Raw genomic sequence first — 243,718 nt, 5'->3', positions numbered from 1 at the left:
CAGTGAACAACCATAGGGAAGTTCAAAATGGGATGATACTTCTCACTTAAGATTATCAAGCGACTATAAAAGGTTAATTATTAGGAAATCACAGCTATTGGAGTTTCTGCAGATTTCAATGGGCTGAAGGTATGATTTGTGTTAACTCAGAGCAGGTTGATAAAAAACTATGGTGCACTCAGATCTTCAAACTGGAAAAAAGATAAACACAACTAAATCTGGAAGAACACCATGTGTCACTTAAAGTATTCCCAGTCTGAAATATCACTGAAATAAAACCTATAGTATGCAAGTCAAATGGAACATATAAAAATGTCAAGGAAGTACTGTGAAACTATTATGTAACTAAAACATGCTTGCTCATGCAGCCTGCCCTACAGGAGTCATTAGGGAATATTTTAATACCTTAAATGAGTGTGCATTCATTCATGCTGAAAGTATTTAATGATATACTAAACATAATGCACTGAAATAGCCGTACTCAATTTTTTGATGTTAAAGAGAAGGATAAACTAACAATATTACTGGGATATTAAAAATACCATAAGCAACTAGAGCTATGTACAACTGTTAAGGACATAGAATCCATTTATTTTATTCTGCACAAACACATGTACAGAAATACATACATGTAAATAAAACTGATATCCCTACATATAGCTCTAACACTTCCTAAAACAGGGCTTCTCAATCACAGTGCACAGGAAGAACAGAGAGAACTCAAGAGCAAACCTGATCAAATATTAAAAATATGCTGAAGAATCTTTTAAAATATGAGCTACAATTAGGAATATAATCTAAGAGCACACAGTTTCTAAACAACTTCACTCAACACCCAAGTTTAAACATGGACTCAAGCAAAATCCAAAGCAACAGTTTAAGGAAACAAAAACAACACAGACCGAAAAAAATCTGTCCTACCTTTATTAATACTTATCTCAGTTGTTAAAGGAACGTCCTCGTTAAGAAAAGCCAACCTTTGCAAAATAAACAAAACAAAAGGTCGTTAAGGAGCTGTAAACATTACAGTCCTATAAACTCAAAGGGCATCTGAAAGCATCCATCCCAGCCTCTGCCGTGGGGACACTCCTGGGAGAACGCTGACAGAAACAGTAAAAAACCCCAGACTCAAGGGATGTATGGATTTTCTGCATAGAAAACCCTAACTAGGGAGACACCTCGCTGCTTTAAGTATTTCCAAGCACTACAGTGCGACAAAGCCATCATAAAGATCGGAGTGTGGTTTCAAGTCCTTGCTTTATCTTAAAGGATACAAGAGATGACAGCGAGGCAAAGTTGAAGGGAAATACAACTAGCACGAACTGTATTTAATAGTGTTTATTTTCTCCGAGTTGTTTCCTGGTACACTTCACTTCTGCTTACTAAAATGTTACTAGAATGGTGGGGGGGGGGGAGATAAGCTGGGAGGCACACAAGGTGTGTAAAAACAGAGCTAAGAAATGGTAGGTCCAGGAGCATACGAAACGGCTCTGAACAAAGTGGAGAAAACAAAAAACAGGAGGGGAGAGCGAGAGAGGAGACCTCAGCTGAGGGGGAGCGGCCCCCTCAGCCGCCGCCTCCCCACACAGGCAGGTGGGCAGGTGCCGCTCGCAGCCGCACCGCATTATTCCCACCTCCTCCTGTGGAACTCCTCTTCCTCCACATCGCTCTCCGTCACGGAGCCCTCCACGACAGTCTCGTCGCTGTCGGTGTCGCTGTGGCGGCCGCGCTCCGCCGGCGGCCCCTCGGGCGGCCGCGCGCCGCCCTCCGCGGCGGCCGCCATCTTGCGGCCGGGCCGCGCTGCCCCTCGGCGGCGCCGGGCGCGGTCAGATCGGGCTCGCTTCGAGCCTGTGCGCTTCAGGCGCTGGCTTCTCAAAACTCAGAACCGGGCACCGGCCAACAGACTTACGGGGTGGCAAGGGGGCTGCGAAACAGTGTCTTATCAGCGAAAAAGGCCGGACAGCCTCAAAGGGGGACCCTGAAGGATTACTTGGGCTTTGACTGACGTGTTAGAATCATAGAATGTTAAGGGTTGGAGGGACCTTAGACTTCATCTAGGTTCAACTCCCTCTGCTAAGGGAAGGGACACTTCCCACCAGACCAGGTCGCTCAGGGCCTTGTCCAACCTGGCTTCAAGCACAGCTGGGGCTGGAGCATCCGCAGCCTCCCTAGGCAACCTGTTCCAATGTCTCACCACCTCAAAGGAGCTCTTTCTTCCTAATCTCCAACCTAAACTCCCCCTCCATCAATTTGTACCCGTTGCTTCTTGTCCTGTCACTACAGGTCCTGACAAAGTGTTCCTGTTGAGTTGTTGGCTACTGCTGTGCCTCTTGTCACCTGGCTGGAGCCACAGGTGCTGTTTGCATGCAATGGATCGGTGCCAATTCACAAAGCGCCTAGGTCTCGCAGTGGTCGTCTGTCGATTACAGATCTTTTCCTCAGGCAGAGGCGTTCTGGCCCAGCTCTGCCTACGATCTGCTGGGCAGTGGGGCAGCGGTGGCCCCGAGGGCACGCAGCACAGGGCCAGGCTGCAGGCAGGCCACCGCAGAGCTGCTGGTACGAGAACTCCATGTCAGTGCACGTGGTGACATGTGCTTTCAGAAACTACAGACCCCAAACCACTCTAGTGACGCCTCTCCCAGTGACTTTGGCAAATTAGAATTGTTAGTATTTGCCAAATCACGTTTATGGAAAAAGTGGAAAGCAGGGCAGAAATACTAAAGGTCATCTTAAAAGATGTGTGAATTACATATAATTGTTGAAACTGTATGAATTGCTGTTTTGCTTTCTTTTAGTCATTTGCATATGCATTTACAGCAATTGCTGCACATATTAACAAAGAGTCCAGAAATCTCATTGCTAATACTTTACACTTTTCAGCTAATGAAAGTGAGATACTGAAAAAAACACTGAAGAAGCTATCGGAGGAGATGGATATGCAGCAGTAAATTACTAGGATTTAGAAACGAGAATGAAAAGTTTATTTACAGGTTAAAAGAGCTGGTACGATTTCATCACTCCCAACTGCTTTGGGTGGAGTTCTTCGGAAATCTTTTCATCAGCACTTCCTTTTTTGAGGTTCACATTAATGTTTCACGGCACAGTGTCGTGTGCAGGTACTAGACATATTTCTGAGGTGGCAGATGTAAAATGCAGTCTGGGGAAAGCCGGGACGTGGATCATCCCCTGCAAAAACGTTGCCGGTATTGCAGTTGAGCATGCTCAGCCCCAGGAACACTGAATGGCCCCTGCCATCCTGCAGTGCTGTTTTGCAGCCCGGTGACTCGGTACCCAAGAGAGCCACACCGTCGCTAGGGATGGAAGAGACCTCTGGAGACCATCTAAAGATCACCTAGCAGGGATTACACGCGAACGCGTCCTGGAGGGTCTCTGAGGGCTTCCGAAGCATCACGAACCAAAAGCTGCACTTCCTCTGTGGCCGAAAGCCACAAACATATATTATAATTACTTTGCTTTTGCCTTCCCCCGGGAGTCAGGGGCAGCGCTGCTTCCCACAAACAGGAGCTGGGAATGTCCACGCTTCTAATGACTCGGCAAAGCGTGGTACCACAGAGCGGTATCGGAGGCGTGCAGGGGAGCTCGCCCCGGCTCTAGCCGCAGCCCTAGCCCAAGCTCCGGTCCCGGCGCCGGCGCTGCTGCCGCCCCGAGCCCGAGCCGAGCTCGGCGGCGGGGCGCGGCTCGGGGCGGGCCCGCGAGGTGGCGGCAGCGCTCCCCGAGCCGCCCAATCAGCGGGCGCGGGGCGGGGAGCGCGGCGCCCCATTGGCGGGCGGCGCATGGCGCGATGGCGTGTTCGGCGCTGCCGATGGCGCGTGGCGCCGCGCGGCGCTCGGCGGGCCGTTGCCGCGGCGCCGCGGCGGGTGACGCGCGCGGGGCGGGCGTGGCGCGCGCTCGCCATTGGCCGCGCGATCGGGCGATGGCGGTGCCGGCCGCGCGCCCTTGCGCGGCGGGGCGGGGCCGCCCGGGTAGTGCGGGGCGCGGCGGCGCGGAGCGGGCAGCGCGGCCGGAGCGCGGCGGTGAGCGGGGACCGGTGCGCTGCGGGTGGGGCTGGTAGCGTGGGTACCGGGGCGGGCGGGCCCCGGGGGCCGGTTCGGAAAGGCGGTAGCGCTGTCGCCGCCCGCCCGGAGCGGTGGCCCTGCGCTTCGCCCGGGTGTCGGGCGGGGGATGCCCGCGCCGCTGTCCCGTTACCTGCCTGGCGCCGCCGGGCTGCGGCGGCGAGGCGGCGGCTTGCCCCTCTCCGTAAGGAAATGCCCCTCGGGCAGCGTGTCGGGGTCCCGGTGTGTCTGTGCCCCCGGGCGAGCTCCGCGCGGGTGTTCCGCCGCTTGGTGCCCGTGGGCACTGCTGAGTCAGACAGCACCAGATGGGAGCTCAGTGCTGATCCAATAGGTGGTGGTGCAGAGGATTGTTCTGAGGTTAGTGAGACCTGTGTAACAAACGCTAAAAATTCAAGAGGCAAGTCGTAATGTTACGTGGGTGGTAATTGCTCTAAGCGATTACATACGACCGGTCTAGTTTGCTTTTTACACTCTGGTTAAATTTTGAGAGGGTCACATTTGGGATTTGTTGGTTGGTATTTTGTATTCTGTTTTTATTCCTAAAATGCATTGCGTTATTTTCTATTCTCATAGAAATTTTTATTTAAAACAAAGCCAAACAGGATTTATAAAGCATCCCTTTTGAACCACCATTTTGAAACTCAATAGAATTACATAGATGTTAGATTTTAGCTTTATAGTTAATGTTATGTCTTGCTAATTCCAAGTCACAAGTCAGTGTTTGTGCATAAATATTTTAAACAGAAATATCAGCTGATGTTATGCACTGATTTTTTTTTTTACAGCACTGTAATGCAGAATCAGTGTGTGAAATCATGAATATTTTCTAGAAGAGTCAACAGCACAGTAGAAAGCATCCTGTGCGTTGGGCAGGTTTAATAAACACAAAAACTTTAAAGAATCATTTTATGTTAGGACTTAGTATCACTCAGCCCCAAGATGAGTGAGGATCCATCCTGTATTTCAGGATAGGAGCACTTAATAATACAAGTAAGATACTATGGGTCATTATTTTAATAAAGGAATTTCCCCCCTCAATTAATTATGTGAAGCCATTTTACTTTTACCCTTTTTGCTTAGAAAGGGGAAAAACAGTTTGTCAATAAAAGATTCTGAAATCTTTCTAGCCATTCTCATTGTTTTTTTTGATTGTCAGATAATCATTCCAACTTGCTGAAATAGTTGCATTAGCAGTATTACTAGGTTTAGGACTGATAGAACTCTATATAAAGTCATGTTGTAACTGCTAATTATGATTTTCCTGATATAGAGTAGTATTCAAAATTGTGTTTTCAGAGGACGTTGTGATGCTTTTTCTATATTTTGTGTTGTTTAAAAATCCTCAGCACAGGTATCCTTCTGGCTGGGTTTTATATTTGTTTTCCTAATTAAAATATACCTTCCATTGTGCTGAGGAGAAATGATAATACCAGGGTGGAACAGCTTTGCAAGAACATAAATTTACAGAACAGAATGAAGAGTATATGATATAGGGGAAAAGAAGCGATAATATCAGCTTTAAAAGGAGTGGGTTAGTTTTTAATTTTGTTTTTAAAAAGCATTCAGTCAGGAAATGAAATAATTTGTTCTTAAGGTAGGCAATCTTCTCAATTATTTTCCCATTTTGGTTCCATGAGCCACGAACATCCTGCCACACCTTCACAAATAAATAATTGCTGTTGGTGTTCATGTGATTTAGATTGGTATTGGTAGGAAACCAAGATGATTCCAATATCTTCAGGAGCACTTAGGCAGATAGATTTGCCTGTCTGTTATGTTCTCCATTGAATGCCAGCTTCATTTTTCATGTCGAAGCAAAATAAGTAATACCAAAAGCCCCATGAATGGATTGTTGCATTTAGGACAGCGCAGACAGATTTTTTTATCCACTTTGAGGTGGTGGTATGTAGAGCCCTCAGGCCTCCATGGAAATCTTGCAGTATTAGGTTGGTAAATGTAAATTACAGATTGTCCCTGTTAGGCTATTAAGCATTTTTTGAACTTTACGGTACAGTTTTGTAAGCTGTTGGTTTTACGCAGTGAGGAAAGTCCAGTTACTAATGTATGTGAGAATGTTATGGCAATTTGTTTCTATGCCATAAAACATAAGTAAAGATCTCTGACAGACTTGCATAAAGAAACAACACAGAGCAGATAGACCAGGATGTGTTGAACATTCATGTTGTTAGTTATGTGAAAGACAGCTGTGAACATTTGTGGTGAATGTTTGGTGTCTGTTGTAAGCAAAGGGATGGTGAAATGCACCAGTAAACAGGGAATAATAGTAAAGGGTAGAAGAGAACTGCCACAATACTGTTATGTGAGGACTTGCATGCTTTAGACAAAGAGGGAAAATTTTTGAATGTAATTAATTTGTATCACAGAATAATATTGAACAGAAATTAGAGAAGACACAGTCAGAAATATAACGCTGCAGTTCCTGCTCTTGAGTATTACCAGTAATGGTTAATTGATAATTTTTAATCACTTGTCAGTATTTTTGACAGGAAGAATGAGTACAGAGAAGTAACAGAATTTGGTGAGTGCTTACATAGACATTAAAAACAAGAATTTTGAGTCAAAGCAGTATCAAAATTGTATAGATAGGAGGGTTTTGAGAGATCTTGTGAGAGTAGTGATGCCTTACTGTTAGAATCACAGAATCTTCTGATATGAAGGGACCCACAAAAGTCATGGAGTTCAGCTGTTAAATGAATGTTCTGTATTGGTATTGAACCCTCAATCTTGGCATTATTACACCATACTCTAATGGAGGACCTAACCCCAGTGGCAAAGACCATGAAGAAACCAGGAAGATGTGTAGTACAAAAAAAAAGATTGAGAAGACAGTAGCAGATCATACTTTATTTTGGAATATTAGAAGTAGATGTGTTTTACATGGAAGATTGAAGGAAAGGTAAAGATTAGTTTCCTTACTCATCTCTGCCTTAAGTGATTTTGCTTTTATTTCCTGAAGGATGTCTTGCAGGAAAGTGTAGAGCTGTCTCTTTTTTCACTAAGTCTTGTACTTACATGAAGTATTCTTTTGCTGCAGGTTTGCTAAGTATAGAAAAACAGCCTTGAAAATGCTGTCCAGACTCTTCCGAATGCATGGCCTTTTTGTAGCCTCTCATCCATGGGAAGTCATTGTGGGAACAGTGACTCTCACTATCTGCATGATGTCTATGAAGATGTTCACTGGGAATGATAAGATCTGTGGCTGGAATTATGAGTGCCCCAAACTCGAAGAAGTAAGGATTTAAAATAATTTTATAGTATTTGGTGTTAGTAGATACAGGGTTTTCTACAGAATATGATCAAGCTGTGACATATTAGGAGTAAAGTAGCCATGTGGAAGCTTATTCATGGCCATCTTTTCTTATTTTGGATATTAAAGCTGTATGCAACCAGTGATGTGCTAATGACCAAGAATTACAGTATTTCCATATTTTTAGTTTTTAAGGCAAGACTAGCAGGGATATTTATTTTGGAACTTCACTTTTAATGCAGCTTCAAAATGGACTTAACATTTCACAATGGGTTTTCATTAGTGTAAAAGCTAACTAAATTGCTTTGTATTTCATGCAGGATGTTCTGAGCAGTGACATCATCATCCTGACAATCACACGCTGCATAGCAATTCTCTATATATATTTCCAGTTTCAGAACTTAAGGCAGCTTGGATCAAAATACATTTTAGGTATTGTATCTGATTTTTGTATTTCCTGTATGCATTTTAATTGTGGGGAAAGTTGTTTAGCTAAATTGGTAACAAATACTAACCTTTTATTCCTTATGTTCACAACAGCATTATTTTAATTATTTTTAGATAGCAGAAAAAATGTTTTCATATACAAAAAAAGTACTATTTTTTTTGTGAAAGGTTGTGTAGTATTATATAAACACTGAAAATGTCATTCTTGTAATAACTGTTTATTATGTGAAATACCTAAAATTGTAGAGCTGTTTAAGCCAGTTTTAATTTTACTTAAAATAAAGTAAGATTTATGGCTTATTTCTGGGTCTTATTTTGATTGCATTATAAATTTTAGATTTTAATATCTATAAAAATAGCATCTACTTCAGTTTATATCTCAGCTGCTGTTAATGCAGTGAGACAGGAATTATCATTCATTTGTCATGATTGATCTAAAAGTTGGGAGTATTTTGGGTTTTTTTTTTTTCTTCCAATGTATATAAATGAAGAATTTCCCATTCTCATGTTTTTTTTAAGGTATTGCTGGCCTCTTCACAATCTTTTCAAGTTTCGTTTTTAGTACGGTGGTAATTCACTTCTTGGATAAAGAACTGACAGGTTTAAAGTAAGTAATGAATTGTTATTCTGGACTTCAGGCTTACCTTTTTTATTTCCTGTACCATAAACCTTGAATTTTAACATATGCCTCTTTTATTTCAGCGAAGCTTTACCATTCTTCCTGCTTCTGATTGATTTGTCAAGGGCAAGTGCATTAGCCAAATTTGCGCTCAGTTCCAACTCACAGGTCAGAGGAGTTATTTTTGAGGCTTTTTTGGTTGGTTGGTGCTTTACTTTGGGATTTTTGTTTGCTTATCATGCAATGGTGATTTTTAATTTAATGTTCAGAATAGAACATTGTCCCATGGTGGGTGATTAGAACCTAGGTGAGCTTTAAGGCCTTCTCAAGACAAGTTAGTTTATAATTGTATGAGTAATCCAAGTGGAGACACGTACAGACAAATAATGTCTTGGGGATACATAAATAACAAAAGAATCTGATTCTATCCAGATTCTATCTTCTCTTGTCTTCAAGCCAGATCAGTGTTCAAGTGAATAGTAATATGGTAAAACTAGTGTGCATGGCTATGTGCATTGTTAATTGTATGTATGAGCATGACTTTGTTAAATCTGAACTTTAAACCAGCAACGCTTACAGATCTTTCAAGGAGGCTAGAGTTCCTAGACAAAGTCTTCCTTAAAATGGTTACTGACAGATAATTTCTACGACTCGGGATCAGTATCTAAAGACACATCCAGTGTTGCTGTGTTACTACTAAAAAAAACCATGTTTTTAGGCCAAATGGTAGCAGAACAAATGTAGCATATGTGCAAACAAGAACATCCATGCTCCAATACATTTCACACAATACAATAGGAGAGGTTGACGGGACATCTTGCTTATCATACCTGGTAATGTTTGTTTCCTAATAGTCCAAATTCTAAAATAAAAGTATATTAAGTGGTATTACTCTGTGCTTACAAAATACTGTACATGGCACTTGCACATACTAATTGTGACAAAACGTGTTATATTTTAATTTGATGTGTATTGCAATGTAAAGTTTCCATATACGCAATACAATGTGTTCTATATTATTTTATGATTACTGCAGGTACAGAATTTTTTACTGTTTTTAAGAGAATATTTTACAAATAGGTTTCTTCTACAGACTTTTTCCCTCTGCTGCCCCAAAAATACCATCACCATGAAAACAGTAGCAAAGTCTCTAGAGTTTATCATCCCTGCTTTCTTGAGGAAATCTTTCTTTCCCCAGCAGAAAGCTTTAGTGCCTTTTGTAATCTCTTTTCTATCAGCTGAGTCTACAGAGTTAAATATAAAATACTAAAGTAATAGTAGTTGGGGTACAGATACATGATTGTAGGAAATTTTTAAATACCATGACACAGGTGCCTTCTATTTCATGTCTTCAGATTTAGAAGTGGTGTTCTTTTGAATTTACTGTAATTAGTGTCTCTGCCCGTCAGTGTTGTAGAAGCTTAGAATACTGCTAAGGCAAAGGTAGAGAAACTAATAAAAATTAAATAATCTTGTGTCAATAGACTGTGAAAGTATAATAACTTAGAGGAAATAGAATGCATTCTCTGTATGCGTTCTCATAATAGTTCATTTTCAATAAATGTTTTACAAGGCCTTACCACCATAAATACTACTCTGTTTACTAGTCATATTATATCTAACTTAATTTGGTTTTTGTCTTCATGTTAATGGACAGAACTTTTTTTTTCTAGGATGAAGTAAGAGAAAATATTTCACGTGGGATGGCAATACTAGGCCCTACGTTTACCCTGGATGCACTAGTGGAATGTCTTGTAATCGGTGTTGGTACGATGTCAGGTGAGCCATACAGTCTAAGAGTTTAAATATTTCCAGTTAAAAAAGGCTTTTTAAGAGACATTAGGATATTGAGAGTTTCAAATAATAGGTGTTACCTGTGAGAGTGGAGTGACTTAATCTATTTATTTATCTATCTCCTAATTAGCTTATTTTACTGGTTTTGTGCAAATATGAATAATATATACATGTTGTACCAAAGTTTGAAATACTAGTGATGGCTTTCCTTGAGCATTGTGTAGTAGAAATGAACTTCTATGCAAATCTTTTCTAAGATTTGGTTTGGGGTTTTTTCCAACTACATTGCGTACCTTAACAGCATCATCTTTATATCTTAGGGTCAAAAACTCATTTTGGTGTTGTATATTGGTTTTTTCTAAGCAATTTATACTGTTAGCTCTTTCATCCTTACTAAGGCAGTTGTGTAATGCATGTGCAACATGGCTGCCATGGCTTTTTCTGGATACTTGTAAAGAAGTAGGTGGGGTGTATACTGTTATTTCTTGCCTGAACATCCCATATTTGAAAAGGGAGTTCTGTACATAATGTTGGCTGATTTTTTTTTTTTTTCTCAAATAAGTGAGGAGTTTCAAGCTTCCATTATAAAGTTTGAAATCTTGGTGAACTGCATTTCTATTCATTTAGAATTACACCTTAAAATACTTTTCTGTCAATACATAAATATATATTATGCTTATAATAAGCCAATCACAATGAATAGGGCTTAAGATGCTTGTTTTTAATTAATCTTGAGAGTTCTTTCTGTAATCTGCAATGTCAGTTTAATGATCTCTTTCTTAGTCCAGCAGCACTTCTTCAACTATAGCTAATTGCATATTCAAATGTAAAAACTGTCTTTTTATTTAGGTGTGCGACAGCTTGAAATTATGTGCTGTTTTGGCTGTATGTCTGTTCTTGCCAACTACTTTGTCTTCATGACCTTCTTTCCAGCTTGTGTGTCCTTGGTATTAGAGGTAAGACCAACTTCAAGACAACTTCAAGTTTAGTATTCAACCCTGTGCTTCTGTAGGCTGTACCTTTCACCATGGAGTTACATACCAGCATGTTCATCTTCCTTTCAAAATAAGCTGGTGACAATAACATGTAAATATCACTGTAAAATATCATTGAGTCACACTCAATAGTAGTTGTGATCTAAAGCAAACTAAATAGATGATACTGTAACTTACTGTCTGTCCAAGTTTTGCACAGTTGAAAGTCTAACTCTAGAGTTTTTTGAGTAATTTCTTAATAATCAAATAAAAATGTAATGTGGAATCTTTTTTGTTTGTTCTTCTAATAGGTACTATATATGACCTATTTTTGTTTTGTTTGCAGCTTTCAAGAGAAAGTCGTGAAGGACGCCCTATATGGCAGCTTAGTCATTTTGCTCGTGTTCTGGAAGAAGAAGAGAATAAACCAAATCCTGTGACACAGAGGGTCAAAATGATAATGGTTTGTGCCTCTTTTTCACTTGTGGTTATGCAATCAGTGAGGTGTCCTGGTGCAAAAATCAAGTTTTTGTTTCCTATATACCTGTATTCTGCAGTCATAGTTCTTAATTAACTTTATATACGCTGTCATTTTCCTGCCTGTGCCATTTCTGTACCAAGCACTCAGAGCTCTTTCATGTGTACTCTCTCTAACCCCTGCAGCACCCTCAGCTTCTATTTCTTATTTCTTGAGTGAGAGAAAAAATGTGGGTGGGACGCATCCAAAGCCACTATATAACTGTGTCACAGTAGGCCAAAAAGGGTGTTAATTAGAGGTATGGAAAATCGGCTTTTGGATTTTAGAGGCATGGGAAGCATGGGGGAAAAAAAACCCCAAACAATAAGAGGGCAATATTTACTCTTTGTAGGTTATATATTAAGTTACATTTGAAAAATTAATACTTGTTTTGTGTTTTTGATACAGTCACTGGGTTTGGTTCTTGTTCACGCCCACAGTCGTTGGATAGCAGAACCAGCTGCTCAAAACAGTACTGTTGAGAATTCAGTGGGATTGGATGAGAATGCACCAAAGAGAATTGAGCCTAACGTTTCACTGTGGCAGTTCTACCTTTCTCGGTGGGTGGCTTCACAGAAGTGTGATTGTACTTTATTTATACTGCTGCTGAGCTAGAAGCTTGTTCCCCTAGATCACAAGAATTGCAGACTTACAGGTCTGACCACTGAAGGACTCCTTGGAACATTTTTGTCCAAGAACATTTTGTCACTTCTTGGTGACATTTCAGAAGGAATGTCAATATTACACCATTTTTCCAAACCCTTGAAGTAGTCAAGAACATGATCAAGAGCTAGTTGTCCTGTACGCATCAAAACATTGTCTTTTTCCACTAGCATCTTTCACAGCATACTGGGAAATAATTTTAAGACTGCATTAGAGTAATTACTTACACAGAGTTTATGACCATTCACACCTAAATGCAAAAGCTGCAAAACCCATTTTATACTATGGCTTTTCCTTCAGCTCAATTCAAGTTAGTGTCACCTGTTGTTTCATGTTATTTCTGAGAACTCAGAACTTTCTGGTATAGACATGGGGTTTTTGTCCCTTCTTAGTAGTTCATCTTGCATGATAGTAGTCCTAATTGGTAGAGGATGATAAATTAAACTTTGTCTTGCCCTTGGGGGACAGGCCTCAAATCAATTTGCTGTAGCTATCAGTGAATCTTTTACAGTCATTTTTCCTGCTAGGGCTGCTGTTTAGCCAGATTTATGTAACTATTCAATGACATCTGAAGGTTTTCATGTTGATAGTAGTATGAAGGATTATTTTTCTACCCTAGCCTAGCATACTTCAATATCCTGGTAGAAAATATCTTCTGATTGGAATTTGTGTAACTATGTGATAATGGAATTATTACCCTTTCTGAAGCAGAAAATGTCAGAATGCTGTTATAAACAACAAATCGTATATTCTCTACAATTACTTTCTGATCACTTTTAGAATGGCCAGTATGGATATTGAGCAAGTAATCACTCTTGGATTAGCCCTTCTCCTTGCTGTCAAATATATTTTCTTTGAGCAAGCGGAGACTGAATCTACCCTCTCACTGAAGAATCCCATAACATCTCCTGTGATGGTACAGAAAAAGGTCCCTGAAAATTGTTGCAGGAAGCAGGCTGGACTTCTGAAAAGCAATCAGAAAACTAACACAGGAGAAGAAGCTATTATTCCCAAAGATGAAAATGGTAAGTAATTTTTATAGTTCTAAAGTCTGGGCCCATTAATGAATATTTGGAACAAATTGTGCAGTCTTTGGTAGCATATTATATTTAGTATCAGAACTTCAGGATTTTGAAAACCTGATAATAATAAAAATATTTTTATTATCTTTGTGCAGCTGAAGTTATAAAACCTGTATTAGCAGAGTCATCAACCAAGGCTACATTTGTGGTTGGCAGTTCCAGCCCTGTGGAAACTTCTTCATATGTCAGTGGAAAAGAGGAAGAGATTGAGTTACCTAAAGAACCACGTTCTATTGAGGAATGTGTTCGTATACTTGGAAATGCACAGGTATGAAAAAATAACTTTTTTATTTAACCTCTACTGCAACATCTGATTTAAGAATTGTTGGAGTTTTTTTCCCAGCTTTTAGATAATCCCATTGGTTGTAATACCATTCTTCAGGAAATTACATGGCTTTAATAACATGGGGAGTGTGGCAGTCACAACTAAAACAAAACCCTTTAATGAGTTACTTCTCGAGTCAGTTGAGCCGGGTGGAAGAAGGGATCAGCTTCATTATTTATAGCATACCAAGTCTTTTCAGCTTCATCATGTACATGTACAAGTGGGTCTTTGATTATGAAAGTTTTTGATCATATGTTGGCCTGCTATAAAACCTGATATTGGGAGTTGACCCTTTTAGCAAAGTACAGTAGTTACTCTTTTTCTTTTAGAAACATTTAAAAGGATTTTCACCAGGAGAGTCTCTATTTTCTCTCTCCACCTTTTATGTTTCCAGGAAGGAGCAAAATTTCTTACTGATGCCGAGGTTATCAGCTTAGTTAATGCTAAGCATATTCCTGCATACAAACTGGAAACCCTGATGGAAACTCAGGAGCGAGGTGTATCCATTCGCAGACAGATGTTATCTAAGAAACTTCCTGAACCTTCATCTTTGCAGTATCTTCCTTATAGGAATTATAATTATTCTTTGGTAAGTACAAAGTAGGCTCACTGTAAAGCAAGAACTTGCTGTAAAACTATTTTCCAAACACATGAGGAAGAAAAATGTGAACCTGTTGGAATGAGTCCAGAGGAGGCCACTAAGTTGATCAGGGGGATGGAATAGCTTGCCTGTGAGGACAGGGTAATAGAGTTGAGGTTTTTCATCCTGGAAGAGGAAGCTTTGGGAAGACCTTAAAGCCCTTTCCAGTATCTGAAGGGGGCTTACAAGAGAGCGGAAGAGGGACATTGTACAAGGGGTAACAACCTTTAGCTGAAGAAGGAGAGATCTAGATGTTAGGAAGAAATTCTTCACTGTGAGTGTGGTGAGACACTGGAACAGGTTGCTCAGAGAAGGTGTGGATGGCCCAATTCTGGCAGTGTTCAAGGCCAGGCTGGATGGGGCTCTGAGCAGCCTGGTCTAGTGAAAGACTACCCTGTTTTTGGCAGGGGCGTTGGAACTAGATGGTCTTTATGGTCCCTTCCAACCCAAACATGTCTATGATTCTATGAAATAAATCCATCATATGGTTCTATGAAATAAATAGTCATATATGTGAGTTAACAAAAAGCACGGTCAAAACTGATGTAGAAGGAAAAAAAGAAAAGCAAACACGAGGCACCACCTTTAATTGCTCTTGATGTTTTTAAACCTAGGGTGGTGCATGAGTTTTGTAAGTTATCAAAAAATATTTCCTATCAAAGTATGCAGCTGACTTATCTAAGAAATGCAGAGTTTTGCTAATATGATAATACTACCTTGAGCACAAGATAAAATTGAAAATTATTTTAAATTAATTTTAAATCTTTAAGGTTATTTAAGGATCTGTACAGAATTCAATACATCTGTCTAGTGTTGAAAAGCATTAGCTGTTCATAGCTGTAGCTGTTAACTTTTTGAGGTGGCAATGAGTTGCTTTAGGGGTAAATTTGTGTGTGTTCTACAAAGATGCCTTGGTGTGATCACAGGCATTGTATGTAGTATGCTGTACTGTACATTGGAGTGTAACCTGAGTGATTGTTTTGTTTTATTTCTGTAAGGTGATGGGAGCTTGCTGTGAAAACGTGATTGGATACATGCCTATTCCTGTAGGCGTAGCAGGACCACTGGTTTTGGATAACAAAGAGTTTCAGGTGCCAATGGCAACAACAGAAGGATGTCTTGTAGCAAGCACAAACAGAGGATGTAGAGCAATATGTGTAAGTATTGTGTGACTTAAAAAGCTTAGAAAACTTCCTGTATTATAATGCATAAAAATATGCATTATATAAACCTAAACATACTCAGGTTTATATAATGCATATTTTTGATTTCTTGGAAACTAAAATTTCAGTAATCTTACTTTATTCTCCTTCTGCTTTGGTTTTTAGCTTGGTGGAGGAGCAACTAGCCGCATTCTGGCAGATGGGATGACTCGAGGACCTGTTGTAAGGTTGCCCACTGCTTGCCAGGCTGCGGAGGTGAAAGTCTGGCTTGAAAGTCCCGAAGGTTTTAAAATAATGAAGGAAGCTTTTGACAGCACAAGTAGGTTAGTTCGATGGCTGTTCCAGCTTTATTTCCAGACATGAGACCTCTATGGATGGTAGAAAGATCTCAGTTTGAGTACTGCAATAGGAGATATTACATCTCTGTTTTGGCTATTCTAATGTTGTAAGTATCTAAGAGGACAGAAGTCACTCTGGCTGTGTGCCAAGGCTAGCAATAAACATTTTTCACTGATAATGGTAAACTGCCTTGTATTAACAACAAATATATATACATTGCATAATAATTAATAGAATATTTGTCTAAGCATTTTTTAAAAATTCTATAAACTGATTTTGATTTTTGCTAGGCAGAGTAACTGACTGTAGTTATTATGCAGAAAAACCCCTCAAAGTTTGGTCTTAAGCCTTGCAGATTATATTGTTAATTAATCTGTGAGGTTTCAGAGAATACAAGGTAAACTAAAGAAATGCTAAACAAATGTAAAACAGTGGTAAGAATAAGTCTATTTCAAGCCCCAGAGTTTCTGTAGGGCTTATGATGACCTTCTTGCTTTAGGAAGATTCAGAGTGAGATTTTCTTACCAGTTGGGGTTCTTAACAAGTGGCAGCCAAAGATACATCTGTATTTTGGCCAGAATCAGCCCATGCTGCTTTTAAAATGCAGTATTTTCTGTGTTTTGAGTGACTTGTGCAGCTTGCACTATTGAAGATAGCGTGCTTTTTGCCTTACATCAGAATTTCCAAAGGCCTTGAGATGTTTTAAGGAATACAAATGAATGAAATATATGTTAGCAATTCAGGATATTTTATCTCTTGAAGTTCATGGATAGAAAACATAAAAAGGCATTGAACACTTCTACAGTGAATATTTTTGTAGTAGTTATTCAAGAAAGCACCATCCCTGGAAGGGTTCAAGAAATGACTGGGAATAGCACTTGGTGCTGTTGTCCTGTTGAAAAGATGGTTGTTTGTCAAAGACTAGACTTGCTGGTTTTACAGCTCTTTTCCAAATTATTTGTAAGGAAATCTGTGATTCTGTATTTAGCAGTGCAATTTGCAAAGATTTGCTGTCATTTTGCCACTTAAAGTTAATATTCTCATGAGGATTGCAAGTAATAGTTAAATTTTCTTGCAGGTTTGCCCGCCTACAAAAACTTCTCATCAGTTTGGCTGGTCGTAACCTTTATATCCGTTTTCAGTCTGGAACAGGGGATGCAATGGGAATGAATATGATTTCAAAAGTAAGGACAAGTATCCTTAAAAATGGGTATTCCTTTTTAAAAATAGCCTGATAACCTCTGACATCTGAAAGACGGAAAGACAAGACACAGTGGTCTTTGCACAAAATAATAAAAATGTTTGATTTTAAGTGTAGATGAAACTAAGAAGAAAATAATGAAAAAAAAAATTTTATTTTATATTTTTAATAATTATTTAAAGAAATAATTTTTGGTAATAGAAGACGCTAAGCTGGTTGCACTGTTGCTCTGAGCCAAAGATTTTTATCCAGCAATAATTATTCTGTTACTTGTTTTTCACTTCCTAGTTAATAAAGAATTAGGAGTGGCAATGGAGAGGTGTTCTCTAATTTTGCTTATTTGTTTTTATGCAAACATGGGGAAGAACCTGAGATGAGATCCTTGGATTGCTAGGATGGCTTATGCTATAGGAAATTAAGTCTTAGACTTAAACTTCATATAGAATAGGCAGTCAGAACCATCATAAAAGTGGATCTGATCATAGACAAGTCCTAATGTAGCAGATTTTCTAGTCTGATTTCCTGGTGTAGAGAAGCTCTTTCCACTACATCAGAAATTAATTTATTCCATGCCTGTAATGTTTTGCTTGGTTCCTGTTGTATCTTCAGTATGATAACCATATGTCCATGTACCTAGAATAGATCCAGGGATTCTGTATGTACTGGGAAAAATCAGTTATTCCCCAATATAATTCCCAAAGTGATTAGAAAAATCTAGTCATAATTGTTTGTGGTTTTTCCCCTCCTGTTTCTTGTTTCTTCATTATATTGTGTTTTCCTTCCAGTGTAACTGATTATCTGATGAGAATGCTGTTCCAATATAGCTGTTTTGCATAGCTTGAATAGCTTGTTTTGCACCCAGCCTATATTGCGTGTTTCTCCCTAACAGGGTACTGAAAAAGCACTGGCGAGGCTGAATGAAGAGTTTCCTGACCTTCAGGTTATAGCTATCAGTGGTAACTACTGTACAGACAAAAAACCTGCTGCTATAAACTGGATAGAAGGAAGAGGAAAGTCAGTTGTCTGTGAAGCAGTCATTCCAGCTAAGGTGGTTAGAGAAGTAAGTGTCTGCTCTTTTGTTTATAAAAATACATACATTTTGCAAAACTGAAGCTTACTTTACATTGTAAATGTGAACTGACAGTTGTTTTCCAGGTAAGGATAGTTCTTACACATCTCTTCAGGTACTTCTGTAGGATAAGCCATTTCTCTGCATCAGTAGATACTTCCTTTTTCATTGTGGCTAGTGTGAAATAGTGTGTTTGTATTTATGATGCATATCTAGTTGAAAGCATTAGGATTTTCATGGTTAACCTTTGAAAAATTATGCTACATTTTGACATATGTTTACATGTAGTGTTTTGTCTGCCATTAAACCTATCTTTTAACCCTTTCACTCATATTTTGTCTCACATGCACCTGGCTTTCTCTTCAGTATTTATATGCTTCCTACTACAATGGAAACAAATAATTGATCAGGTGGTTTACTTACTCCAGAGCTGTCTTGGCATCTTGCATGACCAAGGGTATTGCTTTATAAGAAATGCCAGTTGTATTCCCTGGCCAGTTTGTCCTCCATTACAGCAGTGTCTTAGATTCTCTTCCACTTGAGTTCAGAAGATAGCTTCTGTGTCAGATAAAATTCATTGCCTCTTATGTGGTTGTCAGTGCTGGCCATGGGAGACAATATCCAGGGGAGAATTCACTACATTGTAACACTTGTTCAAGATCTTATAAGTGGGTGTTCGCATGTTAGATAGGGTGGGGTTTTTTTTTGTTTGTTTTGTTTTTTTGGTTTTGTTTTGTTCTGTTTTGTTTTGTTTTTTGGAGTTTCTTTGCTTACTTTCCCCTAATGATTTGTCCAGTCCCTTTTGGGAAACTACATAAACTTCTAGAACTAGTCTTCTGGGCAGTATTCCACAGTCCAGCTTTGCCTTGTGTGAGAACTACCTTCATGTTGATTCTGTTTGATGATACCAATCCAGTTTTGTACTGGGAGAGATTCTTAAGAATTGTTATCTTCACTCAACTGCTCAAGACTTTACAGCTCTGACAGATCCTGTGCATCTTCCCAGCTATTCTCATTTTCAGACTGAAAAGTACTAGTTTCTCTATCAGCAATTAGCAAACAGACTTCTAGTATATCTCTGAACATGCTTGCTTCTGCATCTTTTACAGTTCTACCATGTCTAAAATTCTGAGTATAGAGTTGGACACAGGATCTGTGTGTGCAGAATGGATTCATACATTGACATAGTTCGTGTCTTCTGGGGTAGTTTACTGTTTTTCAAATTGTTGTCACTGACAATATCTATTATAACCTCAGGATTTCATTCCAGGGTAGTAACGGTGAAGTAGTCCTTTCATAATGGGCATTGATAATTTTTAGGTAAATTTGGGAAGGTTTTCCTCAAACCCCAGCCGTGTATGTCACCACATTTACTTATACTGAACTCTTAATACATAATTGTTGCATTTTTGTCAGTGCTGCAGATTTGGTGCAGATTTCTGTAAATACTATTCCTACTGTGTAGGAATATCTTAAATTTTGCTCAACAACAGTATCTCTCTTGACCATCTTTGATCATTTTTATATTCAGTGTAAATCTCTTACTTGAAAGTTTCAAAATACAGTCACTATAGTATAAATGTGCCACTTAATTTAATATAACTGTTCATAGTATTAATTACCTATGTAGAATAGTGGTTTGTGTTGGAACTTTTCAGTTTGGCTCCATAGTGTCTGGAACAATTTGAATGTTACAATCATGTCAAGATAAATGAATGGGATATTTCTGCCAAGATGATTTTGCTTGTTCCATTCTGAATATAAGGAGATTTTGAAATGGAGTACTCAGCTGTGAGTTTTCTCAAAGGCCTGTGCAAGTCCAAACATTTTGTATTGATTTTTCAATTGTTAATTGGACATCCTACATTTGAAAATCTCCTTTGGAACAAAAATAAAAGGTATCCAGGACAATGATTGAGTCGAATTCCATAAAGAAAACAAGGGGTGAGGGCCATGAATATCCATTAGTAGAGTATTTCTACTCCTGCCTGAGGAAATGGGTAGTAAAAGTGTATCTATCACTGTGTCCAGGTGTTGAAAACAACTACGGAAGATCTAGTTGAAGTTAATATAAACAAAAATTTGGTGGGTTCTGCGATGGCTGGTAGCATAGGTGGCTACAACGCACATGCAGCAAACATTGTGACAGCGATCTACATTGCCTGTGGTCAGGTAGGTTTGTTTTACACCAGTTCACATTTTCTTTAGTTCAGTAATACTTAATCAAACATTGATTTAAGTGTCTCGATTGTTGTTTCTCCTCCTTGATCTGAAGGATGCTGCGCAGAATGTGGGCAGCTCCAACTGCATCACTTTGATGGAGAGAACTGGTTCCACCAACGAAGACCTGTACATCAGCTGCACAATGCCTTCTATAGAAATAGGCACTGTTGGTGGAGGTACCAACTTGCTCCCACAGCAGGCCTGTTTGCAGGTACAGTTCTGAAAGTGGAAAGCAACTTCCCTTCTCAAATCAAAGGTTGCTTTCATGTGGTGTGCAAGCAATATTACGGGAATGGGGCTGCTTGAAACTTGGGAGTATTTTGTATGAAAGTGTTAGAAATGTCTAATGAATTGTTTTCATATATCCAGTTTCTAAAGCTTAAGACATTTACTAATGTCTTAATAATATTAAAGAGACTCATTGGATATAATTTAGAAATACTTACTTTAATACCAACTATATCATAAATTGACTTAGATTTCCTAGCATAATACTGCCTCGTATTTTTTTCCAGATGTTAGGGGTTCAAGGTGCAAGCCAAGATAACCCTGGTGAAAATGCCCGTCAACTTGCTAAAATTGTTTGTGCTACAGTGATGGCAGGGGAATTGTCACTAATGGCTGCTCTTGCAGCAGGGCATCTAGTCAAAAGCCACATGATCCACAACAGGTAAAAAAAGGAAAAATTTGTGTATTTCTCTGCTGTCTTGATCCTTTTACAAGTACAGGAGACTCAATAATGATTATGTGATGAGTTGCAACACAAAAGCGGTATAACATTTTAACTATCTAATGTAGTTATCTTGCTGTTTTATTAGGTCGAAGATAAATCTACAGGATCTTCAAGGAACTTGCACTAAAAAGGCAGCTTGAATACTAAAATGGATTTGAAATGAAGAATTGTTATAGTAACTGACCAGGTGCACAAAGGAAAAAAACCAAAATCTATGAAGTTTAGAATAAAGATTGTCTTCAACTCAATGATATCTGTGTAAGAGAAACTAAGAGATCAAGACTTGAGACTAGCTATGCTTGACCTTCTTCAGTGGTTAGAGGCTGAAAGAAGTCCTGTCAGATGTCTTGAACATGGCTTTCAAATTCTTACTCTTACACATCATTTTCTGAAGAGTCAGTCTTATGTTTTTACAGGTTGAGATTATTTTGCCTAATAAGGTCCTGGTAACTACTAAACTGAAAAGTAATATAATGTACTTTGTACATTTAAAGTAACAAAACAAAAGAAGTCGGTGTAAACTTGGATTGAATGCACTGGTCCTTGCCATCTTTATTTTCTGGTCAAACAAGCATGTTTTTTAACGTGATGGCAAGCCTAATCACTTTCTATGAACTCCCAGTTTTAATTTGTTCACATGTAAAACAGGTCTTAGACTATCAGACAGTTTAATTGAATGCTATTAGTTTAATAGAAATCTCTCTATATATATAGTACCTAATTTGCTGCTGCTTCAGCTAAGCAGTGTTCAGTGTTTAACTCCACAATTTAGATTATTCCTTTATGTAAAACCTGTTATCTGTAAAGTTCTGAACTGTTAAATATAATCTGTACCGAAGTAGGGAAGAACAGTGTCTTCAATTGTTTTGGTACTCTGTAGAAAAAATGAAATGCTAACTTCAAAACAGTTATGTGTCAGGTATTTAAGTAAAAGTACTTTCTCAAACATTTGATAGGAGTGCATTCAAACAAACGAGTCAGGAACAGATGTTTACACTTACTTAACAAGAAGTCTCTTTAGGAATATACACACACATTGTGTACCTTACGTTGGGGATTTTTATAAGGTGTTTAACGCTTATTCTCCAAGAATAGGTGCTTATCCACTGTTTCAGCTGAGATAAAACTAAGCCAGAAAACCACACTGTTCTTAAAAAAATAGGAGGGGATTCTTTTCTTTTAATTTCCTTCTGAACTTTCTTTTAAAGGTGGGGAGTATTTATTTTAAGAAGAAATCTTAGCTTTTTTGTCAATGAAAAGTACTAATTAAGGGGATTAAATGAAATTACATGTTAATGTAAGAAGCCGTTTTTGTAATAAAATACTGTACTTGGACCAGTGAAGCAGTCTCAGGTGTTCTTACTGTAATAAAGAAAACCCATGTTTATTCTGGTTTGATTCACCTTTGGGAATACTGCTAAATGCATAGCCCTGCCTAGGTAATTACAGGAGGAAAATTATTAATTTGCTTGATGATTTTTTGTTTGGTTGGTGTTGGAGTTTGTTTGACTTTTTGTGGGGGGAATCAGTGGATTGGGCTGGATTTCCTGCAGCATCATTCCTAAAGCGGTGACTAGTAGAGGTGTTCTAATGTGCAGATTTGATACACATCATGGTGGATTGCTTTGTAGTACATTTACACATTAATATACATTGTAATGAGCTCATAAATGTAATGTGCAAGCATGAAGACATACTACATGCTAGACATGTTATGATGCCATGTAAATAGCAAATACCATGAATGTTTATCTTCCTGCAGTATTGTTGCTAATTGCTACTATTTTTATTTAAGGAAATTTGGAATTACTTTGTTTCTATGTTCATTCAATGATTTTATTTAACACTGGTCTGGCAATAAATGGTGGTTCAGTGTTCATTTTGGTGGATTTAACTGACATTCTGTCTGGCAGAATTAACTTTTTGTATTATTACTAAACTGTGTACATTTTGGTACAGAACTACTTTTTCAGTTTCAGTAAAACCATAGAAAACACATTGGCTTAATTGTGATATTTTAAGCTTACTTTATGACTTAGTAACATATTTGCAGAGTCAAAATTAAGAGTTAATGAAGAGACACTGGCAAGCAGTGCTAAACACAGCCAGGGCTGTGACACCAGAACTTCTCCCCTTGTTTGGAGAAGCCTGTTGGCACTCATTTATTCTCCTCAAAGCTTAATTAGGCAGTTTGCCCAAGGGGGAGAACTAACTCACTGCAGCATTAGAGATACCTTCTGCTGGGGCTTGTTTGGCAAAATCAAACCACCTGTCTAGAATCAAATTTCTAGAATTGCTGTAACTTCAGTGTTGTACTTTCACCATTGATAATGGTGAAATAATTCCCAAATCTTTTAAAACCCTAGAATTAAAAAAGAACATATGAAACAGTGTGTTTGACTCTGGTACCACTTTGCTTCTCTCTTCACCTCCTTTCTCCTCTGTGTGCTGAATCTATTTTACCCTGTAAGACACCAGTCCCCTTCTGCTGCCTGGTGTGGAAGTTTCAGCACTGTGAGGCTTGCAAGCACTGCAGCCCCAGCTGCTTCTAGCCACACAGTTGTTGCCCACTTGGATTTCCCCAGCTGCTGCGAGGTGCTGTCAGTGAACTGAGCACTACTGAACCTTCCTGATGGAGGGAGCAGCTCCAGCACAGGGATGCACACCACACGCACCCTGACGTGGCTGTGGTACCAGAAGCCTGGTACAGCAGGTGCTGGCCTGGGGGGATGTGGCTCTGCCAGGCTCCAGCACAGGCATTCCTAGGCAGGCACAACGATTCCTGGACAAGAGTGCTGTGGGACACCAGTTCCTTTCTCAGAGTGTACAAGTCCACTGGGTGTGTCAGTGCACAGACCCTGGACAATTTTTGTGCTTGATGTGAACCTTGCTCATATGGTGAATACCGTATGAAAAAATACCATATGAGCCCTGGGACAAGCTGTAGTAGAGGGCCTGTCTTACTCCTTCCAGCTGCCTTTTGGGGTGCAGTGAGAGCTCTGGCTACTATTCAGAGTGTTTTTCAGATCTGTGATCCTCTCCCATCTCCTTTAGGACATGGCTTACCATTTTCAAGGTCATATCTTCTTTCTCCTTTGGCTTTGGTTAGGGAAGGTTTATATTGCAGGTTTATACCTGCTGAAAAAAGACGATGGTTTGGGATCCTGTCTTGCCTCAGGGCAAGTTCATGTTCTTGTCAGGTCCACCTTGCCCTGCAGAGTGGTGACACTGCATCCAGTGACCCCCCTAGCACTGACAGTTCCATACTTTGTCATCCTGCCTGGGGATGACTGCTGCCCCAGGCTCACCTTGCTTACACCCTGTGGAATGGGGGAGGCCTGCTTCCAAAGCTGACCTCACTTCAGTGCTCCAAGGCTTTTGTATTACATAACACAAAACTACTTAGCATCCTATCTTAACCACCAGCTTTACTTCAGTCTGCTCTTAAGCAAAGCTTTAGCCCCAGGTTGCTCCCATTCCATTCCCACTAGGATTCAGGCCTTCTAGACAAATATGGTAGGTAGGTAAACAACCTTATTGTTGTTTGCCCCCACTCACGTAGGACAGGAAAGAGTAAAGGCAAAAATGAGAAGACATAGATTCAGATGGAGACTGCTTAGGAGGTAAAGTGAAGCCACACCCAGAAAGCAAAATAAAGAATTTATTCACAATTCCCTATCAGCAAGAAGAGCTTTGGCACACTAATAGTTATTTGGGAAAACAAATGCCATAACCATGAATGTCCCCACTTTCTCATCTTCTTCCCAGAGCTTTTGGTGCTGGGCAGAATGCAGTCTGGTATGGAATATTGGTGTGGTCAGCTGGGATCAGATGTGACTCCCTTTGTTCCTTCAGAGCCTCTTACTTGCCTCTAGCCTACTCACTGGCAGTGAATGCAGGAGAAAAAGGACAAAAATAAAACCTTGATGCTGGCAACCCCTCCTCAGCAACAGCTAAAGTACTGCTGTGTAACCAATGTTCTTAGTCACAAATCCAGAACACAGCCTCATACAGGCTGCTATGGAGACAACTACTTTCATCCCAGCCACAGCCTGTATAAAAATAGAAAATCTGGATCTTGGCACCAATACCCACAAGAAGTGAGATCCACAACAGCCAAGTAAACATCAGCTCTTAGCATCAGAGAAGAATATGGGTTGGAAGGGACTTAAAAGAGCATTAATTTCCAACCCCCCTACTGCTGGCAGGCACACCTTCACTACACCAGAGAATTGCAGAATTGTTTAAGTTGGAAGAGAATTTTAGAATCATTGAGTCCAACTCTAAACCTAACATTACCAAGTCCACAGGCTAAAAAAGGCATCAGCCTGATGTACCTGACATGTTCCTTCCTGACACCCTTCCTGTTGTGTGGTCTGATGACACTCAGTGAAACAGACCTGATGCAGTTTTCTTCCTCTCCTGGAGGCCTCTCCCATGGACACAGTGCACCAGACAGAACCTGAGTGTCAACAGAAGCCAGTCATGTTTCCTTTCTCCTCCTTGCAGCTTTCCTTTCCTTTGTCCTCCAGCTCATACCAGGCAGCAGTTGCAGAATGGAAAAAAATCACCTCTTTCTTTATCCTTCACCAGAAACATAAGGTCAGGTTGCTCAAAGCCCCATCTAACCTGACCTTGAACACTTCCAGTCATGGTCCAGCCATAACTTCCAAGTTCCAGCATCTCAGCACCCTCACAAGAAATAATTTCTTCCTTACTCAGTTTATCCTCCTGGAGGAGAATTCTACAAGGTCAGTCCACACTTTCACAAGCTGGAACGTCAGGATAAAATTAACCATGACTGCACTGGGAGGGCATGACTATGCCATTTCTCATTTGCAGGTCTTTGGCTTGTACCAGTATTTATATAATTTTTATGGGGGGTGTCAGGGGATACCACCACTGTGTAGATACTGATACATGAAAAATGGACATACTGTTCACATTCTGTGTGGCACAAAGGTTTGTTACACAAAAGACTGCTAAGGGAAATGTCACATTTATAACTCTGTTTTGGGTATTGACAGGAGTAATTTCAGCTGGTACATACTGGGCATTTCCATCACTTTCTGAAAACGGGCTTTTCTGCATAGAAATGGTGTACATCCTACCAGGCCCAGATGAGATTTCTGCCTTCTGCTGCAGGAGCTGAAGCCTGGCCCACAACACCCCAGAGCATCAGACACTTTGCTGTCGCTGTGAGACAGATTGGATCATTTTTGGTGGATATTTTCCACAGAATTAATTGCATGTGCCACCCTGGGGAGTGATGTGGGTGCAGCCACAATGACCCCTGATGGCTGGTCCTGCCTGCTGGCCTCCCAACCCTCCTGCTGTGCCACCGGCGCCGAGGTCAGGCTGGCAGCAAGCCCTTTGAGATTTGGGGCCCTCAAGATTTGAGGTCTCAAGATTTGAACCAAACTTTGCAATTTTTTTTTTTCCAGTTGTTAATCAGAAGCTGTAGCTGAACAGTTATGATTAAGCAATCGCACTGTGAATGTTGCATACTTGGCTCGTCTTTTGCTTTGAGGAAAAGAGAAGAGAATCCCAAGATGCAGGGACTCTCTGGATGAGATCTGCCAGGAGTGAAGTCAGGATGCCAGGAGCTGACTGAGGGAAGGCAATTCCACCACACCCTGACCCAAGGGAGGCAAAACCACGCCTGCAGACCAAAAGGGCTCTTCTCATGGAGAAGCAAGACACACAACTAGAAAATAGGGTTTGAGTGCTAATTAGGAGAAAAGTGGTATAACTTACAGCTAACAAATGCTGACACCTTGGTTTGTTAAAAGGTATAAATAGTGTAGAGGTTTGATGATCACAGAGCCAGCCTTTCGTGGGTTACCTCCTGATTCCCGGCTTTGGGCAAACTAGAATAAAAGAAAAAACACGGCATCACAGAATCGTTAAGGCTGGACGGGACTTTTGCAGATCATCCAGTCCAGCCCCCTTGCTGAGGCAGGGTCACGCAGAGCAGCTGACACAGGAACACATCCAGGTAGGTGTTGAATGGCTCCAGAGAGGGACACTCCACAACCTCCCTGGCAGCCTGCTCCAGCGCTCGGCCCCCGGGCGGTGTGAGGAGAGCGGGGCGGTGTGAGCGGAGCGGGGCGGGGCGGTGTGAGCGGAGCGGGGCGGTGTGAGCGGAGCGGGGCGGGGCGGGGCGGTGTGAGCGGAGCGGGGCGGTGTGAGGGGAGCGGGGCGGTGTGAGGGGAGCGGGGCGGTGTGAGCGGAGCGGGGCGGTGTGAGCGGAGCGGGGCGGTGTGAGCGGAGCGGGGCGGGGCGGGGCGGTGTGAGCGGAGCGGGGCGGTGTGAGCGGAGCGGGGCGGGGCGGGGCGGTGTGAGCGGAGCGGGGCGGTGTGAGGGGAGCGGGGCGGTGTGAGGGGAGCGGGGCGGTGTGAGCGGAGCGGGGCGGTGTGAGCGGAGCGGGGCGGTGTGAGGGGAGCGGGGCGGTGTGAGGGGAGCGGGGCGGTGTGAGCGGAGCCGGGCGGTGTGAGGGGAGCGGGGCGGTGTGAGCGGAGCGGGGCGGTGTGAGCGGAGCGGGGCGGTGTGAGGGGAGCGGGGCGGGGCGGTGTGAGCGGAGCGGGGCGGTGTGAGCGGAGCGGGGCGGTGTGAGCGGAGCGGGGCGGTGTGAGGGGAGCGGGGCGGTGTGAGGGGAGCGGGGCGGGGCGGGGCGGTGTGAGCGGGGCGGGGCGGTGTGAGGGGAGCGGGGCGGTGTGAGCGGAGCGGAGCGGGGCGGTGTGAGCGGAGCGGGGCGGGCGGTGTGAGGGGAGCGGAGCGGGGCGGTGTGAGCGGGGCGGGGCGGTGTGAGCGGAGCGGGGCCGGGCGGTGTGAGGGGAGCGGAGCGGGGCGGTGTGAGCGGAGCGGGGCGGTGTGAGGGGAGCGGGGCGGGGCGGTGTGAGCGGAGCGGGGCGGGCCGGCGCCGCCCCCGCCCGCCGGGCCGTTAGGGGGCGCTGCCGCCGCTCTGCGCGGCGCTGCCGGCGGGGCCGCGGGGCCGGAGCGCAGCGCGATGGAGGCGCCGCCGGTGACCATGATGCCCGTCACGGGCGGCACCATCAACATGATGGAGTACCTGCTCCAAGGTAGGCGCGGCGGGACCAAGCAGCGGGTGGGGGGCTGGCGCCGCGCACGGGCGGGCCGGAAGGCGCTGGGGCGGGCGCGCCGCGTGCGGAGCCCAGCTCGGCCCGTGCGAGGCGACGGTCGCGGCGCTGTCTCCGCAGGGAGCGTGCTGGACCAGAGCCTGGAGAGCCTCCTGCACCGGCTGCGCGGGCTGTGCGACAACATGGAGCCCGAGACCTTCCTGGACCACGAGATGGTGTTCCTGCTGAAGGGGCAGCAGGCCAGCCCCTTCGTGCTGCGCGCCCGGCGCTCCATGGACAAGAGCGGGATGCCCTGGCACCTGCGCTACCTGGGACAGCCCGAAATAGGCGACAAGAACCGCCACGCGCTGGTGCGAAACTGCGTGGACATCGCCACCTCCGACAACCTGACGGACTTCCTGGTGGAGATGGGCTTCCGCATGGACCACGAGTTCGTGGCCAAAGGGCACGTATTCCGCAAGGGCATCATGAAGATCATGGTGTACAAGATCTTCCGTATACTGATGCCAGGAAACACAGAGAGCATCGAGCCGCTCTCCCTCTCCTACTTGGTGGAGCTCAATGTCGTTGCGCCAGCAGGGCAGGACATTGTTTCTGATGACATGAGGAACTTTGCTGAGCAGCTGAAGCCTCTAGTACACCTGGAGAAAATTGACCCCAAAAGACTAATGTGATTGACAGTCTGGGGCATTAAGGCACTGGTTTTGTGTTTCAGAAAATGATGTTTTTCTAAAAAGCGTTTTGTGGGCAAATCAAAACAGGGAGAAGGGAATAAAGTACTATGTATCAGTTTTGGCAGCTGCAATTCCTGAGTGTTTTTTTCTTTCACTTGTGAATATGAGCAGAAGTGGACACTTCAAATTAGCACTGTTAAAAAAATCAGTAAATGTTAATACCCATAGTGTTCTTTCTTTTGCATGGGAGATAACTTTAAAAGCCTATTGCCTAACAGTCTAAAAATGTCAGACTTACTGGAATTCATCCCTCCGTGTACTCAGATCCCACTGCTGTCTTAAGATTTTTAAAGCACAATTTGTGTATCCTACTTAGTCATCCAAAACTTTTCAGTAATAGAGGAAGTTAATACTGTTTAATGCAGGAGATGCTGTTTCACACAAGCATAAACACAGAAACTGCTGCATAAAAGGGCAGCTAACTGTACACCTCTTCACCAAAGCTTATGTGACAGGAACAGGTACTTGTTAGGGAAACTGTTTCTTATGATGTAACCGAAGTTAGAAGTAGAAGAAAATCTAGTAATATTAACATTTGCAAGTGGTTTTTCCCATCTTTTAATGGTCTTCCATTATTTTCATTGGAATTGGTTAGGATAATCCTAATTAATGAGGAAGTAAATTACCAGGTACTTTTTATTACTGGATTTCTCACAGCTGAAATGTTAAGTCCTTTGTATTTAAAAAATTATTCACAATTTTTCATTAAAAATGTATTACAAGCAAATTAGCAGCTGCTAGTCGAATTACTGATGATTTTGCTTAGCATGTCTCTTGAAAGTAGGATGGTTAGTTACCCTAGTATTGCTGCGATAATTCAGTGTTATTTGAATTAAGTTTGAGGGTTTTCAAACACAGTTCAGTCAAATAAAGGTCAGGAAAGATAAAGAGCTAATTTAAATTTCTCAGGCTCCTTACAGATGACAACCATTTTACCCACTGCTGAAGTGTTCTAACCTCCGTCAGAAACATTGCCACCCCAACTGCTTTATGAAACAACTAAAGGCAGGGGCCACTCTCAGAAGCTTGAAAAGGTTTTAAATAGCTACATTTTCAACTGCATCAGGGCTGCAGTGTGGGGCGTGGGGAAGCCTTGAGTACTGGGCTGGTACTTGAGCACCCTCAGGCTGAAGACAGAGCAGTGATGTCCAGCAGGGCAGCAGTGAGGCATCACCAGTGTGACTGCTCGTTACCTTGATTACAAGTATTTTCTGGAGGGTACAAACACACCTGCAGTTCTGTTCATACTTGGGAATGACTTGCCCTCACCAAGGCAGCACACCATCCTGGCCTCATATACAGGGCTTAACTTCCTAGGAGCTGCATGTGCCAGGCAGCTGCACGGTTGAGTGGCATCTTATCCCATCAAATGGGAATTGTCAGGGCTGCTGTCATATTTTGCCACTCAGCACTGGTCACAAATCGCTGGCTACAGACTTGTACAATCTGTGGCTTATCTCTTGGCACACAAAAGTTTGGAAGTCTTGTGGATGACAATAGGTCTAACAACTGATCCAAAATAATAAATAATAAAAAAGTTTTTATTTTTAAGGAGAATGAGTTTATACCCTGAAAATTGCAGCAATCCTCAGTACCAGGCTTCCTTATGCTGGCTGTAGTGCATACATAGAAGAGGCAGGTGTGCAGAGAGAGGAGCTTACTGCATCAATGGCTACAGCTGAGGACACTTTCAGGTTGCTAATGCTCGAAGTGTGTCCCTTTTTAATAACAAAATGTATTTTTCTCCTATAAAACTTAGCTTGTCAAAGGTGGAGACAGAAGATGATTAGTGTTTGTAATACACACCAGTAAATTGTGTGTCATAGCTCTAATTACCATTCATCATCCAGGGTCAAATGATACTGTAGTTACACAGAAATGCTCAACCTCTCTTTACAGGAAAGTATGTAATTTTTAAATTATGCACGTAAGTTATGGTACCATGAATGCGAAATGTGACTTTTTTTTTTTTTTTTTTCTGCGGGGGGGTGGGGGGAATTTCTTTTTGCCAGGTAAAATAGCTGCATTCTCCAAGGTAGAGATTACTGTAGGACTCTATTTTTTGCAATATATTACAAGAGGCCTGAAACAGCAGAACTTAAGTTTTCTTTCTGTTCAAGTAATGCCTTCTGTTACTTCAAACTGTTCCTCCAGTCCCGCATAGCTGTAACGCTTCTACAATTTTCCTGATTGCTATATAAAGAAGCAGAAAGCACTGTGTAACAAATAAAGGTAGGATTGTTATTGATCTATTAGGCATCACCTATTTCTTCTCTTAAAAAATTGCTTATGGAAGCTTATCTCAGTAAAAATTACTCTTACTTTGGAAAAGCCGTAAGTTTATGCTTCGGTACATCTTAGTTTTCCTAAGTTCTTCCTATGGAAGCTCCCAGAATCTTGTTATTCCATACAAATGAAGAGCTGACATAGTCTAGAAGTGATCTCAATAACTCAAGTGAACTGCTTTCCTGTTAAATGTTTTCCTTGCACTAGAATATTGTATATAAATTCATTCATGATTTAAAAGTTGGTTAAAAGGTTAAGATTTCTCTGAACATTGGAAAGTTAAAAACAACGAGGAGCCAAGATTTTTCTTCATAATTTTTAATACTTTTAAATTTTAAATACTGGTTTTAAATTTGTGATTGTAACATGTAAGAGCCAACTTCTTTTAATTTTTAAAACTTATCATTAGGATCATAAAGCTATTATAGAACAGTTACAACTCTACACACTCAAGGTACTCAAAAATACGATTCATGTTTTAAGTCTGTAAATGAACAGCGGCAATTCAAATACAGCATCTGTACAACTTGACAAAAATACAGGTGGACAATCTGATTAAAGAGAATCTGCACAACTTCAGATAAGCCAGCTCAGCCCAATTAAGTGAAAGGTAAATTTTTTTCAAAGTGCATCACATTTTTCACAGATAAATTTGTCAAAGATTTTCAGGTTCTCAGACAGAGTAACAATGACCATCTCATCTTCATTCCCAGTACAAGTTCTATCAAGTCATATCCTTCAGATCTAGTTTGCCAACATCTAAATTCCCCAAACAGATGCAGATATCCAAAGATGCATCTGATGTATTTGATGATTGCTGCATTTTCAGCCTTTTGAACTAGTTCAGCTTACAAAACAACCATTCCAGAGTCAGAAGCTGCTTCTGCAAAGACCACCACAGCTGTGTTAACACTCCTATCTGTTAACAGGAGGAAGTGAACTCGAGAGCACACAGACCTGGCAGTGACTGACAAGAGGGATGGCTCAAGAGACAAGGCAAATTGTGAAAAACCATAAAAGCAACATCCCCTCCAGAAGAAAGGCTCTAATGGCTACTCACACAAAGACAATATGAGAGGCCTCCAGCCTTTTGAGATTACTTTTTCAGAGGTCCATTAATAATGATTTCTCAGTCACGTAACTCCTTCCATAGTCCTTGAAAAGCCTCTTACAAATCTGATTGGGCAGGGCTAGCTGCAGTGAAGTACCAGTGCCTTTATCTAAAAGTAAAACATACTCTTTACAAATAGTATCTGTAGTGTCATTTTATTTACAGAATAATTCGCAAAAGTACATCACATTTAGTGCAAATGCAACTAATGATATAAGTTTATATACTGCTTTGTAAACTTTCCATACCTTTGTAAAATAAAGCTATCCTATTAAATTAATAAACTTGTCCGTGTTCCAACAATTACCAGAAACGGCAAATAAGGAGTTTATATTTTGGACTTTTTTGTTAAGTTCTGATCAGTGGCTGTGGTGGAATGTACCACTGCTTGGTTGATTGTAAAAAGATGAAATACATTTGAGGTATAAGATTTTGTTTTTTAAAGTTGGTATATAAAATGCTCACTGGTGATATAGTAAAGATGTACAAATTTTCATCTTATTTGCCTTGCTAACATTACCATATAGGCACTTTTCTACATATTCAAATGAACAGAATAACTCTGTAATAAGGCATATTCCATGCACACCATTAGAGAAAGGCAAATAAAAAGGGAAGAGTTATGAAGCATGAAATCTGCATGCGTGTGTAATCATGTGTTAGGTACGGTTTCATCTCTACAGAGAAGATGAACAGAGAAATTTTTCAATACTGTGCAGATCACATTTACTCATTTACCAAATCTTCACTAAGTTACTGTATTATATCTCTTTTCAGGCACCTAGCACACTGTATCAAATAAATTTGACTTTCAACTTTCTTTTAAAGAAAATATATCTGCAACTTTTTTCCTCAAGATACACAGTTTAGTGAAACACCAAGCAGCCTCTGAAGAGTTTCCAACTACAGGACATGGATAAAAGACCTCACAGTCAGTACTAGCCCAACACTGTCTGCTCCTAACAAGTATCTCCAGAATCAAAGGCAGAGAAACATCTGACATTTAAATTTTCACAGCAGCTAAAGGGAACTTTCCAGTAAAACCTATGCATTCTTATAGCTCTGATGGGTTTTTGATCAAGAGGCAATTTTTCTACATGAACCTCATAGCACAGCTTTATTGAGATGAGGAAAACACATGCAGGATCTGAAAATAATGTACTCGTCCTCAACCGAGACTGGGAATGTTGCTTTATGTAATCCAAATTATTTCAATAAATATTATAGTGTACCTTCTCACAGTTTTGAAAAATCCCCAAGTATTATCCAAGAAAGTAGTCCACAGAAAGCATGGACAGATGTCTTCTAGGTTTTAGGCAGTCCTTTGCCCTCTCATACAGAATCTTTCTAGGTATTTCTATATCATGTTTTAAAACAAAAATTCTGCAGCACATATTACATAACTAAAAAGTACAATAGAAATATAAAGATATCTGGAAAAAATAAAGCTTTTCACACTCTTACTCCTTCAGAACTAAAGATCGTCATAAGAGTAAGACAATAGAAAAGGCAAAGTCATAAGGATATCGACAGCCCTCAGATATTAACTGGCATTTTATGTAACAAGATGATTCATTATAGAAACCAGCAGCAATGAACTGTGATTATACAAAGCAAAACAAAACCTGCCAACAAGTTACCTAGGTTTTACTGAAGCCACTCCTTTCAACATCCCCAAAATACCACACAGATTTTTGTGCATATAAAGCACATACAGTATGCTATATGTGCATTTGTCTCTTGTGCTTTTTACACATGCAAAAAATCTGCACAAGTATCTTAGGAAGGTTGATAGTGAAATTCTACAACTTGTTTAAAATTAACACAGTAGCCCATGTTGGTGATTCAAAGTTGTATGCACTTTTCTTCTTCTAAAGCAAGCAAATAAAAATAGAACCATATACATGTTATCAATACATGTATTTATAATTACACACTAATTCAGCAAGAAAGTTAGCAGGAGAGAGCTACTGTTAAATATTCAGCCCCATGGTGTTGCAACACTTCTTCACTTCAGTATACAAAGCCTAGAACCTGGGCCATAAAAAGACTGTAGATCCTTCGTTCCAGCATGGAGTGCTCTATGCATGGTCACTTCTCCAGTGTGGAATGCTCACCCAGTCTTGTTCTGATTGCTGCAGGTAAACAAAAGAATACAGGACTGAAAAGTTTGTATACTGCTAGCAGAATGAACTTGTTAAACACCTTAAATATCATCAGGACCACTATCATCATGTGTTAACTGTTGGCTTGTAATGCCTTGTTCTTAATCCTTTACTTACACTAGTTCTCTAACAATTCACATTTAAAATTGTGAATCATTACAGGGATAACTTTCACAGAAGAATGAAGCAACTAAGACTTTTGGAGTCTGACACAGTAAATGGAACCCAAAAATAGAACTATGTCACACATAGAAAATGTGATAGAGACTCATCTTCAGATGTAACTGAATGATGCTGTAACACTAGCACAACTAAACAGAATTCTGTGGTTTGACATGACAGTTATAGAAAATGAAATATATATAGCAGGTGTCAAAACTAGCAAAAATGAGTTAAGCCTTATTTAACACTAAGGGGCTAAGATATCCTCAAAGGGATCAAGAAATCCTCTTCTTATGTCTTATCATCATCTAACTGTTCAAAGAGTTTATATTAGCCAATAACTCTAACCTATATTAAGAATATATCCATTGACTTCAGAAAGCACCTGGAAATCCCTTTTCTTTCCTAGGTTCATCAGAAAGGCTAAAAACTTAAGTCAGAGTCTTCTAAATACTATATTAATTCATGTTGGTCTGTCAGTGAAGTTCCATTAAAAAAAATCCTAGGTTAAAACTATTCTGTTAATATAAAAGAAAACTGAAATGTACTCATAGTCTATGAAATACACAATTTTAAGTAGAATTTACGTTATAAAAACCTCATGAGGCTCTAGAGTAAGTTCAGTGTGTATTTTTTCAGAACAAGTGCAAAATGCCTGTGAAAGTGGAAAAAGCCAGTACTCATCCTGCTTTACTTCTATATAAATTGGACATGTATGCAAAAACTTACAAGATGAGCCAATAAAAGTCTATGAAAACTAATGCTGGCTAACTTGTGCAGCCTGTACACATGAATTGCATGATGGTTTTAAAAAAGTATATTGCAAGCTAAAGCAAGTACTGAAGCAATGCTAATAATGTAAGACATTCCCAGATCGCATACTTCATTTGGCCTTCAAAATGGTGATTCAAGAATTTAAAAAGTATGTATACCTGCTAGTACTAGAATAAAATAGGCTTTCCTGCTGTTTTCTCTTGCACGTATGATGTAAAACGCTTTAAGAACTTTGGATATTCTCGTTTAGCCACTGCCCGCAACACTGATGCCGGTGCCCAACCTCCCGGGTTCACTAGAAATAAACAGAAAGAAGGGCATTGAAATAAAGCAACTCCACTAAATGTTGAAAAAGTAAATTTTAGTTAATTGCTTCTGCAACGCTTCCTGAAGTAACAAGAAAGAATAACCATCAGCAGATTTTTTTATGTCCCTAGGCTTGTGCTATAGCATTTTCTATTTGTAATACTCAAACTCAGTCCAGATCTATGATGCCATTATTTAGAAAACATTAAATATGCTGTATGGTAAGTCTTGGGAAAATGTCTGAATAGAAGAGGATATTGTCTATGGGCTTCCAAGAAACAGAGACTTGAGCAACTTCCTATTTCAAAGACAGCAGAGTCAGTCTTAATTTTTCAATAATTCTGCATTTGCCTGCAGAACTGCCACACAGGCAACACCCTGCAAATGATTATAAAGCATTTAAACAAAATTTGAAGTTATTTTAAATTCACAGGGAAAATACGTTGCTGAAAAAGCTATCACTTCCCATGTAGTCACAGTTCAGAATTTAGCAGTGAAAATATACTTTTTAAATAATTCAGAAACTTAAAAAAAACTAAAAAGCAGAGTGAGCTACCCTTGAAGTGTTTTGTGATAGTAAGCATCTCCAATACATTTCTAAATACTGGGTACAGCAACAATACAATTTAGCTTTGAAATTTTTTAATCAATACCAAGAATCTATCAGCTAAAAAAAAAATATTAAGAAATGTAGACTAAATTATACAGCTTGCAAGCATCTTCATACAAAATGTATTTACTCCTCCTTGGCATCAGGGGATAAGAACTGTATCTTTACTATCAGCAACTTTTCAGCCTAATGAGATGAATTGGAAGAAAAAAAAATCACAGTAGTACATGAAAAAACCCAACATACCATTACTGAAACTAAAAACTATGCCAACTCATTCCAGTTGCAGACATTTCTGTCCACTTCCTCCACCCCAAGGTTATATACTTAGGACTGAACTTCACAGTTCTTCCATTTATTCCTTCCAGAGTACACCATAACAAATGATCCCATTCACCAGTTCATGTAGCACCTTAATCTGAGACCTTTTGAACATGATGAACACAAAGGTGATGTTATATATATAGATACAATAGAAAAGAGAAAAGGCATCAAGCCTTTTTTTTTTTTTGTGCCAGTATTCAACTCCCCAAAATTAACATCATGAATGTCATACTGAAAAGTTTTATACTTACCATTAGCTACATATGTAATCTTGCACAGAATGTTGTCTCTGCTTATTTCCTTGTTGCCCTCTGGTGGACTTACTAAAGTCTGACAAATCATTGCAATATTTATTTTGGCACGGACACAGCGATTGTTCAGCTGCCAAAAATATGAAACATTGTAAGCTTTAAAGTAATTTCAGCATACTTGAGCATGAACATCTTTTCATTGTGAAGTCTAAGAGACTCTAGAAGCTGTGTTTCTTAGAGTCTGCTTTCTAGCACTTACATGGCTGCAACATGAAAGTGAGTAAAATAAAAGATACATGGTGGATAGGGAAAGGATCTAAAATGTCTGAATTTTAACTTTCTGCTTGCTTAACAAATTTTAAGTTAATTACTTCAACTGCTGTGATAACTCAGTAAAGAAACATTTCAAGAATAATGTATCAGCATTTACAAATATCAGTTAACTTTTCCCTTGAAAGCATGCAATGGAATAGCAATCCAAGGAAAACAACCATTGCTATTATCTCGTAGAACCAAGGCAAAACTGTGCAAAATGGAGACTATCTATAATTATACAAACCTACGCTTATATTTGATAGTGCTGAAGAGATATTGATTTGATTCCATACAAAATGACCTCAACTCTTTAAAATATTTTCACATCTCCAGAAATTTTGCTTCCATTCTGCTGTGACACCTTAGATCATGCAAATGACAGAGAAGGCAAAGAAGCTTTTGGCTAGGAATGCCTTCATCAAGTAATTTTACCACGGTTTAAATCAACTGTATTTTTGTAAAAACTCTCCTGCACTGCAAGAACAGAAAAACTACAGAACTTTGCGGAATCAAAATAACACTTACAGGAGCACTGTCATGTTCTACAGAGAAATTGCACACAATCCATGTTTCTGGATCATTTTCACTGAATGCTGGTATTTTTCTGATGGCAGACAAATACAGCACATCCCTTTGAGAGGCTGGCCACACTCTCTGCAGAGAAATACCTGAACATAAGCTTTTACAGGTTTAACTACTAGTTAAAATTCAAAACCAAACAAGGCAAACCAGGTCAGTTATATTATTAAGTTAAAGTATCTTCCAAGTTAGTGATTTCATTCTGAAAGATGAAAGAGAACATAGCTGTTGTAAATAGGGAACAGAAATATCACATTGGCTACACTTCAAATGAAAAAAAAAAATAAGGCAAAACTTTAACGTCTTTGAAATGCAGAGCACTAAACTGCAATGAATTTTTTATTTAAAAAATAGGAATGAGCAGTTGCCCTCCTGTACCATGAACCTCAGAGGTTTGCGTTTTAGTTAATACTTGCAAGCTACAAACTGAACTAATGGCTAGGTGTACAGGGATGCATCTATAGTTACTTATGTCTCCAGAGAAGAGAGAGGAGGGATGTATTTAAAAAAAAAAATACCTCAAAAAGCTACTACTTCAGTAAGACAGGTATAGCAAACTGATACTATCCAAGAGAAAGTTTCAGAAGTGAAGTGTGTGACAAAGTAAGAAAATATACCAAACTTATTTTCCTGACATTCCATACAAAAAAAAGTTCTGGCTTTTACCACAACCAATATAGATGACACAAATGTCTTACTCAAAATTATGAGTCCTCTTTTAAAGAAGTTTTAATGTAACTGCACTACTGGTAAAATTGTCAAAGAAAAACTTTTGTTTTAACATTTGAATATACTAATATTTGGAAACATACAAGACTAAGGATAAGTATGTAAATTTTATTCCTATAGATTTTTCAGATCTTTACATTTCAATTGTTGGGCTGTAATTCAAATGAACATTTTAATAAATTGACACCAAAACCATTTTGGGGGAAAAAACAATTAAGGTACAAGAAAAAATGTTGTACCAACAATTAAAAAGACTTTCATTATGAGGTGGTATGTCACATAATTCTGGTGAACATTAACCTGCATTTTTGCAAAAAAAATGTGATACAGTCATGTAACTTCTTCCTTGTAGTCAGTGGTGATTTATTGCTTCTGTTTGCTTTGGATGGCTCTGGCCTTGCTGGCAGTGATATAATCATGACATTAAAAGCAGGCCTCACTTGCTACTACAAGCTCTATCAGACACATACATAACCAATTATGTCTCAAGAAAAGTTTGAAAAATTGATGGAAGTTGCAGTTAGTAGAGAACTTGTTCTGGAATATTGTCCAGAACAGCATTTTAAATTGTTAGACAAGTCAAGTATTCATAATACTGAAACATGCATGCTTCAGATGTCTCAGTAAGGTATGCAAATGAAGTGTTATTACCTTATGTGTCTGGTAAATTATGATTGCGTTATCAGCCAAATTTTCCACGACATGGAAATTTTCAATTGTTGCTAAAAGGGGAGGGGGGCAGGGGGAAGGGAAAAAAAAAACCATCAGTGAACAGTCACAGAAAATAGGACAATGCTATAAATACTATTCTTGCTGATAAATCTTCAAAGCTGAAGAACCAATGCCTTACTTTCCCAGTCATTACGAACGTCAACATTCCAGAAGTAGTGGCAAACTTCATGCCCTGTTACCCCTTTAACAGCATGGGTTGCTTTCAAAGGATCTAGAACTATTCCATTCTCTTCTACTTCTCGTCTGTATACCTAGAGCCAAACACAAAGAAAGATACGTAAAGCAGAAGCTGTCAAAACTGTTCATGTTTTAATTGTTTAAATTTAATCAGTCTAAAAAAATCTGAACTAATAAACCACTTACCTAGAAGCTTATTATGCAAATAATTTGCCATGAAAGTGTCCTCTGGTAACATCCACTGAAGACATTCTTATGTGGCAATTCCCATTAAAATACCAGTACTTTAAAGTTTCTACTCCAGAAATTATTAAGCTAGCTTATTTATTACTATTGACATGGGTTTATAATCATGGGGGAGCAGCCAACACACTGTAGCTTGTTACTCTTGTTATTTTTGTACATAGAATTTACACATTATTTTGATACCGAGCTTTAAGTAGGAGAGAATGAGAAAGGAATTTATAAAGATTAATCTATTGAAAGAGTTACACAGAATTTTATATGAATACATAGATTAGAAGCTACAGTTCTCATGGACCCCAGTCACAACAGCATAACTTACTGATTTTTTCAAAAATCATAGAATTATTTAGATTGGAAAAGACCCTTAAAATCATGGAGTCCAGCAGTAAAGATAACATTGCTAAATGTACACTGGAAGTATCTGTCTTCACAGTGTATCATCTTATATGAATTAACTAAACCTGAAACATTTACCTTCATTTCTCCTTCTTCTACCACTAGCTGCCAATTGGCATCTCCTCCTACATCTTGCAAGGAATATGTCATGTGGTTTTGTACCATCTCTTCCACCTGTAAAAGAAATAAACCAGTAATTTTTAACTCATTTCTTCCATGGTTTTGGGGAGACACTGTACAGCACTGGAAGTCACAAGTTAATACTTCAATTCCGGTGCAGGAGCTGAATTTGAACGAGAGTTCTCTGTTAGGTTAGGAACAAACAAATAATGCTGGCCTTCAGAAACAAAAGCCAAAATCTTGATTCAAATTCCGATTTCATCCTTTGTGGGTACTTCCTAGCCTGCCTTTGTGCCTTTAAACTGTCAAACCTCATCACTTCTACCTAAGACAGTTCTTTACTTCAGCAGATAGGAACTGCAAGTATCTCTAAATGGAACTGCAGTACACTATAAGATATTCACTGAAGAGCATTTTGAAAGCTCCGCAAAGGCAGGGGATTAGGGAGGAAGACTGACAAGCTCTAAAAAGCAAATGCACATCAAAAGTCATATTGGAAGAGCAGTGAAGAGAAGAATCACAAGCAAAGCATGCCTCCTCAGTTTCAGAGGCATCTTTGCAGAGTTGACAGCTAGAAAAAAAAACCCAGAAATGCCTACACTCAAAGGATTATGATGGTACAGAGATTCTACAATTACAAAATGCTAGTTTAAAACTTATTTTGCTAGAAGCTGTGCCTTTTTTTTTACAGACGAATATATGCTATGTGACTATCTCATTTTTTATTCCATACAATATGCATGAAAATGGGTACTGGGACAGGAAGATGATGTGTACTTTAGCTCTAATACATTATTCTTTTTTTTTGTTCTCCACCCTTTTCCTAATGCCCCAAATAAAAACAGATGCAAAATCATAGAGTATCCATTGCTGTGTAATGTTTCAAATATTTGAAACACTTCAATAATTTTTATCTACCCAAAAGACAGACAACTACTAAAACCTGTCACAGAAAGCAAGTCCACTTGATTCACAGCATTTTCCTGAACTACTAGAAATACCTCTTTTTTTTTCCCAAAAGAAAAAGCACTACAAACAAAATTAGTTAATTGATCAACATAAAGATTAGTTGAAGTGCACAAAATTAACAGTCTGAACCCCAAGGTGCTTTTGCACATCTTACAAAAATATGAAGCCTAGTGTGCAGTAAAATAAGTAAAACATGTTTGTGCAAGTATGAAAACAAGTAGGAAGCAAAAATAATATCAATTAATATTTTTTTTTATATGATAAAGAATTTAAACGTATTATTTACTTTTAATTTAAGGCAGTAATTTTGTATGTACTATGTACCTAACAGGCAATACGCTTAAGGCCAGAAAGAAAAAAGGTAACTGAATCACATAAAACTCTAGAAGCACAACATGAATAAACAAAATCCACCAAATGGAAATCCTAACTGTCTTATTTTAACTAAGCATAGACTTCTCTAGACAAGGCAAAGTTATCAATCCAGGTTTTGGGTGCTCTGGTTCTGAGCTTCAGTGAACAAAAAGCACCACCAAGGCTTCTAGACAAGCCAACTTTTGCTGCCAGTTATTAGCAGGTTTCCTACAAAAGTTTCTTCCCTTTTTTTTCCCAGTGAAACAGTGGCAGTACAATACAAACCAGGTAAGAATGTGGGCTATTTAAATAAACAATTATTTAGCTCTTCATCACACTGCTTTAAGAATGGAATTCTTGCTATGCTCTCAGCACGTACTTCCCATTCCTTCAGGCCCTTACGTATTTTCTATCCTATCTCTTAATTTATTAAGGAAAAAGCTACACTTTATACATTTACTTTTGTCTTTTGATACTTTTTGCTTTACGTGCTGGATGCAATGGGATGAAAGAAATATCAAGGAAAGACGAGGACGAGGCATCCCCAGGAATGCAATCTAAACAGGCTCCTTCTTCAGCAGGAAATGCAGGATTTACACAACCTGCTTGTGCACATTGTCTGTACAAACTGTATTTAGTCTATGCAACTGGTCACCATGTGACAAACTTGCATCAACTTCAGAGGCACAGACAAGATCCAAAGATTCTCTCCCACCTGAGAGGCTCACTCTTACCTCTGGGTTCCTAGCTGGCTACAAGAACGGTCTGCTTGCAACCTGTATGTCATAAAGCCTTGACCTGAACTTTGAGTGGCAAGTTTTTCCTTTTAAAGGGCCTAAGAACAACTCAGAACCTATTATAAAGCTGACAGATCTTTAAAATAAAGTGATCTGAACTCCTACGCAGCTGGCAGAGACAACAACACCTTTCTAGAGACACACTGAAGAAACAGCTCCCATCAGAATACATGTTTAAACTTCTCAGACTTAAAAACAGGGCTGCAAATTGCTATTGACCTTTTACTGATACCAGTATTCCCTTCATTCACATGAAGTCTAGGAAAAAAAATCACATTTATTAAGAACCAAGATACCACTTTGCCTTCCTAAAGCAAATTGTCAGCCTGAGAACAGGAAGGCACAGTGACACAGGCCAATTTTTAATAAATTTTTAATAAAGTCTATAGCAGATAGAATGAAAAGGTCTGCTATTCTCATCATGCTCTTTGTTCTTGTTCAGTAGAACTGAAACTCCAGAGTAGGTGAAATACTTGTTAGTCTGGCAAAAATTTATTTTAGGGAAAATACTTGGAGGCTGGAACTGCATGTGGGGATATTCACACTTTCTGTAGTTAGTCCATTAACTTGAAACTGCATTAGGAGGCACTCCACAGTAACTTTCATGTAGTATAATCTGTGCAGCAGGCAAAAAGAGCAACTTTACTCCAGTCCATTTGATCCTGATACTTAGCCACAATTTGCATTATTGTCATACGGATCTGGTCCACCTCAGGTGTGTTTTTAAGTGATAAATTCTGCAGTCATGGTGGTACTCTATAACTCAGGTTTATCATATGAATACAGAAATGTTATCACAGGCATAAAACAGGTGAAAATGAGAACACCTGCATATCTTGGAAAATAAGAGTTCTCCTTATGCTTAATGATCTCTGCACCTACAACTTGACAGAGTACTAGTTTCTGTCTTGGCAATCAAACTTGCTTTCTATTCCTTATTACCCCCTTTATTATCCCCTCACTTTATTACCCCTCCTCCCAAAGAAAAAAACAACTTAGAAAACTAACTCAGCTACTGGAGTACCAGTGATGAGCCTATCACTGTTGTGCAACAGTTGTTGCATACTTTTTCCCTTGCAGTAAGTTCAGATTTCAGAAATAAACGGACTGCAAAAGGTCTTGGAATTTTAGTTCATTAGGCAAGTCCTTAAATGTTGGTTCTGTTCATGGAGCTGGTAGTAGGGTCTGCAGGTAATAAAATTCCAGGCTCTGTTAAAAACAAAAATAAATTCCATTCATTTGGAAAAAAAAAAAAAAAAGATTGGTCAGAGCTTTTAAAAAACTTGCAAAAGAGCAGATCCCAAAAGCAAGCTCCATATTCACCATCATGTATGGACCAGAGAAGGAAAGAAATAGCATGAATAACATATCTGACCTACTGTTTTGGAGATTAAAAAGCAAACGCTTATCTAATTCTACTATAAACTATCACCTTCCTAGTAAGTACCTAACGTAATTTTGTACATTACTGGAATGTATCATTATTGCAACACTGACATATTCAGGATATCAGATTTAATTTCTGAAGGACAAGTGAATATACATGAACACTTCAATATTATTTCTCATACCCACAGTCTTGTTGGTCAGCATGTTTAATGGACTTCTGGTAATCAAACTAGTCACAGAAGTAAAAAATAGTAATAGTGAACCATAAGACTCAATGTATTAATAACATTACAACTTAACACTTCAGACAAAAATCAAATCTTTGATTTAAAAGCAAGAAATTCAATCAGAATATTCAATCTGAAGAAAAGACCATCTCTAGCCTCTGTAAAAGATGTTATTCTACTTTCAATAGACATAGAGATATAAAATTTTTGAACTATAGACATTTTTATTAAAGCTACTGAAGTAAGCCAAATAGTTTCATGAGATTAGGGCCTCTGCACAAGTGGTATGCATGCAAGCTGGATGTAAAGAAAGACAACCATTTAGTACAGGAATAGAGAACTCCTTTGTTTGTCTCAATGTACTAGTTTAAAGCAGTGATTGACGTAACAAAAAACCAAAAAAGAAAAAAAACCCAGGTTCTAGAGAAAATGATGATATAAAGCAAAGATATGCAACCCCCACTTGACACATCAATACAGTACCTGGGCGCTGAATCTGTGAACATCATCAGAGGCACTGACTAGATCAATGGAAGACATGGAGGAAGAGCGACTATAGGGCTACCAGAGACAGACAAAGAAAAAACCAAGTAATCAGAACAAAGGCACAACAGAGCGTTCAGTACCAACTTGCAAGCACAAGATAATGAAGAAAAGGAAAACAAAGGCACCATAAGCAGCAAGCACAGCAGCAAATGCTGATTTCATGCACCTATTATATATTATGCTCCCAGTGTAGCCCTGACAGGAGCATAGTGTTTCCAGTAACATTCAAAAACAAATCAACCAGTCCTGATACAACCAACTGGATTGTTATTTTTTTAAAATAAAATAAATTCAATGAATCTGCATGAAGTTATCTTGAAAATACTGAAGTTTGCCAATTGGGATTTTTCATTTTTTTCTGCCTGACCAGCCTGATACAAGTAAAGAATATTCTAAACAGGTTCTTAAATCGGTATTTTTTATAAATCAGCCAAGATAAAAAGCAGTCCTTCTTCAGCTCCAGCTACTTTTTTTCGAAAATGAGTAGGCAACTGGAAGTTACTAGAAACACTAAAAAAAATTTCAGCAATCCATACAAAATATTACATAGAAAGAGCACAGACCAGCCCATTATTCTGAGAAGATCAGGATAAGTATCTTACCGTTTGCACAAATCGATGAGTCCCCACAGCTGAATATGCATCTCCAGAAGGTAAGGATGTTGGCCAGTGTAATCTAACCTTTTCGCTTTGGGACTGCAACAACATAGGTTTAATTATCATTAGTCAGCTGCTACAGGGTGGACTGTGAAACAAAGTGAGTCATGCTCAATCTACATAGTCACTACAACAACTAATGCTGTCCATGACAGGCATGAAGCTGTCATCCCACTGGAATTCTCAGTGAGTGGGCTTTAAGGCTGAATTAATCTAAACTTCAAGGTGTATTTCTGACTAAAAGAAAACACACTGGCAGCACTAAAGATCCATGTAGTACATGTAGTACTATCACAGTCACTCAAAACCTTTACTCTTTGCTAAGAGATCCCAACATAGGGTAAATTTTGTTGGATACTACAGGTCCACTAGATAGTCTTTTAGTTCTCAGGTCATTGTTATTCACCACATTCCTAAGCATAAAGCCTTTTACAACAGAGGATGCAAGACTTTGTTATTCCCTCTCATCTTATATGCTACTACATACTTTCTCATACTCTGTTTTCTAATATACCTTATCCCTTTTTGATACTTGTCACTGAAATGTATTAAAAAATGAGTTAGTGAAGTAGCCACGCAGAAGAATGTCTTTCCTATTCCATATATCACTGAAGTAAAAAGAAACTTCAGATCAATTATTAGATTTTGAGAGACAGCTGAGATTTTGAGAGACAGCAGTATTTGATATTTTTATCTTAACAGGGCAGCAGTCATATAAATAATTTTCATACAGGACATTTATTTAGGAATTAGAAACTAGAGACATTCAATATACTTAGCATTTACACTGTTATTTTCTAGACAAGCTATGAAGTTACTTTCTCAAAATTAGCATTAAGCAACAATATTTTAATGTAAAAATAATAAGGGGAATTTCCTGATCAGTGTCAGAATAAATTAACTGGAGCTTCAAGAGATACACCTCAGGACAGACTGTAAGACACAGAAGTCTCTCAGAAGTGCTCATCATTAAGACATTTTTCAAATGTCAGTACCTGTTCTTCCATTTTATCCTGTCTGTCAAGAGCAGCTTCAACAGCATCAAAGAATTCTTCTTCATTAATCAGACTATTAGGACCCTCCTAGAGCATAAGAAAAAAAACTAGTTAAAAATTCTGGAGACATAAAGGTTCCACTTCAATTTAACATTAGAAATACATGTTTGTATTTTATATGTAACTGATAGAAGCAAATTTCTTCTACACATCTCAAATATTTTCACCAATATTCTTAGATTACAAGTTCTTTGAAAACCTTTACTTGTTAAAGGAAGTGTCTTCCCCTGACAACAATTTAATGATAGTTACATAAAGAAGAAAAAACCCCAGGAAAGTGAGTAATAGTGTCAGTATGCTTTGACTCCAAATTTAGGACTTAATAAATGTCTTCTCTTGAAAATGTTTACAGTGTCAGTAAAGTACATCTATTAAGATAACCATGTAGTTAAGACTCCTTACAAGTATTACAGTGCCTTAAGGCACTGATATTCATGTGCGTTCAAAAATAGAACAAGGGAAGACATAATTTTGGGGATGTCTATTAAACATTCTTGGAAAAAATAGTTTACACTAAACAGCAGGTAGAGTTAAGTCAAAGATTGAAAACTCTAGTCTACCAATTAAAATGATAATTTAATAAAATTTGGTTTACTGCTTTTACTGTACTGTAAAACAACCTAGTCCTGCAAATTAAAAAAAACAACCCGAAATTGTCTATCAGCAGTGACACCTGCAAGAAGCAGCTGGACTAATAACCAATCAGACAAAGTTCAACTTCCTATTTATTTAATTCTTTTACAGTGATTGTCTCAATGACAACAATTACTCTAACATCAAGTATCTTAAATAGCTGTACAGCACTAGTACTATAACTATTTCTCAGGCTGTGACTTGAAAGTAGAAATGTGTTTCATTAATGTACATGAAAGGGTCAAGCTTACTGTATTACAGGTGAACTAGCTTACATTAGTGTGGATGCCTCATCCATGGAAGTGTTCAAGGCCAGGCTGGATGGAGCATTAAGCAACCTGGTCTAGTGGGATTAGTCCCTGCCCATGGCAGAATATTGGAACTAGATGATCTTTAATGTCCTTTCCAACCTAAACCATTCTACTATTACTCTTCAAAGGTTGGTTTATGCATCTTAGGATAGAACTAAAAACCTCACTGAGGACAATGATGATGAAATGCAATTTAACAGAAGCAAGGAACTTAAAATCTGAATTTGAAAACATAGTATTTCAAGTGGTAGTGACAAATTAAAAATCAGTTAAAATTAAATGTAATCTTGTAGGACAATCTCTCCTGTCAGAGTTTTCATATTTTTGTTTTACTTATCTCTACAGCTGAACAAATAAAAAGGTAAAGTACAATTACATATAAGTGGTATCAAATGTAAGAGAAATTAAGAAAAAACCAACAGAAGTATCTGTAAGAAACATACTTCAGACAAAAGCAAAACATCAAAGGTTAAGATATACTTCCACTCAAGAAATTAAGGACTGAGATTCTTCATGCAGTTTCAGTTTCCAAGGTGAAAAAGTACGTTTGGCATGAACACACTTGTAAATTATGCTTCCACTGGCTTGTGAAACTTCGCTTTTCCTCTTTAAGAAACAACCCAATCTTAAAAGTGTCTTGTGTTACTGTAGCAAGGTTTTGGTAGCTGAAGTGGCCACAGGGGTGGCTTCTGTGTGAAGCTGACAGACGCTTCCCCCCACGTCCAACAGAGACAGTGTGAGCTGGCTCCAGGATGGTCCTGCTGTTGCTACTGCCCAAGGCCATGCCCATCAGTAACTCTGGGATAATGTATTTAACAAGGGGGAAAAAAAACTGCAGCTGGAGAAGAGTGGAGTGAGAATATGTGAGGCTATGTGAGAGAAAGAGCTCAGTAGGTACCAGACCAGTGAAGAAGGAGGGGCAGGACGTGCTCCACATGCTGAGATTTCCCTGCAGATGCTGGTGAACACCACAGTGAAGCAGCTGCTCCCCTGCAGCCCATGGAGGGTCCAGGGAGGAGCAGAGATCCACCTGTAGCACACTGAGGAGCCCACAGTGGGGCAGGTGGATGCCCAAAGAATGATGTGATCCTGTGGGAAGCCCACACAGGAGCAGGCTTCTGGCAAGACCTGTGGCCCCATGGAGAGAAGCTTGTGCTGGGGCACGTTTACTGGCAGGACTGTGAACCTATGCTGGAATAGCCTGTTCCTGAAGGACTGCATCCTGTGGGGAAGACTCATGCAGAGCAGTTCATGGAGAACTGCAGTCCATGGGAAGGACTCATGTTGGAAGAGTTCATGGAGAACTGTCTCCTGTGGGAGCAATCCCACACTGGAGAAGGGTAAGAGTGTAATGAGTGTTCCCTATGATGAGGAAAGAGTGGCAGAAATGATGACAGAGGAACTGACCCCCATTCCTTTTGTCTCTGCACAGCTGAGGGGTAGAAGGCAGAAAATTTGGACGTGAAGTTAAATCCAGGAAGAAGAGAGGTGTAGAGGAAGTGTGGTTTTAAGATTTGATTAGTAATTAAGCAGTATTTCTCCAAGTTAAGTCTGTTTTGCCTCTGTCACACTTGGTGAGTAACCTTTCCGTGTCTGTATCTCAACCCAGAAGACTTTCATTATATTCTCTCCCCTGCCCACCTGAGGGGAGTAGCAGAGTGGCTTAGTGGGTCAACCCACCAGAAAAAGTCATAGTATTATAAAAAATTTCTGAAGTAGAATTCATACCTCATAGTCTGGCCCCCCAAAGTGGGACTTTTTCTTCAGTTCTGTCACAGCATTTTTGTATGCTTCTTCAATTCTTCTCCTCTTCTCTGTCTCCTGTAAAATTACATAACTATTTGATGCAGCGAAAATGAATTGTCAACATGCCAATAAATGGAATGGCTAGGGTAGTGTTTTTTCCAAGCAACAACTGCAAAACTGATGAGTTTCTGAATTTATTTGTTTGTATGAATTATATGTGCCAATATACATGCATATATAACAGAAAGTTTGGAGAACTAGCTACCTTGAGGGTATCTTCTAAGTCACATGGGAGACACCAGACCAGCAAGCAAAAACTGGTTTCTAGTTTAAGCACAGTTGTTCATGCTTCATTGGGAGTCATACTTTTTATCTGACACTTACAAACTTCCTTGACACAGATACTTGGGCAGGGATAACAAAGCGTAAAAACTAACACTGATAAAAAAGCTAACAGGCTGAATTGTAGTGATACACTAACAACTTTGTATCTACAATTAGGGCAATAATAATTGCCCTAATTTTGTGAATAATTTTGTGGACTCCATGCAGAGAGTGCAACTTGATAATCTTCTCCTGTAACAGCTTGTGACCGTATTAGGAGCCAGGCTACGTACGAACCTGATGGTGACTATATCATTGTCTATTTTGAATAAAGCAATTGTAATGCCAAAATCAGACTAAGTTTAATATTGCCTCTACAAATGCATACTGCCAGATACTTTCTATGAAAAAGCTATAACCACTTCTGAAATTCTTGCAAAAGTCAAGCTCAAGATCCTCCAAGCTAAGTATAAAAGGTGGAAGGAAAAGCTGTAACTACAATAACTTTAGATAATACTATATGCTTTACAGCAGTTTCATTCTGGACATTTGACTATTTTGGTAGTGAAAGAAAACTAACCATATAATCTGTACTTCTATCATCTCACAGTATTTATTTCCTTTTTAGAGAAGTTTACAGACAGATTCAAGAAAATCAAAAGTACAAAGATTACACCATTCTTATCCCACATCTATCTATCATATGGAAAGCAATATCTTTTGATCAGGCCCATAGTTATAGAAGTTACTCTTAAAAAGTGATGTTTAAGCACTAAAATGAAAAGATAAAAACTAAACCAAAAGCAGCTCTACCACTGTGGAATAATGGTAACAGAGATCTGAATACAGTCAATTGCTGTAATTAAGGGTGTAGGCATCAAGGTGCTGCTCACATGGTTAGCCTTTGTGGGAGAAGACTGGGGCTGCCTTGTGGCAGACACAGGTGGCTCTTGCCAGCTCCAAAACAGACTCACTGCAACACGCAGCTTAGCCCATCCACTATGTATGTGACACTTCTCTAAAGGTAAAAAAAAAGGAGTATAAAACACTCGGTGGAGAGAAGAACTGGTAGAAAAAGTGAGACATCACAGGGGAGATGCCAAGACTAAGAAGATGAGGAGATGCAGCTCCAGGGCAGAGAACATACAGGTCCAAACTGCAGGAGTATTTCCTGAAGGAATTACATTCCATGAAGGATCTACAATGCAACAGATTTTTTTCCCATAGGGCTGTCACCAATGGAGGCTCTACAGCTACTTGCACTAGAGCTGGGAAAAAGTATGAGGAGGAAGGAATGGCAAAGAAGAAGTTTTGGACTAATTGCAAATGCTCCATTCCTCACCCTGCACTGCCTGCTGCTAGCAGGCAGTAAGGTTATGGAACATAACTCAAGTGAGAGTACACAGCACGTACTGGGCAATCAGCCCAGCCAGTAGGGGTTTGTGAAAGGCAGGTCCTGCCTTACCAACCTGAGCTTCTCTGACAGAGTGACCTGATTAGTGGATGAGGGTGACACTATTTCCCACAGCATTATCCTGGAGAAAATGGCAGCCCATGGTTTGGTTGAGTATTCTCTTCGCTAGTTAGGAAACATCAGTCTGGATGTCTGGGCACAGAGAGTGGTGGTGAGCAGAGTTACATCCAGCTGGTGTTCAGTCACCAGTGCTGTTCCCCAGGGCTCAGTGCTGAGGCCAGTCCTGTTTAATGCCCTCACTGGTGACCTGTGACCCTCAGGCAGTGTGCAGGTGACACCAAGCTGGGTGGGAGTGCTGATCTGCTGAAGGGCAGGAAGGCTCTGCAGAGGGATCTGGGCAGGCTGGATCATGGCCTGAGGCCAATGGTGTGAGGTTCAACAAGGCCCAGAGCTGGCTCCTGCCCTTCCATCACAACAGCCCCAGGCAGGTCCACAGGCTGGGGCAGAGGGGCTGGAAAGGCCCTGGGGCAGCTGGTGACAGTGGCTGGACATGAGCCAGCAGTGCCCAGGTGGCCAAGAAGGCCAATGGCATCCTGGCCTGGATCAGCAATGGTGTGGCCAGCAGGACCAGGCCACTATTGTCCCTCTGTACTCAGAATGGATGAGGCCACACCTCAAATCCTGTGCTCATTTTTGGGACCCTCACTTCAGGAAGGATGTCGAGATGACGTCCAGAGAAGAGCAATAGAGCTCTCTACAACTCTATAACTCTCTACAACTCTACAACTGCCTAGATGGAAGCTGTAGCCAGGTGGGGTTGGTCTTTTCTCCCAGGTAACAAGCACAAACAGAAGAGGAAAGAGTCTCAAGCTGCAGCAGGGGAGGACTAGACTGGATGTTACGAAGAAGTTCTTCACTGAAAGGGCAGACAAGCATTGGAACAGACTGCCCTGCTCTGGCAAGTGCAGGTATCACCGACCCTGGCAATGTTAAAAAAGGTGTAGATGTGGCAATCAGGGACATGGTTTACTGGTGGACCTTGAAGGGTTAGGTTAACCATTGGACTTGATAAGGTTTGAGGTTTTTTCCAACCTTAATGATTTTATGATTCTAGGTGGAGGAGACTACAGGAAAGTAATTAAGATAAGCTCGGGAAAAGGGGTAAGAAAATGTATTCTGCTGTTCTTCTGTTGTTCATTAACTTCCCATTATTTTAAATCAGCAACAAATTGATTTGCCACATGTCAAGAATGTTCTGCTGTGATAAAAACCAGGGAGCAATCTTCCTGTCTTCCTTTTGACTCATGAGCTTTCTCATTCTACTTTTCTCTCTAATCCTGCTGAATAGGTGGTAAGCTTTTCACTCTCTGCCAAGGCTGTCCCACCACAAGTCTAGTTCTAATTTCATGCAAGAAAAAATCTCTTCTTTCAGAAGGTGAGCATAGAAAGGAATACAAAGTAATACTTTATACACTAATTAAGGTACTTAATATCATGACTGTCCTCTAAACCCCAGAAAATGTCACTGACAAATGGGCCTTTTTGAAAGTTGCAAGTCTGCCAAAGCAGAGCAAGTTGGAAACTCTGAGGTTTCAGGAGCTTTTGCCCTTTTAATTCCTGGGAAAAGAAGTTGAAAGAAGTTTGTGAGCCCCTTTAAAATGTACTTACTCATGTTGTATAAGGTATTAGTCCCATGAGACTCAAGTAAAATTTAGGCTTGAATTTACTGATTACTTGCATCTACCACAAGTGCTTTAAAGACAACAAAAATGTGACAAAACCCAAACCTAAATAATTTCGAATTATATATTAACATATTATTCTTTATTAAAATATACTGAACTACAGGCAAGGAAAACATGCTCTGAGGAAAGTCTCATCAACACAAATGAAGAGCGTTTGTCCAGCACAGGGAAGGCTTTTGCTGTGGCATCTAACAGTAGCCTTCCAATATGTTCAATACACTAACAAATAAACTGAACCAGTCTCCTCACAGTTTACAGGAGAAGGCTGAAAAATAAGCATCAGATACTGGGATGAAAGTTACTCCAACAGGATATAAGACAAAACTTTTTCACTCTAACCACAGGTGAGGAGCAGACCTGTTTAGAAGAGCTGGGCTGCCTACAGCCTCGATAAAGCTCTGACTCAAACTGTCCTTACTTTAAGATGAAGGTTAGAGTAAGAGAAAGCTGTTGAGGTCTCTATCCAACCTGAACTCCTTTATGATCCTACAAACAGGCTTCAAGTCTTGGACCTACTGTAATTCTTCCAAACGCTCAGCTGAACCAGTAAAGAACTGTTGACAGAAGTCACAATACAGTGACACAGGGCCAGGCCTTTGACATATGCACCAACAATACAGAAGACAGGGTCAAGGATTTAAAAATGGATATATTTTGTCTGAATATGTTCATTCTTTGAATAGTATATCACTAAATAGAGTAAGATTAGATACACGGTATATTCCACATCTAAAGGTGGAAGGAGAACAGAAGAACAGCTACAGTGTACACCAGCCAGCAATGGCAAAATTCTAGAAATTAAAGCCTGAAATCCAACCTGCCACACCTCCAACAACAGATCTCACACAAGAAGACACTGCACCCTTAGAGGTGTTACACTGGTTGAGTAGGCTCAGAATGAACTATCACTGCCTAGAATAACAGACAATCTCACAAGACACAGAAGATTTAACTGATTAGTATAAAGCATAACTTAATAATCTCACCAATCTCCTAGAGGACAGTGAAATAATTTTATCTTGAGGAGACATATAAAGTTAGAACTGGTTTTTCTCTCCAATGCTGTCACCACCTCTTATCATACTAAAACATTTCAGAGACATACACATCATTTTGCATGCATGGATAATTAGGTCTATGTCAGAAGGCTGTAAGCAATACATTTACTACTATGAGAAAATTTCAGGTTCTTTATAGATATAAAGAATATAGGACTATTATCTGAATATGTCCTGTGAAAAAAAGACTATGATGAAAAGAGCTACAATATCACCAGTCAGAAGAAGGCTCCTTAAAATTTTATAGGGTTAGTAATTTAAGCATCTAAAGTTAATAAATGCTCTACATAAAAATAAAACCAGTTGTTTGAGTACAAAAGTTACTAACAGCTTATTTGAAATTTGTATTTCAAGCTAAAGAGATTTTTTTTTTTCAACAGAAGTAAAAGGAAAATGATCTTACCTTATCTAGCCTTTTTTGCCAGCTTTCTTCACGTTTTACCATGAGTTCAATGCAATGAGAGAGTGTAGCAAGGATTCCAGCAGTAGTTGCCTTGAATGTTATAGCTTCTCCTTTAAAGTCTATGCCATTAATGCCTTTGGGTGTCACATGTGGAAACACTAAAAACACATATATAAGATCACTGATAGCTACCCTTAATCAAACAAGCACTTCACATGTATGTGTTATATTTGAAGACAACAGACTGGCTACAAAATTAATTTTAAAATAAAAATCTAAAGTGACAATAATGTCCACAGTTATCCACAGGATAAAGAAAAATATTCGAAAGGCAAAACAGAGCCTTGCAGCTTCATCTTGCTACACTGTATTTCAAGCCTGCTTGTAATGCTGTATTAACCCTGCACTCGCAAATCATGTGGGTGGAGGGAGTGGTAATAGTTTGTAACAATAGTAGTTTGACAGCTTGAAATGGGGCCTAATTAACACAGAGCAACCTTAAAACATATCAGACTCAGCACTAAGAAAGGAACAATTTCAAAATGTCATCAAATCCAAAATGTATAATTCAAGGTTCTTTTAAGCATATAATTACAGATTTTAGTGAAGTAAAAAGGTATAAGATAAAAGCATCAAATGTGCTGAATTTTCCAAGTACTGTGAGTTTTACAGTTCCAAGAACTGCTCATGCTGTCAACCAGGCCATCTGTTGCTAAGGCTATTTAAACAAGTAGTTTAAAATGAGTGCAAAAAAAAGTACCTATTATATGTCACACTGGTATGTAGGTTGACATAATAACATATCAAGCACTGCACATAAATGTCAGAAAATATTACAAAGCAGAAGTAAAACTCAAGTTGAAGCTGACTGAACCCAGCAAGTTAAAGTAACTCCTGCTAATGCCAAAGAGCAAGCTTATGACTTATCACCTGGACTGACATAATTTTTTCCCCAGTCTGTCAGTTTGTCAACATATGACTTTTACAGTTTAAAAAGTAAAATTAATTTTTGAGTAAGTTTATTGTCTGCAAGAGCAAAGCAGAACTTTCAAGCACTTCCATTCTGTAATGACAGAGAACAGTGTCTGCACTTTGGGAACAGAAAGTAATCATCACATGGTCTTCGGCAGTGGTTTAAGACTCTAGAGGTTTTATATGCCCTCCTTTCGGAAGCAACTCTTTTTCAAATAAGTAATTACAGACTACACACAACTTTAAATACCTAAAGAAGCACACATACTATGATAGAATACAGCTTTTTTGCTTTTCTTTTTTTTTTTTTAAATCAGGAACATTGCCTAAAAAGTAAAAATTATGGGGGCTGAGGGAAAAAACCAAGAAGGGCAAGAGAACAATAAAACTGTTTCCGAAATGATGATAAGCAAAGCAGCTCTCCCTCCCCAACAGCTGGAGAGGGAGCACAGAGGGGGCTGAGACTTACAGTGGCATAAGCTCGCAAGGAGGTGATGCAGTGTTTCCAATGAAAATAATTAAAATTATACAAGACCTTTGCACATAATACTTCACAACTTAAAAAAAGGTTTCACACTAATAATTCCTCCTGTTGGTGTAGGCTATGTTCACATGCAGGCTTAACAACACAGCTGTAATGCTTGCAGATGTGATTTTTCTCTCTCACTTAGGAAATACATAGACTGAAGAAACTGCCAGTAGCTGCAACACTATATAAATAATTTCAGAAATCTCTGCAGTAGAATTTAATGGAAATATATTTTATGGAAATATTTTTATGGAAATGAGAGAACTTTTGTCCTTTTCTAGGTCTCAGCCACATCTCATTAATACTTCCATACAGTTCTAATCCATTCCTTAAGTCTCAGAGTAGGTGTGATAGATGCAGAGCTGCAGTCTTAAAAGTCAGTGCCTAAAGTTTTTCAGTCATTACCATTAAGGGCAAAAATAAACACCTTGCAGAAGGATGTAAAACCTATTCCTTTAAAGAGATGGTCACTCAACTGGTTCCTTATGATGAAGTATTTTGGTTCATTCCTAATCACAGGAAATATCTGTCTTTCTGAAGCATTTTGGGAGATGACCTTAACCCTCACTTCAGGAACCACTGAGCTTCAGCATTTTATAAGTACTTGTGAGAAGATTTTTTATTTGCAGAGACCAAACACATTTCTGATCCCTTTTCTACACTTTTTTCATGTCAGCTACAAATTGATTATTTCAAAATTAAATCAGGGATCTGGAGATCTGTGTTTAAAGGTAGATACTATAGGAAAGAGTTCTTACTGTTGCAACTGCTCTCTGGTTATCAAACTGCATCAACTGAAAAAAGCAAGATAATTTTGTCTCCCACTCTAACTTCAACATATCTTCAACTTCAACTTCAACGTATCTTCCAAGCAGTTCATTTTTCATTATCCCATCTATGCTCTATTTCTGACTTGCTTTCTCTTTTGTTTCATACAAGGAATTCTTCATACTGTTCTTTAACTTTAAAATAGCTCTTTAACTTTTCTCTCCTAGACCTCTGTGTCTGTCAGGATAGGTGTTTCCCTTCTTGTTCCCAAGATCCTGCTCATAACACCTTCCCACTCTTTGATCAAATTTGTTTTCCAGAGAAACAGGAAAGTATTCTAAAAAGAATAAGTAGAAAGATGTTCTTCCATTTTTTTCCATTTTATGCTCCCTTAACGTATTACATCACTGAAGTAATTCTAAGTGAAAAACATTTGTGCCCATGATCCATTTCTTGATGCCTACTGCTGTTATCTTCTGTGGATTGCAACGGGATCAATATGATTAGTTTTCCTCTAACAACAACCCCAGTTTTTCAGCAGTATTTTAGCAAGTATTTTTCCTCCATTCAAAGCACAAATATCCCAGCATAAATCTCTGCTGTAATTTACATCAAATTTCTCTCCTTCAGCCTTTGTACCTCTTCCATCGTTATACTTCCAGTACAAAAGACAACTTCTATATTCAAGGTGGTTTCTTAAGTAGGTTACACCTGCTCTTCCTATTCTTAGAAAATTTAAATCTAAATATGTTCTCTTTCCTGAGGGATGAATGGGAACACTTAGAGATCAAGACTCTACATTCTTGACTATAAGATCCCAGTGGGCAAATATGCATCAGCCAGATACCTTATCTTGGTGTTTTATATAAATTATTACAGTTCAAATTACTAGATATTGTAATTGGAAAGTGGCCAGTATATTTAAACTTCATAGTACTCTACCTACCTGTTCACCTAAAGATCCTATAGACCACAGAAAAGAGGAAGCCTCCCTATCCAAATCACCTTCAGAGCAGTACACAATGTCCATACTTATATTAACTTTCTCCTTCCACCCAGAACACAAATTGCAAAGGTCAATATCAATATGGCCCCTTAAGCCAGTGTAAAATCTAATAATTTGAGCTTTAGATTGGTGCACTAGTAGTTTGAAAAGTAGGCTTAAACACACCATCATATCACAGTAAGCTAGATTAAGAGGTTGAACCTATGCCTCATTTCCTAAACCACTGAGTGCAGAACCATCTCAGAATAAACAGGCAACCACTTGTAAGCTACAGTTAAGAAGATTGTTAGAGTCCTTCTGGGACAAGATAGAAACTTCAAGAAGAAAACCTGAAATTTGAGAAAAAAAATCTTAACAGCTGCTCTGAGACTAAGCTTTAAAAAACGTGAAGTGCCCACCTTTTTTTTTTGTGCCCAATACATGAGCATGGTTGTCTCAATCTGAGACATCTACTACCCCCCACTCTATCACTTTTAATTCCACTTTAAGACAGAGTCTAAATATTCATTTCTAATCAGCTTTACAGCACTCAGCTACTAAATATTTAATTAATTTAGCCATTAGAATCAGACTGAGGCACAGAAAAACTGAAATGGGAATAAATGTTTTCATGGAAATAATTGATGGAAAGGAAATTTAATAGAATACAGGACTCAAGTGGAAATAGAAGTTCTGCAAAATGCAAGGGGTTGCAGAATTATTTCCTGTAGTGAGCTACAGTGAGTGAGTTTATACAGGTATCCATAACTAAGGTAACCAAGTATCAATTTCTTAGCATGTAAGTCCCCAAAAGCCTGATGACCAGCTGCATTAAAAATACAGACTTTTCTAATGACATTACCCATAGTATATGCATATATATTGCAGATGTGCCAGAACAATGTAGATATGAAAATAGTTTCTACAGGTAAATTAAGCTGAAACTCCTACATGACTTTACAAAAATTGACTTTGACAAAGACATCTATTCCATAATGAATCACACAGTAAAATTAAACTCTTACTTAGCATTTGTCAAAGAAGGCTTTTTCAGTTTTCTGAAATCTAACATAACAGTTCTCCAAAAGAAAAAAAAGAAGTACAATTTCTTATAGACAGCAGGGCTAGTGGAACAATACACCTGTTTACATTTGCTTCAAAACTTCCATGTTATGTTACTTAGCCTCTGAAATCAGCATTACAATTAATCCTCAGTAGAAAAATATACTTATGTGATGAATTCTGGAAGTAATCTGAAAAGCTCCTTCCATTCCCTTTCCTTTCCTCTTCCATCACAACAGTTTTGGATATACTTTAGAAAAAGCATATCCAAATACAAGAATATCCACTTAAACACAAGTAGGAAATATGTAATACATGGGAACAACAGCCAATTAAAAAGAAAACAGAAGACACAGAAAAGGCTTATTTTGCCATATATTTTCTAGGTTCTTCATGAAAGTATTTACATTTTTAAAAACATTTCTGGTGAGTACTTTGGAAGATTCCATCACACTTTAAACTGGAGGTGCAACTTCAAAGCTTTGTGAATCAGCTCTAAGAAATACCCTAGGACTAACTGAATTGCCAACAAGTAGAGTGTGTAAACACTAGACTATTTCAGTCAGAAAACATGAGAAGGTCTAAGAAAAATACAAATACAATTTAAATGCATACGCAACTTCCTCCAGGCCAGAACAATCAGATTTCTCAAACAGCAAGACTTAAATATTTGAGTTCTTCACATTTCCTGCATGGATACAGTAAAATGGTACTCATGCTACATGAGTAAAATAACCAGTTCATTTATGACAAGAATAAAAATCAGTATTATATTCATTATAACAATGAAAAGGACATCAAAAAAGCTCTGAAATTATGATAAATGAGAATCAGCAACAGTGTTGGCTTAACCATTTGATAGCCACATACTGTGAAAACCATAGGGGGACATCCCTAAGTGGAAAGGAACTGAATTCCACCAAACTCATAAAACAGGTAACACTTACAATAACATGTTAAAAAAATCTCAGCTCCTAATATTTGAATAATGCAGCTGGTTCAACACAATTTTGCAGCAACAATTACTTTAGACACAGAACAGGAAATACCAGCTTGACAAACTTGCATTAGTATTTGTGTGAATTAAGAATAACTCAGAGAATCACTAGAAGTTGCTAAAGAATTATAATGTGACTAAGAACTTCCATTCACATACACTTAAACAGCTGTTCTTTCTATTTTCTGCTTAGGAAAGAGCATAATACACCTGTCTTGTATCAGATGTATCACCATACCATTCATTCTAATTTTCATCACTGAAAAAACTGGGACTTACGTTTTTCTTTAGTGCTGTTACTGCCATGTACAAAATCTCCATCAGGACGTACTGTAGGGAAATCATCTTCATCATCTTCTACCACTAGATTTGAGAGAGAATGTATTATAGGAATGAGAAGCTTTTCTAGTTCTTTGATGTGCAAGAAAGAATAAAGACTGTCTTCATGGTCAGCCAGCACTTTTTCTATAACAAGTCATGACCCCTCCCCTCCCTTTTGGGTTTGGTTTACTTTTTTGATCCAAGACCACTAGCAGTGTAAATGTCAGATAAAAGCAGAATCTAACATTGCTCAGCATTGAAGTTTAGCATTCAGTTCTCTGGTGAGAGCAAGATACTTTCGTGTTACAAGTGGATAAGCAGGAGCCATGATTCAGTACCTATCTAATCTTCTACACTGAAAAGTTTTTTAAAAAGTGGAATTGCACTTTTCTGGTGTTTTATTGCTGCAGAAAGTTTCACACTGCCAGAACAAACACAGGGATGAATATAAATGCCTTAGTAGAGTGCAAGATATAGTGACAAGCTGTGCTCTGGTATAAGCAATTCAGAGATATGTAGACATCCACACTGTAGTTTAGTATGGTCTCAAGTGTGCATTCAGTGCTCTAGTTCCAGCTGATACACATTAGAAGCATTACTTAAGGCAGCACTTTGGACTTTTAACAGTGTATTGTTTCTATCAAAACTAATACCCATTTATTTTTCAAAATAACAGGCAAGAAATAGCAATAAATTGAATTAATGACAGTTAGCATTGGTATTGTAAAACAAAACACTTAAAAAGAGCATTGCTTTTGTACAGTTGACAGCTACAGGTTAACATCAAGCAGATTTTAAATCAAATCTGAATTCCAAAGTAAAAATAATTAATATATTTATGCATTTATGCAAATGAGTGATCCTTTACTACACTAAATTTAGGATACATATTTTATTTATAAGACATTAACAATATCAAGAGGTTTACTTGTTAAAAAGCTATATTCTGTGGAGGGAAGAGTCTTCTGTTACCTTTATCCCTCTGGAGTTCATCTTTGGAAACAGCATCCGCACAAGCATCAAAGTATTTCTGTAAAGTATCAACTTGTCTACACAAGATGTCTCTAAAGGTTTCCATTTCTGCAAGCTTCTCATGTAAGCTATGGCCCTTCTGAGAACACAAACAAAAAAAAAGCCTGAAATGTTTCTACATACTCAACAACAGCTTAAAGCAGTATAACTACAATTTAATTTCAAAAAATAAATTTCTGCAGCTATGAAGAAAAAACTGAAGTATACTAAGGGCATTTTAGGTATCAGCAATTATGAAATACTGTTAATAATGTCAGAAGAAACCATATCCAAGTATTCCTTACTCATTTTGCTACTGGTCTCAATGTTTTCTCTTGACTGCACCTGCTACTTCAGAGCACTCCACATGCTATCAGCTTTACACATATTTGCCTGAAAGCAGTCACCTCCAGCTTAAGATCTTTGTTCCAATCCTTATTCCCTTTTCTTGTGTTGTTCTTCTTCTGCTCTCCCAGAAGTAGAGCACACTCAGTTCATACATTAAATATTCATATGCATGACATAAGGAAAGCCGTAATTTGTCAGGCAGGGCTATATCACACTTATTAAGCTACAGAATTAGTATTTGTTTCCAGTTGGAGCCCAGGATATTCTGGTAAGTAAACTAGAAAAAGTTAATGAACACGTAAGTTTGATTTTCTTGCCACAGAAGATGACACCACAGTTTAAAAGGGATGACTGCATGAGAGGCATGAGCTTCCTGTACCATCTGTATGACGGACTACTAACATTTAAACTAAATATTTCTATAATTATGTGAATGAGTCTTCACATGTCATTTCTTTTCCAGTTGTATGTTATTTATGCACGAATACTAGGAAAACTTTTTGCACCAACCTTGAATGAAGAGGTGGATGTTGCAGAGTACCCACTTGCTCCAGAGACAAGAGACACCATGGAGCCATGACGGCGCAAACTTGACTCTGATCCATAGCCAGATTCAGTCTGAAAATCAAACCACACAAAAAACTAGAGGGCTGAGGCTTTTGATTAAACAGAAATAATGAAAATAAGATTAATGTAATTTTCTCTGAAACCCACCCATTTGTTTTTTGCAGTAGAGGTTTAAATAACTCAAACTGTGCCTGCATCTAAGATGTTGATGTAGTATCTGTGAAGTTATTATAGACTTATTTTTTAGTATCAAATCAATTTGTAAAGTAATTTGTCACCTAAATTTGTTTCCCAAAAGGACACAGCAACATATATATTTAATGGTTTAAAAGAGGGACAGTGTTTCATTATTTTGGTTTATGCAATTCCTAAGAAGTAACTTTCACACAGCTTATTAAAAAAAACATACATTACTCTAAAATTAATTGGGGGATTAAACAGGTTCAGTCTCAAGACAATCAGCTTCGGTCAATCCATCCAATTATACAAATAGTACCACTGTCTTTTTAAAAGCAATAAAATAGAAATGAAAGAAAATCAGACAATTACTTCTATCAAGTTTTTTTTCCTGTTTCAGGCTTCTTCAGCAAAATTATTTCTATTAGACTGAAATTAATATTTCATGTGAACAAAAGTCTACATAAAACAAGGTAAGACACTAAGAGGATACAATAAGAGTAACTAACTAAACAACGAAAAAAGAAAAACAGCTTGATTAGAATAACATTTATAAGATCAAAAATAAATTTTGACAAGTTTCCTTACAAGTCAAACAGAAAGAGATAGTGAGTAACTGAAGGAAAATAGATTTCTCTAAATGCTAATGTAAATTATGTGCATAGCAAAGGGGATGAAAAATCCTGATAGAGAATGTAAAAAATAAACAGATGATTCAGAATAATATATGAAATACTACTAGTAGATGAGTTTGATCAAGTAGACAGAGGCAACAGTGAAGGACCTTTGACAGAAATAAATTCTGCAGTAACACCAATACTCCAATGGGGCAGGGAGAAGGGAGACAAAACAAATGGTACAGAACAAACAAGAAGCAGTTATGAAATTCCAGTTATTGTATATTTTGTGGAAAAATTGGGAGCTGTATAGGCTTTGACAAGGCAGGAGAGTGTGGATAAGTTAAAAAACAGGGAAAGGTAAATAGTTCTTTGAAGTGTCAGTTAAGAATATGGGCAAAGTGGAACAAAGTATGTATGTCTGAATTGCAAGTAAGAGTTTTGGCATATGAATGCTATGTTTCAAAAGCATTTAATAAGCATAAACCTGAAAGGAAGAATCATCCAATCCTTTGAAACATTTCTTTTAAAATTCCTTTAAACACAAATATAAAAAAGACTTCACTGTTTAATTGGTACCTTCAATATTTATTTAAGCATATGCCACAAATGTTAAGACAATCCAATGTTTTTATTATAGTTAGTTTGACAGTGAAAATTCATTCAATTTTCTCTCTAACTTGTACACTCTAAGAAAGATGATAAAGCTTTATTTTAATAGGATATCAATTTTAAAATGTAGACAAAATATCCACTTCATTGAGGTTAGAGTATTTTAACTAAGAATAAGAAGTGTTTTCTGATTTTGTCCTGAAAGTGAGAAAGACACACCTATGCAATACCTTGCTTTAAACTTAGGAAGTGAAATTTCTGGATTTCTTTATTTACTTCAGATTTAGTCAAAGCCACATCTATACAGTCCTACTTAAGAACTTCCAAGAATACTTGTAAACTTATAAGTAGAAAATCTGATACCTCATATTCTACATCTGAATTAAATCCATTTCTTTCGATATTATGCATCCCGTCAATGCTCATCTAACTTAGTTCACAAAATAAAAACTGAAGGTGAAAGAAAAAAACCCAACCCTTCTTTCCACATCAATATGTAAGCTTGACTTTTTAAAGGTAACTTTTCAGCAGAATATTTGTTCCTCTCATTTATGCTTGTGATTATTATTTCCCCTAAATAATTTATCCATGCTACAGAATCGTACATATAACAGCATGTACATGGATACAGATATCAGCTTGCGAAGTCTACCAATAAAAATGTGCAACATTATTAACTATTTGTTATTGAGAAGCAAATTCAGCAGGCATTAAGAGCAGACTGAGCAGCACACAGTATGAATCAAAAGCATGTACAGTTACAGATCATTTTCACAAAACTGTATCAGACAATTTTGTTCAAATAGCCAAGAGGAGAAAAAAATTACATTGAGAATACTTGGGTTTTTCCAAGAAGCAGAAAATAAGTACTCATTTCTAACTGATGCACAGACAAGCCATCCTGCTCACAGCAGACACATGCAGGCAGATGAACACAAACAAAGAAAGCATGAATCATGCAAAGCCCCACCATTCTACTACCGCAACATTTAAACGAGAGGAGGTCACTGCCGCATTTATGTCTTGCAAAGCAGATCATCGTTAACTAATCACTGCAGAAACAATCATTTACACTGAGAAAAGGAATGTAGACAAAGTTTCTTCTGTTAATATGAATTTTAATTTCCCAAGAAAAAAACTGGAAAAGATGGTAGAGTTCATATGATAGAAATCAACAGTCTCTGCTTGAAAACAAAATTACTTCTAGAGGTCGTATCAATTCATACCATCAAGCACTAATGCCAAATTGCCATGCTTGGTGAAAAGATGCACTTCTTTGAAATTCCATGCATACATCACAGCTTCAAAGCTAGATAAAAATTGGCATTTGATAGTAATTGCAACACCTTCAGCTTTCATAGCCAATGCACGAAATCCATTAATCCTTTTGTTACAATAGATAAGAGGAAGGAGCCACATGATCCAAAGCTTCATGTGATCCTTTAACTGGAGCAGATGATAGTATCAGAAACAAGGCAGTATGTCAGAAAAGCTGCTTTCAGTAGAAAAACCTAAGTATTTGCAGAATCATATTGCAGATCTCTCTCACTGCTCGCACTTATCCTTAGGTGGTAAATAATACCCTTGAATAAAGCACAGATTCACAGTCAAGTCCTTCCAGTTAAAAAATCAAATAAAACAAATTATTCTCACATGTCTTCAAGGAATTCTTTTGATTATGTCTCAATTTGCACCTGTGAAGCGCTTCAATGTATGTTTGTTCACCAAGGCAGATATATTCAGTTAGCATTATAAATTATTTATTATTTTACATAACACAACCAGCAGGCAGCTCCTCCCTCTAAGGCATACAGCTCACTCAGAAGATGATGGAACAGATATTAGGACACACTGACTCTAATCTCATTCCCTACAGTATTTGTAAAAATACACTCAATCCCACTCAAACATCCAAAAGATCAAGCCACGATATCTTATGAAGAAAACCAGAAGATAGAAAAGGTAGTAACACAAAAGAGCTGGAAGGTACTATGAAAGGCTTGGTGGAAAATAAGCAGATAAGCTCTGTAAAACAACTATGTTCCAAAGGCAATTTTTAGACTTGCTGCAAATGCTTCAGAAAAATGGGTTACTGCAAGGATGAGCCATGGCAGGGCTACCCTAGGAAATTATTGCAGACAGTAAGAACACAGACACTACACTTTGAGCAATACAGGATGCATTTCTGTGGACTGAAAATAAAGATATAATTATCATGTGACTGTAGGTCTGATTTTTCAATTGTTCTGAAGCTGCTGACAATGGAAATTCAAGGTTGCAAAACTAAGGTGGCAGTTAGCAGGAAGGCAGAGATGGAAATTCCACAATCCAGGTCAGGGCAGCTAGATAGTGATTCCCCACCCACAGCTCTCCAAACCCAAATGCAGATGACTATTTAAAAGGAAAGAGCTTCTAATCTGACCTTTTTTTGCATTTGTAAAAACAAGAAAAGACATGTAGACTTAACCTTCCTCCAGCAGAGACATACGTTGCAATTTCATAGTAAATACCCAGGTTATGTGCACAGGAGGAACCCCCAGGAATTCCAAATGGAAAAAAACACATGTAAAAATAAAACTCTTCACTGAGCAAAAGTACCAAAACCCAAGCTGACAATAACCGCAACATTTTGTATACTTAGTAATAAAACTAAAGCAGCTTGTACTCGTGGGTCATGGGAATATAAGCAAGTCTGGGAGAGGCTACATTTATCCCTCCTGTGAATCTGGGCTGTCAGAAAAGGGACAGGTAAGGTCTGTATTGTAATACAAGAACTAATAAATTCCATTCTATTAGACACCATCAAAAAAAGCACTGATGGTTTGGCGTCAGTTCCCAATGCACTAAAGGAAGTGTTGTTGCTTGTTTTCATGCTCTGAAAGCTAGCGCATTTTAAAGAATGAATTAATTATATTGTCTGATCCTGGTTTAAGGCTAACACTTCTGCAACTGTGCCTTTAAAAAAAGAACAGTTATGATCCCAAGTGAAAGCAGTAGTCACATTGGTCTTTTTAGCAGTTATACAAAATTGCATAATAGTTATATTAAAAATTAAATATTACTACATCATCACAAAGTATAAAATTCAGAAGGGAGTGTTGCCAGGATTAAGTGCTAACTAAGGCAGATAAGCCAAGCAGATGAGCAGTAGGATAAACTGCTGCAGAAGTCTGAGAACCAGCTCTCCCATGGAGCATCCACTAAGTGGAGAGAAAGCCTGTGCCTTGCAGGGATTGAGCACATAGGGATAAACCAGCCTGTCTCAACAGGGGGACAGAGCAAGGAGACTAAGGCACGCACCATATTCACAATTAACAGGCACTTAGGCAATCTTACTTATCCTTCAAAATGGCAAGGAAGGAGTGACTGCCTCTTACTCCAATTGTTGGTTTAGTTTTATTTTTTAACTGAAGATAGTTAAGTATTACAATGATATCACCTCTGTAGAATCAGAAAACGTATCCACCATCAGTATTATGGTGAAGAATCCTGGGCTAACAACCACAGTGATATTTCCAAAGAGCATAGTTAATAGCAATGAGGGTTTCTTCATCTTTGTGAAAAGGTACTTGTTGCAAGCCTGAGACAGTTTTGGATATAGACTTGAGAGGCCTACACTTTGCTTAATCAGAATTAACATTTTCCTAACAAGAAGCAACTAGAACTCAAAGTACAGATGAAGGCAAGGTTCTTACTTGAACTAAAAGAAATGGACTACAAAAAACTTTACAGCTACACAGAACATACCTATCAGCAGATATGTAGTCTTAGCTATCTATGCTTTGTATCAATAAGAAAAAAAACCTGCCAAAACAAATGCTCCTGCAAAACACACAAAGTCCCTTGTTCATCTAGTGCAAATACCAGTTACCTTGGCACTGCTGAATTCAGAAATGGATTGTTTTTCCCTGTTAATCTCTTAAACATTTAGCCATCAGAATAGATATCTCTATTAAATGGCTGGCATAAAGCACTGGAGGATAAAGAAGTTGGAATTGTTGCATTCCATAACATATTTGACAAAGAATTTAAGGAAACCATCTCACACCCTACGGAAATATATGCAAACACATGCTGTTTAAGTTGCCATCTCCTAAAAGTAATTTGAGAAAAAGTGGGGGGAAAAACGGTTTACTTGTAATACAGTTCTTGTTTTGTATCTCACACTGTATTAAAACTAACACAATTTTCTTCACTTTCAGAACCTACTAACTACTCTTATTTCCTTCTTGCTGTAGGTCTTGTCAGTTCTCAACACCTACTTCATTCAAAAACAACAGGACTCACTGACATATTCCACATTTGAACCAAAAAAGTTCTATCAAATAAGGGACTCCAAGACATGCAACTTTGTGTCATGTTCCTGATACAGCTTCAGATTGCTCAAGTTGTCCAAGGTTGAAGATTCATAAAAACCAGTACTACTATTGAGTCCAAACCATGTTTGTTTAGAAACAAATTCCAGTCTGGTTTAAAAGCTCTTTATGCAACAGCACTCTGCCATCTGTAGAGGCTTTACATGCTTTTCTAATCATACATCAATTCGACAACATAAAGATTCCATATATTAAACTCAAACTATCTAGGCAATAATTCTGTTCAAAAGTAACTTTACTTTCAAAAAACAGATGAAGATACTGGATATAAAGTATCACAGTTCTGAAGGCATCATTATCTAAGGACAAACTCTACCACTCTGCCTGACAGGCAGAAAATAATCAGAATCACTCAAGTTGGGGAAGACTTCCTAGATCATTGAGTTCAACCTTTGACCCAACACCACCATGCCAAATAGACCACAACACAAAGTGCCACACACAGACTTTTACTGTATACCTCCAGAGGGTCCATTATTTTCCTGGGCAGCCCATTCCAATATCTGATCACCCTTTCAGTGAAAAAATTCTTCCCAATGTCCAGCCTCCAGAGCCTTCCTACTCTTCAGCAGATCAACATTCCCACCCAACTCGTCACCTGCTAACTGACTGAGGGTGCCCTTCATCCCCTCATCCAGACTGTCTGTAAGGACACAACACAGAACTGGACCCAGTGCTGAGAACAGCACAGGTGACCGGCCACCAGCTGGATGTAATTCCATCCACTGCCACTCTCTGTCTTGACTATCCAGCTGGCTTTTTACCCAATGAACAGTGCACTTGTCCAAGCTATGGGCTGACAGTTTCTCTAGGGTAATGGTATCAGAAATGCTGTCAAAGGCTTTAGTGAAGTCTAGACAGAAAACACCTACAGCCTTTCCCTCATCCACTAAGCAGGTCACCCTGTCACATAAAAGGAGATCAGGTTGGTCAGGCAGGACCTGCCTTTCACAAATCCATGCTGACTGGGCCTGATGCCCTGGCTGTCCTGTATGTGCCAGTCATCACACTCAAGATACTCTGTTCCATGACCTTCCCCAGCACTGAGGTCACCCAGGTCAGGCTGACAGGCTGTAGTTCCACAGATCTTGCTTCTGACCCTTCTTGGAGGTGGGCACCACACTTGCAAATCTCCAGTTATCTGGGGTGTCCCTGGTTAAACTAGGATTGATCATAAGTGATGCAGAGTGGCTTGGAGAGGTATTTCACCAGCTCCCTCAGTCCTCTTGAGTAAATCTCATTTGGCCCTATACACTTATGAGTAGCTAAGTGACATGGACAGTCACTTCCTCCTGAGTTACTGAGTTACAGGAAGTCTATTCTGATCCCCATTCCTGTTAAGCAGCTCAGGGAGCTGCTTGCCCGTCTCTGTTAAAGACTAAGGCAAAGAAAGTATTGAGTACCTCATCCTTAGTGACAGTGCTCCCCAGCCACATGCCCATTAAAGGATGAAGATATTCCTTGACCCTCCTTTTGTTGTTAATGCATTTTGAAAAACATCTTCTCTTATACAGCAGTGACCAGACTGAGTTCTAGCTAAGGCTTCCCCTTTCTGATTTTTTCTCTACATGACTTACCAACATCCTTGTACTCTACCTGAGGTGCCTGCCACAATCTACATAGGAAGCAACATTTGCAAGATCTTAAGCCAAATGAAGCTGGTGAAGGGTCTAGAACACAAGTCTGATGAGGAGTGGCTGAGGGAGCTGGGGTACCTCAGCCTGGAAAAAAGGAGGGTTAGAGGAGACCTTATCCCTCTCTACAGAAAAGAAGCTGTGATGAGATAGGTGTCATTCTCTTATTCCAAGCAGCAAGTGTCAGGACAAGTGGAAATGGCCTCAAGTTGCAGCTAGGGAAGTTAAGTTTAGACATTATGAAAATTTTTTCATGGAAAGGGTTGTAAAGCACTGGAATATACTGCTCAGGGAAGTGGTGGAGTCACCATACCTGAAAGTGTTAAAAAAATGTGTGGATATGTCATTTGATAACATGCTTTAGTGGTGAGCATCGTAGTGGCACTGGGTTGACAACTGAATGTGGAAATATTAAAGGTCTTTTTCAATCTTAGCAATTCTATGAAATACTCGATACACGATGGCTTACCAAGATCTAAAAAAGTTACCTGAAAACATTGTTTTACCAAGAATAAAATAATATTGCTTTAAAGAATAAAACCACATGATTCTATAAATCTCATTTTAGTCTATGAGTTAAGAACAAGTCCAACATAATGCTAAAGGGATAAATTATCTGAATACTTCTCATATATAGATGTAAGACCTAGCCACAGATACATAAGTGCAAAGATACACATATAAAGTATATGTCGTATCAAAAAACTTTATAAGCAAACTCTGATTATGATTTTATCTAACCTAAAAGCTTTGTATATTTAATGTAAAAGACACGTTTGGCTGTCTAAAAGAATAAAAATTCAGATAATTTCCAAAATCTTGGTGAATCACCAATTCAAAACATGAGAGTATATGCTTTTGTCACGAGGTTTCACAGTACTCTGTGGTCTAACAGGTCAGGACTGGGAAAATTAAGTTGCCATACACACATTTATTAAGTCACTCATACACTTTTGGGTTAGTCCCAGTTCATCTGTTTAATCTCCCCAAGTCAGTATCGTGTGTGACCACTAGAGGGAAATAGCGAAAAGGAAACAGACACCGCTGGAGGTTACTAGTGGTCTTTGACCAACAGTAACCCTTACCCTGTTTCTGCTTCCCTGGGCATAGAAACCTCCTTTTCTTGGTAGACAATTAAAACCAGAGCAGTTTTACCTTTAGCCTTTATAATTACACTTGAGACACATTGCTTAGAGAGGATAAAGTAATAGAGATTAAAGAAATTATTCTGAAGTCAGACTTCTCAGACATTCATTTTCAGTTAAAACTGTCCAAAGACATCATACCAAATCAATCTGACAAATGTTCTGGCTCAGATTTTTAGAACTTCATCTGACAAGAAGTGGTTAGGCTCAATGTAATTTAGCTTTAGAAGATGTTTAATACTCGAATCAGAACATTTGGCACATGTGTCTCAAGCACCATGCCCAAGTAGATTTTTCTTTACATTCAGCTGTTCTGTCAGTAGTCTGCAAACACACAACTCATCATTAAAATCACTTTTATATACCAGCTAGACAAATAGGCACAGCATTTCTTCATATACAGGTCCTCACTAAACTAGTTTTCCCTGTATGTATGCTCACTTTGAGAAGCATTAGAAGAAAAAAGGTTTTAGTTAAAGCCTACCAAACCCATTTAAAGTCATGAAGTAATGGTACAGACATAATTTGTCTGAAATAAGTTATTGACTGTATTCATAGTACTTAAGTATATACAAGCTTATCTGGGAGTTTGTAAAACTGTTTTATGAAATGCAACCAGAAAACTCATCTTTGAAAACTAAACTATTAAGTTACAATATATTACATACAATATTAACAAACATATCAGTAAAGATATTAAACTCACTTGCCAATACAAAACCAACCTCCAGATTATCACTGATGCAAAAAGAAACAGATTGCTTTTACTTGCTGAAAGTGAACACCCTCTGTGTAATAGGAAAAAACAACTTCAAGCACAGCAACAGGTGTCTACAATAAGCTGACCTACACTGCCCTTGAAGGAAAATCTGGAAACTGGAAAACAGCTCACAAAAGGCTGCTTCTAGTACATTAGAGGAAAGTAAATAAAAGGATCTAGGCCCTAAAATGTTCAGGACTTTGAAGATAAATGTTATCATGAGTTCTACACAGAAATGTAAGACTGTTGGTCCTTATCAGGCTATCCACTAAGTTTTGGGACACCATTTTGGTCTTACTTTACTTTCCAGAGGGGTAAAAAGTATAAACAAGATAAAGGGTGCCAAAACAGAGCTGGTACCAACATAAAAACCTCCCTGCTATAAGCATTAGCTAGAGAATAGTATAATAAAACAAGCAGTTTAGTGCCTATTTTAACTTGTCCTCTATAGTAAGTAAATCCTTATTTCATGATACCACATCTGTTTTGTAAAAGCTGTGGAGTCCTTTCTGTAAGAACTTCTCCCTTAATTGCCCACTGTACTATGAAAAAACCGTGTTTCAGCAACTGTAGAAACACATTCAGCATCTACATAACTAATTATTTTGTAGACTCTTATTTTTTACATACTGCTGGAGTCCAATTACAATTATTGGTTCTCTCACAGAAGTGTACCCCTGAATAATTCATCGTGAGAAAGCTGCACATGTGTTAAGAGCTGGCAAAATGAAAGTGATGCTATTGCCTGCAGAGATCCCAGTGTGCATATGGATGACATTAAGACTTCAGGAGAATGGTGATATTTTTGCTGTTGACTGCAACATACTAAAAGCTGACTTTACCCCCTTGCGAAGTGAGGGGATGGAAACTCCCACCTGATGGTAGGTAAGGTGTTTCCTGACCATTCTGTGTGGCAGTGACAAAATACCACCTCTGTTACCAGATTTTCAAATTCGGACAGATCTGTGTATACTCCAATTCAGGCAGCAGCCTGAAAAAGCAGCAGCCATAAAAATTATGAAAGTGAAGCTATTGTATCTACTTCAGAATCAAATCTGCCTCATAGTTGAGAACAGTTAAGAAAAACAGCAGATTTGATGTTTAACACAGGGCTCTTATATCAAGACAGCATCAATCAATAAAGAGGGCAAAGAACCTTTCCAAGTCAAGTGTAACATAAGTTTTTCTCCTAAATGCAGCCTCAGATCCACATATTTCAGACTTTCTTCCCATATGACCAAGCTCAAATCCAAAATGGAGCATGTTTTTTACTCCAGGTTCTGTCTACTCAGGTAGGTATCTGAGAGACTACATATGACTAGTACTGTTAGCCAAACACTATCCATCTGTTAAAGACATGTCTAGTTCAGCATGATGGCCTCTTTTCAAAAATTAAAGCACAAACCACTCCAGACACCCTCTGAGGATCAATTAGATATACTTGCACAAACCTTAAGTCCTATGTATTGGGTGATTAGAAGAGCACTGAGCAGGTTGGTTCCTCATTCTGGTTAGCCACACAGGCTTATGGCGGAGTTTTCCTCCGGCGAGAGGCAGGGTGATTAAAAGAAAGCTCTAGAGAGCGAGGGGAACAGGAGTGGGCAAACAGGGGTGCACTCAGCAGCTCACCTGGCAGTTCATGCAGGCAGGGTTGCAGCTTTCCTCCTTCTAGTGGGGAGTTGTTTCTGTTGGTTAGTTGGTTTTGGTTTTTTTTGTTTTTTTTTTTTTTTTGTTAGTAATATTTTTTACAAAAAATGCAGTTACTACAGTGTATGTAATCAAATGGAACCCTCCAAAAAGGATGTGTCTGTCCAGACCCACTCCTGTGCGGAGTATTTGAATTTATCAGTGGTACCAGGGGGTGTTGCAGAAGAAGCCTACCTGCAGTGTGAACTGGTAAATGATCTCTTTTTGCTGGTGGTTGAGCTTAGAGAAGAAGTTGAAAGACTAATGAGTATTAGGGAAAGTGAAAGGGAAATAGACTGGTGGAGTTCTGCCTTTCTGTCCTGGAGGGAGGCCCACCAGGAGTCAGAGAACTCCCATGCTTCCGTCAGGCAACAGGAAGACACCTGGTGGATGAAGAGGACTGGAAATGGGTACCTACTTGGGGAGGTAACAGAAGTTTCTCCAGACCCCCACTGCCTACCCAGGTGCTATTTCAGAATAGGTATGAGGCCCTGAATCCAGAAGGTCAGAGAGATGATACAGAAGAAAATTATCCACCCAGTGGGCCTCCCAATTACACTTCATCTATCAGAGGGATCACCACCTCTGACATTAAAAAGAAAAGAAGGGTATTTGTAGTGGGTGACTCCCTTCTGAGTGGAACAGAGGGCCCAACATGTGGACTGGACCATCCAGCAGGGAGGTCTGCTGTCTCCCTGGGGCCTGGGTATGAAACATCACTGAGAGACTTCCTAGGCTGATTCAGTCCTCTGATTATTACCCACTGCTGATAATCCAGGCTGACAGTGATGAGATTGAAAAGACAAGTGTCAGGGCAATAAAAAGGGACTTTGGGGCACTGGGTCAGGTGATGATAGGGCAGGAGCAGAGGCAGTGTTCTGCTCAGTCCCTTTGGTGGCAGAAAAAAATGATAAAAGGAATAGGAGAGCCCACATTGTCAAGAGGTGGCTCAAGGTTTGGTGTCATCAGCAGAATTTTGGGTTCTTTGATCACAGGCCAACTTTTTCAGCACCTGGCCTGCTGGAACTGGATGGGCTGCATCTCTCTGTTAGGGGTAGAAGAATTTCGGCTCATTAACTGGCAGACTTCATTGAGCAAGCTTTAAACTAGGCTTGAAGGGGGAAGGGGATGCAGCTGGGCTCTTTGGAAGCAGGCCCAAGGATGGTAAGACTGTATTAGAGGTGAAACCAGCAGCCCAGCTCAGGTGTATGTCCATTAATGCATGCAGCATGGGTAACTAACAAGAAGAGCTGGAAGCCATGGTGCAATAGCAATACTATGATGTAGACACCATAATGGAAATGTGGTGGGACAACTCACATAGCTGGAGCATTGCACTGGATGGCTACAAGCTCTTCAAGAGAGAGAGGAAAGGGAGAAGAGGTGGCCCTTTATATTAGGGAGGATTTTGAGGCCATGGGTATTGAAACTAATGACGATGAAGTTGAATGCCTATGGATAGGAATTAAGGGGAAGGGCAACAAGGCTGACATCCTACTGGGAGTCTGCTATCATCCACCCAACCAGGATGAAGAGGTGGACAGCCTATTCTGTAAGCAACTGGAGAATGTTTCAGGATCACCAGCCCTTGCTCTTTAGGTAGGTGTCTTTAACCTACCAGACATCTGCTGGGAACTTAATACCACAGAAAAGAGGCAGTCCGAGAAGTTTTTAGAGTTAAGTGGGGGACAACTTTTTGTCGCAGCTGCTGGGTGAGCCCACCAGGGGAGGACTATGTTATACCTGTTGTTCTCAAATAGAGATGGGCTGGTGGGAGATGTGGTGGTTGGAGGCCGCTTGAGGCACAGTTACCATGAAATTATGGAGTTCTTGATATTTGGTGAAATCAGGAGGAACATCACTAAGACTTTTACACTGGACTTCTGGAGGGCAGACTTTGGCCTGCTTAGGAGACTAATTCAGAGAGTTCCTTGGGAAGCAGCCCTTAAAAACAAAGGGGCCCAGAAAAGGTGGGAGAGCTTCAAAACAGAAATCTTGACTGCACATGAACAGGCTGTCCCTGTGTGCTGAAAGTAGATGAGGCAAACATCCAGCCTCGATGGGCAAGGAGGTTTTGAAGGAACTTAGTAATAAGAAGAGGCTGTATCATCTTTGGAAGGAGGGTCAGGACTTCAGGAAGTATCCAAGGGAGTTGCTAGGGCATGTAGGAAAAACACTAGGCAAGCCAAAGCTCAGTTCAAACTTAATTTGGCAACTTTTATAAAGGATAATAAAAAATGTTTTTATAAATATATTAATGGCAAAAAGAAGGGTAAGACCAACTTTTGCTCTCTATTGGATGAGGGAGGGAGCTGCAAATGAGGAGAAGGCAGAAGTGCTTAATGCCTTCTTTTGCCTCAGTTTTTAGTGAGAAGATGGCTTGTTCCCAGGACAACTGTTCTCTTGGGTTGGTAGATGGTATCAGGGAGCAGAAGGGTCTGTCCCACTGTTATCCAGGAGGAGGCAGTCAGAGAACTGCTGAGCCACTTGGAGGTTCATAAATCCATGGGACCAAATGGGATCCATCCCAGAGTGATGAGGGAGCTGGCAGATGAGCTTGTGAAGCCACTCTCCATCATTTACCAACACTCCTGGCTCACTGATGAGGTTCCAGAGGACTGGAAGCTGGCCAATGTGACACTCATTCATAAAACAAGTGGGAAGGAGGATCCTGGTAATTATAGGCCAGTTATCCTGACCTCAGTACCCAGTAAGGTTATGGAACAGTTCACACTGAGTGTCATCACACAGAACTTACAGGATTGGCCAGGGTATCAGACCCAGCCAGCAGGGGTTTAAGAGGGAAAGGTTGTGCTTGACCAGCCTGGTCTCCTTCAATGACCAGGTGACCTGCCTGGTGGATGCAGGAAAGGCTGTGGGTGTTGATCATTTGGGCTTCAGCAAGGCCTTTGGCACTGTCTCCCACAGCACACTGCTGGAGAAGCTGCAGCCCACGGCTGGGACAGGAGCACTCAGTGCTGGGTTCAGAACTGGCTGCATGGCCGGGCCAGAGAGTGCTGGTGAGCAGTGCTGCATCCAGCTGGGGCCAGGCACCAGTGGTGTCCCTCAGGCTCTGTGCTGGGACCAGCTCTGTTCAATGGCTTTATTGATGACATGGATGACGGGATTGAGTCCTTCATTAGAAAATTTGCAGACAACACTAAGCTGGTAGCGTGTGTCAATCTGTTGGGAGGTGGGAGGGCTCTGCAGAGAAACCTGGAACACTTAGATGGATGGGCAGAGTCCAATAAGATGATGTTTAATAAGTCCAAGTGCCGAGTCCTGCATTTTGGCCACAGTTACCCCCTGTAGCATTACAGGCTGGGGACGGTGTGGCTGGAAAGGGACCTGGGGGTGCTGGTGACAGCCAACTGGACATGAGCCAGCAGTGTGCCCTGGTGGCCCAGAAGGCCAAGGGCATCCTGGCCTGTGTTAGGAATGGTGTGGCCAGCAGGAGCAGGGAGGTCATTCTCCTCCTGTACTCAGCACTGGTGAGGCCACACCTTGAGTGCTGTGTCAGTTCTGGGCCCTCAGTTTGGGAAGGACATTGAGGCACTTGAGCACATCCAGAGGAGGCAACAGGGCTGGAGAGGGGCTTGGAACACAAACCCTGTGAGGAATGGCTGAGGGAGCTGGGGGTGTTCAGCCTGGAGAAAAGGAGACTCAGAGGTGACCTTATCACTCTCTATAAGTTGTAGCCAGGCAGGGGTTGGTCTCTTTCTCCAGGCAGCAACTGACAGAACAAGAGGACACTGTCTCAAGCTGTGCCAAGGGAAATACAGGTTGGATATTTTTTACAGGAATAGTGATAAAGTTCTGGAATGGCCAGCCTGGGGAGGTGGAGGAGTCACCATCCCTGGATGTGTTAAAAAAAGACTGGATATGGCACTCAGTGCCATCGTCTAGTTGAGATGTTAGGGCATGGGTTAGACTCGGTGATCCTGAAGTCTCTTCCAACCTAGTGATTCTGTGTGTAATGTTTGATTAGATTATAGGAGCTATAGCCTAAGTAGGTGTTATCTTTGCTCTTTCTTTGTACTTTGCAAATTGGGCAGGTTTACCTAATAGATTTTCTCAAATGCACTAAATATCACCAAGCACAGGAATTATATGTTTTCTGCTTAACCTTGCTTAGCATATTTAGAGACAGGTAGAAGCAATAATGGAAATAAGTAGATGCTGCACTTTTTGAACTGCACAAGAATAAAGCAAAACTTGAAGGAGACAGAATTTAACCAAACCTTTTATTTACATCTAAAAGTCTGAGAACCAGCAAATTGAGGCAAAAAAACTTCATCTTGTTAAAAAAGAACTGTTTCAAGACAGAGGAATTCTTTTGCTGGAAGCAGAAAATACTGTAACACAAGAAATTAATAGTTAACTGCTATGTAAGAAGCAGTTAACCTTTTGACCACAGAATCAGAATGACTAGGATGCAAGATGTCTAGCACCACCTCCTGATCAGAGCATGTCCAGTTAAGTACTCAGACCTACACCTCACAAGGATGCACTTTTTAGAGAATTATAGTATCTATTTTCAAAGCCAAAGCAAGTGTTACAAAACATAACTGGAACACACAGGCAAAGAAAGACTGGGTTGGTCAAAGTGAAACAATTTGCTTTGTTTATAATTAATCAAGTGTGTTGGGCTGGAATGGACAAAGCTTTAGTCCAGCTTTAGACAGTACTAACTGTAACTAATTAATAAATCTGCAATTTAACAGCTGCTCTTCGATCACGGGCCCAAGAATGGCAAAAGGGTGCCAAGACAGACAAAAAACTATTGTTTTCAGTCCTGAAAGGGAAGTTTCAACAATTTGGGAATGAAAACATTTAGGTTTGCTGCAGCAAACATCCTTATGTAGTCAACCGAAACTGTTCATTCACTGGCATTCTCCTAGTCTTCTTTCAGGAAAAACGGTTTTTCAGCAATAAGTGCACTTAGCAAATTTAGCAACATCAAATGACATGCACTATCATATGTATCAGAGTTACTGCTGATACAGGTGCAAAAATAATGGAATGTACAAGACACACCCAAGCTGTTTCCCTCGCTGAAATTTAATTAATATTTAATTCAATTTAAAGAATTCTCTGTAATTGACAGCAAATTAATAATAACTTGAATAACCCAGCTAATCTTTCCCTGAAAGAACAGCTTCATACAAAACTTCAATACTACTATCATACCATATATCAGGGCAAGTAATTCTTATCAGCTGAGCATCCTCAAGTGTACCTGTTTGCTTAAACAAGCAGTTTTACAGTAATACACAAATCCTGTAGAAAGATGGACACCTTTCTCTATTTCACCCTCTATTCCCCCAGTTTTCCGATGCCTATGTTCATACCAAGCAATACGGAACATTTAAACAGCAGCACTTAAATATTAAACCCCTTCTTTCTCACATACTGTTTAAAATAGTTATGCTAAAGAGCATGACTTTTCCTCTGCAGTCAGTCTATACATAGACAACATTAAAATAACAGCAAATGCTTATTTGCATGCTTGATCTGTTTCGAGAGGAAAAAAAAATAATCTTTTTGCTGACCTACAGTGAAAATTATACTGGAAGAATTACCTTAAGAGGTTCTGAAAAATGGCAAGGACATTAAATTAAAAGAACAGGTGCCCCAAGATATGATATGTTTCCAAAGGAATTCCTCCAACCCTTTGAGTCATGTTCGGTTCTAGAGTTACTTTCTTTTTCCGGAGTTTCCCTCTACAGTGGTGGTGTGTGTGTCTCTCAAAAGAGCCAAATGTTCAATGTTACTGTGTCTCATAAGTACTTGTGCACCTCACCCATGTGGTTGAACACTCCTCCCTATAGCAAGGGGATCAACTAATCATCTATTAATATCACCTCACCGAGTTTCACTGTAATGAAAGCTCCATGAAGAAAAGCCACCTCCTAAAAAGTTCTTTGAGAAAGCTAAAAAAGACCACCTTTGGTAGGCTGAGACAGAGTGCCCAAGATTTTTCAATTAAGCTGTTGATACACAATATCTTTTGAGGTGATCAGTAGTAATTCTGAGTAAATAGCATACAGTATTGGCAAGTGACAACTTTTAACTGTTTAATCACTACTTTTACATAGCAGCTTTCCACTTTCTGTCCTTGATACTAAGAGTTTACCTGAATTTGAAGGGGCATTTATCACCAAGCCAAGCTTGACACAGGTCTCTCTCAATGAACAATACTGTTTTTAGGGAGACCTTGCAAAACATGCTACCACTTTGCCATGGAGAATTTAGACTCCTAGAGGTAACTGCATGTCATACAGCTGGTGACAAACCTTGACATTCCCCATATTTCTATTAAATGAAAGTATACACTATCCAAATGATTTACAAAGTGAATTAATAACACTTCTCAGTTTAATACTGGAATCCCACTTGTTTATAGCAACGAGACTGATTATTTACTGCACAGCCAGCTGCAAGTTGACTCTTCTAGAGCTCTGGGCACCTTAAGACTGAGCATTAGTATTGAGACCAGCTTTACTTTAGCCACGTACATCACTCTTCACTAAACAGCACTGCAAAAATGTTGACTGACATACTCAACAGCTTAGTGGAGCAGTAGTGTCACAAGCCTTTCATATTATTTGATACTGAGTTAGCACTTTTACAAGTGTTTTCCTTCACACAGTATTGCACCCAAACAGCAGCACTCTGCTAATCTGCAATTTGAACTGTAAGTTTCAGGCATTCACTAGCTATTTCAGAACACCCGGGTTCACCAGCCTGGCTAAGCAGTGATCAAAAAATTTACTTTAACCTTCCCATGCATTTGAATCTTGAATCAATTAGTATATTAAGCTAATGTAAGGGAAAGACAGGACTAAGCCATCTCAAGTAAGTTCACTACTTTTTGGGGGCAGGGGCTTGAGAGGATAACTCCAGTTGAAGACTATCTGTTAATGCTGTGACTAGATGGGAGAGAACACTTTTTAACTAGGAACATACAGGTGATCACAGCTTTCATGGATACAAAGATTTAAAATTATCTTAAATGCTTAGTATGTACAGCTTCAGATTCAGCTAAGCAGCTCCCAACAGAGTAACAGGCAAGTTCAGTTGTGAACTGAGATAAGTTAGATTAATTAGCAGTTTCTTCATGTAGACAGTCCCCATACTTTACAAAGTACTAGAAGCGGCACAATAACTTAAGGAAGGGAACCAAACCCACACAGCACAGTAATTATTACCCAAGGTAGCTGAGCTGGAAAGTCTGAAGTTGACAGAAGAGCAACACAAACTTAACACTTATGTACACATGAGAAAAATGGAGTTCAAAGTCTACTTGGTTATAGGAAATACAGTACTGTACATGTACAGGACAAGTAACAATCTGCAGATAGTTCTAGAGATTAATCAGATTTAGTGGTTTGCAAGCTGATTAAGTTAACCTTGTGGTGTTGTAAAATGGTAGCATACAAGATCCACAAAATAATCCTACATTCTATACAACACATACAGGATCCTAGTGGGAATACTGAGTTATATTTTGGTGCTATACTTCACAGAAAGATGAAGACTGAGTTTGGAAGACAGCCATGCCAGGTACCAGAAACCTGTAAAAGACATCCACATGAACAACAATTGAAGAATAGGGAACTGTTCTAAAAGAAAAAGACAAGAAACGTTAAGTGTTTGAAAAATGAATGGAATAATCTCTCTAGATTTACTGTAAGACTACTTAATAAAGGAGAACTCGTATTTTGAGAATGGCAAGAAATCCTTTTGATGGCAGAATCAGGCTAAAATGATTCCACAAACCCTTACTGTTATAGCATTTCTCAATCTAACCTATAGTGAAACACAGCACCTAGTAATGATTACTTTATTGTATCACTCAGATGTCACTGAAAACCAAAAAGATAAAGACAGATTGAAGGACACATGAAGAAAAAGACACAATTGAAGGACAAATGAATTTGTAAAGGAAGAGAGGGTGCTCCGACTGGAGATAGCTACATCCTTCTCCTATGTATTTCCCACTCTACCTAAGGTTCTGGTCAAAATACAAAATAAGTAAGCTTATTACTGCCAAGTTCAGAAGTCTCTGCTTGAACATATTTTGTGATTTAGTTACCAAGAAGTAGTTTTGTAAACCCTTCAAATTCAGCTTTGCTGGGAGATGTCAAATGTGACTAAATGAGAACTTAAGTTACATATTTAACATCAACACACAACACTGACAGAAACAGCAACAAAACCCCATCTATGCTCCTGCATAAGCTTGAGAAATGGTTTGTAACTTTTGAGTTTCAAACTAGTACAGGGTGCTTTTGTAACACCTTTAAAAATGTCTCTGCCACTCATCAGTGATTTGTCTAAACATTTCAGTCTTTTAAACAGGTAAACAGGCCTTCAAAAACAGCTTTTTACAGGTTAATTATATAGGTATCTGAATGCTGTCCTCAGCCTCCTCAGGCAAACTGCACTACTGCCGCAAGACAGAGCCTCACCATGCCACAGTGGGAGAGTGGGTCACTAGCTTCTGAGGCAAAATGCATTACCACAAAACCAGTAAGACTGTGTGCTATACAATCCGTATCAACATCAAACAGAAATATTTGGAGTTTGTTGCATGCTGTAGAGCACCAGACAAAAGAACAAGGAAATCCAAATCAAGTTAATAAGAAACAATAGCTGACATCAAGACTATTTAAGAAACTTGTTCTAACACGAAGGACATGGATACCAACATAGGCAAAAGGAGGTCTCATCATCACACTCCTACAATTCTCTTTATGAACTTGATAAATAAAACCAAAGTTGAACAATTATATCTACTCCCATATATCCCATGCTTTCCTTCATCTGCACTGTTGCTTCCACTTATGTCAGTCTTACTTGTAAATGGGTACAGGTAGAAGTATAGCCAGACAACTTTTATTAGTATGAAATGCTATAAATTAAAGAGTTAGGAAGCCACAGTTCTTTTCAGCCCTCAGCAATAAATGCTGAGGAAGCACATACTTAAAACACCACATATTACTGAAACAGCTGAATTTCAGGAGAGGAAGTAGAGGGAGAAATGGCAACAGACACTTTCCTGTTGCTTCCTGCTATATTATGTACCTGAAGTTACACTACTGGAAAGTTTTTTTTTTTTAATAATTAACAAGCCTGTATTTGTAATTAACATTCACTCATCAGTATTAGTATATATACCATTCCTAGAAATTGACAGTGACTAGTTGTCAATAATATAGTAAGCTGATGAAAGAAATATATCTATAAAGGTTGCAACATCAAAATAGACTTCTGAAGACTATTTGCAGCACTTCAATATGCATTTAAATACAGTCTACACAAACATCTAAACTACTTGGTCTAGCAGCTCCTCAATGGTCTGCCAGAAAATAGGAACTCTAATGTACAAAACTTGATGGCAGAAATTTATACTTCTCATTTAGTATCTATTTTAAAATTTGTTACTTAGTATGCCGAGTCAAAATATTTCTGTATAATTTCTCTGCATATTCTATTAGTTTTAAATTATCTCACTATTTTCAGCCCAGACTGGCAACAGATTTGGAGTGATTTATTGTCATATCTTTATTGTCATTCTTGGTAGTTAAACCCTAGGGCAGGGTTAGAGATGTGCAAAAAAGGAGAAAACTACCCTGTCTTCACGGAATGTTACAGCTCTACTTAAAATCACTGAAAGCCTGTGGACAAGTTAAAAATGTGCTACCTTTCTATATTCTCCCCTTCTTGTTGATAACCCAAGCTCATTATTTTATGAATTGAAACTCTGATATTGGTTTCTCACCTGATTAATTTTTTGCTCTGGCATCTACTGCTAGTAAAATATTACTATGAGAAAGTTACCTCTATTTGCATTTTTCAGTGTTTTCTTAGAACAGCTAAATAAAAATAATCTCACAGATCAATATTTACATACAGTATTCAAACAAAAGCTTGACTTTAAGTCAGGTTAATGTGAAATTTCTTAAGGCATTGTAGGTTGAAGGAACTTGGATGCACTTGGATCTCAGTCTGAAGGTGACACATTCCTATTACAGAACAAAAACTAGGAACTGAGAAACTCTGGATGCTTATAGTCAAGTCTGAAGTGAAAATTAAGACTTCCTCTGAGTTGAATAGAAGTTACTCATGCATAACCTCTTATACTTAAGTCCATAAGAGAAATAACACAAGGATAGAAAGCAATTTTAATTTATAAATACTTAATATTTACTGCAATATTTTATCTGAAGTCCTTCGCCTCAATCCGGAAGCCGATTTGTATTATCAACAGATTTAAACAACTAGCTCAACCACTCAGAACAGGAACAATTATAGCAGGCAGAAGGGGATTCTGTTACCCAACTCGGCAGGTTACTTTGTTATTGAGATGCTTCTCAAGGGCAAAATCTTGTGGTGCTCTGGTTTCATCCACTGGGACTCTTGCTTTTGAATAGTTTTGCAGTCATGTTAGACTAGCAAAAGCCCACCTCTACCCCTTGTCCTCTCCACCTGGCTTCCTGCTTCAACATCACCATTACTGCAATATTTTTCAATGTGCAACAGCACATTCAGTAATTCTTTTACAGTACTAGAACAGTACTTTGACAAGGCAAAACACAACAAGCAGATTACCGTAAGAATTAAATTAATGATTCTTAACACTTTACAGATAAGGTAATTACTAGCTTTTTTTAGGTTACTTGAAAAAAAAGGAACTACATTTTATGTGGCTAATAATAATTTTCTGAAAATTTCAGGCTGATGATGTTTTTGGGTTTTGAACTTTCTCACAACAATATCATAAAGTGCCCTTATTGACTGGAATGAAAATTATGCTGTTAAAAGTTTGCTCCGGAGTTTTCTAAATTGACTTATGAACTTAGATCAACAGTCAGAAAATAACTACCTCACAACTAAATATCTCAATTCTAGGTTACTTGTTTGAAATGTATCAGTGTTAAAGAAAAAAAATTAATCAACTGCTTTAATAATTACTTAACTTTTTCTTAAATTTGAATTTACCTGACTGTTAAATCCAGTGTTTTCAGCTCTTCCCACCATTTAAGCTAGATCTGCACTTAAACAATGCAAAAATGGTATCTAAAGCATCTTACTTGGTTTGGCAACTGACATTTTAAGAAACAAGTTGTAGTATACAAGACAAAAATTGCACAAATTAGAATTTCTTAAAAGCCAAATTATCTTTGACCCTCAGGTTGCCATGTCTTCTCCCCATTTGGGGAGAAAATGCTAAAAAGAGGAGATGTAGGTTTTACTCTTTTTGATGTTCCTGTATAACCCTGTTCTAACCAGCTAACTCCTTCCACAGTGTCTAATCAAGGGTGAAAACAATAAAGCAGTAGCCACTCTTTCAAGGAAAATTTTTACTGAGGGAGACGGGCCACTTTGATTTAAGGGGACAGGCCCCTTCATCCCCCAAAAAGGGACATCTCAATTAGATTCAGAAAAGAGCCACCTGATGCCTTTCACAGTCAAACTTTGAGATTCATGCCTCCTACTCTAGATATAAACACCTTGTACAGCATCACTTCAAAATTAAAAAGAAAACCTACCGACTCCCTACATGTCAATTTGCTGGGTATCTAGATACTCCGAAAAATTACATTTTCCAGTCTGAAGTGGCAAAATCAGATATTGTAAGAAGTTCAGGAAGACTTATTTCAATTTGACAAACAGAAGATTTTGCAAATACAAGACCAAAAAAACTATCAATTTATATTGCTGAAGAGTCATGACGTCAATAATGAAGACATTAAGAGTCTGTGGGCAGAAAATAAAAACTATGATGGAACAAAATGGGACAAACCTAAACTGATGTAAAACTTCTCATAAAGCATTCATTTCTAAATAAATTCTTATTAAGTTCTCAACTTGGGTGGTAGAATAACATTACAAGAAATCATTATCTTGATCTTAGGAGTTCATTTGCTCAAAATAAGTTTACTTATACAGATGTTTCTCACAACAAACAACAATTCACTCTCATTTTCTCACAGCACTGAACTAACAACATTTAAGCCAGTTTATCTAATATTAGGTTAGAAATTCCAAATTCCATTTTGAAACCATGGGAGAGACCTGGAGGAGGCAGTCTTTCAAATTATTAAGAGAGTAACTTTCCAAACAGATCAGCACTGTGGTGCTCATGTACCACCAATGTTTTGACACCAGAGAAATGCCTGATCAATACATCTAATGAAACATTTGAGTAGAGGGATGGACTCCTGGTTACACATGAACTACTTCCTCATTTACCTTACTGATGGCTTTACAGTAGTTTTAGATTTATCCCTCCTCCAGTTCAGGACAATGAATAAACATTTTGAGCTATACTTGAAACACTTAATGTGGTAAGGATTCAGGAACCTCAATATAGAACAAAAAGTACAATTATAAACCCCTCTGAAAATTCTAATGGTTTTTATGCCTGAACATAAGCTATTTTACGTTTCTCAGCCATCAGCTACTCATTGGTTCTGCTAAGCATGAAGTTTTTCTATGTCTGCTAATACTCCTATTTAATATAAAGTTAATTTAAAATCAGTATTCTCTTTGTTTGAAGCACAATGAAACACAGTCAAAGTTTCTATTTTTCTTACTCTGAAGATCAACAACCTTGTGACATGCTCCATTAAGTCTCACAAACACACTTTTGTTAGCAAAATAGCTTAAGCAGCCTACCAGAACTACCTTCCCACTCACTAAGCAACAAAGAACTTCAAAAACAAACAAAAAAGTACTTTATGCAGCAGTAGACTGATGTTAAGAAAAATGACTGTTCAGCACAGGAAATAATTTCCTCTCCTGATTTTATTCAAATTATTATGTGCCATTTGAAGAACCTGTTTCTCAAACAAAAAATGTTTTTTACGCAGAAGGAACTTTTGCATGAGGTTTGGTAACCTGACCAGAAAGCTCCTTCAGAAAATGTCAAGAGTAAGCTGACAGAAATCTGAACTTTTCAGTGCAATGAGATATTTTGCCCATCTTCCCCTACTCTCAGTCAAGTTTTGGATATAAAACTTGCATGAGCTGAAGTGAATTAAAGGATGAATGAAGAGTTACTCCAAGGTTCACTTAAGTGTGGTTTATACACATTTGAACAAAATATGGGATTGACTTCAAGATTCCATGAAAATACTTTCTTTCAGATCCTATGAAAGTTATATTGGAAAACATACTTTTCTTAAATATTTTCCATACAAAGCTGTATTAAAAATTACAGATTATAGCACTAGCCCCTCAATTAAAGTACAGAAACAAGACAATTGGACTGATATTCTTTAAGAAGCACTAATAATTATCAGACTGAAGACTGGATTTGGACACTTCTGTATTGTGTTTAATTCTACCAAACACCTATTTATGTAAATACAGCACTTTTCCAAGTGCTGGTCAAGATTTCCAAGGTTTCTGGTCATAAGTTTACTGTTTATTTCTCTAAAATCGTTAGAAGCAACAGATGCACCTGTACACCTACGTTTATCACACAGAACTCCTACTCTACTACAAAGACAACAGAATATTGCACTGGAAAGAAGATGTTAGTAACTCTGATATTTCATTATATTCTTTCAGCTTGAATATAAGCTATTATTACAAGACTGCAGTAACTTCTGTTGTTTTCTTTGCTATGTTTTGATAATTATATTATTGATATTTTGTTGTATAATACAAAAGGAATGTTCTAAAATAAAAATATGTATTGTAAATATGTAAAATAATGTATTACTTTAACATATTAAATGTTACAATAGCTTATTTAGAAGTCATGTGCCATAGTATTTTTAACTCCATTTAAAAATGAAAACAACTGCTATTTGCCTTAAATACTGTCAACACTAGAGAGTAAAAAGGAGTATGAAAGAAACTGAGAAATGTCAAATAGCCATGAAAGTGCAAACTACACATACTGGAAAAGCTGTGAGATTCAGAACAGTCAAGTCCAGTGTTATCACCTTAGGATAGCAAGATGCAAACTGAACTGTTTCTTGTCTGTTCAGCATATGCAGAAGAATTTATTACCACTTCCTACTTGTAGACATACTTTTTTTCTGTTTTTACAACATTCCAGAACACCCTCATTCTTTAAAAAATAAACTGAAAAGTAACTTTATTAAATAATGAAAAACACTCTCTTATCCCTATTTCCATACTAATTCTAAATACTAGAAAATAAAATGAGTCGTGTAAACAATCAACCCTTCATTCTTCTTTAAGCATAAAGGCAGAGATCTGGTACAATTTATTTATTTACATAATTACCAAATTCTTGCAAAGAATGAAAGTCTAAACTGTCCAAACCTGAATTAGGTTAAAAGATTATTTTTTTTAATGCTGAAAAACTGTACAATTAATCAGGCTTCTTCATGAAGGGAGATCACTTTTGGAATGCTAGAATTTGTGCCCCTCAATATTAATTTGTGATCTGAAATGGAGGTTGAATAAGGCAATTTAAGCTTACCAATAAAAGCTTATCAATAATAGCAGTTAGACAAAGGAAGATAAACAGATACATCCTGATAGGGGCTGAGTACTAATGCAGATAAAAAAATAGTGTTGAAAAACACAAGGTTTATCTTTTAAGTAGTGCAGAGAAACGATGGCAAACTCTAAACTTCTACCATTCAATAATCTTGTATTGAGTTGGGAATACCATAATGCAGCTCATAACTCAGCAACAGTTAAGATGAGCCTTACAAAAGGGAATAGAAAAATAGCATGAAAAAGGTTTGAGGTAGTGATGGGCAGAGTTTAAGACAGGATCTGTGTTTTTTCATCACTCATTCCTACAGGGTAGCATTCAATGATACAGACTGCATTTCTGCTTATCCAGCTTCAGGTCAAAGTTCTGCATTTCCTCAGCTAAATCATTCATGAAACTTTGTCTAAATTTTAGACTAGGACTATCAAGTTCCATGACTACACTAAACCATGTCTGAAGACCCCCCACCCAAGCCTACCAGTTTCTGAAATGCCAGTCCTACAGATGTGAAATCCACTAACTTCTTCAGTGTATCCTCATGAGAAATTTCTCTCAGGTATTGCACCAGGAATAAATTGCGGTATTGTTGTCGCAAGGACATGTGACTGTTAACTTTATATTTTTTCATTAGACTACAGAAAGAATCCTGGCTTTGCAACTTAATTTCTTATACTTTAATATTACCTCTGTATCAAAATGAAGGCAAAATGCCAAGCTACAAAGGGATGAATAATCCAATTGAGATGATTTTTTTCTAGAGAAGCATTATCAAAAGGCAGCACTTTAAGAATATGTACTGCTTATTGCAAGGAATGGCCAATAAAAGGTGAAATCTCTTAATTACACACAGTACCTATACAGACAACACTTCAAGAAGCTCATGGTAAAAATTCATACTTACTTGGATATCTATTTCAATTTGTATACCTGTAATACCTGTGTAACTGAGACTGAGAGGCTGCATTGGGCTAGGTATTTCAGTTTAATGCTACACCTTGGGACAGTGCCTATCTTGTACCTCAAAACCTAATGCATGTTTTGTGTACCTTCTACCTGACCTAAAGGGCTTGAAGGGCAGGCATTTTTAAAATGAAATTAACTGAGTTCTTTGAAAGATACACAGAACAGATCAAGATAGCTGAACCAAAATACAAAGATTAGATAAAGAGACAATAGTTAGTGATCAGGTACAGTGGTCAAATGAAAAAAAAATGAGCCCAAAACCAGAATGCTAACCTAGAGAACTGACTCTAAGACTAGCAAGATAGATAAGAAGCAATTCAATCATCAGGGAGAGCATGGACAAAACCTTGAAAACATCACTCACACATAATAAAAGCTTTTTTTTTTTTCAAACTAGACAGCTCAAGAAAGGCTCACAGTTCTTAGGTGAGAATAAAGTCATATACGTGAAGAACAAGTCACCTCCTTTGAAACACTTAGCAGAGAGCTTCAATCTTGAACTTTTGCCTGTCATAAATACCACGAGTATTTTAATGACTGGACAGGGAAGCTTAAACTCTCTGCAAGCACTGTGCTTGATCTAATGAGGGAATGAGAATGGAAATCAGAAAATACAAAACTACATACCTTATGTTGCTCTATTGCATCTACCCATTGTTGTCTGTGGTCTGGATCCTGGGCCCGGAGGTACCAAACACTATCATTCACGCTGATATCAAATCTGCATTCATCAAAGTCATGGGGCTGTGACAGAAGAGAGTGTAAGAATAGCTAAAATTAGCAACATGATCAACGATTCATCACAGATTATTCTGACACTCAAACACTAATTAGAAAATCTGTCTATATTGTCTTAAATTCATCTTAGATTCTAAATCCTGTATTGTGTAGCTGTCACAAATAATGAACATATACGTACTGTCATAAGGAAAGATGCTGGTCTTCTGAAATAGAAAAGCCTGTGTAATATATTCTTATTAAATAAAATTTTCATAAATAAATTCCATACATAATAAGTTCCATATTTCCAAATACTTTGAAACAAATACTTCAGCAAAATATCTACCATACCAGAAAAGATTACTACATTCACATTTTAATTTCAAAACAGGACAAGAACTCCATAACATTACTGCTACCAGTATTAATTTTAGATTCAATACATATATCATAGCAAAGAAATACCAGGATGGAACCATAAAAGCAGACTATATCTAAATGACAAGTCAGAGCTGGAACTTAGAAGCTGTGACATATTCAGCCTCAACTATTTTCACCATGAATATTTCACAGATAATTGGAAGCCACATGCAATCCTTTCACAAATCTCTATTCAATTGTATCTAACTTTCAGCCTTAAATACTAGTAAGCTTTTACTAATGCAACAATGAAGCTGTTAAGGAAAGTAGAGGGCAAGAAAACAATGATCTAATCTGACCTGTACCCTGACATTGTCAATTCAAAGTGACTCCATAGCAAACATTCAACTGAGCCCAATATTCCCCCACACCCTTCATTTTGAAAGCCATTTTTGAAGACATGTAATACAGATGTAGCTGAACACCTTTTTGAAATTGAATACAAAGAAAAAACATATATGAAAATAACTGCAGGAGGCTAACAAGCTCCAGGATAAAGGCTAGTGACACAGTCTGAAGGACCACAAATACTGTTTCAGATGCTGAAGACAAGTGTCAGGAACATTCTTTTCAATACAAGGACCATACTGCCAATACATTCATCTTGCAAACGAAAACACTGTTAATCACTAACCAAACACTCCACAAAGGAAAACCTAGAAGTAAGTCTCATTTGTTGTTATGCACACCATTTGAGTGTTAATGAGAATTTTTTTTCAAAGAATTTGGAAACCAGAAGCTACTTACACATAAACAAATGCCTTTCTCTTTTTCTTTTAATATACTAAGAAGTGTAACAGAATAGAAAATACTAATAAAAAATAACTAGAAAGATTTTAACCAAAGCACATAAAAAAACCAAAGTGTAAGCTTAAAAACTTCATAGACTTTGTCACGCATCTGAGTGTTTAATGTTAAAAAAATTTAAGCTTCCCATAGGAAAATTTTCCAGTAACTGTAAGAATTGAAAATCAAGTCAACAACTATAGCTACTAATTACCTAATACCTAACCATCTTTAATTCAATCAACTTTCAAACCTGGTTCTATATACTCTTTGCCTTCACTGAACCAGACAAAAGGGTGTAAAAAGGGACACAAGGTTGTTTGACCCTGGCTGGATGCCAGGTGGCCACCAAAGTCTTAGTCACTACCCTCCTCTGCCAGATAGGGGAGAGAGATTATGATGAGTCACAAACTGGGATAACGACGGGAGATCACTCACCAGTTACTGCCACAGGCCAAACAGACTTAACTCAGGGAAAATAGTTTAATTTATTACCAGTCAGAGTAGGGTAATAAAAATTTTAAAGGCACCCCACTCCTCCTTAACAGGCTCAACTCCACTATTTTCCTGTACTTCATCTCTCCAAGCACTGCAGGGCAACAGGGAATGGGAGCTGCATCAGTTCAAACATTTTCTGTCACTCCTTCCTCATGTTATTTCCCTGTTCAGTGTAAGAACTTTCTCATGGCACAGAGACCTCTGTGATCTTCTCCAACATGGGTCCTTCCCAGGGGCTGCAGCTCTCCCTTAGCTGCTCCAGGGTGGGTCCTTTCCACAGGGCACAGTCCTTCAGACACAGCTGCTACAACATGGGCTCCTGTCTCCATGAGGCCACAGGTTCTGCTAGAATGCTGGTCCAGCATGGGTTTCCCACACTTCATGGATGCTCGTAGGTGCAGGGAAACAATCTGCTTTACCATGGTCTCCCTTACAGGCGAATCTATACTGTAGCACTTGATCATGTGTTCCCCTTCCTTCCTCATGGGTCTCTGTGTCTACAGAACTGTTGCTCTCAAATACTCTCTCTCTTTCCCAATCCATGTTGCACAGCAGTTTTTACACTTTCTCAGCTATGTTACCACAGAGGCAATATACCATCAACTCTGAGGAACTCAGTTTTGGTAGGTCCATCTTGGATCCAGACAGAGCTGGACCTGTGAGATATGGAGGCAACTTCTGCATCTGCACACAGAAGCCACATCTGTAGGCCCCACAACCAAAACTTGCCACACAGACCTAACACAGGACAATACAAGTCTTCTAGTCCAGATCTCTCTTCTTCAAGCTGAATTTTCAATTACTAGTATTATTATTATATATGTGAAAGAAGTTTATCTGATTTAGAACAGCAAACTTGCCAAGGCAATGTGTCATGCTTATATGCCTGTTCCCAGCCACTCTTCTAACAGGCCCTTATTTAGTCATGTGATGATCTACAACAACCAGAGATATTCCAAAAAATCACCCAAACAAAGTCTAGAAAGATTAGCTATCAAGGTTTTTCCTAACATGATACCATTCCTCAGCTTGATCTCTCATTCTTGAAGTCTTTTGGGAAGAGTTACAGGCAATTATATTGTATGCAAATAGAAAGACTTCCCAAAATTAATCTTAAAAGCCTGCAGCGCTTCTCATCTCACACTTCATATGGTGCACTTACTTCAGTTCACCATCATCCTTGGATTCCCCTGAATCTCATATCTAACCCGAACATCTTCTAATGCAACTTAAGACTATCACCTCTCTTCTTTTCAAAGACAGGTTTTTGTACTCCCCTTCTTTCCAGCTTCTAATATATTTGAAAACAGCTTCTAATATATTTGAAAATTCATGCTTTGTTTTTTCTGAGGCTTTGAGAATACTTTAAACACCTTTCTCCACCATTTACTGTGTACACAATTCTGCATTACATGTAGTTAAGAGACTAAGTTATCTATTGAAATATATGTGTGTGTGTATATATATATATATATACACACATATATATATATATAATTGACCAGTCAGTCAAAGGAAGGGATTGTCCTGCTCTGCTCTGACTGAGGTGCCCTCACCTTGAGCACTGTGTTCAGGTTCAGGCATAGAAATATAAGAAGACATAAAGGTACTAGTCAGCATCCAAAGGAGGGTCACGAAGATGGTACAGGGTCTGAAAGGGAAGCTTTAGGAAAGGCTGAGGTCACTTGATCATTTCAGCCTGGAGGAGACTGAGTGGAGAATTCACTGTAGGTCTTGAACATTCTTACAAGAAGTAGTGGGGCAGGCACTGATCTCTTTACTCTCGTGACCAGTGATAGGACCTGAGGGTGGCATGAAGCTGAGTCACAGGAGGTTTAGTTTAGATATGGGAAGCAAGTTTTTCATCCAGAGAGTCACTGAGCACTGCAAGAGGCTCCCCAGGGAAGTGGTCACAACACCAAGCCTGACAGAGCTCAAGAAGTGTTTGGATGATGCCTTCAGGCACATGGTGGGACTCCTGAAGCTCTTCTGCACAGGACCAGCAGATGGATTTGGTGACCCTGATGCATCCCTTCCAACTCAGCATATTCTGTGATTCTGTAAATCAGGTTTAGGGTTATACTCAGCTCACTGTGCAGTTCAATGTTATAAAAAAGTACAGCTGATCAGGTGATCCTGGTAGATCAAGTTGCTTAAAGAAAAGAAATAACCACTAACAAAGTTAAATATGTTTCAAAAGGAAGTTAGGCAGATGATACATGATCTGCTGTTTACCTATTTTAGTAGTATACATTATTTGCCTACTTTCAATATTTTTGGCAACTAAATAATTCTTTATCATCCTTCTCCTCTGATTTTTTTTTTTTTTGATTTTTGGAAAATATGTTTCCTTGGAAGAACCCCGAATTAACTGAACACAAAAGTCAAATAAATCACCTGAATCATGTGATGTGTTCTTTTCTTAGCATAGAACAAATCAGGTTGTTGTTTATTAACCCCCTTCTCCACAAGTACTGAGTTCATATCTTGTTTTCACTGATAACTTGGCAGACTTCTGTATGCTACTTTACAGTTACATGCTCTGTATGCAGCACCTGTTACATTCCCCCCCACCCCGCCCCGAGCTACAGACAAACTTCCTTGGTTTACCTCTGGCTATAACTGCTTTTATTGTTTTCTGTACCTGGATCTAACAAAGACCACAAAGTGTTACTCACAACTTCTCAGGTCAGTTCCTTATTCTTCTAACATTCTCATAAGACTAGTTTGATTCCTTTAAACTTCCTGGAAACTTTTCCCTTTCTCTTCACTTTTTTTCCTATAGACCACAAGTCATTTCATTTAGGTCTCATTTCTTTCTGAGGTTCACTGTTTCTAGCCCAGTGTTGCTTTTCCCTTTTTTACACTCAAAAGCTGTTCTAAATTGGTACAGTTCTTAGCATCACATGACAGGACCTTGGAGGATAAACAGGGATTTTCATCTGTAACAAGCTAAGGACATGTGCTGAGGCCAGGATATGTCCTAATGACCTTTCACAACAAAGATAAGGCAAGAAAGAGGAATGTTATACAGGGAACAGGAAGCAAGTAGGAGTTCACTATCTATCCTCAAGATTTAAAGCACCTTGGAGAACTTCAGCTCCTTTTTCCCAACCTGCAGCAGTCTGAACAACATACATAAATTGAGAGAGCACTGGGGAATAAAACCCAGATCGAGACACTGAATAGGGACACCTGAAAACATTTACAGCGTTTTCAAAGCTGAGTTTTAAGCATCTGTGGCAGAGGTAATCCCTGTGTATACCAAGGGCGCCTTCAAGAGCCCACATTAAAAAATAAATAAAACCAACAAAAAGCCCCCACAGCTAAACCATAATTCCATTTAAGAACATGCTGCAAGAAATAGGCCTCCAGGATCCACAAACACCCTTTCTGTAGGAGTCTTTAGCTTCTTTCCAAGGCACCTGCAGAGAATCCTGCAGAAACAAAGGCAATTCCAAGTATTCAAGCACCCTAAAACCAATGGACACTAGCTCAAATTCTGAACTTTTCTAAGCAAGAAGAGTTTACATGAAAAAACACTCACTTGGCTACAGTTACTGAGGAAGTTGGTAGCCAGCTCAGGCCTCATGAGTCATAGCTGATTGCATTGCCACAAAATCCTTCCTGCTATTCAGCTGTCAAGCCTGAGGTATTCATAAAACAAGCTTCAGAGCAGTATCTGCTTGAAAAATATAGGTTCAGGTGCTTAAGGCAAATCACACAGGAAAGATTAAATGTTTTTATATACTTTATAACCTTCAAGAGTACTCCATGCCAGAAAAAAAACCAAAACAACAACCAAAACTTGAATGAAAAAACTTTTGCTTGTTCTCTCTCATTACTCCAAATGGTGTCAATGACATTTTGTTCTTTCCTTATCGAGGAAAGCTGGGGTGGTTCATAGCAGATACAACTCAAGTCTACATATTACTATTATTAAATGTGCTTCTGCCACTATTCTCATAGTCAAACTAGAACTAGAATTTATCTAAGCTGAGATGACTTTAAAATTTTGAAGTTTGAATTTTTTCTTATTAAGAAAATCCCAAACTGGGAATTAGGACACAAGACAAACAGAGGCCTACAAAAAGTGAAAACTACAATTCCTTAGATCTCAGACATGAATCTCACTAGCATAAATTCAACAGAGGCTGTCATCTAGCCTAACCTAAAACATGAAACCTGCTATTCCTTCTTCTCTTAGTACAACTCAAAGCAAGTTAAGAGAACTTCACATTATTTTTTCTGAGTGGGTTTGAGTATGGCATCAACCAGAATTTACTTAACTGAAAACTTGAGAAAACAAATCCAAGTTCTTATAATCAAACTTCAGGTTTTTTCTTTGAAAAACAGCCTACACATATATGCCTTATATCAGAGTACCTGAAGCCATTAAAATCAAATGCTCAGTTTTTAAGAAACAAAAAAAGGGCCTTACCAAAGTAAAACTGATGTAAGTATGTTGCATATATTTCATTGATGCAAATGCTGTTAACTCATGCCTGCAGATTTTTTTTGTTGCATGTAGCATGTGTATAGGGACAAACCATCCAGCAATCACTTATTTTCCGCTTGGAATACAGCTTGGTGCATTCTGCCTTTTGCTTCATCTGCTGAGGAAATCCTGAAACACCACTCTGCAACTCTGGTATCTATCTGCAAGCACCTTCATGTTAATAGGCCTGTAAATATTTTTTTAAGATAGCAGACTTCACCAGTTTCAACCTAAATACCTCTTATAAAAGTAGACATGAAAAGTTATACCCTGGAAAATGAGATACAAGCCAGACTGTTACTACTCATAAACAACTTTTCCAGCTCAAGAGAGCTGAACACACAACTTTTCCTATGTGAACAGTGTCACTGTCCTACCATGTAAGGTACAATTTATCTACTGGTTAGCTTTTTACAATTCCCACGGCATTCAGGAAAAAGCATCCTTTTTGCACTGTTCTTCAACTTCCTGAAATCCTCCAGTTACAAAGTACCTGAACAAACTACCACTTCCTCCACAAAAAAACCCAAATGTTCAGAGCAGTTACCATCAACCAACAGATTTGTTTGTTTTCACAGATCATTCAGTATGTTCTGGACCTGGATGTATTCACTCAAATGCCAAAACCACCTCTATCCTCTCAAGTTTTCAACAGGAAATTCAGAATATCACTCCAGGATAATATGGATATGACAAGAAAGGACAGGGGGCACAAGCCATGATCAGAATAAAATAAAATTGCATCTGTAACATGGTACTACTTTGAAACAGACAGAAGTTCTAAAGAGCACTGTATTCACCCATAAGCAAGGAAAACTCACAACAGAAGGCATTAAACTAGTCAAAGGGAGAGATGTGCATGTGGTAATTTAGGATGCAACGGACAACACCAGTATCCAATGTTAAAAAAAGAGAGGGCACAAGATATGATGAGCTATAGAAGATAATGAGCACCTTAAAAATTAGGTAGTCTGATGGAATGGAAAAAGGAAAAGCAATGCAATGTAGCCGTTAACAATATTTAATAAAGAAAATTAAAAAATCATTAGATTATTCTCATTAAGCAGCATGTATCAAAGCAAGAAAAACAGTGCAATTATTGGGAATTGAAGCTAACATTGAACTACATACTTTGACTACAGAGAATAAAGGAAAAAAAAGAACCTATTTGATACCAGGAAAATAAAAAAAAATGAACACATTATACATGTACCTATGTTGAGCTGCTAACAAAACCTTAAAAATAGAAAGTTTACTTTAAGATCTGTGCTGTGTAACTGAAGGAATTAGTTCTAAAAGCAGACATGAAAACTATTTCAGCTCCCATGTAAAACCAGTTTGGAATTGGCAAAGGCTGCCATTAGTTAACTAGAAAAAAGCAAATGAAAAATTTCAAATTTGAAAAAGTGCACATCTTAAAAATATTTTTCAAAAGTATTTAATTCATGAGAGAGCCAAACTGTGAAGAACCTTCTTCCAAAATGTAAAATGGCCAAAAGCATGCTAACTTTTGAAAAAACTTTGAACAGAAAGGTAGTGAAATGAAGTACCACTCACATAATTTTAAAGTTGCATTCTACATGGTGAATATTATTTAAAGTCATCAATAGAAAAATCCTATCAGCTGAATCACAGTATGTGTTTCACCAAATAATAATATGCATGGCTAGGATTTTACAGGACAAGATCAGTCAAAACACTGTCATTTGTGCCTTATTAAATACTAAATAGCAGTATTTTTCAAGTTAGTGTATTTCACTGCAGAGTCACTGAAAAGCTCATAGGTCAAGATGAAGACAGAGAGACCACATACCTACTGCCAGCATGGCCAAACAGATTTGACTTAGGGAAAACTGACTTAATTTATTGCAAAGTAGAGCTGGATGGTGAGAAATAAGAGAGGTACAGGAGGATTGGGAATGAGGGCTATGGTTTAACACTTTAATTCTGCCACTCCTTCCTCCTGCTTTCACATGCTCCAACAAGGATTGTATCCATCACTGCAATTCTTCACGCCAAACCTATTACAGCTTGGGCTCTTTGGAGGCTGCAGCCTCTGTTAAGACATATTCTGCAGCCATGGTTGGGTTCTAAGCAGGTTGCAGTGTGATTGTGTGGTCTGGTGTGATTCTCTGCAGAGGTTACACCAAAAATGCCTGCACAACACCCTCCTCTATAGGCTGCAGGGGATCTCATTCTGTGACTGGAGCGTGTCTTCCTGCCCAGCCGGCTGTTTCTCACATCTTTTCCTCACTCCTCTCTTTCTTACACACTGCTGAGCAGTATGTTTGCCATTTAGCTCTGTTTACCTTGAAATATCACACAGTGGCTGTGAGGTTCAGCTGTGCCCTGCACTTTGTCCACTGAAGCTGACCATGTTCTGTGCAGGACAACAGGGAGTCTCCTCACAGAGGCTGCATGGCAGACCCCAACCCCACGACCCCAGACCCCAACCCCTCGACTTTTATGGATGGACCCATCCAAAAAAGTGGATCATCTTTTATGATCCATTCAGTGCAATCATAAAAGCTCATCAAGATCCTTCTGTCACTATGACTTATTTTTGAAGCTACTTGGCTTTATAACTACAAACATTTAAGTAATTAATTTTGCAAGGACTTTTTAAATATCAGTATCTATCCTGGATCCAAGTCTCAGGAGGTAACAACTTAAGGAAAGCATTATACTTCATTGCTTATACTACATTTTATTAATAATGTCCTGAAGTCCCAAAATACATTACAATTTTTTATATTTGCCCCCTGCTGCTCCCAGGGAAAGTCAAGTAGATCCACAAATCTCGTGAACAAAGGTCTACCAAGAGTCACAACACAAAATTCTGGTTTCCCTTTCTAAGTTCTAAAATCCAGTCAATGCCTCATAGAAACACTGGACTACAATGTCTTGCCTTTCCTTGTCATTATACTTAAACAATAAGAACCCACGTTTTAGTTACATTGACAAGTTGTAGTCTTTTTACATTTATTTGTACTGTATTTTTCTTACTACAGTAGAGGAAAACCTTACTACACACAAGCAAGTAAATAAGGCTGTTCTATGCCTATTGAAAGTGATAAACCTTTTGGGGCAAAATATGGGATATCTAACTTCTTGCTCATTAGCACATTAAAAAGAAAACTTTCTCATAAGTGCATATTTGCACATGAAGAAAAAAAATTATAAAGAAAATAGGCTTAAAAATACAAAAGCCTATTAAATGTTTTTACATTATTTGCTATTGCGCAAATATTCCACTTTTGGCCTTGAGTCAGGTATTTTATTCTCAAAATGCCTTTAAACACTAAATTTTCTTTTAAATAATGATCTTATCTTTTCAAAACCTAGCTAAAGTAAAGGCCAGTGAAAGCAGAAGCATGTAAGCAGAATATAAAATTAGTTTGTTAGCATAGCATGCAAATTTAAAATTAGCTTGGTTTGATCTGTTGCAAAGAAGCTCTCTCACGGGGGAACTGTCCTTTTAAGTCTGGATCAAGTATACCTTGTATGTTACTTTAGCACTGAAATGACACTTAAAATTTGAAATTACAGATCTCAGGTGTAAACCTGGTCAATCTGGTTTTCTGCACACCTGCTGAATAGATTCAGATGCAGAAAGTCATCATATAAAAACAATTTTCACATTTATTTGTAAGGAACTAATCTATCCTACAGGAGAGTATCTTACAGTGTATGATTTTTGAGATCAGTATTTTATCAAAATGTTTCTGTGTTAATAAAGTGGAATAACTAGGTAGTCATGCTATGTTGGTTTATATGTAAACATACCCCTGACACTGCTATTCCCAAGTGCCTACTGAAAAAACAATTACTTAATAGCAAGACCTAGAGTATAACAAACATGTACTATAAATATCAGCTAAAAATCAGTCAAAGACATGAAATGGCACTGTGTTACTAGAAGAAAGAGGGCTAGTCTGAAATAGATGTAAACCAGCATGCTTGCAGCTGTCACCTTAAGTGATCTACTAGTGACTACAGATACATGTAAAAGCTCCATGGATTAGCAAATTGATATTGACAGATTTAGACACACACACACACAGAGAAATCAGGATATAACTAATGGGCCTGTCCTGTTTAAATATAGTCTGACAAACTTGAAACTTGGTTTAACTCATAAAACTTACCTTTAGAGAGAACTGTAAGTTCTGCAAATGGAAACATACATGTTATTGCTTTGGTGAGAACCAAGTCTAAGTGAATCCCCTGCAAACAAATTCATATGACATTCCTCATGTTTCCAGTTGGAACAAAATAGCTGCACTATCCACCAAGAACATGCATTAGCCACAGAAAAAATAAAACCAAGAGAATTATACTACAGAAAAACCTACAGCTAAAATTGATTACAAATTACCATGTTAAACTTCTTAGGAACCACATAATATAGAGCAAGAAACCAGAGTTATTAATCATTAAGAAAGCCAAGCAATTTTGTATCAACTTTAGAGAACGCAAAAAACACTGTCTGAGCCACTTTTTTTAAAGGCTAATTTTATCGGACAGTCAAATGTAGGAGCAGGAATCACACTCACATTGGCTGCACTCCTAAGTATTAATATATAGATTAATTTAGTCGTACCTCACTCAGTGTACTGCAGTGTGGCACAGGAGCACTGTCACATAGATCAGTGGCAAAAGAACAATATGGATTTCACAAGAAATTAATGAGTCAATATCCAGAGAAGGTACTCTATCCTAAGAGAAAAGCCATGCTTCACAGCACTGTATTAAGCCTACAGACAGGGAGAACACCCTGGACTTAGATTCATGGTGATGGGAATGAAAATTCCAGTTCTAGGAAATCAGTGGCATTCCAGCTAGAACAGGGGCCTGATTTACCTGTGGAAGCACCACACTAAGACTTAAGATTAGCTTGGTTTGAATCCAACATAAGCAACTTAACACAGTACAACTGTGTAAGCATTTCTATAAGTGCAGTATAAACATTATTAGCAACAGGATTTATACTAACTATGCAATTCCCAGACCTGAGCTGATCTCATTAGATTGTTATGAAAACTGGCTCTATCAACTAGACCTTGGAACCAGGTGTCTCTTGTTATGATACAAAATCTAAGCAAGAGGTATCAAAGACCCTGAAACTATGGACACAGATGAAAAGCCATAGCCCCAGAACCATAAACAATTCCTTAACGGTCAAATACCAGTTAGTGAAAATATACATCCTACACAGCTGGGAAGGCTGTTTTTGCTCTTGATAGCAGTGACTACTTAAAAGAAAAAACCCAAACAGCTGAGCAACAGGGCAAGGAAGCCACTAGGCTACAGCCTGGAAAAGGTTCACCTCTCCAGAATCACAGTGCCCCAATAATATATTAAAAGGTGCTTACAAAAGATCCTCATTTGTACCTGTGTGTGTGTTTTGGCAAAAGATGCATGCTTCAGTTCTATACCTGTCCTGTCATCCAACCCTCCCCATCCCTCACTGAGGAGTTCTCCAATTAAATTACCTTCACCTTAGCAACTAGGACCATCATGAACAAAGATATCAGGCTAGAAATACGGTAGTGACTCCATTGGACTGCATAGTTACAGATAATTTAGGATGTAAGTCAGATATAAGTGACTGCTTCGAATACAAGATGATAATGGTTACTGTGTGATAGGTAATGTACAGCAATAATTAACAATGTGTAAAAACTAATTAAAAGGAAAAGGCATGTTGCTAATAAATGTCAGTCTAAAAGCTTTCATTCTAAAGTTTAAAATTGACCTGAATTGTCAGTCTAAAGTCTGCCATCACAGCTACCTCTCATTTTATATATACATTTGCATGTGTATACATATAGATCTATATATGCACACATAATTAGTTTTGAAAGAGCTGTAAAAGAGAACTTAAGAAAGAGCAATACTTGTCCTTAAAAGACAGCAACTTAACAAGCCTTAAGAACATATCAGATACCAGTTACAGTACAACCTCAGTAAAATACCTGGAGACCTGCGGTAGTAAGTTCTGTTCCAACTAACAGAACTTAACTCTTTCCTCTTAACTAAGGAATGATGGGCTTCAGTAGAGAGGAAAAATACATCCAACAGATTTAAAAATTGGTGAAGTTGGCCACACTATTTGATTGATTTTACCCTAACTAGAATTCAACATGAATATGGGAAAAGAGCAACTAAAGTATACGCCTAAAGGAAGAGGCAAGAAAATGAGCTGGGAGAAGAAAACAACACTCAAGCAGTCATCTATGACAAACTATTTTAATTGCATGAATAAAAAATGCAGTTAAGATTCAGGAAGCATCGAAAAAGAGACGGCCAGCTGCAGCTGCATATTAGTAGATGAAAAGTATTCTGACTTTATGACTTAGTATTCTGTGAATGCATATCCAATAGTGAGGTCTAATACTGTACAAAACCTCCATAGAGCTGTTGAAAATGTCATTAACAGCTATCACAAGACACATCAGATAATAAATAGTAAGTTGAGGACTGTTGAGCAACAGTACAGCCCTGGACAGGGTGACATACAAACCAACCATATAAGTGTACAAGAAATCAACAATAAATCAATCTTACTAAAAATCATAGAAATTCAGATTGAGCAAGAATAAGGATTACAAGTAGCATAGAAAATTTGCTGAGCTACAAAATCATAGCTTTAATACCTAAAACACTGAAATTATTCAAAACTTAGTATACATCTGCAAGAAATACTCCACAGCATGAAACTGCTCCAGTATACTGCTCCACAGGCAAGAACTATGACCCTGAAGTGTATGTCAAATAATGAACAGTGTTAGAATTTAATTATCTTAATAAAAAAAGTAATGTTGGGTAACTATATTCTCACTGATAATAAAACGACAGAAATACTGCTGGATTACAACTCTAGTTTCAAGAGTGTGGCAACACATTATTATATTCAAATACTAAAAACTAATTCTTCAGCAATATTAAGTAAGGGCAAGATATTTGGTTAATGTATATTATAGATATTTTTTACATATTAATCATTTTAGAACCTGCATCATAGTAAAAAGAACAGCCTTACTGAGCTGATCTAGATGTGCATTTTTCCATTTCTGACTTAATTTTTTCTATAAACACTACAGAAGAAATCATTCCTTTCTCCACCTTGCCAAACAGTTCTTTTTTTTTTTTTTTTTGCTTGACAAGGATATTAACCGTTTATAAAAGTTCAATATATACACACATTTTCATTTCACATCAAGCCATCAATGGCTGGTTCAGACAACTAAGAGGCATACACAAATCTGTACATAGGATATGAGTGCCAAAACTAATTGTCCAGGAAAATCCTGTATTTCCAGAAATTTCCATGTACCGCACCAGCAGCAGCCCAGTGTCATTATCTCCTAGGCATTTAGTCCCTTTCCCTTCTTCTCCATCCTGTTGCTCTTTGGCATTTTCCTCTCCAAAACAAAATCACCTCAGGTCTTTCACATATGAGTAACTATTCCTAAACACATTTACCTCTATTTAGAATGTCCATTTCCCACTTAGGCAAGATCTCCCACCAGTGTTGATTTAACTACTTGATTGAGAGACACACCAAAGCCAAAGAGTACTAACTGCCATATGACCTAAATAAACCCCGACCCAGTTAGGGCTTGTATTCTAAGTCTTAGTTTACTCGGGTCATTTTTTAAGTAGCAACTAAGGCTGAGAAAGCACTTTATCAAATTACAGAAAATTAATTATTCAATTAAATGCCCATCATGTCATGCTACACCAGATTGTTTTGCAGCCTCAGACAGTTGGAAACAATATTTACCCAAGCAATTAGTAATTACTACGAATTTACTGCTAGTGTTTCTGCCCAGGGCATGGTCTTACGGCTTAGCCTTTTTAATAAAAACTTCCACAAATTAAAACCTATCAGTTCCCATTCAACTTAACTAACAACAAATTCAAGCAAACCTAACAGCAGATACAAACTGCAATTACAGCTTTCTTTTATCATAAGCAAGTACCTTAGCAAGATCAAATTTTGATGTAGTAGCTAGAAAAAAAGGTAAATCCAAGCTGTATTTCCTCTATACCACCTCGATACACTGCCACATCAACAAAGTCCAAAATACTGTAAGATTTCACATTGTATAAAGTGTAAAAGAAACACATCAATATATTGTTAATGTCAAGATGACATTTTGAAAGTCTGTTTTGCAGGACATGACTCTTCATGCTACTAAGAGCATTTCTCTAGCACTGGCATCTCCTTCAATTAAAAATACACGTCTTTATTATAAACCTTAAGAGATTTGTAGGGTTTGATGTTTCTGTGAAAAAAAAAAACACATAGGAAAGTTCTGCATGTGTTTTAATTAATGAGCTCATAAAGCATTTGCTGTTAACCAGCCAATCTATTTTAAAAAATGTCAGTCTGTACTTCCTCTCAGAAGTGCCCAATTATTTACAATGGTCAGTATCACTCTATAAATAAAACAGAAATACTACTAGACTGAAGAAAGGTGGCTGTTCAACTAACCATATCTTTAAAAAGTGGAGTAAGATTTTTATTTTTGGTGGTTGATTACTGGATACAAACATGTCAGTCTCTCTTCAGACTATATATAAGGAAATGAGAAATTTAAAATTGAAAACTGCCAGTTTAGCTCTTTCATGTACAATATTCTTGTTAATTTTGTAAACTGAAAGTAACACATGTTTACATCTGTCCTAATTTATAAAATGAATATTTATGAAGTTCTTTACAAGAACAATTTACTACTACTTAGGAAGGAAAAAAAGCTAAGACAACTCACTAAACCGTCCCTCAGCCAGAATTCCATTTTCTATCTTCTTGCTTTTCCTGTGATCCACATATTCACAATAGATACTCAACCCCCACACCTTTTAGAAGTTAATTCTAAAGCTAAATGGCTGGCTTGCAATTTTATATTAATATAAAATGTCATTACTGCCTTCATTAAGCAACTGTCCTTTACAATTGCTGTTTCTGGAAGAAAAAAGCCTCAACAAATACGTTTACTTGAAAGTATCTCCACTATGCAAACTGAATTTATTGCACAGTTCTAGTTCAGGCATTTCCACAGAGCTGTCTACTTGCCTCTTTACGGCACAATAAAAACCCCCAAAGTAATCCAAAAGCCCCAAACTAGAAACCAATAGCAAGTTTCTATAAAAGTTTTGGTATGCATATACATCATTGCAGTATAACCAAAGCCAAGGAAAACCATTGCATCACAGTTGTTGCATCTGGTTTAAGCAACTAAAACCAAAAGGTTTTTCTACATAAATAATATACACAGGAAAGAAGATGAGTATCAATACTGGATTAAAGCAACATGGCAAATAAAGTAGAAAGACTAAAGTTTAAGCTGGAACATAAGCTTCTGGAATTCCTTCTGTGTAGGTAGTCACCTCTACGGACAAAAAATACAAAGTTCACACATAGCTGAGTTTAAGCATTCTTAAAATCTTACCAAGAATTACATTTCTCTAGTAATTTTTTAATATCCTCCATATAGATCCATGAAGAAGAACTACTCTGACCAGGCAAAATCCCCTAGGATGCATCAGATTAACACTTTGATATCAAGAATTCTATAAAGAGATTTGACAATATATTAATATAAATTCCTACCATGATCAAATTAGTGTTGGCCTTCTTCTTAGACTGAAGTGGGGGCAGAGCATACCATGTTATTCATGATTTATCATGTTGTCACTACATGAATTAGCACAAGTCACTCTGTACAACAGTGGCATTGTAAGAACAGACACAGCAATCAAAACAGAGACAGTAAAAGCTTATGGACCAGGTTGCCTAAAAGCCGGACTTCCAGATCTACAGGGCATTTTCTTTTTGTTCTTTTCATACCAGACCCTAGACCTTCCAACTCCAAAACCATGCCCCAGGGATCCACATATACCCAACTGCCATGAACATCCATTCTTAACCTCGTACACAGAATTCCCCACTGGAAGTTTGACTTCAAGAATGAATGAACTACATAGCTTTAAGATAAAGAAGGGTAATCTTAATAAAGACCAACTGACTACCATCAACAGCAGTAATTTGGTATGCACAGGCTAGAGTAATATAACAAAGCTTAAGTTTGTCCATATATGAACTTTTTATAATATGCATAATTCCATCTCATCCACCGACCACACAGCAGAACTTTCATCTTCAGTTTCAGCCTCCAGCTTGTTATAAACCAATTAAACACCTTTGAAGTGTTCTGTCTTATGTGAATAGGCAAGTCACCTAGCATCATATACTGACTTTCATCATCCTTCCCATAGCTTAATACGTATGTCCAGTTCATTACTTGATGTAATCCAGTGAATATACAATAAATATTCATCATTGATTGCTCTATTCCAGAGAAATCTGCTCTTTTCAGTCCCAGTAGTCTACCTTCATTTCATGAAAGATTACAGTCACACGGCCATACCTATTCTGGATGTATGACAATATAATTCTGTACTTAAAACACACAAAAAAGCTGTGCTAATAAGCATAAATTTAAATAGTATTCTTTCATCAAATAAAGTTAAGAGATGAGTGTCTTACAAAATATTCCTGTAAAATTATCTATCAATCCCTACCCAGTGCAATACAAATGATACAACAAGAGCAGAATCAACTGTGGGTTTCTGCATACAATATTCATGTCTCAATTAATACTGTGACTTATAATTGGACTAATCTTTATTGCTGGAAGTACATTAATACTACTCAGTGACAGCAACTTTCCAAATTTATGCTTATATATTAACAAAATGTGGTCATTCTATAGTAACAGTATAATCATGCACAAAAAATCATTACATTCCCCATTGGATTTAAACATGCATATCTAATCCAAGTGCCTACAAGAAAGCTTTATGAAAATCCAGCTACCCTTTCCTAGAAGGGAACATTACAGTTATCAACACCATCTCATACTACAGAAAACTTAACTGAAATACAACAGGTTAAGGTAGAAGTAGTTAATGCATCTGACTCTGGATCAGCAAGATCAAGGGAAACTGAACTTAGAGTATAGTGAAAGATTCAACTATATCCAATCAGTGCAACTGAACTAAGACAGTAAGAAACCTGACATCCCCTCCTTACCAAATTAATTACCAATCATTCAGTAAATAATAAGTTTCACTGAAAGCAAAGGTAGTTTCCACACATTATCATTTCAACACTTACTTTATCAGCTGTTCGTGATTTCCTATACATTTAAATACATGCTGGAAAGCTTACAGGTACTGAAGACATAATGAGGATACAGAAGTAAAGATCAACTATGTACCTCAAGAAGAATATCTTAAGCATTTATCTTTGAGCATAATCAATTTTCAATTGAAAAGTTGAAAAAATACAATATTTAATTTGCTACTAAACAACTATCAGTGTTGCAGGAGCAACAGAAGCATCAATGCTAAAACTCTGGCTTTAAAGTACAACATGTAAAAAACAAAGAGAATAATTACAAGAGAGTTCCAAAAGTATATTTTTATATCCTAGAGACAGGAAATGATCCAATAGTATTCCTCAACTTCTAACACCACAACAATAACTTTAATTACAGCTAGATATAACTAAATGGAACTTACTAGCTCTCAGAAATACCATTTGCTAACTGAACTGTCAAATACCATTCACAAAGCAGGAGCCTGAACAAAAATGGAACTAAAATATCCAATTAACCTTTAGAACTGTGGATGCTTTTAATTCTTTCTCCATGTATTCAAGAAGTTCAAGAACTTAAAAATAGATGCATCAATTAAACTTCAAGTTACCAGATATAACAAGTGCCAGAGAGAAAAAGAAAAAAGATACCTGTAAAAAGCTCCAATGTTACATACAACCTCGTCTGAAGACATGTTTGCCAGCTTCCCTTTGTAAATTGCAACGTACCAAAACATTCCAGCAGCAATGGTGGTATCCCTACAACCTCTCACTCCACCACCACAGCTGTAATTCGGGCTGCTGAAATGTGCTGTACAACATGCCTGCAGATGCCATTTGACTACATCCTTGCCAGCACCTTCCTGCCTCTGCCTAGTTGGTATGCTAAGCTCTTGCCTCTTGAGAGATTTTTGGAAGTTCTGATCATGTGCTCAGCAGACTGCCAAAGACATACCTCAGTGAGAGCTCCTAGAGACTGTTGTGCACAATCAATTCCTGATTAAGCAACACCTTGAGGAAGTTCTAGAAGCTCAAACAGTTAAAAAAATAAAACAAATTACATGATCTGTTTAAATTTTTAGACAAGTACAATACTTGCCAGACATCTAAATGTAAAAACCTCCTTTTCTTCACAAACTTCTCTCCAAAATACATATAGTTGATGTAATCAATCCAGTCCTTTTTATTTTTTTAACCAAGAGGTGTTAAATAAAATTCTCTTTGTAAGCTGATTATCAGTAAGGAAGAATACTTCTCATTCTTGAAAAAATTCCACATATTTGATATGATTTAACTCTACTACTTTAGGAATTTGTGAACATACATGTTAAGGTTGAACACTTTAGAAATGTGTGTGCTGTGCGAAAGCCCAGCTATTTTTACTCTAAATCACCTAACTGGATAGACTATTTAACAGTATTGCAGAAAGACTACAGCATGTTTGTTGACAACCATTAGTCATAATGTGTATTGTAATTCTGAAAGCCAAAAAAGCAGGTATTTTTTTTCTTTATCTTCTAAGACAAATTATTCTTTTTAATTTTTCATCGAGTCAAAGGCTGGGAAAGAAACTCTAATTTAATCAAGTCCAACCATCAACCCAGCACCACCATATTCACCATTAAACCATGCCATCAAGTACCATAGCCACACCTTTTTTGACACTTGCAGGGATGGTTACTCCAGCGCTACCCTGGGCATCCTGTTTCAATGTTTTGCATCCCCTTCTGTGAAGCATTTTTACTGTGTAATCTAAACCTCCCCTGAGACAACCTGAAAGCATTTACTCTCATCTTTCCACTTCCTACCTGGAAGAAGAGACTGAAATACAACTTGCTACGACATCCTTTCAGGTAGTTTAAGAGGGCCATTAAGTCCCCCCTCAGCCTCCTCTTTTCCAGCCTAAGCAACTCCAGCCCCCTCACCCACTCCTCATAAAACTTATGCTCATTTATATATAGGCTCTTTATTCTTACCAGTCTATTCCAAACCTTCTTTTAGCATTTGAAAAAAAAAAAAAACCAGCAACACACTAACTTGTTCAGAGAAAGAAGCATAGCAAAGAACATTTTCTTTTGGAAACTTACAGACGTGTGTTCAGAAAGCCAAGGGCCACAGTCAAAGAACCACCACCCTCTTTGGAGAGCAAAGACTGTGAAGGATGGTACCTCCTCTGGGAAGTTGGTCTGGGAAACTGACCCATGGAAAAAATTTTGCATCCTTCAGAGGCAGACAGTCTATCCACCCACAAAACCTTCTAACGAAAGGAATGAAAAGTTGCTTACCGAAGCCACAAATTAAAAGAGTTTGGTTTAGTATTTGGAATTCCTTGCCCTGCTCCATAGTGCTCCACTGATGCCACTGTCATAAGTAGATGACCTTTAAGAATTTGCCATACCCATGTTGGCAGACACAAATATATAGAACCTCAAAACATGAATGATGTTAATAATAGAACTGTACTTACTGTAATCTCAGCCTTGCTCAGACAAATAGAGCCTCTGCAGCCATACTCTGTTTCATCCTCAGATTTGTAATAACTGAGTGTGTTGCTTTTCAGAACTACCCATCGATCCTGCCATCCATGAATGTAGTTGGTCCACTGTAAAAAAATTTTCCAGAGATCAGCCAATGGAAAGACAAGAATAAAAGAATGATAGATACTTTCTAGGCTTTTGAGCACCTGAAGAAAAAAGCAACGTATTTTTACAAGTACTTCCTAAATTAAAACATTTTTTTTCTCCTTGGAGCTACTAGAATAATTTTGCAAACTCCCAAAACAACCAAAAAGCAGTTGTTTTGAAAGGTCAGTAAGACAACAGATGTCTGGACTCCAACTGCTCTGCCAAGGCCAGTCACAATAAAGGCAATAAACATACTGACACAAATTGAGGAAAACAAGGGAGGGGAAAATAAATCAAACATTAACGACTAAGGTGAGTTTAGGCACCTGATTTAAAATCTGAAGCTAGGCCAAAAGACTTAAGTGGATGGAACATGGAATAATTTATATAAAATATGATATAAAGTTATCTTCATATAAATACAAACATGCCATTATCCCAGTAAATAGCTATTGCAGTGCCTAGGGAACTCAGTGCTTTATTAATTTAATATTGGCCATAGATACTGCTTTAGGTTTTAATTCTATCTACTTTCACTAAGACAATATTTGGTTATCAGCAGACATCCAATCATGTTTTTGCTATTCAGATTTTTCTAGGGGCTCTACATTCATACACTGAACAAAAACAATATTCTGGGAACAAATTCCAGATTAATTCTAGAGACATCTAATAAGAAGTGACCAAAAGTTCTGATTACTGTTCTTACGTTTGCAGCATTTTTTCTGTCTGCACTTTGTAGAATCATATGAAATGCACAGAATCACCCAACACCCTATAATTCTGACAATACACTAATATTTATTAATTAAACATGGTGCAAATGTCATACATTTGATAAAAATAGAAACAAAAGCATTGAAATAAATCTTATCATGCAAGCATTTCTTTGATTTTTACAAATGTTCTTCGATGAAAAATTCTGGTTAACATTTAAGTCTATCCATCATTCATTATTTTGCAGTCTAAAAAATGAGGGGGAAAGGTCAACTAACAGTCTAGTTCCCCCTTCATACTACATACATTAATTAACACATACTCCAATTACATGTTAACTTTAGTAATAAGATTATGAGGTCTAAAGAAAAAAATAATAGCTAAGAAATTCTTAACAATTTTCAGATGTAGGCAAGACCTTGATTTGCTCTTAAAATATAAAGGCCTTTTTCATCTCTTAATACATCTAATTGCTAAATACAGCATTATTTCAAGAAAGCCTCAAGTGTGCTTAGCACATGAAGTGGTAGCACAAGCAGTCAGAGGTGTATTATTTCCTGCCTTCCTCTTTTCCTATCTCTCATGTTCCCAGCTCCTCCCAGGATGTGCAAGGCAGAGTCCAAAGTTATCTTGCGAGAAAAAAAAGCAAAGAAAACGACCTTTCCTTCTGTGAAAAAGTTAACAGAAACATATATAGTAGTGAATCTTGCATCTGCTGTTGCAATCAAAGCTTGCAATTGCATCTGCTGTTGCAATCCAAATGTGCCATGAATTAAGAGACTTCTTAAAGTATACTTAGGTAGGCACGAGGTTTTGGCAGAGAAAAGACAAGTGTTTTTCCAAGCATCTAGACTCTCATGCTTCCTGAAAGCCTCTACCACTGAAGTTCTTTCTTTGTGTCCACCTTAAAATCGTTAGCAGGAAATAGAATGGAAAAAAGCCTATGGTTTCAAAAGATTTCGAAAGACCAGCAGGATATACCTCTAACAAGTTTCTCTTACCAAATTCCTCCATTACCTTCATAGCTTTTCTCTTTACTGAAAGCAAGAACTACTACTACTAGAAAAACTACCACTCACACAGTGAACTGCAGTCTACATCTATGATTTTAGAACTTAATTATACCTAGTGAGTTATTAAAAATAGGTGTTTCCTTAGTAGAAAGTTCAGTATGCTACCATTCAATTTTAATTAGTTTACCTTAATAATTACTGAGGTATCAACTAACAAAAGGTAACCTTACCCCTCAAACATATTCATTGAGACAGGTTTCGCCATACTTGACTATTCAGATTAAATTCCAGGTCCTCATGGGAAAGACACTCTCTGCTACACTCAGCATAATCATCCAGAAAAATTAAAAGTTTGCACACACCTCAGCTAGAATGTCTGAAGCTATGGCTTCACCTGCTACACCAGTGAGAATGAGCACCTCGACTTTATATTTAATTTGCTAACATAAAAATTAATTACATCCCACAAATTACTTCCCTTCTAACAATGGAAGCATCTGACCCAGGGAAAACTTTGCTGTGAAAAAAATACAAACAAAACAGCAAAAGTATGCCAAACAAAAATCTTACTGTAACTGCTCTAACACTATCTCACATCCATCTCATCCCCTCCTTCCCCCATCCAATATTGGGTAAGATCCTATAAATGAGAGCAGAGATCTTTCTCTTCTCCTAACCAGTCCTCTTATCTTTGGGGTTAGGAACATTTCCAGGCTGGAAGGAGTTCACAAAGTCCCTCGCAACAGTGTGAACTCAGTCATGGCTGTTTTCTACGCATTCAGGGCAGTGCAAGATCTCTATATCCCGTGCCGCCTACGTTGGCTTGTGCCTAGCCTTATTGCGTAGGACAAGAAAAAAAATTCAAAACATAGTGCTTTAATCTTACAGATATTTCAACGTTATTCTGAATTAAAAAAAAAAAATTAAGATATCCGTATGGAAACTAAGTAATTCAATAGTCGACTCTAAAGTACTTCTGAAAATGAAATTTCCCAGTATAAACCGACACATGCTCGGAAGCCACCTTCTTTTCAGCGATAAAAGAGAAAATAGCTACGCTTATTTTTAAAAGGGGAAATAAGCCGTATAGCCATTTTCCTATTCCGCTCCTCCCGTTATCTCTTGCCGCAGGAGTATTTCAATGCCCTGTTTTGATACTTGCACTCACAGCCGTGCCTGCTCCCCAGGAGCCCCGACCGGCTGCGGGCGCCTCCGGGAGCTCCGGGGCTGCCGCGGCTCCCAGGCCCGGCGCGGCTCCGGCCGGAGCCCGAGGCGCGCGGGAGCCGCCCTGGGCGGCGGCAGCCGGAGCCCCGCGGCCGGCGGGCTCGGGGCAGGCACGGCGGGACCGCGACTCCGCTCCGAGAACGGGCCGCAGGGGGCGGCGGGCTGGCGGAGGGGCCGCCCGGCGCCGCCGCGGCTCTGCCTGGCAGGGGCTCCGCCGTCAGGTGGCGGTGCCCCGGCCGTGCCAGCGCCGCCCGCGGAGCCGCCCGGCCCTCCCCGCCGCCGCCGGGCCCCTCGGCCCGAGCCCCCGGGGCGGTCGGGCCTGACAGCGGGGAGGATGGCGGGCGGCAGGACGCAGGAACGGGCGAGAGGCGGCTTACCTTGCTGAGCACCCCGCAGAGCTCAACAGGCAGTCCCAGCTCGGTCTCAGGGTCCTCCTCGGAGCCGGAGGAATTCCAGCTCTGGTTGTCCGACATGGAGACTGGAGCCGCAGCCACCGCCGAGCTGGGAAAGAGCCGGAGCGGCCCCCGCCCACAGCAGCCTTCTTCTGCCGAAGGGACCGGAGCGCCGGGCTCTACTCGAGCGGGTGCCGCCGCCGAGCGCCGCCCGCCCCTGCCAGCGACCGGCCGGCAACCAGGCTCGCAGCCCCGGGATTCCCTCGCCGAGGCCCCTCAGACCCCGCCCGTGGCCAGAGCCACAACACCGGGACAGCGAGGGGAGGAGGGGCGAGCGCGCGTCCGCCTGCCGGGCACCCGCTCAGCGCGCTCCCGCCGCCGCCATCTTAAGCGAGGCGGGCGCTCAACACCACCCTCGATAAGCGCCCCGCCCCGCCGCGGCGCCCCCCGGGAGTTGTAGTTCTGCTCCGCAAGGCCGTGAGCCCGAGCGCCATTACCCCTCGCTCGTGCCGCAGGACGTGCTGGGAGATGTAGTCTCACTCCGACGGAGCACAGCCGCCATCTTGGTCCCGTCGCTCTTTGGCCGGTGGGTATCGCCTCAGTGCCCCCGGCTGAGGGGAGCTCCGGTACCAAGGGCGACGGTGCTGCCCGGGGCGATGTTTGCTTTGTCTTTTATGCAGAGGTATTCGCTTTATCTTTAGCGAGGCGAAGCGTCTCTCAGGCTCTGCTTGCTTTCAAGGGCGAGGAGATGCAGCCTCTCTTCCTCGCCTCAAACCGGCGGGACTCGGAGGACAATTGAAGGGGGTTGAGCGCCAAATTTTTCCCTCATCAAATATGGTTGAGGAGGCGGGAAGGGGCGGGAGATGGTGCCGGCTCTGTGTGAAAGGAGAGGGGAGGGTGAGGCTTCGGGACCCGTCCGAGCCGCAGAGCGATGGGTCAGCGTTCCGCTTCGGTGCCAGGCACTGCGCCTGCCCCGTCTTCCGCTTATTAAACTGCTCTCGTAGTTTAGGGGAAGAAACGGATTTTTTTTTTTTTTCCTCAGACTTAGTCTGAAATACGTGTTTTCGTCGATATTTATGGGTGGAGATGTATTTGTAGAATAGGAAAAAAAAAAAACCGCACCCTTTTGTACCTGTCACTTCACGGCTTGTGAACAGTGAATATAGTGGTTTGGGAAAGACTTAAGGTTTGTACTAACTCATCTCCTTTCTCCTGATTTCTTGGGCGGGGGGAAAAGTGTGTTAAAGAATGTTGATTGAGGAAATTTCGGGTTGGGAAATACACTTCTGTTACTGTTGTAAGAGCAATGGTGCACAATTCTGCTTTCTCTGTCTTCTTCCGTATGACAAATCATTGTGCAATTTTCCCTTGTTAGGCTGTTTGAAAGTTTCCACTGAGGTTGTTTTTTTTTTTTTTTTTTGAAAGAACATTGACACATCTACTTATATGCATCCTCTATATATAGGAGTTAAAAGTTAAATAATATTCATACCTGCTCGAAGTCTCAGATATAAAGATATTTACAATAAATGCAGAACTGAGGATGATTCAGAAGGCAGCATCATTGTCCTAAATTATTAGAAATAAAAAATAGTCATAGATATCTTAATATTTGTGTGATCACTGTAATGTACTGGAAAAAACTTTTACAGAAGTCTACTGTGAGTGCTACTTTAGACAATTTGCCAAAAAACAATGTTTTTTCATTCACTATGTGTTTAGGAAGAAACCATGTGCATTTTTTTTTCTCCTTCACGTTGGTTTCGATGTATTTGTCAAGCAGGCTTTGTAAGTAGCTTGTAAGTATTGATATGTATGAGAATAATGTATAGTTCTTCTCTGCAATATGTTGTTGAAGTTAGTTGGCATTACCTGTAAAGCCTGTTGTATTTTCCCAGTTAAATTCTGAATGAACTTCTTTTCAGGAGCAGGAGTTGAAGAGACATGTCTGAGCAAGTCCTTTCAGCAGTGGCAGTAGCATGTACACAGACATTTACTGTCGTGCTTTGATCAGAAACTATTCACTTAGTTACAGAGGAAGCTTGCTTTTTCTTTTCCCCCTTCAGAACATTGAATCAATCAAGTGTTACATACTAAAAATGCATTGGGTAGATATTTTTTCAGGTTGTTCAAGCATACCCATCCTTTTTAGAGAGAGTATTTGTTTTGTTTATTAATTGTGGCTTGCATTTTACAAACATTGAGAAGAACTACTGAATGCTTAAAGGTTTGCATTTTCAGCTTTTCTTAGAATGCATTGGCTGTGCTAGGTAATAGATTTTTGTTTACATCTGCCGCATGCTCCCAGTGTATCTTGTTTTTCAACACAGTGTCACCAGCTTATGTTCTTCCAAAAGCTGTATTGCAATTGTGAATACTTTATGTAAATTGTCCTTTTTTTCCAATGTTCTGACCGTTTTTTTTTAGAAGCATAACATACTGTCTGTTATTCTTAATGAGATAAGGCCATACCCTTTTCAGCAACTATGGATGCAGTGGGAGTAGATTTGTAAAGGAAAGTTTTAGTGCTGAGGATTTGAAGTTCTTCTTAAACACACGTTTTGAGAGGTGTTTTTTTTCAGACTATAGTAGTTCGATCCCTTGAAGGTCACTACATTAATGATTGTGGTTTAGCAGGTGTGCTGTGGAAGAGCAGTCTTCCAGTTACGTATCATTTGAAAAGAATCAGGTTTGCCTGTGCCAAGACCAATCTAGGATGCAAAGCAAAGTATAAGAAATGTAGAAAATCAGATGCACTGGCTTCTCTTTAGCTCCTTCTATACCTTTTCTACTTAACCTTTGTGATTTATTGCTGTGTTTGTTCTTTAACAGCAAATGTCAGTCTGTACCCTTTCTTGAGTCTTAGGGATTGCAAGAAGTTTACAAATTACTGTTTTAAGTGGAAATAGTCCTCACCTTTTTTAGATCAGCGGAACAGCTGGTGTTCTGTTTTACTGTTGTGTGTACTACTTGTACAAAATCAGGAGTGTTGAGTTTTGCTGCTTGGAATGTCAGTCATAATAAGCACTGTCAAGTGGGTAACTTCATAAATACCTTTATTTTTCTTTCTTCTCCCTTTTGTGTATCTTTTTTACATCCCATGCCTTCTGTTTTTGAGTGTTCATTTTATGTTTTTAAAACAGAATCTCCATCACTTTCTAGTGTGTTCATGCTTACCATAATGTTTGTTCTGAAATTTAGCACTGTTTTTCTTAGGAGGATCCCTAAACGAGCTTTGTTATGCCACAGCATACTGCCTAATAGCATAGGCTCAGAAGTATTAATGATTCAGACACTTAATCCTAAAACAGTTTTGCTCTCAGTGAATAACTGTATTAGGTTTTTATTCCAAAGTAAAAAAAACAAAAACCAAACCAACATATATTAATCCATTTGCACTAAATTATGTCTGTAGAAGCCAGGTTACAGATAACTACACTACCTCTAGTGTAGTTTTTACTGATGAGTGTTCAGTTCCTTCATTATTTTCTTTATGGATTAAAAAACTAAAACCTTTGTTTTAGTGCAAGGATAACTTAGTTAAAGTGCAAGGATAATTTAGTTAAAGACTTGAGATAAATCTTTGAGTTGAAAAGGTCGTTTAAAATACTGAACAGAGGCAGAAGAAGATATTATGGTTCTTTACCCTCAAATAAACTTAGATGTTGTAAAGACATGAGGATTTTCTGACAGAGAAACTGAAACCAGAATTTAGAACAGTATTGCTTTGCGTCTTGCCTACAGAAAATTGATAGGGTGTTTTACTTGTTTTACTTGTGTCACTCTTCACTCTTTATTCAGAGAATTTGGTGAATGGCATAAAATATTTTGACATTTATTTTTGAACATTGTCAGAAGCGGTCTCCATTAACTGTTTACTTTAAGTGTGAATTATTTAATGTTTGAAAACATGGATTTGCCTGTAATTTGTTACATCTTAAAGTCAGTGACTATTACAGAAGACATAATTCTAGGACCTTGTCTTTTCAGAGCTAATTCCATGTGCTTGTATGGGATCTACGTTTTTGTAAAATGCTGAGTCATCTGCTACTTTAAAAGTAGTTGCATTTCATATGTGTCAGCTTGAGAACTTGGCATTTTTACTTCCATGAATTTGGCCCAATTTTCTGTTCAGTATTATCATATGCTCTGGCTTATACATTTGTAAAGATACTACATCTTTATTGAAAGATTATTTTTTCTAAAGAACTTGTTTGTGTTTATTTTGAGAGAGAGAGAATAGTGAAAGAGTAGTTTTGGAGAGAGTAGCTAGAAATCTGTGTGGTTAACAACACCATGTATGTTAAGTGTATATTTATTAAATGCTGACAACACTGTTGTGCAGTTCCTTCTGCCAGTTCTTTTCTTGTAAATCACTACAGGATTAGAACAGGAGTCTTCTCAAGGCTATTCAGATGCCAAGCCTCTGGTAAAAATCAAACCCTGTGTGGCTAAGAGGAGTTGAGCAGGTAGTTAGAAGGACAGTCTGATCTGCTTCCTTGAACATGCCTTTAAATAAAGGAATCTCTGAAATATCTTAATTGGAAGAAAATAGGAAGTTTATTTTGGACTCTTGCTACAGTAAATGATATATCAGATTCTGATGCGATGTTATTGGCAGCTTTTATGAGTTTTACAGAAATTAAGAAAAATATTTAATTTAGATGCTTGTTTTAGACATTCTGAGGATAATAATTAAAAGATCATTTGGGAAAGAGTCTCTAATTTTTGTGTTGCTATTTGCAACGTTTATTTCAATTCTTTTTATCTCTTAAGTCTCTTTATCATGGAGACTTACTTAGGATAATTAGGGTGTAAAAGACAGTCCTTTAAGTCTATACTATATGTTTTAGTTCCTTTATTGAGTTTTTGAGCTCTGGGCTAAGTAGACAATTGTGTTGTCTCTTAGTAATTTCTTTGCAGCTCACATTGTCATGGGAATATGGGATAGCAAAGATATCAGAATTTGTTTTATTTATGAGGACAGGTATACAACTTAAATGCATTAAACAATAACTCAGTATGCAAATAAATTATTTTTCAAGCTTTTCCATACTGGTGTCATTTTCCAGTCTTAATAGTTCTTCTCATGTTGTTAACATGGTCAACAAATGATGAACTGTTAGCATACTTTGCAAATGTTAATAATGTACATAATAACGCTATGCCTACTGAACTGAATATTCTTGTATACAAATATTGTCTATTTTGCATTATTTTATTACATGGAAACTGTAATATAAAGGCATTTAACTTTTCATACTGTATACAGAGTTTATGTTGCTGAAATTTGAGGATTTTTAATGAAGACAAGTTGGAGGATGAATGCATGGGATGAAATACAAGCCATTTCCTTTAGGTTGGTTCAGTCAACTGTGAAAAAATGCTAAATTTGAATGAAGATAGAGGCACTTGAAATTAAATTGTTGCTCTAATTTTATTGCCGTTTCAATCTCTTGGCACTTTCAAATACTGTATAACCCTGTCTTACTAGTTTAGTTTAGTTTAGTTTCTCCACCTGATTCTAGAAGAGCTTGATTACGGTTTAATTAGTGATCTTGTCACACTTGTAGCCATGCCAGCTAACTCATTAAACTTTCTACGCAGTAGTGGTATTTTGTGGTTCTTCTCAATGTTTTTGCTTGTTTGTTGGTTTGCTTTACATTAACTGTTGCCATTCACTGCCAAATTCTTTACCTTTAGAAGTCCTTCCCTAACAATTAGAGAGTTATCTTCTTCCACTTAGATATTTTCCTGCTGTTTTTTGTAGACATGGGTTTCTTTAATATCTTGTCTTCAGTTTGCTAGTATGCTTCAGTAGAATAACTTCAGGAAAATATGAACATTGCCATCATTAATTTTTAGAAGTTACTCATGTGGTTCTTTACTAATAAAAATTCACCTCTAAATGCAAAAACATATAATGACCTTCTTGTGTTTGGCTGTTAATGAGGCCCATTTAAGTCCTGACATGGGAAAGGGGCATTTAAAGGAAAAATTACACACTCTTAGATTTATGTATTTTGTGATTAAGATATTTGCTTTTAAGCAAATACACCAAAGTGGGGCTTCTCCAAATAGCAAGGGTTCCTGTCACAGGGAGCTGTGTAAAGTTGATGAGTGAATGTCCATTCTGCATGACAGTAAAGCTGGAATGTTTTATGAGTCAGTGACTTGGGGTAGGAAGACATGGTTTCTGTATACTTTTTCAGTAATTAATACATGTTAAATAATTTATGGTATTATCACACTTGGAGTTTTGGCAGGGCCTCTTGAAATATTATAAGGGGTAATGGTTTTACTGAGGAGGATTGGTATAGATTAGATGCATTTTTACAGTGAGGGTGGTGAAACAGTGGGACAGGTTGCCCAGAGAAGTGGTGGATGCCCCATTGCTGGAAACATCTGATGGCAAGTAATAACTAAACAGTTCACTGTATAATAAGAGTTTATTGAGGATTCAGCAATTCATAAAGCAATTCCATAAAGAACAAGGGAAGATGTCAGAAGTTCACCTATGAGAAATATCTCCATGTATAAGAAATTACAGATGACTGTAGTTGAGTAGTAAGGGCTTGGTAAGTTCCACTAGTTGGATACCATGGCTCAACACATTAATGGCAAAAAAAAAGTGCACCACTTTTATCCCAAATTAGGGTTTCAAAACTTCTAATTGAAGCCATCTCTTTTCAAAATATGAGTTTTGATATAAACAAGGTTCTGAATTGGAGCTAGAAATTACTAGAAAGGATTCTACAGATTGTCTCAAGCAGGGATGATAACCAAATGAGGGATGGTTTTCTTCCATTTAAAGATACTGCAATTTTTTTTTTCATGTAATAGTGAGTAGTATTTTTGTTTCAGGTGATAATGTTTCATCTGACAGGATAATGTACAGGCACAAATGTCATGTTCATATGTAAGGTATAGTGAATGTCCATTCATATAAAGGTATATAGTCCACTTCATATAGAGGTAGTAGCCTTTATCTGAGGCTGGTTTGTGCTCAATTTCTGTAAGGGAGGTTTTAAAGGAAAATGGTTTTAATTTAATAAGAAAAGAGAGTCCTACTTTCTCCAAACACTGATAGAGTTATACTGATAGAGTTATACGCCATTTGATTTGGTGTTTGGGGCAAGTCAGTCACTTTGTAGGAATATAAGTCTTCATATTTATGATAAATAAAACTAATTACAAAATCTAACTATTGTTCAGTTGAAACATAAATATTTTATTACTTTTTTTTCAGATATTGAATCATAAAACCAGTACTTGTTTTGAAGAAATTCAATGGATGACATGAAAAAAGTTTCTAACAGCTCTTGCAATGATGGACTTCTACTTAGAATGGGCCTTAATGATAACAAAGCTGGAATGCAGGGTTTGGATAAGGAGAAAATCAATAAAATCATCATGGAAGCTACCAAGGTTGGTTTAGTTAATTTTTTCCTGATGCTTTATTTCCCTTCTTTTAAGGCCCTCTTCCTCCCTTCCCAAAGTTTTATCCTTCTCATGTGTGCCTAGATAGTATCTTAGAAGAAATTTTTATGTGGGGAGGAAGGAGAGGGGCAATAGTTTAGTGTACTTTAGATTGGATTCATCCACAAGGACATGGAGGAGGACAACTGAGTATATGCTTAAGTGCTCCCTTTTTGTCCAAAGCAGTGTGTAAATACTGCAGCATTTTCCAGATGTAATTGTGAAGACTGCAGCTTCCTCTTTTTCTCCCTCTTTCCATTCCTTTTATTCACCCCATCATTAATCAGCCAAGCAGATTTACTTTTTGGTCATCCTCCTTTAACTGATTACTTTGATGTAATCAAATTTTTCTATAATCTAGTTTTTACTGCCTGTCTTTGTGACTGTCTTCTCAGTATTCAAGAGAGTGGCCAGTATTGTGCAGCTTTATACTAAAGATCCACAGAGGCCCTCACAATTCCTCAAACCTTTGAAATAGTTGTCATCCTAGTTGTTATTGGAGAGTTCCAATAGAACAATATAGGGATAACACTTTATCTGAGAAACTCAGTGTTTTCTTATTTTTCCTTGCACAAGTGTCTATTTTATTTGGTGTCACCATGGCCTGAGATTATGTGCTTTGATGTTTTCCTCATGCATTCTGTATTGATTGATATTGCTCTGTACTGATCTGCCGTGGTGAGGCAGAGGGAGAAAGGAGGAGAGAAAGAAAACATCCTGCAAACAGTTCTTATGTAGCAAGGTTTTTCCTTTTTTTGCTTGCATTTTCACATTGATGACACTTTATATGCTATCAAGCTTGTTATTGATAGTTTTTTTCTTCTATATTTTGTGTTCACTCTTTCTTGAAAACAGTGCTTTGTCAGACATAGCCTGGATAATTATATTTACATAAATTATTTTGTTATAGCAATTACTGTTTCATTTCCTGGTATGAAAGAGAATAAACTGTAAAATAGGCTTTCAAAACTGACATATAGACATCTAACTACTAGCATATATTTCTGTCAAAAAAACTGCAAGAGTTTATAATTGCCAGATACACATCAAGAAATCTGAAAAGAAGCATTGATTCTTTTCCTTAAGCTTTTCTATAATCTTTAAAATGACACCTACAGACACTACCTGCAGCTGTACTGCAAGAGGGTTTATGGCATGTCAACTGTGAAACACCGCGATAAATAGGAAAAAAAAATTAGAACTTACTAATAATCTCAAGAATTGGGTTGCTTTCCACACCTACATTTTGGTACTCATTTCTGAGTCTCAGCAAGTCATGTTTGATGGTATAGGGGAGAAAAGATAAAGGACATATCTGACATTCAAAGAAAACACACCCTAGTATTTTCTAATTCGATATTTCTTCTAATGAAACATTAAATATTACAGCTCTGCCATCATCTTTTCTATAGTTATTATGAAAGTGGATATTTTTGCTTTTTATAGAAATGTTTGAATCTGACTTGGCTGTATTCTTGGTATCAATGACATTTTGGTGGTCAGACACTTAGAACTAAAGATGTGTTCATTTTTGCAGATTTTACCAAGTAGTTCAACAAAAGCCTTTTCTTGTAAATATTATTTCAGTTATAAGCTAAGACCTGTTGCAAGAAAAATATTTTATTTCCTGGTTTTGAATTTTTATCTTTTTTGCGTCATTATATGCCCTCCTTTTTTGTTCTGAGTCAGGAATGAAAGTCACATTATACATTCTGTACATGACTATTGTATTTTTATTAGACCTCCTTGGATTCATGCCTTTTTTTGAAGGAACAATTGCATATGTGAGAGCAACAGGGCTTTTTTATACTCATTTGGTTTTCATCATCCTCTTCCAAATAGCTTCTGATTCTGCAGTGTCCTTCAAGATTAAATGGCCAAGAAAAAACTCAACATTACAAGTGAATTTGACTTATACAACGTCATTACATTTTTCCATATTTATTAAGCTATGTGGAAGCATGAAAAAATGCTAAAATAAATTGTTATTAGAGTTTTGTAGTCCATAACTTGAAGGTGTTGCAAAGAATAGTTTGACTTTCAAAATTTTTATTGTTAGGTGTTAGACTAAATAAACATACAAAGGTCTCTAAATAACTCTTAAACTCCTTTGTGCAGGAGAAATACATGTGTGTCATTTGAAGAGTTGTAAAGAATGAGTAGTCTTTTTTGTGTGTTTTTATATGAAAATCAAAGCATGCATTAGAAATCATCTCTGTGTTTTATGCTTTCTGTATTTAAAGATCAAATGTGGTTGCTTAAAGACAAGTAAAGACGAAAAGAAAAACATAGGTTTTTTGTGATTTTTTTTTTCTTTTAGGGTTCCAAATTTTATGAAAATGAACTTAAGAAAGATCAACAAGTTAACCAACGAATTGAAAAAATGATGCAGCTAAAAGAGAAAATTACAGCACAACAGCTCTTGAAAGCACAGATGCAGGTACTAATTTTCTAAAGACTTAATTGGACTAAATGTTGGATCATAAACATTTTGGTGTGTTCTGGTTTATTGCATTAAATTCTGCCTATAGGCACAGTGTTAAACTACCATTTGATGTTAGATGTACAAAGAAAAGCGCCCAATATTTTGATGGTGTCATCTTAATATAAACTTGCTAGAAGAATAGTTTGTAAAATTACTTTGAAATGTTCTCTAAATGAGTAAAATGAAACAATATGTTTTCAAGTCTGAGTTTGAGGTTATGTCATTATGATTTATGTAAAGCTTTGTTAAATACTTTGCTAATAAGTATCATATCAGTATTGAGTTTAGAATTTACGTATATTTGTGTTCAGTGGTCTGCAATGGAATGAGAAAGATCAGAGTTGTCAATAATATGCCTTTTCGAAGTTAATTAATGAAAATCATCATGTCAAGCATTCACAAGAAATGCAAGTGCCCTAAACTAGACAGGTGAAGAGGTTATTTTTCTTTTCAAATGCTAATGGTAGATAGTAGTCTTCAAAGTATTACAGTGTATGAAACGTTAAAAGGAAGGTTGCACACCAAACATTACTAGACACAACAGAATTAAAATTGTTTATAGGAGCTGAATTCCTTTCCAGTTTCTTTTCCATTTGTGCTGTTATTCAGTCTTTAAATGATTGCTCGCTAGTTTTCCTTGACAGGATTCCTGTTTCATTCACTGCACATAGTGGACTGTGTTCACTGAGGGGCAAATTATTCAATATTTACTGTTGTCCTTTATGTTCGATGGGTGGCCCCAAGCTTTATTTGTTGAACTCTAGACTAATCCAGTTCTGAATGCCAAATTACTGATTTTTTAACAGTGTTTTTTGTGTTGTACAACACATACTGTGAATTCTTAATTCTTGCAATATTCCAGCAAAGTAGACTGATAATTTTTTTTGGGTGTAGATGGAGAACTGAAGCACATGAAGATTAAACACATCCTTTAATTTTCAGTGCCATTGTGAGGATTAGAGGTTGAGCTCTTTTTGGTGTACAAACTTTTTTGTTCATTTCAGTTTTGCAAATCACTTCCATACTTTAGATGCCAGTGTTTCAAATTTGTTCCAAGAAAAGTTTGCCATTCTGAGTACCTCTGAGAAGTTTGTTGTAAGCCTGTATGTCACAATTGTTTTGTGAATCTTTAACAAGGATTAGTTATGACTCCGCTTGTCCAAGGTTTTTTCAGTTGACTAAGGTAGCTTTTAAGTAATATAATTACAGAAAAAATGCTTCTGTTTCCATCCTACCTTCATCAGAGGACTATATTTTAGAGAGAATAGTCTTTCTTATAGAACGAATTACATGAATAACACCAATTTTCAGCAGTGTTATTATATAGTTATGTAATGAGAGAATATGTAGTGCACTTTGTGGGAACAAAAAAATTTCTATTGCTTTGTCTACCTTCATGTTGTCTTTTTCAGAAATTGATTCCTTGATATTGCAATATAATTTTATAATCTTTTAATGTTTCTTATGAAAACTGGTTTCTATACAGAAAAAAATAAACTTAAGAAGATAAATTCTCTCACATGTGTTTTACTGGGACCTGAGTTTTAAATTCTGTGCTTGAAATCTTTATGCTGCTTGCAGAAATAGCAGTCTTCTTTATTTCCAATAGATAAACTGTAGTCAGCTGTCATACTGCACGAGAACTATCAATAGAGGAGTGTAGTAGGCACATGTTTTTGCTGGCTAATTTGAGATCTTTGCTGCTGTAAAAACTTCTTGAAGCACTGGATTTTTGTTCTATTCTCTGTATGCACATAAAATCTGGTTTATGATTGTTTTTGCTCTCATTCTCCCAGCACAAATTCTGACCATTTTGCTCTCTCCTCTGCTTTCTTTTAATTTCTCATATCCTGAATTTTCCTTTCTTGTCCCACATCTACAGATCACCATCAGTCCGCTTTACTAAACTGTCCTTGTCCCAGAGTCCTCATTGAAACTTGTGGACTTGAAGCCAGTCTTCTCTCTATTTGATATTCTAAATACCTTGCACTTTTTCTGTTTCTTACCTACCAGCTACATCTCCCCAGGCCTCCACCTTTTGCTTGGCAAATTTTGTCTTGCTTGGTTTTCTTAATAATTGCTGTGTATTGTTTAACCAGCTCCATTCAGTTATGGATATAGTCAGTTCTTATTATCATCTTCTCTGTTGTTCTTATCTATTGAGTTTTTAATTCTTCTTTTTAGTATACCTTGTGATAAGAGAACCAGTTCTGCTAAAATTTTAAGTGGGAACTATTCTGGAATTAGAAAAGTATCTGTATATCTACCTCTATGAACACTGCATATTCTCATCTGCAAATGAAGTCTTGTTTGTAGGATGGTTAGAGGCTCAGGTATGGTTTCCTAAGCTGGTAGTTGATTTAAGTCCTGTAAGGTAAAACCAGACAAAAATGTCTCCACATCCTGGACTTTTGGACAAAAATCCTGGTTACATGGTGGGAACAGTAATATAATAAAGTGTAGAGTCTGCAACACAATACTATTGGTTTTGCCATTAGAAGGTGTGGAACTCCTTGATGTTCAGCAGTAATTTGAAGTAAATTAAAAAGTGTGCAGCTGCTACCAGATTTGGAAACTGCTGTACTGATTGCTGGTTTTTTTCATCGATGTTGGGTTTATCCCAGATATTTATTCTGTAAATAGTTACCCTTGTCTTGCTTTCATTGAATTTCTGTCTTGCTTGGAAAACTCACATATTCTACTGTGGGATAAGAAAAAAATGAGAAGTTACTCTTCAAATTATCTCTAAGTAATTATAAGGAAAATTAAACTTCTAATTATAATTTGTACTTTTCAGTTGTTTGGTGGTTTTTGGTTTTGTTTAATGTAGCTTAGAAATATATATTTTAAAAGTATCTCTACTGTACAAAAGTTTATTGAAAGCAGCTTTTAAAAACTTGTCAGCCTGGCTTGCATGTAAGGAAGTACTCCACAAATTTTAAGGAGAGGTTTTGTAAGTGCCAAGAATTCTCTGAGTAGATCTGGTTTTGTTTTGGCATATTAATTGTATTACTTTCTTTCTCTGAAGAGTAATTTTTTTTTTATTATTTCTTATCAGTTTAATGTAATTTTTCTTCATTCTTTAGATGTGTATGTTAACTAATCAGTAAGTATGTTATCAATATCTTTAGGGAGAAAAAGCAAAACAGAAGTTTATTATAAATGTGATAAATTGAAATACAAAAGTTATGCTAGTAGAACAGCACTTGATAGTATTAATTAAACAATTTGAATTTGAGAGGAACCTTAAAATTATCTGTAAAGTAGAATTTAAAATAAGGATGTTTTTGATGAATTAAGTGTGACATGAATCCTTTTGAATTAGTAATATAATGGAAATAATATAAACACCCCAGTTTTGGTTGGTTGGTTTTTGTTTGTTTCTTTGAATAGCTTACCCCTTGTGCTTTTAATTTGTCTGAACTAGTTTTCTCGGCATCAGAGAACATACTGTGCTCTTCTGTTTTGAGTAGCCTAGTTTAAAGCTCTGGTCTAGCATTTCATCCCTCATGGCAACTTGGAAAAAAACAAAGAAAATACTCTGTAAATCATTAATCAGCAATTTAAATAGAACATTCCAAGCTCATTTGCCTTGGTTCAAGTGTTTTGAGCACAAAGATAGTTCATATGGTTTTTTATTAAGCAGTTCTGTTGAGGGAAGTAAAAAATAGAAGAACCATGCAAATTACACGTAAACATTCGTCTCCAGGACCATAAATGCATTATAGTCAGTCGAGAGACGTTTCTATACTGGTACCCTGGTATCAAAAGAGTGTGTGTGTCCTGGTGCCAGCAAGCAAAGTGAAACTCTTGTTGTGAAGCCTATTGGGACTTCTTACTAGCAGTAGCAGCTTTTTGTTGTGTAGATTGAGGTTGACTTGTCATCAGTATGGTTAGGTAATCTTATTTTGATAGCACATTCTTTTGGGTTTTTTTCCTGTATTTTCTCTTACTTCTAGAATGATGTGTGATGCTGCTGCCAATATAGTCATCGTAAAAATCCCATGTCAAATATAACACAATTTTTCATGACAGCACATTCATACTCATTCATAGGTCAACACTATTTCAGGAACAAGCACACGATCTTGTGTTTTGGTAAAAACACAAGCAATTTAAGCACAGTCGAAGTGTAGAGCAATCTGCCTCAAAACACCTTGGAGCTGATGAAGCAGTACTGCTCACAGAAACATACATCTTTAACATTTGGAGTGAAACACACTTTGTATACAGGCTGTTCTGTAAATAACTTGCACTTTTCCTAGCAATTTAGTCTTACATGGTATGGGTTCCTGTGACAAAAATTGAGGACTTTTATTGAGGGATTGACAGTAGCTTACTTTGTAGTAATTGAACATGGGTGTTTGAGACCTTATTTCTGCCAAGACAAAATACATTGATGTGTCCTGTGAGCTGCTGATCTTCTCTTCACCATTCTAGGCCAATTTTTGGAAGTGTGATAGCTTCAGGAATGTTGGAAATTCTTTAAAGCAAGTTTTTAATTTTTTTTTTTTAAGTAACTTGCATTTCTAAAACTAAGTGCTTTAAGTAAAGCTTCATACTCAAGGGTCTTACAAAGATTGTTTGAATTAAATACGTCTTTTTTTTGTCACGCTACATGGAGTTTGTTTGGTGGATGGAGTTTTCTCCTGATTTGGCTGGGATAGAGTTAATTTTCTTCACAGCAGCTGGTATGGGACTGTATTTTGGTTTTCTGCTGAAAGCAGTGTTGATAATGAAGAGGTGCTTAGCTATTGCCAACCAAGACTTGCACAGAGCCAAGGCCTTTTCTGCTCTTCTCACCACGCCACCAGTGAGGAGGCTGGGGGTGCACAGGGGCTGTGATGGGACACAGCCAGGACAGCTGACCCCACTGGGATATTCCAGACCATATAGCATCAGGCTCAGCCTACAAAGTGAGGTGTAGATGAATGAAGGACAGACTTTTGCAGTTGTGGCATTGTCTGCCCAAGTAACTCCTACATATGATTAAGCTGTTTTTCCTGGAAATGGCTGAACTCTGCCTGCCCATGGGAAGCAGTGAATGATTCCTTATTTTGATTTGCTTGCATGCACAGCTTTTGCTTTCTGTCATTAACTGTCTTTATTTCAACCCATGGGTTTTCTCATTTTTATTCTTCAGACTCTTCCACCATGAGGGATTGAGTGGCTACAGGAGCTTAGTTGCTAGCTAAGGCTAAACCACAACAGCTGTGTTTTTTTCCACTGGGTTTTGGGGTGGTTTTTTTGCACCAGTTGCTGCAGCAGCATTCTCTTTGAGAGCAAGTTTCCTCCAAAGCTTTGTTGGGTTTTTTTTTGTTTGTTTGTTTGTTTGTTTGTTTTTGTTGTTGGTACTGGTTTGGTTGGGATTAGATTTGTTGAGGTTTTTTTCTCTAACTATATGCAAAATTCATCTGAGTTTTAGGAGTATCTATACTGTTGCACTTCTGCCAGGTTAGTAGTATTTCAATTACTGGTTTATTCTGTTCAGGTGGACAAACTTGTGATAGAACTGGAACAGAACCGTGACCTTAGCAGTACAATTGTACACATTGACATGGATGCCTTCTATGCAGCTGTGGAAATGAGAGACAATCCAGAGCTGAAGGAAAAACCTATAGCAGTGGGATCAATGAGTATGTTGGTAAGGCTGAATGTTAAACTAATACAGAAATCAATCGCATGAATCTTAAGCCTAATAAACCATAAAACAATAGCAGAAATATAATGACACTGTTTCATATGAAGTGTGGAAAAACCCAAAATAATAAAGGAAAAGCAATTCTTAGACTTGACCATGTGAGCTGGATTTTTCAGTAAAAAGTGTACTAAGTAAAATTTAAAGTGTATAAGCAGATTGAAAGGCAGAAGGAGGGGGGGTGAAAATGTGCATAAAATCTTGGCTTTGTCAGTCTTTTTTGTATGGAGATATGTGATTAGAACTTTGTTATTTAATTCTAAACTTAAAGAAAAGTTTTATTACTGAACACTAAACTTATTTGATCTCTCTTAAGTCCACCTCCAATTACCATGCTAGGAGATTTGGGGTGCGTGCAGCCATGCCTGGATTTATTGCTAAAAGGCTATGTCCCCATCTAACCATAGTACCACTAAACTTCAAAAAATACGGCAAAGTGAGTAAAGAGGTAAGTCTAAAAATGGTCTCTAACCAAAAGTGAGTGTACTTGTTTTTAGACCATGTCAATAACATCAGTTCTAGATAGTATGAAAAGTGATAATTTAAATATTAAATTCTTCACTTATGCAACTTTAAACATAAGTCTAACAAAATATTGGTACTTTTGGACCAATGAAAAAGCATTGCACTTACCCAATCTGTTAATTCTGCTGAAGTTACTAGTGTTGCTGATAGAAGCTTTGAAAACCACTTGAGTTTTATTATTCTTAAAAGTCATGGAACATAATCTAGTTACTAGGAAGTTGCAAGTCCATAGGACACATGGAGATGATAATTTCATACAATGCACCTGGTCTATGCCTGTCTGAGGTATATGGATATGTTACAAGCTTAAGACAGGATTGTGCTTCTGTGCTTATAGAATTTGCTTGACATTCAGCTCTTATGAAGAATATGTGCTTCAGACTCTAGCTTCATTTCTATGTATTGCACTCATTTTTAGCCATGATGGGCAGGAAAAAAATTATTAGAAGGTAAGAAAGTGTAAATCTTTATCATGCTGAGTTTGCAGGCAGCCTGGGAAAAAGGGATAAGAGGTCTTCTGTACATTTAAAATCAAACTAGTGCATGACACAAGTCTCCTGACTTTATAAAAATTGTATCAGGCCTTCTTTACTTTTATGAAGCAGTAAATATACAAATATAAAGTAAAAAATTAGTTAATTTTTTTTCACTTCTGAAAAAAAAAGAAAAAAGGCATATATCAGAGTTGTATTCAGATGGTTACTCTAGTGTCAGTGAAGCTATGGCTATGCAGTCCTTAGACACTTATCTTAGTGCCCTTTGCTGTTAAATACACTGTTCAAAATCTGTTTAGTTTTCACTTACTATTAATATCTCACTACTTGGAGAAGAATTGCTGTAATTTTACAATATCAATAATTAATTTATATTGTCAGCATCTGTAGTATTTATTGATCATCTGGAAATTTCAGAGTACATTTTTTCATGTCCTAGTTTTGTGTCAAGATGCTCTTAAAGCAACACAACTCTAAAATTTTACTATATGTTTATCAAGGTTAGAGAAATACTGGCTGAATATGATCCCAATTTTATGCCTGTGGGCCTAGATGAAGCCTACTTGAACATAACAGAGCACTTGGAGGAAAGGCTGAACTGGCCTGAAGATAGAAGAAGGTTCTTTTTTAATACAGAAAGCACTACTGGAATAGGTAAGCAAATTACTCACTTTTCATGAGGTCACGTGACACTGAGTGTTTCTTTTAGATATCTTAGGCAGAACCATGAAAGCATTACATTACAGTTAGAATTTTAAGCTTTATGTTCTTTAGTAGGATTACTTTATTACAATAGTACAGAATTTATCATTCAAATGGCAAAGGACATCTACAAGCAGAATCAGTGCAGTGCAATCTATAAGTAGCAAAATTAAGAATTTATAATACAATATGACCTGGACTGGGTGAATAGGACACAGTTTGCTGTATCAGTATAACAATCATAATCTAGACTCAAAAATCATACAAAAGAACTTCAGTCATTCCCTTAATCTCTGTGGAAGCAGATGAAGGCAGAGGTGTCCCTGGCCATTGGGATGCCCCAGGTCTCACTGTCCAGTGACAGCTCTGGTACCAGCTCTTCCTCAGGACCTGTCAAAGGTGACAGAGAGATGGTCTGGGGCTGCAGGCAGGCAGTGCTGGGGGGCTGCAGGCAGTGCTGGGGGCTGCAGGCAGTGCTGGGGGGATCTGCAGGCAGTGCTGGGGGCTGCAGGCAGTGCTGGGGGGCTGCAGGCAGTGCTGAGGGGCTGGAGGCAGTGCTGGGGGCTGCAGGCAGTGCTGGGGGGCTGCAGGCAGTGCTGAGGGGCTGGAGGCAGTGCTGGGGGCTGCAGGCAGTGCTGGGGGCTGCAGGCAGTGCTGGGGGGCTGCAGGCAGTGCTGGGGGGCTGGAGGCAGTGCTGGGGGGCTGGAGGCAGTGCTGGGGGCTGCAGGCAGGCAGGGCTGGGGGGCTGCAGGCAGCGCTGGGGGCTGCAGGCAGTGCTGGGGGGCTGGAGGCAGTGCTGGGGGGCTGCAGGCAGTGCTGGGGGCTGCAGGCAGTGCTGGGGCTGCAGGCAGTGCTGGGGGCTGCAGGCAGTGCTGGGGCTGCAGGCAGTGCTGGGGGGCTGCAGGCAGTGCTGGGGGGCTGCAGGCAGTGCTGGGGGGCTGCAGGCAGTGCTGGGGGCTGCAGGCAGTGCTGGGGGGCTGGAGGCAGGGCTGGGGGGCTGCAGGCAGGCAGGGCTGGGGGGCTGCAGGCAGCGCTGGGGGCTGCAGGCAGTGCTGGGGGGCTGCAGGCAGTGCTGGGGGGCTGGAGGCAGGGCTGGGGGCTGGAGGCAGTGCTGGGGGGCTGCAGGCAGGGCTGGGGGCTGGAGGCAGGCAGTGCTGGGGGGCTGGAGGCAGTGCTGTGCTGGGGGAGGTTCAGGCAGGCAGTGCTCTGGGGCTGCAGCTTCCCAGTGCTGCAACAGGGTCATCCACGGCACTGGGCTGGCCGGGTGTTGGGACATGCAGGAGGCTAAGGAGCGAAGTGAACACAGCAGCAGAGAATGGCTGCTTGCCTTATGAAATAGTATAAGACATGCTGACCACATTACATGGGGTTGGGAGCAGGGATTGCCTGTCATGTGCTTATAATCTTCAGATAAGCTGCACCCACTGAAAGTGTAGATGCTTCAGTCCTTCCATAATTTGTCCTCCCATATATTCTCTACATCAAATTTAGTTAGTTTACAGATTAACTTTCTCTACTGCTCACCTGTGAATAAAATGTACACTGCTAATGACTTGGACTTGGAGAATTTGTTTTATTTTAATATGAATAAAATGTTTGAAAAGTGATGTTGGATTTTATAAACCAAATGGTGTGCATTACAATTCAGCTTGATAATTTTGGAAATAAGTAGCAGGAACACAGCAGGATTTCAGAAATCTTCAAGATATTACTGGATTTCACTTGTATATCCACTTGGGAATAATAGAAAAGAAGTAGTCATACAAGTGGTTGAATGATGCACAAACTGGAATATTTATACTACCTGTATTCAAAATTTCTGTCATTAAGAGGATAATCAAGCATACACTACTACAGAAAAGCATTAATAAAATAGAAAGCAACAAACCAGCATAGTCTTTACAAAATCAGTGTCACTGATATGTAGTCATGTGTTTCTTCACACTTGTGTGATTTCTTTGTTCCTCTGAAACACAAATGCTCAGTGTGAAACTGTAGTAGTAATGTTTGTAGAGTCAGATAAAGAGCTACTGACATTACTTGTTCTACTATGGCTGCAGTTGAAAATGAGAAGCTCACCAGGCTGATCATTCTAGAACTAGATATTCCAGAACCCTGATTTTATTTAGAGAATATTGAAAAAAAAATCTGTGGAAGAGAGCATCTGGCCTTCAATCTGACATAAAACAAAAATAATGATAAAATCTCAATGGTTTTGCTATAGCAACGGGCCATTAAATAAACCTTTTGCTTTTCTGGAAGTTATGTCTGGTCTACTAGCCAATTCCTTCTATCGCAGCCAAGCTCAAATCATAGCACAAATGGAGCAGTTGCATCTCTCCAATTTTTAAACAAAAAACAGTGCAACTGCTTTCTCTAAATAAAGATAGAAATAAAACTGCTTATGAACACTGAAGCCACTGAAGAAGGAAATGTGTCTATATGGATGTATTAATTGTTTGTGTTTCTGCCTAACTTAGATAAAGATTGTATAAATATGTCTGCCAAATTTAACGAGGGTGAAGTCTCTTCTTCACCAATACTTTTTGAAGACAACACATCTCTGATGGATGACAGCCTTGAACAAAGAGATCTATCAGTGGAAAACTCAGTTGTCTTTGGAACTTCTGCAGAGGAAGCTGTGAAGGAAATTCGCTTTAGGATTGAGCAGAAAACTCAACTGACTGCTAGTGCAGGTATCCAGATACACAGGAATAATAAGTAATCTTTGTATTTCCATAATGTCTTCTTCTTTCATCTCAGAGGGCATTAATTAAGAATTTACCCTTGCCACACCCTTCTACTGCAACCAAAAATTATGCTGTCTTTGAAGGTCTGCAAAGAATGTGACTTCCAATTACCCTAAGAGATGTCATGAATATCCAAACCACTACTGTTCCTTTTCATTTTGCTCTTTTTTTAATCATTGAAACAGTTACATCATCTTTTTGCTTCTTTCTACTTGAAACAAGAATAAGCAGTGAGGAAGAATGACCAGTGCACTTGAGCTAATCTTAGCACAGATGGTTGGTTATTCTGTATCATCTGCATCATGTAAATTGTTTTTGTCAGTGTGTCTTACCGAAATCTATCACTCATTTATATACTGCTTTTAATTTGAATAGCAAACGTGTGCTGTTAAGTTTCTAATTTCAAACTGTTCCTTGCTTAAAACAATACCAAAATTCATTAAAATTTTAGTCCTAGAGAAGTAAATATATGTTGAAGTTAATGAGCTCTTCAGTAGCTTTTTAACATTTATCAATCAAGTTATTTGTCTTGACTTTTAAATCTCAGCTATTTTGATTGACTAAAACCAGTGTATGTCTCTAACCACTTAGTTTGGATGCCATCCAAACTGCTTTATGAGCCAGGTCAGTGAGACATCAGGCAATGGTGAGCTTTGTGAAGCAACTGCAGAAGGTCAGGAAAGTGGAATGTGAGCAGAGCCAGATAAACAGCTAGTAAGGAGACGCAGCATGAAACCCCCTCCCCTGTATGCTATCTCATGAATAACAGCAGAATAACAGTTTTGTTTATTGAAGTTTTGTCTTCTTAAAGATAAGATAGTGTGTAGAAAACAGGCATAGCTTTTACAGGTCAAACAGGGGTCTTAAGCCCAAAAATTGAAAATAATTAGAAGGGTAACTGAAAAAATACTGATAATGAATAGTAGAGCTATTTCTGCCATCTTGAATAATAAGTTATACCAGTGAGCAAATGTAAACTTAGACTTCTAGGGCTGTAGGACAAAGTTATTCTTTCTTTTGCTAAACAAATTCCAGAGTTAATTTGTAGAAACAGTTACTTTGATAGAAAAGAGCCATCCCTCCTAATTCCTCTGATGTCTGTGAAATATATATAAATTTGTAAATTAGAACATTCCAGTGGTAGCCCATAAAATAAGAGAATTTGTTAAATTCTCTCAAAAAAATCTTTTTGCTGAAATACAAGGAAGAAAGGTCTCCTTACTTAAAAGTTAATTGTAACTACTATTGTAAGCATTTTCTTTCTTCCCATAATCACCATCCTATAAATGTTGACACATGTAACTGATGTTATTTTTAAGGACTTGGTATTTAACCCCTCTTGACTTACTAGCACTTGTTGTGTTACTCTGACTATCTAAAAATAGGAAGTAGACTTTATTTAAGATATTTTATGTATTGCATGTGTTTATGTTCTTTAATGATGGTCACAAAATATCTTTGCAGAATTGTATCAAATGTGGTTATCAGTAATGATAATTCTTTTCCTTATTTTAGTCTTTTCCAAGTGTAAAGGCTACTCTTTGTTTATAGATATTGGAAAGTTTAAATTAAACTTTGTCTTATGTTTTTTAAAAATAACCGTGTTTTTTGTTTGTTTTTAAGGAATAGCACCAAATACAATGTTAGCAAAAATGTGCAGTGATCATAATAAGCCTAACGGCCAATACAGAATTTCTCCTGAGAGACTAGCAGTGCTAGACTTCTTAAAAGACTTGCCCATTAGAAAGGTAAGAGACACAAGGACATTTACTATTCTGTCATGTAATGTTTTTATGTTCTAGAAGCAAGATTTTTACTGAAAAGACAGAATTTTCTAGGTAATCTTCCCTGTTGTGTTTGATTCAAATTTTCTTAGTAATGGATCTACAAATGGGAATTTTTCACTGTAATGTTACATACTCTTTTCTAGGTGCCAGGTATTGGCAAAGTGACAGAGAAGATGTTAAAAGCCCTTGGAATTGTGACTTGCTCAGAACTTTACCAGCAGAGGGCGCTGCTTTCTCTTATTTTTTCAGAGGTATCTTGGCGTAATTTCTTGGATATTTCCCTTGGTTTGGGCTCAACGCATTTGGAAAAGTAAGCCATGGGGGTTTCTTCCTTCTGTGTTAACAGTTTTCTGAATGTTTCCTTGTGTGTGTTACATACTGAATATATTATTTAATTGGCAAATATTGCGGAAATACATTTGTTTCCTATATTTTTTCAAATGTCTGATGCCTGTTATTGTTATACTTATGTCTAAGATGCAGTAGCCAAACATGAAAAAACAAAGGTTTGTGCAGCCATATCTAAATATGAAATCCAAACAATCTTGTCAGGGAAGTTGTACATAAGTGTATGTCAAGAAATTAATGTAGGATAACCTTATAATTATCAAAATAGCTGAACATAACTGAGATGTCCTGAGAAGAGTTGTACACTCTCTTTTCTTCAAAAATAATGCATATTCATTGCTGTTTATGATTATTGGATTATAAGGAAAATAACAAAGGTATTTGATCTTCTCTGGTGGTGAATTTTCAGGGAAGTTTCTGTCTCTCTTATGAGGATTATGTATTTTTAATATCAACATGTGAATTTGGTGGAATAGAACTGAAGATTATTATATCCTTCTTAATATATGTTCTTTAAAGGTTGACTGTACTTTAATGGCTTTTAGCCTCCTTTTTAGGATGAGAGAAGTCACTCTTAGCAGTGCATTATATCTTTTTAACAATATTTGTCACTTCTAAGCCTGCCCTGGAGGCAAACATGTTGTTTAAATAGACTGAAAACATTGCATTTTACTGTTCGTTTAAATAAGAGCCTTAATTGTGTATTAATTCCTTTTTAAAAGATATTCCTTTCCACAGTAATGAAATTCTATTTTAAAGTAGCTGGAAAATGATTTGATTTTATTAGAATTTCCAGAGTGTTTTATGCACTTCTGAAAGACCTATTCTGCAACTGTAATTATATTTGTAACTTCTCTGACAATAATCTTCCCTTTTTTTTCATTTGCCTACAAAATAATATATGTAGTTAGCAGTTCGAAGTCCAGTAATGTGATAGCACAAATTTTTCTGTTGCTTTTTTTCTACTCAGAGTATAAAAATATTTTTGAAAATATACAGTAAGACTAACTTGGTGAAGGTGACTTGATAAAAGATAAAACACAGTTTTCAAAATATTTTTTTGTTAATAGATAAACAGACCTTGGACAGTCTTTTAATAATTAGTACACTCTTCTTATTTACCCTAGTTAAGTGTTTTACAGCCTGGGATATCTCCCAGTACATTCTGAAAAAAAAAGGAGCATTTCAAAGGTTAGGAGTTTTAATGGTTTAATTGTTTTAATGTCTAAGAATTTTTTTGTCAGCACCAACTTGATTTCAGTGATTTTAGTGTAGAAAAAGCAAGCACTTAATGTATTAAAACCTGGGTATTCAGGAAATAGTTAATCTTATAGTTATTGTGTCTGACTATCTTCTCTTAAGAAAATCTGATAATACCAAATTTATTATTTCCAATACTTAAAAACAGAAGAATGACCTGAAATTGCTCTGAGGCATTTCCTTATGTGCAGAAGAGTTGTTAAAGGATACTCAATTAACAGTAAGAAGAACGAAAGCAACAAACAAAAAAGCTTTAACACATCAACTTTAAGCTGACAATCTTTTAGACTGAAAGCAAGATATTTCCTCAGATAAAGGAAATATTCAAATATACATGTATGTATGGGATTCTAATAGCTGTACTTCACAGTTATAGCTGAGACAGCGTAGGATTTGTAGTTTGTTTTTTGGTTTTTTTTTAAAATCAGACTCCCTCTGATATAATAGGTGAGTTCTGAGGGAATTTTTTGTTTGGTTGGTTTTTTAAACTTTTTTTTTAATAAAAAGACACCTATGTCTGACCTATGTCTTTACTTAATCTACAGTATTTTTTTAGTTGTTCTTTTTACACTTGCTTAAACTTGATACACAATATTTGTAGAAAACGTTAGCATCCAGACTTTATAGAAAAGACTGCTGTTAGTTATTTGAGTAAGTTTGGTTGACTCTGAGTTTATTGAAAAGATAACATTTCTACATCAAGAAAGTATAATAAACTTTTTTTCCTCTTTAAAGGGATGGAGAAAGAAAAAGTATGAGCACAGAAAGGTATGCTTCTTTAATATTGAAAAAATACCATTAACCATTGGAAGCACTAAATACCAAGTAATGTATACTTTTATTAGTCATGTAAATTTGATCATGTATTTATTTAAACATGCACATACACAACAAGCTCATTAAATCAGATTCAAACTTGGATTATTTTTTGTCCTTAGCTTCAGAATTCATGGAGGTATATTTGTCAGTTTGAGTATTGTCTTTATCATCCAATTCTGCTAGTGCCTTTAATGCATCAAAATGATCTTTAAACCATAAGATAAGGTGGAAATATAGCTTGAAATTTTTTAATCTGTTTATGTCAATATCAGTGTAGTAGTCTGCAGTCACATGTATTTCCTAACTTAAGTTTTTACCAGAGTAAAGTTCATTAAGAAGGTAGTTAACTTTTAAAAACTGAGTTCTGCCGTGAGAATCTATAAAACACCATAATAATTACCCCTATCGCTGTGTGTTTTTTTAGAAAAGGTGGTAAAAAAAGATGCTTAGTCCTGTCATTTTGCGACTTAATAGCTGTGAGCAGCTTAAATAAGCCCAATACGATTTTGGTACCATTACAGCTGAAAAATTAATGGCTTTAGTGTTGTGCTGCCTTGCAATCAGACAGATATTTTGGACATCTTTATAGTATCTTTCTGTATTGCTTTCTTCCTTTCTTTTTTTTCCTCAAAGGGAACAGTTTTAGACCAGAAATGCCTACAGGCTACTGAGATCATGAAACTAGTTTATATGGGGGAAAAGACAACCCTGAAATAGCATTCTCTCTATCCTGTCCCTTTCAAGCCTTGGACTTTCACAACTTCTCAATCACTGCAGAATTGTCTAAATAGTATGAGTTACTCCTTGGATAGTGGTATGAGACCCACAGTGAAATACTCATCCAATTAGTTTGACAGTATGCAAACATTCTTAGGGGAATGTTAATCATAATAGAGGATGCTTTTTCAGTACAGTCGGGTAAAACTGACTATAACCTAGAGATGCAAAATCCACTATAATTTTATTGACCTTACATTTGTAAATATAAAACTTGACATGGAATAATCTATGAGACTTTTCCAAAGCATGTGCTGTCTGTAAGTTTTGCTTTCCATTTCTCTTGAAATGACTGAATGTTGCTTTTCCTGTGATGTTATTACTGAAAAGCAAATGTGAAACAAAAAGATAACACTGTAATTTCTGTTCCAAGAAGCTGTAGCAAAGGCAGTTGGCAACATTTTTGGCAGAAAGATAGCTTTTCCTCCTCTGAGACTAGACAAATTATCCTAGTTGGCATCTTTTTCTTAGCATGTGCATTATTTATTTCTGATATTTGGCTCTGATGTTGACTTCCAGCTCCTCGCTTTCTTCTGATGTTATACAGTATGTACAAATGAGATTAAATGCAAATAACTTGGCTGGCTCTATGAATTCACTTACTGTTAGTCTTCTATCTTGCAAATACTTAAGCATTGATGACATTAAATTTGAATCATTTTCAAATAGTGCATGAAAAATTGAAACCAAATTATTTCATTGTTTAACTGTATAAAAAATACTTTTAGATTGCAGACACTGAACATACTATAGGATTCATACTGAAAAAGTTAATATTTTTGTCTTAGAACATTCAGTGAAATAAACACAGCAGAAGACCAGTACAGTTTGTGTCGTGAGCTCTGCAGAGACCTTGCTCAAGAGTTACAGAAAGAGGGACTTAAGGTATTTATATTATTCAGGTTATTATTATTGAGCTTTTATTTTTTACTTTTTACTTTCATTATTAAAAGATGACTTGCATAAAGATGCTTTGCACTCCCAAAAATTCTATACAGCTTTAGAATAAATGCTTTAAGCAGCATCATGCCATGCAATCTATCTTCAGAAGTCTTAATTTTTTAATTTTCAGATGTTCAGGATGACTTAGGCAGCATTTTGTTGTTGTGTGAGTGGCTATCTAGCAATATGTGTAGGATAAAAATTAAAACGAGTTTTGAAATATGAAAAATTAATCAAGTTGTTTGGCATGTAAACATTTTATTCTAAAACTAATGTTTGTAAGGGAATAATAGAGCTGATTGTCCATAATCCATGCTTTGGTCAATTGTGGAATACTAATGTATTTAAAACACTGTTTCTCTCCTGTATACATACAGGATCTAGTCAGTAGCCAGTTTTTTAGTTTAAGAACTTGACATATGCCAAACTTATTGACAAGTTATTCACACCATTCAGAAGTATCAATAGTAGAAACAGTCCCTTTATTCCTTCTCCCCAGATACCTGTTTTTCACTTGAAAAGAACAAATATTTTCTTTGAAGGTCTTATGGTAATGCATGGGATTATATTTAAGACATAAAATAATTGTTAATCTTCTTCAGCCATAAAAGGTTGTCTCAAAAGATAGGTTGAAGGGGAGGCCATCAGCTAAGGAGGACAAAGGGATAAGCTTACAAAAGCACCAAAGAGAGTGCTAGTTACTTACATTTGGATGGACATTATAGAGCACACAAATTGAGAGGTGCTGCCAGGGAAATACCAGTGCCAAACACAAATAATGTCTGTAGTTGTGATAGCACTGTGCAGGAGGAAGTAATTTTTCTATGAACCTGTAATGGGATATCACTTTTAGTTAGGATATCTGGCACTGAAAATTTCCATATGAGGAAATAATTTTTTTTAGGTGGGGTAGAAGTTGCATCTGTAGCCAAAATGTGAACTTTATGTGAACTGTGCCATATATGACATACATTTTAAACATTTTTTAAATTGTATTTTTTCCTAGGGTAAAACTGTTACATTGAAGCTTAAGAACGTGAACTTTGAAGTTAAAACAAGAGCTTCGACTGTGCTGTCTTCTGTTTCTACTGAGGAGGAAATATTTACTGTTGCTAAAGATCTATTAGGAACAGAAATTGATAGTGTTGCACCTCACCCTCTTCGGATAAGACTTATGGGTAAGATATTTCAAATTCATTCTTCCTTTTCAGAGTTAGGAAATCTGATAGTGTTTTGAAATAACACACCATACTTTAAAATAAAACTGGTATTAATGCATTTATCTTTTTTCTATTACTGGTAATATTTGCAAAGTGAACAGATCTGTGCTGAGTGAGTAATTTAGGAAGTTTTACTAATGAGTGCTGAATGGTGACTTAGGAAGTTTTACTAATTGAGGTGGTACTTTTTTTATGCAACAGCTATCACATCATCGTGACAGTAGAAACTTGAGTCATAGCAGTGTTTAATTCTGCTGCTTTAAATGAGCTTTTAAATCTGCTTTGCACCACAACAACAGAAGCGCTTACAGATCTGAAAGTACAGAGTTCTGCAGGAGATGTGAACATTTCTGATGACAGTAAGCTCTGTGTTTTGACCCTGAGACGTGTTTCAGGTGCTTATGTGTTCTGCTTGAAACATTGAGCGGTATATAGTTTACTTGTCTAAGATACTAGAAAGTGCTGAAGAAAAATATGTTTTGATGGGTGAAGTTCATGCAAAACTTTCAGACTGAATTCTGTGTAACAGTATTTATAACTTTGTGCTATAATGCAATGAGTTAAAACTTCAGAGTAATAAAATTAACAATATTGTTGGATTAGTCATTGGTTCTGATAAAATTGTATTGACATTGTGATGCATTTGGAAGTAGTCTAGCATTTTTTAGAGATAAATTTTGCCTTTATTGAGTGAATGTATACCTCAAAAGGGTTTAACTAGGAGTTAGTATCAAGTTTCATATAATTATTATTATTATAAGTTTCTTTTTCATCATTAGGTGTACGAGTATCAGGATTTCTAACTGAAGAAGAAAAGAAATACCAACAAAAAAGCATTACAAGTTTCCTAAAATCAGGAAAAGAAATTGGTATCCTTAGGCTTCAGCCAGAGAAGGCCAACCAAGAGTATTTCACAAAAAATTCAGAAGCTCATAGAGGGAGTTTTTTTGATCAAAAGCGAGCAGCAAGACAACTAAACAGTGAGAATATTTCTCCAAATGAAAGCAGAAGTAAGCAGCTCTTTCAGGATGATAAATCACCTGCAAATTTTATGGAAGAAACAGAGAAAGTCACAGATTCACAGAATTCTGATGTTTGTAAGATCTTCACCTGTCCTGTTTGCTTTGAGAAGCAAAGCAGCAATAATTTGGAAGAACTTAATAGACACATTGATGAGTGCCTCAGTGGGATGTGTGTTAAAGATACTGTGGAAATATCCAAGAATGACAGTTCAAGAGAAAATACATCTAACTTTCTTCCTCAATTTAAAAATGAGTGGGTTGATAAATGTCAAAATAATAAAACAGATCAATTATCAGGAACAGACCAGTCTGCAAGTGTATCTGACAGCTCTACTGACAATAGCACCGAAAGATTTAGTCTGATAATACCTGATAAATCTCCCAGTGAACAACAGCCTAACAATCTCAGTGACATTGCTAGAAACGTGTGTATGAAACAGTGTTTCTTCCCCAAACAAGCATCACAAGACAATGAACACCATTTTGACAAGACTGAAGTTACAGAAGGAGCTAGTTCATCCTGTTTCTTTGAAGCCAAAGAAGACAGTGTTCTTGTTTGTCCAGTTTGTAATTCAGAACAGAAAAACACCAATCTTACAGCATTTAACAGACACGTTGATGTCTGCTTAAATAAAGGCCTTATCCAGGAGCTGACAGAAAAAGAGGATTTTCCTACTAAGACTTATAATATGGAAAACTCAAACAGAGTTTTCTGTGGTAAGTATATGCATATTAGTTTAATTATTCAAATTGTCTGCATTTGCAATTAAGATACTTTGGCAGTGATGTACTTTGAACTTTCTGGGACTTTGAAATTTTTTTCTCAACAAGCTTATTTAAGTATGGACTATATAGGAGTGAACATTTTTATTTAAAAAATATCAAATTGATTTTCATGACAAACTAGATTTATGAATGTGATGTTAGTTTGTCAATACTCTCCCATTTGCCACAAAAGTGACACATTAATTACTGCTTATTTCTGGAAGTTGTATGTTGGTTACACTCAACCATATTCAGAAAGGTGTTTGTGAGGCCACTGAGATTAAAATGAAAATCAATGAGAGCATCATCAACCTTTATTGTTTCAGATTCAGTTAACAGAGTGGCTTCATTATATCATGTGCTGGCAAAAATAGAGATGAGAACTAGAGCCTAAAGGAAGAACTTCCAATTCTGTTTTATAGCCAATAAAATATATCACATAACTTCACCTGTAACATGCCACAGGACTATCATTCATGTTTTCTGAAGTAGTTTCTCTTTTTGACAAAGAATTCATATTCAGCCAGATTAGAATGCTTATGCAGGTAGTAAAGTATCTGCTTAAAGTAGTCCCTAATCTATTTTAAGAACCTTATAAAAAGAAATTAAAATGCTAGTGTATTAGAATTTTCATAAAACAATTAAGACTTAAGATAATAATATTTTACAAGAAAATTTTCAAAGTGATACTGCTTTACTTGTGCAAACATGTTTTAATTTAAATGGAAGGCTTACTTTAGGTGAAGTTTCTTTTCTGCCCCCTGGAGGATAAAAAAATTAAAACTATGATTTTTAACTTCCATCTTGAAAATCAACTACATTATGCTGTAATATTTCTGCAAAGTGTTACAAGATTCAAAGTAATTGCTTATAATTCAATAACATAAAGGCTTTTTGGTTTTCTCTTTTAAAAATGGTAATATAAACTACAGTGTTCAAGTTGCAGATAATAAAATGCTATCTGCTTGAGATAGATTAAATTTTAAAAAAAGTTCTTCCATCGATGTAGTTTCTGAAGCATTCTTTATTGAAGTAACTAATTTTGGTTGTTTTCAATTACTTTTAAGGAGGTTTAAGCAAAGGACAACAATGCACAAATCCATCACAAGGAACAAAAAGGTAAGTGTTTTTTGAAAGTCTGAGTATCCAACTTGTTTTAAAATACTGAAGTCTAGAAAAATATTCAGTGTGGTAAAACCTGAATTGGTATGCATTATGTATTTTAACTTCTTACTGTGTTTTTTTTCCTCCTTCTTTGTTTAACCCTAGGTCTGGACTAACAGCTTCACAGTCAATATCAAAAAAAGCCAAGTCAAGCAATTCCAAACATACAATCAAAATGTTTTTTAAATGATTGTATAGCAACGTGTTCTATATGAAGACTTTCATAGAGTTTTATGACTGCAAGTTAATTTAGCATTGGCAGTGGGCTGGATTCAGGTACCTGTCATTTTGGAACCATTCCATAACTGTGTAACAAGAACATGATGTGTGAGACAGAGAAGAGATAAAATAATTTTTTTTTTATTTTTCTTTATTTTATTTTCTTTGGAGAATAATACTTTTTTCCCCACTTGTTTCCAAGAATCAAAATTTGCTAGCACTTTGATTTAGCTCCCTAGAATACCCAGGAATCATTAGCTAGGGTGCCCCACTGTACTTGCTGAAGGCCTTCTTCCCACACCTGAATTTCTGTCTTCCCTATTGTAAAAATAAAATTATGAGTTTAACTGTGTGATAACAAAGAAGAGTTGAGTGGCTCGATTTCAGCTAATGTTTGTTTTCGTAGTGGACACAAAAATGTGTTTGTCTCACAGGATAAGAACAAGAACTTAGAGCACTATCAAGCTTTCATTGTTACTGAAAATTATTTCAGTAAGAGCTGACTGACCAGATCTGAAGGACTCGTCGTGGTGAGATAAACAACGACTTCACTTGTTTAAAAAATGTTTTAAAATCTGTTGATTGAGATGATTCCTCCAGGATACTCAGACAAATGCTGTTTGATCTTTGGCCTTTCTAAAGGGACTGAAAATTTTTTTACAGTTTGAAATTGTTACCAATGAGTAGCACTAAATTTATTCTAAATAAAAGGTTCCATGGTGCAATATTAATGGATTATGTGCAAGCACAAGATAATGAACCTTCTTATTGCTTAGCTATCTTTCTCTTTTAAGTTACTTTGTATTTCTGAATAAAGTGTCTTCTGTGAATGCATATGTGGAAAGAAGAATGTAAGTGCAAATATTTAAAATGCTCTGTTTAGATTTTTTCTGTTCACACCAAATTGTTTAAAGGTATTTTATTATAATTAAGTATTTATCAGACAAATAATTTATTATAACAGCATGTTTCTTAGAAATTATACAAACAATGCCAAGCCCTGTAGGAAATACAAATTGCTTTTTCAACTGCAAGGTCTTTTAAAGATGTGGCTGCTGTAGAAACAACTATTTTGTTGTTCAACTGTATTGGGATTTGCTTGTTTTTTAAACAAACAGATGTATACATGGTATGTATTAAATGCCCAAGCCAGTTCAGAATATGTTTCCAGAATTGCTGGAATGATTACACCATCTCTACCTGCTTATCTGTTTGTTTGTCAGATGTCACTGTACCCACACCTCTGTCATTTGAATTCATGTCAGTGCTCCCTTACCTGCTTCAGACCAAATCAGCTGGACTAGTTCAGACTGTAAATTGATTTAGTCAAATTTTTCAAACTGGGTCAGTGAGCACTCATCATGAGCTGGTCTGTTGACATACATGGGAACTTCTGGTAGGAAATACATAAAAGCAGCTGAGGGAGCGTAAGTCTGCTAACTGCTGTTTAGAAAGTGAACACCTCTCCCTTTTTTGGTTTGTACCTCTGATTCAATAAAGTGTAGAATGTAAGTATTACCTTGTCATTGTGTGTATAACTTTAAAACGTCTACTTTTACATAAGCATTACATAGCAAAAAGTAAGCTACTCTTACATGCTTGAAAAAAAATAGGTTAGTTGGCTTAGCCTCAAAAGTTGCCTTGTCATTTGTTTAACAGGGAAGTGTCAGAGTTATCCTATTGTCATGAAAAGGTTGTGGATGTGTCGGTATTAATGTGAAAATAAAACTTATAGTGTGACTGTAAATTATTCCATTGTGTGTTGACCCTAGCTGGATGCCAAGCAGCCCCCAAAGCTCACTCACCTCTGCAGCTGGACAGGGAAGAGAAAATATAATGAAGGGCTTATGGGTTGAGAGATAAGGACCAGGAGAGATCACTCATGAAATACCATCATGGGCTAAGCAGGCTCTAATCAGATAATGTAATTAGATGAATTGAATTTATCACTAAAAAAAATGAGAGCAGGCTGAGAAGTAAAATAAGATCTTAAAACACCTTTCCCGCATCTGTCTCTCCTCAGCTCTGCCTCCTCCCCCAGTGGCACACAGAGACAGGGAATGGAGGTTATGCTCAGCTCCTCACACCTTGTTCCTGCTCATGGAGAGGAATCTTTCCCCTGCTCCAACATGGGAGACAGTTCTCCATGAACTTCTCCAACATGAGTCCATACCATGGGCAGCGCTCTCTGTGAACTGCTGCAGTGTGGGTGACTCTTCCATGGGGTGCTGTCCTCCAAAGACAGGCTGCTCCAGTGTGGGTCTCCCACGGTGTCACAAGTCCTACCAGGAAAGCTGCTGCAGCATGGGCTCCTCTCTCCACAGGTCTGCAGGTCCCTGCTCCAGTGTGAGCTTCCCATGAGGTCACAGGCTCCTCTCAGACATCCACATGCTCCAGCATGGGACTAAATTTACTTTCCCAGGATTGTTTTTTCGTTCAGCTGAGTTACATTGACCTACTGGAAGTACAGTTGGTGAAATTGCCATATCAGACTAGTGTATCAATTGTAAAGATTTTTTTTATATCACAGCCTCTGTATACCAGTAATATTTAAAGGCGATAAGAACTGTGAAATCTCTTTATCTAAGGTAAGCAGAATTTGAGCAAATAGCTTTTGTATCCAAATTAATTAAATTTACAAACTCTTTAGTATTTTAGATTATGGACAGGTATGTTAGTTATCTTGGAAATTAATGTGATTGTGGAATTTAATTTAAGAAAAAACTACAGAAAGCAACTCCAATGTGTCTACAACTGTGTGAGGCTGAATACTGGTGGTTCTGCTTTCTTGGAACTACTTTTCCTGTATGTATATTGAAATAGAAATATCAAAGGCTATTTTAAAAGTAAAATTCAATGTAGTCACTTTAAAAAGTTATGTACTGTTACAGAAAAATTGTTGTCTATGTGAAAGGAAATACCGAAGATCAAACTTATAATGTCAGGGTTACTATCAGACACTGGAATTCTGTATTTCAGAGCTACTGAATATGTCTTGCTACTTCAGCTGACCAAACAGATGCTAATTTTTGGATTGGGACATTAAAGGAAGGTCTCCATTTAAAAGTGGGTTTTGTTTGTTTTGGTTTGTTTTTTCAGTCATGTCACACTGTTTGGTTACTGCTTTATATATTTTGTGTTTTGGTGGTGTGCTTTAAAACAGAACAATTTCCCAAAGAATAGGAAATAAGTGCTGAAGTTTGTAGCATTCACTCCTATGCCTATGCAGTAATTTGAGATGCAATTAAATAGTAAGAGCTTCATAAACAAACTGTTCCTGTGAGTGCCAACTCTGGCAATCTATGTTGTGAAAAGTCTCCCTGTAGTTACACTTAAAAGTTGAAACTAGAAATATCAGCCAGATGTCTCTAAAGGAGAAAAACCTAGTAAATAAATGCTTTGGTGATAAGAAGCAAGTGGTTCTCATAACACTTAATCAGTACAAAGAACAGAAAGTGTAAACAGTATCATCATCCCTTACATTGGTTATGGCTACTTTTTTAATAATACAGGTTTTTTTATCATGTTTTCCCAGAGTACTTCCAGATGATAGAGAATTTCAATATGCCGCTAAAATGAACAATTTGGATACCATGGAAAGCTATTTAAAATAATGTTGACATAAATGCTGTAGACACTGTGAGTATAAAGTGCCTGACAGATGACTGATGTGAAGGGTGACTCCTTGGGGTTGGTGGGGGAATGCCAGCATGCCCCCTCAGCTGCAGGAGTGAGGTGCCCTCTAGGACCTGATGAAGAAATCACTTCATACAGCCATAATGGACATTACAGCCTAACTCTCAGGTTTTGCAGTAGTCAGTGCATCACATTGGGAACTAAGGATTTCTCAATTGTGCCCCTGCTCTAGTGTTTCCTCAGAGCTCTTTGGTGACTGATTTCTCAAGTTCTCAATTTTTCGAGTGGGGTGACTTTACCTCACAGTCATTTTAAGAATGTATTCATGCTGCTAGCATTACAAATTTCTAAAAAGAAGTATATTGCTCTTTGGTTTGCATGGAACCATGGGAGCATTCTGCAATGTCCTCTGATTCCAGCCTGAGCTCAGAGTTCAGATTTACCCTAGATATACAAAAATGCATTTCCTATGCTGACTTCAACACCACGCCTAAAATCTGAGGATATATATTTCACAGTAGATAAATATAGCACTGTGTTCCACATGAGAGGTAGTTCAACAGCAACCAAGCAGTCATGATATTAACGTGGGATTTTTGTGTAACAGTGTCCTCTCAATAGCTACATATAAATCATCTACCCCTGAGTATCCAGTGTTACTGGGTTATGAAAAAATTTGCCTCCCATGCCCACATGCATTTTCAGTCACTGGGGAATTTAGAAGATAGTATAGTGCATTCCTTGATTTGCTTATGAAACAGACAAGGAGACAAACATTTCCTCTGAGCACACTTCTCTTGAATACTGAGAGTATCAATTGAATTGCACACTAAAAGGTCACTTTAAAATAGTTCTTTCTTCCTTCTTGCTTTCCAGAATTCAGAAAGTTAAACAAAATACATTTTAAGTTCAGTAGTTTGAAACTTTTCTCTGTCATCCTTAAATTAGATCTGTACTATGAGAGAGTTACTAGTACAGCTGCAGAGGCGTTGTGCTTTGGTTGGTTATCCTAGTAGGGATGTAGCCTATGCTGGCAAAGCCATTTTTTTTTTGTTAATGTTGATCATTCCTGCCCCTGTACTCTCCAGCTAAATAAGAAAGGCTGTCAAAAGATGAGCTTTTTGATAGTACTCTTTCTGTAGTACAAGAGGCTTTTTTCTGACATAAATACACATCATAAATCCCACCTTTTTATTCCTTTTGATGCATATGATTGTAAATTCAAATTTATACAATTCAGGTGATCTTCAGAGAAGCTAAGAAAGCAAATCCAAACTGACTTTTAAAATTAATTTCTTAAAGCTCTTATACATCTTTGTATGGAAACTATTCATCACTAAAGTTAAACCTAGTTATGCCCACTTTTACTGAATGCAAAACTCTCTCCAATAAAATTTTATTCAATTTAACAAATCCCTTTTAAATATATACCACTAATAACTTTATCAAAGTCTTCTTCAGAAGTACTGAGCCCATTTATCTCTGTGAAATTACTCACTGTTTGCAAGGTGATAGATTTCGTTTCCGTAGATGATGACTCAGTATGTGAAGGTGACTAACACTGAGTGAGAGAGAAATATTGGCTTGCATTGCAGAGGTTTAGTCAAAAGCAAGGAGGACACCAAAAGTAAGACTAACTGCATACATACAGACCTCAGCTATTCAAACTACACCATGCAATAATATAATAAACGATATCATAAACACCTCCCCTATATAGTGTTTGACTACTTAATCCCATTTTGACATTTCAATGAAAGGACAATACTATGTAGACTAACAAAGCCATTCTGTTTTTACAAGAATTCTCTAAGATCAATATCTAAATTCTATCCAAGGAAACAAAACAAAATACATAGATAAAGATCAAGTGTTGAAGGAGAAATATGAAAAAGTACATATTAACAGGTACATTTGATAACAATCAGAGAATTCCAAAAGCCTGACCACGTGTCCAGGGAAAGAACTGTATTACAGACCTGACAAACAAAGCTTTGTTTTTTCCAGCTGAAGTGCACAGCGCTGCATTTTGCTGTTGTGGGAGGCCATGTGTCCATGGTGGATTTTCTTCTTCATCACAAAGCTAGACTTGACTTGGCAGATCAGGTAAGCTGGCTAACTTGTTTTGTTTCACACGTATAGGAACTCCTTTGATTAAAAGCAGATAATTTTCTTGTGCTCCCAATTGTGCAAAAATTAAGAGCTTGCAGTAAAAACTTCAGTTTGTCTTAGAACTGCACATATTTGTATGAAAACAGCATTTTTAGAAGAAAAACACATTGCCCAAAGTATTGGATAACTTGAATACCTGAGTGAGCACGAGGCACCTCTCTTGGCCAGGTCACAGTGTTTACGATACAGCCAAGGACATTATTTGCCTTGTGTGCTGCAAGAGCACACTGCTGGCTTGTGTTCAACCCAGTGTGCACCAGGACCCCCAGGTCTTCCTCTGCTTTCCAGGCAGCTGTCCCAGCCAGTACTGCTGCCTGGGATTGCTCCTTCCAGGGGCAGGACATTGCATTTGCCCCTGCTGAATTCTTGCCAGGCCATTTCTCCAGCCTGTCAAGGTTTCTCTGGATGGCAGCACACCAGTATAGTCTATCAGCCATTTGTACCAATTTAATATGAAGTTTGCTGTGGGTACATTCTGCTCATCATTCAGGTCATTAATGCAGATGTTAAATAGCTTTTCCAGGATGGATGCCTAGTGCATTGCTTGTGACTGGCCTCCAGCTATTCATAACTTGGAAGGTTTTTCAAGACAGACTTTTAGGCCTCAACCACAAATTTTGCTGAAGCCTAGATTTATCTTATTGCCTGCATACCAGGTAAATAATCCATATTGCCCTCCACTGTTCTCCACTGCAATTTCTGCAAATATGGGAAAGACTGGTAAAGTGGAGTACGTCCCATGCAGAGCCTCTAGGATGATTAGAAGTGCAGAACAGGGTATATGAGGAGGTGTCCTAATATCCAACCTAAACCTCCCCTTACACAGCTCCATGCCGTTTTCTCTGGTCCTGCCAGGTCAGTGCCTACCCCTCCACTTTCCCTTGCGAGGAGGTTGTGACTTCAGTGAGGGCTCCCCTCTGTCTCCTCCAGGCTGAACAGACCAAGTTTGCTTCTCATATGGTTTCCTCTCAAGGTCCTTGAAGTACTCCTTTTGTTTTTAAGATGCTCAAAACAGGGTTTGTTTTTTCCTATGAGGAAAAAAAAAAGTTTTTAGAGAATTTGAGAAATGAGAACATTAGAAAGAGGTCTAAATGAAAAATTATGGTGACTTGTGGAAGTATAGTCATTGCATATTGTCACTTGAAACATCATCCACTGCACCCAGGACTATCTATCTACATGGTTTCTGGAGAGAGAAAATAATTTCCAGTTAGGACTTAATCCCTCTGTTGTAAAATGGGATCTGTCCTTCTTTAGGGATGCCAGACCTTCTGTGAAGAAGTCAGACATTTACCTAGGTCTTTATTGCATTTAGCTTAATTTAAGTGAGATGAATCCCACCCACACTGTCAGGTGTTCATATTGGTTTTCTAAAAGCCTGCAGATTGGTACCCACTAATATCAATCAATGAAAAAGATTTAAAGAAATTTGGCTTGAGGTATTTTGGTGGTAATTTCTGCCTTTGTAATTTTATTTGAATCACAGCCTGACAGTGATTCATCTTGCAGCCTGGACTGGAAATCTGGATATAATGCGAAAATTAGTTAAAGCAGGTGCTCATTAAAAGACTGAGGTTTGTTGATGACAAATTTTTACCAACAATAAACATGTTTATGTTAGGAAAAAAATCAATCATTCTTACAGGCTGACTTACCATTTTTCAGGAAGGAATGAACGTACTGCATTTTGCAGCTCAGAGCAACAGCATTAAAATAGTTGATTATTTCCTCCAAGATCTTAATCTGAATGATTTGAACAAACCTGATGGGGTACAGTGTGTTTCTGTTTATTTCTTTGATGTAATGAGGCTCTTATTTCTGGGGAAACAATCTTGGCTTGGGGAATTTCAATGAATTTTACTTCATTGACAGTTACATATACTTTTAATTACTGACTTGGATGCTGAGAAACAGGTAAAAGAAGCAGCCAGACAAGCGATTAGTGGCAACACCTTTCCTCCCTCTTTGTCCATTTCAGTTGGACTGCAGACCTCTGTTGTCCTTGCTTTGCTGCATCAGTGATGCTCAGTTGTGGTAAAGCAATGGGAGGCAGAGGAGGCTGGGCTCAGTCCCCAGTCAATTCCTTTTTTTTTTTTCTGCTCTTTGCTTCTTACTATTTTCCTCTGCTCCAGAAAACTTCTTGCATGGGCTGCAGTCACCTGTGGGTTTACCTTCCCCTGTGTCTCCTTCCTTGCATCTTCCTGTGTCTCCTGCTGCATCCTTTGTGCATCCTTCCCACAGCACTGCCCAGCCACTCTTACATAGAGGCATCACTTGGTTCTGTGGTGGGTTAAGTGCTGGCACATCATGGGGCAGTTTGATCTACTGTGGAGCCAGCTGGAAATGTCTGTGCCCAGCACAGGGCAGCCTCTGACATTTCCCACACAGCTCATTTTCACAGACTCCTGCCCTTACCAAAACATGCCAGTCATGACCAACATGGACATGTTTCACCAATGCAGAACACAGGACTCTGTGCAGCCATCCTACAGAGGTGCACTGACTCTCCGGTAGTGCCTTGTCCTCATGAGGTTGTCTGTGTTTTTAATTTTAATTTCCACAATGTTGCAATCTTGTTTTGAAAGGCTATGTCGCTAAGTCAGATATTTTATCTTGACATGAGGTAAACTTATTCCTGTGAGATCTGACACCTAAAGAACAAATCTCTCTTTATTTTTTTCTGAGTTTCTTGAATTCTGGTGACTCAAGGGTGCAAAATTCTGAGTTCTTTTTACAAATGATGTGTCTGACAGGGCAGAGTTAATTTAACAAAACATACCTTTAAGCCCTGGGAAAGGAAAGGTGAGAAGGACCTTCTCAACCACCTGTTGAGGTTGCATCATAATTCTCTACTAGATGCATGCATTTTTTTTTTTTTCTAGACATTTCTGTAGACACTGTCAGGCATGATGTGAAGCCATTTCACCTAGCTGGTTATATGCCTTAACATCTTGAACAGTAGTATGGTTTTGTGTCAGTTGAGTTTGTAAATGATTTGAAAAGTTTCTGTTGGTTTCAACACTACCAAAACCCCCTACAATGTACAGTGCTAAATCCAGGCCTCCTGGATGAAACTTCTGAGACATGTCAGTTTTGGTCTCTGTTTCCAGAATTTGGGTCAAACAAATTCACCCATGGAAATAAATTTTTATGTAGGATACATATTTACAAATGCATGCCATGTATCTAGTAACTAGAAATAAAGTATTTCTATTTTCTGTAACACTATGTTTATTTCCATAATTGTTTTCTAGAAAGGTAAAAAGCCATTTCTTCTGGCCTCTGAAAAAGGCCATGTTGACATGATAAAAAATTAGATTGCTCTGAAGCTATTTACATCTGAAAAAGATGAGGTAAATGTTTCTTTTCCACAGAAGTACAACTACAAATGTGCTTATGAAAGATTATTTTGTTTCACTGTGATTATTATACAATCAAATATCTTAGTGCTCTCTATAGATGTTACAGAGATATATGGGACCAATAAATATAAAAGGATGATGATTTTTTTAGTGGTAAAGAGAAGGCCGTGGGATGATTGCCAGGAGACTTTTCCATACACATTCATAATTTATGCAAAGCAAGACTAGCATATGCTGTCTGTAGAGAGAAGTGGGGAAGCCTTGTGATACAGGTGTCAGCATCTTCTGGGAGATCAATTTCTCAGTATTTCACTCTGTCTGTGTCTGTGTGTCACTGTGTGACCAATTTTTCAAAGGTGTTTAAAAGCTTCAGGATGAAAATAAACATGTATAAATTCCTTTTCAGCAGTACCTTTACACTTCAATCTGATTGAGTTGCTTTGACACTGAATTTTAAGGTATCTTAGTAATTTTTGAAAGTCTGCTCTTAAATCTATTTTTCCTCACCTTACTATTTCTGGAATGAGCAAGTTAGTATTTCTCTACATCTGAGGCATTGTAAGGACAAAAATATTAAAAATTGTGAATATGTCAGATACTGTATTTACAGAACCACATAAGTAAGCACTCAGAAAGTGAAGTTGGATTTTTTTCTTTTCTGGTAATAGTTTAAAAGCTGTAGTGCCAACCAGAACTCTGCTAAGCTAAGCGGTTTATCAGCAGAGGTTGAAAGATATCATTGTCCCAGATATCTAGCAGCTTAAAGGTGTCAACAGCACCAGGAGGTAAATGCTGTGGTCCTGCAAATTAAGTAAGAAGCCAGAACAGAAACTCACCTCTTGGGTTGCCAAACTAAATCACACTGTAACCATCAATGTTAAAAGGATTCCCACATCTTCCCACTCAATGCTGTGAATGAAAAACTGTTCTGGACTCTCATTTTTCTGAGAGTTAGGATTCTTCTAAATTTTTTTGCCATTTTTATACTATTTTGTATGCTTACTTTTTCTTTTAGTTCAAAAGCTGCTGATTTGCCTGAAGTTGTTAGTTGCTTTTTTTTTTTCCGTGGTGGTGTGGTGTTTTGGTTTTGGTTTTGTTTCTGTTTTGTGTTTCTTAATTTCCTGGAAAGAAATTGCACTAACAGTGACAGAAATCAAAGACTGTGATGTTGATACCAAATTTCTGTCAAATTTCTGTACTCTGACCTAGGCTTTTTTACTCTTTAAATCAGTGGTCTTGGGGGTTCAGTGTAGTACCCATCCTTCTGGGAACCAGTACCTGAAGTTTTCTTCTGATTCATATGTTAGGAGTTAGAATTTCAGATCTTTTTGCTGGTATACATTGAAGTTTTCAGACAACCAACCAGACTGGACAACATCAAGATTAGACTGAATCTTGGCACATGCTGTGTGCAGTTGCCTCCCTCTCCTTGTATGCAAAAGACCAAAGGTATTGTGTTGGTTTTAGTTATTTTCTTTATTCTGAATTTTAAAATATATTATTTGACATTTTAATTTCAAGGAGGGAAACACAACATTTCATTTAGGAGTGAAAAATGGTCACAGTGAAGTTGTGGAAATTCTGCTTGAACAATGGGAGGAAATAAATGACCTCAATCATGTAAGTGCCCTAAATTATTGAAAAAAAATAAAGTTAAAAATTTGAAAAATTTTCTAAAAAATTACATTTTAAAGGAAGAAATGTGGCACTGAGGACACTTCATTTGTCTTGCTGGTTTCCTAGTAACTTTATGTCCTGTTTCCTTGTTCCTTGTCCAATAAATTAAGCTCCCTTAACTCCTTCAGTGTTTTCCTCTGTCCTGTATGCCTTATACACATCCTCCCCTGCATTTGGCAAGCCCTTGCATAACCACTAGCAGACGAGAACAGAAGAAAGGCCTTAACCTCCTTGCTCTCTGTCATCCAGCATTTTTAGCCATCTGATCCCATTCCTTTAAACATCTCACTCTTAAGCCTATTCGCTGAGCAGTTTGCTTGCATACCAAGCACATACACCACAGGCAGAGGTAATCTGTATCTTGTCCATCTGACCTCAGTTGCACAAAAGTGGCTGCAGACACTGCCTATCCAATTTGCTTTCCTAGTTTAGTGTTGGTGAAGCTCAGCCAGCATATTCCTCAATTATGTATTAGCTGTGAAGGTTGTATCCCTGAGTTAATGCACTCTTGAGGCTCATTTTAAGGCTTAAACAAGGAGTGGAGAAGGGAAATGCACACTAACTGCTCCTCTCAGCGTTCTTGCTTTGCAAAGGGTTTGTGTCTCTTCTGTTTCTTCTGTGGGGCAGCTGGAACACCCTGGGCAAGGTAATTTCCTTTGTTGTGGGCTGGAATGCCCACTCTGGGAACATGCCATGCGGTTGATGATTTGCTCTGCTGGGCCACGGGACCAGATGAGTAGCTCCTACCCAAGGCCCTCCTCTTCCTTAATCAGTGACAGACTGGTGAGTTGAGAAATTCCCTCTTATCCAGCTTGTCTGCTGTTTTCAGCTGTGCCTGTTGTGAGGCTCATGAGCCTCTTTGAAACGTGGAGCCCTCGTATTTCCAAGGCTGGTCTAAGAATGTTGCACACAAAGCTTGTGCAGCTCGTGCCCCTGTCTTGACATGGCTAATGGTATGACCTTCCTCTCCAGCTGGAGACGTGATCTGCACAGGAACAGAGCTCTTTTCCCACAGCATGAGCAAAGTACTAAAATGTATTAAGTTTACCAGAATAGCATCAGGATTTTAAGCAAAGAAAAATTAGGATTTATTGATTTTTTTTTTTTTTTGTGATTGTTGAAACACCAGAGTAACTTTCATTAAACCTTTGTGTATGTTAGATGTTGAGAAGCAGGAATTAGATAATTGTGTAGCTGATGTATCCCATTTTATAGATTTGAAGACGTGGAGACTCCTTCAGTGTGAAAAGATTTGGAATAAATATTCAACAGGATTATTTCTGCTTAAAGTTCTCCTTATAACTAGCACTTAGGGTTGTGAATTTTTCAGAAATCCATGACATTGCATAGAAATTGGAATTACTGTATGTACTAGCATACTACTGGTGTTTTCTGGTGTTGAATGGCAACAATTGCTGCTCACCAAAAAGAGCATGATTAATATTTATGAAATAGTTTTCTGTATTGTAAACGTTACTATATCTCTGTCCAGATAAACATCATCTACCGCTTAACTGCTGGTGAGCACCATGTCATTCACGAGTTGGATGAGCCTGATGGAGCCTATTGGAGATGTTTTGTGTCTCAGTGCTGTAGTCACATCTCTTAAATTGGAACAGACATTTTGGCTCTTTTGGTCCAGAACAGAGAAACTCCATTTTACTTGGCTGTTGAAGGAGGTAATGAAAAATGTAAAAATGTGCTGAACTCTAACTGGAGGCAGGGAGTGACATTAATGTTTCAACACAGGTATGTGCACAGTATCCCTCCTACAGGGACATACTAGACTGTATGAAAAAAAGACCTTACCAGCAAAGAATATTTGCTCTGCCTTTTTTTTTTTTTTTGTGTGTGTGTGTGTGTGTGTGAAACAAGTTAAAAATAGAATGGGGAATGTAGAGAGTATGAACAGAATAAAACCAATTTGGAAGTAAAATAGCATTGATGGAGTACTGTGGTGGAGCTTTTTATTTCCTGTGTGCCCACTAGTACAACAAATGACTAGAAAATGTGACCAACTAGGATAACTGAAAATCCTCCTTTTTAGCAGTGCATGTGACTGATCTGATGACAAACTTGTTCTCTACATCTGATTCCTGAACTGCAGTCCAACTCATATCTGCTGAATGGCCTTGGCTAGCCTGCTGCAAGAAATTTATGACTCCAGCAGAATGAGAACTTGTTTGTTTAAGCAGAACTATATTGTAAAAATTAGTTTAAAATTTTATTTTCTATTTTAAAATTTTTTCTATTGATTTATTATCTTTCTATGGATTTACTGGTTAATGTGAGCATACTTGCTTGGTAAGGGTCTAACAAACTAACTGCCTGGCACAGTAGGAGATATGTTGGCATTGTTGTTGTCCATGGCACAGTATAGATGATAATGATGATCTGTCTCTTTTTAAGAGAAATTGGATGGGGCTATAGGATACAGGTATTCTTTAGTATGTTTGTTGTGATATAGTAAAAATGGGGGTTTCCTTCACTGTTGACAAAAATATCATACCAACTGCTAATGTGCTTCATTTTGTATTATTTTGTCAAAAGGTTTTATTGGTGGAGAGGATACTAAGACAAATTTAAATGCAAGATTATACTATATTTATACCTCTCTTTAATACTGTTTTTTTCAGCAATAAAAATGTAAGTTCTTCTGTCTATCAGATTTCTTTTAGAACAATAGCAGTGCTTTGCATGTTGCAATTCAGAATGGACATTTATCCTTGGTTACTTTTCTTATTGACAAGAATATTGACCTGGTTCCTAAAGCTGAGGTGAGTGTTTATCAGAATAACTCTCCTGCTGCTGCTCAGCCTGTCCTGTCTTTCCATGGGAATTCAGACAGCTGAATGAGATTGAGTAAAAAAATTCATCACCTTGAATTTTTTCCTAGACACACTGCTACTTGGTTTCTAGATGCTGATTATCAACACATACCAATAGAGATGAGATGCCCAGTGAGTGCCTCAGAGGCTGGTGCAGTGCAGAGTAGGCATGGCCAGGCTATGCCAAGGGCCAGGCATTCAGAGATGAAGAACAAAGTGCCCTGCTTGAATTTAGCAGTAGTCATGCTACAGGCAAATAGTCAACATGATTTTGAATAAAGATAATAAACATGTAAGTAAACACTCAGTGCTTTCACACTGCATGTAAATGCACCTTCAAAATCTGCATGCCAAACTTCTTTGCAATTTGAAAAGAAAGAGGTATTTATATTATCCAAATCCTCTCTCAATTTAGATATTACAGATAATTGAGATTTTCTATGAATATAATATTATTTTCCACTTCTACAGTACAGGATGAAAATAGAATCTGGACTTCATGACTTATGACCTGATCACTGACCTCTTGCAGAAAGCTATCAAGGAATAACAATTTATGTTGTGTTTGAAATGATATAAAGGTCAGATTGTTGTTGTACTACTTGTTCTCCTTAGCTTTCTGTAGCAGAAGCAACTAAAAAAATTGTAACTTAAATTTTGCAAACATAACTTAAATTTTGCAAACATCACAATGTTGCATAAGAGCTTGCTTTATTTTTCTGTAGTCCTGAAGAAATGTTTTACAAAGAAATGTTTTATAAAGACACTGAACTGGTGCCTGGCACCATGAATGGTACTTGTATGGAATTATTCTTTAATTGTATTTTGCAAGAAATTGATCAGTCATAGGTTCAACATACAAAGTGATCTTACCAACCTAGTGTGGATTTTGACTGGTGTTGAATCTGTGGCCTGGTTATATTAATAAATAATCAACAAAATAAAACCTCTGTCTTACTAATTGTAATTTGTTGTATTTTATAAATATGGCATCAAGTCACTTAAGTACGAAGAGCATTTCCAGCAGCAACACGTGGTAAAGGTTTGTTCCTGGAAAGTAGATTTCGACATCAGTTTACCAAATACAGAATGAGTCAGTCTCCAGGCCATTCAACAAAGGGCAAGGCCACTTTTGTGAGGGAGCAGAAACATTACCCTGATCTCTCTGTTGTCAGGACAGCAGCCCATCCCGGTTAGGAACACTTAAGAGGAGTGCCTTGCTGCATTCCTAAGTGGTGTATGCACACTGATGCACACCCGGTGCACTCAGCATTTCCAGTGTTCTCAGCTGTATTTCTTTACCTAGTGCAGAAGAAAGGCAGGTGGGAGCAGGCTACCACCTCTGGTATACTCCACACACCCAGGTGTGTTTTCTGCAGAGTTGAGCCTCTGCTAGAGCATGCCACCTTTGCAAGCAGTGGGCTTCAATAAGAACCTTTCTTGTTTGCATGAGCTTGTAATAATATTTCTAAATATAATAATTCATTATTTTCCCTCCACAGCAGAATTCCCCTCTCCATTTAGCAGTTCTCAATAATAATCTACCAGTAGTAAAAAGTCTTTTGGATGCCAATCACAACATAAACTGCTTAAATCACCTAAGAACAGCTGGGAATTTGCACAGCTTTATTGGTATAGGGGAGATTATGTGTATTTTGCTTGAATTTTTTTTTTCTCTTATGAGCTCAGGGTACAAAAAAATAGGAAGTTCCCTCCTAATTTTTTTTTTTTTTTTTTTTTGTGTACATATGTATTAATCACTGGTACATGCTGTGCTAATATTGTTTGAGCAAGATAAGGATAGCACAATGCTGTATACTCAGAAAATGATTGGGTAATGTACTGTTTTATGGCTCATGTGTAATAAATGACAGAAATGTCTAATGGTATTGGCTTCAGGAGGAAGCCCAGTGCAGAATGTCATTGGCAGGAAAGAAGTTAATTTTTCCTTTAACCTGCCACATGTAGTGTTTTAGATCTGTGACCAAAACAGGGCTGGTAAAGACGACGCTGTTAAAGCTGCTGCTGAACAATGCTTGCACAGCACCAACATCTTCTCTGTTTCATACTCTGTGTCCCACTTTCATTGACTGGGGTGCTCAGGGAGCTGGGAGGGGGCAAAGCTGAGCAGGGCTGAGCAACACAGCAACACAGAATGACAAGGTCATGGGTCTCTGTGATGCAGTCAGCGAGTAGCTGTTAACTGAAAGGATGCTGGTTTGAGCCCATCCAGGGACAGCTACACCTGTCTTCCTTACCTGAACTAGGATTCTTTCACCCTGCTTGGTGTCAGTGGTCTTTGGAGACCTGGTGAGTTGTTGGCCAGTTCACTACAGATCAGATCAGATCAGTTCACTGTAAATCATATCCACCACTGACGTGTGCCGTACTTCGGTGCTGTCATTCTTGATACCTTTTTTGCTGTACAAAACTTCCTATAACTGTTAATATCCATTTCTGCTTTTGCTGTGTTGCATATCACTTTGTGTTGCTTTGCCTGATAGAGAGATAGAAGTACTGTCCTGTGCCTGATCCGGCGTTTTTGGGCCTTACAGTGACACTCAGGTGTACTCAGGTGACCATCTCATGGAGAAAATCAACAATTGCACCTTTTCATTTCCCTCCTGGTGAGGTGCTTTGTTGCAAGAGGAAAGAATGGCATTTGCCCATTCTTCTCCCCCAGGACAGGTCTCTCCCACCTTCTTGTAACCCTACTCAGTTCCTTGAATATCCTTGTATAATCACACTCTTCATACCAGTGTGTGTTGAGAGCATTGTTTTGATTATTGTGAGTAACAATTAACAACTAATTGGGAATGCCACACAGGGATTTGCCTGGAGGCAGTCAATTCTCAGGTGGCATCATGTGTGGAAGGAACTGGACAGTGCCTGAGGCTCTACCTGCCTCCACAGGTTTGGGATTTCATGCCTTAGCAGGAATATAGGCCCAAGTAATTCATACATCATCTGAAGGAGGGGAGCCTTGCCCGCCCTGATGAAATACAGGGATTTCCAATGCTGTGTTGGGTCTGGCCCTTGCCTAGAGAGCTGCCATCCAGTGCCCTCAAAAGAGAACAAGGATTTCCTGATCAAGGAGCATGCAAAGGGACACTGAGAAGATCTGAAGTTTTCACTGTAAGTGAAAACTCACTTAGCTGGAGGCGAAAATGGGAATCTCCTTTGCTTAACCAGAGACCCAGCCCTCAAATATTATAATTGTACCTGAACTCAAGGAAAGATGATGGAAGTAGATGCTGATTTGGTTAGAAAAAGAAAAAGCAGCTCCTGCTCAGGGGACAAAGAGGGAATATTCAAAAGAGGCAGCCTGGCCTGTAGCAAGACAGGAAGGGGAAAATACTAGAATGACAACAGAAGCAAAACTACGTGGTGTCCATCTCTGAATGACCTCTTAGGTAGGCAGCAAGTATTCATCCATCAGCAAGACAAATTAAACACACGGCTACCTGACTGCTCCAGTCTTGGGAGTCCACCTCTAGGGACTAAGGAATTGACAAGGGGATCATTACAGTCTCTGGAGATGCTCTTACTGACCATGAATGCAAAATGTCTCCTCAAAGAAGATACTGCAAACCAGCAAGGCAAGTAAACTACCACATAAGGTATCTGTTATCTGAGATGGACCAGTGATTTGGCTAACAGCTAGGCCTCCAAAAATGTCAGTGACATCCAGTACCCTTTGTCCATACAGAGCTCACATACACTGGCTCCTGACCACACAGACTCCAATGACCCAGCTGTGTACAGACACACTTGGCACCTGTGGCACTTCAAAGAGAACCTCCCAGCAGCCCTACATCTCAGCCATCCATCTCAGTGGAAAGACTGTCCCAGCAGGCCCCTCAAGCCCCATTCAGGGGGCATTGTGGCTCACTGCTGGGGAAATGCAGCCTGGTCTCCCTCATGACATGTAGAGGTGCTCCCCACAATAGCAACAAGAATGAGTCTTTGAGAAATCTGTGGTTCACCCCTTCCCATTGTTCATTTTATTGCCAGAGATTTATACCATTTTTGCATAAGACAGAGGCTGTCATTTGTGGTTGGAGTAAAGTATAATGACAAGACTTTCTGGTCATATAAAACAGAGAATTCTGTAAATTTCTTCAACACATCTTTTAGAAATATTTTGCACTATGTCTTTAACTTGCCTGAAGTTGTCTACAGTAGGTACTTATGAATCCCTAAATTTCTTCAGGAAAGAAAGTAGGGTGTATGAATTTAAAAAATACTTTTTATTAATGGGAATAAAAAAGTAAGGTAAATACATGAGATTGTGGGATCATAGTGTAAACTGTAAAATTAACTGATGAGACTTCTAATGTGGAACCCTGAGTCTGGTGTTTCTTAGTGTGCAAACCTTTAATTAAGGTCTAAAGGCCAAAGAATTCTCTAACCAGACCTATAGAATGTAAACTTGCAATGTCATAGAAGCACAAGCTAAAAACATTCAACTTAGGAGTATGTGTCCCAAGAAACATACTAAGGAACATTCCCATGTATGCAGGGCTTCCACAATTGCTCCAATATTTGCTTCTGCATTCCACCTGCAGATATCTGGATTTTCTTACTCTAATTTCCGTAAAAGAATAAATAAATACATATTTGGGTATATGTAGCTATGTAGAGACTATATAACCCTCCTTTCAAACTCAAAGATTTACTTGAAGGTGAATGTAATTTTAGCTGATTTCTTGTTAATGGTTTGGCCTTGTATAATGACTTTGTTTTGGGTTTTTTGTATGTATGTTGTTTAATGTTCACTGAACCCACTATGGAGTAGGTAGACTTCTGCTGTGTATCCTCATTTTGTGGCAGGGATGACTAAAAAGTTCTATTGTGGATCGATGGCATAATGTATTGTTGAAAACTGTAGATAACCAGTTGTCTTGGCATGTATTTCAGCAGGGAAAAGTTTACTTGAGAGGATAATATGGGTGTGGGTTGCCAGACACATGAAGCCCTCTGTCCAAAGCACCTTGCTTTAAGAGGGAAGAGTTAGAGCAAGCTTGTTAGTTTACAATACATTAGAGGGGCATAACAACAACCCTTTCCTGAGCCAGCTGGAACTTCTGCCTGGTTTTCCTGCAGAGATGCCATATGCTGTCTTGTCTGCCTGAAACAAAACCAGCAGAATTTAAATGATTTCTCCCTGTTCATGATTTTCTCATTTTTATGGAGAATCTATTTTAGATTCAGTCTGTGAACATGCTATTTCTAGGAGTAAGTTGAACTCAATGCATTTATTTGGTGTCTCCAATTCCAGAGGCAGGAAACGCCTCTGCATCTGGCAGCTGATCTTGGCAATGTGGAGTTGGTGGAAGTCCTGCTGAAGTCAGGCTGCAATCTCAAAGCCATGGATAAGGTAAATTGCATTCCTCACAAACATAAGGATTACATTATTATATTTTTTGTTCTATAATCTTCCTGATAGAGGTGCATAAAGCACACATTGCTAGTTGTGTTTGCTAAGTAAAGCTAACTACAAAAGAAGTCTTTTTTTATATTGCTATACCTGCAGTTTGCAGAAATCTGATGGTTTTGGTGAAAAGCTGCAAAATTCCCAAGCTCTGTGGTTTGAAGGGTAAACACTGCTTCCAGAAACCTTTTATGGGAAAAAGGGTCTAGACTTGCAGTGGGGAAAATGGCCTGTGGCTCCTCGTAACTGCACACCTGCAGCCGTGCTCAGTGCCAGGAGAGATGCAGCTTCATCAGGTGCAGTGATGGAGAGTTTGCCCTTCAGCACTCCAGGTCATCTGAGAATCATGGTGACATTCCAGATCCATTCAGATGGATACTTAAACCCTGAGATGCTGTTCTGCCTGAAAGATAGAAACAAAAATGGTAATGTCTGGAAGAAGTACCAAAGCAAAGTTGCTGGGGAAGTGATTTTGAAAGAACAGAGTACCAAACCCAGTATTTACATATTTTGCTTAATTACTGCAAGTTTGAGTGTTCCCTGTTACTACTTTTCTTGATATTCTGTATGACTGAGTTGAAGGATTTGATGTATGTTATGAGCAAAATCTCATCCTTTTGTAACTTTAAAAAGTAACTTTCCTGCCCGAAACTGTCCTGATGAGAAATGAAGCTTTATGGATTAGGATTGTCTTGTTTTGCCCTAGCCTGACATGCGGCCTGGAGCTCTGAGTGTGGGTTGCATAGTTGGTATGTTTTGGGATGCTGAGGTAAGATGCTGCATTGTATTTAAGCCTTTCCATTCAGAATCATGCCTACACTTGCCAAAGGGCTGCAGTTCTCATAGGGATCAACCCAGAACGAAATCTTGTCCACTTTAAACAGCACCTTGGCTACTGGGAAATTTTTTTCAACCTTTGTATTTCAAAGGCAGACACAAAAACTTATTTACTGCCTATGACCTTAAGCACCTACAAGTCTCTGGGGGAGGCAGTGCCCTTGTATTACAGCAAAACTGATAGAGCATGTTTGGTTCTGAGCCAGTGCAAGTTCTAGAACAAGTCACCTTTCTGCAGTGGTTTTCTTTCCTGGAGCAGCTTTTTCCTTGCTTATTTGCTAGATGACCCCTGAGACCATGCCACTGCTGGGAACATTTGCAACTACAGTGCCCTTTGAACTGAATTGGTGCTGGGATGCCAAAAATGTTACTGTCCTTGGTGAAGAGTAGACAGGAAGAAGGGGAGCCTGCTTTGGTTGCACAGTATTTTTCTGGTCTCCATGTCCTGGCAGCAGGATGCCATGAGCAGAGAATGCCATGCATCTGCTCCTGTCAGAGGTCAGGAAATGCACTCTGTCTTTGGTAGTGAGTGCACAGAGCTCCCCCGTGCCAGACTGCTGTGCTGCATGTGCCTGCAGGATGCCAGCAGTGTCTACACTATCACAGGGGTACAGAAATACCTCCCTTATCCACTGCCTCTCTCTGCCTCTGTGAAACGCAGAGCACCCCTCCAGAGGTGAGCCCAAAGAGTTCTTGTGGTCTCTGGACTCTTCACATATAAAATATGTCTATGCAAAAGATTTAATGAAATGCATGTTCATTGGCTCCTGATGTGATGCTCTTCTAAAAACAGGTTAATTAGGATGATCTTGAGCAGAGCCAGGAGCTAACTCAAAAGGTGTATATTAGGGAACTTTATATTATCTGGAGAACTGAAATACCTTATAATTTCATTAATGAACCTTCTAATTAAGGGATTGATTTATTTTAGATCTAATTTTTTAGAAATGCCTAGCACTTTTTATGTGGAGAATGATACTAATATATAAATCCCAGGCATTTGCACTCAGTGCAGATCTGCTGAAAACAGGTAATTGCAGAGAAATCCCTTTAGAGCCACCATGATGCCTGTGCATCAAAGTGCTGGTAGGAGAGATGGGTTCAGGTAGACTGAGCAAACCTCTGCAGCTGGTGTTAACAGCAGTGGCTTAGAATAACTGTGACCCATGAAGCATCATCCTACAGCTGTGCTCCTTTCAGCTGTAATGAGAAAATAATTTCCTTTTAATTCTGTGAGCCACCTTCTCTTACCATCTAAAACAAGGCACAGGTTTGCCCTGTAAGTTGGAGATTGCCAGCTTTGCCAGCCTATCCACCTGAAATGCCAGTTTAGCCATAGCATGGGAATGGGCTGTATTTGTGGTAGTTTGAATGTGGACGCAGTGACTGGAGCGTGCAAGCTGGTATGATGTATGCAAGTCTGAGTGCAGGTTTCTGGGGAGTTTAGTGTGTGAGAAAACTGACCATCCAGGGCTGAGGTGACACAGCTTATGCAGGGCATGGGACTTGGATTGTAGCTACCCAAACGCCATAAAAAACAGATGGGCCCTGTAATCAGCCCCTGTGTTTTTCTTCTATTACCCAAGATAATGTTCTGATTCACTGTCTCTGCTTTCAGCATGGGAAAACTGCACTAGCCATAGCATCAAGGAGCCATCATGCCCTCATTGTAGACATGATCATTAAAGCAGAAAGGTATTTTACCAGGAAACAGGTAAGAGTCATCTTTCATTAAACACAAGATACCTAAGGGAAAAGCCAGTTCTGATTTTGAACTCCCTTTTGGCTGAGGTGGTTCCTTTTGGCAGGCAGCAAGACTGGCCTTGATGAACAATAGTTAGGATTGGAAATGGGAAAGTCTCTAGCCCATCCAGGATTTATTCCTGACTAGCTGTAAAACTGTAAGCAGATCTTAGCATTTTCCTGCCTTGTGCTGTACACATAAAGGGATGGAGAGAGATTCTAAGCCAAATCCAAACTGTGCCATCAGTATCATGGGATAACATGGATCCATGTTGATTCCTGGATCCTTTGGTACAGTAAAATCTATGGTTGAAAAATAAGAGTGAAGATGTCCTTCGCTAGCAAGAGCTCAGCTACTTCAACAGAAGCTCCTTCTTCTGTCCCTTGTCTGTTAACTATAAAATTAAATCAATGAGAAGGAGAAGAATTTCACAACAAGTGTGAAGGACATGGCTTATGTTGTCTGAATTTCTCACCTTCTTTCCCTAGTTGTTACTTAAAAGTACACTGCATAGTGATGGGCTTCTCTAAAGGGCTACAAGTAACTGCCATATCAATTTGTGATTTCGTTCTCACTCCTGCTTTCTGCTGAGTTAGCCAAGTGTATAAGCATACTGATCCTGTCCCAGAGAAGGTACAGGGATTAGCTGGTTTTACCACCTCACTCCTGTCCTGAGTGGCCAAATCCTGACACTTAATGTTACAGGGCTGGTAAATCACAGATCTAGATTAATTACTGCAAAAGTAATCCATGAACACGCTGTATTGTGCATTTGATTTGCACCAGCTCAGCTAGAATTGTCAGGTACATTTCTGTTTCTTTTGGTTTAAAGAGGAATTAGAAATAGTCTGTTGCCACAGAATACATGAGAAATCTGACAGCAGTAAGCCCATAATATTCTCAACCACTTGGCATAGTTCACTGAATTTTCTGAAGAAAATAAAAGGTGTTAAGCAGATGCTTTTCTGCAAAGCACCAGAGATGTTGGGAAATAAAATGTAAATATTTGTTCCTGTTGCCTGAAGCTGAGAGTGCAGGAGCAGCTTAAATCTTACAGCTATGGAATATGATGCTGGTGGTGTTACCATACCAGAACTACAGCATTTTGAACCGTTATTTTAAGGACTGTCTTTTTGTTGCATTCAGCTGACTTGTCATTTGTGACAAAGCCTTGGTTACAAAAGGAAATGTTATGTAGCTGAGAGGAAGGGCACATGATACTGAAGCATGACTGTCATCTCTCTGCCCTCTTCTCTATTTATCACTTCTACCCAACCCTTCCCTATCATTGTCCAGGCTGGGTTTAACTGGATTTGAGGGTAGCTGTTACTATCCTACCTTGCTGTTGCCTCAAAACACACTTAGCAGCAAAGGGAGGCTGTGCTGCTGCAAAGGGTTTTTTTTGTTTGTTTGTTTGTTTGTTTGTTTGTTTTTGGTTTTTTTGTTTGGGTTTTTTAGTTTGGTTTTTTGTTTGCTTGTTTGTTTTTGGTTTTTTTTTGTTTGTTTGTTTGTTTGCTTGAGATTTTTTTTCATGTGCCTTTTTTTTTTTATTAAACATCACAAGCAAATGATCTAATCAGAGACACCCTGATGCTGTCCTGTAGAATGTCCTAAACTTTACTCTGCATGTTAAGAAGCATGAAATAAAGTCTGCATCAGATGAATGGAACCATAAAAAACATGACAATGCTTGGTTACTGAACTGCCACTTTTTTTCTCTGTAAGTCTCTCTTGAAGTTAAGAAATAACTCTGCTGTGTTTTTCTGAATTTAATTTGGAATGAAGCACTTTATGCTTAGTATTTTTAAAATGTGACCTACTGCCATTTTCCTGTCATTTAGTATCTGCTTTGTCATTCTCTATCAAATTAATAAAGAAATTTCTTCCCTTTGAAATTCTTTCCCTATTTGAAATAGGACTAGTACATAAACGTAATGAAATACAGAAACAGCTAGAGCTTACCTACCTAGGAATGTTCCTGGGCACAGCTTAGCTGTGATCATTGATCACAGCTGATCACTGATTGACAATGGTTTTTGCCAAGGTGCCCAAACAAAAAGTGTACAGTAGCAACATCACTTTTAATCAGGAGGGTAAAATCCACGTGGTTTTGGTTTCTATCTGATTTTACTTATGCAGGAATGAAACTAGAACCATGCTCAACACACATGTGCACATTGGTGTTTAGACACTTTGCTGAATGGGAGTCCCCGTGATAAACCTAATCGCTAATGGTGCCAGCAAAGAAACTGAAGTCCCCACTTCAGCTAAGTGAAGCTGACAGACCAGGTGCAGGGACAGGTTGAGCAGGCACCGTGTCCATGGCGTCTACCCTCTCCCCAGGAAGAGATTAGTGCTTTGAGAAGCAAGAGAAAATGGTGAGAACTGTGCCTGAAACCCAGCTGTGCTCTAAACATGACATAGACAGAACCAAGCAGCACAGCAGTGCTTGACACAACAGTTGCTGTTACTTTGCTTTTGTCTAGCAAGTACCAGAGAAAGTGGCTTATTTTGCAATTAACTCAGTAATACACAGCAATAGACACTGGAACTCCTTATTTCAGTTTCTACAACCCATACAAACTTCCTCTACAGACACTGAGTAAATCATCTGTCAGCACCTACATCTGTATAGGACCTCACTGATCAAAGGTTCCCAGCTCTGTTACACAGTTTATCATCTGCTTTCTTTTTCAGACACATCTAGCTCATAGTGGTAATGGGTCAGACCTCAGCGTGTCCTTCAAACAAGATCACAGCACACAGACCAAGCAAATCCCTTCCTCCCTTTGGAGTCTAGCATACAACCAGTTAAAACCCCGTGAATGGAAAAAACTGGCTGTGTTCTGGAAATTCACAGATGAACAAATTAAAACTATTGAATAACAGTGGACAGGTAGCAATATCTGAATGGCCAGACAAAATATATAGGATAGAAAAACCCCACAAGGCAGTGTTGCTTTTTAAACTATGTGAGTACCCCATAGTGAAGGGGGTATAAGCCTTGTCCCTGGTTCCTGGGAAGCAGTGCTGTAGCAGTACAGGACACTTCTGCTCTCTCTCTTGGCCTGAAGGAACCTTCCTCTTTGGAGATCAAAACTAGAAGCCCTGAGCATCACAGCAAGGTCTTGGGGGTCATGCTGCAAGTCAGGACCTGGAAAACCTCATGGCAGAGCAGTTTTGCTCATGCTCTGTCTGCACAGCTGCCATGAAACAGGAATTTCTGTTTTCAGGTCTCTCAGGTGCTGGGAAGACAGTACTTCTACAGCATGTATTGTACTTCTTACTACTGCTCCAGGGTATATTTCCACAGCTTGGGGAAAAATGAAAGAAAAAATTAATTTTAAGATGTATTAGGTTTTTTAAATGTCTTAACAGTAGTGCTAAGATAAAATGAGATTTTTTAAAAAAGCTTTTGTAAGCTTCAGTCTTAATTTTTCTGCTAGATGAGAAAGGTAGCAAGAGTAAAGAAGTAAGTCTAAAACCTCTTGGAACTTTTAAAGTGAAAAAGCACAAAATACACTGTGCTTATTGAACAAATACTTTGTGTATTACATAGGGAAAAAAAGTTACAGGGAACATGGGAAGATAATGTTGCTCATCTGGTTCCATGGTACACTGCTGGCTCATCCCGTTAAACACCTGTATGAAGGTCTGGTAGAAGCAGGACTTCAGCCTTTAGCTGGTAAGTTGATGCACAGCACAGCACCGTGTCCTCTGCCAGACTGCAGTGCCGTGCTGAAGGCTCTACTGGTGCTGGGAAGCTGTGGCCAGGGCAGGGGTGGAGGACACTTCCTTCTTTTCTGGGACTGCCCTTCCTGAGGGGTGAGGCTGCTTGAGAAAATGCATTTAGACATAAGGTTTCCAAAGGCAGACGTGCAAACAGCTTCCCTCATCTCCTGCACACACAGTTAAATTGTGACTGGCCATCCTTCAATTAGTCAGACCTTGTGCAAAGCAGAACACACCAATCAAGTGTTTTCTCTTACTTGCAGAAGTGATCAGAGCTTCAATTAGCATTGGCATGGACTCCAGGAAATGGGTCACTTCATAAGTTCATCAACAAAACATGGTATATATCATGCAATTACATGCCAGATGGAAACTGGCTTTCAAATATCTTTTTGGGAAACAAAAATCAGATTTTGAAGTTGAACAACTTTTTCCACCCGAGAAGAACTTACACTCTTAAAATGGTTACTTTTTTCTCAAATGCTTGCTAAATAGAGATGTAAAAAATTTAAGAATAAATGGCTGACTGGTAGCTTAAAACTGCTAAGCAAGATTCACCACATAAAATTTCTATACCTGACCTAACTGCAAATTAAGCCACTTTGTGTTTGATGTAAAGTGTAAATAAGATATTTTCTACATGAAAAAAATTAAACTTACTAAGTGAAAGTTATGTGTATAAATCAATTAACACTTGGCAAATAAGTTAGCATCTGGCCTAATTTGGGATTCAGGTTTTACAAATTCTTGCTAGGATTATGACAAACCTTTCCACTGCAGCATTTTATTTATGTACTGAAGAAACACAAAAATGTCATGTGTAAACACCACGGGTGGCTGTCTGCAGAATTTTCTATCATGGCATAATACTGTATACATACCCTCAAAGGAGCATTTGATAATTAATATTTCATACAGCTAGCAATTATTTACTTAGTTCTTGTTTGTATCTTGAATTAATACATGGCAGTGTCCTGCTGAATATGTTTAAAGGTTTTCTTATTACTGAATATAATTAAAATCTGAAAAATTATGTAAATGTCTATCTTAGTGATCTGCTTTATAACATAGCAATAGTTTTATCATGTAATGGAGGAATTGAATTGCATTTTCTGTTTGCATATAGCTAGCATTATTTTGTGCTGAATCTTACTGTTTGTACTAAAAAAGTGATCTGTATCTTAGTCTGAAGTCTTATTCCAAACTTCCCTCCTGTTTGCAACCTTCTTTGACTCTGCTGCAGAGCATCCCAGGAATACGAAGAATAGACCACTAAATCATAAGGTTTTGGAATTAGGGATCTAAAGTACAGATGGTTGGAACCCTACAGTATTCATCAAGTTCTGCAACATTAGCTTGCAAAATGAAAATGTTTAAGAATTTGATGGACTGGTACCTCACCTAGCATAAACTGGACCCTGTGGTGTGAAGGATGCTACCCTGCTGTTCTCCATTTAAATACAGCATATAATTAAAGCATGTATAAAGTATAGCATGTCAACTATACTTACTTGCATAAGCAACTAAAAGTGTTTGCAAGAAAAAAAAAATAATTTTCGCTTGAACATAGATGTTAATATCATGTGGATTAAACAAGAGATTCAGACAAAAATCACATTGTATTCTTTATTTAAAAAGTGCACTAGAGATTCTGTAAATAAAAAGTGCTTGTCTTAATAATAAAGTTTGGAGGTAGAACAACTGCTCCAAGTTCTTTTTTCCCCCTTCAGGTTTTATTATAAAAGCACTTAAAAAAACGTCATTTTTTAGAAAAGGGTAAAAACATGATATGCACCTTAGGCCTTGCTGCATCAAATATGAAAAGACTGGCAAAGAGGTACCTTGATTAAAAGCCCTTACTGGTGAGAAAAACAGTCAGACAGTTCACAACTTTTATTGACTGAACACTGGTCTGAGTTTGGCCCTGAAGCACTCGCCCAGCTTGTCCTGTGGGTCTCACAGCCGTAGAGCCAGAAGAATGAAGTTCAAAGATACTTATCAGCACTGGCTTGTGATATCGTTTGCTGAAAAGTAATCAGATACATCAAAACACTCAATAACACAAAACATTCACATTTAAATAGCTCTAGATGAGCTGTAGTTTAAAAACAAATACCTGCAACCTAGCAAACTGAAATACACTTATCAAGAAGGAAAAGAGAAATAATCATTTAACAGCAAAAGGGTTTTTTTCCTAGACTAAACTAAGTATTTAGAGCTTTTGTCACCTCAATCTTATTTCAAGGTTGTTTTGTTTTAGTTTTTTACTATACTGTTCACAATTTTCCCCTGTAGTGCTAATTTAATCGTGCCAACTTTCCTTTTGAAGTATTTGCTATGAGGCAGTCCCTGAAAGATCTCTGAAAAGGCTTGCAATTTTATCAAGAATTAGTTTTCTGCCCATAAAACTAGCCACCTTAGTATAATAACAAATAGTCATTTGCTTTTAATCAGGGTAAATTCTGTTCCCTCTCAAATTAACTCAAGACAAATACCTGACTTAAGAGTCTTATTTGCAGAATGGGTATACAGAATATATCTCCAGGGCTGTCACAGTTATTTCATTTTCAGAAGTCAGTTTTTGGTACAGTAGTTCAGGTGCTTTCCTCATCACACTAGTCACAAAATCTGAATCCAGAAATTGTTCTTCATGTAATAATTACCTCACTAAATCGTGAACTCCTAAGAACATACAATTTAAATATTAATTTCTGCTTAGGAACCCAAATTATTGAAAGCTATGTGCAGCAAGCCACATGACTGTGAGTCATAGCAGGAAATGGGGGCCTTTTCTGCTTTTGGTACTGCCATGATGGTGAGTAGACTGAGGGTGCTTGGGAAATTGGGAGGAAACACAGCCAGGATAGGTGACCCAAATGGACCAAAAGGATATTCCAGACCATGTTGCACCAAGCTCAGTGTATAAAGTGGGGGAAAGAAGCAGGAAAGGGAGGGGCATTTGGACTGATGCAGTTTGTCTTCCCAAGTAACCATTTTGCATGACGGGGCCCAGCTCTCCTGGAAATGGCTGAACACCTGCCTGCTCATGGGAAAAATTGAATTAATTCCTTTCTTTGTTTTGCTTGTGTGCATGGCCTTTTCTTTCCCTAGTAAACTGTCTTTTTCTCAATGCATGAATTCTCCAACTTTTACCCTTTTGATTCTTTTCCCAAACTCTCTGGTGGGGGAGCTAGTGAGTGGCTGCTCCCACTTGGGCTTGGCTGCTGCCTGGGGTTAAACCATGACATCTCCTCAGCAGTGCCTTCTACACAAAGACAGTAAGTACCCTTTGCTGTTTTCAACAGGCCTCAAGCCTGAGCTTTGTTTAATACATCTTCAAAAGGTAATTTTTCTTCAAACTATTACCAGATGTGTTGTAATAAAAATACGTGAAGAACATAAATATGCAATCTGATTTACCTGAGTGACTGGATGATGCTTCTCAACAATAACTGAACTCATGGGTGGAACAACTCTCCTCACTGTTAAACTCCTAGAAGCTCTGGATTTTTGTCCCATATCAGCTCGACCTGTGATTCGAGCAGTGATTGTTCTTCCTGCTTTCTGTTGTGCAGATGTTATTATTTTTGCCATGGGCTATAAATAAATTAAATACTAATTAGTAAAAATTCTAAACATAATATTTACAATGCTATGTGTTTCTGCTCAGTTTTATTTGCCACATGCCTAAATGGAACATGTGATGTTGCAGGTAGTCCAGTTACATTACACAGGACTGAATTTGCTCCACCTGGCTGCAACCAGGATTACTCCATTTTTTTTCTACTTGTGCAATAGTATTTCAAGTAAATTACTTCTGCCCTGAGGGAAGCAAGACTAATTTGATAAAAATCAAGAAGCATGGATAGTTTAGCTTTGCTTGCTGACTGCATGCTTAAGTGACAGCTGAAGGTATTTCCATCATAGTGGAAATCCTTTCTAGAAATGACAGAGCAGATAATAAAAAAGCTCCCATGCATACAAAAATGCATCTTTCTCTGACAGCTGATATCAAACTGTGTCAAATGCAGAAAAGAAAGGAGGGCAGTTTAGCATGAAGCATAGAAAAGGGAATGAGGGAGAAATTTCAAAGAACAGGATAATGAGACAAAGCACTTTCTAAAACAAAACATTATCAAGTCAAACACCGATTGTTCCTGTTGCACTATACCTGAGTGCACTCTTCTAGTCTTCATTTTGCCACACTGCCCTACCTACAAAAAGAATATAAAACTGCTCCTAGAATAAATGAGTTTATGTAACATAAATGAGCATTTTCAAGCTAGTGTCTTCATACTGCTCTGTAAACTCTGTGGCAGTGTATTCAACTACATACCTGTGTTGCTCTGAGAAATACAAAAATAGCAACACCCAAACTAATATTCGTTATGATTATGCCCTAAAAGGAAAAAAGTTAACTTTAGCATGTTACCGGTTTTTGAGTTGATGTCACACCAGATCCTGATGTGCTAGTGACGATAACTGGAGAATCAGAATCTAGTCTGGTCTCAGGAGTGCTTGCATGAGCCAGGTGGCTACAAAACTGAAATGAAACCAGAGTTTACACAGAATGAGCACTACTTTCTAGAAAATACAGTTACACTCCTTAGATAGCCAGTTTTCTGACTATCCCAATTGCTCTTTTAATTGTAATGTCTTCGCAGATATTTTATCTCTGGTGTTACTGTCTATTGTCTAATATAAAATTATTTGTCTAAAAACTCTAGAAATAGTGTGAATAACATTTGTTACTATTAGAATGAAAAGTCAGGAGAGAGGCATGCACATCATCTCTGTTCTAACCTGCTCTCTAGCATGATACCATTTTTACAGTGGGAAAGTCCAGAGCAGGTCCAAAACAACTATGCTACTAGATGATGATCTGGCTAAGTTGGTATAAGAGGACAGTAAGTTCAGTTCCCTCAATGTCTGTAAGTGTTACCCCACTAAAAAAGAAGTCTGAAGTCAAGCCAGGTTTTCATCTTTCGAGAGTATATTAAATTCAGGTTTTTGTCCCATTCACACCACCTGCATGTTTCCTTTTAGACCTGGGCTCTTTTAAAAAAAGCCCTAGTCAAGGAATTTCTCTTTTGTCACTAGGAAATACAATTCTGTTCCAGCTACATGCTTACCATGTTTTCCATCTGAAGAGCAGCTGCTGGTGGAGGTGGTGGTGAGGGTTGATTATATTGTGAAAGAGGTGGCCTTCCTGCACCAGTGGGAGCATGATCATTTCTCCTGCTTCCTGTATCTATTATTAGAAACACAAAGTAATGGGATAAGCACATAATCTAGCTAACCCTAAAAGGTGGGGATATGGGAGAAGATAATTTACAACTAAAATTTTAATATGTCTTTGGGATTTCTGTATAATCAAATAAAAAAGAGCAGGATGTTCTTTACAGAGGTAGGTAGGTAGACAAATACAAACATTCCTGTATTTCACCCTATTTTGAGATGCTTATAAATGTTTTTCAAAGGGCTTGTTTCTCTATTATGTCTCAACACCCCTGTGGCACATGTCACCTACTTGTAGTGCAAAAAACTGAGATTCTTCCTACTGCTTGCCAAAACTAAAATCAGTGTGCAAGAGCTGCTCTTATCCTAAGAGACGAAATCCAGTTTAGATAGTAAATTACAAAGGTCATTTGCTCATTACAGGAACTAGAGTGACACCGTGTGGTAGTTGTGTTTGGTGTTTTAATTAGCTGAAATAAGTAGGAAAAATAAAAGGAAGGTGCTTCAAATCTGTGTAATAGATTGAAGATGTCAAGAGTGAAAGGATACCAGAATGTGCATTGTCTACATATCTATGCGTGTACACATACATTAAGCTTAAGCAAAGACAGGACCAATGCACAGTTACAGATCAGTGATCTGATCTATGTTACTGAAGAAAAACTGTATTAGGACTTTTATAAACAAAAAGTTATGAATTCCTGTGGCTTCAGTGTTCCTTTAAATACATGAAGAGGTTAAAATAATCTTAATATACTACTAACTAAAAAAAAAGTCAGCAAATTAGGCAGGTAACTTTAACACCATCAACACTGACACTAAATATTATGAAGCCATCAAGTTTGTGATATATGTACACTATTAATAAATACACTATAATGATATATGATATGTATTTTGCCTGTAGACTGTGTGTATGTTAAATGTATATTAAAATAACTCAATAATAGATTTTTAGAGGTGAAATTCTGCATTTTATGTCCAATGACAGCAGGTGGCACTGCAGTGTTCATATAAATTTATAATTGCTGACTGATTGTGGCACATGGAAGTTTTGATGTCCACAGATCAAAAGACTAGAAACAAATCACAATCATCTTCATGTTTGCAGTCCTCCAGTGTCCTGATCACTGTTCTGCCTGATTAAGAATGCAGATCAACAATTGTTCAACCATATTAAACAATTATGTAACTAACTTCATTAAAACCACCATCTGGTTGTAAGCAAAAGACAGTATGCCTGGGGCAGGGAAGAAGGTGGTACCAGAGGTGGTGGAAGCTGATGACTTGCTTGGGACCAAGGACAAGAGAGTCTGTGAAATGTTATGAAGCCTGATTAAAAAGCATAATAGTGGACACACAAAGAAATTAATTACAGGTATGCTAACATCCAGCACAACAAAATCTTTAGGTGCTGTGCTAGAGAAGACTATCAGTTCGAGCTTCTTAGTAAAAATCAGGCAAAATCTTTGGTCCATGAAACTAAAGGTTTGGGCACAAGTATTATAGAGCTCAATTTTCTTCATTTCCTTACTACTTACTCTCATTTTAATAGATCTACAGAAACAATGCTTTCACACCAGTCAATTAACCTTCATTATTAGGGAGACCTGGTGTCTATTGCATGTTTTTTGAAAACAATAGACAAACAAATAAAAGATAATGCTTCAAGATAGAATAATTCTTAATTAGCAACATAGTGAAAAAGTACTTGGGAAATGCCCTGTAATTTTATTCCCAAACCCAGTATCTTCATGAAATCATTAATTCTTAACCTTCTACAAACACTGATCCTAAATTTTTACTAGCACAGAGCTACTATACTTTGCTAATGTCACATTAATTTTCTAAGCAACTGCACAAATACCATTTATGTTTAACAGGCTTAGACAGCTGCTCAGGAAAGCATCCTCTTGCATGTTCTTCAGGTTTTTATTTCCTCTTCCTATCTACCCTTTTTTGGTGAAGATTTTTTCTAAAGTAGTTCAGAAACTTCTGTGTAAGACTGTTAAATTTAGCAACTGGTAGTTACTTGTCTAAGGCTATTAACCACTGCTGCCACTACAGATGGCTGTTGAGCCACACGTATAGCTGTGGCACTCCTGCTGGCACACCTATTTTCTCTTTGACCTAGGCTGCTGCACGATTATGTTCCCACTGCTATGGACTGTCTGAGAGAGTGATTTCATTACATCTGTAAGCATGTGCAGCTCTCCCCTGTGAAGCTGCACAGCTTTTACAGGTATGCTGCTGATAAAAATATACTGCCATTTCCTGTTCTGGCACAGAGTTACAATTAGAACCTGAGAGATTTGCTTGCCCTTTTTACATTCAAAAGCAGGATTAAGAAAGAAGTGACAGCTGTCTGAGAAAAGCTGATTCATGGCACACTGAGATTCCAGAGTACAAAGCAATTTTCAGGATTTTCTCTTCACTGCTCCATAACCTGGTGTTTTAAGAAGTTGGCCACCTTTGACTTCCTTTTCTGCCTTCAGCTGCAGTTTACCACTCTCCCAGCAATGTGGGATAAAGAGAACATGTTCCTCCTTTCAGCTACAGCTGTATGAAGTCCAGCAACAGTACTTCTCAACATATTCAACAGGATGTTTTAAAGCAATAAAAGTTTACTAAACTCTGTATTGCCAAAAAAATACTCAAAAAAAAAAAAAGATAAAAGGAGCTCCATTAAAACAAACAAAAAATCCCAAACAAATCCAACAAAAATGCACACATGCTACCAGATTAAACCTGCTAGTCATACTAACCAGGATCTGGCCTACTGTCCTTGCTTTGAAACATGGTCATTGCTTCCAGATTCAAAGCACACACACCACGCATAAAGGCTTTCTTTATCGTGTCTTCATACTGATCTCTTTCAGTATGCAGTCGCAGAATCTCAGCTCTTGTCATTTCCAAAGCAGCAGTTAACTATGAAACAGAATGAGGAAACAGATGAGGCCTGATTAAAAAGCCTAATAGTGGACACACAATTCACAAAAAAATTTACAACAAAAAATTTACTTCTTACTTCTGAATGCAAACTACAAACATATTCATCAATTACCTTTAGAAATAATTTACTATATTTACAAACATAGAGGTTTTCACTTGAAGATCTCTGCTTCATCAGAGATGAACAGCTCATTGTAGTTTCTTTATAGTACAGCACAATATTAATAATAGAGCATATCAAAGACAAGACTATCCAAAAGGGCTGTCAGACTCAACCTAAGCAGAAATATATGTTGCAAGCTTTTGTCTTTTACAAGTTGGCATTTGGCACAACCCAGATCTCTGCAGAGACATGGGTTCATTCAACAGAAGAGCAAGCATAAGGGTACATTTTCAGCACCAGTCTCTCTTCTCAAGATACTGTAAATAACTAAAAATGCTGAGAAAAGATCAGAGCAAGTTGCTACTTATGGTTTTGTGCTGTTAAGACAAATATGGTAAGCCTGTTCTTAAAATTCTAGGTTTAATTTCTTGCTGAAATACAAAGCTCTTGAAAGTGATGTTTTAAAACTGAATACTTAGTATGCACCAATACACAGGTTGACAATTTCACCTTAAGCTCTGAAAATCTTTAACAACCTTAATCAGCAAGCTAAAGAAAAATCAAACTCAGTTTCAGTCTTTAACAGAATAGCTATTACAGAAAAAAATTACTGTACTCATCATGATCATTCAAAGTAATAATGGTCTTCTATTTCCATTGTCTCCTTCATTAAGGCCTCAAAACACATAGCCCTTACTAACAGAATGCTGTTAGAAAACAAATGGCATTTCCATTAGTAGGCAAACAGATTTGCCTTATTTCAGGAAAGTACAATTTATTTCATCTATGCAGGCAGATTTGTGACATTTTATATGAGATGCAGGAAAAAAAAAGGCATGTCTGAAAACAAAACAGCGATCTTACATTCAGATCTTCTTGCATACTTGGGAGCTCTGTTCTACTGGAAAATACTTGTGTTTGTTAGGTTTGCTCAGAAAGACATACTTGGGAGAAACAGGGGTTGGGAGTCAAAGAGCAAGAGAAGGAAAAAAAAAAATTGATTTTACCTCTGCAATTTTTTCTTCACAATCATTGGCAAGCTGAACACACACATCTTCTGCCCTTAACTGACAGGCTCTTGCTACGTTGTCTTTCCGTCTTTCTTCACTAACAGAGTGCCATGCGGCCCACGCTTTCTTCATCAAAGTTGTCTGGAAATGTCTATCTGCCATTCTAATTGCATATTCCTTGGGAAGTGAGTACAACCACATCATACAAAAGTTGAGGGTTGTTAAAAAGTTCAGTACTCTCCCGCGGACGATTGTTTTACACATTATTACAAAGACCACAGTAGGAACTCCTTAAGTGAGTTACAGGTCCTGCAGTGAAGTGTTACAAGCAGTGTCAGCAGCTCAGTGTTGCCTCTGCACTTGTGCCATGGCACATTACCATCCTCACCATGAGAAACTTAATAATAAAAGTTGTATTTGTGAACTCCTAGGCTACACACAACAGTGGTCTTATTCAAACCAGTTTAATGACACACAAACAACAACCTCACGTACACAGTATAAAGAGACATATGAAGCCATTTGTTGGGTATGTGGCACATTTGGATTCACTGCGGGAATCATATAGATTGCACAAAGATTGCAGATAAGTTATTGTAAAACACATTTTGAATAAATTTAGACTTCAGGATTGTTTAAAAACTACTTTAAAACAACTGTACTATTCTACTCTATTTCAAAATAGTCAGCAGACAACAGTTTTTTTCCCATTCCAGAGAGAATTCTGACAGCAACATTCCTTTTAGAACTGATCTTTTCAAACTGTTATCTGATATTTTCAAACACATCAAAATAGAAACACCATGATTTCTTCAAACTGTAACAGGAACTGCAGCAGCTCTGACTCTTTCGGATTCAGAGGTTTAATTTTCACTGCATTTTGATTTTGTGCACATACCTCTTGTTTGGCTTTAACGTGGTGAATCCGCCACTGTGTAAACGCTCTCAACAACACTGCTCTCTCCTTCTGCTTTTCTAATGCTCGGGTCAAGTTGATAATTACCTGCAAAAATATTAATTAATTCTATTTCAATATCTATGATCACTGTAAGATCAAAGAGAATGTACTTTATGTCTCAGTTATTTTTCATTTAAAGCACTTGCTTTTAACAGATGCTTTCTACTGAAACTTCCCCTTACTCTATAATCAAGTAAGAAACAATAATCAGAGTTTAAATGAGAAGTAAAATTCTTGTGGCTTTGACACTCAGATTGTGGCACATCTATTGCGTAGTTTTACGAGAAAATCAACTGAATTGTTATTTCTGGTGATTTCTGAGCTACTTTCTGATAATTAAATGTTACTGTAGCATAACCTTAGAAGAACCTCTTATTTCAAAGAGAATTTTAAAAAATCAGAAACATTTTTATTAGAATGTTTCACTTGTTAGAACAGAATAACAAACTAATTTGTTGCTATAAACCAGAAAAATCGTATTAAAAATTGCTACTCTCTTTAAAAATTCTCATGAAATATACTATATAAGCTCATAGCAATTAAAACATTTGAGAGGCAAGATGTCATACTGCATAGAGAGTGCAACTGGGGACTTTTACCAGCAATCTCTAAAATTTAAGGAGTACACATAAACAGCTGAGTTTCCCCAACTGAAAAGTAAGCCAGGGATGATGCAAATTTGGTAGACCAGATCTGACTACTGCTCTCAACTTCTTAAGCCAGATTCTGCCATCAGCCATATATTAACAACTCCAATGGTCAACAGTGACCTATCTTGGGACTTTGGGGAATAATGCAAAGTTATTTTAACTATTGCATAAGTATTTTTGAGAACAACTTTTTATGACAATACATGCAACCATATGTTAACATCATATTGCATTTGTTACAAGTAATAATTATTGAACATACATCAATGAAATGAATGATACCTAAAATTAAAATAGAAAACAAATTAAATTGACAGATTAATTACTTTTGTTGAAAAAGTATCATAAAAATCAATTTTCAATGCTGCATACATACTGCTACACACTAGAACTCTTAGCCTATTTTTGTTAATTAGCATATTTTTGCAAATAAAAAGCTTTTAAGATTTTCAATGTGAAATAAGAATCGAAAACTTGTAATATTTGTGAGGCTGATGGACCTTTGTCTATGTCCTTATCAGGATAGCACAGATTTCATAATTATGGAATGATATGCGGAAGCACTGCCACCTTCCATTCAGGTGATAACAATAGTAATTTTCTATTCAAATGTTTTTTTTCTTTCCCTTAAAAATAAAACTATAAAATCAGCTGAAGAAATAATTTATTTGGCAGCAGAAAAAGAAATAGAACTTCCAAGGTATCATTAAGAATTATGGCACATTAAATATGACTGACATGGAATGATATCCAACAGAATTAGATGTTTGAAAGGTATGGGCTGAAAAACAGTACTAGTTACATGGCACAATACAAGAACAAGGTACTAGTTATATATGGTACAGGACTAATCCAGTTATTGTAATGTTACAATACTTACATTTGCTTGGTCTGTAAGATTAGTCTGTTTTCCAAATGAACAGAGAACACTATCTTCACTCGCATTTTAACTTCTGTAATGTATGTTTTTTGAAAATGTACATAGGAATTAGAAACCCAAACCCAAACAAAGTGTTCTCAAGTACTAGGTGGTATGTTCAGGGTAGCAATAAGAAAACTCAGTTATGTTGTGTGATTGCAAAACTGCCAAGATTTTATATCCACTTTCACAGTTTCAGTTAATTTTCAGGTTGCAATGTTGTCAGCAGGAAAGTGTAAACCAGAGACTGCAAATGAAATAAATGAGAAATGAGAGCAGACTCTAGATTTAAGAAGTAAACAATGCAAAATATGCACATATGATGTGTTTTCATTGTTAGTAGAGACAACTCTATTAGCAACCATGATTATTTTTCTACTATACCATGTGAATGCATTCTTTACTTCTCTATGTTACTTGCTTCAAAAAAAAAATCTCGTTCAAAGAGATGGACCAAAAAAATTAGTGTAGACATTTTTGAGCAGATAGACTGTTAAAATATGAAACTGAGTTACTACCTCATCTTTCCTGCTAATAGAGATTTCATAAGTATGAAGTAACTCTTTCAGGTTTTCCATCTCATTCTGCAGTTGCTTCACTTGTGTGGCATGTTTCTCTTTCTCTTGTCTCATTTGAAGCTTGTGATGTTGAATCAAATTAAGTTCCCAATTTTTCAGTTCAGTCAGAATATTTGTCTGAAAAGTTAAAAGGATGACAGTAATGCAGTGAATTTAAACCATTCCCTCCTCTCTATTATTTTAATATTAAAACCCTTAGCAATTAAGGAGACACAAGTATTTGCAGTGATACCTTCATTACACAGGCTGTGTACAGCTGTATTACCAGACACAATGAACTATTGATATCTGAACATCCCTAATGGAGACAGTTATTCCAAAATATTTTTAAAAAGATAGATATTCTGTGCTACATATGCTTATGTGCAATGTGCAACAAAACCAAAAAATACCATTCTCCCAGCAATCACACTGCAACTTCTCCTGTACTAACTCTACAATACAATGATATCTGTGAATGATTTTTAAGGATTCCATACAATGTAAATACCTTAAAACTTCCACTGCAGAGATCAACTATATTTTCTATTTGAGTGACTTTTCCACCTGGTGAAGTTAATTCAGTCACTGTGGTTTTGCTCACTTCTCTTGGATCATGTGTGGAAGAAGTTGTTTCTGGAAGACCAGGTTGTTCCATACCAGCCTGCTTCATTGATGTTGAGACTGAAAATTAAACAAGAGAATAAGAAACAACACTCTGGCAAAGCTGACTGGTCCACATTCTAGATGGAAGTTAGAAGACAAGCATTAGTAAAAAGGAAATAAAATATTTATGACATCAGAAACTTCCTTTTCCCACATAAGAAAAACCAATCCAATTCTAATACATGATTCCTGGACACATATATTTAAACTGACAATCCTATTATAACATTAGTAAATTCAAAAGTAGTGCTCCTTTAAAATACAGTATCTTAATATAAGTTAATTTGAAAAAGAATGATCATGGCAAGCACTAAAAATACAGCCTAAGAATAAAATAAAAAATACTAGAAATACTAAAATTACTAAAAATAACATCTCTAAGTAAAGGCTTCTTGACAGTTAACATCTGAGATCAACAATCTACAAAGTGCTGCCTTTTTTCTCAATGAGCCTGTAAACACCTGAGGTCTGTGGTGTTCCTTTACAAATTCACAAATTAGCCTATGGATACATTTCAATGTTAATGTGTACCTGCATCAATTTTTCTTAAAGCCTTAAATCTGTTCATCTAATTAGTGTTCAAGCAATTTGAGAAAGGATGTATCTACCATGAATTTATATAATGCCTTATATAATGAATCCTCACTTTCAGGAGTTGTGGCTAGGTACCACTCCAATAAAAGTTAATCCCTGCCCAAATGCTAGTTTGCATGTATTTGAGATGAGAAAAAGTTAATATTTAACTTGTGTGGTAAAATATTGCTTTATATTTAGTTATTCCTCACAGAAAATTTGTTATTTCAGTTGATAATTGAATAAAAGAAAATTAGAAAGAAGATGTATTAGTAGTTGATGGTTGATAGGTCTCCTTTCCTAAGGAAATGAGAAGAGCTGTCTGGCTAATACTGTCTACTATAAAACTACTACACTCATTCTCTGAAACAAAAGGGAAATAAGGAAGAATCATGATGCAGAAGCAGTTACAACTGCTTTTTAGTATTTCTCTCAAGGTAATATACAACCACACATCATAAAATTAACACCAGCTTGAGCTAAAGGAGTGCCATCTAATTCTAAATGTCCTACCCTATTACAGAAGCAGAAGACCATAAAGAGATTATTCCCCATCACAGAGTAGATTAAAATCAGATTTTAGTCATTATTTCTCTTGAAAATGACAGAAGTGTTGCTAAAGTAGTGGCAGAATTTGAATACCTGTTGCTTCTAAAACTCCATATGTGACATGCCAGACAGATGATCCAGATTACGTGAAATACACCTAATTTCTGTGATGAAGAATCTGGCTGGCATCTGACAAAAAAATTATCTGGCACTCTTACCATTGCCAAATATTCACAGTTCTGTCCTTCACCACTTTTCCCCATTCCTGCATGTCACTCCTTCTTTCTGTTATGATGTGAAATGCATAAAGATTTGTTTTTATTTTCATACTTCTACTACTTGGTTAGATTACAAAGATACCCTACACAGCACAGTTTGCAAGATCCCTTCCAAAAGAAAAAAAACCAAAAAACCAAAACCCCCTGCAAAAACAAAACAAAACAAACAAACAAAAAAAAAAACAAACCAAAAAAAACCCCCAAAAAAACCACAAAAAAACCCACAAAAAAAACCCCACCCAAAACCCAACAGAACAAAATGTAACCAATCAAAACAGGATATTAAAACAGACTGATAACTGCCATAATCTGAGAATCACAGTATTACTAGTTCATCACTCCCTTCCTCTTAATCTTCCCTTTGGACAGATTATCCTAACACAGCTTTCATTTCTCTCATTTACCATAGGATGTATAATATCTTCATTGAATCCACCAAGTGTATATATTACATGTTTATAACATCTTATGAAATTCATCTTGGCCTTCCAGCATTGCCATAATTTTCTAGCTGTACACACATTAATTTCTTATTTCTAATGATCTCCTTCTGTCACCTCTATTCCTTCCATACGAATTATATGATGTCATTCAGTTACAGTGCGCTAAGGTATCAAGGATACTGGAACTATTTGGATATGGTAAGTATAGAAATGCACTATATTAAATAACCTCCACATGCATTTACTCCATCTCTAGATGGAGGTAATGAAATTAGCTGTTTATCCAGATGTCTGTTACTACTGTTGAGCTTTTCTGTGTTGTTCTCATATCTGACTTTTTCTGCTTTTATTAAGTAAATAAGCTCTGACATTGTTCTCACACATGGCATACTATTAGTGGCCCAAGCTGAGTACAGCAATTTGTTAAAATGTTCTAAGAAGTTTAATGGATATATATTGAGGACTGGCAGGCTTGAAGAGAAGCATTTTTTTCCACTCTTTGGGTATGACTCATCATTGCACATCTCTGCAACAAATATTTTACTGCTCCAGTCTTAGTAATTTTCAAATTTAATCAACTAAACTGATAACAAGAACAGGAAATCAAGTTTTATGTTTCAAAGTTTAAAAACATTTGGACACTGAACTGAACTGAATAATACAGAATGTTCATTCCAATTACTTTTCTTATTTCACTGAAAGCTGTTAGGGAAGATACCATGTATACTTAAATTTTCTGCAAATAGAGACTATGACTAATCCATCATAATGGCAGCATCCAGACCAAAGAATACTTCATAACCAAAACTTCATTTCAGAAGGCATCACATGGCATTAAAAACTCTGTTGGTCCCAATACTATCACATGGAGAAGGGGAAAATACATTGTAAACTTGAGAAGCTCTGCACAACAGCAAACTTTCAGATTTTAACTCCATGCTCAGCACATTAATTAGTTTTGTTTTACAGTTATAGAACACTAACCCAATAATTTATGATTTCGTTAGTTTAACACAGTAGCAGCTTTAGAGGCAAATGACAAAAAGCTTGATTTTTAGCATGAACAAGCAAGCAGTGCCAAAAGATTGGAGTTTAATAAAAAAATTGTGTTCTTCAGAAAAAAAACTGATAAACAATCCCGCCTGATCAGCATTAGAGGCAGAGTATTAAGCTTGAATTTAAGCATTAGAGGTATAGTATGAAACTTGAACAGTTTGCTCACTGTTCATTCAAAGTCATATTATTACCATAATAAAAAAAGAAGGAATTCTGAGGGCATTAACATTGTGGCCAACCCTACTTCAATACATAATCACCACCAATCAATATCAGTGATTATATAGCAGGGTTCCAGATTTTGATCAGATCTTTTACTAAAAGTTGAAAAAACCTTTAGTACAGCTAGATTGTTTCCAGCTGTATCTCTAGGAGGTATGACCCATGTCTCTCCCAGACTGAGAAGACATAGTGATATTTTCAACAGCAAACAGATATTTTGATAAAGTAGCAAAGCAAAGGAAACTTATTTATAGCATGTAATTGAGAGAAGCAGGATGAGTGTGTAAATATTCTTCTTGTCTCTTGTGTTCTCTGGGAAGTTCAGAAGCACCTTCTTTATTATCTTTAATCAATGTTTTTTCCATTTTGAAAAGAACAGATGAATTGTATTTTGCAGGGTGCTGCCTTTTGCAAAGACAATAAATATCTGAGAGGTTCCTTGTAATGAGCAATACAACTCTTTTAATGAGAACTACAATGCAAAATTTTGATCACCATTAAGTATAAGACTATTTCTTTCCCCTGTTTCATGACAATTAACAAGAGCTCGCAAATGACTATTCTAATTTGATAACACCAGGCAAATTAAAAAGGTAACACTGTTCAAATACTTCAAAAGAAGCAACCAAGGGAATGGAATTTTGTCCTCTCACTTCTATGGCCATAAAAAGCATCAAAGATCTGACAGGCTACATGTTTAGCCCCATGAAGTGGTTTGACATTGGCTGGATGCCAAACTGCAGACACCAAAGCTGCTCTTTCACTCACTCTGCAGCTGGACAGGGAAGAGAAAATATAATGAAGGGTTCATGGGTTGAGATAAGGACCACTGAGATCACTCATTAAATACCATCATGGGCTAAGCAGGCTCTAATTAGAGATATGAATTGAATTTATCACTAAAAAAATGAGAGCAGGATGAGAAGTAAAATAAGATCTTAAAACACCTTTCCCACATCTGTCTCTCCTCAGCTCTGCCTCCTCCCCCAGTGGCACACAGAGACAGGGAATGGAGGTTATGCTCAGCTCCTCACACCTTGTTCCTGCTCATGGAGAGGAATCTTTCCCCTGCTCCAACATGGGAGACAGTTCTCCATGAACTTCTCCAACATGAGTCCATGCCATGGGCAGCGCTCTCCGTGAACTGCTGCAGTGTGGGTGACTCTTCCATGGGGTGCAGTCCTCCAAAGACAGGCTGCTCCAGTGTGGGTCTCCCACGGTGTCACAAGTCCTACCAGGAAAGCTGCTGCAGCATGGGCTCCTCTCTCCACAAGTCTGCAGGTCCCTGCTCCAGTGTGAGCTTCCCATGAGGTCACAGGCTCCTCTCAGACATCCACATGCTCCAGCATGGGTCTGTCTCCTCCATGGGTTGCAGGTGGATCCCTGCACCCCCCTGATCTCCATGGGCTGCAGGGGCATCTGAGCTCCAGTGCCTGGAGCAACCCCTGTCCCTGCTTCTCCAGTGACCTTCGTATGTATAGAGTGTTCCTCTCACAGCTCCAGCAGCTGACATTAACTGCTCCACAAATCAAGAGCTTTGCAAGTGTACTTGAATCCTGACAATCTGTAACTTATGACTGATCAGCAATGGAAGAATATTGAAGAAGAGGAGGTAACATTGAAGAAGAGATAAACACTGCTCATGGAGCTCTGGGAAGAATACAGGGAGTGGCCACAGCTGTTTTAAAGAAAGCTGAAGTTATCTCAACACAGGAAGGGGCTCTGGGTGGCCTTTGTTTTCCATAAAAGACTGCACCAGTTGAGTGGATCAACTGGTTGTGTAAGTGGCCTTCCTTAACTGAGAACTCTGAATGCATTTCTGGGCCACTCAGACAAGCATGGCTCAAGCCAGTGAAAACAGTACCAAAATGAAGCAACCAGCAAAATGACCTTTCAACATAGCTATGGACTTGAGCTGGCTTTAACCTACACGAACTGTCACAGCAACTGGGGAGAGCTTGTGTCATGATAGTTCATATATACAGAGACTGGCAGCAGGAGTCCCAGCTGCACTGCACTCATTCTGCTTGTGCTGTAACTGTTTCCCTAAGTCCCACTCAGATTTTGGCTCACACACGGCTCTTGCTAAGGCCTGGTGTATCCTAGGAGTGGTGCCATGAGGTCAAGGCAAGGGCAGCAGGTAGGCAAAATATGATTGACAGAAGTGCTAAAGGTTATTACGCAGCTGTCTCACCTACCACTTGCTATCTTCTGCAGTCTTAATCCTTCCACACAGATTGTCTAGCAGTCGCTTTAGAATTTAAAAACTTAAATAGTATCGACCAAACTTTCAAGTTGGAGGGTATAAATATGTCACTTGTTCCTCTAAACAGTAGACTTAAAGCCATCCACAAAGGTTATAAAAGCAAACACAGAAAGATAGTTTTTAAAGTCAGTTTTTCCTGATTATGCTTAACTTCCTAGAAAATAAATAATGCAGGTGTATGTGTTTTCTATTTCTTCTGAACCAAAATTAACAGCAAAGCAAAATTCTCAATCTAGACACTAGTGACAGAAGCAAACAAAACAATCAAAAATATCCATGTTACTAATGCATCACAAGATGCTAAGTTTAGTGTCTTGTGATGCACTAGTAACACGGATAAATAAAATACCAAGCAAAAAAATAAAATCAGAATAACAGGATCGAACTTAAAAAGTAAGAATGACATTCATGCAGTGACATGATTAGTCACTACACAAAGCCCTTTTAAGGTAATTCTCCCTTCCATTGAATCATTGTTTCTATATGCATTTCTCTATCACAGCCATACCAGCTGGAGCAAAATCAGCTGTGACCCTTTAAATTCAATGAAGCATACTGTAAGTAAGGGTACCCCTTTTTCTGTTATTACATCAACCATCTTGAAACATCTGCATCACAAAACACAATGAACTGTCAGCACATCAACACTGTCATCTGAAAGTGATGACTGAAAGAGAACCCTTCAGGGTATCTTTCTACACCTCTTGTGCAAAATGAAAATTTACTACAAATGAGGTACATGTATTTTTCAAACTACAGCTATTAAAGTTGTATAATGGTTCTTGTAAGCTCAACACATAGCCTTGGGCATACTACCTGGATTACTACGATGACTGGATTCATCTGTTAACCTGGAAACTCTGTCAGGTGGTCTCTGTTCTGAGGCAGGGTCTGGCAACTTTGAGACACACTGTTCAAACTTCGGAGCCATTACAGTAAAATGAAACAGCTCTTTATATTCATCCTGTTGCAAAGTGGTGACAAAGAATTATAAAACTACAATTACATGTATAAAAATTAGGCATATGTAAAAAGAAGTGCAAATTATTTTCTATAATTTTGAGAGGTTTATTTTTATTATTAGAGTATTTCCCCTAAAGATGCAAAAGAGAGTTGTTTTCCTACAATGACTATAATAATTTAACTTTCTCTTATTTAATGTCCATATTCCTTCTGGTTACAACTATACGTATGCACTGTAATAGTCACACAGAAAGACTCTGCGAGATTCAGCATTGGATACTATAATAGGCATCTAAAACAAGAACTGGAAAAAATCTGCTGTCCCAGATCATGTAAGTTATTAATCAGCCCTTATTCTTTTTAATCACTACTAGTAGTGCTTCAAAGAAAAACATGTATTTTTATAGCCATGACAAAGATACTACTGAACACAGTCACACTTCACACTGTAACATTACAATTTCTTTGGTGGAAGTTGTAAAGCCAATCATCAAAAGAGATTTGATTATACACAATTTTGTTTAGAGTGGATATAATTATCCTCACCTTATATTATTTATTTTTAAAATTCTACAAGTATACAGAATGTGTATATATAACTTAGAAAGAAGCTTTCCTATTAAGAAGCTATAAACCTATCTAACTGGTATGTGGCATCACACTACACACCAAAGTAAGCCAATTAATATCTTTTGAAACCTCCTAATGAAACAGATTTTCAGCATGAGTTCATTGTGTTCATTGTGAAACCGTAAACAATCTGTATTATAGCTTAAACATACAATCTAGTAATTAAACAAATACCAGTTACTTACTAAAACAAATAAAATCTACTAATTAAAGATTGGGAAAACAAAGCCCATTGGAAAATACTAAACCAGGTCACTAGCAGTTATTTTTTCTTCACTTAGTATTGTCATATTAGTTCTGTTCAGTATCCTAATGAGGTCAAACCTCAGAAACCAAGTGTGAATTCAAAAATTAATTTCCTCTTAAACCTGGGGGCAGTTAGAGTGAAAACAATCAATGAAAGGTACCAATTACATGCAATATGTTTTTGTATCTAACAACTGAAAACTCTCAGTGTAACTGGTATATTTTTGTGTGCTTCAACTAATTAGACAATTTAAGAAGCTAAATTTGGATCATTTAATCTGAATTCTAGTTTCCATTTAAATGCCCATCTCCCATCTTCTAATCTATCATGTTCAAAGTAAAAGCCTAAATAAATGTTTATGAATCTATAGAATTAGAAATACATGATCTATCTTTTGGACATGCAAGTGTGTCATATTCCTTGAAAAAGGTATAGTTAGCTGCAAATCAACAAGTTATCATTTTTTTCCACAGCCATATCTTTCTAAATGTATACAGTTTAAATTTTATAAGATATCAAAGGAAGAAAACAGATCTCTTTAGATCTGTTACTCAATCAGGAACTACATGGAACCACACAAAACTCCCTGCAGCAAAATCTCAGCTCGGTAAAAAAGCAAATATTAGCTTTAACTAATGAAAATTAAATGATTCTGCAGAAGATGTTAGATTACATCTCTGTCTTCTTCTAAGAGATCATGTAACCAAATAGCAACTTAAATTCTTCCCAACAAAAAAGTTAGCTGCCTCCATGATAATTTTAGTCAATTCAAAGGACCTAGCAGGTTAAATGTCAGATGCAAGTGGGTGTCTCATGTTGAGTCACCCAATTTATTCATTATCACACAATCTGTCCTACTATAGAAATGCCTAACATTCAAAATTCACATATCAGCACGTATCAAGCTACGTCAGGAAATTTCTTTCAAGTTCTAACTCTTTTATTAAAGCTCAGACAATAATCCAATCTGTACAGGAATATGAATGTTTACGTGCCAACAAAGTGTCAATAGACAGCATCCAGTGACAAATCTGTAAAGAAATTATTATAAATTACAATATTATAACACTGTTGAAATGAAGTTTAAAGGCAAATATTAAAGAAAGCACAGTATCCCTGTTGTAATCAGAAACTTAGACGGAAAAAAAAATCCTGGAGACAGCAGTGGGAATATGTATGGAAACACTGAGTGATTAAGTGTATTACCTCAATCTTAAATACTCCATAACAAGTATGCTGCAACTGGAATGCAATATTGACCAGTATATTTAAAATAAAACCATAACATAATTAACAATATATCTTTGGTTTATTATTGTAGTTGTGCTTTAAACAGAACTTTCAAGCTGCTCTGTCAACTGCAAACAATTCTGTTCATGTAAAAACTAGAGGAATATAATTCTATGACCTGAAGGTCTGTGTAGTTTTGACTATTTAATGCCTTGGTTTTGTAGAAGAAAACATAGTGATGCAATGGACAAAAGGCACAAAAAATCAGATATTTTTCATAATTATTTTCTATTTTTTAAAATTAAAATCTACAGATACTGCAAAGGATTGTAGTCAAGGTTACAAGACAATATGACAAGAACAGATTGAATCGATAAAGTCTTGCATAACAATTATAAGTAATGGAAATTCTCTAAAAGCCAGTGGATTTCTCTGTAAGGAAAAAGTAACAACCTGGTCTCTATCTAAAAGCAACACATCAAAAAGGCCCAAACAAACAAAAGAGAACAGACCTTCCAAAATTATCTAAATGGAGTATTTACCTGTCAACATTCATATTGATCAGCTGTGACCTCAGTGCTCTTCTTTTTCAACAGTAACAAACTCCTACCAGGGGTAGCTTTGGGCTTGTCTAGTTTGGAGAAAAGGAGACTGAGGGGCCTCATTGCTCTGCACAGGTTCCTGGGCAGACGAAGTGAGATGTCCATATCATCTCCCTGGGACCCAGTGATAGAATGAGTGGGAATGGTTCAAAATTGTGTTGGGGAGGCTAGATTTCACATTAGGAAGCATTTCTTCACTGAGAGGGCAATCAAACACTTGAATGGGCTTCCCTCCCTGGGGAGACTGTTTGATGCCACAAGCCTGTCACTGTTTAAGAGGCATTTGAGCAATGCCCTCTAATAACAAGGTTTAACTTTTGCTCAGTCACAAAATGGTCAGACAGTTTGGCCAACGATTGATATAGATCACTTCCAACTGGAACTATTCTTCACCAGACACATTCTCATTCACAAAACAGTCACTCATTAATATAAGTTTATCATTCTCTACAAGGTGGCCTTAGAGCCTCTGTCAATCCACCAGGTCATAACAGAAAATTCTGGTCCTTCAAAATTTGTAGCATGATGCTTCTATCTTGTTCTCTGACTACAAAAAGCATTGGAAACACAGATCCATTACTATTCCTAAACAAAGATTATTAAAACTTATCCATGAGATAAAAGCACAAATAGAGAAATATATGAACTGCAGAAATGAATTGCCCCTAAAAATCTTGTTTAAAAGGTACAAGTCAATCCAAACGGTAAAAAAAGGAAGAAGAAAACCCCTTAATTAAACAGCGCTGCTGCTGTACATGCCTATTTCACCATGTGACAAATGTGGAAATGCACTGCCACAGGGCAAGGTAAATAACAAAACGTATTTTTGCCAAAACTGTCCTGGTTTGGACTGTACCCTACCAAAGGAAATAACACACAATCTACTATGCAAATAGGAATAACCAGTTATTAAACTATGGAAACCTCTTGCTTTCAAAAGAATGGTACAAATGATACTTTATCCAGTATCATTGCATCCTCTTGAAAGCATGATGGACACAGAAAAGGCAATCCTCAGTATTACAGTTGCAGAATGTCCTAATGTATTTGATGCAAATAGTTAAAAAAAACAAAACAAAAAGCAATAATTTCTTTTCTGTAATTAACTTGGCCATAATACTACTCCAATGGAAATAAATCCATTTAAAAAATTCAGTCTTTACAAAACTGAATCATGGGGAAAGCCTAAAATATAGTTACTCTTCATCTCTCAAAAGTCATGGGTTTCTATCCTACTGTGACAAATTCTGGCTTCTTGATAGGACTTAACACAAATAAAAAAATAACACTAGGGAAAAAAAAAGGTAACAAAACTACCTATTTTACTTGCAGCTGATCAAACTCTAAAGATTAGGTAAAATTTTTTACATAAATTTCTTGTGAAATACAAAAAAGTGTACATATTTTAGTATCAGTATTTTTGCAGTCTACTTTGCTTCATTTCACTAATATTTTTATTATTTTCCTGTATATTTAAAATATAAAAAAGATGCACATTTAGTTAGATTTCCGTAAATAAAATGTCATGACAGTAAATCAAATTATATTGCCTCTGTCGCACCTGAGAATCTGAAGAAACAGAACTGTCCTGAACACAGTCATCTGGGAAAACTGGAGTTGTGCTTTTCTTCTCATCAGATGACATTCTGCACAAAGTATTTCTATAAAACAGTAGAAGCAGAACTTAATTTTTCAGTTTCAGTACGTAAGCATATATTAATCAACATTTTCCCCAGAAATAGATTCTGCTGTAACAACTGGATCAATGCCCATTCTGTGCACTTAACTGATTGAATAGTCCAATAATCCTGGAAACCATACTCAAACCATACTCAAAACAATGGAAATATTTTCACTAAGTTATAAGACAAAAAGGAAAGACTCCAAAGCAACAATATCAGTTGTTGCAGTTACAGATACAGATATACCTCCTGTGTCAATCTCTCATTTTTTATTCACACCGTATTGCCTTTTAGTTTATCAGGCTGTTTCAGTACAAAATTCCTACAGAGCAACATAAGAATGCATAAAGCTACACTGTGCCCACCCACTACATGACCTCAACCATAGCCCAAGGTAAGATAGTACCCTGAACACTCCTGTTCAATACCCTGAATCTTACTGGTCAATATCAGTGTCCCATCACTTTTTTTGAGTTTCAGGCCCAGGAAGATGAACAGATATGGAAGGACAAGTAATACCTTATGTTCAATAAATGTCAGTAATTCCAGCAATATCTTAGCAATACACTGAGGCATTCTTTGAATATTTGGGAAGTAGGCAGTGTTGAAGAACTGAAAAGAAGCTTGAAGACCTTGTGTAAGATATATGTATTTCTTAATCAACTACAGCCTTGTATGGGTCCTTCAGTGAAAAACTGAAGCTCTTGTGATAAGATTTGACAGCATAAAGGGAAAAGTACTCTAAAGGATATGGCAGGGGAGGGAAAGATGAAAGGAATTAAAAAATGAGGGGAAACAGTATAAAGCAAGGTGAGTTTGTTAATGAATGAATGGCAGTGCAATATAGGTACCTGATGCACATGAAAGACAATTAGACACATTGACTAAGGAGCTGTCAGGAAAGAAGGCATGCCACCATAAATAACCAGAGGAACTGACTGACTGTACAATGTAGCAAACAACTTGCAAGGAAAATTTATTTTTAGAGAGATCTTTACAACTGTCAATTATAATATTCTTGTTTTTTAAACAGATGCATTTTCTGACAGAAATGTAAATTTTAAGTCGCTAGTTGTACTGTCATAAAACTGGCAGGAATATCCTACTTAAACACCATCAATGTTTCTCAAAGTATCAGAACCCCCACATAGTTCTCTATATAGGAATACAGATAGAAATTAACTAACCTTTTGTTCTTTGAGCTGTTCTATACACTGATTCTTCTGGCAGCATAAAAGGTCTCTCTGCCATGGATATTTATACACCTTTCAGAACAGCAAACTCATTTCTGTGCTGATGATGGATGTTTAAAAAAATGGTATAAAGACAATTTCAAATGCTGAGTTTTTCTGTAGCTCAAGGTTCAAAAGACATGATTACCATCCTGCTGAGACCTCATATACCAACCACATTTTTAAGTACAAAAAATGGAGTCTAATGACGGTTTACTTAGTACTTTTTATTCCTGTATAACTATGTGTAGATGACAGAAGAAATACTACCTTAACCAGCTCAGCCTTTTTCATTGCCTCCTGGTCTGATAATTTTCTTCTTTCCTCTCTCACATGAATTATTCCTGATATATACATGCTTGGTTTTAGCCTCTCTACATAACAAAGCAGGTTTGTACTAACACTCTACCTTCTTTTAGCTGATAAAGTCTTTCAATACCAAAAAATACTTCAGCAATCTTAAAAAGTCAACTTCATATGCTTTCCTACATAGTTTTTCAAATTGTGGATCCTGACTACTCTAAAAACCCTGGATCTATTCAAAGATGTGTGTATGCATTAGTGAAGATCACAAAGAACTAACTATCTAGCACTTTTAGGAATTACATGTGTACTTGCAGCCATAAGTTTGAAATATTGCCAGACCTTCCCTTCTCAGTACACTTCAAAAGAACTAAACGATTGGTTTTTCTGAGAAACAGGATGGCAAATGGAATTCAATGTGAACACAGGTAAGTCCAAGGAAGTTTAAAAGAAAGGTTTTTACTGAAGTTTGTTTAATAACTTAAGACCACTGCTCAGAATTCTGTTTTCAGCTCTCTAAGATCATGCCCCTTACACACAATCAAGTGGATCTAGATCTCTACTTGTCACCGAAACTACTCTCTGGTCTTCCAAAACTCACAAGTGACAAAGCAAAGCGACCCATCACATACAGCTTCCCCTAAAGGCCCTTCACCATCTTAATTGCCCTCCTTTGGATGCTCTTAAATAGAAGAATGGCTCTCTTTTACTGGCACCCAGCACTGCCCCCAGCACTAGAGGTGAGGCTGCCCCAGAACAGAGCAGGACAATCCCCTCCCTTGCCCAGCTGGCCATGCTGTCCCTGATGCCCCCAGGACACAGGTGGCCCTCCTAGCTGCCAGGGCACTGCTGACCCATGTTCAACTTGCAATTGACAAGGATTCACTAGACCACTTCAGTGGGGCTGTTTTCCAGCTTCTCATTTTCCAGTTTTTTGTTACATGCAGGGTTGCCCTGTCCCAGGTGGTTTTTCTGCCCTTGCGGGAAATCAACAGCCCTACTTAATTTATTATTGTCAACAAACTTACTTTAGTGCCTGCATCCAAGACATTTAAGAAGATACTGAAAAGCACCAGGCCTAAGATGGAGCCCTGTGGACCCTCCTAGGGACAGGTCCCCAGTTTGATGTCACCCTATTCACTGTAACCCTCTGTGCCCACACCGTGAGCCACTTACTCACCCATTACATAATGTGCTTATCCAGCTGTGTGCTGGACATTTTCTCTAGAAGGATACTAGGAGAGAAAGTACCAAAAGCTTTACTGAAATCTAAAAAGATCACATCAGCTGGTTTCTCTTGATCAATTAGGTGCATCACCTTATAAAAGGGAATAAAGTTTCTCAGGCAGGATCTTCTCCTCATGAACCCATGCTGCCTGTGATCGATAACTGCATCAATGTTGCAGACAGAAGCAGAGAACTCATCTCTGCCTTGTCTATGTCCCCATTTGTGAGGTGATCATCCTCATCATGTAACAGGCTCATGTTATTTCTGGACTGCCTTTTATTATCGACATATCTTTAAAAACACTTTTACTGTCCCCACAGTACTGGCCAGCTTCAAGTCTAACTGAGCTCTGTCCACATAATTTCTTGTCTATTATGAAGAGCCGAATCTCTGTATTTCACCCATGTAATCTGACTTTCCTTCCACTGGGCATATGCTTTCTTTTTTTGCCTTACCTTCAGAAGATCCCTGCTCAGCCAAGCCAGCCTAAGAATAACTTGTCAGCTTTGATCTCAGTGAATAAGCACTAAGTACCACAAAATACCGGATAAGTTCCTAAAAGAGAAATCAAGGGATATTAAGAATCCACCACCGGGTCAACAAGCTAATTTGCTAAGCTGCAAATCATTATATAGTGAAAGACAAGTGAGAAGAACATCCTCAAGCCTAACAGGTTCTTCTAAACTCACCCGAGTATCTGCCAAAATATGTTTCTGACTTCATTAAAGATTCCTGCTAACAGCAGCAGTTTCTTCTCAACTATAAGCATACAACTGCAGTAGTAACACTGCTACTTTTAAAAAACAGGATGCAGCTATAAAGACCTCGGTCTGACTCGGCATCATTGTTCTCCTCAATTTTGAATTAATTAAGCTGTGCTTAGGTTTTTGTGGGTTTGGCTTTGTTTTTAACTAAAGGTGATGCTTTCCAAATAATAACATAATTCGGATCAGAGAACACAACACCTAGGAAAGAGAATCATGTAGTGGGTAAGGTCGAGACAGACCACACTGGGCCATCTTGTCCAACCCTCCTGCTTGAGCAAGGTCATCCTAGAGCACATAGTACAGGATTGTATCCAGGTGGTTACTGAATATATCCAATGAGGGATATTCCACAATCTCTCTAAGCAATCTGTTCTGGTGCACGGTCACCTGCACAATATAGAAAAAAGTTCTCCATCATGTTTGGTGGAACTTCCTAACTTCTTGTGCATCAGTTTCTGCCCACTACGTCTCATCCTACTCTTTGGCACCACTAGGAAGTGCCTGGCTCCATTGTCTTGGCACCCTCCCTTCAGATAATCATAGACTTTGATGAGGTTGTCTCTTAAGACTGAACAAGCCCAGCTCCCTCTGCCTTTCCTTCTAAGATGTTCCAGTTCCATCATTATCTTTGTAGCCTCTGCTCGCTTGTTCCAGGAGCTCTATGTCTCTCTTGTACTGAGGAGCCCAGAACTGGACACAGCACTCCAGGTATGGCCTGAGCAGGGCTGAGTACAATGGCAGGATCACCTTCCATGACCAGCTGGCAATGCTCTTCCTAATGTCCCCCAGGATAGCACTGTCCTTCTTGGCCACCAGGACACGCTGCTGGCCCACGGACAGCTTGTTGGCCACCAGGACCCCCAGGTCCTTCTCTGCAGAGCTGCCCCCCAGCAGGTGCCTGGGGCTGTTCCTCCCCAGGTGCAGGACCCTTCATTTGCCTTTGTTGACTTTCAGATGGTTTTCTCTGCCCACCTCTCCAACCTGGCGAGGTCCTTCTGAAGGGCTGCACAGCACTCCAGAGTGTTGGCCATTCCTCCCAACTTTGTGTTCTCAGTGAATTTTCTAAGCAGGCATCTGCCCCTTTATCCATGTAATGGACGAACAAGTTAAAAAGTTCTGGGCCCACTATTGAACCTTGGGGGACACTGCCAGTGATATAAGTGCATCTCCTGTCAGCAGAGGCAGAAGATATTCATTCTCTTTAGTTGCACCTCCTCGTTTTTAACCTCTCGCCACAGCAGCTCCGCAGCGCCCGCACCGCTGGGACCGCGGCTGCCATGGCAGCCGGGACAAACACCGGCAGTCCGCCCAGTGTCCACAGAAACCGAGGAGGCACCGGGCTATCAGGAAGCGGGAAATACGCCGGATTACGAACAGGAGAGTCTCCTTTGCTTTTCTTATACAGGGCTTTTAAGGCAACCAGCCCAACCAGAGGGCAGGGAGTGCCCACCTCAGGAAACTCACCTCAGGAAACTCGGGGTGGGGTTGCGGGCGGCAGTGCGGCCCCGGGGCAGGAGCGCTGCGGGAGGAGGCGGCCCCGGGGCAGGGATGCTGCGGGAGGACGCGGCCCCGGGGCAGGGATGCTGCGGGAGGACGCGGCCCCGGGGCAGGGATGCTGCGGGAGGACGCGGCCGCGGCCCCGGGGCAGGGATGCTGCGGGAGGACGCGGCCCCGGGGCAGGGATGCTGCGGGAGGACGCGGCCCCGGGGCAGGGATGCTGCGGGAGGACGCGGCCCCGGGGCAGGGATGCTGCGGGAGGACGCGGACGCGGCCCCGGTCCCCCCCCGCTCACCTGCGGCGCAGCCCCGCCGGCCCGGCCGTTTCAAACGGCCGTCACGGAAGAGGAACCGCCTCCGCGATTGGCTCAGGGCTCCTTTGCAAGGCACCCTCCGATTGGGCAGCTTGGCGGCGAAAGAGCCAATCGAGTCGCCAGACCGGGGCGCGCACGCCGCTAGCCCCGCCCCGCCGGCGGGCGGCTCCTGCCGCTGATTGGTGGGGCTGGGGCGGGGTCGGCAGGGGCGTGAGGGGCGGGAAGGGGCGTGAGGGGCCGCCCCGTTCCTGTTCCTTTCCTTGTCCCGTCCTCGTCCCTTTCACGTCCCGTCCTGCTCCGTCCCCGTCCCGGTCCCGCACCGTGACGTGCCGGGCTCGGGTCTCGCAGTTTTCCCGCATTCCCAGTCCGCGCTGGCCGCCAGAGCCGTGCGCGGTGGTTCTGGCGGTGCCGGAGAGGGACCGTGCCAGATTAAAAGCTTTGTTGGGGGGTCTGGGTGTCTCCGTGTCGGCGAGCGGCTGCCCACGGGCATTCCTGTGGAGAACGAAGATTTAAAAAAGAAAAAATAAAAAGGAAACGAAGAGAGCGAATTCCTTGGTGGAACTCCTTCATTCTAAAGCGCTTCCATCTACGCTTCCATTTATTTCATAAACCGTCGCCAAGCAGGGGTTTTACATAAATCGTATAGTAATGCTGCAGAAGGAGGTCTTAGCTTGTAGTTACAGCATTTCTCTCCAGGGCCGCTTTCCCTAAAACTGCGTAGGCAGACAGCCGGGACGGATTCTGGCGCTAAATCCGGCCAGCCCCGCGGCCGGGCTGTGTGTCACATACCTCACCTGAGGCAAACAGCTCCTTGCTGCCGTCCCAGGGCTATGATAGAAAGAAATACAACACTGGGTTTTTAAGATTTTAACTTAGGCATCAAGGAGTAGAGAGTCCTTCCATTTTCCAGCCTTCTTTTAACTTGATAATGGCCTAACTGATCTTTCTGTAATGCAAGCTGTGACACTGAAAATGATGCAATAGTATTTAAAAATTTATTTACAGCACTGAACTCTGGCTACAGCATGGCACTGGGCATGCTAGTGCCACAAGCCTTCTGGTCAAGCTCTATAATATGAGATCTTACCATATATAGCACCAACATTTTGTCTGATTACATGAGAAAGATAGGTTGGACATAAAATACGCAGATAGGCACAAAACTATAACTCATTATTTGCCCTTTATAAATGTTCAGAGCAGTACATTGACCTCATTCCAGAATCTCTTGCCCTTGTGAAACAGTTGAGCAAGTAAGGAACACCAAAAAATTTCACCTTTCTTAGGGGCATTTAAGGTCTCCTACAGTAAGCCTTTTCACACAGTAGAAGCCTACTTCAACATTTGCTGAAGTTCTCATTTAGACAAAGTGGCAATGGAGGGTTGTTTTTAACTGCAGTATCTGATAAGATCAGCATGATTTGATGAGCAAAAATTCCAGCCTGAGGAGCCACTGACTGTGCAGTCATTGTGTTTCATTAAGGCCTACAATGACATTGGTTCATGTGAGTTTCCAGAAAAGCACAATGGAAGGGCTGCATTTGCAGATGGATTTTAGTAAGCATGAAGGAGTGTGTGCTTTCAGAAGTACATATCTTTAAAATCAATTTGGTTGCCAATATCTATGATAGGATTTTCAGTTGCAGTTAAGGTTGAATTTGGGGTAAAAAGGAACTGCATTTTGTAAGGACTGCAGGAGCACTAGCTTCAGACCTTGACTCATTCCCTTTTTGAGTGCTGAACTGAACCTGTCATTCAGTTGTAATCACAAATTTGTGACCAATGTCCACACTAAAGCAAAGCATACCTTATTCTCCCTTGCCACAACTGGCTTTCCGAAAAGCTGAGGGAGGATATTGCAATAAACCAGAAAACCAAAGTATTCCTGGAGAAGAGTTGTTACTGTACCCTAAAAGCAATGAATTTGTAGGATTGGATCATCCCTCAACTCTAAAATAAGTCTCATGAGACAAAATACTGTTTGTGACTGGACTGTATTTGCCTTCATAGCAGAGTGCAGGAGGCACAGTGGCATTTGTAGCCATGAACTATGGCAAGATGTTTGGTCACAGAATCTCCTCTATGCATATCTGGTGTTTTAAGAGGTGGCACTCGCTAAGAGTGAGAGAGAATATATTCCAAAGACTAACTTAAATCACAGAATCCAGACAAGGCCTTCTGAGCCTTCTAGCTACTAAAGCAGCCTTCAAATCGACCTTTTATTTTTTGGGGTGGGTTTCATGTAAGGTCATAAGAAAGTAGAACTGGTGCATGCTAGTGAAAAAGAGCATGTTACCTGTCTCAGACCAAATAATTTAAGTTTATAAAAAGGGAGCGATGACATATGTTTCTATCATGTTTTTTCATGCTAATTTGTTTTTATATGATGAATCTTTCTTCATAAAATAGCTTTTAAATACATGACTACCATTGGCACATAAAAGATAGCCTTTAAATATGTGTTTAGCTTTCAGTCTTACATCTTCAGAAAAAGGCAGACATTTGAATATTGAAGGAGTTTGCAATGGGTACTCAAACCAGTCTTTGTGATGCAAACATCTACTGCTACTTTGTAATTAGATGGATAGAAAGAAACGGATATCAAATGGTCTCAAGCTGGTCTAGTATAAAGGGATAATTGTAGGTAGTTAGAGACCAATGAAATTACAATAATTAACCTATTCTCACACTGGGGATTTTATAGTGTATCTGATGAAACCTTCTGTTGAAACTTTCTGACTTTGATTTCTATTTAAAAAATACCTTCCATCTTTCATGCTGGATTCTATTGTACAGTAGAATGTACAATTATTTTCACAGGAGGAAGGAGATTTTTCTAAGGTTGTATGACCACATATGTTTATCTGCTGGTCTACCCAAGCAAATGCTGCAGCAGTGATTGAAGTCTGGTTGTCTGTGCAGACTAAGAATTACTTTTGAGACAGGTGCTGTCCTGAGCTTTAGAAGGAAACAGGTAGAAGGGAGGCAGGATGTTGAAATGACTTAATGGCATTAACACATCTAATGTCAAAGAGTCACCTTTTCTTTCCTTTCCTTTCCAGTTTTTGAGGAATTCAAAGTTAAAAATAAAATTGTCCAGTTTATATGAAACAATAATGAATTTTTCATTTTTTCTGTAGTTTTATATGTTGCTGAAACACATTTCCAGTGTTTTCTATTTCCCCCCTGTATCTATCACAATTATGGGATTAAAGTCCAGATATTTTGTTGTAACTTAACAGGGTATACTGGAGTGGTTATTGTTTAACTCTACCAGATTATCTGAGTGTTTGCTGTGTGAACATAAGATCTGTCTCCTCTCATTTGGAGTGCTAGATGCAGCCCTGGCTTCTAGGTACGTTTGTGCCTTGTACAGTGTGGTCTCACCATCTCTCTTGTGCTCCATGGCTCCAGGTGTCTCACAGAGAGCTCTTGAGTGTCTGGAGGCAGAGAGCCAGGCAGAAGGCACTAAGTTTTGGGGCTTTACTTTCAAAGGACATCATGGCTACTGCCTTGTGCAGTGGGACCGTTGCACTTGGGTGACGCAGGACCATTCCTTTCCCACCACATGAACTGAAATAGTAAATATATGGTTGACAGATCACTCATTTCAAGCCTCACAATGCATTTTTTGTTTTGACTACATTAAGAAACATTTTCAAAATACTGCTATTTCAAACACAATTGAAATCCTTATTTTATGCAAAAAATAATGTGTAATCATAGCGAATATGGGCAATGCAGCAGTGCTGTTCCAGATATTTTAGAAATTACTGACATTCTTTTCTTGTGATAATGCTGATAGTAGAAAGAAACTTACCTTGTGAATATTGAACACCTCAGTGTTAAAGGGCTTTATCTTCTATCTATTATCCCCCTCTTCCCTTGTAAAAATAGTCTTCTGAATATGTTGTCTCTTATATAATGGTTAGTGCATTTATCAAATATATATTGTTTTTCAGAAAAATATCCAAGGGAATTGTCATCAGTATTTAGAGATTGAAAATATTCTTGAGTCTAGTATTTGCTGTTATATAAAAATATATTCTTCTTTTTATTTTTTTACAGGTGTATCAGCTTATGTCTTGACAGACACAAGACGGTGTTGAAGAACCTATAAATATGAAAGGCTCAGTAAGCATGTTCATATTTAAAAATTTCTCTCAGGGAATTTGAGTGTTTTTTACTCAAATAAGTGTTTTGACATCAGTCAGTCATCAGTCTTTTCCCCATCAGTGACAACCTATCATGACAGAATTTATGAAGAGATTTTTTTATGAATAGCAAAGATGGGTTTTATGCTATAATTACTTATTGACTTATGTTAGATGAAGATCTTCAGTTAAAAACTGAAAAAAATCCTTCTCGTACAGTATCTTAGGTAACTATCCATTCACCTGCTTTTCAAGCTTCTCTCTTTTTTCCAGTGTGATATCAAAACAGATCTGTCAATAGTTTTGCCAAAAAGTACTGGGAATATTTTTGTGTTTTTCTTTTTCTTTTAAACTGTAGAAAACAGGTGAAATGTCTTCTCATAAGATATTACAAGATTAACATCCCTAGAGATATTTCAGTGATAGGGTGCACATGTACAACATATTAGTGATGACATATTCAGCTGCAGGGGCAATAGAACACCACAGTGCTCTAGAGTATTGAATAACTGTAAAAGGCAAAAGCATCAGCTTTCTTCCAAGACTAGCATTAGAACTTCCCACTGAAATATGCTGTTGAAAATCATATATGAAGAATGAATGCTGGACTTGTAATTGTTCCTTGCAACAGCATTCAGGACTTTACAGAAAGGTAGAAATGTATTTCTTGTAGGAGTTGGCAGCAATTAAAATGTTCTTGTTGAAAATAAGTAATAGGTTTTTCCAAGCTTGATTGTATTCATGATCCGTTCCTGAAGGAAATGCAATCTTTATATATATAACAATTGTGATGTTTATTGCTATCTTTAAGAATCTGCACACTGTTCCTGCTTTTACCACTTTTAAGAGGTTCAAAGGAATACTAGGCAGATTTTTTTGGATAAAACACAGACACTTTTGGCAAATGAAGTGCAGGAAAAGTTTGAAATGGTTAATGTGCAGCAGACAGTCAGCCTTCCTCCAAGAGCTGCCATTTACTTGAAAGATTGTATAGCAGTCAAAATGTTTTAGCATCTCTTCAGCTTCTTATGGCAGGATCAACACGTTGGCTGTTGACAGGTGTAAACATGTATATTTGCCTTCTGGCTTGAATGCTTTCAGCTCCTTTGCCTGCAGCGATCACTTCCTCTCTCCCCATTCTCCGGCAAGGTCTGCAGTCCCTGTGCTTGCAAGCTCCGCTTCACCGCGGGCTGAAGGACACTCCTCGGAGCAGATTTCTCCCGGAGATGTGAGTCAGCAGGCAAGGCACTGACGGCATTGCCGGCATGGGCCACGCAGAGATGTGCCTCTGCAGTGACGCAGCCTTTGCTCACGCAGGAGTCACCAAGGATTTTTACATCACCTCTACACCAGGTGGCAACATATCATGCTGCTCTGCTCGTGATCTGGTTTTAAAGACAAAAACGCTCATAATATGCAGCATTCTGCAGAATTCTGTCATTACAGATCAGATCTGCTACTCCTTCCTTTTTATTTTTTTTTAATTAAATTAAGTGTTGTTATTACATGTCTTATTATATTAATGTTGACAAAGACTGGTTAAATGCCATTAACTATAAGGAAAAATTCAATGAGATAGTCTAAATTGTGTAAGAGTATGCATTAAAGGTACCTTTTAAGTTTTAGAGAGTGCTCTTTGCATTCATTTTAAGATGCAAAATACTCTGTGTTACAATAGCTTTTTCATTCAAATTTTCTGGAACCTAATTACTAAAAAATTCTCTCCATTAATAAAGAAAGATTCATAGTACTTGAAGGACTAGCACCTTCAATTTCGACTGTAATAAAAGCTTAGGTTACTATTAAAAGAACTTTCAAACTGATGTTCCAATGTCTGTGACATTCAGGCTGAAATGTTTTGTGTGGTATTCATACTACCAACTTAAGGCCTTTTTTTTTGCAGACATCTTCTGGGCTATTCATTGTGGATTCCCCTTATAGTTGCTTAACTATAAAGATGCTTAAGGGACACCAGAGGTAGCCTCATCTGGAAAGTCTTCTAGTCTTTTGTGCTCCTCACAGAGAAATAAGTGCCTGCAGGGTTCAGTTGATCTCATACATTTCTAAAAGGTCAGATGAATCATACCACAAAAGTGCTTATTACTCTGTTGTGACTATAGTCTAGAAAAGTAGATCAGACATCTACATTTTAGACATTTGCATTTGCTCACATGATTCCAGTCTTTTGAATGTAATTGTACTTCAAATGGAACTACAGGTTCTCAAAGGATTTGATTATTAAGCCACAATTTTTTTTTTTCAGTTAGGCATCCAGACTCTACAAGCCTGGCTTGGACATTGATCTGAGTCATTCTATCTACTTTTTGCAGTAAAGAGACACAGCTCCCACTACATCAGGTGAGAGATAAGTCTGGTGGTACCTGTTCCATTTCAATTCACTGTATTAACATTATGAAAACATAGTAAAAACAATATAAAGGAAGAGATTTTTTAAAGGCTTAAATGTCTCATTCTTTAAGATTTGTAAAACAAGTATAAATAGCAAAACATAGGTGTCTTTAAATAAAAGTTTGTGAAGTATTTAACATGCAGATAAAGAAACTGACAAATGAAACTTTTATGTAAGGTTGTATTATGAAAGAGAACAGGAAGATAGAGTGTATATGAAAGGAATGACACAAACAAAACCAAATCCTTGAGTGTGAACTAAAATTAAGGCAATAAAAGTGCTTATGGAAATTTTTGCAGCCTTAAATAAGAAAGAAAGAAGAAAGAGAGGAAGGGATATGAAGGTGTGTGTGTGTGTGTAGATAAGTGACAATGTTTTGGGCAGAATGTCAAAAGCTTTGACACTGGAGTGAAGCCCAACAGAACTAGTGACATGGTGAAATGTGAGTGAGTATGGGATTACTTTAGAATGAGTTGATTATTCAGCAAAGTCAGAGGCTACTGTTCTGGAAATCCCACAAGAAACACTGTGTTTTACTTACTAATTTTTGAAATTCATTAGTTATCACACAAAAAAGTTTTCTTATTTCAAGGTGACTAGCAATGCTAGCACTCACAGACCATCTTTGATTATCTTTACAAGAAGACCTTGAGACAGTGTTTGAAGGTTGAGGTGGCAAATGTAACTGGATACAGAATTATCTAAAATGTATTGTTATGTACATAAAAACATGCCTAACTCTGCCCACACCATGTTGGATTTTGACCTGCCCATCTTTACCTGAGAACAAGGTCTTTTATTCAAATAGGAACATGAATTTTGTTCTTAATGATTGTTATCCCTTCCTCTTAAAAATGCTATAATTAAACTGGAAAAAAAATGCAAAGAAAGGTGAAAATGATGATCTAAATCGTGATGTTAAAATAGGAATATTAATTAGGCAAACCAGAGTTCTAAAGAACCCCAAACAGTATGAAGGTTGTACATTAAGGATTTCTTGTTTAGTCTCATTTCCAATAAAAAAATGTTGAGCATCAATTGAAGCTAACAGGAACTTCATTCAAAGCAAGCAAGAAAGTGTGGTTCTTCATCTTGTTTTAGCATCTACAATGTCTTTTTTATCTGTAATATCTTTTTCTAAGCAGGTAAGAAGGCTTTCTTCATGTTGTTTTAACATCTATAGTATCTTTTTCAAGAAACTTCACAAATTCACTCTACACATGTTATGTGCCTTCAGAGTAGTGGACAATTTAGAGAAGGAATACCAATACCTATAGAATAAGAAAAGACATTATCTCTAGCTAAGGAATTCCAAATGTTGCAAATTTTTTGAGGTTAGAGTATTTGATGAAGTCTCATTATGTACTGTATTGTTCTCTTTTTACTTTGGGTGATCTTTTGGAAAATCGTTACTAAGCTTGATGAATCAGTAGCCTTTGCCCTGACCTAGAATCACCCTTATGTTAGAAATAAAGCTGATTTTAAATAATAATCAATTTATCCAGTAGTCTTAAAACAGAATTACAACAAAAGTGTGTAATTTATATTGAGATATTTTTCAGGTAAATATATGAAATCTAGCAGACTGCATTTAAGGTAGAGTGATTCCTTCTTATTCTCTGTCTGAAGTACAATTTTCTGTATTGCAATTTCAGAAATGTGCTTTAAAAGGTTGAAATATTTGTATTTGAGAATTTGTGCCAAAACCAAGAACACTGACTTCCTATTTTAGACTCTTATCATTGTGTTTCTTTTATAGGAGAGCCAAATCTGTGCCAAATCTGTGGTAAGTGCTGCAGTAATTCACATTTTCCTACTTCTATCCTTCAGGACTGCATGTTATACTTTCCAGCACGTCATGTGAAATGCAGATGGATCTTTGTACCTGGAGAAGAAAACAAAGGAACACAACTGTTTGCTGATGTTGTGGCTGTGTATGTGAGATGTGAGGGGAAAAGGTATCTTTTCAATGTAGTTTTCATTTTAACAGAATTATTGGATGTGGGAGCATAAAAGTAGTTAGCATTACCTGTCCAACAGTTTTGTATCTGTTTGGATGCAAAAAGTCAGAACTAAATTAATGAAACTGGTATTAACATAAAGACAAAGTGCTTATATTCAATTATGTATATCTTTTAATATGAAGACAATAATTTAGAAGAGCTTTAAAGGTATTAAATTTCTGCACCATCAAGCTCATACTCACTAAAGTCTATGTGAGAATTTCTTTTTGCAGTACTTGGAAACATACCACCCATCTGTAGGCAGGTATTGCAGCTCTCCCAGCTTTTCTTTCCATTACATAATAATACAGTACTCAAAATTCAGCTGAAAAAGACTTTTCAGTAGACAACCTGCAAAAATAAAAATACTGTGAGAATTTTAAAAAAGTGTTCATAGTCTTTAGTGACTGAAAGATTGTAGTAAGAAGCAGACCTTTAAGAATGCCTCAAATAGATGAGCTACTGTGTTGAAATACAGAAACTGGGAAACCTGAATAATTCCAGTAATGTATCTGACTCATAGAGTACTGGTGTGTGTTAGTGCTGGTCTCCTTTTGGATTACAAATTGACTTTGATGGATTGTAGTTAGGCGCAGGAATAAAAAATGGAGAAGAAGATGCAGCAAAGGACAAGAAAACCTTAGAAATGGTAACTCCCTCACTCTGGACAAAGGCAGAAGCAAATGCAAATGCAACTAAACAAGCTCTCACTCAACAACAAAAAAAAAAAAAGTATGTTCTTCATGCTAATTTAGAAGACATTAATTTAGAAGACATCTGGGAAAAGATTTTTCTTGCATAAATTCAATTCTAAAGCTCAGACTTCTATCTCAGCTAGAAGCCAAAATATGTGATTTATTTTGTCCTAAATCAGAAATCTCAAACCTGTTAGAGAATGCAAGTGACATCTAAAGCTAAATGAGAAGTATTCCATGATTTGTTGAGGTAAAGGTGCCCTTACTGTGCTGTAGTACAGGAAGAATGAGTGTGGAGAAAAGAAGTTTCTTTTTCAGATTCAAGTTCAAAGACACAACATTCATGTTTTCAAGGAGTGTTACATCGGGAGAGAGATCACTATTGTTTCTTTAGCTTAACAGAAAGGTAGTTATGTGTATTGACTCTTCTAAGAAAGTGACAGCCTGAAATTAAATACAAAAGGAACATGGGAATTTGTGAGGAGAAGAGGTATTGGACTGGAAAGAGCAGTACTCAGAATAATATTTGACATGGTGAGAAACTGCTCTACTGGAATTAAAACTTCCATCTAAGGGAGAAGCATCCTCCCTGTTGGATGCCGTGAGGTGTCTGCATCCAGGCAGTGAACTGCCACTTAAGGCTGCAACAACACATACCTACATTTGTGATGTGCATATGTGAAGTCATGGGGCTCTTTCCCACTAGTGTGTGATTCAGCAGGTTGCAATGAGCTGAACAGATCCACAGAAAGCTAGGCCACTCACACCTCTAGCACGAGATTTGTAAGGAGGACAAAAGCACACCCAGATTAGGTGTGTGCAATTGTAACTACTCAGAGGTCCTGTGAGAAAGATGTGCACATGTAACTGTGTTTCTGTGTGTGTCATTACAGCATTTTGGGTGGGTTGTTGCAGGAGGCAGTTTTTGTTTGTGTATATTATAAGCATTTCACATGCATCTAATATTGTGTTTATTAGCATTTTACTTGCATCTAATATTGTGGTTTATTTGTATTGCTGAATGTTAGACAACACTGATTGCTGGTTAACTACATGATGTTAATAAGTTGCTTTAATTCTGATTTTCCCTCTGATAATGTATCACATTTAGCAAAATATCTCTGAGCTGGGTATACTGTTAATGTAATAAACACAGCTGTGAAATACAGGATCACAGAAAGGAAAGGACAAGGGTTTTGTTTAGCTGTTGAGAAACAGCAAAATTATTAGCTGAGTAATAAGGAAGTTTGGTATATGGAGAGATCTTTCTGGTCTCTGAAATGCCTACCAATGAAACTTCCAAAATTTTGTGTGTAGATACAATGAAAAGACAAGTAAGAGTCAGTTTTGTACCAGGAAACAGTAATTCTTGAGGGACCCTAGAGGGGGAATCCTTCTAAAACTGGGAGCTGGATTAAGAAACATAATTCAGGAAGAGGAAAGTAGAATTAACATTGCTGATGGAAATTATTAATGCACCAAGAACATTTCCTGTGGGACATTATTGAATAGGACACTATGTGCAAGTAGATTTTGTTCCTGAAGACCTTTGTTAAGCAGAGTAAGTAGAGTAAGTAAGCACAGTAAGCACAGTAAGCAGAGACTGTGATCTGTGCTGACTTTTAACATAGTTTAAGGAAATAAGACATTGTCTTAGTTATAATTTTGAAGCATGCTTGTGCAATCTGTACGTTAATTTTGAGTTGTTAAGACATTACTTGCAAGACTGCATCTTCTTTTTCTTCTTCATGGTGCCTGATGCTACAGTTTTAGCATTTCATTTTTACATCTTCAAGAATACTGATATGTCTTGGAAAGAACTATATTATTTTTTTTTTTACTTTTAAAAGGAGCAATTGAAATACAATATGAAGTAAATTGCATAAAGACTCCAACTAGCTGGTGGCCTTGGCAACCCTTAAGGAAACTCAGTAGTTTTTCCTTCTTTTTTTTTTTTTTTTTTCCTTATTTCTCAGATGTAGCATTGCATCAGTGCAGAACAGTTAAGTGTTATCATCACTTACATTATATAGCAAGAATATATGACATCAAAGATACTGTTAGAGTCCTTTAAGAATTTCTGTATAATGAATGAATCACATGTCAGCTCTATAGATAATTTTATTCCTAGTTCTGAAGGGACAATTTTAAATATTAAAGTGCTTGTATATTATTTTATATTTAATCAGAGATGGAGGTTTAGGTCAGCCCCTCAGTGACACAGACTCTACAGTTTACATCATAACTGTGTCTGTTTAGACAGGCATAATTTTCTTTTTTTATGTACAGAAAATAATGATTTCCAGAGATACTCCTGCCTATCCTTGCTAATAACTGATAAAAGGAAGGATCTAATGTTCCTCACTGAGCAAATGATTAAGGAGCTCTGGTTGCTCCTTGACCTTGTAATATGTTTGCAAAATGCTTTGAAATGTTGCTAGAGAACATACTAATATGTGCAGCCAAGTGTCCCTATTTGTTAAAGAATCTCTATTCCTAATAAGTAATCAGATCCAACATACTTTTTCATCTGTTGTCTTTTTATTTACTCCTACATTCAGATCATGAACACATTCAATGAGACCAGCAGCTAAACAGAATGAGAAATGGTAAATTTGAAAGGACAGCTTAGGAAAACCAAGCAAATGACTGACACTGCTCATGGCTGGGAAACCTAGAAGGTGTATGGATTCTTAATTAGTGTCTTTGAGAGGCATTAACTCTTCTATTCTTTTATAACCTATTCTATATTTCTAAAGTCTTATTACAGATCCAGGGCTATATTTTCTTTAATTGATTTGTTGATTTATTGCTATAACACATCTTCCAAAAGCTACATTTTTCTGGTTTTACTAATATCTTGTGGTATCTTACCTTAACAGAGCAGTGCTTATGAAGCTAACTTTGTATTTATGAAAGCCTTCTGCAGTGCCAGACCATGTCCAGAATATTCTGATACAGTTTCTCCCAGCAGACAATACTGATATGAGAGTTATACTTGTTAGGCTAACTATATTTTTTTTTTCTAGAAGTTACGTGAATTTTAATATTCATATGGGGTGACAACTGTGTTTATCCTTTTATCTGATCTTGCTTGTGTTTCCATTACACTATGTTTATCATCAGGAGCTCTTCAAATTTCGTCATTGGTATTTCAGTTGTGTTGTGCTGCAGACTTAGTCCTTTTACAGCATGTCATGCTCCTCCCCTGTCTGCATAACTTAATAGGACTGTAAGGTCTCCTTTGGATTTCAGAATGCACACGCAAAAATACATCTTCTGAGTGTTTGTGTAGTTTGCTTTGTGTTGTCTCCCTTCCCAAAATAGCTTATGAGTAAGCTCCTGAAAGTGTGGTACTGAATAACGTTTGGATGTTTTAGCTTTTATTTTCTTTGATAGCCTGTGTAATTATTTACTTGTATACCACTTCATTTCACATAATCTTGCATACCAATGTAAGTAAGATTTTGTGAAGATTTGTGATATAGCATTTCTCTACTTTTGGGATATATTTAGAGAAAAGTGGCTTTTCTTGGGAAGGTCTGTAAAATTTCAAAACAAATTTTTCAAGCAAACTTGTACCACATTTTGAAAAAGGAGAGAAGTGATTGTAAAAAAGAAAAAAAGAAATTATAGTGTCCACAAGGAAAAATTCAGTGGAAAAGTACAGGCCTGCTCAAGAGGAAGTTCTGAGTAGGCTTTGTATTCCTTCAACTGATGGGTCTTAATCATTGTTTGATATTCAAATATTATTAAATAATGAAGTGACTATATATCATTCATCTGTACTGTTCCTGGGCTTTATGAGTATAAGAAATTGAAATGCAGAGAGTTGCAATCTCACTGTTTTCAAATCAGGTGCTAATTTTGCATTTTTCCTTTTGTATGTGCTGACTATAAGATACCAAGAAAGAGTTTGATAGAAAGGTTCTTCTTCACTGAGTGTACACTTACTTCATGTTAGTTTTCCTGCTGAGTACTCAGGTTCTTTCAAAAGCAGTAGGAGCTGCAAGTACTCACTGTATGTAGAGCTGAACAGAACATGTGAACTTGCCTGTCAGCTAGTATCATTGAAAATCTGGAAATGTTCACTAGCCACAACCCATCCTTTTCTTTCACTCACATAATACAGACATTCTAGATAGTCTTAAAGACAACTTGCACAAAGATCGTAACTTTCAGAGCTTGTCCAGTAAGATTCTTAAGGATCCAAATGCTTTTCTTCAGAAGTAAGGTTAGCTAGCCCAAGGTCAGCCAGGTCATTTCCTTGGTCCCTGTTTGATTCTCTGACAGTGAGACAGAGCTCTGCTGGTTCAAATACCTGCAGTGAGGCATCTGGCTTGACAATATATAGCAACTGACTATGCCAAGACTCAGACTTTGTGGAGTTGCGTTTTTAGATTTTATTATATTCTTCTTCTGTAATGGTTTGTTCTTACGTACCCCCTCATCCTATGTGTTTTCTCCCTGGATTTTCCCACCCTACCTTATGTGTCAGTCACCTAAAAACTGCTTAGTCACCTAAAAACTGCTGTGTCATCCCCCTGTCTCGTCCCAGGTGCCTTGTCCATCACTCGGTGTCCATTCCCCTACCTCTGGAAACTTCCATCCAGGGTGCCGAGTGATTGAATGAGGGCCTGGGGCCCATCCCCTGTCCATCCCTCACTGGTTCCCTTGTATGTCAATCCCCACAAGACCAACTCCCTAATGTCTCCTCATTGGCTAGTTGGTTCCCCTCCATCCCTGTATATAACTTGTTGCAGGAAACTCCTGGGGGCTCTTGTTGGCTGGCTGTGTTCGTATGCTGTTGGACCCTTCTGGGTCATAATAAACTTCGGAGCTTAGCCCCCAGCAAGAGTCTCTCCTTCATTAATGCTGTCAGGATCTGCAGCACCCTCAGAACCCACAAAGCACTCTCCAAAGCCCATCTGGGTCCAGCGGAGGGTGCTTCTTGCTGCCCTACTCGCCCCATTGGAGTGCTAGCCAGGGCTGAGGTATTTGGGCCAAGGATTTGGGGTGAGGACATGGCAAGACTTGGTATTATTCTTTTCTTCTGAATTGATATAATGCTGGTTACTTTTTAATTGTTTCAGTCTAACACTTGAACAAAAGGATGATGCAAAAAGATGCTCTGGTCTTAACTTTCTTTTTCTTTCTTTTTTTTTTTTTTTTAATAGAATATTTTTAGTCAAAAGAAAATTTTATAGTTTTCTTATAAAAGTAAATGATAAAATTATTTCAGGTATTTGGGCTTCCAAAGAAATGCAGTTTTCTTATGTAAAGACATTTTGCTGAAGAGGTGTTTTTCATAGAAAAAGTGTGTTTTCTAGCAGAAACATCTGCAAATTGAAAAGTAGGAAGGAGGGAAAAATGTGCTGTGAAATCCATACACTTGAAAAACCATATAAATGGCAATTAAAAAAAAAAAATATAGTATACCCTGCAAGGTCATGAGTAGATGCAAACTTCTTAATCATTGCTACAGGCTTTCACATGATACAAAACATGAAAAGGAAGAGACACAAAGCTGTGATGACTCCTTACTGCTTTTTTATTTCTCCCATTAACGTCCCCAGCTCCTTCCTTGAGTGTGTTTCTCTAGTGTTGACTATTTGCAAATTTTTTTTTTTTTTTTGCTGACAATGCTTCCATGAAGTTATATTCACTGATACAGGGTTTATTCTATAGTGAACTCTCTTACCACTACATTTGAATGCTTATAGAATATTATTATAACATTAAATTTGAATCCTATGTATCCCCTTCTTGGACACTGAAGGGAACTTTTTTTTCTTGAACTGGGATTTTAGAATACTCAGTACTTCTTATAGGCCACACAGGATCTCCACTGGATCTGACTCATTATTAATGTTTTCAACAGCTGCCCAAAATGTTGGCCATCAAATGAATGATGTCAGTTGCTACCTCTACCTTCATTATAAGTACCTCATAGTTAAGACAATTTTTAGACTAATAGATTAAAACTTCTCCAAGGCATGGGACTAACTGGAAGAAAATACTGTGCACATACTTCAGCAAACTCTCTTATTCTCCAAAAGATGGTTGATTACAAGCTGTCTTTTAAGAGTAGCTCCTGAAAAAAATCTGCCTACCAAATTTTTTTCATGGACCTATTTGGAAGAGGTACAGGACAAAGATATTTTAGGAAGTATTTTAGGAGTTTACACAGACAAATATATTCTAGTGTTTAGGGGGATTTCTGGTTGGTGTTAAGACATAATCTTCATCAGATTCCAAAAATCACAGTACTTGGAAGAAATAAAAGGGTAACAAACAATTTGCCTTGGTCACACATAGTGTGACTATGTACTGGAAATCAGCAGGAAAAATATGTCAGCATGCAAATTTTGAGTAAGTTTTATGTTCTTTAACCTTAAATATTGAGATGAGGGCTGATTCTTAGCAGGAAAACATGAATTAATATCACAAAGGGGTGAGGCTTTTTCACTACTTTACAAAGTAGAGTTCTATAGCCCCTATATGTATTTGAGAATGAACCACGAGTGATGTGAGTGCCAGGTCAATTCCAGCTAGCCCCTTCCTGGACGGCTCCAGGAGTGGCCACTTCTTGCCTGGATTGGCCTAGGTGGTGGTGTAGCAGGGTTTCTATAGAGCTGCAGCAGTGAGGCTGCTCCCCAAAGCACAAGCTGTATCTGTGCTGAGGATCAGAACTAAGAACAAGGAGGGGTTTTCCGTATAGTTTCTTAAGGAGGTTTATTCCAGGAGAAGGGTCAGGGACAGAAAGACACTAAACAAAGATGTGCACCAGCTTATATACGGGGGAGGGAACAAGGAGAGGTTACAAACTTTTTCCAATTGCAAGGAACCTGGGGAGGAGCATAAATTGAGGAATAGAATACCCAAACTAATACGGAATAACGGGGGAGGAGAACAGTTTGAATGAATCAATTTGGTCTCAGGGGATATAAGATTGACAGGGAAGGCTCTGGAAGTAAAGGCGGGGTTACAATGACAGATAAGAAAGGAGGGCAGGGTTACAGTGATGGAATAAAGAGCAGGTCTTTGGGGAGATGGACAGGGAGGGTGGGAGGGTACAATTCAGGGACAAACTATTTGTATAGGGGTAACAGAACCAACCATTATAAGCTTACACAAGAAAACACACCACCACAAACAGTGGTAGTACTTTCTGCCTGTAAAGCTTAAATACAGATTACAATTTAAATGTTCGTTACAAACAAAGGATGTATGGAACTCTGGAGGTCAACTCCTGTAACTCTGAAATGTTCTTTCAAGGTGTAACTTGCAAGCATTTCCACAGCACTAGCTTCCTCTGGCCCTTGAGACCATGACATGACCGATTCTTCTGCAGTGCTCTGTCTTCCACATACTCACCTCCAGAGACCAAAAACCCCAGCTACAATAAAGGTGAACTCTGGTGTGTGTCCACAATGAAGCAGAGAGAAGTATATTCCTATTTTCTGTGTTGCTGTTGCTGAAGATGAACATCCCTACAAACTGCATATTTGCCTCTAAAACTGATTAATGAAACCACTTGCAAACATGACAAGCCGAAAGGACTTCGCACTATTCAGAAAAGCACAGCTAAAGGGATACCTTCTGGCCTAGCAGCTATAATATAGCAGCAGCAGATATATAATATACAGCCGCAGGTATTGTATATTAGGTGAGAAACTGGAGTTACCGAAAATTTCGGAGGTCTGTATAGGGATGATGGAAATTGAGTCAGAGGTTTTTCAAATCTGTGATACTGTTAAGCTCAGTAGGTTATTCCTAACTTGATGAAAGTATTTGCAGATCTGATTTTCTAAAGTTTGAAGATTTTTTTGCTCAGTGGATTTGAGAGAAGGCTTAAGAGCAAATTTAAATAGTTACCAAGTGCTGTGATGCTTTTAATCTCTGTCAACATTTCTGCTGTGATCAAAAGACAATGTAATATTGTCTTGGGCACAAGCTTGGAAACATAACTCAGAGTGCTTTAAGCGTATTTTAACATATCGTGAAATTAGGAAATGGAATTTACCTGGTTTCCTGTTACAGGGCCTTTATTTATTAACTACCATTACAAAAAAGTAAGTACGTTTATTGGTTCTTGGGACTGGTGATTTTTCATCACCTTGAAGGAATCTTTTATCCTTGGCTGACAGCTTATTTAGGATAGTTTGTAACTGAATGTTAATGAAAAATAGGAACATTTTCTTTTTAGGAAAGGAACTCTGTTCTTATAATCACTTGATATTTCTGTATGGAAATTTTTAGATATGTTGAAATATATCTGGTTTCTCACAGTTTTGGTTTTTTTTGGGTTTTTTTTTTTTTTGTTTTGGTTTTGTTTTTTTCTTTTTTTTTGTAATCTGGAACCTTTTCTTCCAGGCCCATGTTTTTCCTTAAGGAAACTGCATTTCACATTCCAAAGAAACTACTGGTTTAAGACTCAAATAGATGCTGAAAGGTTCTGGTCTTCAGTATCTCAGTGAGCACCATGACAATTTGTATTTGATGTTACTCCCAGTATGAAACATTTATTAAATCATCCCCTTTGTGGTTGAAATTCATAATTTGCAACAATCAGTGGATACACTTCTCTAATATCCCTTTATTTAATCTTAAGTGAAACACTGGGCTGATAGCTGATTGAGTCATTAACCATTAACAGACCAGGGTCTCACAGGCTTATAAAGATGATATTAAAAATATTTTGTGAACTGTGGCTTTCTGAATTATATTTTTTCATCATTTTAAGTATGTGCATTTTCAAACCTGTTCTTTAGTCATTAACTACACAGCACTTTTGAATTGACTCTTCTGAGTGACAGTATCTTTAGTGCATGGTTACTATTTTTTTTCTGAATGTAGTTCTTCAAATTTCAACACTATTCCTGTTGGTCTACTTACTAAAGTAAAAATAAATCTTTTCCCCATTATTGTGTGTAGATAAAGGCACAGTGTTTCTCTCAATATAAATTATACTTAATCTGTTAAATAAACAAAATCTTTAAAATGAACAAGCAGTTATAGTCTTATATAATGACACATGGAATTAAGATGTGGATGACAATATTTTTGCAGAAATATCTGTATCCCAGAGGCTGGGAACGCTCCTCAGTATTTGTGGTGTGTTGACCATGGCTGGGTGGCACTCACCAGAGTTCTCAATCATTCCCTTTTGAGAGAAAATACCACAAAGGTTCATGTGTTGAGAGAAGGACTCGGATAGATGACTCACTGAATAGTGTTAAGGGCAAAACAGACTTGAATTGGGGGTACTAACTGAATTTACTGCTAATCAAAATAATATCAGGATAATAAGAACTAAAACAAATCTTAAAAACCCCCTATGCCTCCTTCCTTCCCAGCTCTACGTCCTTCCCCTTAGTGGCACAGGGAGACAGGTAATAGGTGCTAGGGTCAGTTCATCACGTGTTGTTTATTCCTCTGGTCAGGAAGAGGAGTCCTTCCTCTGCTCCAGTGTGGGGTTGCTCCCACAGGAGACAGTTCATCACAAACTTTTCCAGTGTCCGTCCAACAGGCAGCAGTTTTCCATGTACCGCTCCAGCATGAGTCCATTCCCATGGGATGCAGTCCTTCAGGTGCAGCCTGCTCCAACATGGGTTTTTCAAAGGGTCACAAGTCCTGCCAGGAAACCTGCTACAGCATGGGCTCCTCTTTCATGAATTCACAGGTCCCTGCCAGGAGCCAGTTCCAGCATGGGCTTCCCACAGATTCACAGCCTCCTCTCAGACATCCACCTGCTCTGATGAGCAACTCTTCCCAGAGCTGCAGTTGGGTCTCTACTCCACCATGGATCTCCATGGGCTGCAGGGGCACAGCTGCTTCACCATGGTCTGCACCGTAGACTGCAGGGGAATCTTCAGTCTGGTGCCTGGATCATTTTGTCCCCATCCTTCTCCACTGACCTGGGTGTGTGCTCAGTTGTTCGTTTCACATATACCCAGTCCACTCTTCTTTGGCTGCAATTACACCTGCACAATAACTTACTTTTTAAAAAAGATCTTTTATTAAAGGTTATTATCTCTGATTAGCCTAGCTTTGTCTCTGTTCTGGAGCCAGATGGTACTAGCTCTGTTGAACATGGGAGAGGCTTCTGGCAGCTTCTTACAGGAGCCACCCCTGTATTCCCTGCTATTACCAAAATCTGTCCACAAAAACCCACTACAGTATTGCATCAGTAATTTCACCCCAGACAGTAGTTTTTAAGTTTTGCATCTGTGTTGGCCTGATTTTTAAAAGTGTTTTCTTTTGTAGTTCTTTTGAAAGTTTTTAAGTTCTTCTAAAAGTTTTCCATGCTTTCTGATGTTTACATATTTCTACTGGCGTTCTCATGCACTGTTCATGTAAATAATGAATGTTTTGCATTCTTCTTTATGGGAGAGGAGAATTGATGGACTGTTGGTTTGACCAGTGTGGTTGGAGAGGTGGCAATTTCATCCTCCAATCCACTGTCACTTCTGGAACTCTATATATTGTGAGGTCTAAAATAAAATTTGATCCTTTTTCTCTTTGGAACTTGCCAGGCTTCTGTGTGCTCATTTTGTGTCTAGTAGCAAGACATCTGTCCAACTCTTTTTTTTTTTTTATGGCTATCTGCATGGTATATAATATTTCTATTTTCCCTGGTTACTTGGATATCCTTTTCAGATTCAAGCAGAAGTTCACTGAGAAAGTTCAGTGAATTGCCTTAAGCAACAGATCTGATTATAATAGTCCCCTTCAGTCATGAAATGATAAAAGTCCCCTTCAGTCATGAAACCTCTCTTTTATTTAGCACAGGATAAATACAATTCTCTTTGTATTAGTTATTGTGCAATTCATGGCCTGGTCACACAGAAGTGTTGATTTGACAGGGTATATGGATCAAAAAAGTCTAATAATAAATATCATAATAATAAGGATCACTTAGACTTAAATTTATTGGCTCATTTTAAATGAAAAATGTACCAATAAATAACATTTTTTCTCTGTGTGTCTAGCCTCTTATCTCATAACAATTTCAGCATTGTCCTCAAAGCCGTGCTCAGAGGAATGAGACTACAAATACTAGTTCAGTTTTGAATATCCAAGGGGATCTGTGTTTTCAGACAGTCCAGTGAATTAATGCACTGCCAGTCCAGGTCTGCATTTCCTCCCTGCTGCTAATTCTCTCCCTAAGGGACCTTCTGAGAGCCTCCCTGAAAGCAGGCTAATATGACACAGGCTGTGGGGTGCTCTCAGTCAAGGTCTGCAGAAGGAAAGGCCAAACATATCTGCACTTCCCAAACCACTCTCTAAAGCTGGTTCTTGGATATTCCAGAGATTCCCTGACAGAAAGGTGGAAGACCAGAAAAAGAACATGAAGTTAAGATAGCTGTATACTAACTACAGTTCCTTCCATTATCCTCTTTCTTTTGTTTTCCATAGGGAGAGAGTGTCTTGGAGGTCAGAAATACAGCCTCTGAATGGGGTCTTCTGACTGGGGCATCTGAGACATTATCAATCTATCCGGGATTGTCCTAGAGCTCTTTTCTCTTATCTTGAAGGAAGTACAGAATAATAGCTAGATAGGAAACCAAAACCAGTAGGCAGCCCTCTCTGATGGAATAGAAAGTTGCTAAAGACAGTATAAATGAAAAGCAGTGAGTTGCTGACTGCTGAGATAATTTATTCTGTATATTCAGTATTTCCACCTTTGAAAGTAAAAAAGTGCTGACATTTAAATAGCTAAAATTAAAAAAATGTTGGGAGTAAAACTGGCAAACAAGCATGCTCCTGACTTCCTTTTATCCTGTGGAGAAAGCAGAAATCCCATGGGGAAGCCCTTCCCTAGAGATTTAAGAAGCAGTCACATTGTTAATGGCCAAAGGTAATGAACTGAAAACAGAAATAAATGTTTTTGAGGAAATCTATGCAGCTGTGACACCCCTGAGACACTACCTCAGAAAATGCAATCCTCTTTTGAAAAGTTAAGGAGTACTGCAGTACTTGAAGGTCTTTTAAACAAATGCATTTGACCATAAAATGGTGCAGTACAGAACATCTCAAGGATTTCTTATTGTGTGTAGTGATTTTAAATACTGGACTTCTTCCTAAAAGTGAAGGAACTGGACTTGGTGACTTTACTAAGGATAATTGCTCTTCACAGTGGATTGTTAAAATTTGATCTAAAAAATCTATTTGTCTAAAAATACATAAAAATGACACATTATGCAAATAATGGAAGACATTTACATAAATGTAGAAGGAAGCAGATTAAATAGCCATTGATCTTAGAAGCAACAATATATGAAGGAAAAATCCAGGCAAACCAAACCTATTTACCAGAAAGTAAATAATGGAGGATTAGGAAGTGAAAAAAGGAAATTTGATATGAAAGTGCAGTAATTTTATTGTTGTTTATATTATTTGAGAGAGCTTTTAATTTTCTTTTCTACTGAAAGTACACTATGCTGTAATAGTTTTTTAATAACTGTTTCTTCCTTTTTGTTTTTATGATGAGAGTATGATTTTCTGTATTAAAAACAGCTGTCACAAATCTGGTGCCCAGGAGGTGGTAGTGGGGTTCTGACCAGTTTGTGATGAAGAGTGAGAGATCAGCATTCAGCTGGAGAACTCAATACAAGCTTTGGCCAGGTTAAGGCATACCTTCAGAGTGTGTATTTTACATGGGATTTAACATCACCATTCTAGAAAATGAGTCTGACCCAGTTTGGGGAACATGTTGAAAATTACACAGCTCTGATTACTGGCTAGAGACAAGTTCTGGTGTAACACTGCCTGTAAGTTGTGTACTTCCACAGAGAAGATTCATGTGAGGTCAGATTCTGGCACTGGCAGAGATACGGGTCTGCCAGTGCCCATCTATGCTGTGCCTCAGCTATTACTGTGTGTCTCATAACATGTGTGTGGCTTTGCTATGAAGACCTGGCAGCTGGGCTTTGTTAAATAAGTGGCAATGTCCCTGTTCCTTTGGGTAGACAGCTCAGTTGATCCTCTAAAAACATTCAGCATTCTGTTAGCTTTGAGTCTGACGGTGTGAAAGGGCTGTATGAATAAGCATTCTTGGAGGATCTTGAGTCCACAATTCATCATGTTGATGTGTTGGATAGTTAGAAGAAGGGCTTTTGAGCCTCCTAGGTGATTTGCACCCCTTTCAGAGGTGCTTTCACAGCACTGGTCTGGCTTGTGGGGACAGACACATAGGTATGGCAGTGGACTTCTTAATGTCTTGGTGTCTTTTGCTAACACATCTATAATTATATCTGTACCTGTTTATGAGGGATTAGGGCTTGATATTTTCAACAAAGGGCCTTGATTAATATTTGTGCAACTCATTATAAACACAGTCATATATCCACAAGTTTGTCCTATTTATGCATGCAATATATAATGTGCAATGCAATTAATTGTGGAGTAGTAATGATTAAGCAGCATAGCATCTTTCTTCCAAATTGTATGCTGCTGTTTATTATTTCTGGAACTACAGCTCTCTTTCCTCAGTCTGATTCATTCTGAGTCACAAAAAACACATTCTCATTGAAATGGGGTGCACAGCAGCTAGCGCTGTCATGCTAGTTCTGCACCATTAGGTAATTGTTTGAGTCTTTTCTAGTGGAGATGTCTGTAGCACAGGCAGTACAAAAAGACGAGGACAATGTGGGTGTCTGGTGGGAGGATTCAAAGTTAGAAGAAAATTACCTATTAGAAAAACTTCAGCTTGAGCTTGCTTATTACAAACTTGACAGTATTTAAATTTTAAAATATTTGTACAATGTAATTAGAGGTATAGAAATGATTGTTCATATGCAGAACTAATCTTCTTTAATACAGTGAAAAAAGACCATGAAGATTCATCTATTTGGGCTAGGTTTGGGACCCCCTTTTAATATTCAATCAGTTCTTAAGACAGGTATTATTAAAATGGTATTCAGAAATCAGAAAGTGGGATGTTTGGTGATTTTTATTATTTAACTGATCCATTTTACTAGTAACAACAGAGCAATATATATGTATTGTTTTAATCTTTCAGTCTCATCTAGTAAGAATTTTAATAAGGCATATTCTGATTTACAATGTTTTCCTTTTTATGTAAAAGGTAGAATTTGAAGCAGATAGCACTGTAGTTAATATCTTTTAAATTGATTTTCTCATCCACTGTCTAAAATTCATAAACAGTTTACTCAGAAACAGGCAGCCTCCACTGCTTGGAGAGATAGCATATTAAAGAAAAGAGACACCTAGGATAGCACATCAGAAATGACACAAAGGGAGGTATTTATGCAGGGATGAGGTGCTTCCCTCCCCCATGCTTTGAACAAGTCAAGAAGAATCATTACAAATAGCTGAAAAATCCCCTTTTCTGTCATCTTGTGAAAAGTAAATATCTGGGTAGGTGATTTGGAATAAGAAGAATAGGGAAACAGAATGGCTGACATGAAATATGCTTTGTTTTTAAGTCATTGGTTGAAGTACAGTTGATTTGATTTGGTAATAACAGAGGCTTATGTTAGATAGAAACATGAATAGAACTGCCTGAACAACAAGAAGGGGTTAATTACTGTATTAGTGCAAAATAGTCAAAACATAACACTATTTACTAATGAAAATGTTAAAAATAAAAGTAAATATAATTATTGATTTTCCTTTCTTGAAAGTAAAGTACTATATAGAGATAAGATGTTTTAATCTGTTGTTTTACATGTAATTTATCTCTTTGTTTTAAAATCCCTTTTTTATTTGAGGTACCTTCTATGGCTATGAATTATGAAAGTGCCCTTTTTAACTGTGTAGTTTTCAGTAAAATCCATTATCAGTTCTTTGTTTGAATTCAGTTCACATCATCTTCTCATAGGCTATAAAAAGACTCAATCTGTTCCAGAACAGTAATCACAGTCCATTAAACTCTGTTCCCTGTAGTCTTTGTTCCCAGTTACATGTGATACTGTAATTGTGTGTGTGAAAGAGAGAAAGAGAGAGAAAGATATTCAAGTGCCTTGCAAAACTGACACAAAGATTTACCAGTCCAGGCAAAACATATGTTTGTCTTGCCTTTAAAATTATTATAATTTCCCTGAAAAATCAGCAAATATTTTACTTGCCCAGTAAAAAAAAAAAAAACAAACCAAACCAAAACAAACAAACAAACAAAAAAACCCCCACAAAAACAAAAAACAAAACCAAAACAGAAAAGCAGCCCCAACTCCTCCATCCAAACAAACGCTACCCTGGAGGAGTAGATTTTCACAAAACTGTATATGAAAAAAAAGTTCCTATATTAATTCATTACTTTTCTTGATCACCAACCTAGTCTACATGCCGTGAAAAGAAGACAGAAAAATTAAAGCCTTTTATGTTGACTTCAGAGATAATGAAGTTCATGATCTAAAAGGTTGTCTCTGTAGATTTAAAGCTTGATATTTTTCTACCAGATCAAACCTGTTTTGGTCTACTCTAACTCCATTGAGTTTTGCAAGGGAGGTTAATAAATCTGGTGTATTGACAGATTCAAGTTAAATAAAAAATACAGTAATAAAGGGTGCTAGATTAAAGTTGTAGCTCTATGTAGTTTTCAATGTATTTTCAGTATAGAGGAATGAAGTACCTCAAAAATTAATGTCATCTGAGCAAACGATTACAGTAGTTTAGAGCTGCCGAAGATATTCAGTATTTTTCCATGTGTACTGTGGAGAGCTTTGAAGAAGCTCTTTATTTAGCTATGTAAGATGAATCTGTTCAAATGATGCATACTGAAAAAATGAGTTTCAAGGAAGGTTGATCTGATTAGCACTTTAGCCCCAGCTCATTCCTGTATTTGACTTGAAATGAACTAGTTAGGTTTGGTTTCACTGGGCTGGTTACATACAATTCAAATTTTAGCTGTTTTGCTGTAATGATACCAACATGTTCTCTAGTTAATAGCCTCAAGCTTTACAGTCTCAGTGATATGAGTAGGTCAAAAACATGCAAGGTTGGCTTGAGATCTTTGGTCTTTCCTGCAGACTGGTTTTTCCTCAATCTGCCAGATACTAAATCCATGCAATGCTGCTACAACCAGCCTTAATTTTGTCTCAAATTCAAGAGAAATTATTTGTGTTTTGATGGAAAAATAATTGCAGTGAATTTCAAGGGAGACCTCTGATGATGAAGGACAAAATATTGGTCAAGAGAACTCCCTGGGTGTCCTTTTCCTGCCTTATTCTTCTGGAATTCATGGAAATGTAATGGGTACCTTATAAGGCAGCTAGGAGTGCCTGGAATTAATGCTGTATTCCTTTTTGAGGAGTATTGGCTATTACAGAACAGAAAGGAGCTTATAATGTATTGCAGGTTGTCATAGGCATTTCTCTTTTCATAAAAACAAGCATAATCAAAACAGTATTTATGTCTTATTTTCTTCCCTAAATAGGGAAAAAATTAGTATCTGACAGCCATCTATTATTCCTGAAGAAACACAAGAAAAATGCAGTGTATATGCATGGAGGGAAGAAAGAAATTTGCTGAAGAAATAAATTTCCATTGTTGGTACTCAATTCTTTATTCTATTACAAAAAAGAGAAGTCTATTTTATAAAAATATTTAGACAGTCTCCTTTAAAATGTAAGCTCTGATTGCAAGGCATTTGTTTTGCAGCATTATTTGACTGTGAAATAGACATAGTAATTATTTGGCCTGTTCTTCCTATTTTGTATAACAAATTTGTTTAATTGAAAATTGGATAACAACTTGAAACCAGCAATACTTGGTATGTGTTTGGGTGAAACAAAAGATCTAGAAAGAAAACAAATGTATGCTGTACAGTGGACAGTTGGACTCTGTTCTGTTCATTTATTGGCTCTGGGGTAGTACTTTATGACAGCCAAGGGACATAGGGGTTTATATCTTAGAAAATATGATTCAGATAACTCTGAATAGAGAATTGAATGAATGAATCAATAGGGAATTAAACATAGTCACTGTATTGGTTTTGCATAGCTTGGTTTTTGGTAGCGGGGGGGGGGGTGGTGGCAGGCACAAACATAGCTCCTGTGAAAAGCTGCTGGAAGTTTTCACCATATCTGGCAAATCCAGTCCCTGATGGCTCTGAGGATAGACATGCTGCTGGTCACACCTGGGCCAACGAGAGAGGCTGGTAATGCCTTTGTGATGACATATTTAAGAAGAAAATCAAAATAAAGTCACAAAGTCTTTGCTTCCAGTCACAGAAGAGAAGGAGGTGAGAACATGTGAGTGAAACAACTCCAAGGTCAGTGGAGAAGGAGGGGAGGAGGTGCTCCAGGCACCGGAGCCGAGATAACTCTGCAGGCCCTGGTGAGACCATGGTGAAGCACCGTGCCCTGCAGCCCCTGGGGATCCATGGGGGATGCAGGGATCCACCCACAGCCCATGGGGGAGGTGCCCATGCTGGAGCGGGTGGATGCCTGGAGGAGGCTGTGGTCCGTGGGAGGCTGTGGAGAGAGGGGGCCCTGCTTCCAGGCTGGAGCAGGCTGTCCTTGGAGGACTGCACCCCATGGAAGAGTGACCAACCACAGCAGTTTTGGGAGGACTGTCTGCCCATGGGAAGGGACCCAGTTTGCAGCAGTTTTGGGAGGACTGCTGCTGGTGAGATTGGAACCGTGCTGGGTGTAATGAATGGGGCCTATGCTTTTATTAATGTTCAGCTCTTTATTAGAAAGATCAGCTTGGCAGGGGGCTTGACACGGAACTCACCCCTGCTGTTGTAGCTTTTTCCTGGTAGGCGAATGGTGAGAAGGCGTGCAGAGTCTGTCTCTGGAGTCTCCACAGCACACTGGTAGCTGGAGGTGAAGAGGTGTCCAGTGTGTATCTGAAGTCCCAGCAGACCGTCCTCTCTCCTTTCCTCCTGGCTCACTGGTAGCCACAGGGTGAGGGGATGTGCAGAGCCTGCTGCTAAAGTCCAGCAGCAGCTATTCCCTCTTCTTCCCTCCTGGTAACAGTAAGAAGTGTGTGTTTTCCTTGTGCCTGCTTCCCACAGCCCAGTCCAGTCTGATCCTCTGCAGGTTATGGTGACAGGTCAAACACAGACTAGAGATGTGGTTCCCTTTTCCCCAACCAGCACATCCATCCAGCTCCCTCCACTGTGCCCAGCCTTCCATTTAGGGGTGTTTTCATCCCCAAAAACCCCTCCCATGATTCCACTGGTCTCACTATTTTGCATCCCAGTCCTAGAATGGTAGTGAGGGTGGGGCAGTAGGTGATTCCCAGGAGCAATTATCTAATTAACATTTCAATGTCAGTACTTAGTTCAAGCCAAGTGTCCCAGCCAGGCTGTTTTGTTCATAACACTGGGGAAGGTCATAAAGAGCTGTGTCCTGTGGGAGGGACCCCATGGCATCACAGGGGAAGGATTCCTCTCCCTGAGCAGCAGAAGTAAACCTGATGATGAACTGACCAAATCCCCATGCCCTGTTTCCTTGTGCTGTTGTTGGGAAGGAGGAAGGGGCTGGGTGAAAAGGTGTTTTGAGGGCTTATTACTTATATCCTCCCCTGATTCTGTTAGTAATAAATTCACTTTGCAACCTTAACTTGAGCCTGTTTTGTCCTTGAAGTTGTGGGAGGGGACTTAGGAGACAGTCCCCCTGAGTTACCATGGGAGGTAACAAGGGTGTAGTTTCCCACCTTCCCTGTTGTCAATCTTTTGTTATACCTTCCCCTTGTTCCTGTCCATCATTATGTAAGCCATCCCCCAGTTCTGGAAAGTTCTTCGTTCTCTGTACCCCCATTGGTTCCTTCCCTGTAACCACTCCTTCCCCTTGTTCCCATTGGTTATAGCCCCATCATTCATCCCCGACTCCACCCCTGAACCCTTCCCTCATTGGATGTTTACTACCCTGATCCTCCTTCTCTGCCACAGTTATAATCCTCACCCCGCCCTCAGTTTGGGGCTCTCAGTGCGAGCTCCCTTCCAGAGTGGTTGTCTCCCCTTTGCTCCCCAGCCTGCCTTTTCCCACAATAAACCCTCTTGGAAACTAAGCCGCCTGAGTGTCATCCCACCTTCGAGAGGAAGCTGTTTGTACGCTATCCGGCTCCTGTGGACCTGACTCTGTGGCGTGCCCAGAGGTCATAGGACCCAGTCGCGTCATGAAGTGTTTTCTCCTGGTCCTCATCTCAACTTGTGAATCTTTTGTTAATTTTTTTTCCTGTCTGCCTAGCTGTGGCAGGGGAGGGTGAGCGAGTGACTCTGGTGGGTGGCTGGCATTGGTCCAGTGTCAAACTGTGACAGTCACTGACCAAAAATCAGCTGGAAGTACTTACATAAACCATACAAGCATGGTTTAAGTCTACTATGGAAATGAAATATTTTCTTTTTTGGTAGATTTTCCTGATTTTTGGCCAGGATCGGGTTAATTTTTTCTAATTGTTTACATTAGCCATGAGGGGGCAGAGCCTGGAGCTCTGCAGGCATGTATAGGCAGTTGCTCTGTACCATCCAGATCACTGTTGAGGAGTGTAAAAGAAAAGCTCTTGCTTCTGAGGAGGAGCACAGTGTGGCTTTTGGTTGGGAAGGAATAGGTGGTGAGCAGAGGGTCTGTTCACCATTTTGTTAGTTGTTTTGGGATCCTGCCATGCTGGGTTGGTCAGAGAGTAATTTTTACATTAAATCATCTTCTTTTTATATAATTTTGTTATTAATATTATTGTTGTTACTGTTTGTTTTCCTATCTCATTGCTGTTTCCAGTAAATTGATTTTATTTCAACCTGTAATCTCTGTATCTCCCACCAGAAAGGGAAGAAGAGCAAGTGGGGACAGAGAATGAGCTGTAAATTAAGGAGGACCAGTCCTAAGTGATCACAGCCTTCTATTGGTGCCCACTTGTGAGGCACAAAGCATTGAGATTACACCACCTAATCAGTGAACTGAAAACAAATTTGATCTAAGCATTTGCTCTGTGAGGTAGGGAGCCACTGTTGTGTGGTTTGTTCCTGTGCGTGTGGTATGTAACCCTGTATATATTCCTGTATGTGCACCCTGTGGGGATCTTTTTCAGAGCAGTGAGAGGAGTCAGGATAGTTCTGTTGCTGAAATGTGTGACATCAGTTTATAGCATGGTAACACCAAAGGCAATGAGAATACTTTCGGATGTGTATTCAGTATTGCTCTCCTGCACTAACCTGGAGTGCTACATCTGGAAATTCATTAATAATTGTATCCAGTCTGTGGGGCGAACAGGGGAGGATGATTTTCCCCATCTTTTAACCACCTTTTCTTCCTTCAGACCTGTTACAACAGCTTTTGAGGATTTTGAATTCCTTTTGGATATTAAGGAAAGCATGTTCATGTTGTTAAGTCTGCCAGTCCTCCTCAGTGTGGCATCCACATGGTCCACACCATGTTTAGAATTACAAAAGATATTTCTAGGAGGGTTATTCAGAGATCTGCCCCAAGGCTGGGGAGTTATGAGTGAAATGGAATGTGGGGGAAAATGGGTCAGTTTTGGGGGAAATTCTCTGCTCCAATGGTTTATAAATTCACCTCTGACCAACCACAGAAACTCTGTTAAAACAATAAAATATATGCAAGGAGAATGCTGTGGCAACTCAGCTAGGAGAATTTATGTATGCTGGACCCAGGCTACTGTATCCTGGACACTGCTTGTCTCTAAACAGCATGCTCAGGCAAGAGGGAGGAAAGCAGACCGCCAGGCACTGTGGCCACTCAAACTGCAGCTGAACCAGAGAAACAACTGCTGATAGCAGTCACCCCTATACAGAAGAAGAAATCCAAGATCAAATCAGTTCACACAGGAAGAAATGAGGAGCAAGCAGGGTCCTCCTAACAGGAGAAAGAGGCTGGGCCAGTGATAATTACCCCATTTTGTGGGAGGGTGTTCTGGAGACAATCCCCCTGAGATGCCATGGGAGGCAACCAATATGTGAGTTGCTGCCTCCCCCGATGTCAATCTCTTGTTATCCTTTCCCCTTGTTCATGCCCATCATTGTGTACGCTGTTGTTCTTTGTTCTATATACTCCCACTCCTTCCCCTTATCCCCATTGGGTGTTATCCTGTCAGTTTTCCTCTACTCTGTCCTTGGGTCTTTGCCTCATTGGTTGTTGTGCACCCTGACCCTCCTACCTTGTTGCTGTTATATAACTTACCCCGCCCTCAGCTGGGGGCTCTCAGAGCGAGCTCCCTTCCTGAGTGGTTGCTTTCCTTCGCCTCTGATTTTGTTTTCCTCATAACAAACTCTCTGGGAATCAAAGCTGCCTGAGTGTCCTCCCGCCATCAGTGGAAGGATCATCTTAGCTATCTGGCTCCTGCGAGACCTGACTCACTGTGGCACTCCCAGTGGTCACAGAACCCAGGTGCCACACCATTTCTATCCCTGGGTGAGCTGTGGGATGCCCAAGAAGATTTCAGCCAGCAGTCAGGAGAGCCCCTGCCTGGCCTCATCCTGGGATATTGCAGCCCATGATGTACAGCAGACAGCAGTAAAGCCGGGCAACTGGGATCCCTGACTCTGGGATGTGGGCACTGACAAGAGGATTGGGAAGAGGACAGAAACTCAGACCCTGGAGGTGACTCCTGTCAAGCATGAAGGAAAGGTACGAGATCAAGCATGATCTAGTAGTGCACCCAAGCAGGTGGAATGCTATGGAAAAAGGTATCCAGTACCTGATAGAATATACTGTACTGAATATAAGCTATAGGAATTTGAATGCAAGAATGATCCATGTAGATCCAGATGAAGCCCAGTGTACACAATCCATGTAGCCTAAATTTATATGGAGTGTACCATCATTGTAGACCAACTCATTGGCACTGAAAAAAAGAAAATAAACTGCTTCAGATGGACTACCCATTGTGAAGATCATCTTTTTTCTGGCCTATCAACCTGTGCCTCAGTTGTCAAGACTGTCCAACACTACAAAGAGAGTTGAAAGACTTGAGCAAACCAGAGCAGAAATGTCTTGTGCCCTGCTAGTATAGACCAGAGTGCTGTTGGGATCAAGTTTTCCCCTGTTCAAGAGATAAGGTGCACAGTGGTTTTACCTGTGTGGTCATGAAGAGGATATGACAAAGTGGGATGGATAACACATCTGTGCCCCAGCAGCACAGGTGCATGAGCTCAGGGGAAAAACAACCACTACACAAAATTCTTCAAGGATACAAGCTGATCCAGTGTCCAGTAGGCAAGTTCTCAGACAGAATAGAATGGGCTGATGTTAATTCTGATCTTCTTGAAAGGACCTCCAATTCATATTTACAAGACATGAGCAATGAGTACTTGAAGCAGAACTAGAGGACCTCTGCCTTCAGCCAGGTGGAGGTAAGTGGCAATTCAATCTATTAGACTATGTGGATCTGATGGCACAATGTACCCTGATGCCATGAAGATATGTAGGTGCAGAATCCATCTGTATTTCTGAGGTGGCAGGGGGATCCCAGCAGCTGACTGCACCAGAAGCTGAAGTGAGCTTGACCAGTCAAGAACAGCAAAACCATGCAATTCTGACTGACCCAAAGTTCCCGTGCATCCTCGGCACAGATTGCTTCAGCAGAGGGTATTTCAAAGATCCAAAAGGACATTTTTCAGCTTTTGAAAATAACACATAGACACATTTAATATCAGGAAATACAAGAGGTATGGAACAGTTGCATTGTGCTGTATTATCAAGAAATTCCTGCATACTCATATACAATTACATTTTACTTAATAAAAACTGAACAGGGTAGTGAGTCCTCCTGTTTGTATCCTGAGCATCTGGCTGAAAGGTGACTGTGTGACACTTCCTCTTTCTCTTTATCTACTTGCAGGACACCCAGTACTTCTTTACCTTGTGATGTACCTGAGGAAGTGCTGTGCCATTCCAAGTTGAGTCCAGTTACAGCAACCACTATGAATTTGCTACTGACATCTGGACTATAGTATGGTACAAAGGGATATGAGCTTTCCAGCCGTATGCTTTTGACATCCAGACTGTAAAATGTCACCTTATATTCTCCTACCTTGTGGGAACAGCCATAAAAGAAATTAAGCCAGTTTTACAGTAAGCAAAGATTTCCCTTAAAATATGAAATCTCCAAATAGTTACTACTTAAGTATTCAGGGTAGACTTTGTTTCTCTTGTGGGCTAATACCCGAAGTAATAAAATGTGTCAGAAGCAGCAGCTTTGTTTCTATTGGTAATAAATCACCACTATTTTTGATTTGAAGAAACATGATTTAGGAAAAACTGCAAATAAAACATTAATTTAGGCCTCCAGTCTTTCCTTTCTTTTTATCCCTATTCCCTTCCTCAGTTCTCGCTCATTTTTGATTGAAAATCTAAAGAAGAGACCAGAGTGCTAAAAGGTTGTCTCCAACAGTGTGTGTATATACTTATGTGTGTTATGAAAGCCTGTGTTGATTGCAGCAGCAGGAGCCAGCTTCAGGGAACAAAAGCTGTTTTCCTTCCCTGCCATTTGCTGTTCAGGAATTAAACTTGCATGTGTGCATGTACACTCACACACATATACACACTTTGAAACATAATGGAGATTGGAAAAATATTCTTAATAAATGTGTTCCCCATAACTTTGAGGTAATCCTCAATCTTTTTTTGCTCCTGAAATACTTTTTAATTATTTAAAATTTTTTATTTATCTATTATTTATTTTTAATAATTTGCTGATTTTATGTTTCTGGAAACCTATGAAATGTTGGTTTTTTACCTAGAATGTAATTTATTCTAATACAGCAAATAATGTATTCTTCTCAGAGAGAAGGAGTTGTATATATTCTTCCTTTCTTTTTTGAGGAAGTTTTCTGCTTGATGGCCCAGAATGAAAAAGTGGAGATACATGTGCCATGAGTCAGCTCTTCAGTTATCAGGGGAAAACTGGAGGGGAACATCAAAATCAGACTTTAGAGATGTGAATTATATCACATGGTAGTATGAAAATCAAATGACATTTTCAAATAAGACCTTTTCAAAGGCTATACATTAAAAATTACAGGCATGTCAATTTTGCCAATGAAACTACAGCCATATATATATATTTAACAACTTTTGAACATTTGCTTCTTCACTTAGTATATTGGTGGAGAATTTTATGCTAGTAGAAAATGTTTAATATTTATGGAAATTAAGATAAAGAACTGATTGTTTATTTCATAGGCATTCAAGTTCAACTTTTTTTTTTTTTGTTTGTTTGAAGTCTTGTTCCATTCTTGGGGTGGAAGACTATGGTTGCAGCTGATATTGAAAAGATGAACAAGGAATTATTTATTTATAGTTACAAGATTAGTTAAAATACAAAAGTGATGGACAAGAATTGAAAAAAATACAGCCAGTAATACCTGAAAGACATTTTCAGCCAAATTCTGGGCAGGATAGTAATATACTGGTTTAGTTTTTCCTTGTTAATATTGCCATACATAAACCATTTATGGAACTCTTAGTCAGCATTTCTACTTCCACAAAGGCATGTAGAAGAGATATCTTAAAGCCCTGAACTGTAATAGAGAGTACTACTTACAGGTTTCTTTTCTTACTGAAACTCTTTGACATTCCTGATGTGGAGAAAGAGGTGAGAAGGAAAAAAAAGTAATAGGTGCACCAAGAGACTCTTTATTGCTTTAAATGGCAGAATAAATGGTATGGTAAAATAACAGTATTCAAGGTCCTGCTGCTTTCAGCTTCTCATGGGGTATTACTGGTGTTTGAAATCCATCCATAAACTGATTTTTACTGTGTGAAGCTCAGTCCAGTAATGCAGGTTTTTTTTTTTTTTGGTCCAATAAAAGGGACATGTAAACAGAATATTAACTAATGATAACTGTAATATTAGTGTTGAGAAATCAAGCTTTGTTGTGAGACTGTGTAGGAATTAACTTGCTTGTTTCTTGGGTTTTGGTCAAATTAACATTGCAACCAACAGTCTAATGTTTCTCCTACAAGCAGCTGTTGATAGGAAAATTTCTTGTTGAGGCCCAGTTGTCTTCTCAATTTGGCTTTGTCTGGTTCTGCAGTGTAGAAGCCAACTAAGGGATGATTTCTTGGCTGAAGCAATTAAATGAATAGTAAAACAAATGTTTAGCAAGAGTTTTTATTTGTCTTCTAGCATACTCACATATGTCTGTTTGTCACCAATTTTCCAGCTGATGAAAATTTGAATGTACTAATGAGAAAAATTGAAAGGAGAAGATAAAGAAGTTCTGGAATTATAAAAGTACATGTCATGTTGTCTGTCAAGTTAACCTCTTCCTCCCTTGTCATCACCTGCCTTAGGTGGAAATTTTCAACAATTATCATAATACAAATTATTTGTATCATTAACTTTAGAAAGAACTTGAACAAATTCTTATGTCATGCTTTAATTTAAATACAAGGTTTAATTTATATATATCCGAAATCTTACTGAGTATTTTTGACTGTATCCTGAAGAGTTTTGTCAAGTTTATCTTTTTCCACTGTAGTTTAGGTTTAGAAATGTCCACTCAAAACTTTTTGGTGGTGTACCTGTAATACAGTTTTGGCATGAAAATGGCAGAAGATTGAGACTAAATTAGGATTCAACAGTTTCTGGTGTATTTAATCAAAGAAACAGGTGAGAGCTGGGCTGCAGCTCAAAGTGGGAGCTCTGAAGAGTCAAGCTGCAAGGGAAAGAAAGATTCAAAAGACATATTTAAGGCTATAGGAAGGGATAATTCTCCTTCCTGTCTTTCCCCTAGTGTCAGTTAGTGATTGATCTCTTAATAGTCATAGCAGTATTAAGTATTTTTTAGGGCTCAGATCAACTATGACAATTTTACTACCTCTTCTTGTCAACTTGAAATTTTGTTTATGACTAGTATGAGCCCTGCATTTATGTCTAGCACCTTATTTTGTTGTTTGAGGTTGGATAGTGTACATGTTTTGAATGGGTTTTATCTCAATTTTACGAAACCACTTGTTGTGGCTTATGAAGTATATATACATGGACATGTAAAAACTGTCTCTTACTTAAAAGGTGTCATTGCCTGTTTAACTAATTGTCTTGAGACTGCCTTTCAGAGGGTTTGTTTTGCCCCAAGACCTCCTGTATATAAAAGATAAAAAATACATGGTACAAAACCATCCATGTAGTGATACACCTATAGCAAAACCAGTGTGTACTTGTGAAAGTACTACTATTGTCATTCAGTTTTCTGCTGCTATCTGATCCTGCTTCTGTCCTTTTCAAACATGTCTCTATTTCACACTACAGACATATGTTCTCCAACTCCCAGTATTCTTCTTTTTGTGTTCTGTCAAGGTCCACTTGTATTAGACTGGTCAGACCCATTAATATGAATTAATTTTCAGAAATACTTCGTGTTTATAGTGTAGCTTTGATAGAATTAAGCTCAAAATTTGGTGTTTGGATCGATATTCTTTGGTGTGTCCAGAATTTAAAAACTGGGCTCTTCTTTTTCTTTTTTGTTGTTTTCTGAATTTTTAAGAGACATTTTTCAGACTGACCTCACTAGTCAGGGTATATCTAAAATAAAAATTGGTTTACACAGACTCACAATTTGGAGTATTCAGAATAAGTAGTATTTTCCATGGAAATTGTATTAATACACTACCTTACTGACAAGAACCAAAATATTTACCTACTGCTTAGTTAAATTCTTTCTTTCCTCCTTGGGGAAATTCTGTTTTGCAGAGTAACATGGAAAAGACCATCACTGTAAATTATATCCCTTTTTTTGTGGGTTAGAAAGTGTATTACAACTATCATCCTTGTACTGAGTAATGACATAAGATACTTCTAGCAGAGAAGGAAATTACACTGCATGACATACGCTTTTCTGTTTTTTAACAGGTTCACATTTTTTTGGTCTAGATTTCTTCTCCCAACATTTTTTGACCATTACATATTGAGTCTGAGTAAATTTTGGGCTACCTTTCTTCCCCTTATCTAACCTCAATAATAATAAAAAAAATAATATGTTTAGGATTTAATTTTTCTGGATCAGAATGAAAACTGGGGCAAAGCTGCTAAATGTCTGCAGGGGAAAAAAAAAAATCCCAAGCCAGAATCTGTTGACAATTCTACTGGGAAAAACATCCCAATATGACCTATAAAATGCTGTAAAGTTTTTCAGGCCTCCTAGCAGTATGTGTTTCTTCTGTCTGTGGTATATCCCTCTGCACAATGCCTAGATTTTTACAAGCAGTATCACAGATTGTATTTTGTTTTTCTTTCTACCAAGCAACTATATTGTTCATTTAGTTGCCATGTTACTTGTGTGATTTTAAGTGTGTTTATACAGTCCATAGAGGTAAAACAACCTAACGTGATTCAACCTGAGGCTCAGGCCTTCAGGAAGACACAAACTGGGAAAACGCATTTTAAAATTCTGAGTTAAAGACTTCAATTGATCCTTCCTATGACATAAATACAGAAATGAAGTTCCACCACAAATGAATTTGAACCAGCTTGTCACAAAATTTATGAGACTCCCTCCTACCCCCTCTCATTTCAGAGATATTCATATGTATTGAGAACTATGAAATGCCATAGCAAATAAGCTATTAATTTAGCCCTTGTCAATAATGGAGATTTTAAGGTAAAGCAGTAGTTATATACTACTCTTCTCCATCATGTTAATAGCGTTATTATCTGTTCATAAAACATCCAGAGTGTCGTGGTTTGACATGGGAAAATAATTTTCTTGGAAGGAAGAGTCCAGTCAGGGGTCAGGTTTGGATACTGACACTTGGGGTGACCAATTGAAGGTGGACACACCTCTGAGAACACAGAGGAGTTAAAAGCAGAATTCCCAGGAGAACTCGCTCTCTTTGGTTCCGGTCAGCAGAGAGTGCAAACCTCCCCTGCCCAGCCATGAGCTGGGTGGGGGACGGGAAAAGCCACGTGGCCTGCAGAGGTAGGCCAGGGGGTGAAGGGTCTGGAACCGAGCTGGACCAGTTCCTGCAGATGGAAGGGTGGAGAACGTCTGAGATGTCTTTGTTCCCCCCCAACCTAGAGGGAAAAGAGATAGAGAGCCTGCAGACACCCGGGAGTTTGCCGGCAGAGGAGAAGGAGGAGGGGGGGGGAAGATGCCCAGCCTGGGAGACAGCCCAGAGTCCTGGGCCAAGAGATTTCAGCTGTCCGGGGAGTCTAAGAATTTGAACCCTTTCCTGTGAAATGAAGGCTTTGTGAAATATTGCTCCTCCTCAATTTGAAGGAAAGAGAGACAGCTGGGGACCTCAGTTGTTAGGGAAAGAAGGTTGGGGGGAGATGATGGAGTGGCTGTTGGCTGGACTCTTCTTGTTAGCCATAGACTGAACCAATTTCTCCTCCAAGAGGGACTGCATTTTAGGGGGATGCAATGGTCAGCCAAGAAACTCCTCCGGCAACTACCAGCTCAGGAATGAACAGAGGAAAGCAGAGGAGGGTGTGAGGATGCTCTCTGTCTTCAGAGAAGAAGAGAAGGCGATTTCTGTTCTTGGACCCTCGGCCCCAGGGGAAAATGGAGGGGAGTGTAGTCCCAAAATGAGACACTGGACTGTTGTTCCTGTTGGTCCTTGGCAAAGTATCCTTAAAGCAGCCATATAAGCAGTCTCTGTCCTTGCACAGTGATGAGAGCACAGTGACATGGAGAGGAGAGTGTCACACTGGCCCGGTGTGTGACATGGAAACACAAGAGGTGGCATCTGTGCTTCCTGGGGGTCTATGGTGCAAGGGAGACTCCTGTGTCCCCTGATGGACTCAGTATTGATTACTTGGAAGGGTGAAGACTGGATTAAGGGTCCAAATGTGTCTCGCTGTGATTTATTGGAGTTGGGTAGTGGGAGGAGGAATGTTTTGAAAGGTTTTCATTTTGAATTTTGTGTGGGTTTTTTTCCCCCCTTTATAGTAGTAGTAGTAGTAGTAGTAGTAGTGTAATAAAGTTTTCCCCTTGTTATTAAGTTTGGCCTGCTTCGCTCTGTTCTCAATCGCGTTTCACAGCATTCAATTGATAGGTTACATTTTCATGGGGGCGCTGGCATTGTGCCAGTGTCAAACCATGACACAGAGGAAGGCTAGATTTCATCAAAAAAAGTTTGATTTCTTTAAAATTTATCATTTTGTAGTATTCTTTGGAAATAAATGTTCTTAAACTGTGCATTTAAAGATGACACTATGTTCAGTCCCTGTCATTTTGGCATTGTGACCAGTGCCTGAATCTTCTGTTACCATGTAATGGCAGAGGTCCCAATTTTCTGCTTACAAGACAGTGAATGGTCCAGTTCTCTTCCAGCCAGCCCTTGCATGTAGACCTCCTTTCAGCACAAGAGAATGAAGCAGAAAGAACCTGACAAGTAATATGTGCCTGAGTATTGCCCCAGCATGGATTGAGACTGCAAAACTCTACGTGCAGACAAGCATCACTCAGGAATGCACATGTTCTGCACATTTGGTGTGATCTACTTTTGCATTATTCCTAGTCCTTCCAACAAGCCAGATATTTCAAGTTTTTTTGACGTAGTTCCATATTTCATTATTCATTGTTTTGAAAGTAGTATTCTTTTTCAGGCTATTGAGCAAATTAATAATATCCTGTGATTAGAGTGGCTGGAAAAATGTTTTGTACTTTAAAAGATGGTACACCTTACATATAATTTCTATGAATAAGGGGGTGTATGCCTTCCAAAGAGACTTTGCAGCCTTGTCCGTGTGTATTATGTTGCATTCTAGATGACTCATTGACCTTTTAGTAGTGTGACATTAACAAATCTATAGAAGGGAAGAGGCACATCTGATAATCAGGGCTTCTTATTAAATGATTAGTGTGAATCCAGTAGAGAAAGTGTATACTGACCACTTGTAAAGAAATGCTTTTGTCTTCCTATGAATCCTGTCTTGCCATTTAATTTCTAGTCCTGCAAGTTATTGGGGTCTAACCTTTTGTTTGTCTACCTCCTCACAGTTTGGAAGTTCCCTTGTTCATGTAGTTGTTAGTTCCACCCCTATGTATTTGCCCCTATACCCACTTTACATCCCCAGTTAACTCCCCGAGCCTCTGTACCCCCCTTCCTGCCGTTGACACCTTTGTTAAAAATCCTTTGTAGAAAAAATCCTACCTGTTTGTTCCTCTGTGTCTAGTAGTTTGAAGCCCCTTCTGTCACTTACACTGTGTCAGGTAGTTCAGAAGCTGCTCCCAGGAAGTTGCTCCCAGGGAAGACTTCCTGTTTCCCAGAGCACCTAGTGTCTACTGTATATTAATTACTGGACTTCAACATAAACCAGAATGGACCCAGACAGCAAGCCAAGAGCAGAGACAGCAAAATGATCCACACCTACGTGCAAAGGAAGTTTCAAGGAGCTGGGGAGGGCGCTCAGGATTTCTGAAGCCAATCGCTGTAAGCAAAAGGAGCCAGAGCAAGGTAAACCCGCTAGACCAACGAGTTACAGTAGAAGAGTTTTTTGATGTATCCTACGAGGGCGAGGACCCCGATCCTGCCTTGACTGACAGGCTCGTCCACCCTCCTCTGGGATGCTGACTCACCTGGGAGCAGCGGCAGCGGCGTGAACCCCGAGCCCCCACCCCCATAGGCTAACCTTTTAATAAAGGTCTTATCAAGAAAGGAGCACAAGGTCTCCTGGCCCGTTTATTTACTTCAACTGGGGGCTCATCTGGGATAGGCCACGCCCATGAGGACCCAGGAGGACTGGCCACCCACCTCGGACCTTCAGGGGACAGCTGGCCACATCCGGATGGTGAGGACAGCCTACGGGGAGAGTCAATGGCTGAAGGGCGCCGGATTGGTAAGACCTCCGGTGGCGGGATACGGGAGGCGAGTGAGTGTGTGTGTGTATGAGACAGGGGCCGGCAGCTCGGACCCCCAAAGTGGTGGGACCCTAGTACTGCGGTTCCGGACTCCCGCGAGGGGGCCGGCCAGGAACGGGGGGAAGTGGAAATGGCCGAAATTCAGGGTCCAGAGAGGTGAATGAGAAGTCTCCCTCCAGGGTTAGCTGGTAGTTTCCCTTAGTAAGCTGAGAGGTGAGGGAGGGACGACTCGGGCCCCTGCTAAGACCTAGCCTCACGAGAGGTATGGGGAAAGAGCAGGGTCCAGGGAGGGCCCCTGAGATCTCCACTAGAACCCGGCCTCTAGGTCAGGACCCAGGAGCAGCCGAAAGGGGATAGCGCTGGACCCGTTGGGATTGGGCTCTGGGTTTCTGGAAAGGGAAGTTGAGGACTGAGGGAGGGATTAGCCTGCTGGGACCTCACTCCAAAAACTTCCCGACCCTAGGGGTGGCCGCTGGGACCCAGCCTGAAAGAGAAGGTGTGGGAAAGGACCCCTAGGTTTTATTTAGTTCATGCTTAGGAAGGGAAGGGAACTGCAGTTTTCGGTTTCTGTGGCCAGTTGATAGGCCTCAGGAGGTGGAAGTCTTTTAGTTAAAATCAGTTGTAAGGAAAATAAGTTTAGTCTTATTTGTGTTGCCCGTCAGTTATTCTATGTTCGGGTAGGGGCACATTAGTTTTTTATTTTAGGATGGGTCAATGTGGTAGTAAAAAGAGTTCCCATGATAAGAAGGCAAGGAAAGTTAAAAACATTCCCCCGAATAGCCTCCTCGAGAGAATGTTAGATAGTTGGGAAATGAATGAAGCAACCCAGGATTTAGACAGGATCAAGATGATCCACTTTTGCATGGAAGAATGGCCTAAATTAGATATTGAATGACCATGGTTCAGGTCAGAAGATGCCAGGATGTATACCCAATTAAAGCAAATTTTACGTAGACAACCCGAACCGGAGGGAGACCAACTTTTATATGCTGCCTGTTGGGGACAGGAAAAATCTAGAATGAAACCAGTTAAGATCTGCAAGCTGAAAGAACATAAGGATGAGGCAGAAGGGGAACAGGAGGAAAAAAGTAAACCATGGGATCCCCTTGATCATCTGCCTCCTCCTCTCGCCCCGGAACCCTTATTGCAACCCCAAAATCCTCTTCCGTTACCCCCTCCCCTGGCCTATATCCCCATACTTCTGTCACCTCCTCTGATCCCGCTTCCATTACCCGCTTCCTCTTCGCCTACCAGGTCCTTGTCTGCTACACCATCCCGGGTAACTCCCTCAGTTCCCCAGACTCCCCTTACTCAAACTTCTGTTCCAATACCTTCCCCTCCTTCTCAAGTCCCCCTTCCTTCACCTCCACCACCTACCACCCCAATTTTATCTGGTGTACCTTTGACCCCTATTCCCTTATCTCCAACCACTTCTGTCCTCACAGCTTCTAGTGACCTGTCCCAAGCTTCCCTGTACCAAGTTCCTGTTCCAACTTCCCCTCAACTCCCTGACTTTCTCTCCACCCCTGCTGTTACCCCGAGTTCTTTAGTTTACCCTGAGCAACCGTTAGCAAAAATAGCTACTCCTATGTTTCAGTCCCCCTCACCAAATATTGTTCCTAAGCCCCCTCTCCAGTGGGAAAAATCCCAACCCTTAGTATATAACAACACTGGGGCCAGGGACTCGCCATCTTGCCAACCCCACAATGAAATCCAGAGAGTTTAGATGAAGGCCCATACTGTAACACACGATCTTGGGCCTTGCGGACAGACAGATTGTTCCCCTTAAGCAAAATACCAATGGGGGGAGTCCTCAATGGAGTCGGATATGTAAATGCCCCTCTGACTTCCTCGGAGGTGAGGGGTTTTAAGAAAGAAATGAGTAACTTAGTTGAGGACCCATTTGGGGTGTCACAACAAATTGATCAGTTTCTGGGCCCCAACATTTATACATGGGGAGAGCTCAGCTCCATCTTAAGAATATTATTTAGCCCCAAGGAAGTGAAATTAGTCCAAGTGGCTGCAGTAAAAATATGGGACAGGGAAAATCAAACCGGGATCCCTGCAGACAGTAAGTTACCGGTAGAAGATCCAGGCTGGAACCCCAATCAAGCACAAGATAGGTGGAACATGGAGGAGTATCAAACTTTTATAGTCAGAGGAATTAGAGAGGCAGTCCCTAAAGGAACCGATGAGAAGTTAGCATTTGATTGTTGTCAGGAAAAAGATGAAACTCCTGCTGCTTGGCTAGGCAGGTTGAAAAAGAGCTTCCAGCAATACTCCAATATAGATCCCAAAAGTCGAGAGGGCCAGGTATTGTTGAAAGTTCAGTTTGTATCTAAGGCATGGCCAGATATTAGGAGGAAACTGGAGAAGTTAGAAGATTGGCAAGAGAAAGGAATCAATGATTTGTTGAAAGATGCTTTAAAGGTGTATTTGCGCAGAGAAGAAGAAAAAGCCAGGAATAAAGCACGTATGATGGTGGCGGTAGCGAGAGAAAGTGTAGGGGTAGGAAAGGGAATAGTGGAAGAAATGGGGAGCTCTATACCACCTAGTGGGCAAAAAGCTCCTGTAGCACCTGGGCGAGTAAGACCTAGGCAACCCGAGGATCTAAAATGCTACTATTGTGGAGAAGCTGGGCATTTTAAGAGAGACTGTAAAAAGGCCACCCATGATTAAGCCATCATGAGAGAACAGGAAGCTTTCGAGAAATTATTAAGAGGAGGGGACTGGGGCATCAGGGGCTCTATGTTTTAGGGGACCTCATGTACCATTCTATTGAGCCCTTGGTAACTTTAGAAGTGGGTCCCCACTTTAAAGAGTTTGAATTTTTAGTTGATACTGGGGCGGATCGTTCTAGTATTAACAGAATTCCATTAGGAGTGACGATAGGAGATAAGACCTGTGAACTTGTGGGAGCAGAGCGCAGACCCTTTTTGGCACCAGGTTTTAGAGAAAGTATTAATAAAAGGAAATTCTCGGACAAGTCAGGTAGACCTAGTCTATCTCCCAGATCTGGACACTAATCTGTTGGGGAGAGACCTCCAAGTCCAGTTAGGAATAGGGATAATTCCCCAAGGAGGTAAGATGGTAGTCAGGATGTTTAAGTTAACAGAAGTAGATTTGGGAGAAATGAATCAGGAAGTTTGGGCTGAAACGGGGAAATATGGGAAGCTAGATATTCCCCCTTTGAGAGTAAAAATGACAGAGGGACCTCCTATACAGGTTAGACAATATCCATTGTTGTTGCAAAACAGAAGGGGTTTGGAGCCCATTATTCAATCTTTGTTAAGTGAAGGTATCTTAGAACAGTGCATGCCACTGCACAACAGTCCCATTCTGGCAATCCGGAAGGCTGAGGGAAAATACCGTTTAGTGCAAGATCTTAGAGAAGTCAACAAAAGAACAATCGCGAGACATCCCACTGTACCAGATCCCTACACCCTTCTAAGTAAATCCCTTACCATCATGCTTGGTTCACAACCATAGACTTGAAGGATGCGTTCTGGGCCTGTCCATTAGCCCCAGAATGCCAGGACTGGTTTGCCTTCCAGTGGGAAAACTTTGAAGGGAGTAGCAGGATGCAATTAAGGTGGACCCGGTTGCCACAGGGCTTCTGCGAGTCTCCTAACCTCTTTGGTCAGACCCTAGAAAAAGTATTAGAGGCATTCACCCCAGAAGAAGTACAAATACTCCAATATGTAGATGACCTCTTGGTTTCTGGAGAAAACCAAGAGCCAGTCTGGAGGACCAGCATAAAGTTATTAAATTATTTAGGAATAATTGGACTGAAGGTGTCAAGGAATAAACTGCAGTTTGTAGAGCCCCAAGTAACATACCTAGGGCACATGATTGGACCTGGTTACAAAAAGTTAAATCCTGAAAGGATCTCAGGGATTATATCCATTCTGGCTCCAAAAACAGAGATATCAGAAAATGATTAGGTTTATTTGACTACTGTAAATTATGGTTGGAAAGTTACACCCAGAAAGTTAAATTTCTATATGAAAAGCTGGTTCTCCCAGACCAGCTGGGACTGGAGAAGATGACGAGAGGTTAGAGGTTAGAGAGGTTAGAGGGACTCAAGAAGGCACTCATCTCAGCACCAGTCCTGGGATTACCAGATTTAAAGAAAGAATTCCATTTGTTTGTCAATGCAGAAGAAGGGGTAGCACATGGGGTGTTAGCCCAGAAGTGGGCCAGTTTCAAAAAGCCCACTGCTTACTTATCAAAGCTCTTGGATCCTGCAGCCTGAGGATTGCCAACTTGTCTTCAGGCCATTGCAGCCACAGCCCTCATTGTTGAAGAGGCTCACAAATTGACCTTTCAGGGGAAGATTAAGGTATATACCCCACGTGACATAAGGGAACCCTTAGCCAGGGGGCACATAAGTGGCTCTCAGATGCCCAAATACTAAAATATGAAATTATGTTAATGAGATCAAGTCACCTAGAATTAACAACCACCAAGTTAGTACGCCCTGCCCAATTTTTATCTGGAAAACCAGCTGCAGGCTTTGAACATCATTGTGTAGAAACTATTAGCCTGCAGACGAAAGTTAGAGCAGATTTGAGTGACACATCTCTGGGACAGGGAGAAATATATTTTAGTGGCGGGTCATCAAGGGTAGTAAATGGAAAGCAAATGTCAGGATATGCAGTAATACGAGTATCCAGCGGGGAGGATCTAGAAGTCCTGGAGAAGGGGAAGTTACAATTATTCGAAGTATATGCCCTAAAGCGGGAATTGGAACTCCTGGACAAAAAGCGTGGAACAATTTATACCAATTCTCTGTATGCTTTTGGTATAGTCCACACTTTTGGTAAAATTTGGGAGGAATAGGATTATTTGAATTCTAAGGGAAAAGACCTAGCCCATAAGAGAAATTATCAAGTCCATCCTAGAAGCATTGCTAAGACCTGAGGAAATTGCAGTGGTGCATGTGAGGGAGCATCAAAAGGGTAACACCCTAGAAGTAAGAGGGAACCGAGCAGCAGATTTAGCTGCAAAAAGGGCAGCCCAAGTTCCAGAGGAACCTGTCAAAATCCTGAAGCTAACAGATGCTGCTGGTACAAACAGGGAGGGGAATACCTTACAAGAAAACCTAATATTCACAGAGCGAGAACAAAATGCTATAGAAGATTTAAAACTACAACAAAGGCCTCAAGGGGAGTGGATTCTCCCAGACAGGAGAAAGTTTATATGTAAAGCCCTAGCTCGGAGACTCCTAGCTTAAATACACCATCTTACTCATTGGGGAACCCAGGGACTCTGTGATCAGTTCCTGAGAGATTATGTTTGTATAGGGGTATACTACATCGCAAGGGCCATCACTCAAGGTTGTGTAACACGCCAAAAAGTTAATCAAAAGGCAATGACGAAACCCATATCAGGTGGGAGAGCATTGACTGAGAGACCATTCCAAAACGTACAAATTGACTTTACAGAAATGCCTCTAGCAAGGGGGTATAGACATCTCTTAGTAATTGTAGACCATCTAACCCACTGGCCTGAGGCTTTCCCCACTCGTAACGAAACCTTGGGGACAGTAGTAAAAATTTTGCTGGAAAACATTATCCCCTGGTATGAGCCAATAAATAATATTGATTCTGACCAAGGCCCATATTTCACAGCCCACATTCTGCGTGATACCACTGAAGCTCTGGGTATTAGATGGAGGTTACACACCCTGTGGCATTCCCAGAGCTCCGACAGAGTCGAAAGAATGACTAAAACCATCAAAACAACACTCACAAAACTGATTCTGGAAATGGGCCTAGATTGGGTACAATGTCTTCCTCTCGCTTTATTACAGGTAAGAACCCGCCCTAGAGCAGACCTCGGAGTGTCTCCCTATTAGGTCTCCCGTTTCTCATCTCCCCTTATAGCACTGCGCAATATGTGGAAGGAGAAGAAGCCTCCTGAAAGTATCTAAAGACCATTGTAAAAGCACTGGAAAAACTTAGGAAAAAGGGATACCTCCCCCAGACCCCTCTTTTAAAAGTGAGCACCTATAACATCAGTCCTAGGGATTGGGTTTTAATCAAGTCGTGGACTAATGCTCCTCTTACCCCGCAATTCAAGGGACCATATCAAGACCTACTTACCACACATACAGCCATCAGGACCCAGGAGAAAGGGTGGATGCATATTTCAAGAGTAAAAGGGCCTGTGGAACCCCCGAGGGAGGATACTGAGCCAGCAGAAACTACCCCAGCCTGGATTGCTGTTCCCACCAGAGCTTTAAAGGTGAATTTAAGAAAAACTCCCAGGAACTGACAGTTGCTAAACCACGCCAGTAACCACTGTTGTAAGTGAATAAGTTTGTGAGTTTTCTTAGTATGTTATTACATTTATTGGTTAAAATAATAACTAGAGGCAGCTCCACTTCCTTAAAGGTATATCTTTTCTGAGACAGGCACCCCACAGGGGAAACAAATTCCAAAAGAGGGAAGGGAAGGAAGCAGGAAGGACGAAGACTTAAAGACCTTAAGATTTGGTTCCCCTGTGCTGCAGAAACCCAGGAGATCATCCCAGGAGGCAAGACCGGGGGAGGTCGAGGAAAATGACTCCTACCAGACTCCTTAGGGAAATGAATTGACCTTCCATAAAGGTTTTTGATAATAGTGATGATGTGTCTCTATGACACGGGAGGAATAGACTCCTGCATTAAGTGCTACCATCCGTTGTATGACGGGGAGAACCTAGAGTCCTTGGTCAGAGTACATACCAATTTGAGTCCTTCGTGTTA

The 243,718-nt window shown here is 38.6% G+C and overlaps 6 protein-coding genes across 14 annotated transcripts; 4 read left to right on the top strand and 2 right to left on the bottom strand.

Moving 5' to 3' along the window:
• The first annotated feature begins 3,950 nt into the window (after positions 1-3,950).
• Positions 3,951-23,126, top strand: HMGCR (3-hydroxy-3-methylglutaryl-CoA reductase). 3 transcript variants are annotated; one of them, XM_021531815.2, is made up of 20 exons: positions 3,951-4,034; positions 7,129-7,324; positions 7,662-7,773; positions 8,308-8,395; positions 8,491-8,575; positions 10,081-10,186; positions 11,051-11,157; positions 11,522-11,638; positions 12,101-12,252; positions 13,136-13,380; positions 13,533-13,705; positions 14,157-14,351; positions 15,401-15,559; positions 15,731-15,888; positions 16,983-17,088; positions 17,995-18,165; positions 20,206-20,346; positions 20,450-20,608; positions 20,913-21,067; positions 21,216-23,126. In XM_021531815.2, exons 2-20 carry the CDS (start codon positions 7,160-7,162, stop codon positions 21,268-21,270), a joined length of 2,649 nt encoding a protein of 882 aa, XP_021387490.2. In that variant the 5' UTR covers positions 3,951-4,034; positions 7,129-7,159; the 3' UTR covers positions 21,271-23,126. The 3 variants fall into 3 exon arrangements, with proteins under 3 accessions (XP_021387490.2, XP_021387491.2, XP_021387492.2); XM_021531816.2 differs by having other exon boundaries at positions 3,986-4,048; XM_021531817.3 differs by lacking the exon at positions 3,951-4,034 and adding an exon at positions 4,305-4,430.
• Positions 23,127-28,098: 4,972 nt separating this feature from the next.
• On the top strand, positions 28,099-29,028 carry MED18 (mediator complex subunit 18). Its single transcript, XM_021531825.3, has 2 exons — positions 28,099-28,212; positions 28,351-29,028. Exons 1-2 carry the CDS (start codon positions 28,140-28,142, stop codon positions 28,902-28,904), a joined length of 627 nt encoding a protein of 208 aa, XP_021387500.1. The 5' UTR covers positions 28,099-28,139; the 3' UTR covers positions 28,905-29,028.
• Positions 29,029-31,552: 2,524 nt separating this feature from the next.
• Positions 31,553-112,318, bottom strand: CERT1 (ceramide transporter 1). Of its 2 annotated transcripts, XM_021531823.2 has the most exons (18): positions 111,943-112,318; positions 108,455-108,589; positions 88,523-88,639; positions 61,378-61,485; positions 60,481-60,619; positions 59,467-59,550; positions 53,875-54,032; positions 48,913-49,005; positions 46,181-46,267; positions 45,132-45,224; positions 44,467-44,544; positions 40,206-40,301; positions 39,427-39,559; positions 39,228-39,298; positions 37,794-37,922; positions 36,954-37,083; positions 35,621-35,757; positions 31,553-34,496 (listed from the first exon to the last, which is right to left on the bottom strand). In XM_021531823.2, exons 1-17 carry the CDS (start codon positions 112,036-112,038, stop codon positions 35,630-35,632), a joined length of 1,875 nt encoding a protein of 624 aa, XP_021387498.1. In that variant the 5' UTR covers positions 112,039-112,318; the 3' UTR covers positions 31,553-34,496; positions 35,621-35,629. The 2 variants fall into 2 exon arrangements, with proteins under 2 accessions (XP_021387498.1, XP_021387499.1); XM_021531824.2 differs by lacking the exon at positions 44,467-44,544 and having other exon boundaries at positions 111,943-112,315.
• Positions 112,319-112,344: 26 nt separating this feature from the next.
• Positions 112,345-143,928, top strand: POLK (DNA polymerase kappa). 3 transcript variants are annotated; one of them, XM_021531820.3, is made up of 16 exons: positions 112,345-112,639; positions 113,000-113,143; positions 119,207-119,385; positions 121,757-121,876; positions 127,413-127,565; positions 127,936-128,067; positions 129,139-129,292; positions 131,821-132,036; positions 133,714-133,838; positions 134,021-134,187; positions 136,221-136,253; positions 137,870-137,966; positions 139,030-139,201; positions 140,023-140,982; positions 142,098-142,149; positions 142,300-143,928. In XM_021531820.3, the coding sequence occupies exons 3-16, from the start codon at positions 119,248-119,250 to the stop codon at positions 142,382-142,384; spliced, it is 2,604 nt and encodes an 867-aa protein (XP_021387495.1). In that variant the 5' UTR covers positions 112,345-112,639; positions 113,000-113,143; positions 119,207-119,247; the 3' UTR covers positions 142,385-143,928. The 3 variants fall into 3 exon arrangements, with proteins under 3 accessions (XP_021387495.1, XP_021387493.1, XP_021387494.1); XM_021531818.3 differs by lacking the exon at positions 113,000-113,143 and having other exon boundaries at positions 112,345-112,543; XM_021531819.3 differs by lacking the exon at positions 113,000-113,143.
• A 1,146-nt stretch (positions 143,929-145,074) lies between these two features.
• On the top strand, positions 145,075-168,157 carry ANKDD1B (ankyrin repeat and death domain containing 1B). The gene is given in 17 exon segments (XM_077790207.1): positions 145,075-145,082; positions 145,949-146,023; positions 146,025-146,052; positions 148,057-148,155; positions 149,703-149,795; positions 149,887-149,991; positions 151,476-151,574; positions 153,105-153,203; positions 154,903-154,953; positions 154,956-155,049; positions 155,928-156,043; positions 157,594-157,695; positions 161,370-161,468; positions 163,978-164,073; positions 166,801-166,999; positions 167,663-167,788; positions 168,099-168,157. Coding segments are annotated over 17 exon segments (1,548 nt in total).
• Positions 168,158-169,447: 1,290 nt separating this feature from the next.
• Positions 169,448-197,050, bottom strand: POC5 (POC5 centriolar protein). Of its 4 annotated transcripts, XM_021531829.1 has the most exons (13): positions 196,952-197,050; positions 194,848-194,947; positions 191,509-191,608; positions 187,092-187,239; positions 180,734-180,906; positions 180,184-180,360; positions 178,037-178,141; positions 177,136-177,315; positions 175,839-176,001; positions 172,968-173,086; positions 172,268-172,378; positions 171,256-171,432; positions 169,448-169,859 (listed from the first exon to the last, which is right to left on the bottom strand). In XM_021531829.1, the coding sequence occupies exons 3-13, from the start codon at positions 191,590-191,592 to the stop codon at positions 169,821-169,823; spliced, it is 1,476 nt and encodes a 491-aa protein (XP_021387504.1). In that variant the 5' UTR covers positions 191,593-191,608; positions 194,848-194,947; positions 196,952-197,050; the 3' UTR covers positions 169,448-169,820. The 4 variants fall into 4 exon arrangements, with proteins under 4 accessions (XP_021387504.1, XP_021387501.1, XP_021387502.1 ...); XM_021531826.3 differs by lacking the exon at positions 169,448-169,859 and having other exon boundaries at positions 171,105-171,432; XM_021531827.3 differs by lacking the exons at positions 169,448-169,859; positions 196,952-197,050 and adding an exon at positions 196,624-196,684 and having other exon boundaries at positions 171,105-171,432.
• Positions 197,051-243,718: the final 46,668 nt, after the last annotated feature.

This window comes from Lonchura striata, chromosome Z (genome assembly GCF_046129695.1).
Source record: "Lonchura striata isolate bLonStr1 chromosome Z, bLonStr1.mat, whole genome shotgun sequence".
In the NCBI taxonomy this organism is placed as follows: domain Eukaryota; kingdom Metazoa; phylum Chordata; class Aves; order Passeriformes; family Estrildidae; genus Lonchura; species Lonchura striata.
The sequence above is the reverse complement of the archived record's forward strand: the minus strand, read 5'-3'. Positions and strand labels throughout refer to the sequence as shown.

What these genes read in the sequence shown, in the direction of transcription:
- HMGCR (XM_021531815.2), top strand. Translation starts at nt 7,160, where the DNA reads ATGCTGTCCAGACTCTTCCGAATGCATGGCCTTTTTGTAGCCTCTCAT. An exon ending in GCTTTTGACAGCACAAGTAG is followed by an intron (nt 15,889 to 16,982) that starts GTTAGTTCGATG and finishes ATTTTCTTGCAG; the next exon opens with GTTTGCCCGCCTACAAAAAC. An exon ending in AGCCACATGATCCACAACAG is followed by an intron (nt 21,068 to 21,215) that starts GTAAAAAAAGGA and finishes CTGTTTTATTAG; the next exon opens with GTCGAAGATAAATCTACAGG.
- MED18 (XM_021531825.3), top strand. Translation starts at nt 28,140, where the DNA reads ATGGAGGCGCCGCCGGTGACCATGATGCCCGTCACGGGCGGCACCATC. An exon ending in GATGGAGTACCTGCTCCAAG is followed by an intron (nt 28,213 to 28,350) that starts GTAGGCGCGGCG and finishes CTGTCTCCGCAG; the next exon opens with GGAGCGTGCTGGACCAGAGC.
- CERT1 (XM_021531823.2), bottom strand. Translation starts at nt 112,038, where the DNA reads ATGTCGGACAACCAGAGCTGGAATTCCTCCGGCTCCGAGGAGGACCCT. An exon ending in AGGATAAAATGGAAGAACAG is followed by an intron (nt 45,225 to 46,180) that starts GTACTGACATTT and finishes ATGTTGTTGCAG; the next exon opens with TCCCAAAGCGAAAAGGTTAG. An exon ending in TAGAACATGACAGTGCTCCT is followed by an intron (nt 37,084 to 37,793) that starts GTAAGTGTTATT and finishes TATTTTTGGCAG; the next exon opens with CTGAACAATCGCTGTGTCCG.
- POLK (XM_021531818.3), top strand. Translation starts at nt 119,248, where the DNA reads ATGGATGACATGAAAAAAGTTTCTAACAGCTCTTGCAATGATGGACTT. An exon ending in GGCTCAACGCATTTGGAAAA is followed by an intron (nt 134,188 to 136,220) that starts GTAAGCCATGGG and finishes TCCTCTTTAAAG; the next exon opens with GGATGGAGAAAGAAAAAGTA. An exon ending in AAAAGTATGAGCACAGAAAG is followed by an intron (nt 136,254 to 137,869) that starts GTATGCTTCTTT and finishes TTTTTGTCTTAG; the next exon opens with AACATTCAGTGAAATAAACA.
- POC5 (XM_021531826.3), bottom strand. Translation starts at nt 191,592, where the DNA reads ATGTCATCTGATGAGAAGAAAAGCACAACTCCAGTTTTCCCAGATGAC. An exon ending in CTGTTTCTTCAGATTCTCAG is followed by an intron (nt 187,240 to 191,508) that starts GTGCGACAGAGG and finishes ACTTTGCAACAG; the next exon opens with GATGAATATAAAGAGCTGTT. An exon ending in TCTGCAGTGGAAGTTTTAAG is followed by an intron (nt 180,361 to 180,733) that starts GTATTTACATTG and finishes TTAACTTTTCAG; the next exon opens with ACAAATATTCTGACTGAACT.